The sequence below is a fragment of the Pararge aegeria genome, chromosome 3 (assembly GCF_905163445.1).
Source record: "Pararge aegeria chromosome 3, ilParAegt1.1, whole genome shotgun sequence".
Lineage (NCBI taxonomy): Eukaryota > Metazoa > Arthropoda > Insecta > Lepidoptera > Nymphalidae > Pararge > Pararge aegeria.
In genome coordinates, this window is record NC_053182.1 from 9,463,936 (window position 1) to 9,752,293 (window position 288,358).

A 288,358-nucleotide genomic window follows, 5' to 3' on the forward strand; every position below is an offset into this window, starting at 1 on the left:
TTTTTATCGCCAACAACTGTTAATAATCGTTAAAACTAAGTGTCACATCCACCATTATATTAATAAACGTTATTATAATAATAACGTTTATTAATATAATGGTGGATTATTATTTCGTAACTTGCTTATCAAATAAACATCACAGTAATAAATAGGTCCTGAATACCGGGAGATTGGTAGGTGGAACTTTAATATAACACTCTGTCAGACGATTACGGGCATAATGTTTGTTACTATATGTATATTTCTGATATGTATAGAGTTTTGTTACACTGTTATATACTCAAGCATTGTTCTAGCTACGGCTTATTTATATAGGCATATTGTATTCAATTTAATATGTTTTGACACAGATGTTAACGAGGCTAGTTGGAAATGGTACTACGCACATTACAGTTTTCAAATTACTATTTTATCACGCCACTTTTCCTTCTAGATCAATTATTTTTGAGAAATTACTGTAGGTACAAAGTTTTTATGCGGATATGGTATTACAAATTTATAGCGCAACGGTGAGAAGTTTATAGTCCTTGATAATTAAAACACGCACCTTAATACAATTATTAGTTAATGTCGGAAACTAAGGTTACTGTTATTTAAACACTTACCTACTTATTGGTGATACTTTTTGTTTATACCTGTGACATACGTTTTGAAAATTTTAGATATACTAAAGATGTCTATTGTGTACGGGACGTATAAACAAAGAAAACTTGTGTACAAATAATTTCCCCTTGTTAACGTAATTTATAGGAAAATTAGGAGCTTACGTGTTAAAAGGGTCAAGATTTATTGTTGCTCTCTTATGTAACGACTTTTTCCCCCAACAAGGATTAGCATTATTTTATTTCTATTTGATAAATATTTTAGTACTTTATTTAGTAGTGAACAATTATGCTCTGACAAAATTTGCTATCCTCTGTCAGTTTGTTATTACTCCTCTACAGATCTGCTTTTACGACTACGCGGCATTTTTTGTCGTCAGAGAATTATAATTGAGTCCTCCAAAAAGCGACAAAATGGGTGCTACTGGATATCTCCGCCCATAATATGTGATCCGGTCCTGTTTATTCTATTTTGATTTGATGAGTAGAAACTTAAAGTTGGTCATTAAAATAAGGTCACAATCTGATCTGATCTTCCTCTGTATACGTAGTAAATTGCTCACTTTTAGATTTCCATCTCTTTCGGTTCTATTGTTGCAAAAATGTTTACAACGCCTACTGTTTGCATAGCTTATTCTAGTTCAAAATTCATTTATAACAAGAACGCTTAGTAATACATAAATAAATAAATAAATATACAACGACAATACACACATCGCCATCTAGTCCCCAAAGTAAGCGTAGCTTATGTTATGGGTACTAAGATAACTGATGAATAATTTTTATGAATAATATACATAAATACTTATAATACACATATTAACACCCAGACACTGAAAAACATCCATGTTAATCACACAAACATTTTCCAGTTGTGGGAATCGAACCCACGGCCTTGGATTCAGAAAGCAGGGTCGCTGCCCACTGCGCCATTCGGCCGTCCAACTTACGTAATACTTATACATAGCGGAGCGGTGATAGCCCAGTGGGTAGGACTTCGACTTCACTGTCGGGGGGCCGAGTTCGAATTCCAGCATGCATCTCTAACTTTTCTAAGTTACGTGCGTTTTAAGGAATTAAAATATCACTTGCTTCAACGGTGAAGGAAAACATCGTGAGGAAACCTGCATGCCTGTGAGTTCTCTATAACGTTCTTAGGCTTGTGGAGTCCACCAATTCGCACTGGCCCAGCGTGGTGGACTACGACTTAAACCCTTCTCATATGTTGGAGACCAGTGGGTTGATATGATGATTGTTTTTTTCCATGTTTGATGCGTACGCCACTATAAAAACTGTACATTTTTCAAGAATATAAAGTAATCTGTGTCGACCTCATAACATACTATCTCAATGGACAAGGTCACGGCAATCCTTTGCCTTGTTGCCAGTTGGTCGACAGACAAACCAAAAAACACACTCGCATTTATAATGTTAGTATGGATTTTTAAAAAAAGCAAAAGTAATGTTGGCTCAGCAAAATATGTAAGTTGTAGAAGTAGTAGGCTTTTTATGGCAGAGCTCATCCGGGGAAGTACCTACATGATTATTTCTGCGACTAAAATAATTGATGTCTAAAGAGCGCGGTTGCTGCTGTTATTACAGGCACATAAGGCTAAAAACCTACGTCTCTAGCTGATGGACACAGTACTGTATTTTGTAGGACGCGTTCCTTGCATGCTCTGCGAAGTACTCTGTTATATGATGATGATTTTCCACATACTCGTACCACCACCTATGGTTGGCCATGTGCTTAGTAAAATTTTATTACTATTTAAAAAAAAAATTGTCTCTGGATCAATAGTTTATGTGTTTTCTTTAATAGTTAAGTTCTTGTCAACTATACAACACAGGCATGTGTTGTATAAGCAAGTAGTACGTTAAAAAGAAAAAAAACCTTATTATTCTTTACAAACGAACGAGAACCATAATATAAAGGAAAGAGTTTATATATGTTGGTTGGGTCTTATTAAGAAAAAATGTTGTTATGATTAAAGCTCTTTACGATTGCGTGCAAGCAAGAAACTTTCATATTGTTCATATAGTATTTTTATTAATTCGATTCTCTCATGCTAAAAAGTAGGTGTTTTCGGTTCACCACGATATTCTTGGAGTTGAATAAAAAATATTTAAAAATATCATTCTTTTCCATAAATAATTACTGCGATCCATCTTTTTTGTATCACGTTTCTATACATGAATTGTATGTCGCTAGAACTGGGTGAGGTGAAAATAATAAAACAGGTGAACTTTTTTCCATATTTTATTCGTTCTTTTATGTAATCGTCAGAGTTGTACAACTAAATAATCACAGTTGAAACAAAACATAACTATGTAGGTATAATAATTAATGTCTTAAATAAAATTACGTGTGCCGGCCAGCATTTCCGGTGCAGATTCGTACCTACCACGTGGATTTTGTACTGGGGTTCTGTGCTCTGCTGTCCTAATGCGTAATTATGCTCACTATCAACTATTTTGTTGCGAATATTTTCTACAGCCGCAGTATCTAAACAACCGTTTTTCGTATTCGAGTTATCTGAAATCGCATTTTTATGTCTAAACAACGTTGTTTTTATTAACAAGAAAACCGGATCTTGGGTGAGAATGGCAAAAATTATGCATGTATTATGCATGAGATGTTCGGTAAATAGTTCAAGAGGACAGGAACCCAGATGTCTACGGCTACTTAGCCAGTAATAAAAAAAAACATTATTGGTACGAAAGAGATGGTATTTAAAGAATCTGTTATAAGAAGCCTAGGAAAAGATTAACAGAAATGTTCAAGTTAAAGAAAACAGAATTTTTAAGTTCGATGTGCGATAGTTTAATTATAATAATTTTAAGATGTTTGAGGTTTTTATACAGAGGTATCGAGTTGGGCTGTAATTATAGATGTACAATTAAACCTTGTAAGATATAGTTCGGCCGTTGAAAAAAAGCTTTCCTGACAGATCGTGACTAAATGGATGATGGAATGCAACTTTGAAGTGGAAATGATCTTCTATTGTATACCTATATTTTATTCCAAATAAATGAGAAAACTATTTATGAAATTCGTACAGTAGGGTTGCAAGGCTATATCAACTGTTTGTTACTGTTTTAGTTAACCAACTGACACCAGGAATGCATTTTTTCAGCGACAGATTTATAACAATATAGTGATTTCACAATCAACAACGTTGCTAATTAACTTGCAGATAACAGATAATTTGAATATAAACCGGATGTTAAGCAGGTTCGCATCAATAGTTGATAGAAGGCCCAGAGGCTTTATAGTACACAGACAACCATTATAATATAATGCGGATAGCATATTTAAGCCACATCTCATGGACGCGGTTAAAGCTTGAACATTTTCTATAATCGTTGCAAGAATTTCTAATTACATTCTATCAACAAAATAGCGTAACGCACATCGTATGCTCTATCGAGTAGAATTGACTAACTTTACAATTGTCTATTAGAAATACAGAATCCCTACTGTAAGTTTTCCGTTTAAAAGTATGACAGCATTTACGTTTATTACTCAATTTAGTACTTTGTTGTTAATTCGTTAATTTTGAAGATAATACCATGTTTTACCAATTTCTCTTTTTCCTTATAGTGAGTAGCTTTCAGTTATGAATACACAGCACAATTTACTTTGCCAATGCCTCGTAGCTATAAATTAGCAATATGCGTCACGTTAGTTTACTCGAAAACTTACAATAGGGGCTTAGAAGTTTTTAAGTTGAAGTATAATGTACAATACAGCAATTTTACACTGTATGATATTTGACAGTTTTCGCTATACCTTTTTGGTATCTATTATTCTAGATGCTACTCAGCTGTGGTCATTCAATTTAAACACTGTTATATTGACCGCAGAGATTGTCTGTCAAAACAATGTAGTAAGAGACCTAGCAACTTGAACAGTAACATTCATAAAGTGTACAGAATTAGCTTGCAGTTTTGAATGAGATAATAGGACATACTTTAAACTGCAAATGGTGACGTAGATTTTGACAGTTACTGTATGCAAAGCTATCAAATTTGACGTCGTAAATCTAATTTCGCGAGAAGTTCAAGTTCAATATCATACATGATTAAAATCCTGCTGGCAATTTTATGACAGGTCGGGACTCAGTAGCAACTTCAAATTGTTAAATGTCATAATAATACAGTATAATGTAGCTGATTATGTGCCTTAATCTGGGTAAACAGTGACGACACAGTACCAAAACGACAACCTATAAATAAATATTTGGTAAGACGCTTACAAACAACGGCTGACATAAAAAAAAAAAGGTTTCAGACTACGCAGAGCTTTTAGAAAACAAAATAGAGCTAGTCTGGGCATTTAAATGCACAATTCTGTCGCGAGAGGAGGAATTATAGTTTCATAATAAATAGTTTAAAAAAACTTAATAAAACACCTTATTGTAAACACTCAAATGTAAAAAAAAATGGACCAAAACTCTCTATACCATATTTCGTCTATATGATTACTGGCAGTGTAATGATATTATAAAATTATAATAGAAACCTAGAATATCGATTTCGAACAACTATTAAACTTCTACTTACATGAATAGTAATTAACGAGAATTGCTTTATTATTGAAATTTGATTAGATTTTTTTCGAGTGCAAACTAGTAGTGTTCTTATAGTAGGTATTCGAAGTCTATAATTAAACAACCCAATCTACAAAATCTTAGGCTCAAACGCATAATAAAATCAGTCATTTTAACATAATTCAGTATATTCTAAAATTTACACTGATCCTAGTTCGATGTCGAAGTGAGACAGTTTTTTCGAACCTGCAATATAATTAATTATTTCACTATAAAATCTTAAAAATTAGCATTAAATTAATGACTTCTAACGGTTTTAACAACTATCTCACGTCAAAATCGACAGAATAAATCTAGCACAACACTCTTAGTAAGTTATTGATATTTCTCTAGGTGCGACTAAGATTATATGTAAATATTGAATAAATAAAGTGCAAACACTTAACTCTACGGTCATCAGATGCATTAATAACGCTAATAGATTGGCACATTCCCATTCATACTGGTGGCGCGTTAGCACGCACCGACGGCACGCACCAATGGCACGCCGCGCCGTGCCGTGCCGCTTCGCGCTCCCTCGCATGCTCACTCACTCCGCCACGCACACCGAATTAAACTCGTCACCATGGATCACTATATAAATTAGCTACTGTTACGAGTAGACCGTAGACCTTCACGGATAATCTATTTTTACCAACTAACACTACATGGAGAATTGGAGAGGAACACCAGTTACTGTACAGTTCACTTAACAATGAAATTTCGAGTAGAGCGTGAATTGTTTTACAATAATTAAGATTGTAGGGGTAGGTAATTTATTGTATGTACATCCCCAGTGAATATTACACATATCGAATGAGCATTATAAACTCGACGTCCAAAGGGACCGTTCTATCATTATAATTAAATATAAAATATAACATATTTTTAATAGTAGTTACACCGATTTAATGCGGAAGGGCCGTACATTAAGTGATATCACGTAAAGCTGTGGACTTACAAAATATTCGTATAAATTATTCACATTTATAGCACACTATCTACAAACACCCACGATTCAGACTCACGTCGGGCCCTCCGGCAGAAATCCACTTATCTCGATAACTTCCAATAAAATACTGACTCATAATATGGCTAACTCGAATAAAACTTATATCAAATATTTGGTGAAGATATCGGTTCAAACCTTATAAAAAAGTTACGCAATTAAACGTATATATACTTACGCCTTAAACAAGACACTTAAGCTAACATTTTCTATTGTATAAAATAAACTTGTAGAAAAATTTATAAGAAATGCGAGTCACGGCGTAGTTGCTTCCGAGTGCGATTCCGTATCGGTATCGGCTTAGTTGTGTCGACAAATTCATGGGGTGCGTTTCTCCTTTTAGAGTACTCTTACAAGGTTTGTACGAACGCAATTCAGAGTCTTTCTCGACTATAAAAGCGATATAACATCAACAGAAATTATGTTTTAGTTAACTTGTTCTTAAGCTCAAATTGTAAACACTTGGAAAGTCAGTACAGAAGTTGCAACTCTTACATCCAATAATTTCCATTTTATTTTGACGTTATACGGTTTTGATACTCAAAAAGGACTCCACTATTGCGAGTGTGCAAATTGTTTTGTTAGGGTACAGGTTTAGTGACAGGGTGGGTTATGTGGTAGACAATTGACTAATTAGCGCCGTGGGCTGCGGGCTGGTCTACAGCTGTTCGTCGAGATCGGGCCCGTACAGGTCGGCGAGCTTGTCGAACCGCGGGCCCCAGGCGCCCAAATAGTCATAGTCGTGCACTTCGTCGTCGGTTCCTATAGAAACAATATATTTTAATGTATATAAGACACTAAAAATTGTGTGTGCTATATTCTAAATTCCCACTATACAAAAAAAACATGTCGATTGCTTGCACTGTGCAAAACAAAAAAATCTATCCCACGGGGACCGTACATTTTTCCGGTATAAAAACTAGCCTATATTCCAGAATATAATCTATCTCTGTGCTAAATTTCATGTAGATCTCATCAGTCTTTGTCTTGGAATTGAGAAACAAATATCCATACGAATTTCGCATTTATATTTTTCTATATATAGAATATAGTAGTAGGTAGGTAGGTACTGTTATTTAATACTTAAGAGGGTCTGAATTTGTTTTTATTTTTTTTTATGTTCTGGGTATCGTTAGTATTTTCCGGCCTCAAAAGTATCCTATGTTAGCAAGACGCAATTCAAATTTCATAAAAATGGATCAGTTAAGCCGTATTTACAAGGTGACAATGTAATTACGGTAACAAATAAACAAATAGACAAAGTTTCGCACCTATAATATACTCGTAAGTATGCCATAGTATTGTTTTTGGACATGAAGATAGCGAGTAATTTAATAAAGTATTTTTATTTTTAACCGTGCTTCGGATATTACAATTTTTAGACTTTTCTGGCATGCAAATTCAATCAAAAGAAACCGCAGACAAAAGCAAATATTACTTTGAACGGCAGACCTAAAGAATTTCGCATTTATACGAAAATATGTGAAAGAAATGTACAAGTCTTTCAGTAAGAAAGTATGCTGCTGTATAAAAGACTACAAATGTGAGACATCTTTAAGAAAGGTCTACGTAGAAACTTCTAAGCTTCACAAAGCGCGAAAAGTTAAACACGTGCCGGATGTAAGAGAAGATAATTAAACTCCACGCTGCAGAGTTGCTTTATACAGAAGTAGTACAATATAATTACTTTTTGCTAGCCGTTTATAAATTTACGTAGCACTGTGAATTTCTAACCGCAATGTTTACTAGAATTTCAGCCTATAATATGTTATAAGACAACGTTATGTAAGGTGAATCGAGTTTACTTAAGGCCCTAAGGTTTGGTAAGGTTACAAATGAGATATTATCTTAAGTCATATATCTTATTTTGCACTTAAGTATCAGCACAGTTGGGTTACAAAAAAAAGGCCTTAAATTGCATCAGCTATTGAGAAGAATTTAGTTGTTCTAACTGTCAATTTCGCACTGGTAGTTTAAAATCAAATTCTATTTTTGATTCCACTTCCAGTTGATTACAATCTCACCTGTAAGAGATGTTATATTCTAAAATGGTAGCTGGTGGGATACGGGAAACCGATAAAGGATACGGCAGTTATATTAAACTCATAACCCTAATCGTATCGGCGTCGTGCCACATCGCAAATCTCTAGGCGATTCGCAGAGAAAATTTCAGCAGTCATTTCTTTAAATTTCATTACAAAATTTATCACAAATTGCTTATTCCCAACTTGTCAACAAACATATTAAATGAACCCTTAATGCTTAAGACTTCCTGCTTAATTACATAATGAACACTATGCACTCTAAAAGTTAACACTATGCGCTCTGAAAGTGTTTTTGTGTTCTGATTAATTGGTTCACCTACCTGAGGCAAGTGACGACAAAGAGCCCGCAGTGCTACCGCCACCCTCATATGCGTAATTCCGAAGGTCATCAAACGGAGGTGCATTAGGATCGCTGTCTGCTCTACGCTTGTGTTCTTCTATGAACATTCCCACGTTCGTCTCTCCTGGGAGGGGCACTCCAACGGAAGGAGCTACACCCACACCCATTGGGCCCACACCGAGCCCGACACCCATCAACGGATCTGTATCAAAATTATTCATTTCTTATTCAATAAACCAACGCACGGCTCCTCCTAACAACCAATATAATAATACTCGATTACAGTTCAGGAATAAAAATAAGCATGAAAACATGTAGATTAAATACGTCATGACATTAAAAAAATTATATTTAATTACGATATCAAAATATTTATATCGTAGAGATTTAGTCATCCGAGATTAAAAAACAATATTTTTAAACAATTCTAAATAACATCTTTAACGGCATTTAGACGAATTAACGTTGTTAAAGTGTTCGTCCCTTTAATTTCTGGACGGTTCTTGAAGTATTTTTGGAGAACCTACATTGTAGTAATATTGATTACTTACAATATTATAATGGATTAGAATCACAATAAATTTATTTCCTTGAAACATTACAGTTACACCAATTTTATACTGATTATATAATTAAAGCGAAAGTATAATAATTTTGTCAAGTAAGCAGGTATAGGTTAGGCTACATATTAGTGTGCACTCTAACGGGTTTGCAATTCGGTTGTTGTTTGTAATTATCAGCAATGTATAATAATAATTTCTAAAGGCATAACGTGCACAGTCAAAACTAAATTTAATTTAAATTAAACCGGAGCACATCATATATAAATACCGTCAAAGTGGCTTAACAAATTTCATAGATTAACAAACTAAACCACATCGTGCTGGGGTTAATCCTACAAATTATTTTCGAAAAAGTATGGCTTTAAAAAACAGGGCGCTCAACAATACGCCTACTAATCACTTCCAGAGAAGCAGATTAAGGCTGTCCTTATTTTTCCGCGATAATTCAAATGGCTGAATCTCCTTAACATAAGATTAAAGCACTAAAACGGATTTGATAACAGGCCTAATTTAGAACTGGGGATAAGAAAGTAAAATTAGTTGGTCTGCACATTTATAAAATACTCAATTCTGATACGGAATCACATACTTTTAGTGGCATAAAGACCTTCATTGAAAGGAGAGTGCATGACAGTTTTATTAATCATAGTGGTTGTATAAATCTTTGAAGTTTCACGATTGGTTCAAATTCCTGGGGGTTGCAACTGTCGGTCCGAACGACAGACTCGTGACATTTACAAGGGTTTCGCTTTTGCCCTTTTCCCTTTGAGTTGTAACGCCCTAAATAATACCCAACGGACAGACTCCGAAAAAGGTGGCGCTTTCAGCCATATTAAAAAAGGCGTAAATTAATATTTGAAAATAATCCTGTTTACCAAAAGGATCACAGTCAATTTCGGGAAGTGCCTTAACGACGAAAATTATACTGAGACCAAAATATAAAAGTAATATCTAATATTATCGAAGACATTTAATTATTCAAGGAACTTACATGGTAGTTTTGATGGAATATGATCAGGAAGAGGTCCACCAATCGGAATTTGAAGTGGTGTTATGTCAAAGGCCGTCATGTCGTCTTCACCGCCGCCTTCGTCGTCGTAGTTTATTATATTTTCACGGACATCGTCATCAGGACCAGGATATTTGATATGGGCTTCTCGACGTCGGTTATACACCACAAATACCAACACAAGAACTGTAAACATAAAAATTATTTAGTAACCAACTGTACTCGATAAATTCAAAACAGTACAATGTTTTCTATATTCTACCAGGGCTGTCAAAATTCCGAGGGTAACTTTAAATTGAACAATTCCGTTTATTCCCATTGCGAGATAACGATTCCAGCTGTATATTTCAGACTGTATTGTACGGCCGTGGCACATTAAACATGCTGTTAAAATAGGGACTAGTGCCAGTGTTCATTTTCCAATGTTGGAAGGTTTATCGGGCGGCGGCTATCGAAACTGAAAATTTGATCCCACGAGCACTCGAGTATGATTTACGTAGCGGTTTATAAGAGGATTTGTTACACAGAAATATATTAACAGTTGGCGTCCTTCCAATTTTGTATCTAATATAGAGGTCATTTTGCAGCTTTAGCGATCATAGCTTTAAGTGGTTACACTGCAGCAAAAACAGCAAGAACCGTTAACGCCGCAAGTCAATGTCATAGCATAAGTTCTCGCTGCGCGATTTTTATGCGACGTTTTTTATGATAGAAAGATCATCATCAGGATATTATAGATCACGGCAGTTAACTTTGAGTCGCCCTCTGAAATTTGCCGTCTGGCATTACAAATGTACGCCACAGCTGCAAGAGCCGAACGCAAAGAGGTGTATTTTTGCGGCTCGCAAAAAAAGGTCAACACTAACAAGGCGAACGAGTCTTAGTGAGCGACATTTCTTCGACACAACCGATGCATGCTAGAATACGCAATATTGAAGACTCTCAGTAGTTTGGGTTGCGTAAAGTTCTTGCGGTATTCTGCGGTAAATTTCGAAAGTAATAACGAGCTTCTGCCAGATCACATGAAATTTTTCAAATTTATTTTCCACACAATAGATTTCTGTATAAACGTGTAAATACTCCTAGACTTTCCCTGTTTTTAATATTAATGCTTCTTTAGAATTTGATAAATACTGGATAGCATTAAAGGATTAATGAGTAACTAAGTCTCATCTCCATTTTTGATTGGTCCTACTCTTAGAACAATTTAGTGTCAAGATATTGGAAAAAGATATCTGAGGCCATTTTTTTTAATATAATAAATATTGGTTCAATAACTTTAATAACCAAGTAGTTTTTTCAAGCGCCTTTATTAGTTTTACTGCAGTATTATTTAAGCGACGATGCATAGTTTCTGAGACTCATTGCATACATAACTCATTATCTTACTTTAATGGTTATGAATACTGATAAAATCAATAATAACTAATGTCATTTGAATTATAAAATCTAATTCCAATACTTTGCATTATTTTTAAACTTAATGTTGTTTGGTAACTAATCACTTATTAATTAGGAAAAGTATGTATTATTAAACTAAAGTGATTATGTGACACGTAAAATTACAAAGACATGATGAAAATACATGCAAAATAAATAAAAGTGCTCACCTAGAAGCAAAAACAAACAGACAATGATAGCTATAATGAAATCCCTGGACGGCATGATGATTCCTGATGCGAGCAATTCGAGTTCGCAATCGTGCCCAGTATAACCGAAGGGGCAGATGCAGTCGTAGCGCCTCGCAGGCTCCCGGTCCAAACATGTGCCTCCATTTAGGCACGGGTTGTGCAGGCATTCGTTCACGTTGACACATGTCCCAGCAGCACGTGTTGATCCTCCAGGACACCTATACATTGCGCGCTTTACCTCTTGTCCATGAGCGTGTTTGCGCGCACTGAGCCCCCATATCAAGCATGCACTACACATCTATTACGAATAAATATAATACATCTATAAGATAGGATGAGATAAATAATGAGTGCGATTGTGAAGGTGAAGGTGAAGGTGAGGTGTCTAGGAGACACGCAAGGAGCGTGACTAGGCTATGTGCTCACTCATGATAATAAGGAGGCAGACGAGGATGGCCGCGAGCGCGCCCATGCTGAGCTTGAGGGTGCGCCCTTCCTGAATGAGCTCGCAGTTCTCGCCCCAGAAATTTTCAGGGCAATGGCAGCGATAACCCGGCTCCCGGTTGACACACGAGCCGCCGTTGCGACAGGGGAAGTAGAGACACTCGTTCTTGTCTACGCAACCCTTGCCGTCCGGTGACAATACCAAACCCTCACCGCAACTAGACAGTATTTCAATATGTTAATATAATATACACAAATACCTTTCAAAATATTAAATAATTTTTAAAATTTATTTTTGTTTTATTATTAAAAATTACACATTATTACTTTTATAAAAATAATAATACTTGTATACAAGTCGTCATTTATGTATGCGAAAGCAAAGAAGTTATAAAAGCATTATATCGATATTGAAAGTTAATATTATAAAGATAGTAGACACAATATCGATACTTGTATATATATATATATAGTATATTTTGGAAAAAAAGAATCTCAGTGCGCGCTCAAAATAATAGTTTAAAAAGTTATATTCTTTATCTATAACAGTAAATTCAATTTTCAATTATTCTTACATTTCTTTTTAATTAAACAGCATAAATTACTAATGAGGACGGACATTGAATGTTCATTAGTACGATACTTACGTGCATTCATATTCATTCCAGAGGTCAACACATACGAAAGGCTCGGTACAGTGAACATTGATACACGGACTGTTGGATGGGCAGTTTCGATCTAAATTTCTCGCCATGGTTGCTTGACCCCATTGCGTACCATTCATAGCTGGTGGCAAAGGCAGATGTTTTCCTTCTAATCGAATGTCATCTAAACAACCTTTCTGAAAGTCAGCATATACTTCAAATGTTCTAACGCCCGTGTATTCAGCTTTTCCTCCAGCATATACGCCTTCTTGTTTATCAACTAATAACCATTGATGACCATCAAAGGTAAATGTTTCATTATATCTTCTTCCCTCACCACCATCAATTTCCAGTGTGGCTGCGCTACCATATCGACTCACACGCGCTATGTGCCACTGACCATCGTCAACTGCGACTGAATTGAGCCAAACATCACGTTCTTCTGTACGCAGGGAGTTCAAATTAAAGCGGAAGTGTAAGCGGGAATCTTTTACCTCCAATATTCCGTATTCACGATTGTGCTGATCGCTTACTCTAAATAATTCCCCATGAGGTTCTCGAGTTCTGAACCGCAGTTGGATTTGAGTACTAAATCTATCGGGCTCAAAACTTAATGCAAATTTCACGTAGCTTTGTGGTCGAAAACTAGTTGGAGTAGTGGGTAGATTACACGAAGGCCCAGTCCAACCTGGTTGACATTGACATCTTGCTTCAGAAAAACTGCCAACACAAGTTCCATGTTCCCAGCATCTAGATGTGGTATCTGCTTGATTACAAATTTCCTCGGTTGGGGTACAGCCAGCTACCGAATTTCGCGAGAGTCCTGGATGAGCTAAGTCGTATAATTTACTGTTATGAATAAGATTTCTAATACATCCATCAAAACCTTTCCCGATAGGCATGTACTGCCAATGATAATGTGTAGGATCAAAATGTTCTATGTATAATCCTCCAATTTGCAAAGGTGCATTGACATTCAAATATTCGTTAAATGGAGGTATTGTACCCGTAGCTTGACACGTTGAGTCATCAAACTCTGGTGGTGTCCCATCTTCCATTTCTTGAATATCCGCTGATTTACAGAAATCAACTATCATTCTAACATTTTCGGTGTCCCAAAATATATCTAATCTATGCCATTCGCCATCATCTAACGATTTTTTAGTTTTCACCCTGAGCTCTAGCGTTCCCGAGCCAAAATCTATTAGTAATCGTGGGTTGCCCCTCTCTAATTCAACCGAAATAAAATCGGAGACAACTATTTCTTCTGGTTCAGGCGGTACTATCGGTCCATTATAAAGTAAAACTCCTTCAGATTTCCTAGTGATAAACTCAAAACTTAAATGGGAGCTATCACACATCTCAAGTGAAGGATACCAAGCCCAACCAGTACCTTTGAAGCTTCTGGATGTTTGCTGACACCGTGGGCCTGTGTATCCCGGAGGGCATGAGCAAGTAAGACCATATTTACCTTCTATGCACCTTCCTCCATTATAACAAGGAGAGTTGCGACAAGTTTCGGCCTGAGTGAAGTTTCTAGCACCGCACGTACACTCTGCAATAACATCGACTCTAACTCCTACAAGAGCCGTTTTGTTGGAATTCACCATGTAAGGTAAGTTACTAATATCCAATACATTTGTGCAAGATCCTTCACACATTTGATTTTCATGAAGACATTCGTCAATGCCTACCATCGTTATATTTATTCCAACAGCCCGCTCAATTTCTTCACGATGCATAAGAACTATACCGTTTAACCGGATTGGTTTATAATAGTGGGCACCATGTGCTGAAAAACGTATATCGGCTATGGGTGGGTGTTTCTTCCTTAGTTGAACACTAAATATATCGATATTTTCTCTTTCGGTGTTTAGTAAATCGGCCAATTTATCTTTAAATATATCAAGCTTACTTCTGGATACACTAAGAGTTTTATAATTCCAAACTCGAATAAAGTCTTCATCCGATATTCCAGATATACGTATTGACCCAGAATTTATAATAGCTTCATGTGATATTTCTTTAACATATACCGTCACATTAGCCGGTACATCCGTTTGCGTATGCTTTCTATCGTAAACTTTAAACTTTAGATGGTATCGGCCTTCTCTTGTTTTGTGTTTCATTTGTATCATCCCTGTTTCCTCATTAAGAGTGAAATTTGGATGTTCTGTTGTTTCCCAGAAAAACTTCTTGTCAGGTAAATCCCAATCGTCTAGGTCGTAAACATAAACTCGACCAATTTCAGTATCCGGAGCTTGTCCTTGATAATTATATATAAGAATTTCCTTTGATCCTGGCTGCATCTTATTGTCATTGACATCACCGATTACAACAGTTAATGTGCTTGTGCCAGTCATAGCAGGATTACCATGATCTTTGATAATAATAGGAATAAGATACTCTTTTTGTTGTTCTCTGTCAAATGAACGAAGAGACGAGACGATTGCCATTCCATCACCATTAGCACCTTTTTGATCTTGCTCAACTTTAAATGAAGCTCTTATTATATCATCCGCACCTGGATCAAGCCTAAACTGGAATGGAGGACCATTACTTTTTGATCTATCGTCATCATCTGTCGCCAATATTTCAGCAACCTTTTTGGGTGTTATGTGTTCAGTTAAAACTGGCCTATAGTCTTTTAAGAATGTAGGGGCATTATCATTAATGTCCTGTACTATAACAGTTAACGTAGCTGTTGCTGTCCTAGGTGGAACGCCATCATCAATAGCCAGAATTTTCACTTGATGTCTTGGAGTATCTTCTCTATCTAATGATCTTTGAATGCTGACTGTCCCCTCTTGGTTTATAGAAAATTGTCGTTTTCTGTCTGATGATCTATCAATAGCATACGAAACTTTACTTTTACCACCTTGATCTGGGTCAGTAGCTTTAAAGGTTTCAAGACTTTTACCAACTTCAGCATTTTCATAGACTGATACTTCGATATTTGCTCTTTCAAACTGTGGTTTATTGTCATTTATATCCCTGAGTTTAACTACTACCCAGGAATAAGCTACGTGATATTTGTCATTATCGTTGTCTTCACCTTTATCGTTAACTTGTATTCTAAACCTAAACCCATTACTCTGCAGTTGGTCCTCGTAGTCTAAAGGTTGTACAATTTTTAAAGAGCCAGTGCCATCATTATTTCTAACCATAGTAAACTTGTCGGCACCATATCCACTATTCTCTATAACTTTGTACTGGAATTTATTAGTTTCATCTTCATCGTGAACTGTTACAGTGAGAATGGGCATTTCAGGTAAATTATTGCCATCTGTTTCATCAACTTCCGTAAACCATTCATCTTTTGTAAACTGGGGCGGCATATCATTGATATCTTTTACTCTTATGGAAGCCGTTCCTGTCCCTTTTAGTCCTCCGCCATCTGAGGCTACTATTTGTATTGAATAATCTGGTGTTCTCTCACGGTCCAAGCAACAAACAGCAGTTTTAATTACTCCAGTTTCCGGTTCTATTTCAAAAATTGGTGACCCTGTTTCCTCCTCTATAACATTTTTTTCAATAGAATACCACAGTTTGGCATTATTACTTTCAGCAGGATCATCATAGTCAATAGCTGTCATAGTCATAACAACCATGCCTGCAGTTCCATTTTCAGTTACATTGCCAAAATAAACTCCTTGTGGGAAAATTGGAGAGTTGTCGTTGATATCCTTAAGGTTCACTTGAACATCAGCGTAACCGACCAGCCCTTCCCCTCCCTCGTCTTGAGCAAACACTGTAAATCTCCATTGTGGCCTTCCATTGGGTTGATCACGGTCTAAGGGCTGCAAATAAAATGTATGCATAAAGTTTTGTTTATTGTTACAAAAGAAAATTCAATAGAATTTTATCTAATAAAAAAATTTCTTATAGATAATTAAAAGCAGCCATGTTACTTACTTTCAGAACAAATATTTCTCCCGTAGTTCGATTAATATCAAATTTGCTGTTTGAAGGATTATCAGGGTCAATACCTTGGCCGGTCAAGAAATACACAATGTTCTGCTGTCTATCTTTATCTCCATCGGTTGCAGTAACCTGTTTTAAGACACAAATACTTAAATATTTACTTTTAAATTTGAAGACTCGCCTTGGGCACTTTAAATAAAGGATAGAGAAATAAATGATTGAATTTAAATTTAAATGAAACACATTTTAGAGAAAGATTGAAAAAGATTATACCTTTTTGGTATCCAATAATGACATACACATAAACTTGGCCTTTATTTCGATGTTTTTTTTAAAATAAGTATCCTTTTTTTTAAAGACAGTTGCAACTATATAGTACTACGTAAAGTGAGCCGCATGAAAGCGCTAGTGAAAGTACTGAAAGATATTTTTAAAATTCTTTCTACTAGGTATTATTTGATATTAAAAGTTGCAATCTTAAAATATACGAGAACGTTACACGCGTACTCTCTTACTCGTATTCTCATTTAACTAGCGATTAATGAGCTGAAAGCTGCATGTGTCTTAAAATTACTGTTTTAGTGGAGATGGAGTTATGGAAGTTTTATTAAGTTATAACCGCCATCACAGATTGTTTGCACCGAAAACAATGCGGCGGACGCCAACAGCTGTTTTTAGCAGAATTAAATTTTGCTCTTATTAATATTTCTGAAAAGGATGCCCAGGACCACTTCAATTAATTAGGTTAATATTTGAAAAATGTAAATGGATGCGTCCATTAAGTAATAAAGTTGAACGATTTGAATTTTATTCTTATGAAAGGCAATTTTTGACTGCAGACCCAAAAAAGTAAAATATCTATATATATATCTATATTACTTATAAATGAAAGGTTTGCTAATAACTACCTACAAAACTAAGTTATTCTTTTAAATGTAGAATACAATGATCCAATGGAATACCAGGTTTTATTTTGCTATCGACTCAAAAGTAATCATTGTAACAAAATATACCTTCCTAATTTTATCTGACTATGCAGAGTCTAGAAAATAATATGATAAGGGTCGACGTTTATGTAATTATTCGGATCATTTACGACTTCAGCTCAATTATGGAAAAAATCCATATCACCCTGACAAGCGACAGTTTTCCCTTACTATTGAATAGACAGAATATATTAATACAAATGTCTGTAACATTACTACACTAACAACTCCATATAATCAATATTTAGTTTTAAACAAAATAAGTTATTCCAGGTAGGCTCGTATGTACATGTGTTGTGAACACTATTATAAAACAATGACCAGAAGGTTACTTATTTTATTGGGCTAGATTGCTTTGGTCACACCGAAATAAAAAATCAACTGGAAAAACAAAATACAAAAAGCGTTTAATTGTTGTTGGAGTATCTTTGCGTAAAAACTCACAAGATGTAGTGTTTCATCTTAAGCCCTAATGTAAGCTAAAGCCCCCTTACAACATGAGATGTGCAAGGATGTGCACTGAGATATTTCTATGAAAATTAGGCGGCTTCATTTTCAAAGCTTTGCTCTGGTGGATAGGGGTTCAATGAGCTGAGATATGAAAACAAAGCGATCTTATTTGTGGCTCGAATTATCAAATATTACACACATCCTTTGCTACATAACTCTGGTGTTAAATAGCCAAGATTTAAATATTGGCGATAAGGAATACTTGTATTTGTACTTCATATTCGAGTCGCCCTTTCTTCGAGATCTTTAACTCAATTGATGAGTAGCTAAAATATATAACATCGAGCTGCCATTTACCGTAATCTGTTACTTTGTCTCATTTCTGAGTAAGGTCTTGCAAAAGACGTTAACGGGCAAGTTTAATTAAATTAGTAAGCGGAACGAACAAAGGCCAGGTTTATAGGTCCTATAGGTAAAGGTAAGACTTTAAAGAGTAAATCAATTTGTTTGTAGCAAAGATTAAACACCATTTAACACAAATAGATTTTAGCATGCATTAAGTCTAATTGAATGGAAAACGTACAAACACCTGCGAAGTTTTAACTTGAGACAAGCGAAAATCCAAACCATTTATAAGCATTATCCACATACCTGATAGACGAACATAATAATAGAAGAACTTTGCCTCGTATATATATATAAATTGGTGTCTTTCATATAGGACGGTAAAAGAAAGAAATAAGAAATATAAATTCAAAAAACTAAAAAGTCTTTAACTTCATTCATTGAAATATATGTATTATAACAATGCCGTAGGGTGACATTAGGCAAGGTTACAATACTATAAGTTATTACTTAAGAACCCAAATTAATAAAATAAATCAAGGCCAAAATAAAAAGAAGGAATTTAGGTTAAATCATGGGAAATAAATAATAAAAACAAAAATAAACAAAATAAAACCTGTATAAGGAAATGAGGGTAGGGGCCGGTTTCCTCGAGCGCCTGCGTGATATACGCGCTTCGGGTGAACCGAGGCGGGAGATCGTTGATGTCGAGAACGTGAACCACGACGCGCGTAGAGTTCTCGTTGCGTCCGTCTGAGGCAACCAGCGTCAACTCGTACTACGCACACGCAGGCATTAGCTCATGCTCATGCAAAGAGGCTGCTACACGAACAATTAATCATTTTTTTTTTGAAGTCTTTTAAATTATTTTGAGTAATTGTTCGTGCAGTAAGATTCGGATAGCTTCTAAAATGAGTAACAAAAGTGGACAAAAATACAATTACATTAAAGGTAACAAAAAAAAAAGAGTGTGGGTGCTTAAATATAATGTGTTACAGTAAAGTAAATAAATTACATCCGTCAGAAAGTTATTTTTATAATAAGTATGTAACATGTTTTGTGTTTCCATGAAATTAATTTGGTTAAATTTCCTTAGAATAACATGAGAATGTCAAGCGGAACGCTGGTTTGCAAGAAATTATTAATTTTGCGAAAAGAATAAGGCCTTTTGAAGGGCACTTATATACTGAAATTATCAATTTCTCATTCCAATGACGGTCCCGTTGGAATAAAAACCTAATTTTTAAATTGGTTTTTACGATGACTAAATTTTTTTACAATATTTTTTTTGCAATTTTGTAGAGCCAACTATGAAATGCTTCATTTGTTGTGGTTCCGATAAGATGCCACCGTGCAGTCACAATTTTAAATTCGTCGATTTATTGATATTTTCTGTTACAACATTTCCATGATATTGAATCTATATTTCTGTTTTTAATAGGTTTTGTCTGGTTGGAGGTTCAAGCCGTGGATAATTGCCACCCTACCGACATAGACGTGCCATTAGGCGTATTAGTGGTTCGATGCGATTTCGCGCATATACCGATTAGGGATATGGCTACCATACTCCCTTAAAGGTTAGCCCGCTACCATCTTAGACTGCATCATCACTTAACACCAGGTAAGATTACAGTCATGGACTAACTTGTAGTTGAATGAAAATAAAATGTATTCATAAACGATATACATAATAAATACCGTATCGAATTTACTTTTACCATAAAAATGTTGATCGATTGAATTCATTATGTTTTAAAAACTTGTTTTTTTTTACTGAGAAGAATAAATGAATATAGAAAAGTAACTTATATCGCAACTATATGCAAGTTTGTCTATATATTTAGATTCCGAACTAAAAAAAAACTATTAGCGAAAATTATTGACGACCTAACCTACTAATCTAACCTATTTTTTATTATTCTATCATTGATTTAATTTCTTATATAGACATTTCTTCGACTTAGTTTATTAAAATAGTTTTTTTTATTATTTTTTTATCAAGCAAATTATAGTATTTTTATAGAATTAAATCATAAAAAACTTAAAGTATGTATTTGGTGAAATAATTGAATACTTTATGCAGGCACGGGAAACACGCAATCAGAAATTATTTGATCATCGAATAACGGTACATTTGTTGATTAATATATTACAAATAATATTTTCATATGCGAAATAAGTAACATAAAAGAGTTAAATCCAACAATAATTGTTATTACTGCAACGATTAAAAAAACTTAATAAATAGTAACGGAAACGGACATAAAAATCTTATTAAAACAAAGGCTACAAGAACGCTAGCAATAAAATTTCACTACAACAAAACGGCACAATGAAAAAACTCATGCCATGCAAAATGAAAAAATAAATAAAAAACACTGGAACATGAATCTAGAAAACGGCAAATATCACCCCATGCGAATTTGGAAGCTTTAACCTCAAAGCTGCGGCTAAGGGAAACAATAAAGAATGAAATGAGGCCTTTTCATCGCCTTGGATCGGACCTGTAGCACCCGCTTGGGAAGATTGCGGTCGTCTTCCTCGGTGATTTGGGTTCGATATGTGGGTCTCTCGAACACAGGGGGATTATCGTTCACGTCCTTCACGTGAATCACTACGGTCGTGTAGTTCTCTTTAAGGTTGTCCGATGCAGCCAACTTCAGTTCGTACTGTTTGCGTCCAATTAAATTTTTGAAAGAGAAAATAACGATTAATCACAAACTTTACACTATTTATGTATATTGTTTTTAATGTTAAAAATGTGTGTATAATGTCGATTCATTAAATCAGCTACATCACTATGAAATAGAATGTATAAAATATGCACTACGATTCTAATCTCTCTTGATCTAACTAATAATGATGCTAAATGTGATTCACTTAGAACACATTTAGGTGTCGTTTATAAAGTTCCGTTCCGTTTTTCAAGAGTAGGAGTAGTACCTAAAACCTAACGAAGTTATTTTTTTAAAGGGGGATACTGCTTAGAATCTACAGTACACCTTGCAGAAATATAGTCCAGGTTATAATATTGCGTAGAAATAGACTATGGTGTCGGAGGGTATATATAGAATAAATAAACTATCATCCTCTCAAGGTTAGCTCACTTCCACTTTAGACTGCATGTTCACATCAAGTGTGATCGCAGTAAGCGTTAATTTTTCATCCGAACAAATAGCAACGAGGTAATTTGTTCGAGTTGATTTTTAAGTTAAATATTTTTTTCTACTATATTAACAGCTTTAACAAATGCATAGACGTAACTAAAAAGGATGTAGGTAAGTAAACCAGAACGATAAAATCTTATAGCTGCGGCGTTAGCCTTTTAACAATAGAGGGGCGGTATTTGTGGTTGCGACCCGGGGAACTTATTGGCGTCATCTGTCCATGTCACTCGGTTATTTCCTCGCCGGAGGAAGATGTTTGTTTCAAAGTCGTTCCGCGTATAAAGGCTAAAGTATTGCAATTTCCATTTGAATATCATGTCATTTTAATTCAAAGGAACGCGAGTATAGACATAATCGAATAACTTTCTATTAATTGTTGTTACTTTTTTATTAATATTTCATTCATAAAGGTTAAGCCATCGCTGTGTGGGAACCTCTTTACTAGTGCTGCTGTCTCTAGTAGGTACTAATTGTCGCCTTAAACCGAGGAAAAGCTTCTTTAGATATTTCAAAGCTTTTTTCTTAAGATCGAAGACCGGAACTTAATAGTTACTGTTAAGAACTCGATATGAGGTATCTCGTTTTCAAGGACTTATAATACTTATATACTATACTATACTTATATAATACTTATATTCAATATATATTCTATCTGAATTTCATTAAAACAAAAACTTTGAAACAATGCAGTCAAATTCACGGAAAAACCATTTAGGTTCTATTGATGTTTATCATCCATCATCATCCTATCCATCCTCAGTCTATTAACGTCCCACATCTGGGCACAGGCCTTTTAGATAATTGACCCGCCACGCGTCTCCAGTGCGGGTTGGTGGGCTTTAAAGACATCCATCTAAAGTTTGTGATAATAACCGCCATCGACGAGTTAACGCCCTTACAGAGGCATGGCGGTAGACACCGTCATTTTCATAGCTCGGGACTGGTATATGTACCTAATATTCTATGGCTGAAAAACCCAATACGTAAAAATTTGGTGTTAATACCAAATAACAGAATGAATAATGGATCCTACTACAAAAATAATCTATATAATATCTATAGATAACGTTTTTCTTGGTGCTTCTCCCATTGAAATCCATTTTAGAACAGATAAAAGCAAAAAGGAGTGTATAAAATAAACGGTTTACATCCATCCATTTAAGCTTCTCGACGATCTGCAATTTAATAGCGTTCTGGCCTTCGGCAGTTCGTACGCCCGGTTTGCTTAAATGAGTATTGAAGATTAAATTATGTATTCCACAAAAAGCTGTAATGTATCGAGAATAACAACGCAGACTCATAGGGTATTAAAACAATACAAACGGTATGAAATAGTACCAGTTTCCTGTTGTTTAATTAAATAAATCAGACTCTACTGACTCTACAGATAGTTCATCGAGGTAGATCATTATTCATATCTTAGTGGTAGTTGCGGTACGATAATTAAGAAAACTGTAAGTCTCTGTTTGTGAAATAGGTACTATTGGGTACAAAATAGATACTCTGTTATAGAGAAACGTGTGGTAGTCGGTCTTAAAATAACGTATTATATGGATATAACGGTAGGTACTAAAAATCGCTACTATATATTTTGGTAAAAAGTACGGAATCAAAAAGCCCAGAGAATTAAAAACAAAAATCTGAACAAGTATGTATAAAAATGCGTTAAAGTTTAAACTGAGCGCAGTGTATCATTCTGAATTTATGTTTGTTAACCCAAAAAGTCCCTTTATACTAACGCTCACCAGTCTTCGCCGTGCACACACAAATAAAACAGAGATTTATTTATGTATTAAAAAATGTTATTGTATAGGTACATGACCTTGATATAGTTTTTCAAAGTGCACTCCACTGGTAGGGAGTACAGAATATCTGAATGAATTCTTATGTACAGGTACATGACCGTGATATAGTTAGGGAGTAATATTTCCATTATTCTTTGCGAATTTTGAAAGGTCTTTCTCGTGTGTGTCTCTTGAAATCTAAATGATTTTTACAGAAAAAACTATAATGTACACGGCATGTTACGCATGCTCCTGTATACAGTATGACATAAATATATCCTACTGGTATGCTAGTAACTTTATCATTATTGTTTGTATTCACAGATTGTGTACTCATTTTCATTACGGGTACCACCTATATTTGTTACAAAAACAATTTGCTTCTACGGTGCCCCTTGAAATCCTAACCAGTTTTTGTATGTAAACGGCATGACATAATATGTACATTATGTAACAAAAATGCTACAGGTCGAATAAATTTTCCATTATTTTAATATTTTTTTATGCAAGAATTATGCTCATAGTATTTACAGGTATATTTGTATCAAAAGTCTCATTTAGTGCATGAGCCCTTTGGTGTTCTAAATCTACACGGCATGATATCCATGACCCTGTCATAGTTCAACAAAAGTGCAAGCCACTAACTAGTAAAGAGTAATTTTTCTACTACTCTTTGTATTCACAGATTGTGTGCTCATTTTAATTACAGGTATATGTGTAACAAAAGACACTTTTGCGTTTGCGGAACAGAATTTTGCACCGTTGCCAACGCCAAGGCTATCACGAGAGTCATTTGTGAACGCTGACCTATGCCCTTGGTCCATTGCGCCGAAATAATGGTATCGGCCTCGGCCAAATTGTCACGACACAAGCCTTTGCTGTGTAAAGGCTTTGATTTAGTGAGCCAGTCGCGTGTCCCTATCTATCATTTAAACAGACTTTACACTGTAGCTACCGATTTTCGCGTAGGAACGCACACAATATGAACGGTTACTATATCTATTTTCTATTCTATACATATCTATCGCTTACTAAATGATATGAAAGTAGAGTATTATATTAATTGCATGTTTTTTATGACTCTTCAGATTTTTTTTTTAGAATTTGGGGATCTTTTATTTAAGAGCTTGGGCCCTCTGAATTGAGAGTCGGAAATTCTAACATATTCATACCCGTTGCTTGTTACATACCTATATAGGTAAATGAAAGTGTAGACCATAACAATTTCGTATAAGCCTTGTTGAACAAGGATTTTTCCATTTCCTATCTCGGTCATGCACCGTATGCTTGCCTAATGATGTTAAAATGCATATAATATCACATACAAAAGATACATCACATATTACATACGTTACGCATACAATAAAACTTTGTGAAGTTCATTACGATCCCGTGGTTTTATTAAAATAATGCTGTATTTATTTGTAAGTAATTTTCATTGATACTGGAAATAATGCACCACTGGTATGCGATCAAGGATTTAATTAAATGTATCCATACATTGCTTTGGTGAGAGCGAATCGATTACTATTTCATGTACTGCAATAATACCCATTTTGGTTACAAACAGATGAATACTACAGTAATAAACCTCAAACTAAATTAGCATAGTGTTAATATATTATAATCCGAATGCTTTAAATTTATTAATATAAAATTATCTATAAATTACATAATAATATAACAATGATTGAAAATTAATTTATTCCTTTAAGCAATATCAAAATACGCTGTTCGGTTTTGTTATCACCGACACATTATTAGCGAATGTGACTTAAACATATTTTTACATTAACTGTAGATATATACGGTTTCGTGTGCAATTTCAAAACTAATATTTTTGTACCTAGAAGTCTTATTACCAACATTGAATATTGTTTGTTGTAGTCGATCTCTACATGCAAAAGAAAAACTGAATAATACTGTGGGTACTGGGTGTTCTATACCTCGGTTGTAAATTCGTTGATATATTCAATATTGTTTGAAGTCAACATAATGTCGGTGCAGCACAATATATTAAGAAATCGAGTGGAAAGCGTTCTCGTGTTCCAATACACTTTAAGGTAAGTGCATACAATAGTCGAGATATAAATTGAAATCGATACCAATATTACACTAAGGAGTAATATAATTTCAAAAATTTTAAAATAAGGGAATGATAGTGAAGTTTTTATACATTTTACTGAGGTTTTTAATTATAGATAAATCAAGAATCTCATTAATACTCGTAATAAGAATATCCCTACAAAATAGCTATAACCACTATATAGACACAGGGGCGTGCATGAGATCGACCATGGTGGGAAGGTAGAATTAAGAATACAGACTATCAGAAAAGGAAAATCTCCTACAAACATGAGTTACAATTTTTTTTTCATCATCATTATCTTCAAAAACAACCCATCGCCGGCCAACTGCAGGACACGGGTCTCCTCTCAGAATGAGGAGGGTCTAGGACATAGTCCACACCACAGTAGCAAAGTGCGGATTGGTAGAATTCGCACACCTTTGAGAACGTTATGGAGACAGTGTTTTGCTTCACAATTAAAGCAAACAATATTAAATTTCTATTACTAACTATTTATTATTAACTAATAGAAATTTATTATTGTATGCTTTAATGCTCACAATTCTTGAAAAGTTAGAGGTGCGTGCCGGAAATCAAAGTCGGTCACCACGAAAGGGAGGAAGACCTATGGAGGATTGGAAAACCAACGTAATGAAGGAGAGTTTAAAACCCGCGACAAATGAAAAAAAAACCGTAGAGGACGCGTCGAATCACAAAGAGTTTTAAGACGCAGGATTCATTGATATTTCAAGCCTGACCAACTTCGTATGCACACCACTTTTGCTAAATATATTGCACCTTGTCTTTATCAGCATTATTATAAAAGAATATAGTAGAATATAATATAGTCGAACCAATTTTAAACCATGTTACCGAAGTCTACGTTCGCCCTATCGCCTTTTACGGATCAGCACGGACCGAGCGATAAACAGTTTACTCAGAAAATGGGGCAACTTACCCGTTTCCTGGTTTCATAGTCGAGTGCGCCCGCCACGTAGATGGCGCCAGTCATGTTCTTTACTGCGAACGCACCACCTATGTTCCCGCTCGTGATCTCGTATCGTATACGCGACGCTGCAAAGAGACAAACACCCTTTATTAACTTATATATGTGAGTTTTCACACAATGAAATAGATAGAACAAACGTCAAATATGAAATAATACTAGTGGTCGCCCACTGGTCGAATCGACCATAACTAATTTTAATTATAATTTTGAACATTTTAAGGTTCTATATTGAAACACTTCTTTAATAACAGATCGCCAAAGCCTAATTTGCCTATACACCTATAAATGATTAAAAAAGAGTAAATACGCGTGTGTGTCAGAGGTGGATTCAATGTAATTTTATGTATAGTAAAATAAAATATTAGCATTTTGCGCTTATTCTCTTTATAAATCGTAAGTGTGGGCAATTTCATACCCATCCGTTTGCGCAATTTTTGTAAAAAAGGGTGTAAAGTTTCTGCTACACGTATTAATATATAGAGGATTAAACATTGTTTACATGTTAAAAACATAATTGGTTACGTCGCTCCGTTGGTACAGAGAATTTCTTAACAGCAAAACCTAATACCTAAGCCGATTAGCGAAGCGTGCAGCGAACCTGCTTTCTGAGTCCAAGGCCGTCGGTTCGATTCCCGCAACTGGAAGATGTTTGTGTGATGAATATTATTATTTTTCAGTGTCTGGGTGTTTATCTGTATATTACAGGTAGATACTTATATATATTATTTTAAAAAAAACATTTAGGACCCATAACACAAGCTACGCTTAATTTAGGGCTAGGCGTGTATTGTCTTAGTACATTTATTCATTTATTTGTCCCGACCCGGAATGGAACCCAGGATAACGTTTCCTTAGTTGAAACGAAGAGGCACTTGTGTGCCATTGTACGTATTGAAATATACGGTAAGTAGTATGGATGTCAGATATGTAAACAATATAGCACACATTTCATGTAAACCGAATATTGATATGTGTTCAAACAATTTATATTATGTTTACTGTGTTAACTAATAATATAATGGTAGGTACGTTATCCCTTTATCCTCCCTTCCAAGTTTTACAACTCATACAGTAAGTAAGTAAGTAACAAATTCGAGTTACACGTTTACACCGAGAAAGTTTAGGAACAGTTCTTACTTAGCGTTGTAAATCTAAAATGAGGCTCGTATAATAAACCGCTCAATAACGCTAAAAGTTCACGCTTCAACTCACAAACGTGAGTGAGAAATATTGTAGCGATTTCTCTAACCCTAAGTACTTTCAAGATTGAGTGGCTGAAGGAAGTATTGGAAATTGTTGTTCACATTTTATTTTGTACATGTGTGTTCATTTGCCACTTACAGTTTTTGAGATGCTCTCTATGTGTTTTACTTTGAAAAAGACTTTCCTTAATCTGAATGTAAGGATGAAGACTTAAATTTTTTGCTTCTTTTTAAAACGCTCTCATCATAGAAACTACTTGCATGATTTAAAAAAAAACTGCAGCATATTGTTGAGTCCGTCTCGTGTTGCAATTTGTGTCGAAGGTTATAAGCATTTTTCATAACGCTAAAGTACTAAAGAGCCTAGCACACGAAGAAATAGTACCGATGTCAGGACTAAATCAAAACCGACTTTAAGTTTTAGCGTGTGTAAATGAAAAACAAATTAACTTTTCAGCACTATAATAGTACCTATAGACAGGATAACTTTACTGAATTTAGGATGTTTAAAAGACACGAGTTTAAAGTATATACTATCTAACTTTTACACTGATCGCTATACTGTTAACAGATTGATATACTGTTGACCGTTAGAAAAATCTCGACCTGCATCGCTAAAAGTACTTCAAATTTTAATGGGTGAAACCAGCGCATCCTTAAAAATTAAAAAGAATCGTTAAAATTGGTCGAGCCATTAAAAAGTTTTGCATAAATATTCTTCACCAAATTAAAATGGTTCCAACCTTGTAGTTCACTCATGTAGAGTGCACCATCATGTTATAAAAATAATCGTTCAAATTAATCGAACTCTAAATATTATTATACGTAAACAACGACGAAAAATATCTATTATACATATATCGTAATATACAAGTTGAATACAATATAGATACGCAGGATTTTTTCTTTATTGTAAACCTGTATTAAAGTTAGAAGAAAACAAGGTCATTTAATTATAATAAGCCTAAGTATCCGTGTCGATAACCAATGTTTTATGGCTATATACTCATCATCTTCAAAAGGAAGATAAATCATTTTGTCTTTAAGATCCTTTTGAAGATGATGAGTATATAGCCATCAAACATTGGTTTTATTGCTATATACTTAAGTATCCTAGTAGGGGGGCTGGTCGTATTTTTTTACTATCCTTAAGTTTTCATAACTAGTTCTATAGATTTCCTTCATTTTATATAACTGCATACTCTGTGCATACCCTCTATGCACGCCACTGACCTACAGTATCATACCATGTAAATTTTCCCTTTTGTAAATACATTTAAAACTCGCCATCGTGTCTTCTATGAGCTTTGTGCCATCGTAGACCGTTTCATGGTACAATTGCCCCTAATCTCTCACTGCCGTGATTGGGATTCCATTACCGGCAATAGTTAGGGTTTATCGATTAAGTCCACGCTAGCCAGAAAGGGACTGTTATCGGCTGTGATGATCGAATCCAACTATTACTGTGTTCCATATTTTGCTCTCAATGAATATTAAACCAAAGGCATTTGTTTTATATGTTGAAATGATTTCACTGGAACGTGTAGAATGGACATTCATCCAGGCTCGATTATGGTCGAGAATAGCACATAATTATTACGCTGTAAAAGTATCATAGATTTATCAATACTTTAAGTTCTTTCAACCTTATTTAGCAGCACTCAGCACCTTCAGTTAAATAATTCTTATAAATTATGGCTTATGCACAACACCTTTGAGGACCATCTATGGTGATTGATGAAAAATGGGAGGTCCTGGTCTGGATTATAAGGCGTGGGTCAATTTATTCGGTCAAACTGGTGGGAGGATTCGGCGTGAGTTGCAACCTTACCGGGTTAACTTATTGTTTCGGTAGGTAGTAATCGAAAAATGCTGCGGCATTCGAGAATATTACTCTTCCATATCGATTGCATCATCCCTTAAGCCTTAAATAAAAAATGAACTTTGCTTGTCCTATCTACGATAAAATTATTAAAAAATCGAGGTCAGGTGCCAATTTCGCCTGATTGTGCAGTGAAGATTTTTAAATTTTCTTCACTGCAGCGTAGGATAATAAAGGAAATGGGTGCGCTTCTAGTTATGTAATTGAAAAGTCTTTTCATATTTAACTTGCCTTGCTTGGGAACTCGCTGCGTACGAAGTTCATTATGCATATTTTATTTCATTCGATGTCAAGTTGACGCTCTTGACTCTGATCACACCTGCGATGCAGTTTAAGACGGACGTGATAGCTGGGAAGGAGTGCGGCAATTTATCGATATTTTGCCCTACGCGACATCTTAATGTAGGTACGATAATAAAGCTCGACGTATCTCTTTGTCTTCACCGTGTTTGTCATCAATAAAAGTATTGTATTGTATTATTTTACTACTAGATTTCCAGTGACTTCACTACAGTTTGTTTATTTTTATTTATTTTTAAATTACCATCCATTTTCCTGGTCTATTATCATATTTATTCCAAGAATGGAATGGCTGTTAAGCTAAACACAAGTTAATAATTTTTTTAATCCCGCCATAACCTTCTCTGAGTTACTTTCCAGGATACAAAGCAAGATCTGTCTCAGTAACAAATTTCTCAGTTACGATCGCTGCAGGGTTTAGCCGAAAATAGGCAAAAATCAAACAGGCATCCTTTTATAATATAGATTTAACAACAATGGTCCAAGTGTTAGTTTAGTGTAGTGATATAAAGATTATTATTAAGGAAATATTGTTTAAAGCGATTGCAAAGTTTATTAATTGTATTTTAACGTGTACGTATTTTAATTTTGATATTGTCACAATAAGGTTTTATAAGTTAAGCTAATTAGGTAATAACTTAAGACAGAAGGTCCCTTAAGGATGTCACCACTAAATAAAGTACCCAACTCTTATATTTGTAATAATAATAATAATAATAATAAATTCTTTATTGCACACACAAAAACAAAATACAAATAAACACATTTACAGAAATAATTAAAAAAAAAAAAAACTAGTTTAGGTGTGCAAAGGCGGTCTTATCGCTAAAGCGATCTCTCCCAGACAACCTTTGGCGATAGTAGTTATTGAAAGGAACGGGTTGGTGCGGCAATAAAAATTTCTACCTACATAAAAATATTGCAAACTAAACTACATACATGGTATAAATTCTAATACTAAACATATAATTATTATATAAAATATATAGTGTTCATACATATAAATATAATAAACTACATACTATAACGCTACATACATAAAAAATAGTTTTTCAAACGACTTTTAAAAAGAGGCAAGGATTTTGCCTGACGTATGTCATCAGGTAGGGAATTCCAGAGTCTGACACAATTAGCTGTAAAAGAATTACTATAATATTTCGTGCGACTGTACGGAACCTGTAGTTTGCTGTCGGTGCAGGAACGTAGCCTGTTATTATCAAAAAAGGTAAAACGTTCTTTTAAATATGGCGGAGTCTGAGGAAGAAACAGGATACGATACAACAGAGACAAGGCGTGCATCTCTCTCCGCTGGCCGACCGACAACCACTTTAGTTCAGCGCGGAACTGAGATATGCGGTCGAACTTTCGCAAGCCAAAGATAAAGCGGATGCAAAGGTTCTGCAGCCTATCGAGCTTATTAAGGAGATCCTGCGATAAGTCAAGATAACATGCATCACCATAGTCAATGACAGGTAACAAAATAGAATTGGCAAGAGCGATCTTAGTTTTAATTGGAAGAAGATTCTTCCACCGCCTAAGATAGCCAATAGTGGCACAAATTTTCCGCCCTACCTCAGATACATGAGGTCCCCAAGAAAAGGAACTGTCAATCGTCAGCCCAAGGTTTCTGACCGTATTGCAGTATGGCAAAGCAACCCCATCAAAGTAAACAGATGGAAGGTTATTAATTTTAGTCAGCAAATTGCGATTACCTATGACGATTACTTGTGACTTAACAGGATTTACGGCAAGACCGTAAGATTTGCACCAGTTACAAATATTCGCCAAGTCTGTATTCAGTTTACAAATAGCAGAGGAAATTCCATCAGTGGTTTCTGAGGAGTAGATCTGTAAATCGTCAGCATAGAAATGAAATGAAGAGGAGATAACAGAAGAGACAGAGTTAATAAAAATGGAAAAGAGAAGTGGTGAAAGCACCCCACCCTGTGGAACACCTGCAGTGAGGGGGGAAAACGAGGAACATTTACCATCAAATCTGACACATTGTTGACGACCAAACAGATACGACTGAAACCAGTCAATGGCTTCAGATGATACGTTCACCTTCGACCTAAGCAACGCAAGAAGCAAGTCGTAATTCACATTATTAAAAGCATTGCTAAAGTCAAGAAGAACCAGAATAGTAACCAATTTACTGTCCATCCCTTTCCGAATATCATCACAGACTTTAATTAGTGCTGTGACCGTACTGTGTCCTTGTCTAAAGCCAGATTGAAAAGGTGATAGAACGTTATTTTTAGTCAGAAAAAGAGTAAGTTGTTGATTGACAATACGTTCTAAGACTTTAGAAAGAAAAGGAAGAATTGAAATTGGTCGAAAATGTGATAGAGTTGTAGGATTAGCAATTTTAGAAAGAGGGATCACGAACGCCTTCCTCCAACTAGAAGGAAAAGTACAAGTTGATAGAGAATAGTTAAATAAGTGTAATAGAATAGGAGCTAGGCTATCAAGGACCAGGATAATCATCCTACGACCAACTCCATCACTTCCTACGGCATCAGATTTGATGGCCAAAACGTGCTTCTTGACTTCGTCCAAAGTCACTTCTCTGAATTTAAAGGTCGGAAAATCAGGCGCAGGCAGAGATCTTAGATGATTAAGAGTAACTTCCTTCATCTGACCATCCAACGTTGAAGCAGTTGCAAAGTGCTGGTTAAGGGTATTTAGGTCCGGGATACGATGAGCCATTTTTCGCTGGCGACCTATACCTAACGAGTTTAAAAACCTCCAGGCCTTTTCAGTGTTTAAATTTTGAAGGGCATTGTAAATAAAATTACGTTGGGCATCGCGGCAGAGTTTACTACATCGATTACGGAGATTTTTATATCTTATAAGATTATCCTCTGACGGGCGCAACTTGTATTTCCTTTTAGCTGCATTGCGCTTATTCATGTGAGCCTTAATCTCGGGAGTTAACCACGGCGCTGGAAGATGTTTTAATTTGATAGGTCTCAAAGGAGCGTGTACATCAAAAAGTTCTGTGAGTAGAGAATTAAAAATACTTAACTTATCATCCATAGTTTCTGCGCTAAATATGGTAGTCCAGTCTATTTTATTTAAATCATACATAAATAAAGAATTATCAAAATGTCTGAAACTGCGACGCATAACTACAGTCGGCTTGGCTTTCGGTGGTCGAATCTTGTATGATATAAAAACCAAGTCATGATAGGAGAACGCTTCAGCGGGAAATTGACCATGATTTTCGACATAATTAGGAGAGGAAACTATCATTAAATCTAAGAGTGAGGGTGTACAGTTAGGGAAAAAGTGAGTAGCATTAGTAGGTAAAATGTTTAAATTACAGCCATTGACTATGGTTTTAAGTTTCCTAGCGCGTTGGTCATCCTTAATAAGACAAGTGTTAAAATCACCCATAATAATGGTGTGATCAACAGACGTAGAAAATTGCTCAAGGGACCTTTCAAACGCATCAAAATAATCAATATGGAGAGAGGGACAGTAGACAACACCCAACAGCAATCTTAAATGGCCAAATAATACCTCAATAAACAGGTGTTCAGCACATTCTGAGTATACTGACGGAGATTTATCAAGAATAGTAAACGGAATATGGCTGCGGAGATATATAGCAACGCCTCCACCCCCCTTACCAATCCGATCATTCCGAATAAGATGGAAGCCGGGCAAGCTATAAGAGGTCGAAGGTAAACAAGGTTTGAAAAATGTCTCGGACACCAAGATTGCGTGGATATTTCTACTGTCGAATGTGGTCAAAAGATCTGGAAAATGAGCTGGGACACTCTGAGCATTTATATGCACAGCATTAAAGTTTTTTGGATATAACGCAAATGTTGAATTTAAAAGAGAGCTTAGCGGTTGTGAAATACTATAGTAACTACCAAGAGAAGACGAGGAATCTGATAAATTGGCATCATCCTCCAGAACACCTTCAAGAGACGTGTCGTTTGAAATCATAATAGGTGTATATAATAAAAAATATAAATAATATTATTAAATAATAAAAGATAAAAATAAATAAAAAAAAAAAAAAAATTATAAAAAAAATAAAAGAATGTGAACTAAATAGGAAGGTCCCTAAAAGATTCCTCACTCTCCCGCCAGCATCCTGATGAGTGATCGCTTTACAATTAATTTTATTAAAGACTACATTAAACTAAGTACTAAACAGATCATATATGGCATGCAGACTAAGCTTACAAAGGATAAGTATATGCTTAATAGCAGGATAAATACAAGGCAACAATAAAAATCTATTTGTAGACTATGCACTAGATACAATATTATAAAGCAAAGTAGAACCGCGACCAGACAACTAACAATTACACTACAATATTCAATTGCCTGTTTCAGTAATATGAAGGCCAAAAGGAAGATATACCAATAAAGCTTTGTAATGATAGCGATTAATATAAAATCAGAACTAAGACAAAAATAAAAATAATAAAAAAAAACAAAAAAAAAAAAGTACATGCAACATTTTTTATAAGCATAAATAAATCTGTGCGACAAATAGTACATTAACTTTCCTTAATTAATATTTTCACGGAGCAATCAGCCAATGAGAAAACAAACACTAAAACAGATGCATATTGATAGTGCCTATACACTCTCTGGCACCGCAGCCAACGAGTATACAAAGTTCTATTTGTAACAAGATGACGTATGTCAACTTGATATATTACTTATGAGTTGTCATAATTGATTAGTAAATAAATTGACTTTGACAACTAATACAAGATGTTTGTTAGTAAATTTTAAAAATAATGCAACGATTGAGGGTTTGTAATTAATAAAATAGTAACAAGCGGCTTGAAAGACTAAGTAAATTAATATAAGAAAGTGCAAATACCGTACAAGTGCAAGCAAAACATCAAAACTAAAGTTTTATCATACTCAAGGGGCAAAATGAGCCTTAAAGTTTATCGCCTAGCGAGCCTCTTCTGTCTTAATGGTGTTTTTACCGAGGGTTTGGTGACTTTTGGAAGCACGGAAGTAGTGTTTGCGCTGGGCACAACAGCCTCAACAGTTATTGGCACATGGTCATTAGTAAGAGCCTGGGTGATAGAATTGACCTCTGCCTTGGAGGTGACTCGATGGCGTTTACCATCTTGACCAACAATCACTATAATACCTTCCCTTGTCCAGCACTTGGAGACCCCAAACTTGTGCCTAGCTGCCATAGTGTTATACCTGTATTCCTGAGGGCTGTTTTAGCATACCAGACTTTATTCTTAGTGGAAATGTCCTGAAATTTGAGAAGAATAGCCCGTGGCTTGTCTCCTTTGGGCTGACCCAGGCGCTGACAGCGACTAAAGGAATGTTCTTGTAATTCAGTCAGCTTTAGGTGATTAGATAGTGACGAAGTCACAGTGGCAACCAAATTCTCATCCTTACTCTCAGAAATTCCATGCACCAACAACATCTTTCTTCTGCTACGCATCTCAAGCTGATCTGTCTGCTTGGCAAGGAGTTCCACTTGTTGTTGGAGCCCGGCGAGTGCAGAGAGCACAAAGGCTCGGAATGCATTGAATTGCCCAGCAATGTTGGAAGTGGGACTAGTTGCCGGAATTGCTCCCTGCAAGTTCCTTTGGAATTCAGCCATTTGAGTGTTAAAATGATCTGTCATTGTTTGAATAGAGTTTTGAATGGCCTCCATAGTAATGTTTGATATGAGAATGTACTTAGTGATGTTGTATAAACACAATACTTCAGAAACTGCTTATTATGGATTATTTGATTTGGAATAAGGCTGGCAGGTATAAAATCACTTAAAACATTATTATAAATACACTATTTTCACTTAATTTGAAATATAAAATACGAGAACCGAAAAACGCGTGTGGTTATTTTGCGCCTACCCGCCTGATTGTACCAAACAATTACAAGATTTTTTAAAGCCGAGCAAGATGTAGAAAACTCTGTCTTAATATTAATTTGTTAATGCCATTATAAGACTGGAATATAGCAAGAAATCATGATAAATCGTTGAGCCGAATTGATATCTTATACCTACTACTAAATATTAATAATGATACTGGGCGTTCCTTAATTAACGATATTGATGATCCGAGGACTTTATGTATAAGCTTGATGGCGTAGGTTTTGTATTGAGTGCACTCTTATACCCAGACAGCTTAATGACCGGGCTAATGGCTGACGATGAGGTCTCCTTTGTTATGGTCCCTTGTCGATAGCCGGCCGTTTCTAATAAACGCGACTATACGAGCTACAATTAGTATTATGTCAGTTAACTAAATCGTGAAACAAAAGGACGCATAGTTGAGTCCATTAATCATGCCAAGCAAAATATGTCTCCCATTTCCGTTACTTTCGTATTAAGCGAAGATAAAACATTTTTTAAAAGAAAATTCTGCCCCTAAGCGTTACATCCAATGTTAAGTTAAGCAACTTGATCCCTCTGAAAATGTTTATCTCGTAGAATATAAGGACTTAATCCATAATTTATAGCGTTATAAACAAAGAACGATGATCAATGGTGGCCTGTGGCTAAAAATATGTTTCGAAATATTTAACCCTATTAGTTTCCAGTAATTTAAACTTTTTCAGAAGTATGTTTTTTTATGTTTCGCTAAAAAGTTTTATAAAATAAATTATTATTAACATAAAACAAATATTATATTTTGGTTTTAAATAAGTGGTTACAATGAAAATTAAGCTTACTTCACGAAAACCCGGCAAATTATATATTCTCAATTTTTATTACAGACCACACCACGCAGATATCCAGTTATGGTAATTTGTTATCATGAACTTACACAACGCCAGATTGTATCCAATATTTTGGTCAGGTTATGAAAAAAACGCAGAGGTACCAACAATTTATGTCGACCTTCCTGGCGCAGAGTGAGCGGTGCGGTTTTAAGTGGGAGGTCCCGGGTTTATTTATAATTTCTGAATTTTCTCTGGTTTAGTCTGATGGGAGGTTTCGAGGAGGTGGCTAGTTACCACCCTACCGACAAAGACGTGCGGTTAAGCGATTTAACATTCCGGTAAGATGTGGCGTGGAAGCCGATTAGGGTTTAGTATAACTACTACTAGTATAACAAGGTTGCCTGGAAAGAAGCCGCTCCGCATCTCACACAAGGACAAAATTGTTAAATTGTAAAACGATGTTCGAAAAGAGCAACTGCTGAGTTTCGTGCCGGCTTCTTCTCGGTAGAATCTGCCTTCCGAACCGGTGGTAGAGACACTACAAACACACATACTTGACGTTTCAAAAGTGCTTATATTACCCACTTGAAATAAATGAATTTTGAATTTACTATAAACGTAGCAGGATCGCCCGTTACGATCTAGGAATACTTCTTCATTAACCAACAACAATATTACACATTTATCAATACATGGAAATTCTTTAAGGACCGCGTGAGTACCTACTTCGAATCTAGAATAAGACTGTTAAAGATAAAGAAGCTTTAAGAAAACGTAGCGTTTAGACGTTCTCGTGCAGTTCAGCGTCGGATTTTAATTGCCATTTATTAAAGCGAATGAATGAGAACCATAAATTTATTCGCAGACATGTCAAAATATACGAGTTTTCATTCAATGAGCGGACCATTCAATAAGGCTGAGAGTGTGGTCTGCGGTAACTCAGTGATTCGGTCGTATTTTTAATCCCGGGTCCTTCCGGATTTTATTTAAGAAAATATAAAAATTCACTAAGGCCGTTTCATGTTAGTAGGTTCCTTCTGAATATACTTTCGAAATACTTCAAAAGATTACTGGCAGAACCATTTGGTACTTATTCTCAAAGCTTCGTAATATTAAAGTTGAACAGTTCTAGTGTTACAAATTGGGGCTGATTTTAAGAGATTCTTGATGCGTAAGAGGAGTTTAAATCGTTTTCACTGATGACCGAACTAAAGAACCTTCGTTTTGTTGGTTCTTTTTGTTAGCGCTTGGAAGAATTAAATTTATTTCGTATTTTTCGTATAATTTTATGTTTATGTCGAAAATTAGTAATTAGGATTAGTAATGTAGTAGTTTATTATATATAGCCGATTTATCGAGAAAGGCTTCTAGGCTTATATATATAGTGATAATAATATAAATTATCACTAAGACCAAAATCAAAATCGAGGTTATTTTACCTATTGAGAGATTCCGATTGCGTGCGCTGCTTAAACGGTTAGTTTCGATAATATGATGTATGACAAAGTTGTTCCTCTTTAAAAGTTCTAAAAAAAGTCAGCGATAGCATTATATCTAACTTTTAAGGTGGTCCAAGTAAAACTTATATAAAAATGATGCGGGTGGATAAAAAAATAATTAAATGATTGTTTCGACAAAGCATTCTGTACCTATTCACAACAATATATATTTACTCAGTGAAATCTCGCTTTACACGCGTGCCTATATCTGTCTCAGACACATGCTATATAGGTATATGGACAGTTTGGCCAAGTTCAGTTTAGTGTCAAGCAGTGCACAGGTGACAAATGCAAATTTTGTACCTGCGTTCTTATCCGGTTTGGTTGTGTATGGAATGTTACATATCAATGGTCTGCCCATAATATTTGAACATGGAAGATAATAGTTGGTTGGTAAAGGATACTCGATGCTTTCACAACACTAAATTATTGCATTTTGGTGCTAAAATGGAGCTCGCAGCGGCTAACCTCAAATATAGTAATCCAGAACTATGAATATTTAAACTAAAACTCAATACAGTATCCGTTATAACGTTGCTAGCGGCGAGTGATAGAGTGGATGCAGAATGGATACTAACTTCCTGTTGCAAAATATACTTAGGCATTAGTTAGTAAGTGGTCCTGATTAGGTACATACAATAAGTGATAGCGACATCTGGTGCGAGAAATTAGATTTTTGCATACTGTTTTATTTTTATTTATTAGGTTTACTTACAAACACTTACACTGATACAACCGTTTTTTAAATTTTAACTATTTATATATATTTAAGTGTAATATTTTCTTAAAAGTAAACACAGCATATGAAAATATATAATAAGTTATATGATACACCCGGGTATTTCTATTGGCGCGAGCAGATACGTGACTCAGTGTAGTATTTTAAATCCTATAGCGAGTAAAATTGACTTTATCTATGATTCAACAACGAGGACACATACTAATATCCCATATTCAATAACCATTCAATAGTCATGCCAGGCGCTCCCCTACACCGTATGGTCTTCACGAGGCCTGTTTCCTTAGTACCCAATTTTATAAATGTGATACTTCCTGTATGACAGGAGAATAAAGTTAGTAAGTTTTAATCCTGTAATTTCGGTATAAAAAGAATCAATCAATCACAAGAACACAACAGAAATAAATAAAAGAGAACAAAGATACAAGTCATTCAAAATTTGTGTAGCAAAGGCAGGCCGCCTTTGCTACATATTAATCCTTATATCATCCTGTGTACATTATTGAAAAGAATACAAAACTCCATTTGTTTTCAAGCCCTAAGATATCGTAATCCGATCAGCCATTCTAGCATGAAAAAGTAATAACAGAATTTCGCTTTTCATGCGATAGCATAGAAACTGGGTTTTTTTTAAGATAAAAAGTCAACTCAATCAATCATTTTCCGTCCCTAAAAACAACGAGTATCTATATCTGTACAGTAAAAAAGTCAATCCGTTGCTCGGTTGCTGCGTGAAATAACGTTTTTAATATCGGTAGAAGAATGTGGTATCTTTTCTACAATAAGGTCACCAGACAGAATATGTACCTATAGTACAATTAACTTAAATAAAGACAAACCAACTGTTGGATATATTCTTACCATAAGACCCAGTCTCTCGGCTACTGTAACTTTCATTAGTTTAAATGGGTGTTTGCATTAAAGTGGCTGGCGACTCGCCTATATTTCAAGTAACCGATGACTAGTCAACCGTGTGCAATAGCTCTAAGTTTTTAGCGTTAGCTACTAGTAAAATCGATGATTTAAATTTTCATTATGTAACAAGTCATGGTATATAAACATGACTAGATAAATAAATACCTGATATTGTGAAGGACGTAAAATTTTGGCTTTTTTACGAGCATGTTATTTGATTCATTATGGAGATGTAAATGTGCAATTAAATAAAAGCTGCTTAAACAACCACTATTTCTAAAATGTAACTAGTTTGAAAGTAAATAGTATGTGCGCAATCTGATGCCGTCCTTTCCCTAGAGCTTTCCTTATTTGCTTAAAAAAGATTGGGTTTAGTGTCGAGCGGTTATATACCCATTTTAAAAGTCACAGTTAGAATAAAAATTCGTAAAAAGAAAATAAAACAGATAGGCATACACAAATAAAGTAGTCTGTATAGTAGCTTAGATCCAATGCTTAGTTTGAAAAGGTGCATTACATTAACTGGATTCAGGTCTTATTTCGATTATTAATAAACTGAAGCCACACACATTTATATACCCACACTCATCCACCCTCACCAAAACATAAAGCTGCATTGTTGTATTTAAGGCCTGTATCAATAAACGAATACTAAGCTAAGAACATGTTCTTAGATCAATTAAACTTGTTAACTTGTTCTTAGTCCGACAGTGATGTTTTTTATTAAATCACACCTATTGTTAAGCGATGATGTAGTCCAAAATGGTAGCCAGCTAACCTTTTAGGGATAGGGCAACTATATTAAATTTATACAACAAGTGGAAGTTTATATCTATAGGATATAAACTTCCACTAGGGGGATATCATTTTTGTCTTCTACCCGTGCTAGCCATGCAGAGGTGGACACTGGACGGAGAGGATTTCATAACTCCGGGCTGCTAGCGAGAATTGCTTAACTGAAAAACGTAATACCCAACAGTTTTTTGCTGAACCAGGAAAAATAATCTAAGACCCCTTGTCCCATAGTCGAGTATGCTAACCATAAAAGCGAAGAGGCAATTGTAATAGTTTATAACTTATGTTATTTACGTAGTGTACGCAGTAGTACTATGTAATATTATGTGAAGTGGAAAAGCAATTTGAATCGTTTACTTGCTATCCTAAACCACTGTTACAGCATTAGCGAATCTAAACACAAAATAATAAATTGAGAGTTATAAATTCAAATTGTGCCCTGTAATTAAAAAGTAACTAATGTGTTTAAGAGAACAATTTTGGGAGGGAAATATTTTAAACATATTTTATCATAACCGCGTGAAAAACTCTAATTATGTGCGGCTCTATTTTAATTATGAGCCTTTTTCATTTCAGAGATTCATTTTGTGTACCTTTCGTCTTTATACGCTTTTATATTTTGTATGAATAGATAATTATTAATGTCGGTTGATAGCAGTAAAAGGTTAATTTAATTCTCTGAAAAATAAAATGAGATAAACACGTATTCAATTTTGTAATTGTTTCGAACTTAATTGAATTAGGTAAATAATAAGGAATTAAAGAATCCATCAATCCATACAGCACGGCTAGCATGGGCAGGAGACAATTATATATCCAGAGAAAGAATAAAAATGTATCTTCTCCCACAGCTTTATCAACTCTCAAAGCACTGGGGCACCGGAGGAAATAATATCCAAATAATATATGTGTAATAAGGGTTTAACTTCTCCTATTCCATATTCCCGTTCACGTAAACAAGTCCCTTGTCAGGTGGGGATATAATTTTTGTCTCCTGCCCGTGCTAGCCCTGCTGGGCCAGCGTGGTGGATGGACTAAGGTCAAAGATCTAATTACGGTAGAAGACCCGTGTCTTGACGTGGGCCGGTATGCTGATGAATTAAAAGTGTTATATAACGATATTCATGCCAAGAAGTCATAAAGGATGGTAATGGTATGACACCTGATGGGATGTCGCTAAGTTACTTGGACGCAACATGCGTTGACTTAACCGTGCCTCTTATCAGGGAGACAGCGTCAGATAAATAAAGCTGAACTCCGTAAGCGGCTAAAAGATGACTTTTACAGCGAAACTTACTTATGTGACCCGTTTTTTAATGAGTATAATTTTAGTTATACCTGTAATAGAGACAAATATTTGTTCTGTTTGACGTAAACATTATGGAGTCTCGGCAACAAAAGTGACTATTTATCACATTTAATTCTCTCATCTGATATCAAAACACCTGGGACATTTTTTGCACAAAAGATTAGCCGAGGCTGCTGAACATGGAAATGCAGAATTACATTTTTGTACTATTCCACGCAGGCGTGACATGTATTGTAATTAGTTTAGGTTATATTTAAAACTTTATTGTAAAATTTTCAGTCTACAAAGCTGATATAAAATTATTTTGTCGAAACTTCTGATGCACATATATATTCCACTGGAGGAAGGTATCGACAAAAATGTATTCAGCATTTTATGCACAGGCTTTTCTAGAGAAAATATTGTCAACTGCGACGATATAACAAAAGGATCTAACATGCGCTACTCCAACATATGTATTTCACGAGGCGAGTACAAAACGCTTAAAACGACACATTTTACACAACAGTTGTGCCGTGTTTATTTAAAAACATTACTATTGGGGAAGGTTGGAAATTAATTCTTATTCACTGCTACAAATAAGATGATAAATAAAGAAGGTCTTGAAACTAAACCTTTAAGAAATGGTCATCTTTATCAAGATAAAATCTGCAGTAAATTCATTTTAATAAAGTTTCCGAATAGCTAATTTGAGCATGATGCCAATACTTTTGTTTGCGTAGGCATGCGTTCATAGCCGTAGATAAGGTCTAAACGTTTCTTATTGGTCTTAAGCTTGGTTTTCCAGACAAAAAGTAATTAAAATGAACTAAAATTAGAAATGCTTAGTTATTTACTTCATTCAAAAGATGGATTTAATTGAGACTATTAGCTTGTATATGTTCTGGACGGAGTTCGCTGCTTTCATATTATAAAGATGATAATCTTAACTTGAGCTTTTTAGAAGGGCAGCATTCTTGAAAATATTTTACATAATATTTCTGATACTAATTTTGATGCTAAGGTGTGTGTAACTATAATAAAACTTAGATGTAAAAAAAATAAATAATTACGAAGCTATACATACACAATTTCCGTGCACATCAAAAATTCAGATAGCAGGTTTATTTTCGTAAAAAATATTTTCGTCTTGAAACTTGGCTACTTAATTCGGAATTTATGGCGCTTAAGGCGTGGAAAGAAGACATCGTAAGGCATCTTTCACAATCTTTTTAAATTAGGCTCAGTACCTAATCTGTTGAGCTGTGCCCTTTCTATCAATAAAAGAATATTACTAAGCCCACTTAAATTATCATATCGTTTTCAAAATTGTAATCATCACCAAAGATAAACAAGCCGCTAATTAAAACAAAACACGGTTCGTATCTCTTATACTGACATTGAATTCCTATTTGACTGGTCTAATAATATGAATAATTGAATAACGAAGAAAGAGAACAGGTTTGGCAAAAATAATAATCACATAATTTAACTCAGAAAAAGCCGAAGAAAGAAATCTCAATACTAAAACAAACTCAAGGTATTATGAAAGAATTGTTCCAGTTCGATCGGCGCTCGCATTCTGCCTTATTTCCTTTTCATGTTAATATTAACGAGCAAAAGAAGTGCCCCCCTAAATCAAACTCTTGCTCGAATTTTCGTCTCAGATTTGAGGAATGGTAATTTTATTTCTTATTTATGCGTTAAGTAAATTATCTCTTTTAGATTTATACCACCAATAAACTACTCGCAAATGTTATATCTCGTAAATAAAAATAGACCGTTAACATCTCTCTCTTAATATTTTGAAAGTGCATGAAAGAGGAATTCTATGCTTATTTTTCTATAATCTGCGACAACCATTTTTTCTAAACGCCACATGATACATTTTCTCAATAATACACTCTCCGAACGCGTTTCTGTAAACATGTTAAAGTTATAATTTTTGTCTGCTATAAAATCATTTACGAAACCGGAAATACGTCTTTTACCGCGATGATGGACGCATTTGCCCAGCTAAAGCTATGTCTTAAACAGACTATTATAATATTAAATAACAATATCAAAGCTTGTATTGTACCTATAGGTACTTGTTCAGTAACTGGCAGGTGCAAGTGACGTTTTGCTTAGCAGAGAATTATTATTGTAATTACTTTTCTGAGATAATATCGTTCAGCGCTGTATAACATTCAAAAGCTGTTTCATGCTATTTATATGGCACAAATTGTTGTATAATTTTAATGAAACGATTTAGAAACAGCGTATTAAATTCAATTGTAATGTCAGAGCTTGAACTTCTGATATAATTAAATCATCACTCATGAAGCAACAAATCTAGTCGCAATGAAGACATCCGCTGGCGCACCATAGCCACTGAAATCGACAAAAGGATGTTGAAGTGGCAGTGTTTGGCCCAATCCTGACATAGGATCCATGGCTGTTGGAACGCATCATGTTCGATTGCCCTGTATTCGAGCCAACTGTAACTCTTTTACCTCAAATAACTTTTAAAAGGTATAATTATATTTCAAATGTACTACACGGCCATTTACTTTGATGTAAGAGTTTTATTTCATTTTAAAGTTTTATACTTACCTCCAAAAGAACACTTTATTAGAACATAAGTATCTTGAAGGATTTAAGGAAATTGCTTTGAGAAAGTAAGGCTTAAGTGATCGTGAATCTTGCCGTCGAATTTTAATTGCCATATAAAAAGTGAACGAATGAAGCCATAAATTCAATCGCAGACATATCAAAATGTACGACTTTTCTTTCAGTAAACGGAGCATTCAATAATGCTGTGAGCAGTGGTCGGCCGTAAATCAACCTTTACATCGTATATTTAGAAAAGCAAGCCTCAGTTCTGGTATTTCGGGTAGTTTGTAGTTTAAATTTGTTTTAGCAAAGCAAACTAGATGCAGGTTTTTTAAAATTTAACAATACAAAATTCGTTCAGAATTTAGGTTAGAACATGAACAAAAATCTCGTTAAGAGTTTCAACTTACTTAAATATTGATTAAAAATAAGGAAAACCAATTAAACATAGAATTATGAAGGTGTAATTTCATTACAGTTCAGAAATTTCAAAAGCTATTCAGAACATATTTTAATGAAAGGATCTGCTATAAAGCAATTAATACTGCTGTGCCGTGTCACACAAAGAATGTTTTTCGGTCTGTGGAAGATAACAAAATTATATAATTTTCTAGAATTATAATAGAATTAAAAATAATATATAAACAAATTCCAGTGTAAGTAATGCAATTCATTCGTATATCAAGTAAAGGTTAACTGATATAACGTGATGACGTATGCTAGTTTTGTCTAATTATGAAAAAGCAAAAATCGGTAGGTAGAGCCGGCGTATGGACACGGCGACGCTGGCTCACTGAATTGGTTGACCTTTTCCTCTGTGCCTTCTAAAATATGCTAAAACTTTGGTCATTATTAAAAAAACCGGACAATGATGGCTACTTGAATCCAAAACATAGCTATCTAACTTCAGTATGATGATAAACATTAACAAAACATTTTCTACTTTCATTAATGAAGCAGAGTAAGGTGATGTGGTGGGAGAAACTTGTTATCGTTATACAAATTATTAGCAAAGTATAATTTATTTCGTATTTTGAACGCGCAAGAGAGTAAACTTCGCGTTACATTATCATACGCTCCCAATAAAACTGTAGATAGGTATTATGATAAAATAAATGCGCGAGCGAGAGATCCGTTTATAAATATAAAAATGGTTCTAACTTAGTGTGGAGTACCTATAAAGAAAACGTGCAATACAATGAGACTTTAGCATGAATGTAAATGGCACGTCTTTAGGGGCCATCTCATTTCCTTATAGAAAATAGAAAAGTGCTGTCGCGTGAACACTACAATCTAACGTGTTCCCCCGACTATAATAGTTCATCTCGACACAGATAAACTGCTGTTGTCTGTAGCATAGCAAGATATGTGCAATGCGTATGTATTTGTTATGCTCATTATAACTCACCAACGCGGTCAAAAAGTCTAACATCTTTTAAATATTGTATAAAGTTCGAAAACCAAGATGTTAAACGTTCTTATTTATACTCACTCTTTATAATACACAATTGAAATAAACTTAAAATTATTTAATTTATTAACTAAACTATGTAAAACTATATAAAACCTAATCTTATCGAGTCTACCGGTGATCCTAGAGCGGGCAGTTACCTTGGCCATCCAAAGGGGTAATGCTGCCAGCATCTTAGAAACTGTGTGTGTGTTTACATAGTTTAAATAAATGTATAAATAGAATAATATATTTATTAACTGCATCATAGATACCAATTATTGATAACTTTATTTATGTGCACTAACGCCTGAAATGTGATAAATGTGATTTGCTTTCTAGGGAGGAAAGCAAATCTGTAACCGGATATGTCTTGAAAGTTTTCCCCTAAAATCTTTTAAGAAATCAAGACATATGAGGTTTCAGGCTCCATCTCAGTCCTAACGAATAATTTGCATACAAATTCAGAGTTACAAATACCAATATCATGCCCTGTGGATTTTGCGGCAATCTCCGACAGTAAAAGATATTTTGTGCAAAAGCTTTGACCAATATTCATCAAGAATAAAGAAGGAACTTAAAACTAATTCGTACTCAGGGGGTATAAATTGGAAGACGAATAGTGTTGGCCTCGAATCTGGAAAAGTCGAGACATAATCTATCACAATTTATCCTAGTCCTAGCAGACAGTAAAAGATGGTCTTGAGTAGTTCAATACGAAGTATTGATGGGGCGACTTCTGTATAATAAGTTGACCTCACACGTCTGAACATGATTACCTATCTAAACCTCTAGACTTTATAAGATAGTAGACATCTACATTAAATTCTTGCTACTTGTCATTTTCCAACATTTTTTGTTAGTTATTGAAATTCAACACATTATGTTTTGGTTCGAAGTAAGAACCACTTTAATATGCCACACGATTGAAGACTTGTTTATAAAAATATTTCTTAACTAAATTATAATTTTTACAATGAGATACTTCAATTTGTTATAGAGATGTTATAGATATTTAATAATTAAGTCAATATCAAGTTAAAAATAACGTAACTGAGCGTTACCAGATCTTAAGGGTTTCGTAGCGTCCAATTAGGATCTCTAAATCTTTTTTAATCATCTAATGATCGGGTATATAAATTGAGAGCTAATTTTGTTCGTTAATTCTCACTAAAGCATTATAATAATCGTTATCTTACAGACAAAGTCCTAACTACGACTTACGATCATTAACCTGCATTAGAAGTTTGAACACACACACATTTAGCCTGATAAACAGATCTGCACGTACGAATAGGTAATTAAAAAAATAAAAACATTCAAAATTACCAATGAACGAGAAAATTTTTACTCCTGTTAAAACTAAACTGCTCATGAGCACAGGAACTATGAAAAAAGTTTGCATCCGTTTTGTTAGGTTTTAAAAAAGAGAAACTAATATCTCAACAATGAAATTCACTATCTGTTAATCCCTGGTATTATTCGTTGGAGCACGGCCAAGAGTTTGTTGTTGAAAAATATACACCACATGTTTGCGCATATTGTATAACTGATGAATTCACGTATACTATAACTTAACTGACTGAGATAATGTTTTTAGAACGTTGTGTAATGCCTAGATTGCTTCAAAATTAAACAAGATTTATCGTAAACATAAATTTGCGTTTTAAAATAATACCTATTTATTACTTTCTAGTTTACTTATTCACAAAACAACGGAAATGGTATTTTATGCGTATTGGGAAATATGTGTAAATTTTATCTGATACCTTTCCTTCAAACACTGTTGAATCGGTTTTTTAACATTGCATACTTCTAGGTAGGATGTGATGGATTTTAAGATTATGGAACGCACTGTACTGTGGCTATTAATAATTTTAATGGAGCTTAATAGAATCCTATGCTAAGTCTCCACTATGTGTCCATCTGCTCAGCGGGAAATGATTAAATTTTATCAGTTTTCCGATATTTTTTTTGTCTCCTGCTTATAGTAGCCGTACAGGGGTCTATGGCTTTAGGCGTAATAGACAGTCAGTTAAAAAAATTTACACAGAATATATTATGTTACCATATCAACGAAAAAAAAACGATTTTTTTTAGCGCTATTTAAAAAAATATTGAATATTTAAAAAAACTAGTGTGGTATAAACTCCATTATAAAACAATAAATAATTAAGTAAGGATTACCATTATTTTGGAACCCTCTGATTAAGGGGTTCCAAAATAATGGTTGGTTTGATGGCCCTACCACATAAGATACGGGCCATTTCCCACCAAGTTCCAGATGCCTCAATGTGCGAGTTTGAAATGAGCTTTGTCATTGTAAAAAAAAATAGTATAAGTTCTTGTTCGTGGAAAACCGAGATATTGGAACCATTCAAAAATAACAATATATACTTATGTTATAATAATTAATTTTATAGTAATCTAAATAAATAATAAGGAGTAATTTTATTGACAAATACTATTCGGGCATTTCATGTCTTGATAAACTTACGTAGGTAGGTTCTTGTAAATAGTTTATTCTAATTTATTCTAATCAAAAGACGAATAAATAAGAAATATTTTCATTTAAAAATAAAATTCTTGTTCGCAAGTAGTGAAAATTGTTTGAATTGAGCAAAAGACTTTAATCTAAAATTTCAATCAGCGAAAAATGTTTGGTCACCTTTTTTCATCCTATCAATAAAGTCTAGAATTTGTAAGTAAGCTACTTTCATTTCCTATTCGGCCACACTTTAATCATAGTAAAATTCAAAATGTTCCACTTCTACGAACTCAATAAATAAAATAAAGTTACTATAAAGATCTATTCAATATACATAACCTCAACCTCACCTTTTTATGCAATAGAAAATGTAAACAATATTCTTCACAGTAGAAATTTAAGAGTGCATAAATGGTTGTTTGGCGATAGCCATTATAAAAAGATAAGTAGTTAAAAAATGGGTTTGGAACGATAATTTAGTTATACATTTTTGTAAATTTAAACAGACAGAGGCCGCTTACAATACACCGATTAATGCTTTGTAATACTTTGTACGGAATGGGTGATAGATAGTCTGGTGGTTAGAGCTTTGGACTTTTTTCCATTTGGACAGATTTAGACGTCCGGCAAGCATCTGTTACAGAATTATACGAATTTTTGATTTATGCAATCATTTTCTCGCCTGAGAGTTCCCCATTATGTTCTGAAAGGCATCTGAGGTCTACCAATCGTTAATTCAAAAACGTGGTTGCCTAAAAACGTACCGGAACATAAGTTGATAATGATGATGATTGATATGCAGTTTTTATAAATAAATAAAATAAAATAAATAAACATTATTTACTATATTGTAGTATTTACAAAGATATTTAGAAATCAGAAAATGTTCACCGGAGTTTGAACACTCAGTAAATTATTGCATGGAAAGCAGCTGTTCCGGCAAACTTATCTACGAGTAATTATATTCATTAGCGTGTACCGAATCCCCGGAAAATATTTAACGGGTAACTGCGCCCGGTGCTGTTCTACTAAAACAGCTCAAAATTGCATTCTTCATAACAATATCCGTTTGAAAATATTTAACATGTTATTAGTTAATTATTCGTGATAATAAATATATAAGATACCCTAAAAATCATTAGAGTATTTTGTCTTTGTATCGTGATCAAATGAGATTTGTAGGACCAAGTTGCCGGGAAGGTCCAGCGATTAGTGAAGCTGAAGGGACCGTGGACGGGGCACATAATCGGAGGAATCGGTTCTGCGAATTTAGGTTCTAAGGGGCTGGCGACCTCGCACCGGAAAATAAAGCATTGGTATACCTCGTTGGTATTGATGTATATTATTTTTATAATTTTTTTTCGTGTTTTTACCTACACTAAGAGGAATTATCCATTTTATAAATTAAAAATGCATTTAAAAATTTTCGGAACCGACAGGATATTAACCTGCGACTCTCTGGCAATCGCGGCCTGAGATTTCGCAGGTTCAAATCCTTAAAACATTTAACAGTTATCTTAGTACCCATAACACATATTTTGGGGCTAGATAGCGAATTGTGTATTATCTAAGAGACCGATGCCCAGTAGTGGGCGGCCATCGGTAAAGCTATACCTAACATAGCTAATAATAATACTGATGACTTCAAATATTTACTCGTAACAGAAGTACACATGCCTTACTTACACCTAATAGAAAGTGATCCATGTTTCTTGGGGCCCCAATAAAATAAAGCGATCAACAAATTTGGCAACTTCCTGTAAACTAATAAGACAGTATCGGAACAACACTTGAATCTCGTTAAAAACGTAAGACGGTATTAGCGGGTCCCGGGCAAACAAGGGTCACGTTCTCGGGTGATCAGATGCCGATGGCGGGCAACGATACATTATGCATGAGGCTTGCTCTTTTCTCACTTTATTACAAAGTAGCTAGTGCACTGTGGCTTCTGAGACCTTGTTTAATTGAAACTAAAACCAGTTTACATAGTAAACAATTGCTTAATTTATTGTTATCCGCGACATGAGTGCAATTTAGCTATTCATACTTATATTAAAAAAGCGTAGTGTGTCTGTTTGTTTATTATCAATATTTGGCGCAATCATTGCACTGCTCTTGACGAATTTATATACATATGAATTGCTGGAGACTAAGGTACTTTTATTCTGGAATATATTATTTCCCATTCCACGCGAACTAACTTGTTGTGTTAAGATTAGCTCGCGGGGGATTTTAAAACATCTTTATTTCTTATGCATGGATTTATAAGTTTAGATATCGGAACTATAAATATATAAAAAGGTAGGTAGACATTATTTACTGGTTTAAGATTTTACTAAGACGACATTGTGCTGTCCTGGATGTTATTAGTACAACGATAGTTAAGACGGCTAGTAATTTGATCAAGCCATCAGCGGCTTTTTTCTATGACATCCTTTAAGCACGATGCTGTAACGAAAGTAATAAAATTTCTATTTTCTTAAGACATTGAGGAACCATTCATACATTTCCTATACATAAGCACACTATTAGTAGATATATACTGAAGGAAACTCAAGATTATAATTCATTAAAAAGTAGACAGTAGATTTTTTAGACATGATTAATATTCCTCTATTCCTATCCAATTAAGCTTCGCGCTATTGCCCTCGTACTGAAAGTGGGAACGATAATAAATCATGGGGTTTATTCGAACCTTTTGAGTCGTGATTCGTGCCTCTCACCGTGCCTATTATATAAGACCAAAGTTTTATTTATTATTATAGCTTTTTTCCGTGATCCAATAGAATTGACAAAGATACCGCTCGACCAACCAACTATAAACATACACGGAAGTTATTGAATTACGTCGCTACAACTAACACAAACATTGCTAAGCAAGTATTATGAAATATTAACCAGATATAATTTTAATACCATCTATAATATATAAAATCATTGCTGAAGGTATGTTTCACCACCTTCTGTTAAGTGCCCGATAGCTTTTAACATATGTTGTCTTTGTTGACACAAAGTAAAACTAACGTTTAGGCTATCCGACACCCGTTACATTATTATAAGATAACAAAGCAAGAAACTATTAGAAATTTATTATAATAAACAAATTATGACTCTGTAGCTAAAAGTTGCTTTCGTTAGAAAAGGGATTTAAACTTTTAGACCCTACATGCTGTTCCAATAAGGTTAGCTCAATTTAAATGTTAAAGTAAGTAAGCATTTTTAACTGTTTTGAGGGGTACCCTTGGTAATATTTTAGTACAAAGGTTCACGACAGTTTTTTGGAAAGGCCTGAATAGTAGCCCGAGTAATGTAGATACCCTGCATCAATTCTACAAGTTGTTAAACGTAATCACTTTTATTAACGCTGGATTTAATTTCATTTACAGTGTTGTTTGCAAGTATCTTAATTTAAGACGTAAACGTCGCAATGGAGGACTTTATCGCGGGTGTAATCCAAGGATTTTCATGTTAATCTCCACAGGTTCAGCGGTAGGTTTTAATGGCACTCTAAATACTTCGGCCGAGGTGGAAGGCCCGGCCTTAACGTAATTTACCTCTTGCGGCAAGTGAGGTAAGCTGATTTAAAATTTTCAAAGTGCGTAAAGTAGGGAGATTATTTATCCTTTTGTTGTTGCCTGAAGCACACATTACTGTTATGGTGCTCGCTAACTGATCTTTATTTAATCCATCGTTAATATGTTGCAGTAACTTTCTACACACACCAAGGACTTCATAATGTAACAAATATCGGTAGTGTTGTTCAATGCTCGTATACAAAAATTTTAATACCTACACGAAATTAATCCATAAAAATGTTAATGTTGTCAATAAAGTTTTGTCAATATTTAGCTTAGGTATATTATTGAAAAAAGTTGTGATATACTTGTATAAGAAATCGTATCCATACAACTGCGTTAACCTAAGCGTAATAAAAGGATGAGAACTATTGATGGGATTAACAGAAATAAATCTATCCAAATCTCAAATCTCGCAACACAACGAGAAGAAAAACGAAGAACTTAATGAACAGTTCAAAGGTACCAAACACGGGCTTTAATATCAATACAAAAGTATAGGAACGAAAAATTCTAAAAAATAAAACTTCAAGTCGTAAATCAGAGCAGATAGTGCATGAAGGCCTATTTAACTCAAGTACATAAGAAGTGTGAAAGAAGGCCGAAGTGATTTATGTCAGTTTTAGGCTTCGGCTGTTATTCCAAAAGTTTAAATATGAGTCGAATGGCTGGCGGGTCGTGGCGTCTGGACTAGACCGAGTCAGGGGACAGGCGGCGGCGTAGGCGGGACCGACCGGCCTAATGAGGCATGCTGTCGTAGAGGTTTCGCAACTTTAACCTCTATCGAATATCCCGCGTATTATATAGTCACAATATTATGACGCTGTAAAGTATGTATATCGGATTGTATGGAAATTAGTTATTCATAAGCTACGAAGTTAATTAGTACGTACATACAACGTTATTACATAGTTTTTGTCATTTATAATATAATATAATAGTATAGCGCATGTTTTATTGCAAAAGTGCCTCATTCTTTCATCCGTTTGGTCTTTGTATTACCTACCTTAAATAAATTTTAATATATTCCTATATAATAACTATTATATGTCTGCCCCTCTGTCGGCCCGGGACAGTTTACCTTTTCTGATAAAATGCGTCAGTACTCCCAGTTTAATATCGTATATTTGTTACAAAGGGAGTTCTTTTGAGTGGAAACTAAAAGGGCTACTTAGTTTATTACGTCTGGTTAAATCAAACATCAAAATGATCAAGTTTACTATTCGGGGCTTCGCTTTTAACTGCCGCCAGTTTCATGTCTTTGTTGCAAATTATTTTGTATTATGATTTTTATTTATATGAATTATAATTCATAATAATTTGTAACAAAGACAAACATATAATATAACCTAGAGGCTATGAAAAAATTACTAGTGGTAAATATTTTTACATATTTTAATTCTATTCCATTACGAAGGCATCGGAAGAGTTCTTGTTTTTATTTAGCTTATCTGTAAGGGTATACTACTGATAAATTTTATTTTCCCCTCTAGAAACTGAGTTTTAAATTTAAGAGCAGCGTTAAAGGGATATCCCTACTTTTAGACATAGGTCTCCCGTTCTAAAACAGAATTAGCACCTTAAGCTTAATTTTTTTTTTTGTGAGCAATAAAAAAAAATTAAGCCTCTCCATAAGTAGCAAATATACCTAAGTAGGATAAACATTTTCGAAACTAAGCAGTACGAATGTAGGGTGCGGTGCGCTGAACACTGGTGTTTGTTCTTGAATTATTCACCATTTTCAAAGTGTTAAGGCGTGTGCACAAACAACTTAATATTCGTTTAATATTTATATTATGAGTAAGTCCGCAAAAGCAATCCCGGTAAATACGGGCATTCCCTTGCAAATGAAGTTGAAGAAAACTTTCTTACTACATAGCCACTACCTTGATTGCATTGCTTAGTAGCGTGAAATGTATTCAAAATAAAAAAAATAAAATTCTAGAGCATTTTGATACGCATCGTTCACTTTTATAAACATTACTTTTATACTATTAAGAGGAGTACGTTACTTTAAGAGAAATTTGAAATTTTTACAAAGAAAAATTTGCGCATCAACCAAGTCAATAAACAAACAAGTGTTATAGTAAACGTTTTTTTTTATTTTTGTTGCCAAATAGCTCTTTCATCTTTAGTTCTTTTACTGAAGCTTCCATATATTTTCTTTATTCATAACATATTTTTTATGACATACATTATTTTTTTAAAAACTACAATTTTTATGCTGAACTTTTTCAAAACGAAAAATAATAATATAATTTATAATAAGCCAAACAAACACGTTTACCAGATTTTGTAATGTAAAAACCTCGACATCGAAACCTCTAATTATTTCTACCTGTAATTGTAAAATACGGAAGGGTATTTTAACAGACAACTCTTGTCTTTTGAATATATAATATTTTAAAATAATTAACCTTTCCTTCGTGGTAGTTTTTTGAACTTTACCTTGATTTAAGTTAATTACGATATTTTAAAATTGTAACAAAATGTGCACAATGTGCAAAGTACTTTGTGTGTTAATAACGTGCAAAATTGTTAAACAAGGTTCAGAGGATTTGTAAAACTAGTTTAACTTAATTACAACGCTTAGCCAGCCAGAATTTATACAATCCTAAAGAAAATTAACGTGTGAAAATTTACGAGCACTATCATAACACACATAATTATACCTTGTGGTGGGTTCATTTTCTCAATTTTGCAAAGATCTAATATCGAAAACCCGACATTGACATATTATTCTCATTTAATTGCCTCTCCGGGTAACAGAAGGCTGGTTTGCTATCCCACAAGTTGTGGGATAGCATGTTAAATTCAATATAAATAATAGTCCCTAAATAGTTTTTTTATTACGCACATAGACATAAAATTCCGGAAAAATCGGGCTAATTCTTTGCACATTAGCAAACCAGCCTTCTGTTACCCGGAGAGGCAATTAAATGAGAATAATATGTCATATCGGGTTTTCGATGTAAGATCTCTGCAAAATTGAGAAAATGAACCCACATATACATACCTCCAGAATTACGGAGCAAAGTACGATTTAATGCAATACCCTATTAGTCGCGATTTACACCTATCGAGCAGACTCTGGTCGTGGAAATAATCATCGGCTTTCGATCTCGAATTACCTACTGGCCGATCCAAAATTGCTTTGTAAATCGTATGATACGCGTACCTATAAGTTGCGTGCCATGCTCATTCAGATTTCATGAAAATTATGAATTTATATTTGAGTTGATTCAGCTGTTTTTTTTAAATTAAATATCCCATCGGTCTTTGTAGGTACTATAGTGTATTATTTTTTTCTTATGTTTTTTATTTCACTACAAGTTAGCCCTTGAATTCAATCTCACCTGGTAGTAAATGATGATGTAGTCTGAGATGGTAGCGGGCTAACCTGTGTAGTCTAACCGTAATCTGTTTCTACGCGACATTGCACCGGAACACAAAATCGCTTAGCGGCACGCCTTTGTCGGTGGCGTCAGACAAAAAGAGAGAGAAATCATTTAGTTTAGTATTTTTTTATGTATTTACAGGAAGACAGTTTGAGATTTATTTAATTGAAATGGCGTGTCTTCGCACTCAGCGTCAGTGACCACATAGCGTAGTGCAACGCGCTTTGCAACGTGGTCTGTAGTATCCTTCGTCCTCAGTTAATAGGGGGAGGTCCCCTAGTGGCGAACGCCTCAGGTTTCCAGCGTGCCGTCCGTCGATTTCGACGGGACTTCCCCCTACTATGTGCCATTTGATTATATTACTTTTTTTTAGGAATATTGTGCTTATTTAGTACCAGCGACTTGTAGGGTTATGATAAGGGTATTGTAGGTCCATTAAATAAATAAATATACTACGGCAATACACACATCGCCATCTAGCCCCAAAGTAAGCGTGGCTTGTGTTATGGGTACTAAGATGACTGATTAATATTTTCATTAATAATATACATAAATACTTAGAATATTCATATAAACACCCAGACACTGAAAAACAATCATGCTCATCACACAAACATTTTCCAGTAGTGGGAATCGAACCCACGGCCTAAGACTCAGTAAGCAGGGTCGCTGCCCACTGCGCCAGTCGGCCGTCAAAAGTACTGGCTATCCGAATTTTTTGTTGTAGCCTCTTGTAAAATAGCTCAAAAATGCGAGATTAGGTGACGTTGGACTCGTAGTTACTGGTTGGATTTGTTCCGGTGTGGTTACGGAAATTACATATAAGTTACCGTTTTTTTTAGGACAGTAAAAGATCCTCAGCAATTCCTATTAAAGAATGGCTTTCAAACAAGTTTTTAATTAATCAATGTACTTTTAAACTATTCCTCTTTTGTGTTTTCATTTTGCTTTCCCCTTCAATTCAGCATACGTAACTTGTTATTTGTCGAACAAATAACAATTATTTCTTTTATTTTAACAGCTATTAGTTTTATTTCCTGCTTCCTTTTAACGCTATTACAATTTCATGCTGACAGCGTGCTGCTAACTCGTAAATTGAATGACGACGCAATATTTTTTTTCGGAACAAATTCGTTCTAGCTTTAACGTTTACGTGACCAAACATAAAGGTATTGTACGCTTTCTATATAAAGTGCATTGCGAATGCATTTTACAAATTCTGCAAAATATACGTAGGTACATGTGAAAAATTGCTTAAGAAGGTTTCCGTTATGAAACTTTTCCAATGCAAGGGAAATGTAGAGTAAATGTTACATAAGTATATTGTTGTATTAGAAAAAATCCTAAAATGAAAAAAATATTGTATTTTTAAAGTTTTCTCAGATTTCCTTAAAGTAAAAACAGTATTTTGATATAATATGTGAAATAAAAATAATGTATACACTTCTGCTTAATATTCTGCGGCAACGGTTAGTTTTTCTAGGATAAAATAAATATATCCTTTGTCTATCTCCAGTATACCTACAAGAATTTTTAATGTGAAATTTCGCCTAAATTGGGTTTCGATGTGTAGTTGGGCATGGATTGTAACAAATTTTCAAAATTTACAAAATTGTTACTTTCATCTGGTGCTTTTCTGGGATAAACCTATCCATGAAATTTGGCGCGTTTGAATTGTGATGGTCAGATCTTATTTGCCAAATTTCATCAATATTGGTGCAGTGGCTGAACCGAAGATAGTTTATAAATAAACAGACACACTTTCTCATTTATAATATTAGTATGAATATTAAATTTGAATTACCTTATTAGAGGTATTATTAGAGGTCTACCTCTTGCTACGTTTAAAAACTCCAAGATTATTACTTACAGTTTGACCTGCATCTGGAGCGGTCTGAGCGAAATGCAAAAGCCTACTACTAAAAAAAAAGACTTTTAAAAACATAAAAGGTAAACCCGTCGAAAGAACTCCAATATTCAGATCCATCACCAGTTTTTTTATCAATAAACCCGAAATTTATTCATTGCCTTTACTTTTGGAAGTAATAAAAATAAATAAGTAAGAAATACGTTTAACCTGGAATTCGGAATAAGGATTACGTCGCGTTAAGATCGGTAGGTCTTAGGGGTGATTTTGTATTTGTACTTTAATTCAAAAAAAGAGAAAAGTTACAAAATAAATTGCTGCTTTCCCTTTCTCACTAAATGGTTCTATTTTGAAGGTTTACTATTAATACTTAGTTAGTTCCTTTGCGAAATATTTTTTGTTTTTGCATGGCCCATCGATAATCCAAGCTGTTATATCGAGGTACAATAAATGTTTTTTTAATCAATGTAGCAACTTAAGTGAGGGAGCACCATTATGGCAAAGAAATGTTTAAGAAAATCTAATCAAAATCGTTTCCTCAAGTTAACGACGACGTTTGAAACATTTTATAATAAAAAAAATCTAATTTTCATCCAATTGTTACAAATTTTTCGAACTTTATTAAATCAGATTTTATTTGGGAATAAAGTTGAGTAACTTTTAATTAACCTTACAACCTTTATACAAACCTGCCTACATTCAACGAGAAACGGCGAGATAATTTCTATTCTGACAAAACTTTGGAATCCCTCAGTAATTATCTGCTGGAATGGGGATATTTTTTACATCGTGCATACTTGTTGTTATGTCAAAAGAGCAGTAATCTTCGCAGTGAACACTTTATACAAATCCATGCAAAGAGTTTGAGTGATGAAGCATTCAAATGAAAGCTTTGAAATATGAGCTTTATGTCATCCGCCAATAACTATGAAATGCTGAAATGTAAAATCTTACTGCCCTAACAACTAAAATGTTAGAATATTGAAATTTTAAGGAAATTGTCTTTGAGCACCCTAGAGGTATAATAACTAAGAAAGTTTATTTAATTCTTCCCATTGGGTTATATAGGGTTGTAATCTTGGATAGTAAGTCAGTACCCACATTTGTAACATCCGATTGAAAAAGTTAGTTGCTTTCAACTCCGGTTTAGTGGTACGAACAATTTTAACCTGGTTGGACTATAACGAGCGTGACACTCAGGTTTAATCGACTGTGATGTACGGACATTCCGCTCTGAATCTGCTCTGAATAAATTCGCTTATATGATTATCATTGTCAATCGTTCCGAACAATGTGATGTAATTACGAAAAATTTAATATCGAACAGCGTGTTTCAAAGTACGGAAATTATGTATTATAGATACACGCATGTTTTCGTTTCGAGCGGCATTTTAGTTGATTGAAATTACAATGTTTGATTCAAAAAGCTAGCGACCGGGGTACGGATAAATGGGCTTAACCCCATCTACCTGTAGTAGAAACCATGTCAATATTGGAGCCCCGTGGCGGTTTTCTGTATGAAATTTTCCATAATCGTACAGCTACAAATATATAGATATCCCAAAACTTCCGCTATACAACGGCCTGCCATTATAAGATGTATCCTGATGTTCCTTTAAAATAGTGCTGAAGACGGCGATGGCAATGTTACTTTATGTTAATAACGAAGTCTAATTTATCAAAATATTTATAATTTATTTATGTACCTAAATATAGCGTAAAATCAAAAAGCTAAAGAATATCCTGTTTTTTGTTACCTATGTTCACCTCAAACACTTCACCGATATTAAGGAAATTTGATAATTTTTTATCACCAAAATTACACTTGATTCAAAAAGAAAACGTTAGTACCTATGTACATTGTACAGCCAGAGCAACGAAATCGATCTTGACAAATTTTGCATAGATACATTTTTAAACATAGAAATAAACGTGGACAAACTTTTCAGCTTTAGTATATTAGTTCATGTAGAAGTTGAGATATATGCGCTTGAACTCATATTGAATAGTAGAAGCAATGAGCCGGATGCACAGCATTGATTAATAAATCAATTAATTAGTTTGCGTAGTTGTTACTAAATTGGATAAGATGTCGTAGAACTAATATGGCTATTCAATAATTGAAGTTTTTAATCACGTATGAGTTATAAACAAGTTATTTGAAATACTTTCTTTTTTTATTCCTATTTAAGTTAGTCCTTAATTGCAATTTTGGTGGTTGTTTTGCTTGCAGTCATAGGTAGCAGTGGAATTGCTTGCAGTCATAGGCAGCAGTGGTGCAACCCTTTAAGTATATGGTTACTGCGTTCTGGCAAATGCTGGTTTTTCTACGTGGCATTTGGCAGAGCGTTTAATCGTATTGAAGGAAGTTCTTATTGGGAGGGCAGTACAAGGTACAGATGAAACCTCTGAAATTTCCAAACCTCCTCAACCGGAGAACCACAGAGATCACCACTGCTCTAGGGAAGTCGACAGAATTGTTTGGAGGGAGCTTGCTTTTCCAATGCGGGTTCAAGAGTTTTCTGACTAGAATAGGCTCTTCGTGACGCAGTACGTGGGGGAGAAAATAGTTAAAGGTCCAATTAAAAATTTCGTAGTCCATTCCATCTATTTCTCCAGTTGAGTCAAAGTTGCTTACCTAGCGCTATCAACTCCTTTGCGCTGCATAGTAACTAAGCCACGATATCCTCGTTAAATAAACCTTGTTTTTGCAGTTATCAAACTCCTTTACCACAACCGCTAGCTTTGCTTCTATTCCGTTTTGCTATCATTTACTTTGCCTTTGTTTTTAACATTATAAAAACAATCCCACAATAGGACAAAGTAGGGAACTAAAAGCAGACTTTACGTACTTTTATGGTATTTTGTAGTTAATATTTAAATGAATTTTGGCGTTATACTAAATCGTATATACCTAGTTATACCTATTGCCTTCAGTACCACTAGCAAAGCTGGCGAGTAGAACATTATTTCTGAAATCAATTCATAGCCAGCTACTCATAAGTTTCTGTTAGAAAGCTACTGGAAATACATTAGTATTTTTTTTACGTTATACCACAAACTACATTAATGGAGCCGGGATAATAAAATGCTGTGCAACATCGGGCTCCGATAACCTCGGCCATATTTTGCAGAATATATTTACTCTTTATTAATAGGAACTCTTACTTCTATTAAGTTCCCAGAAATAGGAATAGGAAAAGACTTACATTATTAACAGGTTCATTGAATTGAAATAGAATACTAAATGGAATAGATTGCAGTTGTTTTTTTGTGAGATAATTTTCGAGATAATTCTGAGAAGTTTTGCTAACGCATTAGAAGTAAAGGTTTTTATTTTTTATTTCTGGCGAACTGCGTACCGCGGATCTTTTTATTTTATGATTGTTATATTTTAATACTTATTATCCTCTTCCGGACTAAGAGATATCCAAAAAATCAAATAACATAAAAATTGGTCCACCCGTTCTTGAGTTATAAATGTTGTAACTAACACAACTTCCTTTTATATATATAATGAAATGAAATGAAAATACACTTTATTGTACACCTAACAGACATTAAATTATAAACAAAAACAATACAATAAAACACAGGTACAATGGGCGGCCTTATCGCTAAAAAGCGATCTCTGCCAGGCAACCCAATCAAGGAAAGGAAAAAAACACAGACTTAAGGTTGTACACAAGAGCAGAGCAGTTAACAAATTAAAAATAAATTTATATATCAATTACTATATCATACAAAGTACAAGCCAACAACGCAAAGAAAAGTGACTCAGAAGCAAAAAAAAAAAAATGACTAATTAGGGTGGCATAAAATGTTTTTTAAGGAGTCTTTTAAAAATCGGTAGTGACTGCGCGCGCCTAATTTGAAAGGGGAGAGAGTTCCATAGCCGAACAGCTTCAACTGAAAAGGATTAGAATAGAAAGAAGTACTATGGGACGGAATTTTTAGTATCAGATTATCTTCAGAACGGAGAGAGCGACAGTGAGAATCACTGAGAAATTCAAACCGTACTTTAAGATATGGTATATCTTTATACATATCTATCCCTAATTTCTGGATAAAAACTAAGAGCGCCTTTTTCAAAGGCAACATTACCGGGACAGGGTGGATTCTGCACAAATGTTTCCTTTGCTAGAATTCTAAAATATTTATTTTTTTGTCAGACACTGTTTTTACTGTTGAATCACGACATCCAGGACACCATTAATTTTAACCAAATAACGACACTTAAAGTAACTAATGAGCTGTTTATTACTCCACCCGAAGAATTTCAACTTTACATGCTCTGTTACACTTAGATAGTTTCGAACGTAATTTATTATGTTACGTATTACATATTAGTATATTATTCTAAAGATAGCATGTTATATATGTACAATTTACATCTCAGCGTAATAAGGTACTTATCACAGGCAATTTACCAAAATGAACGATGAAATCCGGAGCATAATTACGTAGAAGTCAACCTAAAACTTCCGAACATCGCAAATTATTTATAATTAACAGCTGAAAACTTAAACAACGTTCGTATGTATAAATTTTACTAAGTGTTTAAAGTATTTCATGAGATATAATTGTGGTTGAGCCTCGTCTTAAAATCGTTAATCGAAAACTATGTCAAGTAACACAGAAATGTGAGATAGGTATGTGCTGTTAATTATATATTACAATTAAATTGTATATATAAAGTTAATCGTGTTAACATTGGCTAGATGCGATGCCATGAAATATAGGAAAAAATTATGTCCTAAAATAATACTGGGATATTTTTATTCATGAAACTTTTAATGATATTCAAGCAATAACAATATTATTATTAACTAATATATATTTGCAGACTCAAATTTTGTATGAAAACGGTCAAGTGTGAGTCGGACTCTTGTGGTTGTCTACTTTCTATAAATATATTATATATTATGTTTTTCGTAACGACAGAAACTTCAGATTTGCGTCATATTTTTCTAAATATTACGAGTCAAACACTCTAGAATACATAATGATTTTATAATGTGGCTTAAGAGGCTAAGGGAGAATAGCTAGTCTTCATATATTTTCTTTAAATTGTTGGTCTTTACATGTTGCTACATTAAAAAAAAACACCAAAAATAGGCTGTGGCAACCGCGCAGACAAGCAGGCAGACACGTGTAAGCGTTATTCTTAAAAGAACCGTTCAAAATAAATGTTCAATTGAAAAAAATACTCCAGTTTTAGAATGTTCTCTGTAGATATATCATCATAAAAAATACTACAAACTACAGCAACTGACAGCAAACATCTTATCAATTGGCAAAGGTTTCTGTACCTACCTCCTTAAATGATTGTAAAATATAGTTTATATTTGTAGGACGACGTAAAAGTAAAGAGAAAACTGAAACTGTTTCGAAACATTTCATTAAGGTATCTTAATAGTATGCTAAGCAACACCGTCATATAATAAAGTTTCCAGTATAATATTGTGCCATGGTTATTTAGCACAGAAATAGTAACATTTTGTAGGTAAGTGTGCCATGGCCTACTTGCGATAGCGGAATCTTCGATAGATTAAGTTGATAAAGCTGAGTTGTTAAATCCTGTGTTAAGTTTATTTCGATTAAGAAGATGAAGCTCATAAGATGAAGAAACAATTTATCGCGCAAGATATAAAACTAAAGAAAAATAAAGAAATCATAATCCAAAAATCTCATTATCCCCATAGCTGAGCACAGGCCAGCTCGTTCATAGGATAGAGGGTTTTAGAGCGTAGATCCATCACACACACATCGGGTTGGTGGGCTTTAAACCATTTTTATTGCCACATATCAGCGATCATAACTTGGTGGAACCGATGGTTTTACGTGCTCTCAGAGGTACGGCGGTTATTCCAAACTCCGGCACTGACAATTACAGAAAAATCTAATACCTACCTAACTATTTTTGGCTTGAGTCAGGACTCGAACATGCTAATTGATAGAACTGTACACAAAACAAATAAAACCAGTGACTTTCGCGTTCGTTTTACTTGTACTTCTAATGCCTTTATTGCACAAATTGCATGACAACCATTTCAAGTTAGGACCAAATTAGGGTACAAAATAAAGCTATATTAGCATTTACTATAAAAACAATGAAGTTAGTATTTAAATTGGCCAAAACTTTATAAATAAAAAAAAACACATGAAGTTATTGTTTGGGATATTTTCATACGCTGTAATCTGTATCATGATATTATTTACGTTTCAAAGTAAAGTACATTAAGTTACGTTACAAAGTTAAGTAAGAGTCAGAATTACATTAATCTGTTAGCCTGTAGTTATTGATCAGCAGGCGATCGCCAAAAGAAAATCTAGAGTACTAATAATCACAATTAAAAAGTCCCCAAAAATAATGAAGAAATCCCCGAGCAGTGGTAACCTAGTGGTTAGGACTTGGGCAACACTTCCAGGGGGCGAGGTAGAATCCCAGCAGGCACCTCCAACTTGTTGACTTGAGTAGTCTAAGTTCTCTAAGTTATGTGCGTTTTAAGCAATCAAAATATCACTAGCTTCAACAGTAAAGGAATACACCGTGAGGAAACCAGTATGCCTCAGAGTTCTCCATACCAAAGTTCTCAAAGGTGTGTAATAAAGACATAAATGTATGAAAAGCAATGCGCCAATACTCTTGTTTAGTTGTCTTTTTGAGACATATGGAACTTTGTACGATAGAACTAAACTATTTTGTTTTCTACTAGATGACGTAATATTCGTTGTAAGACCGATAAAAAGGGAAATAATAACTTCGGCATCAGAGATTAACGAATCGTGGCTTAGTTGGCAAAGCTCTCCAGCATATAAATATATAACCTTAAATATGTACTTAAATGTATATGTACTTAAAATAGCAAGATAATTATTCACCAAATCTTTTCACGACTAGCAGCACATCTAGTATATTTTTTATCGACGTCGGAGGTACTTAATGCTCCTACAAATAAAATGGTGGGCGGTCTGAAGCTTTGCAAATAAAAAATTCCATATTTCATTATTAAAACCAAACATCAAAGTTCCTGCGGCCAAAGGAAGTCGAAGAGTCTAATTTCAGCATAAAGCTCTTATAACAATAAAGAAACGAATTCATTGTAAGGGACAAAGCTAAGGAATTTTTGTAACTGGAAATTTTAGAATTAATTTTATTTGTTGATCATTGGCTGTGTTTTAGGAAATATAAAAATACCTTCTATTTTAATTTTTGTGAGGGTTACTTGAGTACCTAGAGGCCAAAAGTAAATAGGCATGTTCTACACAAGCGCGCTTTAACCTAGACAACATCATTGCTTTCCATAACACACGCAATATTTCGTCTATATAATGTGCGCCTATTGGGCATTAAAAAAACACTTTAAAAGAAAAAACCGGTCAAGTGCGAGCTGAGACTCGTTTACAGTTTCTGATGTATTTTAAAAATGTGAGAGTTTCGCTATAATTACTTTCCTGTATGCTATCATTTTGGCTCTTTATAAGTATAACTCACTTTTTGCAAAATTTAAGCCTTAAAATATACTAATCTTTTGGCTGTTAAGAATGCAATGGGCAGGGCATGTGCAACGCATGGAAGGCACGAGAGCCCCAAAGAGGTTGATGGAGGGCACTTTGGAGGGGCGTAGAGGCCGAGGACGACGTAGGGGTCGGTGGAGTGATGGAGTTGAGAGGGATATGAGGGTTCTGGGAGTTCGGAGCTGGAAAGAAGCAGCTTCTGACCGCCTCAAATGGAGAAATATGTTTGACCAAGCCAAGGCCCACCCAGGGCTGTAGAGCTTTGATGATGATGATGAATCTTTTGGAAAGAAGTTTTTCGAATACTGCCCGCTACAGGTGTCAGGATTTTATTTATATCTCTTTAATATCTTATTAAAAATAATAACTATACAGTAGGTACATTTATAAGTGTGTGCCTGAGACCATGTGTATATTTTTTTATAATGCAACACCAAAAAAAACATTTGGTGATGTATTATTAATTAGACTTGCAAATTTGATGTAGCAAATTTAATGTAGCAAAAGTTTCAAGATGATAGGGAGAATTCGGGAAACGTATGTCTCAGTTATACAGTTTTGATTACAACATCAGGTTCAATACATATTATATTGAGTTTGAAACACACTCCAACCAGCATCGGATCTGAGAGTATCGAATTGAGTGCACGACACTGGGAATTAAACAGATAATTAGTTTATGCCTACGTGTCAGGGAGATGCGAATGCGGTTTCGCTAAGAAACTATACTCAGTCACTATAGCTCAGTCTGATATAAATCCGTTTCACATAGGTACTCGGGATCAAAATAAGTATACAAATACATTTGTATAGACATGCGATCTAGTATAGAAAAGTTAATTTATCAATGACATTTTGAGTTTATATCTAAAAGTATGATACACTAGCAGTACTGGTTATCTGAATTAGAACGTTAGCTATAATTGTCAAAGACTGGGATATCACATTCCTTAAAAAGTATTTTCAAAACTATCACTAAAGGGATAAAGCACTTGATGAAAGTTTGATGCAGTGCCTGATATCTGTGCACTTAAATACATGTTATATCATACTCTAGACCGACAATAACCGATTTCTAGTCCGGAAAATTGTTTTAAAATCATTATCGTTAAATATAGAATTACGCGTTAGTATTTTTTTTGTGTCGCTTATTGGTATATTGTATACACTTATAAACGTCTTTCCTATTTGAATAAACTGAGACTGCATTTTAAACGGTGCAAGATAGATGCGGGGAATTGCTTTAAAGGATTTCTTTGGCATAATATTTCAGCAGTAAATCCCGCATTTGTTATGTGATTCTCTCGCAAAATGTGCCCGAACTGCACAGATACACACGACTATCACGCAGAGTATATTTGAAAGTATAGTCAGTTAAAATAAGAGGGGAAGGTACTTAAAGAGAATGCTCTTTCTCGTTGTAAATGTCAGTGCATTATATTCTGAACACATGTACATTAATGCAGTGTCCTTTGCTCGTTTCACTTCAACTCTTTTGTAGTCTGCAAACCTAAATGTAGCGTCGCAACTAACGAGCATTAGATATTTTTTGCATAAACCTACATAGTTTTATACATAGGGTGTTACGGTCCGTGTTCATATGCAGCATTGGACCGAATTTTATTAAAGACTAGCTGTTCTCCGAGACTTCCTCTGCGATTGTTTCTGTTTTTAAGAAGTCCCGCGTTCGTATGTTTTACAAGTCTTAAAATATATAGGCTTAGGGGAAGTCTCCTAGTGACGGACGTCACTAGGTTCTAAGATAATAAAATAAAACCTAAGTAAAAAGTTTAACTTTCTTGATTAATTAATAAAGTCAAAAAATACATCAATACTCAAATGATTCAAAAAAGTACTTCAATTTTATTAAATCAAATTTGAAGCACCTTTAAAAGAAGTGAACCGTGCCTTATTAGGTCCGTTAACAAGAGTGTTTTTAAAATTTATTCAGTGCATCCATAAGCAAAACTTCAGCATAAGTAGAAATAAGAAGTAAGTAGGTGTAAGAAACACTATTAACCTGGATACATTATTCGGAATTCAAATAAAGCTCAAGTTAAGATTCGACGGTACTCTGTGAAGATAAAATTACGTTAAAGGGAATTACCCTAAGTAGATAAAGGGTAACGAGTGAAGAACTTGGTAAAGAAAAAAGGAGCATAAATATTATATAAGTTTGGGAGAACGACGTTGATTTTACCATATTATTTGTGAAACAAAGTAGGTAGAAATATCCTGGAACTTTACGGTCACACAGAATACACATAGTACGTAGAAATGCTTCGATTACTTTTAAATATTCACGACCATTGTATTGTATGGGAAGGAATCTCAATACATTTCCGTTAACTTCAGGAAATTCGATATACATGTCTGAATTAACTATTTGTATTGTTTAAAACAAAAAGACTTCGCAAATCAACTTTTTGAATTTGCATTAATTTACTAGTATAATATACATTTGTACACTTACCGGAACTTTTATCATGTGTCGATATATATTTTTTGTCTACTGCAAGTTCCATGAATCCAAATGTGATTTAATTTGGTAAAGTACTTATTCAATTATCACACACTTTGCTATGGATTAAATGCTGATGAACCCTGAATGCAAGATTGCTTTTAACTAGAATCATTCCTGAAGTATATTTTACGTTAATTAAGATTGCCCAGTGCCATCTTCGTTATAAAGTTTTACAGCTAGTTTTTCTCGACTTTTTCCTAAGAATCGAGAGGTAGGGAAGTACCTACTAGATATCTCATTGAGCTGTCAATGTGTCAAATGAAAAGATTAATTACCGTAAGATTTTTGCAACGCTAAGCAGTTCCGCGTGCTATTGGGGCCAGATGGAGTAAATTGCCTGACTGAATTCAGTTTTATCGCGGTCGCAGGGCGCGTTATCTTGCACAGAAAAAAAATCATCGTGTCTTTTAAAGTTTAATACTAATTACACTTTAGAACCTTAGTAGATTTATACACGATGGTAGTAATATTTTAAAAGAGGGAAAAGGTTTTTTTTTCATAAGTTAAGTTATAGATGTGATAGGTTATTTTACCGTTATTTTATAGATTGCTGGTATAGACAATTTGCTCATATACTGACAGAAGCACATATCGTAAGCGTATATCGTATAACTAATATTAATACTGCAAAACGACCAGAATCATTAAACTTTTATGACCAAATTGCTCATTACATTATTAGCTTCTTGTCTTCGTAGTCGTACAAATGTAGCGAATAGGTACGTATATTCTGAAACTACTTGTCTGAGGTCATAGTATCTGGTACTACCAGTCAGATTTGAAAAATCTTTTGTTCTTATTAGCCATATTCTTTGGGGAAGGGTATTCAGCATCACGCTACGTCTCTTAGGGTGCAAGGAAAAACAATCATTTTCTTTTAACTAAGCTAGGCTAAGGCTTAGCAACAACGGATCAACAACGCGAGTGGACGCTGCGGAAAGTTCGGGTTATAGTGTTGAAAAGCAGACAATTGTGGTGTGAGAAAACTTAACTTATAGAAGTTACTAGATTTGCCCTGCGGCTTCGCCCGCGTAAATTACGGGACGCAGCGTACTGCTACAAAGTATACACTAACCTCGGTAAATCAGATACCAAACGTAAGCTTTCTGGACTTAAGGTTTAAGACTGCAAATAATGAGTACCATAACAGCAGCACTATATATTAGTCAATAGCGCTGGGTAAGCAACGTTGGCCAAAGTCAGTAAAAGGATGGGTATTTGTAAATTTGAAAGATAATTTGATATCCCAGTCTTAGCTCCTATCACTAACAAAGAATAGTAATCGTTAATCGAAGTTGCGAAATGGTATTGTTAGTTGATTCTGCTTCTAATTTCTATGATTCTAAATTCTATGCATTGAAGATATTTTTAATAATGCTAAGTTTTTATTTGTGATATAAACTAATTAATTGATTAACTATTAATAATAAATTGATGAATTGTTGTTTATGGTAAAGTTATTTTATTCCATAAAAACAATTCGAACTACACATTAATATTGTAGACCAATACACTGTAAACTTCTAAAGAAACCTACAATGTACACGCGCATACCTACAATACATTTGCTACGCTTCCAGCTGCTACGATAAATTCAAACACTATCGAAGTAGTAACGATACGTACATATCGTTACTACTTCGATAATAATGTTATTACAAGTAGTTTAAGTACCTACACTGTGAAGATGGGCGCAAAAAGAGCGTTTATGGTATTTTTTTTATTATTAAACGAATGCGAGTGTCACTTATTGTAATATTTTTCTGTACGTGAATATGTCACTGAAGTCTTTATAAACGACTAGACATATTTTTGATGAAAATTTGTATTAAAGATACTCATTGGGTCGCTTACATTAATAATTTGGCCCGATATTTCGATCAGAAATTTATTAATTTTAAAGTCTGCCTAATATGAGTTTATTTATAACTTTTACATACTTAAACCGATCAAACTGAAATTATAATGTAATTTTTATAACAATTTTCAAAGGACAAGAAGACGTACATCTTTATTTATCGAGAATTAAAAAAAAAAATTTCAATAAGTACCTTTCGAATTGATTGAAAAGTCTACATCAACGCTATGTTAAGCCGCGGGCATAAGATATAGGTTTTTAGTTGAGGCCCACGAATATTTTTAATATTCGTGAGCCTCAACTAGATATATAATATAATAAATATTTTCACTGTATAGAAGAAGTAAACATTCAGTACGCTACTCATAATATATCATTAAGGGAAGCTACAACTAACAGAACCTTCATATAAATTTTTATCCCTCCTTTATCCCCCAAGAGTGAATCTTCGAATCTGTGTTTGTTAACGAGTCTTTACACTATTTATTTATTTATTTTATTTATTTAAACTTAAGTGTAAGTTATATAAAACATGATTGTTGTATGATTGCACAGGTCGAATGTTTTGAGCTAAGACTTCAGCACTCTTTTTACATGACACATCCAATACTCAAGCTTTGAAGTTATAACAACCACGACGCACAGCGAATATTAAAAGCACCGCACGAACCCAATGTTTGTTTTGACATAGCATATCGAAACTTGGAAGGGCTGTTTAATATTGACCTTTATGTCGTAGTCAATATGCCTCTAAGACATTAAGATTCTAATTTGAGAAATAGTCACGTATTTTTGCATTCGGCTGCGGTAGGAATATTACATTAGAGAAACTCCCCGGGGCAGCGACACACCAAGAGGCATTTCTAGTTCGTTATTAATCGTAATTTGCGTTTTTTAGTTTAACAACGTGATGTGCATACTCAATCATGTAATAGTGGAAACATACTTATAACAGGCGATGAAAACCTCATGTCATACTCCAGGCCTCCTGTCTTCCTATAAGAGCTAGGATTATCCTAGCTCTAATAGGAAGACAGGAGGGCGCTGTTCCAATGCGGGTTCGCGGGCTTTAACGATAATTATTATCCGTGTTTTTGATACGTAAGAACCAGCAATGAAAACTTAACGTACCCACCGTAGCAAGAGGCGGACAGCGCAAAACTCCCACTCCGGACTCGTTCTGAAAATGTCTATCTTATTTGAAGCATGTTCGACCACTAGTGGTGGTAACTATTTTGCGTCGTTTGAAATGGGCTAAAACGTTGGTTCTGTGACCAACGAGGCAAATCAGTAAAAGCAACTAGTCAAACGCCAACTATTTACACCGATAGGTCCCAGTATATAAAGCGGCTTAATTATTGGTATGCGTAGACAAAGCTACGGCGTAGCAAACCACACCAAACAATGTTACCCAAAGTGACAAGCAGAATTTCAATGAATTGAAATAAAACACAAAAGTTAGGTATAAGCAATACTAAAGAACAACAATACATTAGGTCGATTCGTAAGTAACATAAATGCCGCAATGAGCCTTCATTGTTCTTTTTCAATTTGATTTCAACAATGGCGAACGCTGTTTTTTAAATATAGATAGCCAGCAAACGAACAAGCGGGTCACTGGATGTGATCACTGCCACTTATAAACATCTGCAGCATGAGAGGAATAACAAATGCGTGCTGGCTTTTGAGGAATTTGTTTCTCAACCTCATAAGTTTGAGAGATCAGCGTAGATAGAAGATTGTTCCATAACTTGCAAGTTGCGTGAGAAATGATCTGGTATTGGTAGAATTATCACCATCATCAACATCAGTTAAAGAATGTAATATTTAATTGCTTATATTAAGAACGCACATAAATTCGAAAAGTTAGATGTACGTGCCGGAGTTCGAACTTGGTCACTCTGCTGGCTATAACCGCTAGCATCAAAATGGTGTGGATGAAATTACCTGCGACGTGAGGTTTGGTCAAATACAAGAGTTAGTGGTATCAAGTCAAACAACTCTTCGGAGCGCTGCCTATTATTTATTAAGTCTATAGAACACACTCAATTCAACCAAAGTCAAGTCAATTTGGGATTGACAACAAGTCTAACTGTATCCGGTCCGCTTCTTTTATTATTCAAAATATTATTTTAGCCCTTTTTATCAAATTACCAATAAACTATAACCATGTTACAATTCAGGAAAATATAAACCTAAGTAATTGAATTTCGAGAAAAATGTTCGACTTTCTTATTATATAGATATTACTACCCCGGGATAGTAATAACTATCTAATAAAATAATATAGTGGTAGGGACATATTCTAGGATATATCCAGGTATATCATAGAATATATCTCGTTAGAAAGACATTTATAATATGACATTGAGATGAGACGTATGATGTAAATAATATATTACTATCGTGGCATACCTAGCTACTACTTAGTTATAATAAGTGACACTCGCTAACAGTGAAAGAGCAAAAAAGCTACCATAAATATTCATATTATGTACATAAATAATTCACGTGTAAATTTTCATTCTTCTGCCAAAGACGCCTGGGGTCGTATATAAAATAGTAGTTGGTTGATAAAAATATATTAGTGGATGTATCGGGTGTATTATCTAAAGCCATTCAGGCAATGTTGGCGAAAAAATTTCACGATCAAGTGTGGGTCTTGGAATACCAACATCAATGGAATTTATAGTGCGGTACTTTGGTGGCAAAATATTTGATGTTATGAGAAAGGTATATACTATTTATAATAACGGTATATATTTGTACGGTAAGGGAATAACGCGATTTTTACTAGCACGTGCTTCATATTACTTTTCTGGGTTCTTACATATTTCTCCTGACAACAATAACTTTTATACGCAATCTTTGTTATGCGTAGAGCAGGTGTAACGTAAAATATAGACGTATCTTTGTTTTTGTGTTCTAACACTAAAATGACAGAAGCAGCTAATATTAATTCTGTACTGCAAAAAAAGTAAAACATTTAAGATAATACATAGGTAACGTTCCACAAATGTAATGACGCATTCCAAAGAATTTACTACACTCGTTTCTTTCATGCACAAAATTTTTTCATTACTTTTGGGTTGAAAGTACCTATGATTAAATAAATAAAAATGTTTCAGTACCCATTTATTGATTTTATTAAAATCATTTTTCAACGGATGTCTACACTCGACTGGGAATCTGACTGCTGTATTGAAATGTAGGCATGTAACGGTATAGGCTTTTAATCTAAAATTTGAAAAAAGCATAATAACGCAATAAAAATAAGTAGCCTATCTATATCACTACCAATATACTTGCCTGTGAAAGGTCAAATTCGTTTCGATAAGATGACTTATTTATTCAGCCAAATAAGTAAACAAATTGGTATATTTAAAACCTGTGTTTTTGTTTTCTCTTTCGTTCAAATTTAAAGTTTTATATCTCATAGTTTAACCTAAACCTTTTTAACATTTTCGAAGTCAAGTTTATTTTATTTAAATATATATGTACCTATGTATTTCATTTAAATGTACATAAATTGTTGCGGTGATTACAATCAAAAATCTTAAAATAAATTCTATGGGATGAAAGGCAACAATAATACTTTTGATAAAATCACTGAAGGCGACTGACATAGGGCTTCGACGGGTGTGCTGTTCGCGCGTGACGTTGAAAAAAAAATTGATTTTTATTTTAACAAATGGACACGGTTCGCGCACTTGCTGACAACCGTGGCGCCGCACATCGGACGCGCGATTTTGATATTATTCCGGCCCGGGAACTGTCCATGCATATTCATGTGCTCGGTCCAGAGACGCGTATTAATTTGCATCCTGATCCGACAACGGTTCACAACAGTGACCATTTTTGTTTCTTCTATGTTAACTAGTGGTATCACATGTTGTATGAACAAACTTTGACATGAGAGCTTCTCCGTCCGCGTAGCATATCAACGAAAATTCAAAGCTGCAAAGTCTTGGTATCCTTAGAAGGGTCTTTTTTAATATTTAGGTAGATGAAAAGCATTTTTGGATTATGCGATCCGTTTGCAAAATATTAAGATTTAAGTTGAAGGAAAACGGTCTTTGTTTACTCTAAAGTGTTTCAGACACTAATGGAGGATGGAGCCGCGAACAATCGCTAGTAATAATAAAGTCGGAAACATGGAAACGTACAGTTTTGACAATTTTAAATACGGCTAATCGTTTCGTATGTGGCTTGGTACCCAAATCAGTTGTGGTCAAAATGGCAATAAGAAAACTCCTTAATCGCTTGAATGGGTTCATAAATAAGACTTATTTTAAAATACGAAAACAAATGGGACCCACATTTATATTTCAAAATAACTTGAAATAACTTTAGATTTGTAGAAATACATTCCTAAGTTGTACGGGACAGGACAATGGAATGTAGCGTGTTTGTACAAATCTACGGTCATAAGAATGGATTATTATCGCAAATATTTAACCAAGCTTTTATTTACTTTACTCAGAATACAACAGGCTATACCAAGAATAGCGTTATAGAATTGCATATCTGAAAATTAGATTGATAAATAGATATTTACACTTTATTGCACACAAATACATTAAAAACAACACATATAAAGCGAAATAATATTTACATAAACATTGGCATGCAAAGGCGGTCTTATTTAAAAAGCAGTCTCTTTCATCCATTGGGGAAAGTAATACAAATGATAAACGTAGGAAATTATTATCTTATAATATTAAACAAGAGAATAAACAGCTGCAAAGTTTTCGCATACTCAAAACTCTGTATATGTATACAGAGTCAAAAAGATTTAACTGCGTCTACGTTTTAGAACCTAGCTATTATCAAGTTTTAAGTGGAAAGCTCTTCCACGGTAGGTAATGTGTGTATTACAAATTTTATTGTAATTTCCTTGTTGTTTAAGTAAAGGCTTACTAACGTTACTAAATAATACAAAAAGTTTTTCACAATGAAATTGGTTAAGTGCAAGTGGATTTATAAAGATAGATTATTCATAAGGGAAATAGAAAAGCAATGGCATTGGTAGGTGATATATCATCATCATCTTATCAACCTATTGCCGGCCCACTACAGGGTCTCCTCCCACAACGAGAAGGGGCTAAGGCCGTCCACCACGCTGGCCCAATGCGGATTGGTGGACTCCAAATACCTTTTGAAGTGGCATGAAGGTTTCCTCGCAATGTTTTCGTTCACCGATGAAGCAAGTGATTTTTTGATTACTCGAAAAACACACGTAACCTAGAAAAGTTAGAGGTGCTTGATGGGATTCGAACTCAGCACTCCGAAAATTAAGTTGAAATCCAACCCACTGGGCTATCACCGCTTCCAACTATACTATATGTAATAGATAACTGGTCCTTATTTTCCAAATTATTGTACACATTTGTAACAATGAAAAACTAATATACAATGCATGGGAGTTCCTTAACGTTGGTGAGCATTACGAAATGATATTCTAAAACCTTCACAAAGGGAGTGAAATGGGGGGCGAAAGCTTGCAAAGGATATATCTCTTTCACCAATTATGTTATACCTAAACATGGGTTCCATAAACAGGCTTTCTTGACAAACATATCTATTTTTACTTTGCTGAACGATTTTTCTCCTTAGTGTTAAGAATATCTTCAAGCTTTATTTAGCCCGTCTAGTCCAATTAAAAAGTTCTGCGATAAGTTCTCTAATTTCGTTTAAAAGAATAAAGAAAATCTAATGTAATGGTTTTCAATAGCATCATTATTTTATTTTAAAATAAACTACAAACTTTTATTGTTCATTGAAAATTTATAGGTGCAATCTTAAAGTTTCAAGATTGTGTTCGGAGCTGATTAAAATACTATCTCAGTAGGAATTTTCATACCAGTGTTTGTAACGTATACAGATATTTTAAAATTAAGTTTATATTTTTTACATTAACCGCCCTGGAAGTATATTTATCCAAGCTGAAAATTCCATAGCGTCCGTCAGTTGCAGATATTATTTTTTTAAGACTAATAATTGTCCAAAAAATACTTTATCTGTTATGGAAAACGTGAAAGGCGTGAAGTCAATTCTAGTTAAAATAAAATTATTTTCATTTAACATTGTAAAAAAAATACTTTAAATCAAGGCGAGAGATTATATTTATATAACACGCCACATAGATAAACGCGGAAAGATTCCGACGATAGTTCAAGTGTAGTAAAGCGGTGAGGTTTAAATTAAAATCTCGTTTGCAGATCACATCGCTTTAATTAAAGCTGTTTTTTATCAGCCGCCGTCGGTGGTCTCCCCTTCCCTACTATTCATTACACCTCCAGGCTACAAATGCCGATGTTGGGTTTAATTAGTTTCTGTTAGAAGTCCTTGGATGGCCTATTTGCTTACACTTGCTTTAATATAGGATGAGCTCTGTGTTTTTCTAAGAATAATATTATCTGTAGTTTAACGAATTCAGCTGATGAAGTTTATATTATAACATTCAGCAGAATGTTTTATAATAATCATCGTGTCAACCCATTACCGGCCCACTACAGGGCACGGGTCTCCTCCCACAATGAGAAGGGGTTCAGGCCGTAGTCCACCACGTTGGCCCAGTGCGGATTGGTGGACTCCACACGCCTTTGTGATCATTAAAGAACTCTCAGGCATGCAGGTTTCCTCACGATGTTTTCTTTCACCGTTTAAAGCAAGTGCGCCGTTTAAGCCTGCGAAGTAAGCCTGAGAGTTCTTTATTATGTTCTCAAGGCGTGTGAAATCTTATATTCCGCACTTGGACAGCGTGGTTGACTACGGCCTGAACCCCTTCTCATTCTAAGACCTGTACCCAGTAGTGGACTGTCAATGGTTTGATGATGACGAAGCAATAGCGAAGCAAGGCCGGGTACTGGTAGTATTATAATAATATACCGAGTCCTAAAGCTTAAAATAAGTATTGATAACAAAATAGAGCTCACGAAAATTTATAACAAAGTTAGGTATTATAATAAATGGAAATAAAAAAAATCTGCGCATTCATTGTAATAATTATCAAGATAAAGCCATCTGGCGCTGTTAAAAAGAACAATATCAGCTAATCTACGCCAGCTTTTGGCGGTGAGCATTAGTGATTTGTCACAGCAGACGATGTTTATTCAGACAACAAGATATTATTACCGTCACATAAATCTCCGAGTAAAGAATTTTTTACTGTAGTGAAATCGGTATTTAAAACATTATTAATAGTTATGTTTCTATAGAGAGTTGAAAATTAATCTGCATATTATGTTGTGTATCATTCCTACAAATTCATCACTATGCGACAAAATAGAACCTCCAACATGGCAAACTTCCATTGTAATTTTTGTTTCATTTGTAATAATACATAACAAGGTATTGTCTGTAAGGTTAGATGTTAAACTTTGATGAGGTCTACAAATAAATAATTTTGCGAGCAGACTTAGTTCTGCAACATTCGCGGTTAAAAAGATTCGTCATATGGCAGTAAAGAAACTGCTAGGCTTGTGTATTTTAGTTATTTTTACAGTGCAGAGTCAGTGCAGTTAAGACATATTTGAAAATTGAATGTCCATAAAAATTTATCAAAATGTAAAAATAAAAGGGACTGTAAGAATATAAATACTAGAACCAAAATCAACTCGTTGTGCAGTTTACTAGGCTAGATAAAATTGCTAATTCTTTCAAGGGCAAATGTATTTTATTTTATAACTAAATACCGAAAGAAATCTTTGAGATGGCTCTCAATAAGTACAAAGTTTACATAAAACGTACGCTTACAGAAAAATCCTATTATAGTTTAAGGGATTAAACGACAAAACAGCTTGGGTGTGAATTGCGCTAACTTCATAGCTTAATATTAATTTACCGTGATACCAAAAAAAATTACTTGGCTAAGTTTGTTGTGAGCTCATCTTAGACCAGGGAACCCTCGTAGCTTCAGGTTTAAGTTGCCTAACAATGTTATCACCGTCCTCTTAAGATTGTGTAAACATACTCGTATATGTATGAACGTTTCATAAGTCCCTGTGATAGGCTAACGTTAATAAAGATTTTTTGAATTTGAATTTGGAGTGACGAACAGTTGCACAAAAAACACTTTGCACAAAGTAAAAACTGATTTAGTTTGCTAAGTTTAACAGTTAATGGCACAGAGCAGCAAACAGATTATTCGCTTTTGAATAGTGAAAATAATGTTATGATCCACATTTAAATTCAAAACTGTCCCACGACTATTAAACTAAACCTATATAATATATAATTAAAGTATAACAATTTAAATACGAACCAAAATCTAAATTAAGTTAAGGCATGGCAATACGATTATTGACATCCTTAAAACTAACTATTATTCAGTTGACCGTTATTAAACCATTAAGATAAGAGACTACGAACCATACTTATCACTTCAGACGTTATATAAATTGTCCATCAGAAAAGAATGCGAAAATTTGTGTTGTATCGGTTTTTTTTCCTTGCAACGAATTGGAGGTGAGTGACATTTGCTGTTTTTAATCCAAGAAAAAAATCGACGTTCCTTTTTATTATATCTTAAGTATAATTTTGTGACTCTAGATGCTAAAATGGATTTTGATGCCGATATTAAGGAATCTTTGGTGTTGGAATAATAATACATGGTACTCGTACTTTCTATCCCGAAATTTTGAGAAACCTATACATTTTTTTCAGCATCCTTCACATTTATTACATTACTTTCGACCAACATCAAATAGGTGGTACACGTCAGCAGATTTAGAAATGAATAGGTTTTTGGGAAAATATTAAAATGTTGGATTCCAAGTAAGCGAAATATTGTCGCCACTAATTTTAGAGAGCCATCGCCTCGAGCCGCACTGCCAAGGAAATATTGCCTTGTGCCACAACTCGACACCATTTCACTATTGTTTGATACCTACTCTTAACTGCTCGCAAGAAACTCTTCTGCCATTCAGTGACAAAAACAAACAGGTTATAGGTTGTTCTTACTCGCTCTACTTTCCTTATACAAGACCTGTTATCAAATGTAAATCATGTGCATTACATAAATATGACTTAGCGGAGTTGTAATTTTGTACCGAATTCTATAACTCCTATAAGTTTTAATGTGATTTGGATTATGGAACATCACTCATCACATTGCTTTCTAGTAGCTCTCTTAGCTCAAACTATAAATTAAATTACCTAAAAAACGTATCTCCTAAAATTGTATACTGTGATGTGAAATATATTAATTGTGAAATTAGCTGTGAAATATATTAAAAGTAAAGTATTGAATCTTTCATTTCAAGCGTCTCCTCTCTTTACTTCGGCTTGAGATTTATCCCGGCGCCCGTAACGCAAAACATTTCAAACCTCCATGTTGAATAGTTAACTATTGTTCTGTAATGTTTTTAATTGTTGTTAAGAAACCAACAATATTTAAAGGTCACTGCACCAGGCAATTGTTAAAACTCACGTGGGTATTAGGACAAAAATTTCTTTGTCCATGATTCTGCCGTGATCTTCGGATTAGTAAGGGGTCAGAGATAGTTCGTTAAGCGTAACGATTTAAGAACCAGCGGGTTTTTCTATGGATCTCCTACATATTCCTCGTTCCTGCGTATCTGAACACGTAGGTATACCTCAAGTAAAACTCTTTCCATCGTCCGCCGATTGACAGGGATTTTAATTCAACCCTTAAGCGAGTGTTATGTGTTTTTTTTTTATTAATTATATAATCTTGACCAACAACTATTGTTACGAGTGGTAGGTAGCGTTCTTATAAGTAGATAGATAGAAGTATATTGCATACCTTTTACATGCTATTACAGATCAAAGGCATTGCTAGCCGACGACCAATACTAAACAGGGCGTTCCCTGTCCCTAATAACCTTGTTGTTTCATTAGGGATAATCCAGATTATACAATGATGAGATGCCTGTTTCTCGGTAGCATAATATAGCTGTAACACGAAACATTTTGAGCGAGTCCCATCAGAAAGGTAAATAATATTATCTACGTATTATTCCAGTCTTGTTATTGAATATTATTTCTGAATGCTGCCACAATGTAATGCACCCTGCCAACGTCAATATGAGCTATATAATATAAATACAAATTCCTTTCGGATCAAAATCGTTATTCATCCATGCAAATTTACAATTTTATTTATTCTGATGATAAGAGTAGATCCAACTTACGGGTGATATTAATGCGCCCGAATTACCATTATTATATTATTATTATTATAGCATTAATTTAATAAATCGCTCGATTTTATAAACTGCTGTTTGATTAAAACGTTTATCAAAATGATACTATTAATTTAATGTTGTACCTACATACCTAATGGTATAATTAAGCCTTAATTGTTTTTCGAGAATCATTTAAAATATCCTTTGTAAATTAATTGCAGATCTCTACGATTAAAAGTGTATTACCACAGTAATACACTTTTAAACGTTGAGATCGTTCAACGTAAAGTATTATTTGGATGGCATGGATAACCAATGCGAAATAAGGTTTAAAAACCAACAAGCAATCTAGCTGATATAAAAAATAATTATTCCAATTTTCCTGTGGATGGAAGTTTCATATAAAACAAATATCTTTTAAACGGTTTTTAATATATTATGAAATGTAAATGTAAGTGTTTAAGTTTCAATAATCTGTTCGTAGGTATGAAGTTGACTAACAATATTTTTAGTTCGTCAGCTGACTTATTCAGTATGATTACAGATGGTTAGGATATACATACTTTATCATAAATTGAACACGAGTCGCTTTAACAAGCGAAAAAGAGCGAAAGCGAAAACGAATATGTATAAAAAAAGAAAAATGAAACCGTACATAATACAATAAAATCTCAGCATAAGTTTTTATCAAATGTCATAGAAAACCCAATAAACCGATTTCGTTGGAGTTTGCAAGATTCGATACGCATGCGCATTTTTTTTGGTATTTTATGCATGTTTTACGGGTAGGTCTATCTTTTATAATTTCAACATTCGTGTCTTTATTATATTTGTCAGATAGAGTCAAAGATTGCCCGTTCTATATACATACCAGTATGACACTAAATACTTTTTTAACCATAAGATTTCTTGTTAAATTAGCAAACTTTTTAAAACAAAGCGATAAGAGTAAGGGAGATAACAGCAAAGAAACGGAAATGGACAACGTTAGTGAAGCCGTTGTTGGATCAAGATGCAAATTAATACGCGCCTCCGGATCGAGACCATGAATATGCATGGACGGTTCCCGACCCGGCATAATATTAGAGGAACATACGAACATCAGCAGCAAACGAAATGTGACCAACTGTCCACTTTTACCAATAAAAATTGATGAAACACATAATTGGCACCAACAAATTTATCATTGCCCTAGTTAGTAGTAGTAGTAGCATGAAAACGTACAACTAAAACAACGCAAAATCAAATTGTTATAGTGTTGTCAAATAATACACTTTTGCCGTCAATATAAATATTTAAGTCATTTCACAAAAACATACATATCGGCGTAATGGATTTATACATAAAATGCTGGCGGGTTAATGTTACAACGTTATGATTGAAAACATCTTTGATATCGCTAACACGGCTTATTGGTTAGGTTATGTTGATTAATTTAATATGAAGGTAAATTAGCTTGAAAAACTGCGGGACCTGTGCGAACTCGGCCTATTTACACAAAACTAATCTGCTTTCAAAATTGTTAACAAAGAAAAGGGATAGGCATGTAGGAGTATGTTTGCTATTCCAGTTTTTTGATCAAATAGGTTGTTTATAATAAAATCAAAACTACCTACCTGAAATAAGCAATAAAGTGTAATCATAAATATATTAAATCTTAGGTATTAATTGCTACAATATTATTTCAAGCGTTATATGCCATATTTTTTTGCCTATCAACAAAATTGTTGGCACATTAAACAACTGTCGATAAAAGCTTTTTTGAAATTTTTGGTCTTAGAAAATATGAAAATTAGCGGTATAGAGACGTTTATTGAATATGTTTATACATAACGGACTTGTCTATTCAATTCGTAAAAAATAATTCTTATTCATCTTTTATTCTTAGTCGTGCGGGTAAACTATTCATCATTATCAGCATTATCGACCCATTAGTGGCGGATCTCCAAATGAAAAGGGTTAAGGCTTAGTCCATCACGCTGGCCAAGTGCAGATTACACAACATTAAAGATAAACTCCCAAGTATGTATGCAGCTTTCCTCACGATGCTTTACAGGTAAACTATTACAGAATGTATTTTTGCAAGCAAACTAGAAACTGTTTTCAATTATTATGGGATTGAAAGTTAATTTTCCTCACATGTAAATGACAGACATATAATACACTTTATATAGATATAATCCTAAATGAGCAGTTTAAATGAAACTGTGTTAACGAGTAGCAATTAGCGAATAGCTTCATTAGTTAATTTGAAAGTAAACACTACACCGCAAATCGTAGAGTATTAGAATTTAAATTTATAACGTTATTATGTTCAAAATAAACGAGATTTTTCATTAATTAAGGTGAAGTTAGCAAAGTATTTAAAGATTGTATTAGTATACCTTCTCATTATTTTTGACGTAATCTTATTGTTATAAAATAAAGGTAATTAGTTTATTTTAGGTCAATAAAATATTAGCTGTTTAATTGCGTATATATACAAACGAGTTTTGCATAATATGAGTATCGGATTTAGTTTTAATTAGGTACTTATTATTTTTTAATTACGTAGATCATGTTTGTTTTTATCTATTATCACAAAATTATGAATAAGTCACAGATAATTTTATTTTTCCTTCATATTTTCCTATATTATAAAAGGTTAATTTATGAACAGAAAGTTGTTTTTCTCATATTTAGATACTTTCTTTACCTTATGTCATAGATTGACTACCAACAAACAAATGAAAATCGGTTAAATGTGTCCCTGAACAAGTACTTACCCAATAATGTTACCTTAGACAAATTACCGAAAAAATTACTATATTCTAAGTAGAAGCTGTCTGTCAGTTTGAAGGCATAAATCTTCCCAGAACGTTCTTAATTTAGAAGACCACAGATCGACGCCTTAGCTTTCTAGAGTAGGATGATCAGCTTTGCTTTTAACTGCGCAAAAAATTTAAATCCCTGGCTTAAAAATTTAAACTATGTTTTCCGACATGAATAGATATAAAACCGAACTCACACAGAGGCTGTGAATTTTTAACTGCGCCTCAGCGGTGCAGTATCTCAGTTAAATGAGGCAACAGTTTAAACAAATTAACATAGCCCCTAAACAAAAGCAGCTTGGTATAGAGCCATTTATGTAGATCGTGTACCTATTTTGAAAGTCAGCAAATTACACAGTAGCCAAGTATACAAGTTGTATGTCAGCAAATAATAGTTTCGTGGTAACGTCGTTGCACAGACTTAATATACTGAATATTGGCCTTAATATACTGAATATTGCCAACGTATTTAAACGCTAAGTAGGTTGACGGTACATGGCTTTGTGGTAACCAGTAGTTAACAATCTGATATCTCGGTTAGGTTTGTATGTTAGGTTTTACAAAAACATACATTCTAATAAAATATGTTTATTTTGGATTTTAATGCCAGTAGTCATGATTCTGCAATAAATAAAACACTCTTATAGAGAAAATGCAGAATTTTTACTAACATTTCATTATTACAGACAGAAGATTAATAATGACGCAAAATAGCCTCAGTTTTTTTTAAAATTTAAAATACATGCTTTTTTTCCTTTCGTCAGAAGAAACCTTACATAATAATTTAGAGATTTAGATAAGCATATCTGTGAAAGCAGAGGAATATCTTTTATGTCATGATCTTGTAAGTCTTGCTTCTCATACGCGAACTGGTTTGTATTCGTTTGTAACTAACGAACTATCGATCTTAGATTATATCACAGAATATAGCAATTGTTGTTATTGTAAGTCCAAGAAAATACAAAATGCTATAATTAGTGTAAGTTAAACCCATTTGACGCGGTTGAAAAGAATTATATCAGCTAATGTTCGCTGGCTTTTGGCGGCGAGCGCCAGTAATTTGTCACAGCCGGCGATGTTTATTCAAACGAGGAGATTTTATTGCAACGACATAAATCTCCGAGAAAAGACGCGATGGAAGTGACACGGATGGTAATTGTACAACAATGTTGCTTTCCGCGCCATTCTTTTCCATATAAAAACATGATTAATTATCATCTTTAGCTGCTAACAAGAAGCAACTAAATTCCTATTATAGTGATATTGATCTTTAACTACGCATTGCACGTTTCTTTCATATTTTTGTACCACTCTTGGATAAAGACTTCCTCTCTTGTATAAAATCGAATATGCAAAATGGATGTGTTGGGTGGGTTTAGGTAGCCAATAACGATATTATGAGATGTTAGTGATACCCGTGATTAAAGCTCGTTCAATCCGATGCAAAGTAAGACATTAGAGAGTAAATTTTAACAACCATCTTCTATTGGCCATCCAGATAGCGATTTCGTTTAAAGTTGATTAACCAGCGCAATCACAACTAGGTGAAACCACTACAAATATTTCCTATATTACGAATTGGAATAGTGAAGTTTTAACAACGTGAATTTTTGGACATTGTTCGTTTCATCATTAAAAATTTAAACACCCAGCGTTATGAAACTTTGTCGAACTTGAACTCGAACAGAGGTTTACAACGGCGTATTTAAAACGTGTGCAGAATAATTAAAATAGGAATTGAAATCTGTGTTAAGTCTGGGATAGCAATAAGCGAGTTACTAATTCAGCTGACCGTCAGTAATCATGTTGGGTTGGGCCGACCGCGTAATATGAAGTTACGAGTAGGTATCATTCCGAAAATTATTATTTAAACGACGGACGGCCAACTGACATAATAGACAAAGCAAATAAATGTGTGTGAAAATATTCATGTATAGTATAATATTATAAATGTGAAAGCTTTTATGGACGTTTATTACTCAATTACGCGAGAACGGCTGCACGGATCTCGATGAAATTTAGAACGGAGACAGATTTAGTCTGGTACAGCACTAGGCTTACCCCATTATTAAACCCATTTCCGTGTAATACATTTGTTTTTTGTTTTTACAGAGCAAGAGATTGAAATGTTTTGCTGCATCGCGGTAGTTCAGATCTTAGAGAATCACATAGACATACATACACGTCAAATTTTCCACGCAAACGAAGCTACGGAATAGAATTATATAAAGCACACAACGGCATCTTCTTATTAGTGGATATACTCCCCTTTACCAATACTGCGTAGATAGCACAATTTTCTTACAAATCAACATTCCTTCGTAGGAGGGAGAGTCCATTGACACAAAGAACGCTTATTTTCCTCTTGAAAGATTTTTATGGTGGCAAGGCGTCCAAGCTATTTCTCTCTCCGACGTCTAATTGGTGCACGTAACTTATCAGCATTCACATTATAGCTTGACTGACGTCAGCTTACTCAAGTACCTACGTATTCTTGTACAAAGTCACATGACACTTTTCTATGCGAAACGAATACGTGTTGGAATAGAAATATCGTAATTTACATGACATCTCATCCCCGGAAGCCGTATTAGGAATATAACGGAAAGCACTTTCTTAGGCAAATGTGTTTTGATTTTACGTTGGATTGTTGAAGTTTTAAGGTAGGCGCACTTCATAGCAGGAGCGGACAACTCATTACAAAAAGTTCCTGTTATATTTTGCGCTGCAGTCCGGTGAAGCTCGTAATGTAACCCGAATAATCAGTAATATAGTACTAAAAATATGCTATTTCTGTAAGTAGTAATTATTTGCGTAAATTTTTTGTGTCGAGAAAATTTTAGTTTATCGTGTACAGTGGATTACGATTCAGTCAGAAATATTGAATAACATGTATGTGTATTTTTCACTGTAAAGAGATATCTCTTTACAGTGAAAAATACACATACATGTTATTCAATATTTCTGACTGATAGATATATAGATAGATTTAATAATTGTTCTTAAGAGTGTTTTAATTTGATTTTAGAATACTCATCATCTGGGCTAAACAAGCAAAATGTATGTATTATCTATGTACTATTTACAAAATAAAAAGTAATGACTCCAAGTCTTTAAAAATGTGCAAACTTGTGTACACTATGTCATACATAGAATTCGGTGTTAGATATTCAATCTTTTAAAACTCGATTTGAAAACACGACCACCGAATAATCGATAGCCAAACCGTCAAAACTTCTGCCCGAAACTTCGAAGTTTTGAGAGCTGAAGTCACATAACTGCGAGATTTTCTAGAAATTATATTGTATGCAATCTTTATCTTTAGGTATATGTTTTTGCTGTATCAGTGAAAAATCGAGATAATGTCCACATGAGGAAGCACTTTGTATTGAACTAATATACTAGATATTTACAATGAATATTAAGCTTAGGGTTTGTTGACTTCACAATGTATTGCTTCACAATTGCTTAGTTCTTAGTTCAAGTAAATCAGTGTAGCAAATTAAGATTAATTGACATAGTAAACCATTAAATACCACAAAGAAGCATCAGATAAACAAACAGACAATTTTTAACACATACTTGCATAATTATGGAACCAAATTCCGTTTGAATTTGGCATTATTTAAGAAGCAGGTAAACATCGGCAGTTCCTCCGGTGTTGTAAATTAAATATCAGAAGACCCGTCTTCAATAAAAAATCTTATTGAAAGGAAAATGAGATGAGCAAATGAAGAGAGATCTTTTAATTATCGCTTATACAGGAAAATAGTTTTTAAAGATAGTAAGCATGAAGAGATGTGATGACTAAGACGCATCTATCACACACACATCTGAGTCTCTCAAAAAGACTGAAGTGTATCGCTACTGCACCATTACCATTCGCTATGAGTCATATATAATTTTAAATATTTCTTGAAAACTATTCATTATATAAAATAAGAATTATTAGCAACTTTTATAAAAATGCTTATAAACAAAAAAAAAGATCTGACACGTGTCAATTATAGTTTCAAACTTTAATTATTTACCCACTTTACAAAATAGTAGCATATGTTTTCTGACATAATCATAAGTAAGCCATATTGTTACATTACATATCAAATACATCAAGCATCTATTCAAGATCCGTACAAGCGTGTAGCGTGCTCTTAATAACCTTGTATCCTGATCTATGATTGAGTAAGAGATAATCCGGATTACCAGTTAATAGCATGCCTGTTTCTGTTATAAAATCTAAAAAGCTAAATTAGTACTTACTGTACTATGTAAGATTGTATTGAAGCAAGCAACCAAGAAGGTGTTATTTTTAGGCTAATGATAATAATCGTACCTAGAAAATGATGAATGATAACGATGATACCGTATCATCGTTATTAACTAAATTTTCATTTCGAAGACGAAAGATGTGTTTATATTAAAATGCATCGAAACTGATCGCACATTACGCACTAAATGCTTTATTTTGTCCAGGCATTAAGCGCGGGTAGATGACGTATCTAATTTAATTCATTAGGGTAAAGTCAAAGTCAAATATTTATTTATTCAAATATATGGCACTATATATATATATATGGCACTTTTGATGCGTACATTACATGTAAAATATAACATAGAAGTGAGTTGTAAGTGTAATATACGAAGTTATAATATGCCTACGGTGCGAAAACATCAGCTTCAAGCTTATCCCATATTACGCACTATGCGCTGCATTTCTTCAGAGCATTCAGTGCGTTTAGGTGATATATTTTAATTTATTAGAATTAACTTTGAAATAAAGTTAAAACACGGTGCGAGCACAAAGGCGGTTAGATGTTCGCGTATTTTCAGTCGATAATAATAAACTGAGATATTATACATCAAATGTATTTAAAAAAATGATATTTTTATAGAATAGCAACAATTTTTAAAGCATATTTTTAGGTCCTCGGTCCTCCAAGGCGTAATCTTGTACAAAAAAATGAATGTTATTTTTAAAAATAACTTTTCCAATGAAGTTTTGTTTAGATGTAGTCCTTAAATATTTTAACCTCGCAATAACTTCTACATTGAATGTCCGATTGGAATAAATGCTGCTGCACTATAAATATCGTTGATGGTAACCTTCGTTTGTTTCAACCGTCCATCTGTAATTTGGGTGTGTAAGTGTCTAATTTGGGTTACATAACTGCAATTTTCTTAAAGATCTCCAATTTTTTTGAAAATAAGTTATAACCCACAAATAAATTATGTTTTATTGAAAATATATTTATATATATATATACGTTACTCCATAGTTTAGCTTTCTTTTTGCGAAGAAATTGTTAAAATCGGTCCAATACTTTCGAAGCCTATTGGGTATAAGCAGACAAACAAATCTTTCCTCTTTATAATATTAGTATGGATAGGAAGCTCGTAGCATAAAGAAGATACTGAATGTATCCCGTATGCACGAAAGCAAACTATCAGTGCAAATACTTATTCATATTTTTCTAGCCGGTATTTGCAGGGTGAACGAAAACTCTGTGCAAACGAGCAATCGTGCAACCACTAGTTAAGTTTCAATACGACCGACTTGACTGCCGCAGCCCTGTCGATAAATGGAACATTTGGCAAGTGAGCAAAACTGTGAAAGTGTAATGCGAATAATTTAGAACTTTCACGTAATTGACGTTAATCAACGCCAGTAACCGCCACACCTCGGTGTTTGAAGCCCAGCGGTAAAAAGGTAACATATATTTTGTTACAGATACAAGCAATTACTTAGTCATTGACGCAAAAGGCCACCGTAATAAATATATATATATATATATATATATATATATACATATATAAAAATATATATATTACGACAATACACATATCGCTACCCAAAATAAGCGTAGTTTGTGTTAACGGTTAGTACCGTTAGGTTAGTACATACTGATAAATATATTATATCCAACATCCACTTAAAAACATTCATTACAGAAACATTTTCTAGAATGGGAATCAAACTCACAGCCTTTGTCTCAGAAAGTAGAGTCACTGTCCATTACACTAATTGGCAAATATAGAATGAGGGCCAAATGTGAAATCCAAAAAGAACTGACATAAATACTGCTGTAAAAAAAAAAATTATGCGCTATTTGGAGATTTGGGTTGGCCACGACTAAAAAACTACGGTGTCATATACAAACACACACACAGACGGACAGACTGACAGACACATACAGCGGTTAAACTTATAATACACTTCTTTATGCATCGCAGGTTTGAAGGAAGATCTATTAAACATACTCGTAGCTGTGAATATTATTATATTATATACAGAAAAATATTACAAGAACAATTAATAGTAGGTAATATATAAAATTAGTGCTGTGATACCAATTGTTCTCATTTATTTTAAGACGGAAAGATGATTCCTTTTAAATAACCAATTTTGGTTTGAGACGGCATAAATTAAGGATTAAGAAAAATATACTCATTATCTTAAGTACAATAGCTCTAGAAATCATTTTTGGATCTTGTCCCCAACAATAATGAATGAGAGAAAGAACTGGATAAGATTGGGTAAAACAATATTCATTTCCTTTTATTTCCCTTACAAAAGCTGTAGCAGTTTCCGGGCTATTTTTGAACAATTCTTATTCTATGAATTACTCTTTTATTACAGTACAAGTGCGAATCAGAAAGGAATATTTCTTTTGCGATAGTCACGCCGAGGCAAAATTAAATAGCATGTTATGTAGCGACAATTGCATTAAGAGAAACTAAATAAAGAAAGCAGCAGTAAAAAGGATTTAAAATTGCAGGTGAAATTCTACTAATATTGTTAATGCGAAAATGTGTTTGCTAGTTTTTCAAACCAAGTTGTAATAAAGTAATCGGAGCAAATATAGACTAACGTATTTTTTGCATAACGGTGGTTTATCGGCCGGCGAGTGTTACGTTTTTACTTTACATCCCGCAATAAGACATCGATCTAGGACTGACTTTTTTTTTATGCCATTACAAGTTATCCCTTGACTGCAATCTCACCTGGTGATAACTTATGAAGCAGTCTAAGCAGATTGCGGGCTAACCTTTGTTAGGGAATATGTCAGATTTATTAAATCCATGCCCCATCTTTATCTACGCGACATCGTATCGGAACGCTGAATCGCTTAGCGGCACGCCTTCATCGGTAGGTGAAAACCAGAAAAACGACCTTGAGCGTATTTCTACTTTTATAAAGGCGTGCGAAGCCACTGGCGGATATAGACTAAGTGCGAGTTACTGGCAATGTCGTACAGTACGAATCGCTTTTGTATTATGTTGCAAAAAACAGAACAAAACGCGTTATTGTAGGTTACCCTTTAAGTAAGATTGATTTACTACACTACCTGTCAGAATTTCAACTCTCTATTTGTTACGGTACATGAGATATAACCCGTGGACAGACAGCGGAGCCTTAGAAACAGAGTTCGACAGCAACCTTCGGGTACAAAACCCTTGTAACCGTTAAAGTCTTATTTAAGTAAACAAACTTCTAAAGTCACAATAACGCATGGCAGAATTACATTCTGTAATTAAGTTTCTCATACAAAAGCTTATTACAGTGCGTTCTCGAAATGCAGGTTCTTGTTAAAATAGTTTTTTCATACGTTAAAAACGTATATTTAAGTTACACACACAGATGTGAGTGAATTTGCCAATAAATAAATCTTTTTCAAATTGTATTTAATAAAATAACAAAAATTCAATGTTTTATACTAATATCATAGATGTAAAGGTATGTCTGTTTGTTCGTTACCTATGTAACCTATGTCGAGAATCGCTCTTGAATAAATATGATGCATAGATAGCTTGCATCGTGGAGATGGACATAGGGTTCTTAATATCCCTTGAAATACTCGTGCTGCGTCCCCGCAGGGTTCAATAAAGCACACTTTGTGTCCTATGTACGGCGACACAGCACTTGACATGTTGACAAAACTTTGCATAGAGATATCTCGCATGCTCACAGACATAGGGTACTATTCAGTTTGGATAAATAAACGGTTCCCGCAGTATTTAATAAACCACGCAGACGTAGTCGCGGGCATAAGCCGATAAATAAAACCATTTTAAATTTGGTCCCTTTTAAAACTTCACTAACAAAATTGCGACGCCATTTATCAAATTTTAAAAGGCCTTGGTTGCTTACTAGGCGGAAATTATGTGATCTGTCTGCTTCATTAGAGACATTGGAAATCAAAATTGTTGTAACTTCGATTTTCTCTGATTTTAAGACAAAAAATACCGAACTCTAGGTGTTTAAACGAACGAAATGTTGAATGAATGAATTATCACTTATTCTAGAATTTTGATTTTTGAACCACAGGTTTTTAACAGTCAAATTTGAATCAAATAATAAAATTAGTTTTCCAAAAAACCAATCGCTATTAAAACTCCATTAGACACTCACGCATGAACTTTTTCTACCATGATAACGATTTCTGAATGTTCCGTAAAAGCAGAACGTTTTTCAATGTCGAGGATTCGGCCTTTATACTCCATAAGATCATAAATTTATGTCATAACTTTAAGTAGTTTAACTAAATGTTCCAGGCTAAAGTAAGTTATTAGAACGCTATATCAATACACCTGATACATACTTATTTTGGCTTTCAAATCTTATAAGGACCTACCTACCTACCTACTGGTGTTCTTTGTTGTCGTATTACTTACAAATATATATATATATATAAATATATATATATATACACACTTACTTACAGATATTCATATATATATATATATATATATTATATTTATATGTGTAAGTAAGTGTATATTTTGTTAAATATACATCCCTGAAATTGAATTTTAGATTTATCATCATCATATCAACCCATTACCGGCCTCCTATAATGAGAAGGGTTTAGGCCGCTGGCCCAGTGCGGATTGGTAATCACACGTCTTTGAGAACATTATGGAGAACTCTCAGGCGTGCAGGTCTTCGCACGATGTCTTCCTTTACCGATGAAGCAAGTAGTATTGTAATTGCTTAAAACCGACAGCTGCTGGTATTCGAACTCGGCAACCCGAAAGTGCAACCCAAGCCCTTACCACTAGCCTATCACCGCTTTTTAGATTATAAAATATTTTTTTTTGGAAACAACTTTAAACCTTATTATGCAAGTCTTCGTGGAACGAAGATATTTTTTGCTGTCTTTACCAAGGATATTCTGGCAATTTATTTGAGGGTGTTCGATCAGTTTAGTGTGATTAAATCTAGTGCAAATTTTATCACTTGAAAGAGTTTATAAAATGGCAGTGAAAAATCTAATATTTTTAAATATGCTCTTTAGATGTTAAAGAATGTTATTGTCAGGCAGTTTTGCCTGTACTTTATTGCCATATTTTGCTTCGTATGCATTCCCGTCAAAGAACAGTCGGTCAAATATGGCTTCGTATGCTAACACGCTTGTTTTTTTTGTTTGCAGAATTGCATTGTTTTTTTTGTGAATCCTATTCATGATGATGGTTCTTTTATCTCCTTCATAATTCATGCAACTTCGAAAATTACTCTCAGCAACCATAAAGGCTATCGTTAGAAAAGGTTTCAATGTTAAAAGGATTCATTGTAAATTGAAGAAACTATCCGCCGTTTGTCGAAGTACGAGTACTACGGTCTACGTGAACATAATACGATTTCACCTTGGCAAATAAACTTTATTTTATACTAACAACGTATAAAGAAACAACAATATCCGCTCGGTGTAACTTTTTCCACAAGAACATTTACTAAGTTTCTTCTCTAAGTAATTTCTAATTCCTTGTAACTTCGGACCTTTCTCGCTGACTTCGCATATAGGTACACATATATATCTAAAAGGACATTGGAGTTTGAACCCGCAGTCGTGAAGCGACCAAATAAAGGCCTATAATTTGGAAGGAATGTTCTACCAACATGATCGATAAATCAGAACCTACGCGTGGAAAAAAACAAGGGACTGGGACACGAAGCGAAATGATTGGACTGAAACCAAAATACTTACTATGTGATTTATATACGAAAAAAGTAAATCGAATGAAACCATACAGTCAAAGAATTGTGGTCGTTTCTTTCGATCGGTTTCTTAAGGTAGTTGTTGTATTGTGAGATGGTAGCAGTCTGCCGTTATTTATATTTATAAAAATATTAATAAATTTATAAAAATTTAGTAATTAATAATGCATAATAATATTAGGTTGGTAACAATTTATGACGGAGAGTAGTTTATATCTTCAGTTTCTACCGCGTGACAATCACCTAAGATTTTAGTTGAGTACAGAAATTTTAGCTTTTAATAGGCAACTAAAACTGTGATTTTATATAAGAATTATATTGTTTTATTCGTAGACTCACACTTTTTTGCATAGCACACACACTATTTTGATAATCACTGCCAGTAATTTCTTAGAGAACCTAATTAACGATTGTGAATTGTAGCATCTACGTTCCTATCTATATAGAAAATATACACACAACCACCGTGTACTATTTTGTATATTATATCACTGCATCAATAGCGTGCAATAGCACAGGGTCTTCGACCAGGGTATTTTTAAAGCAGGTATATAGCATAAATTTCACACATCCTCCAATACCAGTTATAAACAAATTGGGTAGGTAGCGCTTTTGTGCATGTATGAAGTGCACGCCACTGCACTGCATCAAGCAACATCAGTTGGAAAAGAGTGGAAGAGGGCTTCACCGGTCACGCCTCACTCAAAACAGTGTTCTTTAGACAGTAAATATCGTCCAGCTTTATACACAGGAAATTTATGAGTTTATTACAATCCTCTGTAAGCCCGAGCAGCATATTAATTAAGAGACCCTTTCTTGCCATTTAACGCTATTTGAATTATTGAGTGGTGCTTTCGCGGCACTGATCATGTTGGTAAAGAATTAATAAGACAACCGACGATGCCAAGGGGTGTGGAGTAATCCTTTCTAAAGCAAATATTAGAGGACTTTAAATATTGAGACACATTATGGTCACGTTAAGTTGTGGTCCTTTCTACGGTTACTAATGCGAAAATATGTTTATAGTTTTATCCTTCTTTTACGTACGCAGCATAATAATAAATTGACGTGATTTTTTGCAAAGCTTACATACTCTACTCTTAATATCGACTAAATGCACCGTTAATATGGGGTTATTATACTTCGCATCTCTCCCGAAGATGATTACTATTTACATGCAGCAGTACGCAAGTTTATGCTGTCCTAATCACACATTTAAAGTTATTTAACATTTTTAAATCGATAAATTAGTTGAAATTTGACTTATTCTAACTTATTACCTATCTCCCACCACTATGCACCCCGCCATATTGAATCGGGTGGACAGTCATTAAGTAATTTTGTGTTGTCCGAGTCACACGTATCCATATTTGCGCAAAGTTCGAAGAAATGGGGAAAAGAAAACGAGCTGAAAGTGATATGGTAAATAGAATATTTAAAAAGTTAGTGAAAAGAAGAAAAAGAATTATTTCATCATCGTCATCGTCCGAAGACTCGTCGAATCAAGATAGTTTGTTATCACCCACGACAGAAGCTTCAGCTGGTGACCGAGAAATTCAAGGTTAGCAAAAATAATAGTTTTTTACCCGCTTACCCGCTACTGTTTTGTTTTTGTTAATAACTCTAAATAAACCTTCATGTACTGTCCCGACGTAAAACGTGTGTGGAAATTGTATCCCGGCATTATATTGTGTGTGGATAAAAATATAAATAATGAAATAATATTAGTTTATTGTAACTGCTCCGACGCAAAGCGTGTGTGAGTTTTTCAAATGGTACAAATTGATTGGTTTGTCGTCTTTACAGACGAAGTCCCATTTGAGCTACCAATGGAAGGCCAGCTAATAGAGGAAAATGACGAGTTGGATCCAGAGATATTGCAACTATTGGGCTCAGACCCGACACAAGACAAATCTTTTGGAGAAAACATACACAAAGATTTAGCTTCACGATGGAAACATATTTTGACTAACGGGTTGCTTAAGGAAGAGAAAATTGATCTCCTAAAACGATACCTACCACCTGAAAACTGTTTATATATGAAAGCACCTATTCTAAACTCTGAAATAAAATCTGCATTATCCGAGATTAACGTTAAGAGGGATGTTTATAGTGAACAAAAGCAAAATCAAATGTCAAGCTGTATCTCTGCCATCGGCAAAGCACTGAACTTGATCTTAGCTCAAAAAGAAAGTTCTCAAGAAGTTATAAAAACTTTGAGTGACGCCGGGCGATTGCTATGCGACACTCACTACAGAGAATCCCTCTCTAGACGCTTTGCAATTGTCAACTGTATTAGTAAACAAAAAAGAGACGTAATTAAAAATACAAAAATAGATAACTATTTGTTTGGTTCAAATTTGTCTGAACACTTAAAGTCATCAAAAGCTATATCAACTTCCGCATCAGAGTTGAGATTTAACAGCGCTAAAACGAATCAGCTTCGCTCACAACCGATCTACTCGGCTCGCAACCCGGTTACTTTAAACGCACGGGGGGCACCGCGAGCACCAGCTGCCGAGACGCGAGTGTACCCGGGCCAGCATCGGCAGCCGCCGGCGCGAGCGCCAGCGCCCGCGCCGCGCGACTACCGACGTGCGCCGCCTCCGCCGACGACTCACCGCTCGAGATACTACGCGTCAAGTCGCCGACGCTAATTCCTTCGCAACAGGTACACAACGCAGTGACGTATAAACCTACAGCCGGCAGACTTCAGTATTTTCTGTCTGAATGGTTGCAGATTACGAATGATAATACTATTTTGTCCTGGATTAAAGGTTATAAAATTCCCTTCCATAGTGCTCCTTATCAAATAGATAAAGTCAAAAGTAGGTCATATTCTTCCGAAGAAATAAACATAATCAATGAGTGCGTTGCGGAATTATTAGCCTTAGGTTTTGTTTCGACTTGTTTTCAGTCTGAAAAACAATTCATCTCACCAATTTTTACAGTTCCTAAGCCAAACGGAAAGCACCGGTTTATATTAAATTTAAAAAAATTAAATAAATTCATTTATATTAATCACTTTAAAATGGAAGACTATCGCACTGCAATAAAATTGATTAATAAAGATAGTTTCATGGCCACGATAGATATAAAGGATGCATATTTTTTACTACCAGTTGCTCTAAGTGACAGAATATACCTCCGGTTCATGTGGAACAATCAACTATTTGAGTTCAACGTTTTACCGTTTGGCCTCTGCACTGCTCCTTATGTCTATACAAAGTTACTAAAACCTGTTCTCCACCATTTACGCTTGTTAGGCCATTTATCAGTTAATTTTCTTGACGATTTTTTATGCATTGGGAATACGTTTCAGAGTTGTAAAGATAACGTACAAGCAACAAAAAACTTACTTATAAAATTAGGATTTTTAATCAATGATGTTAAAAGTCAAATTTACCCACATAAAAGATGTTTATTTTTGGGTTTTATTTTTGATTCATCTAAAATGTATTTGACTTTACCTGTTAGTAAGAAAAAACGTATAAAATCATTTACAAATAAATTATTAAATACAAAACAATGCACTATCAGAAAACTTGCTAGTTATGTTGGTTTGTTAACGTCTGCGTGTCCCGCAGTCGACTATGGATGGGTTTATACAAAAATGTTTGAAAGAGAAAAATTTTTAGCCCTCAACTATTCTAATAATTATAACAAGTATGTAACCTTATCTGAACATTTAAAAGATGATTTCATATGGTGGAGAGATCACATAGACTCTGCCAGTAGTTCATTTCAAATCGAAGACTATTCGATTACAGTGTATAGCGATGCATCTCGTTCAGGATGGGGTGCAGCCTGTAATGATGAGACAGCTCATGGAGACTGGGATAATTCACAATTATCACTGCACATTAATACTCTTGAACTACTTGCAGCCTATTATAGCCTCAAAATCTTTGCGTCACAACTTAGTAATTGCAATGTTTTGATGAGGATCGATAATACCACAGCTATTGCGTATATTAATAAAATGGGTGGAATACAGTTTACACATCTGAACAAAATAGCACGTGACATATGGCAATGGTGCGAGAAACGCAATTTACATATTTTCGCATCTTATATTCAATCTAATAGGAACATAGTCGCAGATTTTGAATCTCGTCGAACATTTAATTTAGATACTGAATGGGAACTAGCTGATTACGCGTTTAGTCAGATAAAAAAATATTTTGGTACCCCTAAATTTGATTTATTTGCCAGTAACCAAAATCACAAATGTCAGAGGTACGCCTCATGGAAATTAGATCCTAATTCTGAAATTATTGACGCATTTACTTTCAAATGGGAAAACATAAAGTTTTATGCCTTTCCACCGTTTAGCTTAATTTCTAAAGTTTTACACAAAATTAAATGCGACAAGACAGAGGTCATTGTTGTAGTACCATACTGGCCCGCTCAACCGTGGTATCCGATATGGACTAGTCTGCTGGTTTCGGAAGTTCTATATTTTCAACCTAATGAAAATTTGCTCATTTGCCCTTTCAGGGAGCATCACCCTCTACATGTGGATCTGACCGTGATGGCCGGGAAATTATCAGGCAGTCGCTACTGAAACGTGGAGTTCCCATCATATCACTAGAAATTGTAATGGCCTCTTTCTCTAGTAAAACACTAAATCAATATAATTCATATTTAAAATCATGGTGGCTATATTGCAACAACAAGGGGTTAAGTTATTGTGATTCCAATGTCACACAGTTGATTGAATTTTTGACTGAAAAATTTAATTCAGGGGCCGGGTACAGTACATTAAATAGCTATCGTTCCGCGTTGTCCATTCTATTAGGTCAGGAAATCACCTGTCAAGATAACGTTAAAAGATTCTTTAAAGGCGTTTATCGTAAAAAACCTCCAGCGCCGAAATACGATACCACTTGGGATCCTAATCTAGTATTAAATTATCTACAGAACTATTACCCCAATGATCTGATCTCACTAAAAGATTTATCTCTTAAAACAATAACTCTTATTGCATTAGCGTCTGCCCAAAGAATGCAGACACTCAGTCTAATGAAAATTCAAAATATTTCATTTGAAGAAGATAAAATTAAAATTAAAATAGATGATCTGATAAAAACATCAAAGCCAAATGCTTTCCAACCATTAATTGTATTACCATATGTAAGAGAAAACCCGAAAATTTGTCCAGCACTGTGTCTTAAAATGTATCTAGATAGAACTTATACTCTACGTTTACAAGAAGATTTTCTTTTTATCAGTTATCAAAAACCACATAAAAAGATAGGCACCCAAACTTTATCACATTGGGTTAAATCAATTCTGCAAAAAAGTGGCATTGATATAACCCTATACGGTGCCCATAGTACGCGACACGCGTCCACATCGGCTGCTCACAGGGCAGGCGTTAATCTAGAAATCATTCGGAAAGCCGCAGGCTGGACTAAAGACTCAAATGTTTTCTTAAAGTACTATAATAAAGATCTAGTAACAACAGATCAAACTGACTTTGTAGATGCATTATTTTAATTATTGTTGTTTGTATTGAGGTAACGCGTCTACCATTTCTTAATTGAGAGCAAAAAATAAATAAATAAATGATTCGTTCCTTTTCTCTTGTATTTTTTCGATGCTCTAAACATCTGCATGTAAATAGTAATCATCTTCGGGAGAGATGCGAAGTATAATTAAGAATCAAACGAACTTACCTTGTGATGTTTGATATCTAATTATACGAGCGTCTTGACCGAAGATGATTACAGACCCACCCACCTCTTATATATCCCTAGATCAATCGAAAAAATAGGGCTCTGAAAAATGACTGTCCACCCGATTCAATATGGCGGGGTGCATAGTGGTGGGAGATAGGTAATAAGTTAGAATAAGTCAAATTTCAACTAATTTATCGATTTAAAAATGTTAAATAACTTTAAATGTGTGATTAGGACAGCATAAACTTGCGTACTGCTGCATGTAAATAGTAATCATCTTCGGTCAAGACGCTCGTATAATTAGATATCAAACATCACAAGGTAAGTTCGTTTGATTCTTAAATTTTAAGCGCAATAGTCATGGCTGACCGGATTGTAAGAAAATTAGAAAATTTCGTATTTCGGTATCGTGTCATAGGATAACTTTATATATACAGTAAAATTATGGCAAAAAAATGATGATATTTTAATAACAATACCTATTAGGTCGTATTAAAATTTACACAATTGGTAGCATGGCAAATATTTTACATTATTACTACAAAAAACATTTAAACTTTACCATTGTAATATGGTATTGAGTGGTTTATGAGATATTACGTCTGTCGGCTATCTCAATTTATGATGGTCACAATAATCCGAGGTAAATTTTAAGCCTGCGAAGAATATTAATGTTGTAATCTCGTGCGACTTTTAATTTTCGTTAATTTATTCATGGAATGGCACTTTAGTGGCTGGACGTGTGGCAGCTATCATGATCATAAAAATGATTTACCATCATTACAATTAGTTGCGGTGTGGCTTGAATCAAATCTTCGAGTTTTCTATTTGTAGATTTATACCATTTTTTTTATAGTCATTTCAAAGGGGATCCCACCCCTTAAAATTTTATTGATACTCTTTTATTATTAAAATTTCATCGTTATTGATTATAATAGAATATTAAGTCTTTAATTTCATAATCAAATACCTGCTTTCCTAATATCTGCTGTTATTTCTATTTACTTAGCCCTGAGAATACACGTAACCTCTTCACCATTAAAATAACCAGCTGACCCGTAAGACGATGTCCTGAGGGATCATGAGTTTAGTAAAATCACATAGAAAATCTACTTCCAGTTTGACCGGTATTCATTGCTTTCTAATGTCTTTTTCCTTAAAATCCTTAGTCGAACAGTAGTCAAAGCCTTATCTATTGTTTCAAGTTTTTTTGCCGATGTCTCTGTAAATTTACAAATAATAATGTAGTGTATTTAGTTATTGTAGTGCATCAGAAATGTTCGCGATGGCTCATACTGATGACTTTTTTGCCATCAGAAGAAATCGAATGGCATCCTTGATGAAAAGAACGCGGGTAAGCAGTAACGGCATTCTGAAAGCACTAATAGATCGATACGACTCTCCAATATACAAGTTGTATATAAACTCCACGTAGGGCTGCCTGGACGCAGAAATTTTAATTTGTAACTTTTTTATTTTTTATATTGCATATTAATGTTTAATGTAAGTTTTTTATATTTTTATTTAGTTTAGTTTTTAATTATTCTATTTATGTTATAGTGTAGTGCGTAGTGATGGGTCATAGATATCAAATAAATAAATAAAAAATTGAAACTTATTAATGACATCTACATATTACGCAGGGGTTTGTCGGTAGTCTTTATGCAATACGACAATGCCTATTCATAGATATGCCGCTGATTGATTACGTTGGTAATGTATTGTGACGCCTTCTTTAACGGCCGGAGTGTAGTAAAATTGCAAGTCATTCTTTAGTTATATATGCTTTATTGTATATATGTAATAATTAACTTTTTCGATAAAAAATCAACTGACTTTAATGACTTATAGACTCAACCTGGATAGTTTGTAGAGTTCATTTCATTTGAGAGTGAACGAACACACAGTGCATGGCTATAAAACTTAAGGATTCCATTCGATTTTTATGGTATTCCCTCAAATGATCCTGGCTCGGTGATATTGGGACCACCTCCAGAGCCGGCATACCTTTTCCAACAGTAAAGTAACTTCCATAATCGGTAAAATATTGACAAAGATAGCGGTGAAAAAACGCCTCATAGAAAAGACGATTTTAGATTATACTCACCACGATGCTCAAATAGTATTTGGGAGTCTTAAATAAAACTAACTATTTATCATTTAACAACATTCATGTCTAACAGCATAATTTATGGTAATATTTTATTTCTATTTATGTCAACCTTATGGTAGTGATTTATTTTTGTTTATTTTTATTTTATTAATCATCAATTTATTATTATTATAATTTTTTCATATCCTGGTCAATTATATTTCGGGGAAAAGGATATATAGGATATATAGTATTTGCACTACTATTACAGTTAAAGACGCAACGGACAGCGCGGTTGTTAGTTCAACAGAATGCCAGAGCAACTTGAATATCAGCCGCGCAGTGCATTGTGTCCCATGCACTGTTCGTACAAAGCTGAGGTTGCGGCCATTTGCCTGGATATTGTTATGTAACTTAATTATATTATTTGTTCATTAAATTTTGATTTCAATCAAAGAAACACAAATATTTATGTATCTTTATAAAAATAGGCGAACACAAAATAGTTTTTTACTTATAATATACTACGACAATACAAACCAATCGACAGTCCCAATTCCCAAAGTAAGCGTATTGAATAATTTTATGAATAATATACTTACGTAAATACTTATAATATATAGATAAACACCCAAACACTGAAATACACAAACATTGTCCAGTTGTGGGAGTCGAACCCACAGCCTTGGACTCAGAAAGGTCGCTTCCCACTGCGCCAAACGGCCGTCAGTTACCTATTTCCATTGGAATTGCATGCATTTTTGGAAAAGGCATAGGCTACTTTTTGTCTTTAGAGAGCAGACATTTCCCGCTTTATTAAAAAAGAAAGAAACAAAAGTGAACGAAGTCGTGGGAAATAGCCACTTTTTATTAGAAAATACTGTGATTTTATCTCCTACTTTGTGCTCTATAACTAATACAGTTTAGTTCAGTAAAGATAATTATCTTTTATTAGAATGTTATCCTCACTCAAGGTTTTTGCAATCCGATAAAATCCACAGATGTTATTAGTGTGAGCTTTATATTTTCCAATTATGTCTAAGCGACATTTTTGTGACGCGCCTCGTGCGTAGAATATAGGCGTCGTACCGTGTCGCATCGAATTAGTGAGACAATTACTCAGCGTAGCGCCGGACAGATCTCATCTCTCATGCAATTAGCCATAAACTCTTCACTTGAGTGCTTTCGATTTGGAGTTTACGTAGGTATACTATATATGAAATATGATATCATGGCGATTGAATTTGCCGCGATTACTATTGTCACCACTGACTAAAATCACAACCTAAATTTCAAAGTATCTAATCGTTATTACGAGTCTCGTTAGTCAGAAGAAAGATCGCTGTACCAATAATTAAAAAAAAAAATCTCATTAACAAATCGCATTGGTATCTTTAATGTATTCTCATAAACGTCATACATTCCTCTACATACAACAATCCCTCCTACCTCTAGCGGGGTGCGTAGTAGATTTAGTATGTACTGCATTGACTAATCCCGAGAGCTTGAATGTCCGTCCCGGAACAGGAACGGCGGACGGACATGTGCAGTAAAGTAGTATGCTTTCGCTGCAGAAGTGTGGAGGAAGGGGTGACCTAGCTGGTCGTCTAAACACATTGAAAGGTTAAGGCTCCATCCAGGTATGGGACTGATGGGCCGGGGTCGACGACAAACGTTTGTCGCGTTCGCCGTCAGCCACGAAAGGCCGGTGAAAGTATGTCCCTTCCACCCTTTTTGCTCTTATTGCCTTCGGAGGAATTCTGGTTGATGGAAACGGTATTGTCCATCACCCTCAGTAAGGTCCAGCTTGGCGTGCTTTGCCTCAGATTGGCGAAACAGGGCACCTCGTGCTTCGGGGTGGGTCTGCTTCGGCTGAAATCCGTTGGCAAAGTCGCGATTTTGTACGGAAAGAAAAGAAATAAAAAAACTAAAAGGGGATTTATTTATCGAACTAGATTAACTTCACCTTCAGTGTCTAAACTAAATAATTAAATAATTAAATATACTACGACAATACACACATCGCCACCTAGCCCCAAAGTAAGCGTAGCTTGTGTTATGGGTACTAAGATAGCTGTTGAATATTTTTATGAATATAATACATAAATACTTATAATATACATATAAACACCCAGACACTGAAAAACATTCATGCTCCTCACACAAACATTACAACTACTCTAAAAATAGCCAAGTTCATTTTCCTTTCGTTTTCGTTTTCTTTTTATTTCAGTCTAGTAAACAATTATTGTCTGGTAGACCGAAAAAATAAGGATCCATAAATAATAAAGTTATATATTAATTCGCAATCAAATAATGTCATTTCTCATATTAAACAAACGCAGCTGGCGTTTGTTTAATATTTATAATGAAGAATTATAATGGTCATTCCACCAGTCAATTCCACCTACGTAATGTTGAACTTGATTTCAACACGCCTCTTGAGATATAAAGCTTTGAAGTTCCTCTATATACCGATAATATGCTTATAGACTATCGTAACTTCATGTTACTTAGTCGCAATATTATTTGCATAGTATTAGCAACTTGAAAAGCGGTACAAAGGTTGATTTTACAAAAGATAATACAAACATAAGTACTTTCAAACAAAGCCTGTTATCTAAGGTTCATTCACTTACTACCTGATGCTCGAGACTTGCGGCATATTTGTTTTCCCGCGAAACTTATATAGATTTCCGGACTAAAAATAAACTACGTAGGTACATGCATTTTCAATATGCTCTATACGCAATTTTATCGAAATTAACGGTTTTGAGATGGTTTATTATTCGCAATTACCGTTTTATTCTAATCTTATTTTAATCTTTAATGCTTACTTACTTGAAAAAGAAAAATATACAAAAATTTCTAAAATATCGATAAGGAGCTTCTATTTAATATTTGTGTCAATATATAGAGGAATAATAAGTAACGCGTCTATAGAAATTTTCTTTGAAATTTCAAGTTTATTTAGAACGAATCACAAGATTACATGATTAAATTTTTCCTATTATCCTTTTTGTATGGTAGAGAATTCTTATAACCGTTAAAGACAGATATTACCGTTCGTTGCAGAAGCGTAACTTTATGATCAGGCCTTCATTTTACTTCAACCGTAAGGACTCGGTTTCATTGTCTCGCTTTCTTAACTGCATTTTGCCTATTGTATCACAATAAGTTTTTTTGCGGTTGGCCCGTTTGCTTCCTTTACATAAGATAAGATAATTAACAAGGAAAAGAAGGGAAATTAAAGGGAAAGCACAATGCAATGAATGACATGAAACCACAATTCTAATCACTCACTCACAAATCACGAAATATCAGGAACGATTATTAAGACTACAAACTTAAACTTTGCACCGTAGGTTCTTTGTAAAGTGTACATGGCTACAAAACGGTTTTACAAAAATTCACTTACAATTGTGTGAAATTGTTGAATGAATATTGTATGACATCATTTTGCCCTCATTTAGGGACATCGACATAATAATATACTTAAATAAGTTTTAAATACTAAAATATTAGGATGATATAACCAATGATTGCTTTTTTCAAATCACGCTAATATTATAAATGTATTGATTACTAAGACTCCAACACACGCTTGTCTTTTAATATAAAATATTTTAAATTACGTAAGATACCATTTCATTCTTTAGTGTTGTTGCTAAGTACTACTTACCGTTATTAATAAAATCAGTATGTAGTAAGGTTTCCCTAAAAATTGAGCCAATTTAGAATGTGGGGTTTTAGAAATAACCGACTCAAAAGTGAATGTTTTTGGACATGTTTGGATGTTTTTTACTCGATTACTCAGAAAGAGTTGCACCTAGTGCTCATATTATTTAGCTCTTAATCTGGATCCCTATCCAACATGAAATAAGAAATATTCAGCAGCCTTCAACGTGGGTGGACATTACAATAATACCAAAACTTTTATTCAATATTAAAGTATTTTCTGTCCCTCCATAAGTAGGTACTAGAAATACGAGTAGATCTCCCAGTATTACTTTATGCATAAAATGTTTCCTTTATATCTAAGTTTATGTAGATAACAAACTATCTCAACTCTAAAACACGGATGATTTAAAACCAAAAAACCTGTTTAAAATACTTGAGCAATTTTTCAAGCACCTAACGTAACTGTTCCTTTTTAATAAAAGTAAGTATTAGTTTGAAACTGTTTAATAATACATTGAAAATGCTTTATTCGCTGCACCTAAAAGAAAGTTGCAAACAATTCCTTATGGTTTTCGTACCGCATCCGTTTGTACCTATTTAGCCTTGACGTAGAGTAAGTAAGTAGTTTCCAGTCTTCTTTTAATCATATAATTTATGTTACAACGCGATCCACAATATTTTATACAAATATATGCGCTTAAAAAGGCTTTGAAAATCCATTTTTAACGTGCTTCTGGATCTTTGTTTTAGTATAATATCTTTACTATCAGTTTTATAGTGTGTTGATTTTTTTAATTTGAGTTTGTTTTGTTGCATCATTAAAACGAAATCGCTATGACCTTTGATTAGTACCAACAATTTTTTTATGTTCATGAAAATGTATTGTATGTACTTTACTATTGTTGTAAATGTTGTTTACTACAAAAAATATTATCAATATTAGTACTTTTCCTAATGCTAATTAAACAGCTTAGTCAAAGTACTGAAAATTGAGTTTTATTTAATTGATTCGAATGCGACAATTTAAGGATTTAAGTTTCATTCGGATTCGGTACATTCGGTCGATTTAAGGATAGGTAACTAATTGCAACATTTCAAACGGTGAGTTATCTTAATTTGTTAGTCTAATGGGCCTAGTGTAATGATCGTGAGGCAAATTTTGCAAATATGTTGCATTGTAAGCCTTATTGTGAAGACTATAAGGACAGCAGGTGTAGAGTTACGTGTTAGAGAGTGGTCCTGAGGCTCTGTACATGTTTTGAGGGAGACACAGGCACTTACCACCAGGCCTCTTGTTAAATGGAGCTCTTCGTACACTTAGAGACAATACTAATTACTCAACGGGCATAATCGTTATTTAAAGACTTTTACAACAAATTAAATATCCAAATAGCTTATTTAAACCCCTGTTTTCCTTGGATAAAAATAAGCGTGTGTAAGTCCGTGACATACAATGAAACTTATTTTAGCCCGGATCCCACGTTATGTCTTTTCCAAGCTTGAGAATAACTTGTTGTTTTGGTTTTGACATATTTCTAACGACCTTCCACCTGCTTGACGTCAACCTTACGTTAAGGCTGTAATTTCTTTGTAAATGCAGTCAGTCAGTTCCTCTGAGCATACGCATGGTATTATTCCGGACCCTTTCGGAGAAGTTTCTCCTCGTTTTAGTTAATTGCTTTATTTGCGACATCCAACCAAATCTGTACAACTGCAATTTATCTATTTATTTTTATTGGCAACATCACGTTGCTAACATTAAAAATAATACAAGGACGATGAAGGATATTAAGTTTCAGTCTTACGGTTATGTAACGTGAGTAAAAGAGATAAATTTATCCATTACGAGCAAACACAACTAAACATACTTTTTAAATTGCAATATATCGGAGTGTGCCTATAGCATGTTTTCTATAATGTCCGAAATTAATCCTGAAAATAGTTTATGAAATTAATTAACAATAATTTTATTTAATTGAATCGTAAATTCATTCAGTTAATAATAATTTTTCTTCATAATTATTTTTAATGTAGCAAGCCATAATGTACCCACATAACCGATCTATGATTATGTGTCGGTAGGTACTATAAAGATCTCTAACATTTATATTGTATCTTTGATTCTTTAAGTGTTCTTCTTTACCATAATGACGAATATTATTGGTTAAAGCAATAAACATTATCGCTTACAATAAATCTAGCGGTTCATGACATGACATGGTAACATTAGTTTACAGTCCCAAAAAGTAATTATAAATTAATTTAGTGTTGAATAAAGTTCTAAGTGTCTTCAAAATTACTGCCCTTCGATAGTAACCGAACAAAAGGTCAATATACAGTGTACGCTATACATAATATAGTATTGTTACGATAGTTAAACGTCGACGACGAGTGGACCACAAATGGTTTAAACACCACTTTATATAACATGACATAAAGCTTACACTTTAATGCTTTAATTTCAGTCCATATGGTATGCAAAGGGTGGCGATCTGTCATCTTCATAAAAATTTACAGTGCGGCTGAACATTAACCACACATGGTTTGCAATTGCTATGTTAGTCAATTGGTTATCAAATGAAAAAAAAAAAATAAAGCTGTATGGATGGTATGGACTGGAACACTTTCACTTTTTTACTTTTTTTGTGAACTTTATATTTCTCTTCTGTGAATACTCTACCTACTGGTACTAGAGTAGTAAAAAATATTTTTTAGTTATTTCTTTTATTGTAACTAACTTCGTCACCTAGTTAGTAAAAGTAGGTTACCAAAGTCATAACGGCAGCTGACAAAATTTCCCTTACATCTAATATATAGTTGTCAAGTCTTTCCAAGAAAATAGAACAAACTGAAGCACCAAACGTGTGGTTAAGAACCAAGTTTAACTTATGTAGTAGAGTGTGGTTAACGGCGTGGGCGACCTAAGCGTCTTCCACAGTAGAGTTTACGGGAAGAGTTTAATAGTTCAAGAAGTTTACGATGAGCATTGTTGAAATAGTTCCCTGTGTAATTTACTGCATCGAATCAACAATACGTCTCAAGTTACATTGAATATGTTACAAAATAAATTGATTCAGGATGAGGGTTTTATTTTCATTATAATAAAGTAATTTCAGCTTTTTTTTCGTACTAGAAATTTTGCCCAAAACACTCATGAAGTTACTTGAGAGATTGAAAGTTGAGCTTGTTTGAAAGACAAAAAAACAGTAATGACAAGATCCGTAGAAGAGCCAGAGTTACCGACGCTGCTCAACGAATCACAAAAAGACAGTGGACGTGCATATAAGAGAAAGAAGTTATATTGTTTAGCCAAAGCATCTCCATAAATAATATGTTAGCATATTATTTATGGAGATGCTACTTACGACTTATTATAAAAATTTGTAAATATCTTTTCTTTTAGGTGATTCGCAATTTAAATATAATCTATATGACGATCTTCTTTGAGTAATTGTAATTAGGATTCTTGACCAATTGCCGGCCACTGGGCAAGTGATGATTGCAAAACTTCAAACGCCTTTTGGTACCATTGCGGAGAACACCCAGGCACTTTGGTTTTTACTGGATGTTGTTCTTCACCGTTAAAACAAGTGAAATTGAATTGGTTAAATTAAAAACGTACATAAATGTGGTAAGTTAGAGGTCCGTGTCAGGGATGGAACTCGGTCCCCACGAAAAGGAAACCTCTAGGCCCAAACCACTTTCCAGTAAAGAAAATGTAATCTCCAATAATCAATTTATATTCTACTCGTTCATTTTGTTAGATAAATCTATGTCGCTCGTTAAGTTAGTCGGAGTTAAGGACGGTGATTTATTGTGTGGATAATCACTTATAGCTTAGTCAACATAGCTCGACAACTGAGACAAGTTCATTGAACGACTTGACTTAGTTGAAAGTACAATTTTTTTAAATGTCAAATTGAAAACCTTTTTTTTATTTTTACAGATCGTCTCGTCAAACCTCGTACCAGGTTTAAACTTAAAATCCTGCCTGCTGTAGGTACTTCTGCTGTACCTACATGTATCACGATTAGTTGAACATTTGATTGGAAGGGAAATATGAATAATATTATTTAAAACACAGAGTGTTTTGACATCGAATCTAATTCTAATACGATTAAATGCTCATTGGCTCTCTTTATTCAGCATAAAAAAGTTTTATTTGCGTATATAATTATTTTATACTAACTCTACCTAGAGTACACTGTTAGGGAATACATATAGGTATCATATTACATGTTTTCAATATTTAGAGCGCTATAAAACAGTTACCTCTTATTTATTAATTTATTTATTTATACGTTCTAATTAAAACAGCAATTTACTTTTGCCATGTTAAGAGAAGTAGGTGGGTATCTGAAAATCTCGCCTAGCCAAGATTGAGAAACAAGATATTAAAAAGTTTTTGGAGAGCTCTAAAAGTGGTACGCAAAATATAGTCTCAAAGACTAAAAATAGGCGAAAATAATAAGAGAGAAAGTTTATATCGACAGTAGGGAGAAACTCTTGAATTTCGCAGAAAAATCTTTGCGAGATTTCAGCGCATAAATAATAAGAACCGAAAAATGCTAAGTTATAATTAATTTAAATAAATATAAATTACAAAACGTATAAAGGGCTTTGAGGAGCTTAATTTGATCAAGGTTTCCACAAACAGGGTTTCCATGTCACCTCTGCTTTTCAAAATTAAATGTGTTACAGAATTTGATTACCACTTGCTTTCGTCATTGTAATTTGTGAGCAAATTTGCATTATAATACTTAAGGCCGTATTAAGGATAAAGGGATTTATTTCATTCCAACTATAGCATTTTCAATTGTTTTTATGACCTTTAATTATTTCTTTGATGTACTAATTCATAACAAATTTATTACATATCTATAAGGATTTACCCGAGCGTTAATTTTTAAGTTTAGTTTAATAATATTTACATCTTAAAATGATGCCACTTAAATGGCAATTACATACATAGCCCACCAAACCACATTGGTGCAGCGTGTTGGGTCTATGCTATATATCGTATGTGAGAAGGGGCTGTTTTCAAGGTAGTAGGTGTACATTGTTCTTGTGCCATAAACTATTCAGTAGGGTTTAAAATACCTTCACACCCATAAAAAGAGTTCATCTCTTTTAATAATCTAGCAATGGTAAAGTAAATTAATTTAATTGATTCCGCACAAACGTTTTAAAATAATGAACCATTATTTTTGTTAACTTAGGCCTGTATTGTTTTAAATTAAAGTAATTAAAAGCAAATACACCAAGACAAACGCGATGGGTCTAAAGGATAATATACTGTTTTCCTCTGGTATTCTCCGTCACGATCCTTTTCTGACAAGCAATGTACATAACATATGTATGCAAATGTACAAATTACATTCCACGAACGAGTACGCAGTAGAATTAGGTACTTTCGATTGTCTATAAGATTACCAGTGAACATGGATTCTTGTTGAAACACATATTTGATGTTTATTTTACCAAGATACGACATTAAATTAAGTTTCTTTTAAATTAAATAGACCCAATCACGATAGACATCAGCAATGTCTATGGACATCTAAATACATCCATATATATACTTATTACTTAAGTATTTCATGGGTATTTCATGATCTTATGTCGCCTGTGTTGAGTACTGGGCCTCTTCCTAATGAGGAAACGAAGTTCAGCAGCAATAAATCGATTATATTAAGCTGATGGTATTATATTTCTGTTTTGGGGTGCCTTACTGGAAAGTTGTCAATATGACTTTATTTTTAAGCCTTCGCTGTCCGTCTGTCATTCCAACCCTTCGCCTTTCTTTCACCGTGCTATATCTCATGAAGCGTAATAAGAAAAGAGTTTTAATTTTTACAGAATGTGAAAATGTGTCACTAGTGCCGCTACTAAATAATAATAATTAAAAAAAATATGGGAATATTACTTTTGGGTGTTTTGCTCTATCTAACGAAACTGTATGTTGTTAAAATTCAGTGTTTCACACTGCACCTTGGTACGAACCCCCTAGTATGTAAGTCAACTCGAACATTAAAAAAAATCGGTTTTGTTCCAAAAAACTAAAATAAAACTAAGCCCATAAAATTACATAACTACGTTTAGTTGAAAACAAACGGCCGGATGATAACAAATTGGACAAAAGATTTAAGACGTTGTTCGAGAAAATTTTACTACACCTACTTCCAATTTCGTCGATGCCTTCCGAAATAGATCTCAAGGGAGATAGCAGTAGCTCAATAAAGTTTTTACTCGTCATCGAAATTGTTCCTTACAAAGAAAATACGATAGTAAATTTACTTCTGATACTATTTTACTACTACACATTGTTTTAAAGTATTGTTGATACTTAAAATCACTAACTGTACGGATTTTATATAACGAAAACGCAGCAAATATATCATCATGATGATTTTGTGTTGTAACAAACAAAGTCGACCGTAGACATCAATTTATCGGGCACGACATTGTGGAAGGCCAAATTTCGGCACATAGTTTGTTATTTACACGAAATATTCTGCGCTTTTTACCCTTATAACTTTATTTCACGTATATCATCATATAAACGTGAAAACTTGAAAAATTTTTGTTTCTTTTAAAAAATGTGATTTAAAAAAGATACCGCCAAGCTTAAAACAAGCATTACTAAATGAATTCCATATCACAACATGAGTATAACAACATAAATTACTCTAACCTTTGGTAGGATGCTTAGGAACGACCTTAAAGGTAGTGTAAGAAGTCATCCTTTCTCAATCCGTCTTGTTCCATTAATATTGCTTTACAATAATACTATTTCGATCGGAATACATTTTTTTATTTTGGTAAATGGGCTATTTTTGTCATTATACTAAACTACAACCAAATTAAGGTTATCTTTACTAATTATATAATTTATATAGTTTTACAGGTCCCACAGACATAAACGATGTAACAACTTTGATTAAAATATTTCTACTACATCCTCAGCTTTAGCTTCATCCAAATGCTATCCCAGCTTAACCGAGCAAAGGCTCGTTATTGTAGTAGGTATATAAAGGCGATATGAAAGCTGAACTCCCACGTTCCTCTAAGTAAATATATATGCAACAAACCGTAGCAACTGCGTGACTCATCGATCAAACGTGAAGTACTTTAGTTATTATGGACAAAAAAGATGTCTCTTCATACTGACTCACAACCCTTCTTTTGATCCCGTAAATACCATTTACATTAATAAAATCTTTGCCTAAACACAACTTCCGATCATTTTTTTTAGTCTAAGTCACAATCTCTTATAAATATCACTCAATATTAATGGTTGAGCCTATTCAAATATTGAATGTCTCTTTAAAACAAAACGGTTTATTTCATAAGCGAAAAATATATTTGCTAAAATTTTCCTAATCTGGAGTCAGGAAACTCATGCTTCTGAAGAGAGTATTTACCACGTTGTGATAAGTGTCATCTAATAAAATATATGCATGCACGTTTGCAGCTTCCCTAGTAAAAATTTAATTGCGGCGAACTTGCCAAACTGGCTCTTACGCTACGAGCGATGACACTTTGCCAGCGACATTCATATTACGAACTGACTCCCAATGTACCAATAACGACCATGATATATGTATACGGTTACTGTTATAATGATTCCTCTACTCTACTCTATACATTATGTTCAAAGTAATATCAGTAAGCTCTAACTCGTATAAATTATATCATAACTCATAACAGTTAAACCAGTACCTGTAAAATATCCACTGTATTGGTAACAATGGTCTCTATGAATATATACTGTATGGACAGACACTGTATGTGTAACAATTTATTCTCTTTGTAATACTAGATATTGAGTAACTAACGTGTTCAAAACATTAAATTGTTGATTAACTAACGACTACCGTGATATTAAAATTGTTCATAATTAATTGTGTAGTATGACATTTATAGTCTAAATACAAGATAAAGGAGACACTACGCCTTGCCATTTCTATATATTGCAGTATTCAAATAGGATGAATAATATTAAATATTGTAAGCGCAAGTATTTTAATAGTTCAGCACGAATATCTTTTCTCCGAGTATTTACAGCGTAGCTCAGTTGAAGTTACGTGACCTTAATACTCTTAGTCAGTAGTTATACGAGTTTCACATACAAGCCAGGCAAGCATGTACTTAAAAGCGGATGCCTGGCATGTAAGCGGCAGTATGTGATCAATACATAATTTTGGATCTATTATCCATCTATCATTACTAGAGCTTAACGCACACATTCCATCTATATATTCATGTTGCCAAAGAGATTCTACGCTGATATCCCAGCAGCATAATACATTTTTGAACATCGGTTTTAACGAAAGTTTAATCCCTCAAACTTGCGTGAAAAAAATTCACTTTCCGTCCTAGCTCCACAAAATTATGTATTAGGATCTTTTGGAAATGTACATTCTCTTAAACAAGACTACTTTGTTCCCGATTTAAACATCCCAAATTTTATAGATTGTCATCAAATCGTCAAATTAATAAAATAAATAAAAGTAAGTAGGTATATTCCTAAAACTGCAAGCTAAACTTTCTACAACATCCATATGAGAGCAGGCAATCGCTCCTGCTGGTTTTCAACAATTTATTGTAGGTGTATAAAACAGCCACCTATTGATATTGAATTAGGTATTTTGTATACCAATGAAAATTTTATCCATTCCAAGACAGATTGGAATTGAAACGAACAAAGGCTTTGATGAAACACAAAAGGTATATCACAAAGGCCCGTGATAAAAACGTATTAAGACTAATATACAAAATAATTTTGTATTATTTTTCTTTATCGTTATTTACAGTGCAAATGAGTACACTGTAAAATAAAATAAAAATGTAAAATATATTTAATCTGTAAAAGCTTCATACCAATGTTGAAAATAATATAATTAAATTTTGAACCAGAGGTTCATATGTGGTGAGCAAAATAAAATGCAATTTGATAAATTTTAAATGAGTTTTAAAGTTATTCATTACGTTTCTGGACACAGCGCAAGCTGATACTCCCATGTTACGTTTTGTAAAAAGATTAATTATAATTAAATAAAAATGTTATCCTCGAATCCCGCTAAATTCCAAAAAAGTTGTGATGAAATGCAAAGGCAATGCATTGAAGGAACAACTAATTTCAAGGCACTTTTTTCCGGTTTTAGTTTTCTAAAACAACTTGCCTCTAATAGTCAATCCAAACTCTACATTACTTTTAGACATTGGCTAAATATTATCTAATATATGTGTGTGACGAACATAGTGTGTTAAAAACAACAGTTTAAACCGCTGTTACTCACAACTTTTCCATTTTCAGTAGAAAAATATTCTAAAAATAGTTACTTATTCAGCCATAGGAATTCTGAGGAATTTAAATTAAGGACAAAATTCAAAAACTTCGAATGCTAGACACACCAACTGGATTTATTCGTAAATCAAAATTGGATGAGATAAAGATTTAATAACTGTAATTGAATAGCACTCTCTCTAGTCTCTACATTTAAGTATCAATCAAATAACTGGGAATTGTGAACGATGTCATAAAAGTTACGTCAGCGAGCAAATTGCGCAGAAGACCTCGCTTAAAATTATTTTTAGTGCAGGAATAAGTCCTTATTTTATAGAAAACTGCATAAATAATAATCCTTTTATAAAAGTTAATAATGGATTAACCCACAAAACTGTTATAAAACTGAGTCAGCGAGAGGACGGCTGTATTAAATTCTACATTTACTACTGGTTTTAGATTAGGTTTATAATTCGAGACAAAGTTATGCAAAATGGAGAATCAATCATACGGTCAAGCTCTGTTTTCTTATTTTTTTTATAAAAAACAACAATTCACTTTAAAACGAGACATCATTAAGAATTATAAAGTTTAAAAGGGCGAATAATTTGGCTGTAATTTACAAACATTACAATAAGTCTCTGAGAAATTGTTTTTATTTCAAAACTCGAAACAAGTCGTTGAAGAATGTAAATAAAAATATTATTTTGCCTAAGATTTATGATTATTAATTACGGGCGTAAATAGATTTTTGAAGTTTATATTGTTAAATTGTGCAATGTTCATGAAGTAAAAGAGTATCTAACTGTTAAGTTTCTTATAGGCTTCTTTTTTGCCTGTGGAAATCTGCCTGTAGAACCGATGGTAGAGGAACTACAAATAGTCAGGCTGGAAAAGTTTATAAAATATTTTTATTATTAAGCTAGGTATAAAAGCTAGGTACTCACATTCGTCGTGATCTTTGGCGGTGACAGTGAGGACAGTGTGCTGAATGTCTTCATTTTCGTCCACTTCCGCCTCATATAGCTCCTTGTCGAAGTAGGGTGGGTTGTCATTCTTGTCTGCGATGCCGATACGGATGAACTTGGTCACTGAAAATAAAACAAAAAGATATAAATATGTTATGACTTCATCAGGCGTATTTCTTTTGCTCCTTAAGGTGTTTCCTAATATATTTTTTTCTTAACCCTCATTTTTGAGATTTTGCGCGATGCATAAGGCAGTTAATATTTATTTAGTCATATAAATAGATAACTATTTTTGATTGCAACTATATAATGGTAACTTGCTGAAAAGTTATGATTGAAAAACATTATGACTATCAAACTTACGCAATGATACGGAGCAATGAGATTGTTGAGTCAAAATAATAAGAATAATACCTTGGGGAGTTTTAATTTTTGTTACGTATATAACTATACTGACATAACAACTTTCGGTTTTAAACTGGCGTGCAGTATTGAACAAAATATATATACATATATGTATATAAATAATTGTATTAAAATACGCCATACGCCATGAAAGGTATTCGACAACCTTTCAAAAAAGAGAACAATTAATTATTTGTTTGGCTTACAATGCGCAGTGATAAATAACTTCAATTGAAATATAATTGACAAAAATAACAAAATAATATAATTAGAGTAAATTATATTAATCTTACAAGTATGTTTAATATTTTTTATCTTAAAAACAGTACTAGTGACTTTTTTTGACTATTATAAAAGTTTTCAATCTAGGTCAGAACTAGGGTATGACCTACTCTTTACAATCCAAATTGCTATTCTTTTCAATCTTTACCCTGATTCTTGTAATGAACATTTCTTTCCCGCTCTGAGTTTATTCAGAATGGAATAGAGACCGGAACTCACGTCTCTTACACTACCTACTACAGTTAATAGCTTTTCAAGAACAACTAAATTTCGGAACTTAAATCAACACAAATCGCAAGAAGCTCTAAGCTAACTTTGTTAGTACAAGCACCAGATTCAACATTGCAAGGCAGATAATATACAAATTAAATTAGGACAAGGAAAATATTGAGTATCTGTTACTGATATTATTATTCAAGTCAGTAGGCACAATAAGTCAAATGAGAGTCACATATAAAGGTAGAGTTTTGCTATCATGCTGATAAATAAAACTTTTTACCGTCAAACAAAACCAATAACTAAGAAACAAAGCAATTTTTGTAGTTAATTATTTCATCTCAATATAGAGTTTGTTTCCTTGGGAACATTAGATATTATCTTGGTCGGTGAAAGCTCGTGAGTTAGGTGATCGAAGACACCACACCGAAGGTACCATGAGTTAAAACTCAAGAAACTTCCATGTTTATCAGTAGCGTAGTTTTTATAGCAAAAAAGTTATTAGTTGTAATCAAAAGTAAAAAACAATAATATGTGGTTAAAACACCTAAAATATTTTTTATAGACTGAAATTTAATTAATTCTGATTGGGTGAAAAATATATTCGCTTCGTGCTTGAGCTTTAACATTATAGTGTAAGTTATAATATCCTAACATATAAAGGTTGGAAATCTTTTTTTTATATCGGCCATATAATTTTAAATATCCTTAATAATACGTAGCTGCCTATAATTTAAATTGCAATATTCTTCACGTAACATATTAAGAGTTTATAATCTCTAAATAAGCGATGAACAGATGAAAGTAATGAACTCAACCTACATTTGTCTACATTTATGTGAGGCAGTCTAATGAATACTCTAAATGAACCTTAATCTGCATTAAAGGGTCGAGTGTAAAGGAAACTTAGAGGAGAAATTGCTACCGCTAGAGGTCCGCGTTAGCAATGATAAATTAGGGGCGTTTGTTGTAATGTCCGGTTGCTTTATTTGCAGACGCACAGTTACTGCCAGGCACTATTGCCGTTATCTGAAACATATGGGCAGGATATAAAACCAAATTTTCGTAAGTTGGTACCTTTGAGAATTAGTTAAATTTTTATGAGTTTTAGTAACGAAAGTTTATTTTTTTCTTTTTCTTTTAAGTGAATAATTCATTTTAACACCAACATCTTAGAGTTTTTTATTTAAGAGTAAATTATAGATTCCTCAAATATTTAATTCAATGGCCATGATTTATCATGGTGACGTGCTTGAATATAATATATATATATATATATATATATACATGTTACAACAATACACCCTTAGCTATCTAGTTCCAAATATTTTTGTGAATAATAAACTTAAATACATAAAATAATATTTGTAGTAGCTTGATCTTATTATTTCATAGTTGCCACCTATTTTTTAAATTTATATTTTGGAAACGTTTTGTCTATGTTCCTTTAAAATGTATATACATTGGTGGAATGCTGAGTTCAGTTAATGAAATATTTAAAAACATTATGCACATAACCCACCCATTTTAGTTATTGAAGCATTTTAATCCATGTAGAATGAAATATACTTTATAAAAGACGATAGAAGACAGTAGTTATAAACCTACCAAAGATTTAATTATAATTTATGAACAAAACTTATTATAATAGAAATAAAAATTACATTTACTACTACCGCGACAGACGAGTAACTGCAAAACCTTTATTTGATTTATTAAATAAAACCTAGGTATTTTTATTGAGATAAGCAACTGTTTGACAGAATGCCCAAATATTTCCACGAAAATAACGATGAATAAAACAACCCTTTAGTAGTTGTACTCGATATCTCACTTTCATATAATATGCATTATTTACTTCACACATGATAAATGGGAGTGAGCACGAACTTCACATAGCTATTCAGGTATACATTTTTTACAAGTTTTATTTAAATAAATACGTTTGCTTTGTTCTCAATATTATTATTATTGAATATTACATTCTGCCCGCAACTTTCTGCGTGGGCGTCAGAATTGTTTATAAAGCTTCGTTCGTGTCCTTTTTCATAGCATACCAAAGCTGTCTGCCCGCGGCTTAGCACATTAACAATTTTCAATTTTCCCTCGGAAACTACTTAAGGAATTGGGATGAAAGGTAGCCTATGTTCTTTTCCATGTCAAAAGCTACATGCATGCGTGATTGAGTAACAAACATCCACATTTTCACTTTTATAATATTAGTCATACAAGTATAACGTTTCAAGGTATGAATATTGTGTCAAAATAATAAAATATATCAAAACCGTGGCAAAGTTCTTACACGTCTGAATCACAAACTGGCACAGGATCTGGTATTATTTCCCTAGAGTTCAGTGGTAAGTATGAGTCAAGTCATTTGAACAGGCCTCACGAGCACTTATGATAAAATCCCCAAAGGCATACACTGACATAACACAGACCTTTACTACCCATTCTCGAGCTAGATATTTTATGACGGTGGTTTCTCGATTTCCAAGCCAAGTGTTGGCATTAAACTTTGTAGAAGCTACTATTAACAGTAAGTTCTCGAATACAATTAATTGGAATAACTAAAGCTAGGTAGCCTACCTTTGTTGTATAAAATTACTTATATGTATAACTTTATTGTCCCAGCTTACAGTCAGCTTCCTCACTGAATGCCTCTTCAATTCGAACACGTCAAGCGCGCTTACTGGTTGTTCCCAAATAGAATACAAATTATGCCCAGAATTCCATTAGGTATAAAACTACAATTCTCGATATATTCCATTTATGTTGGTTTATTTACAATTAAATAATGAAATAGCTAAACTGCATTGCGAGAGATACTAAATGATATGATATCAATTAGTTAAGAACGCACTTTTACATAAATCAAGACTCACACTCGCACCCAAAGCACATAAATTTACACACTCACACACACGCGCACGCACTCTCACTCATAATCATTCATGCTGTTGTGAATATCGTAACTAATTGTATATGTATATTTTGTACTTGCACCTATTACTTAACTGTCACGATTAAGATTTGTAATTATAACCAAAAAAAATTGGAACGCTGTGAATTGTAATAAATAAATAACTAATTTTTGTAAAGGATACACAATAAATAAGAAGGAAAAACGTTTTGAAGATTTCGTACTGCAAAGCACAGTGGTGTTTAATCTGTGTTAAAGGAATCCTGCACTTTAGCTGTTTAACCGTTTAAATTACAGATAGTACAGAAATAGAGTACACCTACTTTTGAAACTTCTGCAGAATTTTGAAAGATTTAGTTGAATTCGTTATTTTCTCACCAGCGCAGCAATGACGTCATTTTGAAGAATTTACATAGGCACAAATTTCTTAGAACTTGAAATAAAGTTACAAGCTATTTTACATCAAAATTAGAACTTTTATGTGTTATAATACGAACAATTAAAAGTGCAAGTCAAACGTTACAAATACATGCTACATACCATATTTTATCGAAGTGAAGTACAGCTTATTTGACGATCAGTCGTACAAATATGTTAGCGAGACAAATCTGCGCAGTGTTTTTTTTTAAACACCAGCTGTATTTTTCCAAAACTGGAGTGGAATTATGTTTGTGAGTTTTTTTTGTTCTACCATAACTTCTTAATGTTTGAACAGATTTGAATGTATGGTGCATCGTAAGAATGGCACTTAAAAATTACATAAATAAAAAAGTAATTGTGTTCAGAAGTCGTATTTTTAATTTGTTTATTTACGTACCTACTTGTTTCTATATTAACGACACGATGAACTATGCTCTATAAGCGCGTTTTGCATCATTAAGAATATTTACTAAAGATTGTAGGACAATGAAATATTATACTCTGTTTTTCGCAGATTATTATTAGATGTGTGCCTATATAAATAACTGTTTATATTATAAAATACAAATAGGCATCGATATAACTAACATGCCATCAATAAACAAATAGTCATAACATGAAATACGGAATATGATTGTCAGTAGGTATTCGTAGTAAACAAAGTAAATTTTATTGATCTAAAAATATAGCGGTAATGTAGATAACTTTCCTATGTCCGTAAGGATCAAAGCAATAAGTTCTTGATCGAAAACAATTTCGTACAGGGATATGGTATACGAGAAATTTATTGTATCGCAATAAATAAAGATCGAGAAAATTAACATAACAACATTTATTTTTTCTTTCAAACTACTTTGGCTTGTATAATAATCTTAGACTGTCGTTATATTTTATCAGTTAGAATAATTCCATAATGTAGCTATTACATTTGGTTGGGTATTTCAATTATTATAAAAATGGTCTTGCACTTCCATAAAAAGAAAACTATTGATATTTTGCAATAATTCGTAAACGAGAAAATTGAAAAAATACCTTAAAATTTAAAACTGTTACTCGTTTAAACAACATCTAATTAGTAACTCACTGTTCCTCCAGGGCATATACTCTCAATAAAATTCCATGTTATTTTCTGACAACAAAAAAAAAAAAAAAATTTAAATCTGTTTATTATAAATAAAAAATACATGGTTGTTTAGATCTCAATTACATTACGCTAATCTTCATTATGGAAGATTTTTGCGCTTGAGAGGGTTGCACAAATATATATTGATTATTATATATTAATTAATGTATAATGTAAAGAAAAAAAAAACAAAAGAAACATTTCTATAGTGATAATTAATGGAATTTGTAGGAATGGTCTGGATGAACTTCCGCCTAGTAGTTTTTGCACGTACCCTGAATGTAATAACGTTTCAATTTGTTTTTGATTTGCTTCAGGTTTTTATTTTCAATTCCTTCTAGCAAAGGTCTAGGTAATTTTTCTAAAACACTAGGCAGGAGGTACTCCCATACCCTCTTTCCATAAACATTTCCAACAATAATATCACAAACTTTCTTAATCGCAATGTTATTTAAAAGTGAAAGATCCAACCTTAGCTGCAGTAGGTAAAGGAGAAGCAAGCATCTGCTAACCAAAAGATTTGAAAGCTTAACTATTATCCTGAAACTACTGCGGATTGGCAAAATCCCGGTGCTATTGCTGCGAATGTGGAGATTTTCTTTAAATTTATCGTAATTTCGGTAACGTAGTCATACTCTACTAACGTGTAAGCTTATGCAAAAACCTTTTTACCAGACTAGAAGAGGGTAATTTTTAATATTTGTAATAATAAGCAGAAAAAAATTATGTACACAAAATCGCAAATTTGCTGATGAGCCTGTTCCTCTCTACTCTCCTCTCGCACATATATATATTCAAACAGTTTTTACAAGACTATTATACATGTTGCATTTTGTTTAATGTTGCATTTTTCCAGAAAAATAGCTTAAGCATTTTTGAGCAGGAATCCTGCCATCCTCAACCTGTGTTCAAGTATAAATTATTTTTTGTAAAACAGCGATGTTTAACTTATGTGCGAATGTACCATTTTACCAAGTACCACAAAATTGTCAACCATACCATTGTACTGTGATAATTATTTACACATTGAGAACAATGCTTCAGCGATTCCTCTGATTGTGTTTCATGGGCTGCGATTATAACTTAAAATGAGAGGACTAGTCGGCTCTGGTCTAGGTATGTCTTTAGGAATAGCGGCACTTCTTGTCTGTGCTTACTTAGCAGCTCTACCCGAAAAGCTGTATGAGTAATAAACAAAGACATTTAAAAGTACGGGCCTGGTATGCCTTTGCAGCTCATAACTAACGAAAGGAAGAAACGAAGAACTAGAGGAAGATCATCAAACAAGATTCTAGGTAAATATATTATATAACCATAAGCGAATTCGTTAAGCGTTCGCCCGCCGGGAAATAGATGATTCCCAAGCGTAGCATCTTATATAATCTCCACAATGGTATGTCATAGTAAAGTTATAACCTGCGGAGCTAGTTATTATTAGTAACAGGTTTCAATTTCCCTAAGAAAATTGGCCAGTGCCTACCCCTGTCTTCGTATCTGATATGTAGCAGTTCCCCGCGACTTTGTCCACGATTTTCTTTATAGTGACGAACTCCCGCACAAACTTCCATCCCGTATTTATACAACAAAAGTTAACTTATGCCCCTTCTGAATCCCTTCCTTCAAATTCTGTACCGAAGTTCATCGCATTCGGTGGTTCAGGCATGAAAGAGTTAAAGACAAAAGTCAAACAGTTACTTTCGCTTTTTTATGATAAAAGTAGGGATGAAATTAAAGCTTACCAATCGGAAACCCAGCAAGCATTTTATGCCCAGCAGTAGGAAGCTAATACCAGAACTAAAGTTGACTACGGACATCTGTAGTTGGCTTTTGTAGTTACACTATTTTCAAATTACGAGTTCATCTGACCAATGAATTATTATAAAAAAAACTGCTACCAGATCTCCTCATGAACGTAATAATTCGGGTTGCACTCATTGTTTTCACCAAATGCCTGCATTTATTTATCGAAAACATATCTCCAATTCCAGCAATTACACGTTTATCCATTGAAGCATTAATTTATGAGTTTTATTCATAGATTCGGCTTCCAGACCAGTCATTTTGTTTGTGAATCACACATAAAACATAATGATTTCATTATTATTGCAAAACGTGTCTAAAGATTTGGGATATTTTGAATCTGTGGGTGTTTATAAGGTGTTCATTCGCGCATGTAGCGCAATAAGATGATTTGAATTAAATAAGACGAATATTCAAGGATTAACATTATCATGCTTAGCAGACTTACACCCTCAGACCTCACTCACAGCAGAGTGGAAATCAGAGCTTCAAACTCTGCGTTTATGCGTTTTTGCTTGTAATGATTATAGAACCTCTACCACAAAAATGGCATAGAATAAATTCATTCAAGAAAAATATTTTGTATCCGCGGGGAAATACCATGCGTAAATAAATATTGTCCTGAAATATGTCCTGTACGTAAAATATCAATTTTACAGTTGGAGTTGTGCTGTACGTAGCACAACTCCATTGTCTTTGCATTTAATTTAATATAATTAACCCATTCCATGGTTTAATGGCTTTTTATTAAGTTCTGTGTATTGGGTTTATGTATGTAGGCTCTATATCTACTCTAGTAATTTGTTGTATTAAAAGCACAAGCCCTTAATTAAATTTTTACGACTGGACAAGCCTTCGCTCTTCTGCACCACTTGTAATATATAATTAAGACGTTTACTTTTGAATAGCATTTTAATACTAATGCTTTTTCCATTATAAAGAAAATAATAAAGAATTTTTGTACCAATCTAGAAAATACTCGAGATTTTTTCGTCCGTAGTCTAAGGTCTAGGTCATTAGCGAAGTAATAAGTAGGCTGTGACCTACTCTTTTATCTAGGTTTGTTGTAAAATGAACTGTACCAACTTACCTTCAAAATAATATTAATACGGAGTGTGTAATATTTATTTAATTATCTTAGTAAATCCAGGAATTAATACCTCCACTAATCGGGATCTTTATTTCTTATGCCCGCATTCGATATTGTTATTCTTATAAACTCTCTCAACTTATTTCATAAATGAAAAAGTTACTATTGGAAATCAAAAAAACTCACTTTCAGTTTTTTGCTTTACGCCCTAACTCAGGAACCAATCTACTTGATTTCTGATATAACGTTAGTTAAAAGGACAGAGGTTAACATAGGCTATCCCAGGAAAAAAACTGTTTCCACGGGATTTGTAAAAAGCATTAATTAACGCGGACGAAGAATGCGAGAAACAACTAGTTTTAGTATCAATGCGAAAGTATGGTGGTTTGCTTATTTTTTCTTTGTAATCTATGCTCGACTAAACCATTGCTCGACGATCTTGAAATGTATATCCATTAGCAATAGATACCCTTTTTGAATTTATTAATAATTAAATAACTAACTATATTGCAGTTAGTAATGTTTATACTTTCTCTAAAAAAAAACAATAAACCAGCATATTAAATGTATATAATATCACGACACGATAAGAAGCACATCTTTATTCCATTTACTAAGGTAGCCAGTAGCCATCGCAGGTCTGAATCGTCATTTTATTTTCTTAAATAATTCACTGCCTTTTAAAACGAGATCAATATCAATTATCGATTCGACGGCTGATTGGCGCACTGAGCAGCGACCCTGCTTTCTGAGTCCAAGACCGTGAGTTCGATTCCCACAACTGGAAAATGTTTGCATTAACAATGTAATTCTGTCGTCCAAAATAAAAAATTAAATCCCGAAAATTAGATCCCGAATTTTCCCTCAGTAATTTTATTCTGGCTCAATGTTGTTTATACAGTCAAATATTAAAGCCCCAAAGAAAAGAATGAAAAAATGTAAAGTTCCCGTTTATAGTTTTAAGAGTGTAAAAATAAACATGAATCCGTCCCCTTTGTTTATCTCGCCGTTATTACGTAAGCTAACTTTTCCCTAATAAAAACAAATCAGCCACCTAACGACACCACTGATAGCAGTTCGACAAACCATGGAGTTGTTTGCGTGAGACACTATAATTGTTTATCACAGACTGCTGCTAAAGTCGCAAGCAGCGCAAGAGCATATATATTGGTACACGCAACGTTTTCATAGTTACTGAAATTACTACGCTCTTAGTTAGTGATCAGCATCTGGCACCTATGAAATTTCCGAACGCATCGAAGGTGGTTGAATCGTGCTGCTGACGTTATTTGAATTTACAATGCATGAATAGCTACCCCGTCAATTGAATTCTACCACGATTACAGTTAAGGTGCTGTCTGTAGTATCTCACACTCAAAAATTATTAAGTATTGGATTCTTCTGAGGAGAAATTTTCCGTAGATAATTAGAGCTATCCAAATCCCTAAGAGTGAGTTTGTTAATTAATCAGTTTTGCTGATGATCACTAAAACGTGATAACGTCATCTTTAAAAGCCATCAAGGAATTCGAGCAGCGCAAAGGGTCTTAACTTTTAATCCCATTCTTCTATGAGAGAAAAAGCGTCAGTAAGACATTATTCGGATGCGGCCTCTATGCTAGTCTACGATAAACTTAAAGAAAAAATTTGCCAGGAAAATGAGAAGGCCATCGTAAAAATTGACGCGTACTGAGTAGTCCTCTTCGTTGAATATTCAACCACGTTTTAGCATATACGAATGGAATGGTCCCAATGTGCTATTAATTATTCCAGAAACCTGTGCGTAGCGTTTAAGCTATTATTTAACAAAGAGGCACTTCTGAAATTAAAACCTTGAAATATTATAGCGCTTAAATATTTAACGTTAGCTTTAATTGTTATATTTAGGTAACAAATTTTGTTTCAGGGATTTATTTTGCAGTCCTACACGTAACTGGTACAAAACTAACTTGTAGTGGAATAAAATATAAAAATCTTTTTAAATAACAGACTTTGTAAGCCATAATAAGAAAGAAAAGAAATGCGTATTGTTCAATTTTTAAATTACCATTGTTCAATTCGTCATTTCTTATGCCCGAATTATTACTTTAGATTTTAACGCGTACCTTGCAATTGTTAGTTTACTCTTTATTTTTGCACGATTATATTAATTGCTTACTTATTATGACGGTTATTAAGAATTGTAGAAACCGACAAAAGGTCATGGAATTTTGGTAAGAAATTTTTAAGAACAACTACTTGATAAAAGAGACAACTAAATTTTCCCAACAATATTTTTTTTTAATTGATTCCTATTTATTGTCATGCGGATATATTTTTATAAATAAAATATACAAAACTTACCAAATTTTACTCAAACCAAAAGAACATTAAACTGAATCGAAATAACGAATTAAATACAATATTTAAAAGCAAATTTTATAAACTACTGTTTCAAATACGAGTTACTCACTAAATAAACATCAACGCTGGAGATGCAAACTCTCGTCTTTTGGGTATAATAAACTTGAAAGTTTAGCCATAGAACAAAATTAACTATGGTATTTAAAACATCTTTTTTTATGTAAACAATTACCATAACGAACTGAACCCATAAAGTTCGGTACAGCTATGAGAAAATAAAAAATACTGCGGACATTCCGCTTTATACGTAAAATTAAAATAAATATGGACAGAGATATTACATAAAACTTTACATTGCATTCGTTATTTGCTTGTGTTTAAATCCTGCTGCCTCAATAGCACGGGTACGTACACGTGATGTAATAAATAAGAAATAATAAAAACTAAAAAAAAAAAAGAAATTCAAAAATTAATTTAATCGTTTATTCGTTTAATATGTAACTGGTAACTTTTTAAACAATTCTTATTAGCAATGTGTTTAAATTTAATACACTGATAAAGTCATTGATTTATTCGCTCGTTATAGAAAAGCCTTTACGGCTCTTAGTCTATTTCTATGCACAAAAGAATCACTTGCAACGGCAGCTGCACGAAAGAAGGACAAACCGACAAAAACTCTTTCGCATTTACTAACTCACATTAGCACGAAGGGTACGTTATAACATAAGAAGTATCCAGGCGTTCGGCCGATTGGCGCAGTGGGCAGCGACCCTGCTTTCTGAGTCCAAGGCCGTGGGTTCGATTCCCACAACTGGAAAATGTTTGTGTGAAGAACATAAATGTTTTTCAGTGTCTGGGTGTTTATATGTAAATTATTAGTATTTATGTAGATTATTCATAAAAATATGCATCAGTTATCTCCCATGACACAAGCTACGCTTACTTTGGGACTAGATGGCGACGTGTGTATTGTCGTAGTATATTTATATTCAGAAAATGTAGATGACATATATATTGGATGATAATACAAAGAGTTTATCGACAATTGTATTAAATCTAACTTCCACACAGTGTATGAGATGAAATCCCAATGGGAACGTGACACTGCCCTTTATAGGCTATCCTTGAGGCTTGGACAATACATGTTTATGAGGGTTGTTTCTCAACTCGAAAAGCCCAACTCCGCTATTAACCTTTTCTATGTGGATAATTTTGGGACAATATTGATTAAATTACAACAGTTTACAAAGGTGTTAATTTACAGCCAAATAAACGCTTGTTACATAAATTCCTTTCTAGTAACTTATAATTAAATCGCTATAATTTTTTCTTTCGCCAGAACGTATACAGGTATAACATTCTTCAGATTACAGTATTATTTAAAGGCTGGAAAGTTTTTTTTTAACGTTTTGCAGAGTTCTAGCTATAAAAACAAACTACTTTATAAACATGATGTATCGAACATACCGAAATCTGCTGAGATGAGCGCGAATATAATATTTATTAGACTTAGTACTACAATGACCTTAACATTGATAATAATGGCCTTTCGCAAACCTATTTTCATTTGACATTACATTCTTCGTTCGCTATAAAAATAACTGTAAATAACTCAGATTTTATGTGTCTCTCCAGATCCTCACGGCTATGTCAAAACAAAGCTACTACATCTCCATGAAAAAAAATTTGTTAAAATTAGTTTAGGTTAGGATTGGCGGAGTTATAATGTAAAATCAGTAGTAGAGTAATAGATACGTCTATGCAAGTAGTTTCACTCTTGTTGTCATTGCAAGTGAACATACACAAACATCTTTACTCGTAAAAACGAGATTCCATCCTCGCTTTTCATATAAATAATAAATAAGCCTTAAAATATGATGATAACAAATTATACCACAAAAATGAACTCTAAGAAGCCCACATTACTTTTTTACGCTCATTCAAGGATGGATTGAACTGTAAATAGCGCTCATTTGGCAGCCTTCCAAGAAATTCGCGAAAAGAATATTGAGCCCAAATTCGAGACATCATACACTTTTATAAAAAAAAGGAATGGTAAATTATTGACAACGGCACAATGAAGCGAACAAAGTATAGGAGAGCAAATAATATGTCCGGGAGCTAAACTACTAACTGGTTATCTGCCTAGCTCTTAAGTTAGGTAGAACACGAGCAAAACTTACTTATCCTATAAAAAACTGCAATCATTTGACGATATTTAACTTAATGCCATTTTGTAATAGAGGTCGTGCAAATAAACAGTTTCCTTTTCATAGCGCCTAAGACCAAAATGCGCTAATTTAGTTAGGTATTTTTACTACTCAATTTTTTTCACCCTCGTACTGAACGTTAAATCGCATAACGATAAACATACGTAACTATAAAAATAAAAACTAATACAACGGACTGAATGTAAAATGTGATAATTAACAATTAACGAGAGTTATCAACAAAGCTAAAGATATAACAGAATGGTATCCTAGAGACGGTAAGAGAAGAAGGGGAAGACCATTCCGAAGGTGGGAAGATGACTTGAGAGCGACAGCAGGACCTCTGTGGACAAGAAAAACCCATGATCGCGAAGCATGGAAAAACCTGGGGGAGGCCTATGCAAAGCAAAACAATCAAGCGTAACCGGTGTCTCAATAAGTAAATAATCAGTAAGATAAGATTGTTAAAAAGGCTATAAATAAATAAATAAATAAAAATCAACAAAGCTATTACACAATAATTAACATTGCAAATAAAGCAACAAATAAAACTAAATAAAAATGGACCCTGACTTTTAGGCCCAACAAATCTCGAGCATAACAAAAAAGGTAAAAAAGTACGATCGACAACCGACAAGTAGCATATGAAAACAAAGTACCAGAATTCATAAAAATCTAAATAAAGCACTCTCCTCTATCTAAAACTTTAAAACAGAGCCTATCATAACAGGGCATAAAAACGAGATGCTAACTCACTAGTGATTCCAGTTTACTGTCATTTTATTTAACACAATCGTAAAAAACCTTTGTATTGAAAAAAGGCGACTGATAAGAATATCGAAATAGCATCTTGACCTCTTATAGAATTCCTTCTATTAATTTTGCAGTAATATCGCAGCCCAAAATTTTGACCAAAAAATATAGATCTGGTGAAGACTCCAACACAGTACTGCTAGGATTACTGTATAGCAACTGGATAAGCTTAAGAAATCGAAGGAGGGACGAAACAGGGCAGCCATCTGCTCTCTAGGTTAAGCTTTCTATAAGCTATACTCGACAAAATCTTCAGTAAAATAGGGACATGTCGCAAATATACTGGCAAACTACCTATCTGTAAGATTGGTTATTTATATAGGTACTACTCGTTTAAGAACTAGATTAATTCAGTGTATAAATAGATCAACTAAGCGTAGAAAGTAGATATATAAGACTTAGTACAAGTTATAAGTAAATGGTAACAAACTGGCAAGGGGTACAATCACGGTACGGTTTTGTACGGTTTGGTAAATAATACGATGATTTGTAATACCTTTCACCATGATAAACAAGCTACGAATTACCTCACTTGAAAAATCACATGCAATCGGTACTACAGTTTCAACGACATTTTAAGTACAAGGCTCAAAATCTTAACACTGCAAATTGGCACGCTCCCAGGGCACTTCGTAAGTAAATAATATTATACAGATTTCTTTAAGATTTACTGTTAGGCGCATAGTGAAAATGGTTATTAAGCAAATTCAATTCTCTTACTAAAATGATACGAGAACTATACGAAGGAGATTCAGCGATAGAGATGCATATTGTCGCGCAGAGGATAAGGGAGCCAATAAAGTAAGCGGAAACAAATATCGGAAGTAGGCGTTTCTTTGTGAAAGTGCTATATTAAGGATAGTTGCACTATGCAACCTACATTATAAATGCAAAAGTATATCTGTTTGTTTGTCCGTTCTCTGTCACCGATCTTGATGAAGTTTAGCACATATAACTTGTATCCTGGAGAATGGCAGAAAGTAGTTTTTATGACGAAAAAGTAGCCGTGCGTTTTTTAGACAACATCTCCTGAAGATGCTCAGAAATTTGCGTAGCGAGCGTATTTCTTAAGATCTGTGTGGTATTGCTTAATAAAAAACTAAAATATAATAATGATTTGTAATACCTTTCACCATGATAAACAAGCTACGAATTACCTCACTTGAAAAATCACATGCAATCGGTACTACAGTTTCAACGACATTTTAAGTACAAGGCTCAAAATCTTAACACTGCAAATTGGCACGCTCCCAGGGCACTTCGTAAGTAAATAATATTATACAGATTTCTTTAAGATTTACTGTTAGGCGCATAGTGAAAATGGTTATTAAGCAAATTCAATTCTCTTACTAAAATGATACGAGAACTATACGAAGGAGATTCAGCGATAGAGATGCATATTGTCGCGCAGAGGATAAGGGAGCCAATAAAGTAAGCGGAAACAAATATCGGAAGTAGGCGTTTCTTTGTGAAAGTGCTATATTAAGGATAGTTGCACTATGCAACCTACATTATAAATGCAAAAGTATATCTGTTTGTTTGTCCGTTCTCTGTCACCGATCTTGTTGAAGTTTAGCACATATAACTTGTATCCTGGAGAATGGCAGAAAGTAGTTTTTATGACGAAAAAGTAGCCGTGCGTTTTTTAGACAACATCTCCTGAAGATGCTCAGAAATTTGCGTAGCGAGCGTATTTCTTAAGATCTGTGTGGTATTGCTTAATAAAAAACTAAAATACGTATTACACAGACTCGTTTTCGCAGATTATAGCCAACTAAATTTAATGATCATTATAAAAACCGAAATAGTAGCACATACTAATAAAAATATAGTACCAATTTTCTTGAATAAATTTGCACTGCATTTTAGAGCTGTGAACTACTTTGGTTTAATATCAGTAAACGCAAAAGGTATTGTTAGACTTAAAAAATGCAGTGTAGCGTAACCTAATCTTTATATCTCGTAGACTTCCGAGAGTTGTGCTTTTATCCAACAGAATATCTAGACTACATAGAAGCATATTCTGGAGCGTAAATACAGTAATGTCAAAAGGGTATTCAATTATGTTCACAGTCTCCTAGTGGTGGCTTGGTAAATAGTTTAGTTAGCGCGGGCAAATTAGATAAACAAAGCTGAAAGCAGTTCCAGAGAGTATACCTACACACTGTGCAGGTGGACTATGTATCATTCATGGAAAGTATTTCTCAAAGCATTGACTTCTTAAACCAATATACATTATATAAAAAAAGAACTTTATAAGATTGAAAGCGAAAACAATAAGCGTGATTTGCAAAATTTATAACAATTTTCCTCAGAATTTTAGTCAGATCTTTTGAAGACCAAGTAACCTAATTTATAATTAATAATAAAGGCAAGGAAGAAAAAATCGGTGTAAACAAAACCCACCAAACGTCTTTTAAGCTTTAGTTACTTTTTCATAGTTTTCAACTATTAACCCACCCAGACTTTATTCCTATAAAAGCTAACGAAGATTTAGTAAAAACGGGCAATTAACTCTTAATTGCCCGTTTTCACTAAAGATGAACGAAGCAATGCATAAATAAGTTACGCCTAATCTAAGGATATTACTATCATACATCTACATTTGACCAATAGTTATCACCTAAGAGTTAATTGGTGAAACGCTTTTTTTATACATATCACATAAATCATTAGGCACTCGATTTAGGCGATTTATATGTTTAGTGGAAACGGGCAAATAACTTTATTTTAGTCCCCTAAAACAAAGATTATCAGCATTTTGTACCATCTGAATTTACGTTATTTTTGTGATTTTAAAACTAAGCCTATTTCTCAATTTAGTTCTTTAACGGACTACTAAATGGAAGGAAGGGGACGCAGCTTCAATTCATCGGAAAACCGAGCGAATATGCAGTTATTTTAAATAGGATTTCACTGCACTATGCACAAAAGTAGAACAAGTTGCATTTCGTTGGTAGGTACCTACAGCAAGAGCGGTCCATAATAGTAAACTGTAATACAGCCTTTGTAATAATTACTTGTCGGCCAAATGTCAACATAAAAGGCCTATTCTACAATAAATGATACACTGGTTCCGGTTTTTTCAGTCACAATAAACACTTTGTTTTGTTTACTATAGCAATTTTCATTTTTGAATTTTTCACATACTTATTTTTAAATTTATAGTTTGCCAATTTCTTAATATTTCAAGCTCAATTTTAGGCACGGGGTCGGAAAACGCCAATTTCTCTCCTCATTGACAATTTGAAAATTTCTTGACTGAAAAATTTTGGTTGACAGACTCGTGAAACTGAACTGACTCGTGAACTTTAAACCAACACGAGATTTTTTTTACATTAGTTATAGGTACAGTTTCTTTATCTATATTTCAAATATTTTATTTATTTTAAACCTTCTATCGAGACTCAAGATAGCTATGTCAATAAAACATTATCACGGGTGTGGAAAAAAATATATTTAATATGGAAATCTTTGAATACCTACTGAACAAACCACAAGCACGTTCTTGAAATGCTCGACATGCTACACATAATAATAATAATAATAATAATAATAAAATCATTTATTCACACGATTATTAAATTGTGACAGAAATCATAGCTTAGTACTATGTATGGTTGAATCACTGGTACCTAAACTGAGTAAAAACTCGTACTATAGATATCAGTGCACTCCCCTATATAATTTTTGATACAACAACATAAGACTACGACAAGTATATTTTATTTTGGATATAGATTTAACATGCAACATGCAAAAATATTAAAGAAAAATAAATAAAATGTTTATTTTTGGAGATTGGGTAATGAAATGGTGATTTAAATGTGTATGATAATGACGTCTATCAAGACGTATTCCCACACCATCACTAAAAGAAAACTAATAGAACATTTTTCTTTGTAGTAACGTAATAATACGGTACGAGTACATTCGACATGAGGGATTTTCCCGCTCGACTTCACGTTCTTCACGACTTCACAATTATGTTAGGTCATGGCCTCGACTCTGTTCCAAATATCAGGGTATTACAGTTCAACATAGTATAAAGTTGAAAATCAAGTAGGACCGGCATCGATTAGTCTTGCATATACTGAGTTTTAAAAGGCACATTATGACTTCATCGGTCCCAACAAACAAATCCGTTCACCATCGGAGCCGTCCCTAAGCAATCACTGCATCTAATAAAACGCTATATAGGGTCAGAACTAATTAGTAAAACAATTGCGGTATGTAAAACTTCCGGAAAATAACATGAAATGCGGTAAGTCTACCGAATTAGTCTTTAAATGTAATTTTAGATTTTGAATTTGTTATGACTGGCACTGTTAGCACAAGAGGTTAAATTTTAGTAATCGCGTAAATTTTGTTATGTACTCTACGCTGGAGTAAAATCATCTGCGAAACGCTACGCTGCGAATAAATTTTGGGACGTGAATTTATTAACCTCTTAAACCCTCGAAGGAATATGAGTATTATATTGTTATACGATGAAATGGGAAGTTCTGTATGTAATGAAATTTTATAATACAGTAAATTATATGCCCAATTTGATTTTCAACATGTAAAAAAATTACAGAATTTCTTACGTAGATGATAATTTGAATTTACAAAATTAATTAAACGAAAAGCAAAATTAGTGTACAAAGATAACAAACACCTAATGTATAAAAGGAGTTACGATTGCTATTAAGGAAAAGATGAAATGAGAAAAAGCGTTTCGGCAAAGTGCGTATAATATAATAGGTAAGTATATTCTAAATGAAATTTCGATCCGAAAGCTATCGGGAGCAGGGCTTTTAATCAATTCTTATTTAAACTTAGGACTGCAATTTTTAATGGAAATCTTTCATTAGACTTCGTACCCACCGAATTCGGAATCAATTACTTAAATATTACATTCTTTAAAACACTAAAAACACAAATAACGTTATGGATGCTAACTGCTTGATGGGAATAAAGACTCTGATCTTGTAATAAGTAGGTCACTGAATATCCGAGCTGGCATAGTCCGAGCCATGTCGAAAATTACCGGCCGCGGCCTTTTCCCGCTCGGATTATGTGTTACATGCTTTAGAAAATGTATTGAAGAAAGTTGTTAATATGAACTAAATTAATATAAAAAAAAATATTGTTCTATAAAAATGATAAGGGTAAGTAGGTTTGACTACTGATGTCTAAACTTAGCATTAATATACACTTATAATAGTATTCAGCGCTCTCCGCTTCACATGAAATAGCTTATTGTAAAATAACAGAACATGAAATGGTTACATTATAGGCAGTAATAGTATGAAAGTAATGAAAAATTACCGGTGTACGGATAAACCTGATTAGGTTTTTGTTACGCCGTAATAGAAGTAGTATTATTATGTTTATTTAAAAATGTCTATTTTTCAGTAAATAAAAATATAAGAGTTACATCAAAGAAAATTAGGCACAGCTTTTTTGGTCACGGTCATTGACACTGCAAAAATTGCTGGTACTGCTCAATTTTTTGCCGTCTCTATATTTGGGCATTTTTTTTATGCTAAAACGTAACATATACCTACTGAGAATTGTACAAAGCACGATGATATAAGTTTAAACAAATTGTATGAAAGCAAAATTTCACGAACTACTGTTGAGTTCAGTACCCTAGATATTTTTTATTATTTGTCGAATAAAACTATTTATTATTCGCACGGAGAAAAATGAATCAGAAAGTAGAATCATTAAGTTACCCGCAAAACATTATTTATAGAAACAGTGAAATGTAAAATCGGTATTTAAATCATTAGAATTTCCTTGTAAATTCTCAGAAATCATAGAAAATGTAATTTGATTTCTGTATGGCATAACCTAACCCTCACTTCTAGAGACCGATGGATCTGTTAATTACTAGTATCGTGTTTGGTGTGGAATAAATTAATTAATCGACATCTGAAATTTCAATAGTTCGTTTGAACACTATTCATGGCATCTCTTACACACTTGAATTTAAGAAGTTAGAATGTAATTTATGAATGGTAGTTTCCCATCACGACCTCTAAGAAATAAGAAGGTTCTAAATATACGAACAACTAAAGTGGCAAATCAAACTCTTTTAAATAAGGTCGTCAATATTCAGAAATCGTATTCAAGATAGCCTATACGTGATCCTTATGTCGATTACTTGGACACATACATCGGTGGCCCGAGATTGAGTTATTGTCTCATCTGGAGACTGCGGCGGATGCTGTGTCGCCAATCTGTCTGGGTCCCAGGTGCTCTTTTACGATGACACACTTTACAAGATATTGCTAGTGATTGAATATTTATTATAATGTCGATTCCAGCAAATCGTTTGCAAGGATGATGTGGTTTCAAGAATGATGTGAGCTTCATGATTTATAACCAATACTCATAATTTTTACCCACGAGATTTTTAATATTGTCACATGTTTTGGTACGATACAATCGAGGGTACATCGAGTACGAGTTATTAAAAGTCTACATTTCAGTATTTATAACTCGTACTGAAGCTTTTCTTCATTTTATATCATCTGTATACCCTGTACATACCCTCTATGCACGCCACAGAGGGTATAATATCGCTTAGGTTCTCCGTTTATGCAATGATTTTATGACTTTTACGGTACTTTAAACATATTTTTTTATTCGTGCAAAAACCATGTATCTGTCAATTTGCTTTAAGTTCGCGAAGCATGAATCTGCTGTTTGGAATCAGTAAGATTGATTAAAAACCAATTAGGAGGGTTTAATAATTAATCAATGTATTTATAGCATATACTGTTTGCATGTTAGTACGTTTCCACAAAATCGTAACTAAGTGCTAATCATAGCAATTATTACATATATCTATGTAGCAAACTCAGGAGATAGTTGAAAGCGTTACAGAGGAAAATATGTTTCGGTTACGTTTAATGTAAAATTACAATAGCTCTTTCGACTAGTATAATACAATATAGTTGCCAAGAACCAAACCTTGAAATGAAATACGCAACAACTGATAATAAAAAAGAAATGTTTGGATACTTTTATAAACTATACAAGAGTTCTCTCGTTAATCTCGTCTGGATTATGTGAAAGACGCTGTATCTCTAATCTGCTTTCATCTTACGCGATGATGCCATTTAAGCTTGAGATCGAATCTTAATTGTATGCCGTGATAGACAGTTAATCTGTTGTCTACTGATTTAAAATCACTTACCTACTGTTTTTAATTTTCTACGTTTCTTAACTTTTTCTTCTTAATTTTATTAACGAAATACACACAATAGTATTTTATTTCTGCAGCCAAAACACTAATTATAGCGAGGGACGTTAACCGTATTTCATATCGTCAAAAGGTACAAGCATTTTGATTAAATCTAGGATTATTATCCGAGGCGACGTCCAATAGTGAGAAATTATCAAATATGGTTTTGATTATATTTTTAGACATCCTATTTATTTTTAAATTGCAAAACAAATAGTTTTTATAATTTAATTATATTTAAAAGTGTACAATGACCTGGCCATAAATACGAGTAGAATCACTCCAAAAAATAAATCTGGATAAATTGAATGATCTTGTTGTTGAAATGCAGCTTGAGGGCAAGGAGTTACCAAGCTATCTACGCACAGATGAACATCTTATTCAATGACACAATTTCCACTAGATTGCTTGTGACTGAATATTCATTGAATTGTTAGCCAACCAATTTAATAAAAGTATCTATGCTAAAAACTACACTGTCTATGCGGTTCTGCACGAGATTAATTGAGCATATGAATCGATAGGCTGAGATTGAGTTATTGTCTCATCCGTAGGCCGCTATTCTGGCAATTTGTCACACGACGATCGTCTGTTACCATAAATGTTTACACATTGTTCGTTTTTTCTTCGGAAAGTTTTAGCGATGTTACAATGACTTTTGCAACTTTATTGCACTGCGATATGAATTCATCGCAGAAGTGAAGAACATAAACGTTGCTCAATAAAACTTGACAGATAAATTTTCATACATACCTTGAAAACATCCACCAAACTATCGCTGGAGAATTATTTAAATGCGATTTTTTTTAAACGACTGATGCATGCATAGATAGATTTCAAAAGCACTTGTCTAAAGGCTTATAAAACGAGGAATTGCAAACAGCGCTCTAAGATGTTGCTTCTGCAACTGCCTCGTTAGACCAGTGGTTAGTATGCTTTACTTCGGATCACATAACCAAGGTACTCGATTACGTTTCCTGATTAGGCTAAGAATTGTAAGGTATTGGAAGACCCGAGCCTCAAAGAGAACGTTAAGCTGTCGATCCCGGTTATATTTATAACTGTTGTGTAACAAATCGCTTAAGCCCACCCAATCGCATGCGAGCAGTGTGATAGGTGTGTGTTCTACAAACACTTTGCGAGTGCCTGCTTCCATCAGTTAGACGTTAATAGGCTGATGATGATGATGACCTCTACAAAAAAATTCCAACGACAAATTGATTTCTTATATATGTTTAGTCTTAAGGTATGTCTTAATATCACTTATAGTCTTAAGGTGATATTATCAAAATTATGCTAAATTGACGCGACGCACAATCAATTTAGCATAATTCTGATAGTGCTTATTTGCTTGTAGATCTTGATCTTGATATTGATTAATAAGAGTATATAGTAGATATAGTTTATAGAATAATAGTAGAACAAGCTAAATTTAAAGTATAATAATTCAAACAATTCATTGTTCGCCCTTACGTCCGATTTATCGATATAACAGGTTAACTACAATTTAAAGACATCTAAACATTTTTAGATTTTCCTCTGGAGCTAGCAAATAAAATCAAGTTGGTAAGTGTCGAACAGCTAAACCCAAATAATACAAAGGTGCTCGTTAGGAATTGCTACACGTGCTCAGGATTTTCTAGATACAATTATCTACAAGTAGATATACTCTTGGTAGCACTGTACATATTTACAGTAATTCGAAAACTTAGGTATGCAGTACGTTTATAATACGTCTGAAATACATATAAGATGTCGTCTCGTCTAATTAATATCGTAACTTAAATACCATAGCAATGTATTGTATATATTATTTTGCAAACTTGTTATTTGTAAACTAGAAATGATAGAAACGGGTTTCTATCATTTGTTCGATATTTTATAAATCGAGTTTGTAATAGTGCCGTAGATCGATTTTCAAGTTAACAACAGAGGTTAAGGTAAACTTTTCGACCATGCTATTAAGTTTCCTGATTCTGATAGTAGATTTTTGTGCCGACTTCCATATAAGACCTTCATTCGTAAAGTTGTAACGCTAGCGAAAACCCTCGTCACCGACATGTCTGAAATTTGTTTTTGTATTTCCTCCTGAACAAGTTCTGTTAAATGAAATTCCAGACAAATGATTCGAACCACTGTCACAAGTAAATCTTCTTTAATGTATAAAACAGCTGATGTTCAACGCGTAAGTATATCGTACTCTACTAGTGTAGGTCTACTCTCGGTTGAAGTCCTTTGGTGGGCTAAGTTAAACTTTCGCGATTAACACATATAGCGCGCCGTTTCGTCGTCCGGGTCGTAGCGTCGTTTCTTTTGAGATTAGAAACAAACTTAGACATTTGTTTAACACGAAATCGCCTGTAAGCGCTATTTTCTAACCAGCCACTATTATCAAACCAGTGATAGAGATATTAAAAACTTAGAACATATTGTCCACGAAGTACTGCGATATACTTATAGTACTTTGTTAATGAATTAAACATTCAATCTTATACGCACTTTGAGTCTTTCGCGCTCCTGTAAAATTGTGTTTTTTTGGTTGTTGCTTTGTTTGATTGGATATGAATGCTGTATATTCCAACTAAAATCTCTATACTAGCCAAAATTAGTAGAAATACCTGGCGTAATTTTAGGAACCATATTATCTTATTTTAATATACCTACTACTGAAGATATCTATATTTGTAAATGAAATGGTAATTTGTGGACTCATTATCTTATCTTTTAATGTTTTTAATCTACTTTTCAAAGGTCCAAATATAATATATTTGAAACATGATACGTTGCTTTATTAAAAAAAATTATTACAGTTTTTACGGCGGGGCATATATCTGGGGTAGCTGATAGATGTTGGGGTTCCAAGGTTCTGGGATGGCGACTTCGCACCGCACTTTTTAATTTTAAAATTATAGTCATATAAACAGAACAAATGTCTTGCAACATCATCAAAACCAAAAGCTCAAAATCTTTAAACTGAAATTGTGTATACACAAAGATTTGATTTGATCGAAAATAGCAAGTCATATCAGTAAAAGCTTGTAAAGTAACGGACGCATTCATTCGTTATGTCATATTACCAGAGTATTAGATGTCTAAAAACTTCACAATACTATGCACGAGGCGATAAATGCCTACAATAAAAGCCACGAAATCTTGACAATACAAAGTACTGAAATATCGAAACAAAATATTACGGAGTTCGACGTAATTCTTGGTAGCAAGAATGAATCGGCTACTTTTGCATTCTTTTCATGTCGAGCGAGGAATATAGGTTACGTGTAGACTCGTAAAGAATAACTTCCATGCGAATATTTAAGATTCTTACCTGTTTAGGTTTTAACGTTTTGTATTATTTTGATGTATATTATATACCCTGTATAGTGTATAGTGTAGTATTAATTAAAACATATTTTTTTAAAATATAATCAGCATTGTAATATCCCATTGGTGGGTGGGTAGGTCACTTTTCAAAAAAGAGGGCTATAGAGCTTAATAATAAGAAAGACCAAGGTTAAGAAACCACTCTTATAATTTTGACGAAAATAAACTTGAACTTGGATGTCACACGGAACGTTACGATAGCAACATATTTAATCAATGTACAGAACCAACCACTTTTTATTTGAATTTAGTAAATAACAGCAAAATGATTAAAATTAAACATACTACGAGGTAAACATTTAACTAACTTGAAATAATAAAGTTTCTGTACAAAGAAACAGGTATGAAAAACAAAATCTTAAGTATTTTTAAAAAGAAATCACCAAACTTTTAAGTTCAATAAAATTTAGGAATAATTATGTTGGTACTCGATGATAGTTGTATAGACTTGTAAAGATATTAATTTTTTATATATTAAATATAAATCTAAATACGAGACGTACTTTGTATTCTTTAACATAAATTTAGTTACAGAGTACTAAGTTGCTTGGCGATACCTACGTAGCTTCCGTAAGAGTACAGCCAAACCTAATGAAGGACATATTTAATACTACAAGCTATTTAACATTAAATATTATGATGACGGTATATTTGAACTCTACAATTAACATAAATTTAGAACAGAGAAGTAGGTCAACAGTCAATATATTCCAAAATAAAATCATGTTTTTCAATGGTTGTCGTCATGATAAACGAAAATATTTAGAACCGCTCGGGGTATTTTCAAATGGTAAATTTCAAATACATTTTTGATAAAATCAATAAAATATTAATTGAACTCATACAGTCAATACACAATTCCTTTGAGACAAAACTATGAAATTTAAAATGTATACTACGCTGTTACAGCAAATAATATTGAATTGGTAAGATCGGTTAGTTAAGAGGTGCGTGCTGGAGATTAAACTCGGTCTCTTCGGAAGAGAGGCCAATGCCCGAACCACTAGGATATCATCAATATTTCTACTACTAAGTATTCCGTAGTCTGATGGTCTTTGGATACGAAACAATTTATTTGTCTCGTATCCCAAAAATAATTCTACGTTTCTCAATTGTTATCCAGGCAAACAAAGAAGCCAGAGCGCAGGCGTTTTGGGATACCATGGCCCATGTGAACAGCCGGCAGTAACACATATACATTTTTATATGCATTTTACCTAGTCGGTACCTAAAGTAATCCTGGTCGTCAATATTTTTATTCTTGTAAACAAATACATATTTGAATAGATAATTACATATTATGTTTTAAATTATCAAAACAGTGAAATAGAAACAATTTTTATATGATTATTTGGTGAAAACGAATTACCCCCTAATTTGTATTGTTGTTTTTTTTTTTGCTTCCATGCCATTTTCCTCATTTATATAGTGATTGGTATTTTTAATTTAGTTATATTTGTTATTTGTGTATTTCAAATAACTTCATCTTGTGTACAAATTAAATCTATAGTCAGTTTTAATTTTTTCCCTTTCCTTTGTTGGGTTGCCTGGCAGAGATCGCTTTTCAGCCGCCCATTGTAGCTTTGTGTTATATTTAGTGTTTTTGTCTATAATTGTGTTACTTAATTCTGTAAGGTGTACAATAAGGTGTACAAAAAAATTTAAAATTAAATGGCACTTTATTAATTTTAAATTTCATTATTATTCTTGACTAATGTAAATATTTGTATATTCTCATTTTATACGAAACTAATATTATGGCAAACGTAATGAGGTTCTGAGAATGTTTGTTATCAAATATTGTAAGATGTACAATTCAACAGGGTTGTCGGTATGATTTGTCGGTAATAACAATATTTTGAGTCTGTGAGTCTAGATTTTCAATATACGAGGCTTGCTTGCTACAAACGAAACTAAAAGGATACACAACATTGTTATTAAACAATACTCTTTTAAACTTGTGTGTTCTAACGGTAAAACTCTAACTTAATGCTTGATGCTACTAATGATTAAGGCTTATATAATCTCTCTAATGACCTGGAGCGATGGCTTAATAGTAGCGGGACAACTTACAGTTCAAAACAGATTTATTTATTTTTAAAATAATGGATGCCAGCAGCTTCGTCTGAGTAGGATTCCTGATATCCTGTGAGATCAAGAAATTTTCTCTAACTATGGTATGGTGGTACTAAGGTACTAGAAACTTTAGGGCAGAGAGTTTTAAGAGTACTAAAAGAATACAATCTCACAATTTTAAGCTTATATAATTCTACGTTTTGTCGGGCTGTAGTTTGTCTCATAGTCAGTCAGTCAGAGGACAAAACTCTTTATAGTTATAGATATATATTTAAAGAATTCTACAAAAAGAAAACGAATAAACTTTGATTATTTTGGAATTAAAAAAATAGCATTGTTGCAACTGACCAGGTTAAGGTGGTTTAATGTGTATTATATATTTAAAACACTTCTCTATCTTGCAAATTCATGTATTTTTTTGTTAGTGTATATAATATCTTATAACATTATAAACTTTATTATAGGATATAGGCTAAACTAAGATACAGTTGTGTTAAAATAACAATTGTTCAAAGAAAAGACAACAAAAATAATAAGCAGGAAGCACTGTTTTACGAACAACGTCTGAACATGTTTCTATATTATTTATTACTGGTATAAATTACGCACTTCAAGTAAAATGATAAAGGACAGAGAAGATAACGTAGACATTTAAGAAAATTGTGTAACTTTCGTACGCAAAAGACAGTAATAATTTTTCATGACAAATTAGAATCAGAATTTTTAATACTGTCCTTAAGCGAAAAAAATATTGTTTATTTCTGTCTTTAATTTTGCATATTTATCAACGCCCAAAAATTTTGTTATAAGTTTTATTGTCGATACACAATTATAAGTTTATACCAACTACAAAACTGTTTTATTCGACACGAGCACTTCATAGGCATCGTAATTAAACTAAACTAAAGGCAAATATGCTTGTTTATTGACTTTCACACCCCATCATCTTGACATTGTGCACAACTATATTTTATATCTTAGAAATAGGACTAGGACTTTTATCCCGGAAAAACCAACTAACACACTAATAAAAAAAAAGAACCACTAAGTAAACGCGAACGAAGTTGCGGGCAACCGTTAGTGTTAGTTTAAGCACGGAGTGAACATTTACTTGAGTTTCGTCTTTATTTGAATACTTCCTGCAACGATGTCGTCAAGGTAAACAGTAATGGGTGAACTTTCTTTTTCATGTTATTTCGTTTGTGCCAAGTGAACGCATAATGAACATTAACCTCAGGAGTGAATCCTCAGACCCTGCATTTACTTTCTTCCAAGCCACAAACGCTTTGCGACGGTACAAATTTTAAATTTCTCTTTAAGGCGGGCATGTTAGTGATAATAACCGGGATAAAAGGCTTTACCCACTCGTCAAGGCACAGAGATTTATGATCTCCCGCAAGGCAATTTCAACATTACTTAACTCACGATATTGAGAGCTCCTCGCTGTATAAATTGTTATAGAATATAAAAATCACTTAATCATACAAAATATTAGTAGAAGTTACTGCAGTTATTTTTTACGTCCTATTTGATCTAAAAACTTCTTTTATGAGAGAGGAGACTCGTGCATTGGGTTTACTATGATATCTCAAAAAAATAAAAGATAAGTTATTTAGTAGAAGTAGTACCAGTCTGTTTATGAGGATTGGCGGCAAGTGTACTCAAAATGGACATTTGAAAAAGCTATCTTCAGCTAGTTGCGTCTGTCCGAATATTCTAACATATCTCATTACCAAGCTGCTACCAAAGGAAGTGAGCTAACATATTTTTTTTATTTTACCTCATGTTGCGGGAGTAATTTAAATATGAAAGCGTCTTAATTAGGAACCCACGGCAAATTAGTTGAACTTTTACTTTCTATTCAATAAATATTACTTCCCTTTAACACAGGTTATTACCCAGTTAAGAACGCTTCTATAATTTTCTTTACTTATTTAAAAATACTTGAAAGACATGAAATTAATAAAAAAGATCATATGCTGAATACATTTACTTTCACTAGAAATCACGATTAAAATTAGCGCAGAAAAAAACTTGTTCCATTTTCGCACCTACATTGGTTATTAAAGTTGTGAAGCTACACAAGTATAGATCTTAAACGAATTGACTTATCAAGTATTTTAGATGAACAACTTTCAAAATTTAAACAACATGTATCAAGTTTTAGTTTCACAAACCACCTATGAAATATTTATGATCCATATAATATAAAATCACAAACGCAAACAAAAACAAAAAAAACGATGGCTGTACATAAAAAACGTAGCTTGCGAGATTGGCGCTTCCGCTTCCGACGTCTTACTATTTGGTAGTAGAGTGGTGATGGTATACCAGGTTGCGAAGTACCTGAGCATTGTGTCTCTAAAACAAACGATAGTTCCTTTCTCTATAGAGGGAGAGCTTGTTGTAGAGGCGAATTACAATGGCTAATCGCAGGCATATTTCGGTTAAACTCTTGAATTCATTCAGAACTTAAGCGGTCTCCTACATTTAAGTAGAACAAAGAATTATAATATTGCAAGAGCAATGCTTGAAACGCATTAACTCAGAACAAGTTATTTTTACCTTAAAAGCCCAGTCATACCCTTTATTGATACGGGTATTGGTATGCGTAAGAAATAACAAAGTTGGAAATGAAAAATGAAAATCACCGCAGATTTTTTTTCATAAAGAGAGTTTTTTCCCATGTAGCTGTGTGAATAAAGAACGATTCATTCCTTTTCACTATTTTCGTTTCAATAAAAACTGCGGGCGAAGTTCGGAGATGTGTGAAACTCTTAGTGCACTCAACATTGTGGAATGGAGCGTAAAAACAGATAAATAACGTGAAGTCGTGAATAAATAGGGTTTTTATGCTCTCCATTGAAGTACTCATACATTTTTATTACTTGGGCGTACCTCCATACTACATACTGTTTAATATTTAGTGTAACTACATTTTTAAACGTGTTTTTTACCTTTCAAAGCAATTATTTAATATTAAGTATAGCTATGTTTGAAGGCGTTATATCATAGAAGGTCGTCTAAATAAAATGCCAGTTCAGGTTTAACAATAAAAAAAGCTATTATGTTTTCAGTAAAGCCAGTATGAACTAGCCGCTTATTATTTCAGACTTAACTTTCTGTGGGTTTCTTCGCCGTTCCGATGCTAAGAAATAATATAATATTAATTATATTTATTTTATAATAATAAATAATAAAATATAATTTTCAATTCGTGTTATAAAGATTTTATCTGAAACATACGAGTACAAAGACGTGAATTCAAAACTGTCCTTTCATTTCTTACGAAAAAACTTTTTAATACCTGAGTATAGAAAAGTTCGTAGTTTTTTTATGTTAGCGCGATTTCAGTTAATTCATTCCTGAAACATAATCGAAAAGACAACTATTAAACCCACACATCTTTCGAGTCTTTTATAAAGCCTAATACAGTCAGATACGCTTTTGCTTTAAAAATACGGCCGCAATATTTTTGACATTTTAAGGACATTATTGTGATGTACCTAGGTATGTGCTGTTCGTTAACACCCAGAATATTTTCAGGGGGTCAACCATATCCGCGCGTGCAGGGAGTACCCGGCGGCGCTTCACCGCATGGTGCACTCAGTGTCAGCAAAATTATCACACAAAACCATTCGCATTACACTAAAACAACATTCCTCTGTATCACAACACTTCACTGTTTAATCATGCTACATTTCTATACGCGTTAAAATTGTCGGTATAATAAGGGTAGTCGGTGGCGCATAAAGCGAGCGACCGTCGTACGAACGGGAGCCAACTGCCGTTGCCGCGTCGCTTAGCCCGCCCCTACTTCCCCGCCTTGCCGCCGTTGTGGAAAACGAGCTACATTTTCAAACACAAAAACACGTCCTAATAACCAATTAATGTTTCTGAATAATTGGGCTTTAACGATAAGTAATAATACATTTTTCTGAGAGGGATTGAAATTGATATTTGCTTTCTGGTTAAGATATATAATACGCACATACAACATCTAACATATAAACTAACATATTTAATTATCATTTCTCCACCATAACATATATAACTTGAACAAAAAATTAGAACCCAGCTTAGCAGAGAAATTACTCGTAATACGTTTCTTTTGAGCAGGATTGAAAATGATCTTTTCTTTTGCGTTAAGTACTCACTACGTGTCAACTGCTTTTAATTAAATATTTATTTTGTACCATTGATCACCCTAATTTCAAAACCAAATAGAAAGAACACTTTCCGTAAGAATAATTATCCCAACATAACGTATACCCAACGAATAAAATATATCTACTAAAAATACCTCGTTCTCAACAAGATTGAAATTGACCTATATAAGAACCTACTAATTTTCGTTCATGAATCGATAAAAACATAACTTTCATTATAGAAATATATGAAGTGAAATAAATCTACAAACTCGAACAATTAATGATTCTGAATAATTTTAAGCCGAGCTTTAAAGATAAATATTGCGGTTTTCTAAGCATGATTGAAATTGATATTTCCTTTACCGTAAGACGAGTCTACTGCCTTTAATTTTATAAATAGCTTTTACCATTTATTACCCTCATTACGAAACAATTTGAATAATACCAATTACTTATTGTACCACCATAACAAATATTACTTAAAATATATCTACTTATAGCTTGAAGTTTGGACCGCGATTTTGTAGCGTAGCTGTAAATATTTATAAAGTATCACCATTAATTAGGACATTGGATATGGATACGGATATAAAATATTGGATGTAATTCCGTGCCTCGAGTAAATAAGTTCTGACATATGTGGCGCAAGTCACTTACCTCGTGTTTTAATCAACCGATAAAAAAAATGTGTCGTTTACAGATTTTTTTTATGTTTCATATTAAAACAGTTAAATAAATATACCTATGTGTATGGCATGGGAATAAAATTCCTCTAAAGCTTCGCCCGTAACTCAAGCAACGCACTCACATAGTATTCTCGAGATTTACTATTCAATATATGATTAGTTTGTCGTTGCAAGTCATAGGTAATAGTTTCAAGTCGAATCGAGTTTGCACCTTGTGAAAAGAATAAACGGGGTGGCCAGGGAAGAGATTGCTGATTTTATAAAAACGAATTAGAAAAATAAACATTGTAGAAGTGACGGTCTATTGGTTTGGACTTTACTTTGCTTGACTGAATGGAAATGCAAACTCCTTCAGCTTTTTTAATGTTATATGCGTTCTAAGGTATTAAACATCACCATTTAATAATACATTAAAATAATACATTATTTTACTGTACAGTTAAGTTACAGTAAAATAATACATTTCAAGGAAACCTGCATGCCTCAGAGCGCTCCATACTGTTCCAAAAGTCGTGTTAAATCCACCAATCCGTACTTGGCCACCATGGCGCACTACGGCCTAAGGCCCTCCCATCCTGGGAGGAGCGATAAAACAATGTAATCGACGCATCAAAACTACGTAAAACTCACGTTGTTCAAATGATTTCTAGAAAAAATGTTTGATGACAATGATTCAGAGGAGAATATTAATTACTCTTTTGTAACAGTCAAAACGACCTAGACTAACCTAAGTTGTAAATACAAAATCGAGTAAAGTTTTAAAAGAAAAATGTTATTAAAATTTAGTGGATTGACTATCACAGTATTTATCTGAGTAAAAATAGAGTACGAAACTCTAATATCTGTACTCATTCAATAGAAAACAATACTGCATATAATTTTGCTCCTAATTTAATATAAATGTGTTTTAATACTTTATATGAATTGTTAGTTTCAGAAACTAATATTTTGCACCGTAATGTAGAAAACGTACTGAAACTTGGGCGTATAACCCCTGGTCACGAGAATCATTAAATGTGGTCTGAGACAAATGATCTTATTTATTACTAGAAAAACGGCTAAAGTTATCATTGATTAATCGTAGGTTCTCGTAGCTAAAATACTAAATATGTAAATAAAGTTTACTACATTTCTTACAACGTTGAAAATCTGTTGTTATTCTTTTCATACAAAAATTACTGTAAGTATACACGAGTGTAAGAATAAAAAGAAAAGCTCCCGCTTATATATTACACAGTGCCAAGTAAATTATGAGTGTACACAATATATAATTTATGTGAGATTTCTCCTACTTCCTACGCCCTCCTACTTTTTGGACTGAAGCATACAATCAGATATGCAAATAAAATGATACAGGCCTCGTAAAGGGAGTTCCAAAATACACTGTCTTGTTTCAAACGGCACCATGCAACTTGCTTGTTATTGTCTTATTCACCTTGTGTGAAGCTTCCTGCGTCATCTATTGCAGGATCGCGTACTATTTGTCCCTCCAGAATCGCAACTCACTATCGCTATATCGGTAGCTAAACAACCTTAAGGATGTCCTAATGATTATATTTCATTTAATTATCTTGAAATGCTCCGACCATTGCTATTTTCATTGTTAAGAACCTTATGTTTTCGGTTTACACATTGTAGCAAGTTTATATTATATTAATACATTAAAACGCTCATAACTTAAAAAATTCTAACTTTAAAAGTTATGAACGTGCTGGGGTACGAACACGGCCCCCCAAGTTATGCCGAAGTCCTTGAACAGTAGGTATTGTCAATAGGGAAATAATATAATATATAATATCGAGCTCTGGCTTCACAGCCAAAGAATTGCTGATCTTTGGCTGTGAAATCGATGCAAACTTTTTGTATTAGAAAACGGTGATTGGCTACATGATCTGCTTGATATAATATGGGATAAAATCCAAACCTTGCGCAATAGTAATAAGTCATATTATAGTGTAGAGATGTAACACAAAAGGATTTTTTTTTAGATTATTTACCTGTGATTATCATCTACTTGAAAGCACACACTGATTAAACAAAAAATCGACTTTTGCTATGGATGCTAGGTATATAGGAGTAAGTGACAAAAAGATTTCAATAAACGTGAATGCGAGCATATGAATGATTATTGCCTTTCAGAAATAAATCTATCTCCACACATAAAGAGAAATGTTCTGACTCGCTGGAAACGTACAATAAAGGACGGTGAATTCTTTTTATGACATAGGGAGTCCGTAAGAGGGGACTTTTTTACACCAGTGAGACACTTTCATAAGAATTGTGCAATAAAACTGGATCAATTAACTATTGTAACCTGACGATATGAATTATTTTAAAATGATTACCCACGCGTCTTAATATAATCTTTTAATAAAATAATAAAATTATTTGAGTTATTTGATCCAACATTCCAACCTGTTTGCAGCATTACTACTCGTAGCATGAAACACGCACGATGTCAAGTAGCTGGACCCTCATGTTTATTAAAATGACCGTTCATACAATAAAATCCCGCTTTAACTTACTATTGATAACTACTAAGACACCGGGAGCCTTCTTTGCATCGTTCGATTCGATGCAGTCTTCAGTCCTATGACTGAAGTTTATCGAAAATGCACCCGTATTTATAACAAAATATCCACCAGCATAATGTCATGAAACAAATGATTTTAATTATTTCTTGTAAACTATTTATTAGTTAAATTATTTAAATAAAAAAGAATTATCAGTACATTTGTTTAAATGCTAATCAATTTAATAAAATATCTGGCATTAATATAATCATAGTTATCCATTTCCATTACTTATTAATGTTTAATTATATACCAACTATATAAAATTACTGTAACACTATATTTATGAATCGTTTTGGTAAAAGCTTTCGCTGTCGTTTTCTACGCCCGTTAGAGCTACTTGGTAAATTTGGTTCTTCTACGTATCTCTATATTCTAAAGATAAAGACAACTATAGCATAGCTCTATCTCTATCGCCCGCGGAAAGACTCTGACATTTCTTATGAGGCCCGCCGGCTCGGATGACCGATGGACTTTGGAGTATTATAGTGCTACTTACAGGACTAACCTGTATTAGAAAAGCTCAAGTAGGCAGATAGACAAGATAAACTGAATAGCGGGAAGTCGCTCGGCATAGGGGGTACAAAACCCAATAGTGTGGAAAACCCTATAAAAGATTTACGTCAGCAGTGGACGTCAATCCGTTGAACTTAGATACCTTTCAGCTTTATACTTGCGCGTAACCAAAATAACAATGTATTACATTTTCCTTTACAATAACTAAAAAATGAGAAGATCCTCAACCTCAACGGTTTTCGGTATGAAACTAAGCCTGTTTTATACGCACGTACAGTGTACACATCGAAGTTTGAACATAAATAAAAGTGAAACGCGCCCCATTCTTTGCCCGCCAGCCACAATTATACCCGCCTTTGGTCTCTGCAAGTGATAAACCCTTTTATATAATAGTAGATTCAGGTGACTTTAGGAAAACAAACTCATGTTTAAGTAAGTAGTATGTATCTTGTGAACGTGTGGAAATCATGGTGTGGGTTGTGTCGTGTTATTTATATATCCTTTGTAGCATGTCTGCCGCTTTACCAGGAACTGTAGTAGGTCAATTGAATTATACGCAGGAACCACTTTAAGCTGCGAAAGACGTCCTTAAATTAAAAGTGGAAAATAACCTTTGTTGGTTTGTCTTTCTTTTGCGTGGGCACACAGCAACGGATGGAGGTGTTTATTTGCAAAGAGTGATGTGATTGGGATTGATATTGATATATCTGAAGATTTATGCCGTGTGGTGACAGCAGATCAGAACACAGTTTTCTCTGATCTCCATAACCAGTTAAGAAAGTATAACAATGTTTCAAGCACGACAATGTTTCTGATAATTACTGAAATAGACCGCTTAACGTACTCCCCAGAGCACGAAGTATATGAACGTAAATTGAACGACCAGATTTCGGTCACCTAGCCGATTTGGACCGACGCGACGTACATTGAGTGAAAATTAACGATTATTCCGCCGATTCGATGGAACATGGGTGCATAAATCATCGAAATATTTAATCGAAAACTAACAACATTTCCAGAATAAACTGTTAAATTATAACCCTTTCATACTTAAGTGTAGGGTCTCAGCTTTAAACCGCCTGTCCTATTATAGAGATGATGATTATAAAAATATTTTGAACAAGTAATTAACATTACACTAAGTGCCTATGAAAATTATAGTACATTTAAAGAACATTCACCTAATTACTATTAAAATAAATGCCAAGTTTCATCTAGAAAATAAAATATAATAATAATAAACAGGCTTCTTTGCCTTTCAAAGATTATTTTAATTATTCTATCATTAATTTTTTGAACGCCATATTAAATTATAATAAAGCTAAGTAGAAACGAATACATTTCTAAGGACTTTTATCAAAAAGAAAATTAATTTTTAGCTTTATTGTGTTGTAGTACTGGACAGGTAACTGACATGGTAACATTGTAAAGATGAGCAATACATCTGTGGATTTAAATTTGAGAAACACCTCGACGACCTATAAATCCATACTAATATTATAAATGCAAAAGTTTGTTTGTTTGTCCTTTCTTAACACCCTCCGTAACAAGTGGGTTCATAAATCCTGCACTTGGATGCGGGGTATCATAGTCGGCGATTAACGTTTAATCTTCATCCTAGTTAGCCTTGCGAGAATCTACATGTATTTAAAATTTGCGATTTGTCTTTGCGCGCGATTGTAGACGAAGAGAAACAGTGGAAGACAGTTATTTTAACTACATGTTAGTAGGTATATGCCAGGTATAAATTCCTCTCATTTAAGGGAAAGTGTTGTTTCAACATCTGAGGCGTGTAAGTTTAAATGACTTTGATCATTTACCAAAGTTAATTTAAAGAGAGAAATGGGTTGTAAATAAGTAATATGAGAGAATTTTCGAATTGCGATCACAAATAAGTAAACATGAAGATAACAATCTGAACAAACTTTTGAAACTTTCTTGCAGCAAATCTCTTTCTCCCTCTCCGAATACCCTTTCTATTTCAAAATGATCATTTTGCAGCTTCAAAGACGAAGTTTAGTAAAACTTGTAAGAAGTTCAAAATTGAAGAACTCCGCCAGTTGATGAAACATGTGCTGGTTTAGCGACAAGCTTTCTTATGCCTTTTAATTGTATACCAATGTTGTCGGCATGTATACTTTTTATTGTTCATTACAAGTTTTATTTTGTACAATTTTGTATTTTTTTTGACTGATACTGTTGCAAAAGTGTCCGTGAAAGATCACAGCTCATCCACATCTCGGGTAGGTACTTATTTATGAAAGTTTGCTAATAATGTGAGTGCGATTTGCTAGTAAACTAAACTACTTAGGTTCTTTAAACGCCCTAAAATACTGATGGTTTAAAAAAATAAATTAGCAGGCAACACATAATATTGTATTACAAAGCCAATAACAAAATATGGTGCAGCAATTGTGGTAAGTATATTTGCGGGGGAAATATAATATGTTTGCATGGAACCATTACTTTTTTCCTATTGAAAATAACGCCTATTGGTATTGACTCGCTCTACTGCGCGACATTGTGGTTTCTACAAAATTGTATTAGGGCTCCTCAACGTCTCATTTATTTTTATTTCATTTCAAGTAAATACTTGACTGTAATCTCATCTCATGGTAATATATTATACCTATTTTGAGTTACTTAAAAAAAAAAACTAGATGTACCTACTGATTCAATTAGGAATTTCAGTTTATTAGCGAGTAAATAATATTTGTAAACTGAATTTATAACCCAAGTTTTAGAACGCTTGCCCGTTATTATATGTGACTGTGAAACAGTTTTACTATGGGCTTCTTAAAAACGATGAGTCCTAAATCGGGTTTTGGAGACCGATGCTTCGGGCGAGCGGTACTGAGAAGAAAATTCTGATAAAAGTTAATTACTGAATATGGCTACTTAAATACAAAGAGACCGAATATATTGTGGCGACTAAAAATCTTGGACGGCCACTATTTTTACCCAATAAAATCTAAGTATCATACAAATACACTTAATAGAGCAGCATTCATATTCAACGCTGCTTGGTTAAGTACTACAGTATCTCATTAGAGGTTATATCTCACCGTATGATTTTTTATTCGCTCCATTTATGGCGAATATAATCAACACTACAAGTACGGCACCGGAATTAGGACTGGTGAATCGACCAACGACAATCTACCGCAAAATACTAAGGTAAGGAAGACTAAATAATAATACCGAAACTCAGAAACCACATCAATCTGTTTAGTCGAACGAAATAATTGTAAATGCATGGAACGTATAAAATTACAATTGGAAGCTGCATTGAAATCCTCCTTCTAATGGAAATGTGAGAAAGATGAAGATTTTTGCGTGAAACCAATTCTGCATTCCGTTAATAATAATAACTGTGTGCATACCTTTTCAAGTTGCTATCGAGTATACTTTTTTAATGGTACGGAACAGAACATTGGTTCATCTATACTCGCGTAACACTTGTAGAAATTGTACAATTTACCTATTTTCTCGTCGTTAGAAACACTGAAATTCAATTTGTAGCAATTGACACAAAAAAACATTTAACTGAAAGCAAAAATGATTGAACCGAAATATTTAAATTGGTAATAGTGGCTTGTTAACAGGTTTGTATTGTGTTACGATGTTAGCACTTTTTATTGTTTTTTGACAATACGAATTATTTTGTTCGATCCATTTATTCCTAGTTTGACAGAGCATTTTCGATTTTTTTTATTAATTGTTTGATCTAAACTAACAACATAACGCTATTTAACTAAAAGTTAATTTAAAATTAGATTAAAATCTGGCACCGTTAGAAACGCCTTATTTTAATTAGCTTTATAATAACAATCCATAGTAAATATTGGATAGAAGCAGGCGTTACTTTGCGGAAATCCATGATATATTATTAAAATTAAGCTTAATTTGCTATACTCCGCGAAAAGCAGGAGAATCTGCATGGTGTAATTTATAATTTCTTCAATCCTTATACTCCACACCAAACATTGCTTCGGCAATATACCCTGTACGCACGTTTCGCTCCGAAACCGGAGCATCCACAGGAGATGTTTTACAATGAATAATTGTTAAGTGAACATCTAATTGTGAATTATTCTTAACAATTATGTAGTTTTTCTGTACTGAAAAATGCGAATAACGTCAGCAATACGAGTCTACCGCATCGATCGCGCCTAGGTCATCTGTCATTGTTAAGCAAAGGTCAAACTTAAACGTCTACGATGCTACCTGCGTTCGCGGTGGCTTGGAAACTTGCGTCCTACTTTCGACCAATCACAGGACTTATAACCAGCTTGCTATAACCAGCGCGTCTTATTATATTGGTCGTGAATTTACACACTACCGCAGAAGCCTTGGCTTTGCCTTAGCTTTTACGTTGCGTGCGACTCTTAAATCAATGTGCGATGAACTTAGAGTCATCCAATTAATACCATTCAGATAACAATTAACGATCCAAGAGTGGTGCTATTACAGTAATTAATTTGCACCTGCCGATCCTACCGTTTAAGTTGAAAGCTAAGGGGCTTATATAGAATCTCATAATATTACTATTAATCACGAAATGAGTTCTATTAAACGTATCCATTAGCCGATAATATAATTGTGTATTAGCTGTAGATGTAATCAAATATCAGAAATATAGTATTTATATTTTTTGTTTTTTTACTTGCCTCGTTGACCTTGTACTAGTTGGTGTAGTTAGCTTGTTCGACTATGAAATCTCGCGGGCCTGGGTTCGATTACAAAGTCAGACTACAATAATATGGATAAGAGTCACGTGATACCAGCCCTGAGTTTTACCACGTGCCTAGCCCCCTATGAGAGCGGAATGCCTGTGCCAGAAATTGTCTGTTGAAAATGTACATTGCACGATGTTCATAGTGTTTTGAGACACAAACCCGTGGGAATGACTAAAGTTCGTAGAACTGTATGAAACCATCAAAGCCGGTCTGCGATATAGTTACTCTACATAAATATCGACGCAATTTACGTACATCTAATGAGGATTTTTTTTTAAATTAAAGTTAGTATAAATACAACTATAAGTTCAACCAACATTGGTGCCAATGTTGTTGTTGATAAATTTCTAAATTAAACAAAATTGATAAGTCTTAAAACTGATAGAACTTTCCCACATAAAGCATTGCAAAAAAGACTCTACTACTAAAAGATCTGCTTGAGAATTTTTTTTTCTGGTTTACTAAAATTTTAGTAAAGCAGAATTAGTATCAATGTGTCGACTAACGATTAATTAGTATCATTGATACTAATTAATCGTTAGTTAAAAGTTGACGTTTAAAAGATGCTCCAGAAAATTTAAGACGGTCTATGTCTGGAGTAAATAACAAATCTGAACTGACCATTATTTTAATAACAAGTAAGCAAAAATCTTGATTGTAAAGCCAAGTACGGCCGCGCATATAAAACGATTAATTACCAGGATCAACAACACTTCATAAACGCGAAAAATAAACAACAAGAGAATCAAAATTTTCCTCCTTCAAAGATCTAAAAAATATTTTTCTTTTAAAATGAAACCAGTTTTTAATTACTCTCTTTTGTTACTTGTTGATTACTTTAACACCAGCACGCATATGCTTTGTTATATGTTTTTCGCGTATATGTATTCGAAAAGTTATACAAATACGTACGATTTGTATAATTTTGATTCTTTAGGTTATTCGGTTATTTAATATTACCAATTCTTTTCACCTTATTATATTATTGTGTGGACTTTTGTGATTGAAAGAAATTTTAATTGCTTTAAGCCAATACACTATTCATAATAATTAGCAATAAAACTATTGCGGGTCTACAAAGCAAGGACAAATAAAAATGTAGCGCTAAGCTTTTAACACCTGTCTTATAACTTCAGGAGTTTGTTTAAAGTTTCCGCAGTTCATATGCATGTCTGTGCTCAAAGATATACGCCCGCTGTAGTTTATAAGAACATAATTCTCCACTCAATTTAACGCTATGAAGCTTATAGTGTCAAACCATCATCTTTTAGTTTCGGAGTTGTTCCTTTGCATCTCTCGAGAAACCGGGATTTCTCCTTATGAATAAGGAAGTTTATTTGTTCTAGGTTCGGCTCATACGCGTCACCAAACTTGATGAAATTTGACAGAGAGATAGATCGCATCTTAGAGCTTTGTCCCGGAAAAGCACCTGGGCATCACATACGCAGGGTTAAAAAAAACCTAATTACCAAGCACGGCAAAGCATTCAAACAGGCAAACATAAGATACTTTTTATCACGGGAAAATTAACGGTCCCCACGGCATTTTGTGCCAAATTTCAGCAATATCATCACATTTATGTATTCTAATTGTCATTTATATGTATGTACTGGAGATTTTCTTCAATTTATATCATCTGCATACCTGTGCATACCCTCTATGCACGCCAATGTATATATGTTAAAGTTTGTATTTATAGTTTGAAAAGTGAGGCAGTGTAATACGATAGCGTTTTCAGAGTAATCAATATATAGCGTTCATGAGCTTAAGATAGTTGACAAACTAATTGATTTATACTAAACTAATGATCGAACACATAATGATAATGTATGGTCTTGGACGTCATGTCGACGATCACTTTATACATCTAATTAATATTAGTTTAGAAGTAGTTATACACTCAGGTGCCAATTTAACCGTTTAAACTTAATGAGTATAAAAAAAAAAACATTATAGGGATATAAGAGATAGGCCGTAGTCCACCCTGGTCCCCGCTTGCTGGGCCCCAGATATATCTGGGGCAAATGACTAATGCGACGTAAATTTAAATTTTGTCTTTCCTTTATATTTCTTTATTAAAATCTTTTTTAATAATTCTGTTAGTCAAGTTGATCTTCCCCAAAAAATACTATTTAAAAAAAGATCACCTAGGTTTTGGAGAAAATTGGTTTCATGTTGTGTGTAGGAAAACAGGTTTGGAGATTTGCTGCCTAACTTTTGAGTTCAGCTCTCTGGCGTCTATTATACAACTCCAAAGTTAGCGATAACTACCTACATCCTCCACATAAGTTTAAGTAAATTAATATTGTGGTTAGACACGGATGATGCGAATGATGGTTTAGTCTGTAAAAAATATAATTCAATCATCCTAGTACCCATAACACAAGCTACGCTTACTTAGGGCTAGATGGCGATGTGTGTATTGTCGTAATATATTTATTTATATTGTTATATTTTTACGCAAAATCCAGTCAAATTGTTATAACAGTTCCTCTAACGACATTAAAGTGTATTGTCCGAAGTGCTCATTTTTATGATGACGATATAACTTACCAATCCGCACTGGGCCAGCGAGGTGTCCTACGGCCTTAACCCCTTCTCATTGTGGGAGGAGACCCATCACCTGTAGCGGGCTGGTCATGATTTGATATGACGACGATGATGATAAACGTATTGCGATATCTACAAATGTTACACTTGTCATCGTCATCTTCTTATTTCTCATCCACCTAGCTTATAAATGTTCCAACTGGGCATGTATCTCGGCTAAAACGGCGCGAAACGGTAGCGTGCCAGCTCTGTGGTTGACACGATGATGAAGATGAAAAAGGAAAAAAAATACTTTAAACCGACTGTTCCTGTGTTCGTATGTATTTAACTAATGCTTAAAATTATACTGTTAAAAATTTGAGGAATTTATAGACTTGATAGTTAAAACCCCTAATTGGCTTCTACGCGGCATCGCTTCCCAACGCAAAGTCGCTTGGCAATGCGGCTTTCCTAACAAGCTGGTGCCGAAGCTTCCAACTAGTAAGCAATAAAGTTATATTGACTACTCTTTACTACAGACGAACCGTTGTATTTTTTTTCCATTATAATTTATTTAAGGAACATTTACAATGAGAGTTTTCAAAGTATTCTCGATAAATCTAATTAATTGCCATATACGATTGTAGATGACGACTTATATCAGAAGTAATATATTAAAACAATGACATAACTCATTTATGAAGTTTGGCCCAATAGAGGAATATCAAAGCTTTTAAACTATCCATAAAAACATTATAAATTAGAAAATAGGTACGTTTGTCTCGAAGCTACTAAAATAATAAACTAAAAGGCACAAAACAGATTTCTTAAATTTTTTTTCAAAACCTAGGTTATTTGAAACAGTAGGTTTCCGCGGGAAAATAACCGAATTAAACACAAAATAAGTAGCATCAAGTTTAGTCAAGTATATACATACCCACATAAAAAAAAAATGGTTTTCATATTCGGACTTTATAACAAACGCATAAGTCCCAGGCTGCAAAATACGGGCTTTATCCACGATGGTAATACACAGTATACACACAAAGTCGCTAGAAACTACTAGGCTATCATATTAACCAACAGCTTGCAGAGCAGTTCCTTGAAATATTATATGAGAAACGGTAACGTTATTACTTGCAACGTGCACTCGATAATACAGTGTGTACTTTCATACATAGATACCCTTAATGATAACCAACGCTGATGTAACGCTGTGACAAGCACAAGATAATTGTTACGGTATCTCTATTACTAGTAATATTGTTATCAATATACAATAATAAGCTAGCTTGTAGCAAATTACTGGTTGCGTGTCGCTATAATATTAAATTACCTGTAACACTATCGGTCTGACAGACTATGAAACTGCAACCAAAGTATAGATCATATTTAATTTTAATTCTTTAAATTAATAGGTTGAAAAACAATAACTTTGTATCTCTAAACACAATGAAGGACTTGGCAGCGTTTAAGTTTTTCAAACCTAATCACAAATATTTTATTTCATAGGCATACAGCTATATAACTATATTTCACTAAGATATAAAAAAGGAGATTTCTCTTGTGCACCATCCATTATAAATAACTTTAAGATTAAGCTTCAATGAATGTTAACAAATTTGCGTTTGTTTTATCTATTTCGGATATTAGTCTCGAGTGTATAAACTTCGATAGCACATAAAATGATTTAATCGTAAAAACTCATCTCTATTTCCAAGTATTATCTTGTGCTTGTCACAAAAGGTCGTACACAGCTTGATATCAATATTTCATAGGCGACATATTAACCTGCCATAACATTATCACAGCGTTGGCATTCTATTACCGAGTGTACGTTGCACGTAATAACGTTTTCATTTGTACAACATCTCTATTAATAGTCTTCTGACATGCTTTTAATATAAATTTAAATTAACTGTTGGTTTTCAATTAATAGACCATTAACACTCCGCAAACTTCAATGTTTTCCTGAATTGAAAATGTCCAGCATTGATCCAGTAAGTGGTAGTCGAACATGAAGGTTATAGTTTTGTCATGTCTTTCCGTCTGCAGTGGCGTGCATAGAGGGTATGCAAATGATTACTTGAGGGTAGGCTTTTTATAACTCTTACAAAGCATATCCTTAAGTTTTTTATAACTCGTACTGAAGATTTTCTTCATTTTATATCATCTGCAAACCCTGTGCATACCCTCTATGCACGCCACAGTCCGTCTGTATATCACATCCGTTTAAATCCTTTCTTCTTAAAGCAGTAAATTTTGCACCGTATTAGAAACTATCTAACGCATCTCTTACGATGAAAAAGTGTAACACGTTACTTTCTGAACCGCCTCCTACGAATAGATTAATATTATTCTCAAGATAATTATCAAGACTGTTTGAATTTTTAAGAAAAACAAAAATAATATGTAGTACCTAGTGCGTATTAATATCAGAACGAAGGCTAAAGTTTATAACAGGGGTATTACGGCCGTTTTATGAAGATTTTTTTTTTTTGATTGTTTTTATTTTTACCAATTTTTTTTCTTTTCTTTTCTTGTGTGTTTCTTGTATTGTTTCTAAGTTTGTGCAATAAAGTATTCTAAATAAAAAAATATATACATTTTAGGTTACTTGTCCTGATGCATTGTCGTAAGGCTCAAGTAGTATATATAAATATATAACACCTGCCAAATCTGCAGTATTCTACTAGACTATACCATTATGCCACGATAAATACAAATACTCAAACGAAACATAAAAAGCCAGTTCAGCACGCTACGCATATAAAACGATTAATTAAAAAGATAAACAACACATTGAGAACAAGGATTGTAATTATCGGCGAACCCCAAACTAGATCCAGTCAAAATTTGTTTGATGTGATAGGTTTCATCCTAAAATAGCTATACTTTTTATTTCCGGCTGTAAGAAAATCCTGGTACTAACGTGGTCCATATCTTTATGAATGTTTTATTAGTACACCAAACTATCAGTCCAAACCATATTGCTGCAACACAAAACTGTACCCCCCATCATAATAAGTTTACTGAAAAGGAAGCAAATTTCAGAACGCAGACGCATTCATGAAAAAATATAATATAATACCAACAGAATAAAATAAGAGTTCACATGAATGAATATAAAAAAATACACTAGGAACTTTTTATAAATATTGCACTTATACGGGGTCGCCGCCTGCCAGTGCCAGGCGGGTGATCAGACCTATTTTGAGATCCATTTCACTCAGGTTAGTGGGTTGTACGTGAGCCAGTAACACAACAGTGTGTACAAATATAGTATGTTTGCAGGGGTATGTTTGAACAGAACCTTTTTCTGTCTGCCTTGTTCAAATAAATCCATCGCTTTATTGGCACTAGCTTTTAGTGTGTGACATTGCGGTTACAGCCATTCTTGTAAAAAGACTCCAGGTCACTAGATTCTTTGACTAAGCTTAAACTATTAAAGAGATGTAACTGTTTGTCGAGATGTTTTTGTGTTGGAAGGGAACTTTTACAGTTTCAAAACATCTAGGTTGACTGACGTTTATATTTAACATACTTATTTAATGTGCCTGAAAGCCGGATGTAAAATCTTAGACGTCTTTTTTTTAAATCATCGTCTTACATCATCATCATTAGGCCTAAACTATTCTCCCAGCTCAAGCTGGCTAAGTGCAGAACTCTCAGGCATGCAGGTTACACGATGTTATGTTTGACTGTAAGTGATGCGTGCCGGAAATCGAGTTCGGTTCTTCCACAAGGGAGGCTAACCCCTGAGTCTGACCCCTTTGGCTTTGGCTTTCACTACTTCTCCAAAATGTATAAATACATATTAATTTAAATTATCGAACTATTTTGCATGTACCCTGTCTGTATACAAAAGCAATTGCGGCTATTTAAATAAACATCGCTATTAAACTAGTGTTAAATAAGCGAATTATCGACTACCACGATCCGACCGTCAGGAGGTCAGGGATTTTTTCATGTGTCACTGACAACACCTTTGCTATTATTAACTAAAAGCAGCCTCGAAACTAATGATGACTTATAGGACATTAACGATTGAATCTGTTGATAATGCGTTTAATCATGTTTAGGTAATGACCTGCTTGTAACTACTTATGTACATGGCAGCTATCAGAATGATGATATCTTGGGTAATAATACCTATCTATACATGTAGTACAAACTAATAGAGTAACTACCGTATTTAGTAATTCAGTAATACCTCTGAAAAGGTGCCAGAGAAGCGTCTTCATAAAAAGAGCGTAATTTGACAGTTAAGTTGATGTTAAGTTCATCGATGGCATTAACAGATCGCAATTGCAGCAACTGTCAAAACGTTGATGAGTACGGGGCTGACTAAGGTATAGATGTAGAGCTTTACGAATAGTAAAATAAAATAAATAATTAAAATTTTAAGTCCCCAGGGATATCGAAAAAATTTATGAAAGTATACGAGATGAAATTATATCTCCCAAAGCGCATGAGTGAATTCTCGTCTATCAACGAGGATTAGTCTTTTGTTTCATTAAATTGTTCACCAATAGCTTGACATTAAAAGCAATCAAGTTAATATTATATTATTTAACAAGATAAAATTCCAAAAAGTTCAGGCACTTATGGGTGAAAAAGGCAAACATACCTTAGTAGATGAATAAAATGCTAGTAATAATTTGGAACAGACCAAGTATTTATATCTGCATTCAATCCTGGGATGTTTACATGCTACTACTATACTAAATATGGTCATTTGACATTGCGACATCTGCTATGAAACGGTCTCACTACGGGCCTCACAAGAAGGCTCAGAGTCACTCAGCGGACGACGGAGAGAGCTATGCTGGAAGTACATCTATGTAATCAAATCAGAAATAAGGAGATCCATGGGAGAGCTAGAGTCACGGACATAGCTCAACGAGCTTCGAAGCTCTGAGGACCGATGGACATTGGGGTCCCAAGGTGCTGAAATGGCGACCCCGACCGAAAAAAAACAAGGTGCCTGCCCTGCCCACAAGGTGGACAGACGACATCAAGCGAGTCGCTAGGAGCAGCTGGAAACAAGCGGTCCAGGATCCTGGATTTTGGAAATCTCTACAAAATACCAGCAATGGACGTCCACCGGTTTAAGTGATGGTGATGGTGATGATGATGATACTATATGATACGTATGAAACATGGTGACTTACACAAGGACCCTTGGATATTACTGTTAAATCTCACGTATCTCCAGATTTAATCTTAAAGTGGAAGTACAAAGAAAACGTTTATGTAAATAAGGCATAACTAACGTACAATATCAATATATATTAGCTATTTGCGTAAGGAGTATGGGCAGTGTGTAATTTAAAGACTTTCCAAACAATGTAGACAGATGCCATATGAACCTAACTCACTCGAGTCTTCACAGCAGTCGCTTGTAATTCATATTAATTAAAGTTGTGTGACGGTAGCTACTTATCTCAAACTTCAGCGTTCTGTAATAGATGCCTGAAAGTGAAACTCAAGAGTTGGCCAGCCCGTAAACCTGATTCCCTGCTTCAGAACTTGGCACTCACATCAACGTAACTTTTTAAAAGAAGGTTTCATGAACTATGATCACACAATTTCGTCAAAATGCTAACATTCTGTAAAATTACGTTACAAAAGGTATTTCAGTGTTATAAAATAATGTGTTTTAACAATTAACAATTTTAAACCATCTTACATGAGGTCCTTCTTTCACTTCTTACGTTATTGGAATAGATTTTTCCACATATATTTTTGGACTGTTTCCTTCCTGTTTTTCTGTTTTGAATAGTTTAAAAAGTTGTATCAAATAACAACATTGCTTTCGTATGGATATGGATAAATTCGGCACATTAAATGCATAACTAAAACAGTTAACGTTAAATACGAAAGTTTTAATTGAATTGCTAACCGTGGTATGTCATATGTTTATTTGTACTAATTTCAGATAACCGCTTAATTACTTTTGAAATTTAAACCATTGTTTTGCCTATTAGGTTTTGTTTAATAAACATTACAAAATATTTAAAAAGATACAATTTTGGGGTAAGTCATTATGAGAATACGAATATATTTTTTTATTTCTCTTCAAGTTAGCGCTTGACTGCAATCCCACAAGTGATGATGGAATTCGTCGGAAGGGTGAACCACGGAAACCATGGCCGAATCCTCTTACCAGAACAAAACAGAAAAAATGGAAACCAAAACTACCAAATTACTCCTACCGGTGATTGAATAAAGCCACAGGATCACCACGGGACCATGAAACGATTGATGAATATAATAATATATCATACAATCTAAGATATCTAACAGAATAAGAACTACATTCAAAATGAACTAGTACAGTAGGTAATTAGACCGTCTATAGTTGTATTACTTGCTACTAGATTAGGTCTGATAGCCAGCGATAAATATCTATCCAGATCGACATTCATAAGCTCTGAAATTTGTGTTGCTAATGATGATTAATGATATTCCGAATCCATTGATAATACATTTAGCGATGGTTAGTTTACTAATCTAATGGCAGTAAACAGTACAGACAGCTTCAAGTATGAAATAAGCGATATCAAGCATACGATAATATAGATAGATAACTAGGAGGTGCAAAGGTATAACAGATATTTTATTTTTTTTGTGTTTTTACCCATACTTGGAGAAATTATCGATTTTTATACATTTAAAATACATATATAATAATTTTCAGAACGGACAGGATTTGAACCTGCGTCTCTTTGGCAATCGCGGTCTGAGCGCTTTAACCAACTAAGCTACGGCCCTCCTACCCCAGATGTCGAAATTAGTATAATGCCTTTTTATAGCAACTCTAGCGCCATCTTGTAGGAAATATTGCAGTTTCGATCTACTTTTTCAAAGGTCCATATTACAATAAGACACGTTTGAAGCACATTCATTCCTTTTTCATAATTTTATTACAATACATTTTAAATTTATAAAAATTGATTATTCCTCCAAGTAAAAAAACTAACGTAGCTAATACGTGAAAAACAAAAAAATACAACCATTTGCATCAATTTTATTTGTATGTATAAGTAATACGACAACAGTATAGAAAATGTTTCCTCCTGAAGTGGATTATGTATTGCTATCTTAATTCCTGAAATCTATCCCTAATTCAGGCTGCGGTGCCGTTTGGTTTACTTGAATGAGCCATATTTCCTTACAAAGACGCTACGTCGTGGTGAGTGCCAAGTAATAAAGCAAGGAAGAATGTTTAGGAGCTCAACTGACCACACCTTGAGTTAAGTTTCATGTAAAAAGTAAACGGACGCTTAATAGAATTTATAGTCGTTTCTGTAAGAACCTAAATACTATCCAATATTTCAAATCATATTTCTAAGAACAAAATCGAAATACATCAAATTTGAAATTAGTTCTTCAACTATCTACAACAACTCTATTTACACTTAATATTTTAAAATATTGTTTATTACTGTACGTGCTAAATGACACCAAAGCATAATCATAATAGCTTTTATGGGCGAATTTGATCGGGTGGTAATTTGAAAAACTTTGCAAGGAGGAATAAGACACCGACCATTAATACAGAATAGTGCACTTTGTTAGAAAGCATGTGTAAGCAATGTTAACAGTGTGTCTTTCCATTAAGAGAAAAGGAAACCATAATTTATTTCATTAAAATATATTTCCCTGTTTCCTACCTGTTTAATATCCCTAGAGCAATCATTTTTTTCGTAAAATCTAAGTCTAGCGTAGATATGACACAATCATTTGTTTATCTTGAAAAGTTTTCTGAAGTATTTAACTTCAGAAAACGTGATCTCTAAAATTACCAATAACACACCTTTTTTAACGCCATGATAGGACTCCAAGGGAAAAAATGAAAAAAAAAAAAAAAAGATAAACCTGGATGTAATCTTTCTTAAAAATGGAACCGGCTTAGTTTTGGATGGGGTAACATGGGAATACGAAACGTCGATCTCGACAAATTTTAAAGGTAAAATGGGTCTGAGCTGTAGCTGTCCCTATCGCACTTTAAGGGGGAAAACAGTCTTAATGCGACGACAGTAGTTTATTCAAATAGCTATTCATCAAATTTGTCCTAGCTATACCATCGTCTTAACCTGTTTTAGCCTATGTTACTTTCCATTCTTTAACTAAGTCTATGCAACTAATAAAGGCAATTGTTTGCTTAGTTTTGGCAAGAATGAAGGACAAACAAACAAACTTTTGCATTTATGATACTAGTGAGGATATAACCTTACTGAACTACAAATAAATACTCTATAGAAGACGTCTACTTTTAGCATAAAATCAAACTATACCTTGATACAATATTATTTTCAGTGTTAACGCAGAGAACTTTATAATTGGCTTACAGATGAAAAATAAATACAACTTTCCAGAAAAGTTAAATTGTTATTTATATAGCATTGAATTAATTGCGAAATAATTAAAAAGATATCCCGGTAGGCTGTCTGAGTAAGTACATATTGACGTAAGTTTTTACTTCTTTGTAACGTTATATTACGAGGTAACCTTATATCATTTAACAAACGATGCGAACTATTAATATTATGATATTTAAGTATTAATATTTAGTTTATGTATTAGTATGTAGTTATTCGTATGTATGTATTTTAAAATTTGTACCACCTGCAGTCTGTTCTCCTCTTCTTTTTTTTTCCTTATTCAAAGGTTGCCTGGAAGAGATCGCTATTAAGCGATAAGGCCGCCTTTTCTGTTCTACTTCTTTCAATATGTTTCTGTTTTTATTATATTTTGTATATGTTAATGTTGTGGTATACAAATAAAGAGTTTAATAATAATATTCCACATGACGATAATCTGGTGAAAGCTGAAAAGGAAAAAGTATCTAAATACTTGGACCTTGCTCACGAAATTACCGCCATGTGGAATGTTGAGTCGACCGTTATTGTCCCGATCGTCGTTTCAGTAAATGGTCTTCTCGTGAAAAGCTTCGACCAACATCTTAAGAAGCTTTCGCTTGGTTGTTGGATCAAGGGTCGGATACAGAATGCATAGTCCTTACTCTGGAGCCCTGACCACCGGTTGCTTGGGCATTCAAAAGCCCCGCAAGCGGAGGGTGGATGTTTTTTTATAAATTTTTAATAGTGTTTTTTACTTTTTTAAGCATTGTTAAGAATTTAAAATAAAAAAAAAAAGAATAAATGATAGACATATAATAATAATATCAGTCATATAATATCATCACTAAATGTCAGGCATAAATAGCTTACTTTAGGGATTTAGGGATATCTCTCATACAGAGGAAATAATGCCCTGCACTTTCGAACATATAACATATACACAATATGATATATTAACAAACTAGCGGTTACCCATGACTCCATCAACCACCTTTACTTGTCACGTACAACTATTGATATTTTTTGATGCATACAAACTTCCATTGTTTACCCGACCGCGACTCTATATTAATATAATATTCTAATAAGAAAAAAATATACTCTTATTTATGAGCAACATATAATACACATATATATAACACAACTCCTTTTCTTTACCTTTATTATTCGTAGGATTCATCATCATCATCATCATCATCATTTCCAACCCATTACTGGTCTACTACAGACGCACGGGTCTCCTTTTAAAATGAAAAAGGTTTGGGACCGTAGTCCACCACGCTGGCCAAGCGCGGATTGGTAGACAGTAGATAGGTATAGATTAAAAAGTAAATATGCTAGTTATGAGCAGTTAGTATATTAAGTCAGAAAAAATGTCCCTTTGTAACAATAACACTTATCCTTCATCAGCGGCAGCTTATTTATGCCCCATTTGTGGGCACATGCCTCCTATGTTATAATAGTGAAAAATATTGAGCATCGACCCAACGCAATGCTACAATGCAGGTTAACGGCCGCTTGCTCTTTCCAATTTAAAAATTAAAGGTATGTATTTATAAGGTTTCGTTCATACGTTTAAAATAAAATAACGAGGAATAGAAACCAGTCATTTTAGGAAAAAAGGTAATAAAATTTTATTGAATGTTCCAATACCTTTTAGATGTTGACCCGTATACGAATCAGGCAATTGTTCGGTCCAACAGAACAAATTGTCGAAAAACTATTTCTACAATCCCGAAAAAACACGAACAGAAATCTATTTTTCATACTTCTCAAACGTAATATTAGTTTTCCTTCTTTTTATTTTTCCCGTCAAATAATTCACTGTGTTTCAATTTTAATTGAGTTTTCTCTTGCTTATGTTAGGATTGTAGGTTAAACAAAGGTTCGCACTTAATAATTACCATAATGATAGGAACAATAATAATTATTATATTTTTTAATTTGTTATAGTAATTTTTATGTGTCATAGACACATAAAAATTCATATAGTGATGAAAATGTTCGAGAAAAAAAAGTCGTTTGTGTAATTAATAAAATACATCAAAGAGTCTATAAATATAAAGAGTTGCATTGCCATTTTCAAAAGTTTTTATGATTGCATCTTAAAACTTCAGCACTAAGTAAAAATACAAAAATATTTCAAACAATCAAATATTGTTGTGGATGAAATCCAATTAATAAGTTGAGCAAACTAAATTGATGTTATTTTAAGCTGTACAGTCCTCAAGAACCTTTTACATAGGTACTCAACAATGTTACTTTTTATATTTATTAGAATTGAGCCCGGAACTATGTTTATTTTGATTGATGAAAAAGTAACAGACGTAAAGCAAACCAAGTATAGCAAGAGTATGATAGCTTCTAGTATTATTGTTATTTAACTTATACTCGATTATATCTTGAAATAATATTCGAAAATGTGTATATAATTTATTTATCGACGAGGTCGAAGACACGGACAGCGTTGTAGAATCTACTTACTTCCACAATACTTAACGAGACTTTCTAGATTTCACCGAAAATTACAAGTTAGGTACTTGGAAATGCCAAAATGAAGGTTGGCTTGATCTTTGTTATTCCTGAAGATGTTTGGAAGCCAGATCACTTTAAATTCCAAAAGATTAATATGTTATTCCTGACTCACAGTACAATGGAAAGGCGACGGCGCAACGAGTGCACAGTTAGCCAAGCGTTGCTGCGTGCAAGAAGGACAATCAGACATACGTAAAGTATTTACAATATAAGTAGGGACTTTATAATATCGAAAATATCCTATCAGTACAAATTTCAAGTTACTTGAAAGAAATTCGGATTCATCAAAACGCTATTGAAAATGCCACAATGAATGTTAGCTTCATCTTTGTTATTTCTTACGATGTTCGGGGGCCAGAGTACTTGAATAAAAGATTCGTATATTATCCCGGGCTCGGCTCGAGTACAATAGAACAGCGACAACGCACCCAGTGTAATCCAGTGAGCCTAGCAGCCGCATTGTATAATGGGAGGTCACACTCTTAGCGAAGCGTTCCGAGACAGTTCAAGAATATTATGGTGTCATATCCACCTTATATTTTATTTTATTGTCTCCTGGTCCTAAATCCCTCAAATGTGTTTGATTATCTGAATGTTACTCGAATTTCTATTGTTGTTATACACTAGAGTCGTTTTATTATAAATAGCAAACTATGATTCTTTGTCTTTAAAAGTACACAATGGCAGTGCTAGTTATATAGTATTATACTACTTACATGCAAATTACCTTAATCATCCATCCAGCTGGGCACATAAACCCATACGCTGGGCGTAAAACAAACGTAAGCCTATAAAAAGTATATTTATACAAAACCGTGCTTGTAGTCATTAACAAATCTTTCATCCCGGACATCCGGACGTGTTGGAGTCAAATTGTCATCCTCACGTAAACGGCTGAGGGCACGCGTCAGTGACCTGACATTATTTGTCAGAGTGGATCGAAAGCAATCTCTCCTAACGCGACTCTATTTGTCACACATATAACGTGATATATGGCAAACTTCCGTCCATTTATATCCACTAGCCGCAACGCTCACCGATACTGCGAGTAGTAGGTGGGTGTAGACAGCGCTAAAGTATAATCAACCAAACAATAAGTTAAAAAATCGTGATACGGAATTTGGTTCAAGAATAGTGAAGGAGGAGAGTATATTATTTATTTAATTTTTTTTATTATTAATGTTATATAAACATACATATTTTGTACGTGTATTGTGTTGTGTATGATGTTTTCGTATGTTATGTTTTTTTTGTTAGCCTTATTTATTTATTTATTTATACTCTTTATTTGCACACAAATAAAAATACAAAAAAAGAATTAAAAAAAAACACAGACAGAAGAAGTATACAAAAGGCGGCCTTATCGCTTTGTAGCGATCTCTTCCAGGCAACCTTAGGATAAGGAAAACAAAAGGATAACATACTGCAGGTTGTGCATATTAAAAAAAAATGCATACTAATAACTACATACTGATACTTAAACTAAATTACACAAATAAAATAATACATAATAAATTAAATATTAAAAAATAAAAAATAATAATAAACTAATATATACTATAACATATCATAAATACATTAACAACAGTAAATACTATTACAAGTCGTCTTCAATGCAAACTATACTGGTTTTTGACAGCTTTCTTAAAAATACAAAGTGTCTTAGACTGCCTTATGTCTATTGGGAGCGCATTCCATAGCGCTATGGCTTGCACTGTAAACGAGTGCTCATAGAACTTAGTTCTATGAAAAGGCATACTCAGAGTCAGCGCGCGACACGATCTTAAGTCAGATTGCACTCCCAGAAAAGTAAACTTCTCCTTAAGATAAGAAGGAGTTTTTAAATGAAATAAAACACAGTACAGAAGCGAAAGTACATGCAAATCCCGGCGACGGCGAATAGGGAGCCACTTGAGTTTTTGTCGAAATTCGGAAACGTGGTCATATTTGCGTAGGCCAAATATGAACCGAATAGCAAGATTTTAGAGACGCTCAAGTTTGTTAATCTGGTCTTCAATCAAATTAAGAAAGCTTGCATCCGCATAATCGAGAATTGAGAGAAGGAGAGAATGGGCTATCATAACTTTGGTTGGGATTGGCAGAACAGCACGTAGGCGTCGCAATGAATGCATTGTCGCAAAAGTTTTCTTACTCAGCTCCTTAATATGCGTATAGCCTTGTATTCTTTTAATAGTATACTTAATATATCACATAAAGACTAAACTTTATCCTTAAGTAAATACGAAGCTACGAGTAGATATTAAAATAAACTGAAAATACTACAACCTGTTTCTTTTTTCCAATCGTGCACTGTTCTAGGCTACTCTAATCCGGATAGACTTAAAAGCTCTGTTTGAAAACGAATAACGTAAAACCAGCGAAGATATCGTAGCGATGGCTTAAACAATAAAAAAACATGAAATAATAGGTCGATCCTTAGATCCAGCGGGAAATTTAAGCTTTTGGCTGAATAACTCTAGCTAGGAGATACGCTACTGTGGTGTAAACGATTTAGAGTTTGCCCCATAAATTGTGTACACAGCAGATGCAATGTCAGCTGATGTCATACTAGATTGGTTCAGTAACAATGTTCTTTGGGAATATTCAGTGAACCGACCCATAGTTTGACTTAAAGGATCTTTGTCAGCCCAACTTGTTGGTAAGCAAATTTCAATCTTAATGCAAAGGTTAAAATTGTATTTTACTAACACGTTGTGCAACTTTAAAGCTGTGATGTTTGGTGGCCGACGGAAAATGGGATTGTTCCTTGTTTGTTACGATGCAACGTGCAGGAGAGAGATTGAAACTTGTTTTCAACGGCGTGGGGTGCGGTCAGGTTTGCGACTGACCGCTAATGCTAAGTTGTTAATTGTATTAACAAATTTAGCTGGGAAATGTTGAAACTTTAATGGGTTAAATGTGTTTTGCCGCTCCATTCCCCATTGGAGCAGCGTAAAGAGTTCCATCTATAATCCTACTTTTCTTAGACGGCTTTTCCCAATAGTGGGGCTTTAAGAGGAAAGAATAGGAGGCATTCTCCATACAAATGTATTCCCTTACTTTCTCCCTAAATGCCTCTAGAGCAAACATTTTTTGTCGTAATATCATAGTCCATTTTAGACATGTCACTATACTAAGAGCTAAATACTTTAGTTAATGTGACCCTCTAAAATGACTTTTTTTCAAACAAATATTTATTGATCTAAATTATATAAGCGTCGATCTCCTCAAAATGTTATAGGTAAAATAGGTCTGATCTACATCTGACCCTATCGCACTCTACCCTGGCAGCAATGCTTCCGGCGACGGCAACAGTTTTTTCGTCTATTCATCAAATTTGTCCTAGCTAAACCATGGTCCTAATAGGTGATCAATAATGATGATGTTCTTATACCTATAATTGTGACTATATGATATACCTGACAGCTATGTTCATAAGATTTCAAGATGAACGTGGTATACCCATATCGTATCTAAGGTTCCAATACCATATTTTTTCTATGCTTTACTTTATTTATATTTATTAACAGTATATTTCGGTGTAAAGAAAATATGCGGTCTATTTTTATTATTTAATATCATTGCCACGGTTGTTGGCGAAAATTTTATTCTTCAACTCTCTTTAATAAAATATACATATTTACTCCAGAGTATATACCTAAGGTCAGTGGCGTTCGTAGGGTCTTGAATTGTAGAAAGGCCAATTAACTTCAGGACTGAATTGACGGGTCATGACCTCTTAAAGTTATCTATCTTGTTGAGCAAATAGCAAAAAGTATCAACATCTTTGAAAAACAATACGACTAAAGTCAACACGCAAATTATGATTGGAAATTTCGATTGATTGGTAGGATAAAGATGTTTCTATGCACTATTTGCCATAATAAATAAATAAATAGTAGCACCCTAAGTGTTTCTGTGAATTCTCTTTATTTTTTATAGCACCTTTAGTTTTTGTAGTATCGCCACGGTATAAGGTATTCAAATATCGGTACAATGTAAAAAGTACAAAACTTATTTCGCTAAAACGGTGTGTATTTATTGAAGCGGAGAATTAGAACAGGTCAGTGCATTTTAAAGATGATGGTATTGATGACATTTATTAGATGTGATCCAGCAAAGTTTTTGAATTCATTTAAAAATAACAATTCAATTTACGAATAAAAATTCATTAACTGCATTGCTGGTCACAAAGTAAAGAAAACTTATGTGAGATGAAGATTAAGCACGCTCTAAAAGTACTCTGAAAATGAAGATTTTCAGCTGAAACCTTCCTACAGCAACTCACAAGGGACAAGTCACCAAGAAGAAAACTTTTACGAGACGTCGTCTGCCAAGCTGCAAAATAAAACGGTTTCTGAATCCAGCATAGATACATAATAGGAAAAACGATATTGGTTTTAAATCATGTCGAATGGATCGCGGAAGCCAACAAAGTTTCATCATTCTTCATTTCCGTTTCTGATAGATCAACACCAAGCAACCTACGACGGTAGCTCTAAAATATAGTATAACGGGAACAAATAAGGGATGAAACATGCTGTGCAAGTAATAATTTAATAATATATGGGTAGACGGCAGCATCAGGTGACGGAAGCGGATATTGCGATCTGCGCATCATCGCTCTTGCATAACGACACATGGGATAAAAGGCCAATTTACTATTTAACATTGTACAATTGAAACTTTTAATTTTAAAACACTAGGTTTGACGTGTTTTCTCATCGCGACTACGTTAAAACCCTCTCTACTAAGTAAGAGGAAGCATGTGTCCAGCAGTGGGATGTTAAAAGGCTAATGATGAAGATGACGACTCGCGCTGCAGTCTAACTCGATTTCATAAATGAGAAAGTTACTGCATGAAAGCAGGTGATGCAAACTCACTTTAACATATTTTGTAACATTAGTACATTTTTTGAGTCATACTTTTGTGAAAAATCATCAAGCCTTTTTAGCTTGTCGGAATAACAAATAATCGGAGTGCGCTTGGGTGTATCTTTAAGAAGATATCCATTAGCAGTATGAAAAGTAGCCTATGACACTTAAGAGCCTATACACTATTAACTTGCAATGAGACAAGCCTTATTTACTAAAATATGAAAAGATTGTCGGTCTGAAGGTTTTCCAGGGATTGTTTGAAAACTGATGTAAACGCGGATAAAGTTGCAGGCCCGGTTTGTATTTCTGAAATATTCTGATACGATTTAATGGAATTCCAAAATCCGAATCCAACATAAATCTTATGTTCCGGCATATCATATTTATAAAACGAAGCTAGGCGACGACGTTGCATGTTAGTAATAAAACAGCATGAACACAAAGCTCAGTCTATTTTTTCTCATAACGTAAAGAATAATAAAAATACACTATACAGTTGTTTATAGCTTCATTCTTATGAATTGCAAGAATTATTAGGTATTCATACAAAAAAAAACAGTTTCCCTATAAGTGGTCAGTGCCTGAAGACCAAAGTTTTCAAACAGCGCATTTTGCCTGGAATGACTTACGGATCTGAAACGTGTACGATTACAATGATCCCCATAAGAAGGCTCAGAGTCACTCACCGGCGATGGAAAGAGCTAGGTTGGGAGTATCTCTACAATCATATCCAGATACGGATCCCCTCATTTATCATCAAATCATAAATGAGGGGATCCGTAGAAGAATCAGGGTAACCGGCATAGCTCAGCAAGTCGCAAAACTGAAGTGGATATTGGCGGGGCACATCTAAGAACCGCTGGAAGTTGAGTTTCGAAGGTGCTGGAATGGCGACCCCGCACAGGTAAACGCATCTTTGGTAGACCCCCAACAAGTTGGACAGACGACATCAAACGAGTCTCTCTTAGCGGCCTAGGTCAGTGGATTTTGGAACTCACTACAAACACACACAGGTACGCGTCGTCTAGGAAAAACACGGCGGCAAATTGCCGCACGTAAGTTTCTCTTGAGATGAGCTACCTGGCACTATAAAATAATAATAAATAAATATACTACGACAATACACACATCGCCATTTAGTCCCAAAGTAAGCGTAGCTTGTGTTATGGGTACTAAGATAACTGATGAATATATATATATTTTTTTTTTATGAATAATATACATAAATACTTATAATATATAGATAAACACCCAGACACTGAAAAACATTCATGTTCATCACACAAATATTGTCCAGTTGTGGGAATCGAACCCACGGCCTTTGACTCAGGAAGCAGGGTCGCTGCCCACTGCGCCAATCGGCCGTCAAGCCTCTACATTATCTGCGGTGGGTTCAAGCTATCCTGATCCTCTCCTCGCTGGCGTGGGAGCCCCAGCAATCGGTCGGGGTAGTTAGTAGACGTCCGGAAAGTATACAACGGGTTCCCGGGCGACTAGCAAAGCCAACAAGAGACATATCATGGTGATTAGTTTGGGTATTAGAGGGGTGGAGTTCCACATTACCTCCATCAAGGGTCGAAGGTAGCTATAAGGATTTCAACCGAGCCTAGAAAAAAAATGGGCTTATCTGATTTATTTCAGTCAAAACTATGGCAGTAGTTTACTCAAAAACTATTAGCTTTTCGGATTTACAGATAAGTCTCAGAGACAGGTTTTCAGTTTTCATTTACACATTCTATATCCATTATAGTTATTCAGAAATACTGACCTAAGTGTTCAGACAGGTGGAACCGACTTTTCAACGTTCACGTAACAGTGTAGTATGAATTATTGAGTAACAATGAAATTAACTAGTAATGTATTACTTTGTTGGCTGACAATCGACCTTCAGCAGACGGGACTCCAAACTTCCTACGTTATATTAATAAAGTTTCCCAACTAACTCCAGAGAAGAGTCGTTTTAGTGAGGATATGAAACAATATCTTTAGAATTGAGTACATCGCGTTTAAAACATAAGTTCTGCAATAAAACCGAGCTCTTTTTAAAATTTATGATTTGTGTAATACAAAAATTGTATTTTTTTAACTATAGTGCAATTTTTGATCATAATAACTTCGTACATTTACAGGTACATTATTTTTCAAGGTTTATAATGAATAGTCAAAGCCAAAGACAAAACTGCATTTATACATAAAGGCCCATAAAGGGCACTTTTGACAGGTACGTACAAACACATTTATACATTACCAGCTGTTGCCTGCGACTTCGTCCGGGTTTGTTTTTGTTTTTAAAGAATTATAAGAAATTTGTGTGTTCTTGTAAACAAAAATCGGGTGTAGTTTTTAAAAATAATTTTTTCAATTAAGTTTTGTTTAGATGTAGTCCTAAAAATTATAAACTCGCGATAACTAAAATGTAGAAGCATTTAATGTTAAATTCGAATAAATTTAAAGTAATTTACTGCCATTAGTAGTAAAGTAATTTACTGTTTTTAATACCCTAGATGTAAAACTATTTACTAGAATAAGAATTAATACTGCAATACAAATGTAACCCACTTTTGATTCTATCGGCGATCTAATAAAATTTTAGAACACAAATGCTGATATTGTGACTTTACTATGTTTACTATTATTATTTTAGGCATCTTCTAGGTAAGCGCGCTCCACCTTAGGCTGCATCATCACTTACCATCAGGTTTGACGGCAGTCAGCGCTCGTCTATCTTAAAAAAAATTATTATAGTTGATTGAATATATTGTAGGTAATGATGATTACTTTAATTATGTAGTATTTAATTTTGATGTATCATCAATAGTCTTCTCAGAGGAGCACGCCAAGTAATGAAATTTATAGCAAAAAAATTTGCTACTTTGGGTTACATTATTGCAATTTTCTTAAGGATATCCAATTTTTATGAAAATAAATTATAGCCTCTGTTACTTTGGGATAGTTCAACTTTCTTTTGGCGAAATAAACTAATAAAAGAAGCGGTTAAGAAATGGGAATAACATAAGAAATGGTTGAAATCGGTTACTACTTTCGGAGCCTATTGGGTACAAATAAAATATCTTTACTCTTTATAATATTAGTTACGGATTATTAGATGAGGGTTATAACTTAATTCGAAATAAATACCAAAGCTATGATGGTTACAATACACGTAAAATTTATTTATGATAAGTAACTGACAAAACAATATTAACTGAAGACGAGTCGAGTATTCCTTTCTTTCAATCTCCGTCCTTCCTTTATATAAACCATATTCAGCTTGTTGGCCATTATCGTCTGTGATAATGGATCGGTCCCAATTAAATCTTGCCATGGGTCTCATTCAAGTACCAACAACACTGTCAGCAGATAATACAGCCTCTTCAAAAAGCCTTACTTCAGCAGTCCTTAAATTATATTATTAACTAGCGGACCCTCGCGACTTCGTCCGCCTATGAGTCAATCGAGATGCTAGAATAGATCTGATGAACATTATAATCATCGTGGCTAGAACCTACTATTATTTTACGTGGTATACTGAGTTAGTAAGCTGTCATTATTTTACTTGTTACATACATCTATCCATACTTCTTCTTCTTCTTCTTCTTCTGTTCCTGGGCCTTTTCCGCACTTGGTTGGTCTGGGACCGTCCGTTGTACGTATGGCCACTGATGCGGCTCCCCGCTGGATCACTCCAGCCAGCCGAGCTCGCTCCAAAAGCTTAGCAGGCCGCCCAGGTCGCCGAGTGCTTCATGGAGTGTTGCTGAGGAGCCAAGGTGTGCTGCGCGTTGTTCTGCTACTCCGTTGCATTGGAGCATTACGTGTATCGGTGTTTTCTCCGCCTCCATGCATGCTCTGCAGAGATCTATCCATACATCCATCCTCATAAACTTTCGCATTTATAATATTAGTAGAATAGCACGCATGCATTCGATCGTTATTCCATATGCCTTGCGACTTGCTGTTATATGTCCTTTATCTCCGACAATATTTATCAGATCCTTATTAAAATATGACAATACATGCTTGATAGTATACATTTTCAAATAAAAAAAGAATTGTTAAAATCGGTTCAAATTTAATAGAGCTATGAAGTAAAATAGATAAAATAATAGAAAAAATATTCATCTCTTTTCCCGGAGGTAACTTATTGTTTATCGGGATAAAAAGTATCCTATATGTTGACCCGGAATATTAGCTACCACTATACCGAATTTTATTTAAATCCGTTCCGTCGTTTTCGCGTGATGCCCGGACAGACAAACAGACAGACAGACAGACAGACAGACAGACAGACAATAATTAAATAAAAATCTGTTTTGAACTCAATATCGATTATAAAGCGTCCCCCGGTGAAAATTTTCAAAATATATAAAATGTACAGAAATCTTCCAGTTACAGTTTTATTATAACTATAGATTTACCGAAAATATAACTAGTTAGGTATATATTTCACTTGTCTAACTATACGTTTTGATAGTATGTATCGCAAGCTAACACAAAACATTTTGGAACATCAGTCAACGCATTATTAATCGATACTTTACATTCTTCAAAAGTAGCTAATGCTGCATAAAGGAAAAATGACCGACGTAGCTTTACTCTATCGAAATAAGAGAATAATGTTTTTAACAACTTATTTTTCAATAGAAAAGTTCGTTCTACAATGACAGTGATAAAAATAAATTAAAGTTTTAATTAGTTATTGGTTAAAGGTAACTTGTTAAATGACTATACAAAATCCTCTTTTTAGTAAGCGTGTTTCAATATAAAGATTACTTGGAAAGAAATTCAATATAAAATAACAATGAGCCGATAGGAAATGTTATGGAAAATACGCTTCAAGAAAGATTGATTAAAATAAAAATGGTTCAGACACAAGACAAGCTCGAAACAATGGCGACGACTGCATTCGCATCACCGCGTATACTGATATATTTTTATTTGACAGATATAGTACATCTAAGGGCTCGCGTCCTTATGGCTGGGTAAGTCAAGTCAAGTTGAATGATTGAAACTGACCTGTTATATGTAAGGTACTCGTATGAAGATGCGTCCATAAGCAACGAGCCGCCGTGTGTCCAATCGAGTCAGTCGACAGGCGAATTTCTTGGTGGGCGGGCTTAATCACATGTAAGTCTATAGAATGACACAGTAATAACATGGACGAAAGGTTTATCAGGCGTTTAAAGGTACGCGGGAAGACTGGTACGCAACGAAACGCTGAACGCGAATGATATTTTTAATAGAATTTTTTAATAGAAAACCTCAATAGCAAAAACTTTTACAATATAATTTTTATAATAATTATTGCAATACGTTGAGTACTTTTTCAGTTTCTCTGGTTCTTCAACAAATCTCTTCCTCAGGCCGCGACTGCCACAGAGTTGCAGTTTCAAATCATGTCAGTTCCGAAATTTTTATATGAATTTGAAAGTTATAAAATAGATATTTTCAAGTGTAACACACGCTTATAAAAATTATACAATGTATTCCGAGTATAGCTGCTCAGTTACTTATAATTCGTATACCTATTTTTTGAATCTCTAAGTTAGTACTGGCAAAGCGCACTATTCGAAAACTTTGGTCGTAAAACATCGAAGGACTTTCGATGAAACGATGTCTTGAAGTTACCAAATGTTGTACATCAGAGTTACATTTAACTATATTAATCTCTATCCACAAAATTGGACCTTTTACTAGTTCTTGGTTACTTTTGCGCCCTTAAATTTTAATAGCAAAAGACAAACTCCAATTAACAGTCCAATTTAAAGTAAAGTTTTCGAAGTACTTTGACCCAGATTTACAGTGCCTACCTAAAACGACTCACGCTACTTCAATAGGATTAATTATATTAGAGAACGAAGATGTGTGCTATGTTACAAATGTTTGTAAAATGATACTTTTCTGGAAAATGCGTGTGGACAAATCATTTTGAAATATAAATCTTATAGGTTATTTCCATATAAAGTTTACGGAATTTCATCACTTACTCCTTGCCCTTATTCGACACATACTCCGTGGTTACACACAACTTGTCTTTTTCGAACTTAAAGAGACACAAGTTATTTTGTTTTGGCCTATTTTTCAGGATTATCTGACTTCAACAAACGTCGATTAATTCATTATTAACTTGTAATGGTTTTTTTTTTACATTATTGGAAATTATAGATTTTTTTATATAATTTCAGCATAAAACATGGAAAAATTACAAATTCATGAAGCCGACGGTTGTTACTCAAGTTGAGAGGTAGACACGGACGTGCTCGAGTGAGCGGCTCGTTTCTTCGCAGTATCATCGCCACACAAATCGCTGTTTGGAACTGAGAGCTAGACATAAGCATCTGCGACGGAAAACACTTTGTGTTATCGTTTGGAGCGTTTGCGTCGTTGAAACTAAGTTGGGCGGACAGCCAAAGTTGGAAGAAAAATGAATTATTGAAATTCAATGCAAAACCATTCAAATATATCGTCAGATCTTGTGCTTACTACCACGGCATAGTAGTGTTATTAAAAAACACAGCATTGGAAATGCGAAGGTGTGTAGGTTTGTTTATTTTATTGTTTGGTTTTTTCTTATTTATACGGTTGGTGCAAATTCAAATTCAAATTCAAAATTTCTTTATTCATGTAGGCCTATCACAGGCACTTATGAAGCGTTCATACATAATTGTTTACATAATTGTAACGGGATGGTGATAACTTCGTTCGCCAACTTAAATCTAAAGCTACGAGGGTTCCAAACGCGCCCTGGTCTAAGAAGAGCCCACAACAAACTTAGCCGGGTAAATTTATTTTTTTGTTATCACCATCTTCCAGTAAATTTAAATTAAGCTATGAAGCTAGAGCAATTCACACCCAAGCTTTTTTATCGTTTAAATAATCCTTAATGTTATAATAGGATTTTTCTTGCAACCTATGCGATAGAAATTTAGCTAGCTTTTTAACTGCGTTGGTATTGTGTGCCGATTCATGCCGCACCAACGCATCGATAATGAGACAGCTTAAATTTACTAAAAGGCTATTAACCACATGTATTGAGATGAATCGATGTTAGACCCCTCACGCTCTCTCATCGAAAAACAGAAAACATCAAGCGTGTCGCAAGGATCCCTGGCACACAATTTGTATTGAATCTTCCAGGATAATTTTAGAAATCCCTACAAAGGCCTACGTCCAGCGGTGTGGGTCCGATGGTTAAAACGACGAGGGGAGAGCTCTTTAATATTTCGAAACAATAATTAAACCGGCTCAAAAACTTTGGCTTAAGTAATTTCAGAAGATAAATAAAACAATCACTCGTAAATTAATAATTTATACTGCGGGGTAAAAGTTTGCACAAAGGCCGACCTTAAATGTCTAATAAGTTTCATGTATTTACTAAACTTTCTACTTAAACGTAGTAATTTATTTTTTTACCAAAAATTATAACTGCCTTCACCTAGGCTTGCACTTTTTTAGGGTTCCGTATCCAGAGAGAGAAAGAGATAGAGAGAGAGTAGACCGAGAGGTAAAATTTTCACAGAAAGATCTTAACAATGTTAACTACATAAGTATTATGTAGGTAACATTGTTAAGATCTTTATTGTAATTATCAATATGCACGTTTATTCTTAGTACTTTGCGAACCGCTAATTATTCAATTGAGAAGTGAGTCCATTTCACAAAATGGTTGCCTGGAAGGAATCAGGTCGGTAAGCCTTTGTTACACAAATTTAAATTACTTGTACATTTGTTATTTTTTAATTCTATTTTGTTTTTGTGTGCAATAAAGTATATTTTACTGATTGATTGTTTGTTTTTGTTCATATTGTCGACACAACCAACCCGTGCTTTACATTCTTATGTGATGGTACCGATTATTTTTTAACATACGATTTAATACACGTGTACGTCAAGAACGGCCTTATTGGTGGGCTATTTGGATCAAGGCCAAAAACACTCACAGGTTAACGGGACAAAACATGCAATCTGTTCAATATATTTTCAGTCGACAGTTGACATTATCCGTAATTTAATACTCTTAGTAGTTTTAGCTACTAGAATTATGTAGGGCATTGAATAGTTTTATATAGGTATTTGTAATTTTACATAATTTATTTTGAATTGAAACATAATTGAGAACTAATCTGGCTAATCTGGCAAGACTATGGCAGTTTATTAAACACATACTCCTTATTGGTTTCCTCTCTGTTACATTATAGCGGAACGCTAAATCAGGTTATTCGATGTTACTAACTGAGCAACTAATTTAGTCACTATTCTAATATACCTAGTAGCCAGCGATGCCACTAGACCAAACCAGAGTAAATTTAGGAATTATAAATCCCAAATCGATCCGAAACGGTAAGTCGAACCTGAAACCTCCCATCGAAGATAATACACCCGCATATCATCGGAAGGTCGTCAAGTTTAGTTGGGTAAACAAATCTGAATCCACCCAACCCACTCAACTAATTTCGGATTCAAGTAATCCGAGTAGAGAAATTAGTTAAGTGGCCGATGGCAAACTTAATCATTACTATTTGGATAAAACGTTCAGATATGGTTGATAGAGTTGTAATCAACATAGAGCAGGTAGTACTTTGAATGAATAATCTTAACAATTATTCTTTGTAAAGTCAGCATCACCCGAGGATGCTCCGGTTTCGGAACGAAACGTGCCTAGATCGTACATTGCCGAGGATCTTTTTGGTGTGGAGTATAAGGATTGAAGAAATTACAAATTACACCATACAGATTCTCCATTATTTTCATAATATATCATCCAATCCAATCCAATGCTTGCGCAAGACGCTTGCGGCATCATTTAACTACAGCACCAAAACCGAAGAGACCATTAATTAAAGTAAAATAGTAAAATAAACATTTTTCAATATTGCGGTGGAAAGACAAAAAATATGTGAGATTTCTAGACACGCAAGTCACTAAGCAAAACCGAACATCCCCTTTATCATAAACCTAATTGGCGTACCTGCTCCTGTAGGGAATAATCCTTCTCTAAATAGATCAGAGAAATATAGAGCTTGGACCGTAACTGATCGCTTAACAAAACACGGAATGAATACCTTAAAACTCGAACCTTCAAAGTGCACCCGTATACTTTGTGATTTCGATTAACGTTGCTTAACCAACTCAATTGACTGATTCGCGCTGTTGCAAACAGGCGTCACCACCTTGACAAGACAAATGATGAATTGAACACTCAACCTACGTTGTTAATTAAAAACATTCATCATTATTATCTTCTTATAGCGGATGTACAAAGAATCACTATGAAAACAGTAATACAAAAGTAGTGATAGAAATAATAAAGCAGAATACAGCGGATCAATTATAAAACATTGCGATATCATGATTATTTTTGTTCTGGCTAAATTTATGGCGCTTTAACTAGAATCGCTTGTTTAAGCCTGGTAGAATAATTCCAAACAAAAAAATGTTAATGATAGATTTCTAACCAAATTAATTCTTCTAGAACATTTTGCAAGATTTTATTAGTGGGCAGATTTTAGATTTGTGGATTTTGAATTTCAGTTTCGCAGTTTTTATTGTTCTTGAGTCATGTGGTATCGGAATATTTACAAACGTTTATTTTGTTGTCGTGGAGACATAGACGACGAATAGTATAAATTTGAAGCTTCGTGAGTTTTTGGAAACTAATGGGTTCTTTCTGTAGTTTTTGTTTGAGAGATTTGTTATTGTATTGCTTGCCTTCACTGCAAGATAGAGACAAAGTGAAATATAAATAAACTAAGAGAACAATAATAGTGAGAAATAAACGCTTAGTTTGAAAAATTGAAGAAATAAATTTTTACAAAACATCTAGAGCCTTTTTCGTAACTCTACATATTATCAGTGTTAATTCTGTATTTTATCAGTCTTTTATGTGGATCTCTATGGGTCATTATTTTAACAAATAATGACCCATAGAGATTATTTTGACAAAATTTCTATACAAACATAACTTGTGATAAAGTCATGAAAAGTTAGAATACATATTCGTAAATATTAGCTATTTGGAAAGTATCTTACAAGCTTGTGTCAAAACTCAAAGCATGTATAAAGAAAATCGGCACGGATAACATCGTCAGCAACGGCTATGAAAGCTAGTTAGTCAACACATAAACAATTGCTAGAAAATAATATTTCTGCACAATCTATATCGTTAGAAAGAGCACACGCGCGCGGACAATTAAAACGGACGTGTTCAGCGGATATCGCGCTTCGTATTGTGTTCTAAATTTCGTTTCGTAAAGCACGCGTTGGGCAGTATCGGATAAGCATGATCCGCATTTTAACCAAGTCATACCATCTAAAACAACTAGTTTCCGGCCGTCCGTCTGAAATTTCTGTTTTAGCGCGGGACCAAGATATTTTTCGTTGGATGAAACACATCTTATGTTGGTGGATGTTAAAGAAAGTATTATAAAAAAATTAAAACCGAACTGGCACGGTTTTTTGCGAATGATACCGAAATGGGACAATCGAAAGTTTAATAAATCATGTCGGGTATTATATGCAAGAATTTTTCAATCTCACCCTCTTGTCTACGAATATTATACGGCGAATTATCGGAAATACAGTTTATATGTGAACGTAAAACATTTCTGGAAACTAAACGATTTCATCAGAGCTATTTGCGATATTTTAATTTCCACGGCAGTAGATTCAGAAACAACAAAAACCCACCTACAACGAAAGGGAGAATTTGCCGATCATAATATGGCGTTTAATCAAGTATTTAGACACGAGTGGTAACGACTATGAAGTGATTGTATAGATGATCGTACCTTGGAAGTTGCGAAACATTTGCAATGGTTCGTCCATTGCAAAATTCTCAAAATTATGATGTAAAACGTTTAGCGAAAAGCAATGGCTTTATAGCAGATCAAACCGCATGCCCAAGGCAAATAAATAATGGAAGCAGACAGTGCCTCATTAACGCTAACAGAGCGGCATCAATCAATGTTGATATTATACTTGTACTGCCTCGTGTTTCTAACTCGATCCAACTCCGCGCTATCGGATCGCCTAGCGCCCGCCTTAAATTAGCTTTGTGAAACTGACTTCCAAGTAGGTAATGGTAATTTAGAGTTTTGAGATTTGATCTGTTCTTCCAAGTAAAATTTAAAGCAAAATAAGGCCAATTCCATTCGTTAAAATAGAAGCAGGTGGTACTTAGGAAAAACCGCTTGTTTTTGGTTTACTCGTCGACATAATATAATGCAAAAAAAAATCGGGCGAGGAAGTAACGGATACTACAATAATGTTCGATTCTTTCTGTATGTAATTTATCAGAGCCTCGTAAGCAAACCCTTGACTGCAATCTCACCTGGTGGTAAGTGATGATGCCGACTAAGATAGCGGTAGGTAGGTAGCGGGCTAACCGGATAGGTTGTGCGGCAGTTAGGAAAAAACTCACCGAACACTTGTCCAAATATAAGTTTACATGACGCTTTGTCAATGCTATGTGCACGTTTTTGTGTGTTGGCACACGTGTAACGTGTACGTATTTCAAAACGTGTTATATGCATGTTGCTAGTTCTCTTAAAAAATAAGTTATTAAATATTTAACCAATACTCCTGATCCGTTTCAAGGCGAAATCATACCGAAACGCTAAATCGCTAAACGGCAAATCTTTTTCAGTCGGCTTGTGACTAGTCACGGCCGAAACCTCCCAACAGACAGAACAGAAATATTCATAAAGAAGAAATTCCCAAATCTCCCCTGCCGCGAATGGAACCCGGGACCTCCAATTTAAAACCACAGCGCTCACCGCTGCGCCAGGGAGGTCATATCACGTTGATATTATAAACGTGACAGTCGAGAATATGTTGGATATCTGTATTAAACCAAAAAGGCCTTTAGATGTAGAATACAATTTTATCTCAAGAATACTGAAATTGAGATAATGTAAATCTTTCATGTCGCGAGGGGAACCTTTTATTAAATAGTAAGCTTTGGGGTAAAAAGTTGTGTACGCATAATTTATAACATTAAAATACCCTACAGTAGGTACAAATGTAAAAAAAAACATGTCGACAAGGGAGGAATGTCGCGTCTATTCTTGTCTAATTATTGTGTAACCATTGTTTATGTGCGCATTTACCTATTATTTGCCATGTATTTGTAATTGACATTTACAGTCAATTTGGCGAGATGATTTGAATACATTTTAGTCATGCTTTACGACTACGGTTAACCGCATACAAGAATACATTTTAATTTTACGTAACAATACCTACTATATAATCTGTTAACGGGATAAAAGTTAAAACCTATCTGCGAATGGAGACAACGACTGTTTTAAATATAATTTACTAAAAATTTCTTTCAGACTAAGGTACGTCATTACGATGAAAGTTCGTTTCGCGATCTTTCGTTTCTTATACAATTGATTGTAGACTTCAATTTCCGTTAAACACCTTCATGAAGATAATTTATTAGGAAAGCTAATGCCGATTACAGAACCATGATAGGTGGTCTGGTTTTTTTTACCATTTCTCTGAAAAGTGACGTGAATGCAAAAAAAACAAAAGAAAGTAGGTAATAAATAAGTATCGTTGTTACAACTGACATTCTGACAGATAATGGGTTAAATATGACTGTGTTAATAATAGTCGTTTTGTGGGTTTTAAAAGAGGATATGAATGGGTCTTAACACATTTTCTATAAAAAAAATTATCATAAAAATTTCTATGTGATCTTACCAAAACTAAGTTAAGAATTTAAATTCTAACAGGTTGATTTTAATACTTGATGTTGCTACTAAAGTTTAGGCAGTAGGAGAAGATATACATGGCCAGTGAGTAGCTTCCGTCACACCGCTGCATAAACCGTTCCTCCATACTAAGTTTCAACTTTAAAATCTGAAAGCATCTGCAAGCACTTCCTCATGTATCCAAGCATTTGTGTCGTTATAACTAAGTGACAAAGTTTAAAGAAAATGTATAATTCAACGCCTAAGTCATTTTCTACACAATTTCAGTTCAGCTTACTAATCATAAAATAAATAAAATTTAAGGACGCTTGGATGTGCCTAAGTGAGCGTCTTGTTTTCTTCATGCAATCAGAATTAGTTGTTTTGCTTTGAGGCTTATCTTATATTTAAACCCAGTTCTTTAATGCAAACTACATTAATTATCATCATATCAACCCATGACCGGTCCACTACAGGGCACGGTTCTCCTCGGAAAATGGGAAGGGGTTAAGGCAGTCCACCACGCTGGCACAGTGTGAATTGGCGGACTCCACACACCTTTCAGAACATAACGTAGAATTCTTAGGCATGCAGGTTTCCTCACGATGTTTTCCTTCACTTTTCAAGTGATATTTTTAATTACTTTAAACGTATTCTCGGCCCCCGAAAGTGAAGTCGAGCTCCTACCCAATGCTATCGCTTCGACCCGCTCGATAAAAAAATAGTATTAAAATCAAATCGGAAAATTTCTGACTAGTATATGGTTGTTAGTACCATCATTTATATTTATAATAGTAATATCATAGTCTTGACTGAGTATCACTATACCTAAATACTTTTACATTTTGATTTGGGAATGTCGGCACAAAGCTAAATCTGGAAAACAATTTACATTCCAAAGACTAACGATAAACGGAAAGCTTGTATAATATATTTATTTAAAAAGTTTGTTCGAGATTGCCAAGAACTTCTTTCACGGAATTAATAAAACAAGGAAGCCTTAAATGATAAAAAGTTTGACTAAGATAAGTTATGGTGCAATCCTAGAAAAAGTTCATATAAGTTTAACTATTATTTTCAACAAATTAAGCAGATTTGGCTGATGCCCTCTTTATAAATTAGTACTTTTAATTCTTTAGACATTTTTTGGGTCTGATGTTGCCCGATTTACTCACGCTTTAAACAACATTTTACAAAAATTTTAGTCTATTTGTCAAACCTTGATGTCCTAAAAATAAGGATTACAATTGTAAACCAAAACTTCTACAATATTATAATAACACGTGAGACCCCTAATAATTCCTTGCACATATTAGTGGAATATTTTAAAAGATTACTTACTATATTTCTCATATACAGTGGGGATTCCGGACCGAGGTTATCTAACTTGCGAAGTAAGAATTCGAAACCGTCCTAAATATGAATGTAATAAATGTAAGTTAAGTAGGTGAAGCAATTTTAAATGTGAATTTATAAGAGCAGTTCCGCACGAATACTGGGACCGGGGACGGAGTCTGGCCAGAGAGACATGCGGGTAAGGCGACAAACGCAAGGAAATTGCTCGCCCCGAGAGGAAATTGAGACGCTTCTCGTAAAGTCAATCCCCCCACTAAAAGTAGTCTATATGCAATCAAGTACGGATCGAGATATAATTTATGGATAAGCTTCTGAATTTCCACCTCCACGTATGATCGTAAATCGGTTGAACGAAGAATTAAGTACCTTAAGTTGCTGACGCAGAGATTTTTTTACATTTTTTCGTCGTTCGTATTTTGATTCTCAGTTAATTGAAGTTATAAAACACCGGTCTCTGTCCGCGAATTGGATCCCGTGGAAATTTCGATGTGATTGCCAATATTGGATAGAAGCAGGAGTTACTTTGCGGGTAATCATAATATATTATGAAAATAAGCTTAATTTGCTATACTCCGCGAACTGATGAACTTCACAATTATTATGAATGACTTAACTTAATTATTAATTGTAAAGTCAACATCTCCTGAGGATGCTCCGGTTTACGGACGAAACATGCGTAGAGGGTACATTGCCGAGGATCTGTTTGGTGTGGAGTATACGGATAAAAGAAAGTATAAATTACACCATACAGATTCGCCTGCTGTTCGCGGAGTATAGCAAATTAAGCCTAATTTTCATAATATGTGATTGCCAATGTTATTGTTTGATTCCTGGAGTACAAAAATGTCAATCACTTGCTTTGAAAAATCAAAACAGTTCTGTCCCTCGAAAATAGTGTTTTACGGCTTAAAAGTGATCTATGCGCTATTGAAGACAATAATCTTTCTCTATGCTAAATATAATCCAGATTCGTTAAGCCGGTGGGATTGAATAACAAACATACATTCACGCAAACTTTCGCATTTATAATATTCGTAGGGATACTAAAAAAATGTACGAGTCATAATCGTATAATGTTCATCAATTTTTTTTTAATTTTTGCTTATTCCACTTTAATATTAAACCATAGTGCATCGTAATTCGTACACAAGAGAATATCCATCATCAACAATGCTACATAAAACGTTTGCAGCGGAAATTCCAAGCAATAAATTACCAGTATATTTCAAAAGTTATTTTGTATAGTCAAACAAAATTTAACTCATGAGCGGTTGTCAAATATCTCATCTTCATATTTATTTAATCCCTTCTGAAATATTTTGTTATAACATAGACAAAGAATTGTTCGAAGGGGTTAATTTCTGGGGATAAATGTATTAACGCAATCTTTTCGAATTATTAGAATGACAAAGTAAAGTCCTTACAGCAGGACTGCTATTTTTAGGCATAACATTATTATTATTAATATACTATAGCTAAAAATATACGAGCATTAGCTTGTACGAATCCAGTTAGATTTTTAGCTATTTTATAAAATTAATTTAGAATGTATACCCTCAATATTATGAGATATAAATTCTGGTTGATAACAATAAAAAAAGTTTGGAATCTCTCAGTGTCAGTCAGTTTAGAAATTTGGACGGACGTAGAAGAACCAGAATTACCGACATAGCTCAACAGGTTGCTAAGCTAAAGTGATGGGTGGGCCACATAGCTCAAAGCTAGGTGATGGACGTTGAAGTTAAAAGGTGCACGAAAGTTGACCCCGCTCCGGTAAAGGCAGCGTTGGTGACGAAGTGGGCAGGCGACAACAAAAGAGCCTCTGAAAGCCGCTGCACACAAGAGCTGCATTGGACGTTCATTGGTCCATTTGATAATTTACAAATGTTAAAAATGCACGTTCAGTATTAACGATTTTAGTAATTAGTTAAACAAAATTTACCCCTTAACTACTTGCGCTCAAATAATTTGCAAGGAAACCATACCGCGTAGTTAAAATGGGGATTGCAGCGTGATTTGCGTCATCAGATACCGCGAGAGTTGACTGTAACGGAATTTAAAACTGTCACTGATAAGCACACTAACTCATCATAATGGGTCCAAGCCCGGCGTCCTGCGCCGCAATGGCCACTGCCACGCCGCGCGGCCGCTTTCAGTAATATATCTTTAGAGATGGCCAGTTATATTGCCCACTAGTTAAAATAAACCAATTAAAAGATTAAAACCGCTTCGATCTCAAACCGCTTAACACACCTGGTACCTGTATGACATTAAAGTCGTAACGCTGGGGGAAAACTGTTTAAGACATCTCATTGCTTCATTAAAAATAATTTATTTAGCAATGTAGCGAGGTAGATATCACAAATAGCTGTAAACAAAAATAAACATTTTACAAATAATGGTGCGCATAGAAAAGAAAAAGATTCCGCCTATATCTAAGCTAAGGTTTCACAATTCTCATGATAAGAAGACAGGGTTAGAACTAACACTGATGGCCGATTGCATCGTAATAGATAAACTTAGTTTGCGCGTCAAAGTTGGCTGCAGTATAAACATTTTTTTATTCTTTTTTATTACTCTACAAGTTAGCACTTGACTGCAATCTCACCTGGTGGTAATTGATGATGCAGTCTAAGATGGTAGCGGGCTAACCTGTTAGCGAGTATGGTAGTCATACCCCTAATCGGTTTCTACGCGACATCGCAACGGAACAATATAAATAAATAAATAAATATAAATATAAATAAATACTACGACAATACACACATTGCCATCTAGCCCCAAAGTAAGCGTAACATGTGTTATGGGTACTAAGATGACTGATGAATATTTTTTGTATAATATACATAAATACTTATAATATACATATAAACACCCAGACACTGAAAAACATTCATGCTCATCACGGAACATTTTCCAGTAGTGGGAATCGAACCCACGGCCTTGGACTCAGAAAGCAGGGTCGCTGCCCGCTGCGCCAATCGGCCGTCAAAACAAACAAAAAATCGATTAGCGGCAAATCTTTGTCGGTAGGGAGGTAACTAGCCACAGCCAAAGCCTCTCATCAGACCAGACTAGAGAAAATTCAGAAATTATAAATTCCCAAATTGACCTGCCGGGAACTTCCAACTTAAATTCACAGCGTTATTCTACGAACATTTGAAAGTATAACAAAACGTGGTTTAACTGGGTTTCCAAAATAAACGGTGAAATCAACCTGAGAATCACTATAAATTCTTTACCTTACAAGTCACATATTACGCCGATATCTTTAGAGACGTTCTTAAGGCTAAGTACTTTTTCGTATAGCATCTAATTAGGCTTGTGTTCTCTAATTAAAGTTTGTTAAATTCTTTACCACAATTTAACCTAATGGAAAGCGATAATGTAGTCTGACGGCTCTTGCCTAGAAGATGCCGACACGTTAACGATTAAAGTGACTTTGCAAGAGTCTTCAGTCTTGTGAAGTTGCTTTCGTAAAAATAAATAACACCTATTATAGAACCTAAAGTGATAATGGAATGCCAAAGTTTTAAAGCAATTTATTCAAGTTTAGGTAAAATGACCTGTCTAAATTACGAAAACAAACAGGAAAACGTTTGTTTGCGCTTCTATTACTGCTGCACTGATACTCAAGAATATGACCCTCCCTTTGTGTTATTTCCCAGATCACTCTCAAATACAGGTTTCGTCGCAAGAGTAAACCAAACTTAGTTACGTAATTTTGACATTTACGACCAAATTGGTTTAAAGTCATTCTGTAGCTTTACTCAATACTCTTAACCTAACGTAACGTATTTTAATTTACCCTACCTTTGGTACTTCCTGGTACTTTCATAAGTAATGAGAACAAATAGAAGAATAATTTAAAAAAAAAAATCTTAAAAGTTGTATTTTATTCTGACATTACAAACCGACTATCTAATTTATTTATTTATTTAAATAGATAAAAATCTTCTTAGTAAAATGGCTTGATTCGAAGATCAGGTTTTAAAGATAACAACCAAACAATTTGGCGCCCTTCGTACCAATCACAAGATTCCTGCTCAAACACGCACTCATTGTGATGGGTTGGACGCTGGACACAACTTGAAAACTTGGCTTTGCCATCAGACGTTGTTTTTACTCGTAATGACTAGGTTCATTATAACCAACGCCTAATCAAAACCTAAGACCCAGGGTTCGTTACCTAATCTTGTCTAAACTCCATTATTCAATAACTATGGAACATTTTCCCAGAAGTGGGATGGAAGCTTTAACCGTTTAAGTTAGAAATCAATTACGTTCTGTTCGTTAACAGGAGACATTACGCTGCAAGCCTACAAAGCTATTTGTCGTTGAAAATCTAACCTACGATTTCTTGGGAAATCGACGACAGGTACGAGTTTCTAATAGTTTTATTTATGTAAAACCTCGAATGACAGTATTTTGCTTGATTATACGTCAGTGACTGGCACGCCATTTGGGAAAAATTCGCGGTAAAACTGCACCATTAGGAGACTGCATATCACAATATAACATAACGACATTAGATTACAGTGGTAGAGTTAATGATCCTTAAAGTTACAAATTTCGAATACATAATTCAAAAATTATGTAAAACACTTTTAGACTGATTTGTTTTATATCCAGTTCAAAAGGGTCAATGGTCTCTTTTTTTAAATGGACGCTTTTGAACGTATAACTGAATTTACTGCAAATAAATTCGGATTATGTAAAATTTTATATCCACACAGGAAGAGACTTTATTAAGGGTGATGTGACCTATTTGCACCAGCATTTATTGAACGATTGGGAGATTAAGTAACGTCAACCGCTTTTACAAACATTTCAGTAATCAGATCGGTGACCCTACTAACGCTGTAGAATCAGGAATCATTAGAAATCAATCTAATTATCTATTTATCCAGCTATACTGAAATGCTGAAGGGTTTGTTTTTTGTTTTTGAACGCACTTATCACTGGAACTTAAAAACTAAAAAAAGCTTTAATAAAATAATTCATCCCCAAAGGGATTAAAAAGAGGATGAAAGTTTGTATAAAATTCCTCAATTTCCAGGTCATTGGTATTAAGGTTGACGATTAAACACAAAATACATATTTCAGGATTTAAAAAAACGAAAATAACAAGGGTTTAAATAGAGGATGAGAGTTTATAAAATTCCAGTCCGATGTAAAACATATTTTTTCCTTTGAAAGCTGAATTCTAGTGAAAAGTTTTTTAACAGGACGGCTATTAGGAGCCGAGCAAACGAAGTAATTGTGCAGGCGGTAGACACGACTCGACATATCAGGAGCTGAACGCGAACGAATTCGCGGGTGATCGCTTGTTAAAAATATGCCATTTATTTTTCAATGAAGGCAACGTTAAGCCTATAATAAGTCGACCGCAACATAATAAAGCGATAGCCTGTCAGATGACCCCTATTGGATTATTTAGCAGCGTTCTGTTACACTTTAGTGAGGTAACACTAAAAATGCGATTATCAATTTTATTGAGTAACGGTGTATCATTACGCTGAGAATACGAGGTGTATTTATGATTCTAGGTATACATGTCGCCAGTTTCGAATAAAAGCTTTATTTCCACCGCTTTTACGTGGCCTTACTTTAGCGCAAATTACAGCGGTAAGCGGTGAACATGCCACGGTCGTCCCACACAATGCATTCCTGTAATTATGCGAAAAAGGCCGCGAATGCCGAAATACACTAAGTGCCGACTACAATCAGCAAGTATAGTAGCAGCATTAAGACCAGAAGTGCGGGTGATTAAATTTTACACCTAGATAAAGAATACCCCATATTGTATAGGAATACTTAAATAAGCTAAATATAGATATTCGATTTTCAAACTTTCCGAAGGTTTTGTAGATGCTTTGCCTTTATTTATTCAGAAAAAAAATGGTTTACATATACCTAAATTAACTAAGATTAGAGTTAACATAATGCTATGTAAAATACACGTTGTCCCTTTAGTCTGTCAATAAAGTCAATATTCATTAACAAGCCCTATAAGATTGGATGAAAACATAAATAAACTTGGATCACGCGAATCCCTTCGTACCAAATTTGAAGAAATAGGTATACTTACAGTAGTCTCGTGATATATTTACAATAATATAATCTTGACTAAACAAAATATAAGTAATTATAAACAAAAAGTCGATATAAACAGTCGACTAACTAAAAACGGACATAAATTAGTGATATCTCATAACGTCTGAGAAAAGTACAGCAATCCTTCGTGGGAATGGGTATATGCTTTTATAACATGATACCGAAGGTAATATTAGATCTACCTTTACCTAAGTTTAAACAATATATTAAAACACATTTAACAAATCGAGGTTACTGCACGATTGATGAAATCCTTAACGACAAGGCTGCTTGGAAGCAGGCCACTCCGCTCTTATCTCTCACAAAACAGAAAAATTCTAAAGATTGTTAAACTTTAAAATGATGTTGGAAAAGAGCAATCTGCTGAGTTTCTTGCCGGCTCTTCTCAGTGGAATCTTCCTTCCGAACCGGTGGAAGAGTCACTACAAACAGACTGACTTGACGTTTCAAAAGTGCTTATTAATTAGGCCTACTTGAAATAAATGAATTTTCAATTTGAATTTGAAATAAACCTGAAAAATTATACGTCAAAGATTAAAGTAATCGCTTTATCCATTCGCTGAACTTCCAAGGCAACGTTTACTAAATTGAGCAACATTAATACATTAGTTCTAGCTCGTACACATATAACCTTGTACCCGCATAATACTGACCGCTTCAGAGGCAGAGAGCAAATTAAACTTGTGTTGGTACCGGGCACACGTTGCTACGGATTTGCAATGAGACTCCTTTCAAAAGCCACTAAATGGTCGTAACGTATTAAAAGCTGAATGCAGACGGTTGCCAAAACGGACTTCTAAATGTAGAGCACTAGCCGGATAATGGGGAAACATCGCTATCGAGAAGGATATTGATTCATTGTTGGGCTACATATCACATGTCGCAAGACATTGAGATTTATATTACATTTATTTGATACTACTAGTCAGTGGCGTGCACAGGGTTTTTTTTACCAGGGTATGCATTAAGCAGGAAGATTCCTCAAAATGGAAAAATCCTTCGCATTAATGAGTTGTACAAAAGTTGTAGGGTAGGCATTGCTTTTGTGCATGTATGAAGTGCACGCCACTGCTGCTAGTTGCAGAGCAGAACATTTTGTTAGTAGTAGACCTTTTTGCGATAGTGCTTGTCCGAAGACGTTAAACCGCCATTTCTGCCGCCAAGCAGCAATGTTGCATTGATGTGTTCCGGTCACAAAGGTGGGGTTGCCAGTATAATTGCAGGCACATGGCGATTAATAAGTACCTATTGGGCCCAGTGTTTATCTATTTATAGGCAATGCTTTGACACTTGGCAGGTAATAAAAACTGCGTTCGAGCTGCTGGCTCTAATGATTATTATCATAAAAATATGTGTTAAAAATGATTGGTAGTAGAACTGAAACTTTATTCGCAAATATCCTTAGAATATTCGCTTTAACCTTGAGTCTTGAATTATATTATTAAAGAAATGAAAAAAAGGTTTTATATGTGCATGGTGTTTCTGTTTAAATACAAAAGTTTGAGAAAAAATAATAATATGTAGCCCCAATCTCAATGAAAAATATCAAGCTAAATTACGTATTCAGTAGGTAGGTACTGGGAATTTTAAGTCAAGGATCTTAACTAAATAAACTTCAAATAGTTTCTAACTTTCACCAAATTGGTGAAGGTGACTCGGGACCTTTCTCCCTAGTCATCAATCGCCGCATACATCCACACCGTGATCCGGAACGCTCGGCACGTTTTGACTTTGAAACCTTTAATAAAATCTTCAGCATAGCCTACCCATTATATTGGCACTATTGAAAGATTTCAGTAAAGTTCCTGATTAATTCTAATGTATAAAATCAAAAAGCGTTCGGGGTCACACTCCTCCAAAACGGCTTGACCGATTCTAATGAATTTCTTTTTTTGCATATTCGGTAGGTTTAAGAATTGGTCTTAATCTATTTTTTCAATCCCTAAGTGACGAAGTGGTGGGAAGCACACTCCCCCGAGACTATAATGTGCTGTATATATATATATTGCGCATTCTATGAAAGAAATTAACATCATTATGAATCCCTTAGTAACCCACGGCATGGGCACGAGTCTCCTGAATCAGAATGAGATTGGTAAGCTTTACGGGTCTTTGATAACATTATTTAGAACCCTCTGGGGTGCAAGTTTCTTCACAATGTTTCTTTTGCCGTGTAAGCAAGTGATGAGCTGAAAGTGTGAGGTACGTTCGAAGTTCGAACGCAGTCCCACCGAATATATTTTTTTTTACTATTTGTAGTTTACAAATAAAGTGTATAAATAAAATAAATAAAATAAATAAAAATATTGGCCGATATCCTAACTACTAAGTATTACCGTACATATCAAAAAGTATATTTTATATAAATTTCATGTCGTCTTTCCCAGAAAACATCGATATTCGATGCCTTTCAGATCAAACCGCAAAGGTAGCTCGTACCAAATAATTCAACAGCATCACATTCACGAAGGCATTTCGTAAAAGGATTTCTTGGATGAAAAGGGTATTCTTGGCTTCATTATGCAGCCATAGTATCAATAAATTTAAGGTAAAAAGTATTTAAAAATTTAAAATACTCCCATAACATGATACCTGCGTGCCTTAATTCTATTTATATAATTCGCTAATCTTTATTTGCATTATCAAATCTGTATCTACGAGTAGCACGTTAGCATGGAAATATTGTTTGATGAAATAATTTGTTTTGAAGTATTTAGTTTTAAAATCTGATTACATTGTGACTGTAGAATTAAAATGGACCGTGCAAGAATTCATGGAACCAACTTATGAATAAGTGTTCAAGTACGATTCAATGTTAGACTAAGGAGCTCAATATTTACTTATTATATAACTAGAAACGTCCTTCGGTTAGTTAGTTGGATAGCTTCCATCCTGGTGACCCATATAAGATAATTTTTAGACCGGGAGAACAAATGATGATCACGCGAATTTTAGAATTAAGTTGCGAACAACAGCTAGTAACAATAAATATCTGAAGAGATATATTAAAGCATTTTCCTAACTAGCCGCGCTATTCTTCGTTACGTACCAAGAATCGTCCCGATAATTACTAGTTTAAATGTCCGATAACGGGTCACGTTGTACGCTCGGCGAATGAATAGTGGGCATTGGACACGGAAATGGTAGCTGCGTCCGGCCGCAACAATCGATGCCCCTCACCCATACTCGCCGATTTACGACCACGGTTACTGATATATTAAAGACCAGATTTTACCTGTGAATTACCTGGGGCGGTTTTATCTATCCTGTAATACCTACTATGTATGCTATAATATACCTATTATGAGGTTAAATTGCATAAAATAATATTGAGGTTAATATATTTTTTATAATAGAGAATAATATATTATTTTATGCAATCGCGGGTTTCTTCCAGCAAATTTTCCGCACAAATATGACCCAGACAGACAGACAGACAGACACACTTTCGTATTTGTAATATTAGTAAGTACCCACACATGATCCGCCACATATCCTAGGCATCTTGGTTGAATGGCAATGATCACTTTCATGAATTATCGGGAGGTCTTATCACTGTTAAATTAATGTAAAAGCTATAAATGACGTGCGCTTATTAATGTTTTCAGTGTTCTACTTGGTACACAACAAAGAAATTATACTTTCTCCTTTTCTAATACATAAGAACCTTTCACGTATTAATTCTGAGAATCACAAAATGATGCCTAATAATATTGGTAATACAAATATCAGCGGTCGAAACTTTTCTTCGAATCTCGTATTTTTTATTCGTGCCAGGGCATACCTATAACTCAAAAAGATAACGTAGAAATAAAACTTGATTATTTTCACTACGTCTATTCATGACACCCAACTAGCGCTAATTTTGGGAACTGGAGTTGTTTACGAGTGCTAGACGAGTAATAGATAGTAGGGGAAAACCGGCGACGGTTAAGTCGATCATTAAAGCATTGCGGCGACGAAATCGGTAAGAGACGCAGACTATCCAAATCCACTTACAATAATATGAAACACACTCAAGATACTCATGATTTAATGAAACGGGTCCGTTATTTCATACGGCAGTATTTCAATATGAACTATTAATGAAACAGAACTTCGTATGGAAAAATAAAATAACTTTCTTTTAAATAATTGACGCTTACTACTAGTAGTCTGATTTGGAAATATTTTAAGTAGGTATTTATTTTAATTCACATGGGAGCAGCAGAATTTAAAGGTAAAACACGTAGGTATTATGTATTCACTGTGCAATAATTTCTAACCCGACAAATATGTATTTATTGCTTGCAGTATTGTATTTAACATAGTAGAACAATATTTTACAACACTCTACACTGTTTTACAGTTTGTTATCAGGTCAACATTAAAGTTAACTTTCTGAATTTATCCGTCAAGTGGCATAAAAACGTTATACTTTTAAAATAAACTGGAGACGTACCTATATTTTTTTAATGAACCACAGGGCGATTTCGGAGAATTATTATCCTTAATTGAAATGATCAATATATCATTGATCATTTTATGAAGTTATTATAATTATACTCATCCTATAAAGTAAGTACCAGCTTACTTAATAAGATTAGTATAATAATAATAGCTGAGCACCACACTGAGCAAAGACCCTGGAAGGTCTGGGTACTTCAATGTAAGTTCGCAAGATTTAACGTTTATTAAAATATACTATTGCTACTATATCCAGAACCAATGACTTAATGCGCTCTCTGAAGTACAAGCGTAGACAAAGTAAATTTTCGAACACTGAGCTGGTAGGTACTGAGAAATTACGTTTCGATAGTCGAACGAAGTACAACCTTTAATCCTTAGTCGACACCCTAACTACTACTTGAACCATGCAGATTACTTTAATTACAAAAGCATAATAAATAACGGTCATAATTAACGAAACTTGCTAAACTCAAGTGAAAACTAAATTGCCGTAACTTATTTTCATGCAAAATTTGTAATTTTAATATATTATTTGCGGAGATATCTTTGGTAGTGGTTTTAGACTCAAGCAGTTGTTTGCGTTTTAAGCAATTAAATATCACTTGATTTACGGAAAAAGAAAACATGAAGGAAACCTGTATGCCTTGGAGTTCTCTATAAAGTTCTCAAAGGCGTGTGAATTCTACCCATTTCGCTCTTGGTGCGCGGATATGATGCTAAATTATTTTTTTTTTTTTTGGCAAAGGCGATATTATAAAACAAATGTGGTTCGGTGTTTTTTTTTACTAATATGTTCTATCACTTGCATTAGCGTGCATTGGATTTCTTACCAGGGTATGCATACAATAGGAAAATTGCATAAAACGGCACGAATTCTCCTCCTATTCCAGTTATACATCAATATTAGGGTATGCAGTGCTTTTGAGCATGTATGGAGTGCACGCCACTGACCACTTGTTGTTAAATTTTTATTACACTGTCATAAGCTTACATATTTTGTGAACGAAACTTAAGCGCGCGCGGACCACGGCTTGAACCAATCTCATTCTGAGTGGAATCCCCTGCCGGTATGGGGTGGTTAACGATGATGGTGATGCAAATTTAAATAATTTTAGTGAGGTTATATAAACCTATTTTCTAATACTTGATTTATTTAACATTGTTAACTAAGATACAACCTTTTTATAGGTTTTCATGAGCTAATTATAATTATCAACAATTAAAATAATACATATATAAATATATGCATATTATTTTAATAAATAAACACATTCTCGGTCTCGTACATTAGTTTAAAGCACATTGTACTACAGGGTTCACTGTCCGAAGCAGACTCGTGGTAAGGTATAATTTAACTTTGTAAATTGTCTCTTAACTAAATAATGTTTTTACAGCACAACATTATTATTTCAATGCCCGTTTTAGCATGCAAGTAGTAATATCAAGTCTTCGCTAAAGATAATAACAGTGTATAATGTAATATTATAAACGCTACGCGCTATTGCGCTGTCCAAATAGTACCCCGTCATTTTGCAAAACACGAACGGAATTTAAATTATTCTACTTATTAAGCGTTTCTGTAAAATTTAGAGGAAATAATGATTTCCTTAGACACAGGTTTAATGTATTCTTATTTGTTTATTTTACATATGCTTTCATCTAAGTTATACGTCAACGTAAATGCAATCGGTTTTTTGGTACTCTACCGGGCAGGGCTTATTAACCAGTAAATAAAATCAAACCGGTTCGGTTATTAATCCTAGCATCTGCATTATAGTTAAGTTTCCTTTATTTAACCGGTTAAATAGTGAACCGTTTTAATTCGATTCGAATCAACAGGTATAATTAAACGATAAACCGGTAAATTACAAAATACCTGTAACGAATCCAGTTATAAGACACGCGCGCGGACTGTCCCTTCCTTTATAAACTCCTCATAACTATATGGACTTCGCAATCTGTTCCTCTCCCGCAATTTCAGTTTTTACGTACATTTGTCTTAGATAGTTCGGGAACCAAATCGGGGTCAATCATTTAGTAAACATTATATATACTTTTAATCTTTTAATTCGATTAAATTTTCTCATACTAAGATTAAAATAGAATGCAAATTAAATGTAGAAAAATAGGAAGTTTTAATAAAAGCCAGTGCAATATACGGGGGAGACAAGTAAAAAAGCAATATTTACCTAACTAATTTAAAACAATCCAGGTACCCCAGAAGTAGATATTTCTCGCGCTGTGAGACTATATAACGATGAATTTTTTAACGTGGACCTTTTTTTAGCTCCTTAAAGAAAATTAAAACCGCATCTTTTAAAAATACTTTTGCTGTACTCTGATACTTTTTATGTATCTCTAACTATAGGTTTTTCTTTCTTGCTGTATTAATAATTATGTACTTATTCTTTTTTCCCACCACTTATTGCCCAAGCAGAAGTGCTTTTTAAATTGACACTATTGTAAATTAACCTTACTTTTACGGTAATTTATTTTTGTCTATGTTATAAGATTGTTATTATATGTATTAAGTTACTTTTATGTACTGGCTGTTATCGCAAAAAAAAAAGAGTTCAAAACCAGCTTTAGTTTATTCGAAAATTTTAGCTAATAACCGGTTAATACTTTTCTCGAAATTTTTGAATTTACTTAACAAATTTTTTATTCATAGATAAAAAAAGCTGGAGAATCATTTTCGTTTCATCATTCATTATGATCGTCTTCGATTAAAGTTTTAAGATAAGAATATGTATAAACCTATACCAATTATTCAGCGTTTTAGGTAACCTGATATCGACAACATATTGAAATATACTTGTATTGTGACATGACGTGTACCTATTCTAAAAATTCTTAAATTATAATATAACAATAGTGAAACAACATTTTCGAATCACATTAAAGGCCGTTTAATTAATCTGGTTTATTTTGACTTACCTTTGTTGATAGGACACGTCTAGCAAATGTCGTTCCAATACAACCCAAGGGATGAAGGGAAAAGATTCGCTTACCTGAAACAAATAACCATATAAATTGATTGACTTCGCAGACAAACTTGGGAAAGGCTTTGTACCTTTGAAAAGGTAATCTGTTGAATATCGACAGGCAAATGCTTATCTTAGGAGTTATCTTTTAATTAAAATAGTTGCCGGAGTAGAATTACAGATTTAAGAAAATTTACATCCCTGTGTGATGCGAACAGCAAAAAATATATCATCTTATAAAAAATAGTGAATAGAAAACGCTAAGTAGGTACCTACCTTATTTAATCTTATTGTGGTAGACAAATTTGTGGGTACATCATTATTCATAAGGCAATAAAACTCAACTTCGTAGTAGCAATCCACAGAATCAATCATACATATTCATAATAGCATCCTAACGAATATTATCATAAACTTATCAAAGATTATAGATAACGTAGGGTTTGCGAGAACCAATCTGAGTCTGTATCGAGCAGAAAGTCTGTCTATTTCTAAGAAATCATTTTAAATTTTAAAGTTGTCAATACCTGATTAAATAGATTATTGAATAGTACAGTTTAATATTTATAACCAAAAGGGGCTCTTCTATGATCGCGCAATTTGATGCTGAATTTGCGCTAAGAACGTATTAAATAACTAGAGACATCTAGAGAAAACTTGGCAAACTATTTTGCATTTCAGACCACCTGACGGGCAACCGGAGCTTTCAGTTTAAATATATGAAAACCAAAAAGTACTCTTCCATGATCGCGCAGTGTGAACCTCGGTTTACGCTGAGACCGTATTAAATTACTAGTGACATCTAGGGAAAACTTGACCTACTTTTTTACGTTTCAGCGCCACCTGACGGACAAACAGAGCTTCACTTCATACAACGCCACCTAGCGGAGGGTTGCAAAAGTAATACTTTGATCAGACAGTTTTAAAAGGGCAGCACTAATACCGAAATGTAGACAAAAAAGTGTAGATGGCGCTATTCAAAAATTAATTTATAGCATGCAGACAAAAGACAGATAATACTTAGCTTACAAATTGAAGCAGCTAGATTTATCTATGCCAAATGAGTTTTGTTTGAAATAACTAGATAAATAGTATGTCATTCAATCAGTTATATATATTTGTTGTTTTGTTTATTTTTGAATTTTTTCTACAATTATAAATGTTTTTTTATATTTATTTTTTTACTTAATACACCTTTATTTACTTTATACTGTTAAATATGTACTGTTTGTTTTATTTGTTCTTTTTTATAATTTATTTTAATTTATAGTAATAACGCAACCGGCGACGCGGTTGTTTGCTCAGTTTGATACTGGAGCAGACTGAAAATCAGCGCTGAGCATTGTTGCTAATGCACAGCATAAGGCTGAGTTTGCGGCCATTTTCCATATATCTTGTATTAACAATGGTGTATGGCAATTAAGTATTAATATTATTATTTTTTAAAATGAGATCTAAAGTTATAAATGAATAATGAAATCTTATATCTATAGTCATTGATTTAGTTACTAAATGCCTCTAGTAGACTAGTAAGACTCAAAATTTAATAAGTACCTCATCAACTGAACCTCTGTCCAGATATTCTATAATTTATTACAAACTTGTATAAGCAATATGTTGATAACAACAAGTTACAAAAATAGTAGGTACACACGTTTAAATGAGATATTATATTTTGTTTGTTTCACTTATATGTACAAAAATAATAAAAAAAAAGAGCGGAATATTTTCGAGCATTTTTGAAACTCAGAAGCCCCAACTATCACTGTCATCAATAACCAAAGTATGACCCATCGACAGAAATTATTATCGACATCGATACGTTTTGTTATTTGAAACAAAAGTAGCCGGAATTTACTTAAAACGGTAGTAGTAGGTATCGGTAAAAAAAATGGTGTAATGTCATAGTTGAACGGGCTATTGACGCAGTGGGCAGCGACCCTACTTTCTGAGTCCAAGCCAATTGATTTTTTTTCAGTGTCTGGGTTTTTATGTATATTATTCATAATAATATTCACCATCTTAGTACCCATAACACAAGCTACGCTTACTTTGGGGCTAGATGGCGATGTGTGTTTTGTCGTAGTATATTTATTTATTTATTTATTACAGTTGCAGTTAATTTTTAAGTAGGTAACTCGAATATTCGTTTTACTGGCGCTTTATGGTGCAAATTTTATTAATGTTATGTTAATTACCACGTGTTTAGTGTGTTAGAATTATCTATATATGATGGTTCGAATTGTTATATTATTTATGCATTTTATTTCTTCATGTGTGTACAAGTGATTCCAAGGGCCTAAAATAGCTCCAAGCTGTATTATAATAATAATGTTAACGTTTAGTCACAGAATTATACGTACTTAACTAATCTATTTTTGTGAGACGTTTTGCCGCAAAGTAATTTAGAATATTCGATATCTAACGCGTAGAAACCGAGAGGTATGATTGTTCGGATTTAATATAAATGCTCTACCCCAAACAGATACCAGCTACCAATTTAGAATGCACCTTCTCTTAAAAAAAAACGCCAAGATATGTCAAATAAACTGAAACATCATAATTTTGTATGGATCGTAAGAAAACCTACTGAACTGAAAATTCTCCATAACGTTCTCAAAGGCGTATGAAATCCATCGATCCGCTCTTTCTGCGTGGTGGACTAAGACCGAAACCCTTCTCATTCTGACTTGAGATCCGAGCCCTCTAGAGGGCCGGTATGGTTTGCCAAAGAGGATGATGATAGGTAAGGAAGCCTGTACATTATTCACGTGGCTTCGTAAAATATCATTATCGCATAAATATATTCAAAAAGTTGACATATACAGGCTGTTAGGCCACGTTGAACGTGGCCTGATACGTTACGCCCTCGTTTGCGGTTGGGACCAATACGTTCTACTGCTGCTCTAATGTGGTAATTAATATGAAATATGCTGACCCCATACACGCAGAGTTATCGTCTACAAGTTAGCCTGAATAGATAGTGTGAGTATTACTGCAGCCTCAGTACAAGATTTGCACGCTCGCAATCGAGTCGTTTTCGCATATCTCACTCTGTATCGTCAAAGTAAAATAGACTTAAAATCACTCGTTTTAGCGTCGCAAATTATGTTCTTATGATTTTGGTTTTACAAATGTTCTGTAAAAAGCCCGAGCTATTGATTTATTGAGCTTTAATGCAATGATAATTCATCCATTATACTCTGATGTTAAAGTATTTCTATACTCGAAAACGACACCTCGATGCCAGTGAGCAAATTTTGTACCAAGGACCGTTCATTGCATTTCTAAACTAGTTTTGTATACAGGTAACTCGGACTGTGTGCTTTATAAATCAGATTTTTAATAGGTCAGTTAATTTCGCCAGCTATTGATAATAGTTGTACTATAAAATTTTAAAAGTTGTCTAATCATCATCAATAGCCTATAACATCCTAATAAACTAAATATCTCTCCGGACGAAAGGTTTTGACCATAATCACCAGTCTGAGCAGACGGCTGCTGCCCGTTTTCCGAAAAATTATAAATTGATGTACTAGATTAATCCCGGCTGACTTTCCAACTTACAAGGCCGCTACGCGAGTCAGGTCATTTAATTACAACTCAGAATCTTTAACCCGAAATTGGAGGTATACCTATCAGTGGATTCTACGACAAGTGCATAAAACAAGCCGTTTTATGGACTTAATCGAACCCAGCTGGAAGCAGCGATAATAAATTTAGGTCGAGAATAAAATGGGTTTTATAATCAAGTTAAACAGTCGATTGCGATGTAATGAAACAGTGAAATAATTACAAGTATGACTGCCGATTTTCAATTGGCCAATAATCTTTAAATAAACATAAAATTAACATTTTATGTGTTGTTTTGCAATTTTTTTTTTCTCAAGATTAAAGTGACATTTTACTAATTTGTATATACTAGAAGGTATATTGTAAGTTTATTTTTATCACACTTGTTGTTAAAGTTCTTAACGATCTTGTTATATCGATATAAGGCTTATAATCCCAGATATTAAAACGCGTGTTTATTTAAGATTAAAGCACTTGTGTTTTTTTTATGATATCCAGATTACGTGTGTAGCTCACTGCAATTTATATTTCTATGAACTTGGACCATTCTTGTTATATACGGGTATTACAGATTATTATTTTAATACCAACAAAGAGTTTTACGCAGCTTTTTTTATTTTACGCTTTTTCATAAATGAAAATATATTACAGACTTTCTTAATTATGATAAATCAACGTTTATTTTGATCTAATTGTAATGTTTTAAATATGAAAATGTTTCCCGTATTATATTTTTAATATAGGTTGGATGAAGCCAACAATGCTGGCTGGCTAGAAGTAATATTGTGTTAATATTTTCAATTTCGGTTGATAATTAATTTTTTTTTTTTTAGTTTAAGTTGAAAAGCAGAGCTATAGTAGATTTGATTCCGCCAGAAATAATCGCTTGTTTTATGCCTGTTACCACCAAAACCTTGAGAGCGGCCTACAAAACTTTCTTAAAGTGGAATCAGCAAAAATGGTCAGCTAATTTATGAGAAAGTTTTTTAAAGTCTATTGTTCTTATTTTGAGTCTTATGTTTCTCTCCTCGCAACTGTGACTCAATTTAGCACACTTGATAATCTACTACTTCTGACTTATTAACAATACCATTATTTTCGGTTATGAGATGGATATCCAATTATAGTCCTCTTACTTTTTTCATCTCAAACTGTTTAAATAACTCAAAATTCATAAAAACTAACGCACAAGAGCATAAAAAGTATTTATGGCTCCCTCAGAATATTAAAAGCATCAGAAATCAAAATATTATATGAGAAATATGTCATCAGGAACAGCTACGTTCTATCAAACGCAGTGGTGCGGTAATCGGCCAGGAATACGGGAAGCTGGCGCAGACAGGTGGACAGGCCGTGACCACCGCAGGCCGCACGCCCGTTGCGGTCGGGCACGCTGCCTCGAATTGGTAATTAATATGAAATATGTTACAAACAACTATTGGGATGTACAAGTTGAAATGCGATATCTCTCGAGCTATCGAAAACGATTGCAATAACTTCAACAAAAAATAAGAAAAATACTTTTATTGAGGGAATTGGCCGTTTGGCGACATCAGAATGCAGTTGTCACAAACCCTCCTCTGCTCTGGTACGAGGCGATTAAGGAAATATAACGGAGAACGGGCAGAAGCGTCCTGTGTCCAACTACTACCAGCTACTGCGATCATCAAATCCGTCTGCCTAGCGGCGTGATGATTATAGTCTGTAATAGGCTACTACTGATGATTGAGGTAAATTTGCAAAAAATGTAATTTGTATTCTATGATGGCGGCCACATATGAAATTCATCACAGTGTATATTATTCTACTAGTCGAGCCATTTCATTTGATACCCATACTGAAATATTTATATTGGACCAAGCATACTAAGAACACTTCCGACTAATTCCTCTTTCAAACAAAAAAACCTGTATAAAAATCGGTCCATCCGTTCGGGAGCTAGGCTGCCACACACACATTCAGACACACACATACACGTCATATAATAATAGCCTTCTTGACGCAGTCGTGAGCCTTCCGATGCTATAATTGAAATGTGTCGAAATATGGTAATCAATAATTTCTGAATTTTCTCTGGTCTACTCTGGTGGGAGGCCTCGGCTGTCGGTACAAACCACCAAACAACCTAATGTTCAGGCGTAGAAACCGTTTAGGGGTATATTACCATACCCCTAGCCTGTTACCATCTTAGACTACATCATCCTTTACCAAGATAAGAGCTTGCAGTCACGGGTTAATAGCCCTTGCAGTGTATAAAAAAATATATACTTAGAAATATAAAGGATCATGATATGATCATATCAAACAATTACCGGCCCACTATAGCGAGAAGGGTCTAGTCCACCACGCTGGCCCAGTGCGGATTGGTGGACTCCACACGCTTTTGAGAACATTATGGATAACTCTCAGGTATGCAGGTTTCACGATGTTTTCCTTCACCGCAGAAGAAAGTGGTAGTTTAATTGAGTGAAACGCACATAACTTAGAAAAGTTGGAGGTGCGTGCTTGGATCTGAACTCGGGACTCCATAGGTGAGGCCGAAGCCCTAACCATTAAGCTATCACCACATATGAAGGATAGGGAGGTAAAAATAAGGAATACCGCAAGTAATCAAAAATCGCTTAACTATTCAATCGTTTGAGTTACCCCGCGTTTTTTTGCCTCGTGCATCGAGCAAAAATAAAAAGGCCCATAGTCCGGATGCTTCATATAAGTTTAAGCCTCTACAAGTCCTCGGTGTAATGGAACTTTGCCTACCGAAACTTCTTAATCGTTCGTGCAGAGAAGCACAACGACTTAATGAAATAAACTGGAGTGCCAGCTAGTGATTTATAAAGCTAATTATTTTAGTCAAGTCAAAAATATCTTTATTATTTCTTTGTAGATATATTACATGAAAAATGTGGGTACACCGTAGTGACGATGGCGATTACCATATTCGTAAAATTAAAACTAAAGCTACGAGGGTTCAAAACGTGATCTGAGAAGAAGCCAACAATAAACTTAGCCGGTTGTTATTTCGTGCTATCACCATGCCACATTGTCATTTTAAATTATCGGAAGAGCCAAAAATACGTAGACCTCTTCAAGATACAACGGGTACTTAGATTATTGTAAAATTTTATGAAATTTCCTTTACACATAAACCTTTCTATAACAAACATTGTTGACTTTTGAGTATTAAGAACAACCTTCTGAACTTCGTCTGCTATGATTTCATAATTGCGCCCAAAGACCCCGATCAGCAAGCTATACTTAAGATTATCCGCGTTTTGTGTTTTTTTCCACTACAAGTTAGCACTTCACAGCAGTCTCATCTGGTGGTAAGTGATGATGCAGTCTTAGGGAGTATGGCAGTTATAATCATCAGTCATCATCATCATCATATCAACCCGTTACCGGCCCACTACAGGGCACGGGTCTCCTCCCACAATGAGAAGGGGTAAAGGTAAGGTTAGAAACCAATCAGGGTTACCGCGAATTTTGAAACTTCACCAATTAAACTATTATTAATTGAAAAGCTGCATTTAAAGTTGATCAGCTACAGTTTCCCACAGCAAACTTCCTCGATTTTTTTGCCGTAAGTTTGTACGAGTACTTGCAATAAAAAAGGGGAACTATTCACCGCGGGTATCACCGCGTGATGCAGCTAGTTCCTTAGAGAGCAGAGAGATCAACCACCGTGGCCAAAATCATTCAGGTAAACAGTTTTTATATCTAGAATTGGGATTTCTACCACATAGAAACATTTTCGGTGTTTCTGCACTCAAAGCTTTACTCGAATGTGAATAAGCTTTCCGCTGTATAAACATATCCTCAGTGGTGTTTGCATGGATGTTACAAATCAAATATTTAAATTACATGTGAGTTACTAGGGAAGTTTCGATTTAATTTGATATTGTTTTAACCTTTAAAAACTCTTTGCATATTATGTAATGTCTATCTCCAAACAAGTGAATCAATTTCACACCTCCTCTTTGAAAAGATTTCTAAGATTATAAGAGGTAAGCCACCACACAGCTTCAATGTTGGTTGGTGGACTTCAAAACAATTAATCATGATAGTAGTAAAATCAGTGCCCATGGTTTATTCTCCACATCACAGGGGTGGACAACACCAAGTTACTACCCTCATCAATTTATTCCCCGGATCAATTGATATTTTGTTTCAACTTTTCAAGTGTCCACAGCTACGACTTTGTTTTAGACGATTGCAAAGATGATAGTAGATCTACGAACTTAAATCCGTTCAAAACTATTTTGGAATGGTAATGTAATGTTGAATATAAAATAGTTTTTTCATTTTCTTTCTCTCCTTGTAATGTAAAATGCATTTCTATTTCCAACAGACGACAAAATAAAAACAAAACAAACAGCACTCTCAACCGATAAATTTCAAAATCATGTAGACGCTTGACTTCCGCGAGAATAAATCTCCGAGAGGGATAAGTTATGCGGACAATATTTTATAGTAGTTGCTCGGAGGGGAGTGAAGTTTAAGGGTAATACAAAAGATCGCATCAAAATTCCGCGACTGGTCTACGCAGCTGGGCGTTTCTTATTAAATATCATACTATGTTGGGGTAGACAGGACATTTGGTGTCTGGGAGTCGATGCCAGATGCGGCTAACAGAACCCTCGGTTGCCGGCCACAAAGGGGACAAATTACCTACACGACACTTCGTACGGACTCTCCCAAGTCCTTTGTGCTGTAAAGTTGTATACAACGAGCCAGTTATTTGGCACATAGTTGATTTCGAATTTACAACTGCGTTTATCAAATCACTTTATTGTACACCAAAGACAAAGCAGTAAAAAAAAACAATTAAAATAAAGAAAGAAAAGGTACTATAGGTATCACTTAAAAGCGATCTCGAAAGTTTAGTTTGTCTATAGAAAGTCCCTGGACTATAAAGTTATTTCAGTGTGTGTGTCCTATATAGGGACTCGAACCACACCAAGATTAAAAATATAACATGAAAGAGGAAAAATTCGTTTATTTCGGTTTAGTAGTTTGAATGTTTATTAAGAAATTAATAAACTTTCAAACTACTAAACCGATTTAACAATTATTTCAGCATTAAAGAGCATTATCATACTGAAATAACATATTGAATTACAGTATTAATAAGATTTTAGCCTGAAATAATGGTATTTGTAAACAAAAAAAAAAGGTTCGCCAACTGTTTTATCCGCGTTCCCTATCTAAATGGCCAGCCACAACGAAACACCTACTTAATATGTTCATAAAACAAACTACTAAAAAAATTATATACTTAAAAAAAATCTGCAAAACCTTTTACCCATCTCTTATAAATAATCCATAATAATGAATTTTATGTCGAAAAAAGCCAAATGAAAATGTGATTTACAATCGTAATTTTTACTGCAGCTAGTTGCAATAAAAAATAGTAGCTTCTTGAATATAAAGAATTGCTAATTTTTATTTAATATTACTCTAACAGTTGGTGTTATTATCCTGTTATTCATGCTATCCTAATGCTCACCTCAGTAAATAAATATCCTATAGGTATTAAAAATAAAAAATAAAAATTCTTCGTACATTGCTATGGTAGTCAATGATTTAAATTAAGAAAACATCCGCAAATCTACAAAACTCTGTTACTTTTATAAATGGTTACGGTACAAAGTATTTTAAAACACACTACAATGTGTCTAGTATATTTGTTTAAATTTTTGCGTACATTCGGTAAATTTCTCGTACATTGCTTTCATGCCTAAAGCATTACATTATGTTCACATACACTCATCCTGATGCGTGAGAAGTGCATGATTTCAGGACACTCCCACTTCTGTACTTTTACAACGGTTTCTGTGGATTTCAGACACTAATACTAGAAAGACAGCACATTGGCTAACGGAAAATACGAGTAGTTAGCTTTATTTATTTTCTTCGAGTTGACTTGCGTTGTCTCAGGGTTTATTAACTTCATTCTTTTTATTCGTTTCGTCCCTCAGACTAAAGTGTCATTTGCCTTTTTACTATCCATCTGTCTTTTCATCATTCGATTCTATACCGTGGTCCTATTTATTTAAAAAAATTCCAACTATTAAGAACTCTCTTTTTAAGTATTAAGAACTAGACGGTAAAAGTAAAAAAAATATATATATAATCAAGTACATTGATGCTCTATTTTTCAAATAAAAATGAATGTATGTGTTCATCTTTCTATGCTTAGAAGGATATATTAAATCTACGTAAATAGCACGTAAAACAATAACACGTTTATAGTTCGAAAATTACCAGTGAAAACTTGCACAGCAATGAAGGTAATCAATTATTGCGTCCATTATTTTTCTGTCGGGTACACTTCTCACAAATGACGTCTGAACTCTTGGCGTGGCTTAATGAAAGCCACTGTAGAGTTTCAAAAAGTTTAAAGTCGGTCTCAGGTAGGTGGCGTGGGTCGAGGGCGCGTCATAGCCTCTTGACCTGCCGCGAGACGTTGCTACTAGGATTGCGACTTTGCATAGGTAAAAGCCTAAAATCAAATCTCAAAGTTTCTTTATCAAATAGGCTTATTTACAGGCACTCACGAAACGTTTTACCCTTTTCTCTTTTTGAATAGAAACTTTTAAAGCGACGATATCTTCTTTTGGACGAGGAACAAGAACGCGACAAGGCAACATTTCGTGACATAATCATAACACAACATGAGAATATAAATAATTAAGAAATGCAAACTCAATCATCACTTTAATAAACTTTATATATATATTTCTTGTGTGCGTGTGTATGTCACTGAACTCCTCCTAAACGGCTGGACCGATTTGAATGAATTTTTCGTTATGCGTTTGGGTGGCACCCTGGATGGTTTAGATTCACAAATCAGCCCGACAGATGGCGCAGGGGTCAGCTTGTAATATATAATAGCCTGCAATTTACTTATCATTTTAACGAAACGAAACTAAATATATAAATTCATTATTTGTCGTAAGCTGAGAAAATTATTGATCAACATAAAAGCTATGTACAACCTGATTAAGGTGCTTACTATAGTCTATAACCTACAAAAAATTACACTCTATAACCCAAGAAAAATTACGGTTCCCGCGGAATTTGTATAATATTGGAATTGACAAATTTAATTTGCGGGTTAAAGCTAGTTACATATAAAAAAGTCTACTTGCATATAAAAAAGATTAAGATTTTATTGTGGTACCCATAAGTGGGTAAAGGCCTCCTTCATCCTGGGCCACTGTCAATACGGTCTACAATCTAATCTACCTGCTATAAATAAAGAACCATTTATTTGAAATCAAAGACCGATTTTTACATTATATTTGTATATACTTATTTTAGTTGTACATAATTGTTTGTGTAAATAAACTCGTAAGAAACAGCCTTGATTTTCTCGGATTTTTTTCGCTATGATGTAATTTTAAAGTAAGCGTTTTACGAGCCCCTTAGGCTCTCCGAGCGCGGAATCCCACTCATTAAATCTGAGCGGAGGTTTCGCTTCAGTTCTAAAGCATTCAATAATTGCGCTAAGAAAATATATTTATATATTAGAGTCCCTACCATAAAAAAAACCATTGTGGTTGCTCGTTTATTATCTATATTCGGCTTCGACTGATCGTGACGAGTTTTGAACGAGATGTTTAACATTCTGAAGGTATTCATAATTTCTATACCTAGGATATAACAGGAGCATAAAGTTTTCATTAAAATAAAAACTGTTTCAAACAATTACTTATGCACGGCTAAGCCGCTGTCAGTTTCCGCTGACAGATCTTGCTTGCATAGCTGCACGAGACGTAAAAAGGAAGCTGTTGAGGCAGTAAAATAAACGGCAATAAAAAGTATAAAAGTCCTGCCTACCTTCAAATAGGTTTTTTTATGAATCGTATTAATGAAGCTTTCTTACATTTTAACTTCGATATACTTGTATTTTTTTGTAATATTAAAAATATATGTGCCGTGTCAGTAGCTTATCAATAAATCTGTAGCAGGAGTAAGTATCTCTTGTTGATTGTGAGTATTTCGAACCTAAAGTAGAAAGGCGGGGCACAGAGTCTTGCTGGACGTTGTGGTTCCAAGGTGCTGTAGTGGTGACTCCGCACTAGGAAGGGGTCGTTTTTCCACCAACGCGGGTGGACAGGCGACATAAGTCGCTAGGAGTCGCTGGATACAACGGCACAAAACCGTAGCATGGTTCAAGTCCACACACATGCACACAAGTCACATGTCGAGCCGTGGACGCTACTCGGTTGAGTTGATGATGTTGGCTTTCGTAACTAATAGGCTCCATTATACAAAAATTGTATGAAACTGTAAAGCTACCCCAGCTTTACTTTGCCGTACTAGGGCTTTACTAACTTTACTTAAATCAGTATGACCCACTGTAGTATTAGAGACACTCCTGTTTCCGAATTATAATGTCATATAACTCTGTAATTTTTAAATAATACTGATTTAAGCGTTGGTAGTAAAGCCTTTACCATAGCTTACAAATAATTTAGTTTCCAATATTATTTATGGCAACAAATAAAAACAAACCCTAATAACCAATACAGTACCGCCTTCAAGCGTGCATTTTCTCATTTTCTTCAGGCGCGAATTTTTCGTTTTAAGTCACTGACGTAAAGTATATAGTATTTTCATATGTCACGTGTGTAGCAAACTTCCACCCGTGATTTTCTAATGGTATTTATCCCTAACTTAAAAAACGAAGGAAATGAAATAATCATACAATAATTGAGAATAATATGTTTTCATTATAAAGCATTGATACAATCCAAAGGCAGTGAAAATCACTATGAGCGCGGAAATGAGACCAGTCGGTCTCAAACCGAATAAATCCACACATATCGATTAAAAAATTTATATCTACTCTGCCGTCATTATATTATATAGGTAAATGGTCGTTATTTTCCTTCTAACTAGGCATAGATATCTTTTTAAACTAAACGCTCTGAAGCACCGCCAAAGCTAGAGGATTGTCTGCCAAACGAGAATATCTGAAGTAGCACAGATTATTCACATCGCTACCGATGCGTTGCGAGCGACAGATCACGTCGCAAAAACGCGCAACCATTATAAATATTCAATAAGCACCACAGATTGTACGAATATGCTATGAATTCATATTCTACGTTCACCCAGACTATATATTATATAAAAAATGCTTTATTCTCTATTTTCAAGCTACATATGTACCTACTTGTAATTGCTAAGTCCAGGAACAATCTTTACTATTAAATATTTAACCAAGCATTACAACTTATAAAACCTTTTTCTTTATTAAAAAATCATAAAGAGATTTCACTTTAATTTGATTTTGATAAAAACTTAAAATAGCGAAACATAAGTAAGTTTTAAGTCCTATCTTAAAACGTTTTTCGATGATAACCGTATCTACCTACAATCATGGCGTAACTGCGGATGAAGTATATGTCTCCTATGTGTGCATAACTACTACGATTATACCCCATATTAATTATAAAACGTTTTTCTTTATTTAAAAATCATACAGAGATTTCACTCTAATTTGATTTTGAGACCACGATCATATCATAAAAACTGAAAATAGCGAAACGTAAGGAAGTTTTAAGTCCTATCTTGAAACGTTCTACGATAAAAACCGTATCTACATACAATTATTGAGTAAATGTCTCCTATGAGTTTATAACGCTACTTATCATGTTTTTAGGAAAACATAACAGAAATTGTTTACAAAATATCCTAATTACCAAATTAATTTCATACATCAATTACCGCAGATTTTTTAAAGCTGAATTTGAATGGAAATTAATATGGGGTATAATCATAGTTCGTTATTTGTATGCCGTGTTCACAATTATTGGCATATAATAATAATAGTAATTGATTTGATTATTTGTTGGTAATCAAGTAAAATGATAAATGCGTAAATGTTAATCTTTGTCCGCATAATCACCCTCTGCTTCTCTTAGGAAAGGAGGACCACAGATTGTACGAATATGGATATAAGGAGGAGCTTTGGCCCTTCACGCTGCTCCAACGCAGGTTGGTGGACTTTGATAATTTATTATTAACGGTTGAGAGATAACTCGTGAGCGTAAAATTTACAATAACACTGGATATAAGAAATTTTCCTTCGGTGCCTATTCTGGTTACCAGCAAGCAAACTTTAGGCAAAGTTAAAAAGAAATAAAATTCAGAATACCAAATTGAGTAGAAGTCGAGTAGGGTAGTAAATAAGAATTGGTAGAATTTAAAAGTATCGTTTCGTAATAAACTTTTAGGTCTAGTTATTCAGGTCAACCAATTATAGGCCCTCTACAGAGCACAGGTATATCTCATAATTTAAAATTTTTACGTTAACTGTTTTCGTTATAGATTGTCTGTCAGTCTGTCAGGATAAAACCTTATACAGTTATAGAAGATGTTAGTGAAAATAGTCAAGTCCACCGCACAAAGGATTTATATACGCCAAATAGATCAAAAACTTGAACAGCTAACAATTTTTTGTCCTACAGGGCACAGAAGTTAGTTCATCAGTACAAGCTTCTGAAAAATTTTCACACAGTAATAATTAGCTACATGTGCCCAACTTTTTTACGTTCAAAGACTTTAACTTGAAAGCCCTATGACGACCTCGCTATAACATCGCACTTTCATGAAACTCACTTTTTTATTATTTTTCTTACAAAACAGCGGCTCAGTGCTGTCACGAGCAACGGCACAGATATTAATTATCTATCGAAGTTGGTAATTAACTTTAAAGTTACTACAGTATGTTGGGTTTGGCACTTGACGTTACCTTATGAACTAAATTTACAGCACCAATTATCTAGTGCACACGGTGGTTTGCAGGTTTCCGGGCGATAAACTGCGTTCACAGGTTCTACAGCTCGTAAACAACAGTAATATTAGCTCGAGCAAACCACCCTTTCAGTAGTTAGGAACATATATGTTTCTCTCTAAAAGAAAAATATATTTTTTGCAGTTCATAACAAATGTAAATATAGGTAAGAATATCTATTCACTGTCTTTTTGGTCTTGTGGCTAGCATGTCACACAATGAATCGCAGGGCCCTGAGTTTGATTATCCGGACGGGCCTAAATTTGTTCATTATTAAGTTTTTCCGTCTAGAAATTGTCAGTGCCAGAACGAATATCGGAAATTCAGATTTACGTTTAATATAATATTAAATGCTTTAGACCAGCGCGGTGCTTCAGAGTTCTAACCCCTTATCTTCTTTGAAGTATGTAGTTAGTGTTATGGACACCGTATTCCCGCACCTCGAAGTGTACGTTAAGGTATTGGTCCTATAGTTCTTATAAGGTAATAATTATTAAAGCCTATCAACACGCATCGAATCAGGGGCCTAGCCATAGAGCCCAGCTGTGAGACTGAGGAAGATGTACTAAATTCCATAAAAAAAAATAAAAAAATACATTTTTTTACAGATTATTTAAATAACAACATTGTCGGATAGAAGCAGGCGTTACTTTGCGGAAATCCATGATATATTATCAAAATTAAGCTTAATTTGCTATACTCCGCGAAAAGCAGGAGAATCTGTGTGGTGTATATTATAATTTCTTCAATCCTTATACCCCACACCAAACAGATCTTCGGCAATATACCCTCTACGCACGTTTCGCTCCGAAACCGGAGCATCATCAGGAGATGTTGACTTTACAATGAATAATTGTTAAGTTAACAATTTCGTCGTCATCAATGTCGATTTTATGCAACTTAATGTCAGACAAAGATTTCTTTCGCCAGAAAAACACAATAAAGCTCTATTTACTGAAGCCGAAAGCGGAAAAGATAACCATTACATTACATCGTTTATACTCATGAGGCCATTTGTACTAATAATGAATAAAGGTAATAGAAATTGTTGCAATCTAAGTAATAATTGATGAAGTTGTTCGATGTGAAGCGGTACGCTATTGTTGTGGCTATTTCCTATTTTAATCGTACGTGCAAGAATAGAACACCTAATTTATATCGGAATAGGTAATGTTACGAATGCCCCATTAGAGGGCATTTCCTTTTTATCCGACTATAATTAGTACATCGCCATCTAGCCCCAAAGTAAGAGTAGCTTGTGTTATGGGTACTAAGATGCCTGATGAATATTTTTATGAATTATATACATAAATACTTAGAAAATATACATATAAACGCCCAGACATTGAAAAACATTAATTGAGCATGAATCACACAAACACTTTCCAGTATGGGAATCGAACTCACGGCCTTGGGCTCAGAAAGCAGGGTCGCTGCAAACTGCGCCAATCGGCCGTCATATATAACAGTGTTATGTTTTTAGCAGTCCTTTATATGTATTTATAGAGGTTGCACTCTTGTGAAATCCGTATTGGATCGATTTTAATAATTTAAGTATCGTTGGCTTGCTCTCAGCGACTCAAGTATTCGTGGCTAAACATAAAATCTTTGTTACAGCAGTAAAGCATTTACTTTCGCTTCTGTACTGTGTGTTATTTCATTTAAAAACTCCTTCATACTTAAAAGAGAAGTTTACTTTAGTTGAAGAGCAATCCGGTCTAAGATCGTGTCGTGCCCTGAGTATGTACACAAAACAAAATATTATAAACATTCATTTACCGTGCAAGCCATCGAAATGTGGAATTCGCTTCCTATGAACATACGGGAGTCAAAGGCACTGGCGATATTTAAAAAAGCCGTTAAGTGTCATTATTTATCTAAGTGAATGATTTATGAATGATTTATTTACTTTTATCTAATTATTTATTATATGGTATATAGTTTATTAATAGTTTTTTTTTTTTTGTTTATCATATGTTAGATGCATTTGTGTATATTAGTTTATGTATTAGTATTTAGTTATTCGTATGTATTTATTATATATTTTGTACCACCTGCAGTTAGATGTCCTCTTTTTTGCCTAATTCTAAGGTTGCCTGGCAGAGATCGCTACTAAGCGATATTACTGTACAGTATCACTTCTACTCAATTTCATGCCAGCAAACCAATGCGACCTAGGAAAAGACGGTTGGATGGTCAAATGCCCTTACTTTTTAAAACTCTATTCCTTAATTACAAACGTTAGATCACTAAAATAAGGAATTCCATCGTATGTAAGTGTATACGATGGATACACAAACCCCCTGACTTTAGCTACTTTGAAACTCTCCTAGCTTGAATTTTAAGTTAACGAAAGCAGTTATCACAAGCACCTCACACTAATATAAATAAACATAAAATGGCTTAAAAGTTGTCTGCGAAAGACCTATTTGTATTCTACGACTATTTTTTATGTTTCTTTTTTTCTTGTATAATTTTTCATGTGGTGTACAAATAAAGAATAATAATAATAATAATAAAGCTTCCTGTGGCAGCTCATCCGGGGAAGTACTAACGCCATGCCTATTTCTGCCGCAAAGCAGAGTTGTTGCAATGCTGTGCGGTCTAAAGGTTGCCGGAAAAATTTTAGCCTCAATAACAGGCACTTGAGGCTAAACTTTTTTTTTTTTATTAACGATAGGCCAGCGCTTGACGACAATCATGCCCGTTAGAAAGCAATGATGAGATCTAGGTTGGAGCACGCTTGTCTAGAAAAAGCCTATTCACTCTAGCCTAGAAGGTACTCAAATTATACGTGGCAGGAAACAAAGTTGCCGGGAGGGCGTTCCACATCTTAGCGGCACGTATCAGAAACGTGGATAAAAAACTTGTTATTACACACACTTTGCAGGTCGTGTTCCTTGCATGCCCTGGTTACAGGCGATGGTTTTCCACTTAAAATCAGGTGGGCTGTCTGCTTGATCTAACAAAATAATTTTAATTTTTTTAATTAATTGTTTTGGGCTTTTATGAGACCCAGTTTTACTTAAATTTATTTTTTCTATAGTCGGGCCACAGTTTTTGAACTATTATTTTACTGTGTTATATAACAATATTTCTTTTCCACAGAAAAGTAGATAAGGAATATTGATATATTTCATAGTATTGCGTTATGAAAAATTACTCATTATACAAAGTCTTTCCTTTATTTCTAGGCAAAACCTAATCATTAGGTTCAATCTTTACTGTACGACAATAGTCGAATGTAAAATGAAAATGATCCGGCAACCCATGAATACTTGAACCAAACAATAATTCTACTTGTCGTAACTAATCGAAAGGAAAAGTATATAATATATACTATTATAGACTGTTAATGTCTGTAAAGTCTGCCACAAAATAATGCATGTGCCGTTTGTATCCAATTTCGCCACCTTGATTTCTATGACCACCAGACCATCGCCATATATGCCATATATCAGAAGAGTACGTTAAGCTGTAATTACCGGTTATATCACCAAAATGTAATAATACCTAATCATTGAAGCCCACCAATCTGCTTTGGAGCTGCGTGGTGGGTCGATGCTTTAATGCCCAGCAGTGGGACATTTCCCCGCATCTCGCACAGCCCGCACTCCTCCGCATCGCACCCATTTGTTGCCTTTTCAAGCCCAATCGATTCAAATGGCAAATTGTCTCACTATGTTGCCTTTACAAATAAGGCTGTCCTGATCTTGCCGTCATATTGCAAAGAAATATCATGCTTCGTGGATATAAACGAAGGGTACTTTTCATCCCGGGAAAATAAACGGTTTCCGAGCGGATTTAACAAAAAACGAAACAAGAGCGGACAAAATCGCGTGCAACAGTTAAGTTACTCACTCGAGACGAGGTTATTACTAAGTTATTCTTATTTGTTTTCCTCTAGATTGCGCAATAAAAAACAAAATTAACAATAATATTTGACTTGACTATTTGTTGTACCAATAGATAGTAATCGCAATATCATCATCATCACATCGACCCATTACCAGCCCACTATAGGAGACGGATCTCCTCCCACGATGAAAGGGTTGAAGCCATAGTGCACCACGCTGGCCCAGTGCGTATTAGTTGACTTCATACGACCTTTGAGAACATTATGGAGAAATCTCCGTTGAAGTAAATCCCTACTAATATTATAAATATCAATGTAAGTTTGTTTGCTACGCTTTCACGCAAAAACTACTAAACCGATTTTCATGAAATTTTGTACACATATTCTTGGAAGTGTTAGAAGTAATATAGGATACTTTTCATCCCGACATTAAGCTCGTTTCCTTTGGGAGAGGGGATGAGTGTTTGACGATTTTACACTATAACTCTGACAAATTATAACCGATTTAAATAATTATTTTTGTACTATAGAGGTTATAATATGTGTTTAATTTTGCCCAAACTGTAGTTGGAGATAGAGGACAGAACTTCTTAGCGTACAGCAGAAAACCCCTCATTTAAGGCTTAGCGATACTGAATACTTTAATTTTTTTTAGATCTACAACTAAATTTAATGCCACATCAAAAAACTAAATCAAACGCAGACGAAGTCACGGTCACCAGCTAGTGATATTATAATTATTTAAAACACACATAACTTAATTAATAAACTTAATCGCACTTTTATCGCATTATGGCAGACGAAAATACACAGTACATTTTGTATGTTATTATTAAGTTGCAAAGGTAACTAAAACCACATCCAATGATAACATTGTATAGTTGTACCTGGACTCAAAATCCATACCATGTTATATACAAAAATCGGTCATTGCGGTAACGAATATTCTGCCGTGTAATTATTTAACGGATTAAAAGTGTTTCCCAATTATTTGGCAATGCGAAATTATTACGCAATTTTAACAAGTAGACGCTTGTTACTGATTTCAACGTCATCATGTCTGAAGTGTACTTTATAGTGCCAAGTCCACTAATCCGCACTGGGCCAGCGTGGTGGACTACGGCCTAAACCTGTGGGAACTCGTTTCCTTTAGTGGGTAATAAAATAAATAAATATACAACGACAATACACACATCGCCATCTAGCCCAAAAGTAAGTTTAGCTTGTGTTATGGGACTAAGATTGCTGATGAATATTTTTATGTATAATATACATAACTACTTATAATATAGATATAAAAACTGAAAAACATTCATGTTCATTACACAAAAATTTTTCAGTTGTGGGAATCGAAACCACGGCTTTAGGCCGTCTTAACGGGTTCATATGATGAATAGTGCCTGCGTGGGTTGTAATAGAAATCGTAGACAGAAGACGTCTTTACAACAGTAATGTACAAATTCATAAAAACTGTGAGAACGGTGCTATTTAGATCGCAAAATCAATTCAGCGGTAGAACTGTGAATTGGAGGGTAATAAACCAAACACGAACCTTATAAGGCACATATGCATCTTAGTACGGATAATTTATTTACTTGGTAATCATCCGGCTTTGCACGGGTATAAAGTGGAAATTAAAATTGAAGCTACTGCCATGTTAATTTATTTTTCGGCCTTATTTTTACTATTACAGACTTATTATACTACGACAATACACACATCGCTATCTAGCCCTAAATTAAGCTTAGCTTTTGTTATGGGTACTAGGATGACTGATGTATATTTTTATGAATAATATACATAAATACTTATACAGGCAAACACCCAGACTCTCAAAAACATTCATGTTCATCACACAAACATTTTCCAGTTGTGGGAATCGAACACACGCCCTTGGACTCAGAAAGCAGGGTCGCTGCCCACTGCGCCAGTCGGCCGTCAAATCTATTATCTATTAGATATGTAAATCTATTACATATATACTATCTGGGAAAAAATATCTAAATAATGGTGAAAACCATTTCAAAATCCTTTGCGTGGTTTGTGAGAAGTGAGCGGTTAAACAGATATACACGGAAAGCGACTAGTTACCTACTGAGTTTTTATTTTATACCATGTAGATTATTACTAGTGAAAAACTAGACTTTAATCAATATATCATTATATACAAAAATTGGTTATTGCGGTAACGGATATCCCACCGTGTAATTATTCATCGGATCAAAAGTGTTTCCCAATTATTTGGCGATGCGAAATTATTACGCAATTTTAACAAGTGAGTAGACGCTTGCTACATATAACATCGACATCACTAAAGACAACTATCATAATATTAATGTAAGCCTAGCCGTGCCTGCCACTTACCTTCGTGTAACGTAAAAGTAAATAATTTGAATCTAGATAAAAAAGTACACTAACTAGTTATACTGAATAGTACCTACCTACTATAATAAAATAGAACTAACTTGTGCCTAATACGTTGACCATCATATATGCTCAAATTCAGGTAAAGCTATGTCCTGGAATTCAGAGGATTTATTCTGATCAAAGCACATTTAAATGTGACCATAATATCACGCATCCACGCTAGGGAAGTATCGTCTCAATTGGCCAGTCGATTTTATGTGATCAATTAAACAGCCAAACTACTGAAATAAAATGAAATCAGAGAAGAATTTCCGCCTATACCGACATTAAACTGTTCTGTGGCTTTTACTTCGTTAATATGGAGTAAATAAATATAAAATAAATACACGTTCCACTTTATTGAAGAATTTCGATGAATCAATTTTCAGTACGTTGAAATTGATTCAGAATGCAATTAAGAGATTCATTTCAGGCACCGGAAGCATATTAATTCACTGAACACAGATGAAAGGAGCACAACATATAAGCTTATTATGGTAAAAGTATATTGTGTTATTACTTCTAACAAAAGATACGTACCTTTCTACGCGTAGAATGTATTTGTTTTTCATAAACGGAGTTTCAGTCGGAAAATCAACTTTCATGTTTAAGTTCTCGCTTTTATTACCCAGAACATGTTAGAGTTATTTTCTAATATTTGTTGACTAATATCACAATTTTTTCAATACATTACGTACAGTAGGCAACTTTAATTCCCATTTTGTTACAAAAGAGGTTGCTTATTTATTGTACAAAGAAAGGATTATCCCAACTGTTCAGCACATAAATAAAGCCAGTTTTCAGGGCACCACGTTGTTTCGTAGTAATTAGGGTTAGAAGTTGGATATTTTATTGTTACATTTTCAATTAAAAAAAAAGCAAAAAAAAAATATTTTTTTTTATTCACGCTATAGTATAATAGTCGTATGAAATGTGCCGGCTGTCCGACTGTAATGGATTCATCACTAGGTCAGTTGTTTTAAGATTTATGACTTGTATTTGATTTATATTGTAACCCACAAAATAGTCTCGCTACCGCAAAAAAGCTATACAATAAACATAATTAGCTTTAAAAGTTTTTTCAGCCCGTCGCAAAGTTATTTTTGCGACAATATATGGAAAAATATTAGCGTGACAGCTTGTACTAACAGCCGGGTATTAGTAGAGCGTTATGTTCATATAGGCAAATTAAACATAAATATACCGCTCGCAAGCGAGTGCGGGCATTTGTAAAGTGTGCACATCAGACGACGCATTAGGAAGATTAAAAGTAGTAAAAGCAAAGGAACTTCTGCTGTCGCCACCTATCTACACACCTGCAAACAAGAAACGTGAGCGTCCCAAAGCGAAGGCTTTAGAGAGCTATCCGTACACGACGAAAAAATTGCTACGTGTAACCAATTTTCTTCCGAGGCAATTTTCCGAGAATTGATTATTTCCAATTCTGTCTTTGATTGTATCGAAAAACAGTTATAGCAAAAGTTTTCATATTGACGGTACTACGATCCGGTACCTTCAATATCTCTAGATATATAAAGCGCTTCCTAACAATATAATATGCCCTTGTGATGTTTCAAGTTTCATCTTAATTTTCTCCTATCATTGCTGAAGGTTATTTCTTAATAACACGTAAAATAAAAGACGCTGTGCCTGACGGCTGTACTCGCGCATACGACTAAAAATAAAATGGCTCGATAATTCTCAACAAGTTTTCTGATGCAATTTTTTTTATAATGGACGGTAAGTAATCTATGAAATTAGCGTCTTTAATACAAATACATTTTGCTAATATTTTCTCTTAAACTCGAAAATTTTTATAGTAAAATACATATGAATAGTAATTTACCTGTTTAAAAGTAGTCTATAGTTAGTAGTGTATATATATATATATATATATATATATATATATATACACTACTAACTATAGACTACTTTTAAACACTTTTAAAACTTTTTTAACTATATATATATATATATAGGTTTTACGAATGTTTGTATGAAGAACTTTTATTTATTCTTTCTTTCTTCTACTTGGGAACATCAACGCATATTTCTTGTAGGTAACTTACTTAAACTACTCGGGGTGAGCATCGGCTGATTCGGGAAGATTTTTAAGCTCTTAGATAAATGTAAGTAGAAATCGCGAGTAATCACTGGTTTAATTCTGAACAATTGTAATATTTATGAAAATGCTTGGAGGAAAACATATGATGATTAAAAATAAAAAGATAATCACGGAACAATGTCTAACAAAAATAATACTTTTCAGCTTTAAGAGTAAAACTCACCGATGATGAGCCGGAGGAGGCTAGCAGCAAGTAGACCCACGTCCGGCGAGTTAGCCATGGGTAGCTCTACCGCGCGTCGCACGAACTCCGGCCATTACACCAACCGCACAAGACGACACTAGTTCCGATTGTTCCACCAGATACTCCACTTTATTCAGTCTCATGCCATTGGTGTCGTAAGCACACACAATTTGTTTTTAGGTTATATACCATTCGTATTACAATTAACTTGGAGTTAATTGGAAAAAAATGCTTGCGTTTTCAGCAGTCGTGTCGGAAACGGCTTGAAGCGTCCGGCTTAGGCCACATGCTATGCAATGACGTAAATCCAGCTTTACTATGTAGTCTCCTAGTAATTTTAGAGCGCTGATATCATTAATTATTATTATTTAAAACATAATAGTACACGCGTGGGGATCTCTATTTATTTATGTAGTTTATCTGCTTAGAACTCAAAATTATATCTCAATTGCTAGCAACTTTTGACTTATTGACATGAAGAGTTCAATCTATGTACTCTATGGATTGTTACGGCTTTTGGAACAACTTAGAGCTATTCTCTCCTACACGGCGATCTAGCGACCGAAGTGACCAGGGGGGCATTGAATTCGTAGATTGAATGATAATTGGTTAATTATTTATTTAAGTATGTCGAAAGTTTTTTAATAGTAATAACGACGGAAAAATTCGCTAAAAAAATATTAAACCTTTGAAATGATTATTAAACCCTTCAGAAGCTATTGAAACCCTTAGCGTTTACATTCTTATAATTTGTTTTATGTCGGCTTATTCGATTAATAAAAGTTTTTATATTAGACTTTGAAACATGGAATCTACTGTAATTCCTTCCTTTATTAATGTCGTGCTTTGAGCTTTACGCTTTACACACTACAGAGAGATTTAACGCGACACTCGCATGAGATTATTGAAAAAAACTGGCAGCCATAATGCTTCAAACAAAGGCCTACTATACGGCTGCTGTATACCAACAAGATCAAAGATAATATAAATATTACATAAGAATTTCTCAGTAGAGTCAGTAGTGAGCTGGGCTTTTTTTATTAAAATTAATATAATATAGGATAGTATAGTTCTAAGGGAATGCTCAAGAGGAAAAATAAAACCACGACTAGATTACGAACCACCATATTGTAGTAACCGACAACTATGTATCGTAATTTTCCGCTTCTATGAGATAATGTTAATAATGTATATAAAAGTTAATCGATAAGCAATCATGCGGTTATAATCAAACAAGCAATTTATAACTGCGTCGTTGGTCTTGTGCTCAGCATATTTAACTACGGATCACGTGGCCCCTAGAAATTGGGTTTTTCTGCCAAGAAATTCTCAATACCAGTTCGGGGTTAGTAAAATCGCTAGCGGGGCAATATGAAATTTTTCTTGGTAACGAATAGATCTTTATTTGCAGAAAACACAATTACCTACACAAAGTTTCAACAACCAACGCCTTGGAAACTTCTTCGCACTGATGATGTGGTCCTCGTTTCCGATAACTTTTATGAGTATCAGGAAAACTTATAGTCAATAGAAGAAAATGATATCAATACTGAAAAGTTTTATGTTCTTTAACTTTAACTCTATGCCCCAGTGCAGGTATACAGCTTAACAATATAACTCTGCCAAGCGTAAAATAGTTGGGCTTAGTGCTTTCAAAAGATGGATTAATCGAACCGGATATAGGAGTCCTTATAGAATAACGAAGACGAAGACGAAAAATAAGGTACGAGAAGCGTAAGCTGACCGGAATCTCGTGTGATGAAAAAATCCCCATTACACGAAAGGCATAGACCACAAAACAGCTGTAAGATAGGCGCTATATGGGCGGCAAAAAACCTTCGAAATCACACTCAAGTCAGAGACAAGGCGTGCAACGAACATATAAGAGTAAGCTACCTCGTTGCCGAAATAGCAGCCAGAGTCAGAGAAAGAGCCTTGACTCAGACAAAACGTTTTTGGCATGACATGGCTTTTGTGGGTGTCGTAGACGGAGAGAGGGAGACCTCAAACCACATGATTAAGAAGATTCAAAAAGGACGTGAGGGAGATATAACTTACAGGAGATTACGCACAAGACCGAAAATACATTTTGACATAGATTATTGGAGGTTATATACTAATTTGTCACTGTGTTTTATGCCATCGGCAGGCGTGCAAAGATAAAAAATGATAAATCGTATAATTAAATGTTAATTTGATAATTATAAAGAAGAAGTTTGCAAAAAAATTGACCAGATAAAATACAAAAAACCAAAATTATGTTCTGCCCTAAGGAAAAGATCACCTGAGGTGTAAACATAAGTATTTCCCTTGCAACAATTTCTTTAATGTTGCGGAAATATTTTTAGACCGGATGGTAGATTATTTTAAATTTTTATTGCCATTGCAAAAGCTTTTTAAACGCATTTGATCATAGCATTTTTTTGATTTTTTTTTTTTCATAGAAGAAAAAACTGAGTTCTTTTTAAAGAACTGAAACCTATATAAAAATATGCAAATTAAGTATTTTTAAATGATATCCCACTTGACGAAAAAACCATTTGTTGAGTATGAGACTCAACAAATGGTTTTTTTCGTAAATGTTAAACGGGTTAAATTTTAAGTCTCAACAATTCCAATTTCAATCGTATGGCATTAGTAATTTTTGAAATATGAAGTTGTGACTGACCGACAAAGCAACACCTAAAGGATTTGTTTTACCATTTGCTAACCAAACCCAAAAAGGGACCGTAAATAAGTTAATCAATATCAGTCCATTATATGCAGAGCAGTAACCAGCAGTTAAAATTGATAAACAAATTTCGGGTATAGCAACGTCGATGGTATTCCCTAGAAAGTACCAGACAACTGTGCACAATAACTCACTGAAAATTGGTACAACTTTTTTAATTTACGCTTCGTAATAAATGCAAGCTTTAAGCTCGTGATTTATTCGAGATAATGCTCATAATGTTTAAGTAGAAAATAGCAAAAATAAAAGGGATTATGTCGTTGCAATTTACAAAATTGCGTTTATGAATTGCGATCGTATCGTTACTTCGTAAGCGAATGAAATGTTCGGCAAATGAAACTTTTTGACTTCGCTTAGGATATTCTATCAGAATACCTCCCTCTGTCCTAGAACTGTGACTTTAGAAAGAAAGAACATAAATTCCTTATAAATATGTTAATTTACATTTAAATAAAAACTAAGCCGTCGCCCTACGTGTAAATGAAAACCGAATGATCTCTCAATTTTCAAGTTTTATAATTTCAATCTCACTTGCCGCCAATATTTCAGTGTACTTTAGCATCTGAGATATAGTTAGATCTCAATAATCGTAATGAAACTAGTGGATCCGGTAAACGTCGCCTTGTCCAGTAAAGCAGCGACGCGTTTTCAATCCAGCCAGAAACCTACTGAAGCACACGATACATAGAAAATTTCATCCAAATCAGTCCAGGCAGAAGGAATTCGTGTCAAATATTTTATTTAAGGAAATAAAGGAACATACGCGGTCTAAGCCAACGATAAATCTAGTATCAGATAAAATCGCAATTTTTCTTATCTATAATATTAGATCTATTGATAAAAATTGCCAATTGACCTAATTATCAAATAGACACGACACACGACGGATATCAATTTCTAAAAACTTTCTTTTAGAAATATCTATTCTTTCAAAAAAGTCAAAACATAATAAGAAAATTAAAATACAGATAGAAACTTTAAACTTAATCTAAATCATTGTTGATAAGACTCGCTTAATAACGATACGTGCTTAGTTAAGTAGCGAACTTATCGCAAAAAGAGGAAAGTTAAAAGCTTTCTTGTCACAAAAAGAATTATAAGAATCTTGATCTCCGTCCGTGCTTTATAAGTATACTTTAGAACTTAAAAAGAAATTAAAATAACCTCTTGGTCAGGTAGGCTCAGTATCGTTTGTTTAAAATGCAAATAGACTTCTTTTGTTTGCGCAGGTCGATCGCCAGCACAAAGCGAGGTGCCGCACAGCAAAAATGCTAAACGCACATTTGCAAACCAAGCTGGCACACGTATATATCTCGTTTTAGTCGTTTTAGCATATTCAAAAGTCGCAGCAGCCGTTTCTGTATAATTACTATCTCTCATATTATTATCCTTTTACGGAACCACACGGCTGTATAACATTTGGCTTAAGCATAACTACTTAGCTACTTTTGAGAATTCATTACTTTAGACTCACGATTTCTTTTTTTTGTATCCCGAAGAAGTTAGAATTATGATTTCATTAATAAGTACTTATTTTAATCTCGTCGCATCTTCAATCAGTATAATAGACGTTACAAAGAGTAGCTAGAGCATCTTGGGGGTAAAAGTCAAAGAAATATATTTATATATATATATATATATTTTTAAATTCTATTGTAAGCTAGCTATTTAATGCAATCTCACATAGTGACAGTCTAAGTTTGTGGCAGGCTATACTGTTAGGAGAATGCAGTTGCATTAAACCCATGCCCCTAGTATGTTCCTTCGCGCCATCGTACTGAAACGCTAAATCCTTAAGCGGCACATCTTTGTCGGTAGATCGGTAACGATAGCCACGACAGAAGCCTTCCACCGGTTTGTTGGTAACGCTATTTATCTTATCTTAGCTCACTTACGTGTCTTATACTATATGTTTGTATATGTCTACCTACTTTCTTACTTTGTAAAGTTTGACCATGTTGTTAAATAATGATGGTCATGATGAACTCACATTGTTCGATAAAATAAGCAAAAAAAACACTAACATAATTAAATGTATTATTTACAACTTGCTTCTGCATTTTAAGTAACGTGGTTTTATACGTACAAGCTCTAGCTACGCTACACTTCTCACGACCAATGCTTATACGACCTGTGTGTTATAACTTTTAGTAGACCCCGTACGTTTTAGCAGTCATATTTTCCAGAATAAAATTGGTTTTTAGTTTGCAAAGTAGGCTGAAATAAACTGAGCAAAGCCACTACTAACTATTACTTCGAACCGCAGCGACAAGTTGGATTTTTCAATTACTTTCCTCCCGATTATATTTTTTGACTCCGCTAACTTACCACCCTCAGCCTATTAATGTCCCACAGCTGGGCACTCTCTCATAGGAGAGAGTTTTAGCTGCTCCAATGATTATTGGTGGGTTTTGCCGAATATTATCAGAAGTTAGTGATAGTATCCGGGAACTACAGCTTAACGTGTTCTCCGAGGCATGGCGATTGACATCGACAATTTCCTAACTCCAATATCGTGCTGAGAATCAAGTTTAGGCCCCACTTGATTGCAAGCCAGGACCTAGTGATCCGTTGTTGAACACTTGAACAACAAGGTAGTTGCTGACTTTTTTAATTTTATTTGTGTACGTATGTTAGCTGTCAGCGTTTCAACTGATGTATGGCCATATTTGCTGGACATAGGTCCGCGTATTCACTTATATCTAGAGAAGTAAAATACTTGGTGCTGCACGCTTTATTTTAAGACACTATTTTGGCTAACAGTCTATATTACGTAATCCCATATTCACAATAGCGAGTAAGCCATCCGGCACATCTGTACGTATTCCGGTAAAATAATATATTCGAAAAGTTCGTGAACAAAATACAAATACTGTATCTGTAGGTGGACGGTGGTCTGTAGTGGCTGAACGTGAAAGTCCCTCCGACAAAATGGAGGCTCGTGACGTTACGGTACAACGTCCTACTTTTGATTTAATTCCGCCCATTACACTGACCCTCTTGTCCCTTCTGTTTTGGGAAATAGATCTAAAAACGAATATTGAAATTAATCCCCATGATAAACCTAGACATCTCTTGTTTACCATTCAGAGTACGAATAGTTTAATGACTTTAATATAAAATAGTGAATGGAAATTGCGAAGATCCAGCGTAACAGACGACTGCGAAATCTTATTAGGTTAATCCAGTTACAAAACAAGACGTCTAAAGTCTTCTCTTAAGTGGCGGTTACGGCAAACTTCGAAAATAAATGTCGAGGCATTCAGCAAAAGTGTGAATAATAAATGGTAAGGTATCATTTTAGAAATGTCTTAAAAGAAATTTATGTTGAATCATGAGTACTATAGGAAGGGCCACTTGCCTACAAATTTTTACACAAATCACACCCTTTATTAAGGCTTTGGGCGAATGAGTTATCATTCGCCCAATCCATCCCAAAAGACGATTTAATTGGCGTTTGAGAAATAATGACAATCAAAGGGAAATTTTTGATTCCAGTTGTAATCTGCCTTTAACTCTAATTATTATTTGGAATTTTGAAAGCTAGGCAGATTGCCATGGTGTAGGGAACTCGTATGAAAACCTAACTTAATACATTTGAAGAACTACGAAGCATATTAAAATACAATATTAATCAAAATTAGTCACAGTAACTACAGTCGATCCAGTACTTTGGAGGGAATAACTGTCCATCTAGTGTTACATAGGCAGAGTCAAAATAGGTCAAATGCAGATAATTATTTCGCTGTTTCATGCCCTAGTCATCGTAGGCTTATTAAATTAAATCCGAGTTAAATTTTCGATACTAATGAAATATGGTTTGCCGATAATATTTAATAACCTTAATAAACATTACGGCGTTTTAAATGTCAAATCAAATCCATTTATGAAACTAAACTAAAAGGAAAATTGACAATAATAGTAGATGCGAAACAAAGCGGGCTCCAACATAAAAACAATATTAACTGTGAAAATGATAAAGACATTAATATAACAAATACCAAAATTACATTAAATTAAAATGCCTACTGTGCTCATACAATTTTATTATGATGTCACGATAGCAATATAAAATAATGAGAACAATCACAATGCGACACATTAATACTTTTTAACTTATTTATCGGTCTAACAGAAATAAATTAGGCGTTCTAAAGATGTAAACAGGCAGGACATACTTTATTTTTCTAATAAAAAAATGATCAGAAGCAGCTATTTGGTATTCACATGATAGTAGTCTATTTGTTATGATAATAACATTAGACAAAACATTAAACTGAACTCAGCTGAGCTTTTTAAAGATATTTATTTGCCATACTAGAAGTTTTAATCTATATTGGACCTAGAATTTACCTACTACAAAAATATTTTCCTTAGCCACTATGTATATTGGCTAAAACACTAGGCGTATATTTTCTGACAGCATATAGTCCTTTGTGTCATGCAAACCAAGGAAAAAAGAGCAACATGCACTACTAACTTCAGGACTTTATGTGTCGAAAAAACATATAACTCGAACTGATGGACGTCGGGACAATTTTTGGGAAATATTTTTAGGCCTAACAAAAAATATAGTGCAAAAAACCGTCTTTCAAATAGCCCTGAGAAAATATACAGACACTTTTCACAGTACCACATCCCCTAAATTGTTTCTTTACCTTATCTTGCATCCATCATCCATCCACACAAAAACGTGTTGCCAGAGATTGCCAGTGACGTATTGCCTTTTATTTTATTTACTGTAAGGAAGCTTAAAGTGTCTCAGAGTGCAATGAAGAGAGCTACGCTTGGCGCATTTCATCGTGTTCAAATCAGAAATAACTTTTTCGAGGAACTAGTGTTACCGGCGTAGCTCAAAGAGTAGCGAACCTGAAGTGCAAAGTTGTGGGCAGGGCACATAGCCCGAAGAACCGACGGAGGCAGCATAGGGAAATGCACCTCGCAGCTGGGGGGACACTTTGGCCATGGCTAGTTACCACCCTACCGACGAAGTCGTGCCGCTAAGCGATTTAGTGTTCCGCTGCGATGTCGCTTAGAAACCGATTAGGGGTATGACTACCATACTCCCTAACTGGTTAGCCCGCTACTGTCTTAGACTGCATCATCAGTTACCACCAGGTGAGATTGCAGTAAGGGCTTACTTGTAGTGGAATAAAAGAAAATCATTACAATAAACCTGTGTCCAACAGTGGACGCCGTATAATTGGAATTATGATCTTAAAAAGCTTTATAAACATACAGCTATATTTTGATAATAACTTTGTATTTCCCTGAATATAAATTAAAGTGTTATGTTTTTTACGACAACTTGGTACAAAAACTTCAAAACTGAAAGAGTAATTAACCAACAGTATATTTGAACAATACCTGCGAGTATTCTTAGACCACCAAAGCACATTGCATTCCTTGAATCGGAATCTAGTATTTGTCGTTCTCATGAGGTTGAGGCTATGGACAAAATATTTTCATAAACAATAATTTGTTGCTTTATCTAGAAAGATAAAGATAAGGATTTAAATCGATTCATATGCTACATTTAATACTTTTAAAGAAACAAAATATGAAACTATTTTAATCTGCGTAAAATATAACAACAGCTCCACGAAATAATTGGAAATAGAATTGAGCTTTTGATCTTACACTCTGATAATAGACTTGTTTTTCGGGTCACAGTATTAAACTACCTCGAATTTCCAAACTCAATATACAGGAGGTCGTATTTGAAGTTAAACGCTATGAAACTGTTCAAATTCAAGAGATGTTTGTGATAAATCGTATTATATAATTTTTACGTTGTTTTGCAGGAATTGTTGGTTAAATAATAGAGTGATATTGGAGAACGAACTAAGAATAGTAATTTATAGTTTGTTGGTATTGGTAGTTAGTAGTAACCCCTTCACATTTTGGTAGGAGATCCGTGACCTGTAGTGGGCCGGTAATGGGTTGATATGGTGATGATGATGATGATAGTTAGAAGTGGACGTCATCAAGCAAGTTGCAGCTGCTGGACGCAAGCGGAAAAAAACCGTAGTTTAAGGAAATCTATACATGAGAAATTTAAATATCACTTGCTTCAACGGTAAAGGAAAATATCGTGAGGAAACCTATACAGTGCAAAACATCGTCATGCATAATATGCTATTCTACATTATGTTCTCAAAGGCGTGTGAAGTCCACCAATCTGCACTGGGCCAGCGTGGTGTACTACGGCCTAAGCCCTTCTTATTGAGGGAGACCCGTGCCCTGTGGGGAATCGTTAATGGGTTGATATGATGATTACAAGAGACATATATAAATTATATTGGTGACACTTGAGCCAAGTCTTTTTCGGTAGGGTGGTAACTAGCCACGGCCGAAGCCACCCACCAAACCGGATGAAAGAAATTTTTTAAATTTTCTTTCATCTGTATAAACACCTAACTAGCGTCTAACTAAAAAAAATGTGGAGGATATCACAGTTTTGGCTAAAAACCGACATTTCAAATTAATTTTTCCGTAGCCTACTCTAAAGTCACTTCGGAAGAGCAAATGATTATGTATGTTTGTACCTAAAATAAAATGTAGCGCACAAACGCATTTTCAGACAAGTTCTCGACGAAACATTTTTGAGCTGCAACATTTTAACGTGTAATCCTATTTTTCATGCAGGAGCTCGAGGTTTATTCTGAGAGGATTTGTAAGATTATCACCCCAACATACGAGAATGTAGGTAGGTTGAATAATTACAAAGAAAGTTAAGTCGTGTGTGTATATTGTGTGAAAAAATAAGAATCTATGTATTGTGTTTTTTCACTCGTACAGTTTCTATAACATTGATCTCGGAAAGGCAAACGTAATAATGTAACGTCACAGACACCTCTTCGTACAAACCTGTCAAGTTGTATGACATAGATTACGACTGTGATACAATTGTGAGGGGAGCATAATCCAACCATTTTTTTAAAAATTTTCGTCGGCGGCCTGCGAGTTTGTAGGGCTAAACTTGTACAGGGCGGAACTTTATCAGATAGATACAGAGAGATTAGTTTGATTGGGTAAAAAAATTCCCAAGGAAGGTTCTAGGCTACTTTATACCACTAAAAATGAAAGATGTTATGCGGGCAACTAAATATACGTTCCTAGTATTATTTACTTACATTTAATATGGATATATATTTGTTTATAAACTGACAAGATGTTAATTATAATCGAATAAGATGTTAGTTAATTAATCCGCTTCTATTTTAAAGATTAAGAAGTAACCGGGGATAAGAACCGTCCATAACGGCACAAGGAAAGTTGTATTTGAAATAGAACTGAATGCGGCACAACCTTGCAAACCATTCAAAATATTAATGATGTAGATGCATTCATTATTTCCATCGATCTCTAACACAAATTATTATTACATGTTCTCAGGCAAGCTTCAAAGCGTACGTGCATTGCCCGAGATGACACCTACATGATACTTTTACTACTTCGAATAGTGTAATCGTTTTTGAGTCTTGAAAAACTGTATCTAGTTTACCGAGACCAACTACAAATATCTGCAATAAACATTACACGCCAAATTGTCTTTTTGCAGAGAAGGCAATATAGCTTGTCAGCGTTATCATGCCCCTTTGCATATTAAAGACACCAATCACGACAAGACCGCACCTCATTACTCTGGTTGCTAAATACTTAAGCCGCCGAAAACAGGCTAAAAGCCAGATTAATTACGGCTAAGATCACTCGCGATGCCGAATGGCCACAAAAAATATCATTTTCACATTATCTCCAAACAAAAATTGTCAGAAGGCTTTAAATAATCCCAAACGAGAAAAAATATTTATCTTAACTTTTTATTCTTACTGGAATTTTCATTAGTTGTAAAGTGCTAGGATTTCCGTCTACCCACATTTTCTAATTATTGGATTTCTTTCAAATGACAGAAATGCTGATAATACGTTTTTTTGGAATCGTGTTTAAAGATCTGCGTATACGTTTAAACTTGATCTAATAAAGTTATTAGAGTCACTGAAAAAATATCGTCAAAATAATTGTTAAAAGTATGTGTGATTCCTAAGTAGCTCTCAATAAAAACATATCTCCCTCGCTCTCAATAATAATGATCGTGGCACTTGAGATAATAAATACTTTTTCAATTTTATTACTGGGATTACACTTATCGATAATAGCAGCTCTAGCATTGTTGCTGTTTCTGATCGAACAAACATTTTGCGCTGAGAATTCATAACAAGCTTATTTTAATGTCCGAATAATTCCTCAAATTACAGATAAATGACTATAGGTGGTGTGAAACTGGCACATGTGTCAAGTGTCTCTCCGTTTGCGCCTGATGGAAGCCAATGCTGCGCGGTACGCGACGGTCATGTCGAGATCTGTCTTGTGTACTGCACTCCGTGAGAATCATACAAAGAGGGTTCAGCAGATGAGGCACTCGTTACACGCTCGATTTGAGTGCCAAGAGTGCTCGATTTGAGTGTAAAGAGGACTTTATAGGCGGCACTTCAAGTACTTTCTTCACCACCCATATGATCTAAACAATACTAACAATATATCTTCTTAAGACAGGAGGATAAACACACTAAGCACCTAACATACATAGTTTACGGTTGACTTTTTAAAATTTCATAACGCAACGAATTTATAATTGTGACAACTTAATTATCCAAAGCTTATACAAATTCTATTCTAAGTATGAATATGAAATGAGATTTTCAAAGGAAGATATACAATAGGTATAATTAAAATACCGCATCTTGTACACTTAAAGCAAGGAAGTGTTGGTAAAGTTCGGAAACACCCGCATCGAATCGAATTGAAACTTGGCTACCATAGCTCTCTAGTTAATTTTCTTTAAAACGAAAATGTCTTAAAACAAAACATCAGCTACCTAATGGAAAATATTACAGCTACCAAACTCATTTATTAGCCTGACCTCAGATTTAAGATTAGTCATCATTACTGCTTTCTTAAAATCATTAAACCAAGCTTAAATCAAAATTTTAGGTATGACTATTTACGAGAACTTTATTTACTGCTGTTGGTTCAGTTGTAAAGCTTGTCTTTTGAGGATGCTCAAAGGCAAAATGGAATAGGAGGAAAGCGTCCAACCAGGACATAAAGACTATATTAAGTAAAATATCGTGGTACTAGGTATTTATTGCAATTTAACGTCTTTATAAATATACAGCGATCAACAGTTTCTGTCTGAAAGCTGTAGCTTCGGATATCAGATATAAGCATTTAATTTGAGAAGTTGAGAAGAGAATGCGTTCTTTCAATGATAATTGGAACTTTTAAAGATAATCGGACGAGATGAAAGCCTTTCGATCACTGGATTTCTACTATTCCGAAGTTACTTTACTACCATTTTGCTTGAATACTCTGTATTCTGTATTATTCTGAATGTATTTTATCCAAAAACATTGTTGTATAATAATTATAATAATTATAATGTAGAAATGTTGGTCATCAAGCTTCAACCTACATAACACGGCATACACTGAATACAGCTTGAAATATTTAATTGCAGTAATGCCAAAAGAAATCATTTACGCGTTCAACGTAGATGGATCGGTGACAGAAATGATAAATGAGGGACCCCTACTCACAAAGTGAAGAGCATGGCAAGGTTCAAAAGATATATAGCGTCAATAGGCACAATGTGTAACGTATAAAAAGTTGAATTCGAGCGAAAATATTGTGTAATCAATAACACCGATTCGTATTCAATTGAACATTGACCCATTCAAGAATATCAATAAAAAAGATTAGATTATTTTTGATTAGACCAAATTCTTAAATACGTATTTAAATGTAAATATACCTACAATTTTTTTTTTCTTATCTTAGATTTGCGCAAGAAAAAGATCACAAAATGAGACAATCTTAATAGAAATTAAATAAAATCTATACTACGACAATACACACGTCGCCATCTAGCCCCAAAGTAAGCGTAGCTTGTGTTATGGGTACTTAGATAGCTGTTGAATATTTTTATGAATATAATACACATAAATACTTATAATATACAGAATAGATAGAAGAAATATTCTCTCACAATATGTTCTAGAGTACAATTGGTATCATCATATCAACCCGTTGCTGGTTCACTACAGGGCACGGTTCTCCTCCGACAATGAGAAGGGTTTAGGCCGTAGTCCACCACGCTGGCCCGTGCGGACTGGAGGTGTTAATAAAAAATATATAAAACGCACAATACAGGAGAATAGAATGCAATCTAGACAACATTTAGGGATCCATTAAAGCTTTTTCATGTAATTTTACCAAACACGCGTTTTCATCAACTCAATTTACCTTAAAAGCGCTTGAGTAGCGTATTTTAAAAATATCGCGATACGTTCGCAGGAAAAACGTCATATTTTAGATGTTAAATGACGCAAGAAAATGTATCCTATTAAGATAAAAAATAACGGTGAAAATTACCATCAACACCTGGACGCATTTTGAGTTCGTTGATAAAACTGATCTTATATTTAATGAGCTCTTAGGTTATCGGAATTCGGAGTTGGATGGTAATTAATTTCCCATTGACAACGAGACGATGAATTGAACAAAACCGGCTCTTGTCGAATTTGAAGCTCCACAATAGGTAATTTATCGGGTTCGGCTCACTTACTGGATATTACTATTTTCATTCAAGACCCAAAAAAAGGAAAGAATTTGCAATTCGGTGCGTTTTCTTTATAAGCATGGTGGTTTAAAAAGCGGTGTAGCCTATTGGGTAAGGCTTTGGATTTCCTTTCGTGGAGACCGAGTTCGAACCACTGACGTTTCGGAGTTATGTGCGTTTAAAATTTAAGCAATTCAAATATCACTTGCTTTAACGGTGAAGGAAAACATCGTGAGGAAACCTGCATGCCTGAGAGTTCTCCATAATGTTCTCAACGGCGTGTGAAGTCTACAAATCCGCACTTGGCCAGCGACTAGACTAGACTAGACTACGGCCTAAGCACTTCTTATTCTGAGTGGAGACCCATGCCCTGTAGTGGGACGGTAATGGCCCAATGATGATCATGATGATGATGCTAATGGTGATTTCTACTCCATTCCTGGGCCGTATTTAGTAGCCTTATTACTGTAATGAAAATGATTTTAAAAAGTATAACTACGATCGATGCGTTGGTATAATTGTGTTGAAATTTGATTCTGTTTGTCATATTCACCGTTCTTAGGTAAAAAAAAAACGGAAAATAACAGGTGCCAGGGAAGAGCTCCATTCCTTTAAATTTAAATATTAACAATATTTGAATTTAAAGGCCTTAATTGTTACACTTACAACTATTTCAAATTTCTTGTCGATTTCTGTACCAGCTAGTGAAATAATCGGCTGTGACGGGAGGACGGACTGAAACAACAACAGACTGGAACAATTGAAAAAAAAAACTATGTTCTAAGTTACATCACCCCATTTAAACTTGGCTTTTTTGGAAAAAAAATCTTTGTTAATTAGAAACACTATTTAATTAAAATAATGGAAATTTATGAATGCAACTGCAGGAATCAATAATTATTGTTATTATTAAAGTAATCGGAGTATCTAAGTGTATTGACTGGTTTGCATATAATTTCTTTTTGGCATGTTTTGAGTAACTCAGCATTCTGAAGAAGACTATAGGCCGAAGTTCACTATGCTGAGCAAGGACGTATTAGTAGACTTTAACGATTTTGACTTTCCTCGCCATGATTTTTTTTAAGATGATTTTCTTCACATTTAAAGCAAGTTATATTTATTTGCTTTAAAAGGGACATAACTCGGAATGAGCGGCCCAAGGTTTATCCTTCAGTTCTAACCACTAGGCTATTACCAATATTATATGAGTACACATATGTATTTTATTAAGTCCTATCCACGTTTACATTGAGTTCAATACTTGTTAGAAGGAAACTTACAACTCAAACAATAAACAACTAGCGAATGTTACTTTACCAATAATATGAGTTATTGATCAAATATTGAGACGTCGAAGTTGACGAGTTTAGGACCAAATGTAAATAGTCTATTGAATATTATGTAGATATTCAGTATTTAAGAAGGTTTTTCTATTTACTCTACATTGTTATAAAATTTTCTTTGAAATGGACCGAATCATTACAAGCAACATACAACTTTTTGTTTTATTTAGCTTGTTTACTACAAGCTAAATAAAACTTGCAATTTAAATAAAGTGCTTAAGGATTAATTTTTTCAACGATTTATTAAATGGAAGATTGTATCTCAAATATAATATGCAGTGTTTTATGTTCCATACAACCTGTATGGAATTCGTTGTAGGAAGAGGTTTGCATTGAGGTACATCCCATTTTAGTCAAAATTGTTCCAAATCGTTGTGGCGAGTTTTTAGGCTAAACAGGAAATCTGTTAGTCATATTTTTGGGCTAATAATAATGCAAACTGTTTCCTACAATAACTTCTATACATTTTGTATGGAACATAACATACCACAGTCGAGTCGCACCAGGCTGTAGCGTAAAACTTATCTTTAACCTATCTTTTTTTGACTTTTGTAACTAACCATCAGGGTCAAGACGCAGATTTTCTCTAACCTATTATCATCCATATACCTATATCATATATTATCTGTGGGACGCAGATGGGCACAAACCTCTATCCTAGAAGAAATGGTTTTAGAATTTAAACCCACAACGCTACTCTAATCAACACTGTTGGGAAGCTTCCTATTTGCTATTTAATGTAGACAATTAATGTGGCTTAACCTTTCAAAAATATTTTATTTATAACTCAAATCAAACCTATTATGCCAATTATTAGATTAAAGCTGGGTTTTTTCATAAAATAATCCTAGATTGTTTTAAACATAGTACCGAAGAACATCCAAAAAGCTGTCAGTTCAATGTGGTGCAAACCCATTAAAGATCATGTCGTTTCGACATGTTTGTGAAAGACCTACTTTCGTTCTACTTAATAGAACAAAGGAACCCACGTTCGTACATATGTATACCTGCACTAATTAGCGCAACGCTCACGAATATGAGGAAAAAGAAAACGACGCTATGATACCTCAAGGCAGTGTATGCGTTTTTCTTTGGTGTTTTTCTTATACAAACCAACCATGCGTATATCTTAGTAGACAGACAGTTTAAATGTTTGTGTAATAAATACTATAATATTATTAATATAATTTTTATGGGAAAGTACCTACTACACTGCTGTTCGGAAGAACGGAGGATAATGTAAATATGCACTTGTGTTCCTAAGTGTTCCTTGCACGAAAAGTGTTACTCCGTTTAAGGGCGACGGTTTTCCATATACCTACCAGGTGGACTATATACTTGGTCAATGAATTAATAACCCATTTAAAAAAAAGTTATAAACGCGAAATTTGTCGTAGATTTATCTATTTGTATTTGACTTCGTTAGTTACAAGACACTAGCGTGATTTAAAACAAAAAACCAAAACATATGCGGTCGAAGACGCGACTTACATTATTATAATAAGGACAGCGTAATCTGCCGGGCTGATTTGTGAATCTAAACCATCCTCGGTGCCACCCAAACACATAACGAAAAATTCATTCAAATCGGTCCAGCCATTTAGGAGTTCAGTGACATACACACGCACACAAGAAATATATATATATAAAGATAAGCTTTTATGTTACGGGTCTGTCGACGACTAGCTTATACCTTAGATTATAATAATTAATATAAGCAATAAGAGTAATTAGTTTGGCCATCCAGAGGGGCAATGCTGCCAGCATCTTAGGAACTGTGCCTCGCTGCGGTGGTTTCGAGGACGTTTTAGATTTTATTTAGTTTTTAAATAGTTTATTTTAGGTTATAGTTATGTATTAATAAAAATTATATCTAATATAAAAAAAAAAAAAAAAAAAAAAATAAGAGTAGTGGAAATAATTATTATAAGCTGTTAGCGTTTAAGAATCTTAGGTAAAATTAAATATTATTTAAATGTTAAGCAGACACTGTAAATTAGAATCATTATTTAATAACACGTTAGATTGTATAAGAAAACGCAGACGCGCCGCAACAGGGACATAGAAATAAAGCTTGAAAGATGATCATTTTGTACGTAAATGTATAACCACTAGCGAACACGTTTTCGAAATTCCGTTAATCTGGTACTTGAGCTCAACAAGCCTTTGAAAATTTACCCCTTACACGATCTGTACCTACCTCTAACACAAAAACAACCGCTCTTAAGTTCATTTTAATAAAGGATTAGGATAGAAGGATAAAGGATTTTATATAAATATGGTAAACCTTTTTACGTAATAACAGCTAAACCGATCTAGATGTGCATAAAGATTAATGCATCCTGATATTTTTTGCCCTTAAAACTAAACTGATTTCGGAAACAAAAAAAATCGATGTCACGGCAATATGCAATGGATCTTTGAAATCAATCTTGCTAAGATCAAATAAGATGACCAAACATAAACTATAAGATTCTTAGCAGACTTTTTAAGTTTTCGTACCCAAGGGAAAAACGGGTCAAGAGGTCTGTCACGAGGCTCTTTCTGAACTGTGATAGTTATACAATTGAAATTATCACAGATGATTACGTCATCTGTGATAATTTCTGTCACGGTTGTTAAAACAAATATTAAAACACAAGATAAAATAAATATTTAATGGGGCTCCCATGCAACAAACGTGATTTCTTTTATTCACTTAAATAATGAAATTAAAAAAAAACAATTATTTAAGATGGAACACTTTTAACATACGACAACTTGACCATATTTTTTTGTACGTACGGAATCTTCGTGCGAGAGTCCAACTCGCTGTTGGACGATTTTTGTGTTTTTTTTTTATTTTAGAAAATATTATATTCTGAATACACCCAATCGGTAATCGAAACCTAAACATCTAACTCTTGATCAGCAGTCGCTTCAGAGAAACCGTCAAAGTTTTCTTTTCATAATAAATGAAATATAATATTAGCGTGTTAAATTCGAGCGCTTTCATGAAGCATCGACTCACTCGTAATATTAAAATACTAATTGACGGGCTTGCTTTAATGATTGGCTTATTTTTATTAAGGTGTCGTGTTCACAAATAAGTAAGCATAAGAAAACAAAATAATAGAATACTTTCTTAAAGCAATTTAGTCCATCCCAAACTATTGACATACCTACACGTTATAATCTTTCTTAGATGATATTAGATTGGTTGTGGTTTAAAAACATAAATAAAGAAAATGGATAAAAACCATGGAAAACCTTCGCATAATTAGAAAGCGGATAGAAAGAGTCTCCCGTCGACAACTTAAATTGACGTCCTAGACCACCATAGACCCGACTGACCGCGATCCGTATATCTGGGTCAGAATATCGACAAGTTTCAAATAATTATCTTAGTTTGTAGACGTATTGATATCGTCTGTTCACTTTTTTTTGGGGTTTCCAACACTGTGATTTCTGGTGACAGGTTCCAAAACGGTTCTACAGAAATTTGCCCTGCCTTTTCCCACTACAGCTTCGCAACTCGCAACGTTGGCAAATCTAGTTTATCTAATAATATATATCTATTTTTAATTATAATAAAACTGTAACGGGTCGACTCTATACATAGAGATGCAATCTATAATCGATACTGAAGACAAAACTTTTCACTTTTAACTGTCTGTTTGTTTATCTATAACTTGGCCGCGCTTCCGATAAATATGATTGGAGGTAGAGGGCAGAACTCCTCAGCGGATGGTAGCAAGCACCCCGGTTAAAGCTGAACGATACTGAACACATAAAGTATTGCTACATTTATGGGGATTTAAATGCCAGGACTGAATAAAAAATGTAAGAAACCTTCAGCATATTGCGAATTCGATTCTTTCTTTAATGATTACTATTCTTTATAGTGATAGGAGCTGAGACTGACGTATGTCAATTTCTTTTTCAAACTTCCAACGTATTTATTAACCTTCCAGCCATTATGCAACTTGGGTCAGCGTTGCTTACCCAGCGCTATTGCCAAAAGTAAAGCTAATCGTGAGTAGGTCCCCGGGACTGTCATTTGCGATTGGCAATAGATACGTGGTTTAAGGTTACAAATGGTGGGTGATTATAGCTCCAAGAGCAAGAATAGATATAACCGCCCCAACCGTAGCTATTTTTCAAATGTTTTGAAAGAAGTTTGCTTTCTTTTATACATAAAATTTATTTTTTATTTTTTATTGATCGACTTACAGTAAAACAACTAGGTAAGTCACCTCGTCAAAGGCATAATATTATTAATTTCTTACACAATGATATTACTTTATAGCTTAGGTTTGTATATTTGGCGCTCCAGTACGATTACGTTAGATTGGTATCTGATTTATTCATTAATTTAGGATGGTGGTAGACTATGTAGCAGTACGCTGCGTCTCGTTATCTGCGCGGGCAAAGCCGCAGAGCCCAGCTTACGAAGCGGTGATGAAGAAAGACATCGTAAGGAAACCTACATACCTCGGAGATTTCCAAATTTTGGAAACGACGTGTGAAGTCTACCAATTTGCACTCGGGCAGCGTGGTGGACTACAGCTCAAATTCTTTTCGCTCTGATACTGATAACGATGAAATACCTACCTACAATATTTCACAATAAGTAATTACTTACTGTACGAATATAGTGCCATAAAAAATTAATCATCTCCATGAACATGCGACGGATCAGGGGCAGCTATGATAAATGGAGTAGCATCACGAGCGTGGAACGCTGAAGGGGAATTGAAGATATAATATTTTGGTCGAACGATTAACATACGCGTAGGCGGTACTTATATTGAAATCAAATGCAAATATATTGCGTTTTTTCGCATTTAACCCTACAGCTATGATGGATTTTCATATTCCATCTACATATTTTAATAACATTGCAATCACAATAGCGATCATTTCAAGAGGACTTTATTGTTTAACTTTTACCATTAACAGGTTAGCAATAAAAAATTAAAAAAGGTAAGAGGTATCTTTTATTCCACGTGTCAGTGCAAGCCACACCGTGTCCATAACTGCATAAAAGGAATTGGACTGTCACAATATGTATGGGTAATACAGTCATATTATGATCATCATCATATCAATCATCATTCACACAACTTTGAGAATATTATGGAAAACTCTCAGGTATGCAGGTTTTCTCATGATGTTGACCGCTGAGGCGCGTGTTGAGATTCGAAACCTTATAATAATCGACATTTAATAATGTAAAAGTATAAGTACAAACTTTTTTCAAACATACAAATTGAAATATAAGGTACAAGTGCTTGCTATAATTTTCATAAATGAAAAACAAAGCAATTTCATAGTCTAGACAACATCTACGAAAATTTAAAGCCCATTTACGTTTTTCACCATTTACGTAAATTTACTACGCTTATTTGTTTGGGCTTTTACCGAAAAATCGCTTAAACAGTTACGTTTACTTTATAAACATTATAATGTTCGGAGCGCTCGTTCAATGAAGCAAAGAAACACTCATAAAGCACGAAAAAATATTTACGTTGAATAAAAATAAAAACTACCAACACCTTGCGTATCGAATTCTGGAATACAGATAAAAGTGAATATATTTGAGTTCGTCAGTAGAAGCTACTATTCGCAATAAAAATTCCATTGTTAAAATAGTTCTTATCTAACTTGCATCCCACCAGTAGATAAACTTATCGCGGACTATTCAGGTTTTGAGGAAATGGCTGAGGGTCGCTGTTTACGAGATTGTTAAAATACTGTTATTTATTCACGGTATATTTCCTTACCCAAAAGAAAAATTCTCAGTTCTTTATTTTTTAAAGTAATCGTAATATAATTACAATTAATTCTGAAATTACTGAAAATTACCATCTTAAACGAATTAATAGATTAGGTCAATTTAATCAATATGAAGATATTAAGGATGATAAATTCTATCTTTTCTGGTACCTTATGCTTAACCCAAGAATTCAGTCATCAGTCAATCAGTTGGTGAAAAGGCCCATAATATTATTATCAATAATTCAATATAGTTATTTGGTCTCAAACAGAGGTAATGACTATATGAAGTATAAAAATTAGAACGTAGTTTTACACGGAATGATATGATCGATCAAGCCTTCGTATTTACAAAGAATTAAGCAGGATCTTCTTTATCTCTGCAGATAAGCATTTGGCATCAACCTAGCTGAACTACGTTTAACGACCTAACTCATTTATCAAAGAGGAATATATTTATATTCCGCTAAATAAATGATTCATTTTATAAGCTTACCTAGTATTATATCTAAATCGCGTATTTCCGCACTAAAGCAGAAAGTTTTATCGGATAATAATATTTTATTTTAACAAAATCACCTATTTGGAGAGAAATTTTGGAGATAAACTTTTTTATACATAATATTATAATATGACCTAATGTTGTTATACGACCTTACTGGCGCAGTGGTGAGCGATGTGGTTTCAAAAGTTAGGTTTGATGCCCGGCAGAGCCAATTTGGGAATTTATAATTTCGGAATTTTCTCTGGTCTGGTCTGGTGGGAGGCTTGGACCGTGGCTAGTTACCATCCTACCAACCAAGATGCTCCGCCAAGCGATTTAGCCTTAACGATGCCACGTAGGAACTGCCCGCTACCATCAGAGATAGTCAAGGGCTAACTTGTACACTGAACTCTATTACCATGGACTTGCTGTCCTTATACTAATGACATCTCCATTTGAAGCGCTACCTTCATCATATGATTATCTCTGGAACTAATATCATAGTGATTTAGTAATTCCAAAAATTAGTTCTTTAGATACTCTTATTAAAGTCTCACAACTTACAGCAACAAAGTGACAACAATATGGCCTGTTATATATAACACAATAATGGTTTCAGTGACTAGTCCCATGCTACATAATAAATATATAGTACTTCTCAAACTACATACGAAGTAGTTATTATATATTAATTGTGTGCCCAAGCTCTACAGACTTGCTTAGTTCATATACAAATCAACATGTTTACTTCATTGTACTTTGTTACTTGAAACTTAGAGCAACTTAAACAGTACAAGCATAACCATCTAACTTCATCAAGAATATTAGTTATTGATTAAATATCAAACTCAAATGATTAATTTAAAATTAAAGGTTATTGTAGCTTTATTACTACCTAATGAAATAGAATGTTTTTTGGTTCTCTACTTCAAGCTAAACAATGGAAAACAAAGAAAATTTATGACTCTTATTTTCATGGGATCCCGTTATCAAAATGAGTCTGCTATTGACGTAGAAATCTGTGATAAAACTAAAAATCCAGTGTCAAAACGAAACTTGTCTGTTTGTGTGAAGTGATCTGTTAGTATAAAGACTGACAAAACTGTAAATGGCACAGTAGGTACAGATTTTTCAGGTTTTGCGGATTATAGCAAAAAAACCTAAATGTTTATGGAATTCCAAAAGGACCAGCTTCTTTACTCTTTTGAAAAAATGCAAGTCAATCTTTTAACCTCCTCCCTCTTTAAACACAAAACGTGTGTGTAGCACTCCGAAAAATAATGATTAATAGATTTTATTTGTCGCCTTTTGTTCAAAATTAAAGAGGCTCAGCTTTAGAAATGATTAATAGAAGTATTTTATTTAGTAGTACATTTGGGGTTGGTGCTCTCAAACATTCAAAGTCATCTTTTATAATCCCTTCTGCTAATTTAATACACACTTTTATGAAAAGCCTGCGCCTTTATCTCGAAGTCACTATTAATGCTATTTCGTTTTTTGCCCTCATTTGTATGGTACCAAATGGACTCTTTTTAAAACCACAAATCCATCTTATATTAAATTTCTGTAAAAGATCTTTCAGTCTTATCTAAATTAATATGAGTTTGTTTTTTTAACGCGCTCATCCCAGGAAGAACCAGTAAAATGTTTCATATCAAAAGTAATACTGGTCTAGGTCCAGAATGTCGCGCCTCAGACGAATTTTCCACACTGAAAAAATACTCTCCTTCAAATACGCATTAGTGTGGGGTAGTTATCAATTTATTGGTTCAAAATTAATGCAATTGTGTACGTAATAGAACCGATCAATGCGGCTTCGATTACATACAATTGTTATGTGAAAAGGTCTATTCAACATCGCAAGTGACTGGAATCGCCGATAACCTTCCCTCTGAATTGTATTTAGTTTCTATCCCTAGGGTGAAGTTACGTTCGAATCACGTTTACGGCAACAAAAAGTGAAATAGATAAATCTTTAAATCCCATACCAACACAAAGACCGGGTAAGAAAAACCCTTCGCCTCCGTGTTTTTATAATGAGGGCAGATTTGTACCTAATGAGTGCGGTATACTGGTACTTTTTTTCTTTATGGTGTATGTTATATTTGTTTTATATATATTTTATACACTCATCATTATTATTATTATCATCACATCAACCTATTACCGGCCCACTACAGAGCACGGGTCTCCTCCAACAAGGAGAAAGGGTTAAGGCCGTAGCCAACTACGCTGGCCCAATGCGGATTGATGGCCTCCATAGCCCTTTGAGAACATTATGTAGCACTCTCAGGTGTGCAGGTTGGTTTCACGATGTTTTCCTTCACCGTTGAAGCAAGTGAGGTGAGTTGGAAAAGTAAGAGGTGCGTGCTGCGATTCGAACTCGGTCCCCCGAATTTAAAGTCCCAAGGCGCTATCACTGGTTTTTATATAAACATTTAAATACACTCACCAGGAAAAGAAAAAACATAATATGTAACAATTCTGTTTTTTGAAAACCACAAATTTTCAAGATTCATATGTAAATTTACACTCTATAAGAGACACTCAATTATTATGTCATTCTCAGTATGTTATGTGACTAAATATTCCCACGGAAATGAGGAGGCAGTTAAAACCTATAATTTTTTTTATTGGAATAAAACGAGAACTACGAATAATCCGATGCTTGAAATTAAGCAAAAGCCATTAAAGAGCTTTCAATCGATACCTCAAATGCGGTTAATAGGTTGAAGAGTCGGAAAGTAGGCAGAATGCATCGAGGCACATGAAAAATTGTTCAGAACGAGGGCACACGCCTGAGAAACAATTGGTGCGCGTCGCAATATGTTGCTCTAGGAAACTAATGTGCAGACAACATTAGATATATCTCTACTCCCTATTAGAAAATCGTTTAGAGTTAGTGCCAAACTGACCCGCAGTTACGGATATCAAATAGCAGGCGATACTTTGCGGGTTTTTTTTATCCATTATTATGGACCCGCGGAAGGCTTGGGCGGTGGCTAGTTACCGCGTAGAAACCAATAAGGTGTATAGTTTTAATTTAACTGGTTACTCCGCCACCATCTTAGGGTTCATCAACACAAACCACATGGTGAGATTGAAGTTAAGGGTTAACTTTTGCTGGAATAACAAACCGGCGGTGCTTACTTAATTAAAAGCATACAGAACCCTCATTCAGTCACTATTGCATGCAGTGCATTGTTGTCCAAAAACAGTGAAATCGCCCCGCACACGTCTCACTTCACACCCCGTAATGTTGCTAGCTCTCAAACTTTTCCCATTTTCCTTATTTTATGGTAAACGTTTAGAACATTAGAGGTAAAATAATTACTGTCAACTGCTAAATGGAGTGAACTAACTAACTGCCTGTTCGAGAAACACTACTAAAGTGGATTGGTTTTGGATGCTTCAATATTAGTCGTGTACACGGTTTCTGAATGTTCTTAATTCTGTGGTGGTAAATAACCGCAGCCGCAGCCTCCCACCGTCCACAAACATCTTCAGGCACTGGTTTTGCACGCCTCATAAGCGAAGCGTTGAGGTGGGTATTACTGTCAGTTTACGCACACCGAGTGATTCTCCAACTTAAAATATCACTTTTTTTATTCTTTATTGGTTTTATAAGTGAATATAAATACACAAATGTTGAGAAAAAAACTATTTTTACCACTTATGATATTTTAAAATCTCTTTTTATTATTTAAACTAATTAAAAAATTGTTTAAAAAGTTCTGTCTTGGATGTCCGTGTGTCTGTATGTGCGGATCCCGTATCTTGTGGTCACGATAACGAGTGAAATACTGCACTTATCGAATTGGTTTTTTTTATAGGCTTCAGTATTTTGAGGAATAGAAGCCTATCACTTTTCACGGTATAATTAGATGTAGTTTAATTATTATTTACAAATAATCTCAATTTTATTGTAATGAATGAGATTATGAGGCGTGCACTTTTGGATTTTCCAACTTTTACATAATAATCTCGTGACATGCATCTTAGCGTCACAGTAGCCAAATTATTTTAATAGTCATTAGCATTACACAGAGTACCAATATATAGAAGTTTTTATACCAATACTCATTCGCTTTCAAATGAATTCTGAGCAAACAGTAAATGTGCCTAGATAAATCTGGGCTCCGTCCTAATCAAATGTACCTAAGAATCCAGTAATCAATTACGTATGAGTATATAATCGAGTAAATATATTTTAATCTGGAAAATAGGTCTTAGTTTTAGTACGTGATCTAGTTAGCTGGGTGAAGATTAACATAAATTAAAATAGACGATAGCCATGCGAATGTAGTCTAGTTTGTCTAACATATTCTATCAAAGGATTGATTAACATACTGGCCACGATCGTCTTGCATAAGATAATTATCTCCATAGTATACATAATGTTTTTAAAGAGCCTTAGGAAAAATTTGATAAAACTCAAAGAACCTACCCACAACAGTGACACGAACAAGGGTACGCAAACTAGGTAATCTCATAGTATTACCAAAGTAGTGTTTGTACACAGGTACTCATACATGATGCAGTTGTAATATGGTTTTTAATTCAGTCAAAAGAAATACAAATATTTACTTTTATATAATAATAATAATAATATAAATAATAATAATAAATAATAATAATAATAATAAATATACTACGACAATACACACATCGCCATCTAGCCCCAAAGTAAGCGTAGCTTGTGTTATGGGTACTGAGATAGCTGATGAATATTTTTTTATGAATACAATACACATAAATACTTATAATATATTTTAGATACCTATGTTAAAGAGAGAGAAACTGTAAAAAAAACTTTGTTTGCCTGCTACCAATCCATATTTCAATAATAGATATCATATCAGACTTGTAGATATACTTATTTTTTAGTAATGGTATATTTTTTACGACCGCCCGTCACTTGACCTTAAGCCTCCTTAGTATTGTTTTTATTTAAGAAATAACTGCCACCATTTGGTTCTAAAGGGTAAAGTTGTAATCCCCATTTATGGCGACGCGACGCGACACGATGAATTGAGGTATATTGTGTTGAATGAGAATCATAAAGATTTGAATACCATTTTAAATTTTTGTGACAGTACTCCCAAATGTATTGTAGGTACTAATTAAAATTTAAAATTGATCAGCAATCATTAATTTTCACAATACTATAGGAAAACAGTAACTAACTGGCACTTCATCATTTTAATTAACATTAATGAAGCAATTACTAGCGGCTGAACAATACATTACGAGTGAAAAGTATTTTTTGTTGAAAAACAATATTCTGCTGCGCCTAAAATAAATACATTACGTTGGTACTGTCAGTCGTGGCCAAGAGCTGTGAGAGAAATTTTCCGGCGCGCATTTTCGCCCATGAGTCGGTTTTTCAATTTATTTCCCCGTTTTAGCCGAGTGACGCCATCATTACGACAGCACGCGGTGTGCCGCAGAATCCACATATTATATACCCTTATTTTTGGTTAGTTTTTTAATATTATTAATGCAAACACGCTAATTCTTTCATAGGACATTAATAATTAGTATGTATAAGTTGATACCTACGTCATCTTTTGTTTCTCATAACCACATAATATGTAAATAATCTGAAGTCTGAGTAGGTTAGTAACCACCTTTTCCATGATTAATGGACAATTCTGGACCAAAATATCAAACTAAGAATTTCTTGATCTTTAGGAAATCAATCAGCAAGATATAAATATCAATCATAACCAGTAAAAATTAATTTCTCAAGTGCAGATTAAAAATAAAATGAATAGTTATTTGTAGACTTGCTTTCTGATAAAAAACTGAGCAATATTTTAAACTAAGATTTGGGTGGTTAATCAACACTTCTAAAAGATCGTGGTTGTAACATACCACGATAATATTACAACCACGATCCATGCAACTGGGTCGAAATATCGACATATCCCATAATCCCATCCTGGTATGTCGAACTATTTTTAAGAAAAGTGAACAACATTTTTGATAAAAATCTTATTTATAAATAACGTTGCTCTTACTTAATCTCTTAACGATAGTAGCGTAGAGTTAGTCAAGCTCCATCTTCCATCTTCTTTAAAGACAAATGAACTAGGATATCGTACGAAGAATGACAACAATATAGGAACGCGGAGGAAGTTTAACATAATTTTACGGTAGAGTTAGCGCGCGCGGAGATCCTCTGGGATACGAGCCGGCGTTCAATTCTCTCCGCTATAAAAGAGATTGAACTTACTTCGCCCGTAATAAGTATACCCTACTCCTCAACGCATTTCAGACAGGCGCCATTTCAATCAAAAAATACACTCAGGTCCCCGAATAAAAGAGCTAAGGCCATGAATCACTCTATTAAATTACTTGTTGAATAACCTACAAAATAATAACACTACTTGTTATTTTCACCGTCAGGATTTAAGTATAAAAAGTCAGGCGCCAGAAAAGGCGTGGCATTTGGTGATTGTCAGAGTGCTTTCGCTACAGCAAACTGAGATATTCTAGGATATTGGATTCTTCGTATAAAGAGGTTGTATGTTATGAAAGTTATCACATTCCGCCATAAGGGAGTTTATATTTTTAGAGACAAAAAATAACTTACAAATACTAAATATACCTACAGATTGCTAAAAACAAATAAAATGCTTATTCTGAATTACATAATAAAATTTAACTAATTAAATTTCATGTTAGGTCAGTGTAACTGAAGCAATTTTTAATCAAAATACTTCCATATAGAAATTTCATAAATTGTTTAATTAATAAAAATTTTGTGATTTGAAGGATTCTTTCATAGTCATTAATAAATGAATACCTACCTAATAATTGCGATTGCATTGTATCTAAAATTTTTGACATAAAATGGAATACTTTCATAAGATAGGCATATTTTTCGTCAGACTTTTATTTAAGATATTTTATTGGCCAGTATTTTTGTAACACGTGTAGTATTTATGAACGATGTACCATTGAGTCAACGGACGAGAAATAACCTGCTTCTGCGTACAGAAATAAAATTAACTGAAATAACTAATGCTGAAATAATTTTAATAAAATCAACTTCCGCGAAAATAAGTTAAATTAGTTTTTTAATCACTCCTCTTTATAATACAAGTACTGTCATAGATTTATCGAGAAAACGGGTTTTTGTAAGTTAAGACGTTGTCTTTAAAACGTAAGTTATTTAAAGACACCTAATTTTTTATGGCACCTAATGAAGATACTTCTCAATAAGAGCCTAATCCTTTTGTATAACGAAAAATAGTAAATGAAAAACATTAGCTGCTCAGAAAATTCCCTTGTAGTCAAGTCAACGCATCTTTATCCGTCCTTTATCGTTCATTTAGGACAAAAACAATGGCCGCAGCTAATAGTCCATTACCGAAAATGGCAAGACAGAAGTAGTGATCAATAAAGACCCCATTTGGTGGGTTGAGAGGTTAACCGTAATGTTAGGGATGATGCGAACTTACGCAGAGATAATATTAATAGTTGACTCGTGGACGGGTCCATATGGTTACATCAAATTATGTAAACGCCATATTGAGTGGCTATACCTGCCTGAGTTGTGTATCGAGGTCTTATCAAGGCAATTATTATCGGTAAAGTCAGGTGATACAAGTTTACAGCCACTGTTATATCGTCATTGAAAGTTCCATATCGCGTAACTGTTGAATACTGGGCAAGTACTGTTTTGTTAGGCGTGGTGATATCGTGGTGGCCACTTAGTGGGCACTACGCTATCACATGATTTTACGGTAAAAAATAATGGTAAAACCTGCATGCCTGAGACTTTTCATAATGTTCTCGAAGGCATATGAACTAATTTTATTATGGCACTTAACATGGCATTTTATAGGCACCCATTTTTAAATATGAAAATTCTTACAGTGTTGGCAATCTCATCTTTAATTTTATTGTTAATTATTGTTATTATTACTAATTCAATAGTGATAGTTAAGACTGTTTGGTATTATCTACGACGATGTCGTGTGTGTGAAATCTATTGAATAGGCTCTGTCTTGGGCAATGCGGTCTAACTGGGACAAAGTAATTATTTATAATTGCAATTAAGAAGCGGTAACTCAGTCGGTAACTGGATACATCACATTTGATCATTCGCCTTTCCTCTATGCATAATAGAACATGTACACCGACGGCAATAGTCAATTTTAAACGGGTGCTACAACTGAAGCGATAAGATTTGAAGGTATGTTTCAAAAGTTAAAATTTACCTGATAAAAACTCTCAAATATGCACTTCATTTACTAAAATTTCTGTCAGTGAGTTGTACCAGTATTGAGACACCGGTATTTAAAAAGTTGTTTGAGATTATTAATTTTATGTGGACTCAAAACTCGTGTTAATAAAAAAAAACTTCGAACATCAGCTATACCTAAAACAATGAAGGAACGAGTCGTGTATGACGCAAAAGCGCTCTCGAATTTTTACCAAAAAATTATGCTCAAACAACAAGAATGTTTCCCAAATGGGTGACGCAGCGATGTTTTCCTAGCGGTAGGTACATATGTCATGAAAACGCTCTCCCACACTTTGAGTATCTGGCACATATTACATGGTTCTGTTATACAGAAAATCTCATAATGCACATTTTAAATGGGAAAACTAACAAAGTATTATATTTCGCGAAGGAACGCCTTTGCAAAGTTAGCTTCAACGTTCCGTGTAGTGTTTGAACAAATGGGTACGAAAGATGTGTGGAAAAACAAGATCGCATTTCGATTTAAATCTATTTTAGAAACCAATTTAACAATATAAAACTCTAGTTCCATAGTTCCAGTGCCGGCGCAATAAAAGGAACTATAAATTCAATCGAATTCTTCGCCACTTTGACGGCTATTCCCACATTGAAACATGGCGAAAGTGTGCCGCTATACTAAATCTCATTTGGAAAGCGTGGTGCTTTAGCGTAATAAATTCGGATTTAAGATTCAAAATGAACTCCTATCAGTAACAAAATCGCAATGGTAGGCATACTATGCCAGAACGCAATTACCATAGGACAGGGTTCGCGAATTGAAATTATGTAAACGTTTCAGCTTACAGATTTTTTCCAATAATAATAATATTTTATTCGGGTGAATAAAAATTCATGAAATTAAAATAAATATAGGTACTTTAATAACTTTAAGTAGGCATATTTCTTCGTATTTCATTTCTTTCTTCTATTAACATACTAAAACACAGTTTTCTGACTGATAAGCTTTCGTGGAAAAAAAATTAATTATTTCACTATCTCTAACAAAATGACCACCCGAATATTATTATTGTTCCTATAGCTATATATAATATATATATATATACATATATATATATCTCTCAGGGTGTCTTTTAGATGCAAAAAGGGGCAAATATCCTAATCTAATGTCATTGAAAAGCCACTCATTGGCGGCGAAGTTATATGTAATTTTAAATTTATACTTTGATTAAATTAACGTTTTAGTGGGCTATCAAAGTATCTATTTAAAAAAGCCTACTACTACTACTAGTTAATTCAAACATAAAAAGACATTCAAACATAGAGATTAGAACGTGATAACTAGATAAAATATATTGAACGATAAAAACTAAGCATCATTTCTTCAGTACCAGTCGTTAATTTTGCAAATCATTTTAATAAAAAATATAGAAAATGTGCAAAGTTATAAGTGAGAAAATAACTTTTTATGCTTTACTAATAGAAAGATGTTTTATGATGTTTTGAATATGAAATATTTGTGAGCATACCGCTACGCGGCTGCGACATATGAACTTTGGGAAGCTTTAATGATACGACAACGAAGATTACGAATATTGGAAAGAAGAAGAGAAGCATCGAGAAACTATACCAGAAAAGGAAGAGGAAAACTTATGAGCCATTTGTGAACTCATTAAAATATGATTCACTTGTTTGATGAACTCATAAAATTAAGAGGGCATCATAGAAAAAATACTACTTTTTCTTTGCAGGCAGATGAAGAAAATGGTTACAGTAAAATCATTTAAGGAAATAAATGCAGGTTAGGGAATAATATAGATAAAATAAGCTGCCCCGAAAAAAAATCTTGCTCTAAATTAAAACAAAAAGAGATGATTTACTACTTGTATTGAAGTTATAAAAATATGCTTTTATTTTATAAGTGCTTGGCTACTAAACACTATAGAAAGGGACTGAAAATTTGAATTAAAATCGTCTGTCACTTTAGTACGTTTAAATACATGAAAATCAGCAATAATTACAAATTGCTGCATGTTCGAATTTAGCCCTTGATGTTCTTTTAAAATGAAACACGTAAAGCGCACCACGTACATGTTTACCAAGATTTCAAGTGCATTTCGTGTACCAAAGTGCTCAAGCACCCGTCTTAATATTATACGTAGACGTAGAGTAACCCGAAGTTTTCATCGCCAAGTTAACAATATACAGGAAAGGTACAGTGCATTCGTAACTACCTTTAAAGTTTTCAACTCACGGTTCAATAACTCGGATCGCTGATGCAATCACGGCGATATTGGATAAACCAATTTCGCACAATCCAAATCTATAAAATTGACGATGGAAAAGGAAATCAATTGGGAATTGATTTCATATAAAATACTATACAGAATAAGATAAATATTTAATAAGAGCCATACTTATACCAACGTACAAGTGTCTGGAAAAGTTGACTAGGATACTTTCAGGTTGGAATTCACGTCCTCTTTTATGTAATACCTCTTGAACTCCGTCTTTAAGTATGTTGTAGAGAACTTTTCATAAGACGACATAAGATGAAAGTATGAAAAAGGTGAAGTACCTACCTATTCGGTGGAATTTAAGCTATACTATACTTAACACGAGTAGTTCGCCTCGAACTAAACTTCGCCTTGTGAGGAAACGACTTTAACATTTTAAGCGTGACGCGTCTCGTTGTAAGTTACGAAAGAAAAAAAAAATTAACGATCGATAAAATCCTTTTTGTAATTATAAATATATAATACTAGTTCCTATCTATAATTTATACCCCACTTTATTACTAAGCTTTCGTATACAACCCGGGACAGAACAGCCCTTAAAACAGCTTCTTACTGCGATAACCCTCTCAAATCAAATCACAGCTTACCTATCTTATCTTAGCTTAAGACCTTACTAAAAACTATACAAACTAAATAACATAGTGCGGTATTCCTAAATCATTTTAATTTAGATAGCGAATTTTCTGAAACATCTGACTTCTAGAGCCTAAAATTTAATTACAACAAAGTTACCAATAATACCGCGATATTCTGTCAGATATTTTATACTAAATGAAATTGTATTATTTGATGTTTAACTTAAATACATTGTAGGTACATACATACATTTTACACGTTTCATACTTACAAAAACCATTTATCGCGGTGTTTTTTGTAGGATTCTATATCGATTTCAACTAAACCAACAACTTTGAGTTTTTCTGAGTAATAACGTAAAAAATATTAACATTTTAAATATTTCATAATTTAGTAAATTGTATTATTTTGGGTTAACGAAAATAAAGTCCAACTACCATTTTCTAAGATGCTGTTTCTAGGAGTACATATTCACTTCAACGTATGTAATAGTTTCGAAGTGAATGTCAAGTAGTTAGTAAGTCGATCGTGGATGTGGTTAGACAGAGTTCCGTGTACTATCATATGAGTTGAAGCAGAAAACAAGTCTAGTCTGAATGTTTCATGCTAGTCATTAAATACGGATAACTTTTAATAAGTCTAATTACGCTAATAGTATGATTTTCCTTCAGAAATAATTTATATTAAAAGATAAGAAAATCAAATATCAACGACAATAAATGCAGCTGATATAATCAGAATATTTATATTCAGATATACAAACTCATGAACTTTTTAATCGTTCATAAACATTTTTTGTAATAAAAGGTGCATCGGAACTCCTATAAATTAATTTGGCTGAAATTTTGCCTTTTCACGTATATTTTCTAATGTATAGAATAGGCAATGTTAAATAAAGAAATACTACTTTTTGTTTAAATGCGACAGAATAAAAGCACAGAGTAAGAAACAAAACGATGATTAACATCAACATAGAAACTACTTAAAATGTGCGCTGAAACTCTTCAAAGAAAAACTCTAAGCCATGAAATACTATAGAATCGAGAAAACTGGACGTAGCATGTTGATTCTAAATAATTTAAAAGGTACATTGATAGTCATTGCAACCACGTACATAATTTTATGTTAGAAAATTACCTCATAAGGCCTCGAGTCAGTCCAAGTAGCATGTATAGACTGAGGTATTTATTACTTATTCTAATACCTACATAAGTTTGACCATTAGCGGAGCTAAGGGCCAAACTCTCAGCGTTAAAACTCAATAAGCTGGCGGTATCTACGTGTATAACTTTAGGTACAATCTAAATTAACTTGCAAGTAAACGATTTGGGTAATTTCAGTTCTTCATCTCACTAAGAAAGAAAACGCAGTGAATTTTGCCATAAAAATAGTCTTAACTCTTAACAAATGTTTGCGTATCTCGATAACGTTGACAGTTTTCGTAAAACCCACTATAAAAGCGTCATAGTAAAATGTACCTTAAGCTTCTTGTTTTAAAGCTCTACTTACCTACTGACCATAAAGATTTTACTTCTACGTTATCGTAATTACCCACAAAAATATGCATCGCTATCGTAATGAAAACTAGTAGGGCTATACTTGTAATAATAATCCTTTGCACGTTCCTACTTAGGGTACCAGCAGTCTAATCAAGGCCTTGTGAACAAAATTGCATGCATTAGGCACCAAAGTAAATAGATATTTAACCTTCTTCTTCTTGCGGTGCCTCTCCGACTAGCGAAGGTTGGCAGTCAGTTTCGTAAATTCATGTCTATCTTTCGCGAGGCGAAATAATTCTGGTGCACTCGCGATTCCAGTCCACTCTCTGATATTACGAAGCCAGGACTTTTTTCTGCGACCAACGCCTCTTCTTCCTGCAACCTTTCCCATCATAATAAGTTGAAGGAGCTCATATCTCTCGTGCCTTAGCACGTGCCCCAGATATGCAACTTTTCTGATCTTGATGGTGTGCAAAAGTTCACGCCGTTGGTTGACGAGTCGCAGAGTTGGACTCTTAAAGTATCCAATGAGGAAGCTCATTGGATACTTTAAGAGTCCAACTAATGGCTAACATACGTCTGAATGTCCACATCTCAAATGCTTCTATGCGTTTCCTGAGGTCTTCTTTATTAGTCCAAGCCTCGCATCCATATAGCAGTATGGGCCAGATGTAACAATGCAGGAGTCGAATGCGCAAAGGGATCTTAAGTCTGCGGTTGTAGGTTTAACCTAGGATATATATATATATGATAAAATACTGAGCACCAAGTTTATGGTAGATACTTGCATGCTGTCTTATGCTTAGCCGTAATATCACTTCCAACGTACTGTAACCAAGCACATTCAGCACAGACTGTTAACACAGGTTACAAATAGCCAAAGTTTCTTACACGTGTGTGCACGTTAAATAACTTTCCCAATTTCGATTTAACAGGAAATTTTGTACTTAAATAACGGTCAGACTCTCTCGCTTTTACTTTCGTTTTTTACGAGCTTTTACAATAGCTGCACAAAAGATATAACTGAATCTTTAGGGAAGTCTATTATATGCAAACTTTTTTGCTATTGTATTGTTCAAGATAGAAAAGGTTCGCGATTATCTTAGTAATATTGATAATACAGATTAATATAAACTAACTAACTCACATTTCCCGTTTGGATTTGAAAAGCAATTAGACAAGGTTAGGAACTGTGTTCAAATAAAAAGTATCCAACTATACCTACCTATACTCCATATTTTCATAGTTGTCATGTCTTTCATTCTTTTAACTACTTTTTAGTGTAAAGTATGTTTCAAAATATAGAAAAACAATTCAACAAATCAAATAAAAAGAGATTTCTTTTATTTATTTTCAACTGTATTACATTAAAAGACAATTTAGCGAAACAAATGACTATAAAATAGCTACGTTAGATATATAAGCTGAGTTATTTTTTTATTCATTGAAGCATTAAGTAATTACTGAATTCGTCATAGAAATATTTAAAAAAATCAGACTTGACGAAAGCTGAAATCTTTTACAAAGAAATTGTACAAATAACTTTGAAGGAGTATTATATAGAACGTTGCTACGGAACTCAGTTTGAGAGTCCGATTTTCAATAATTTTAAAGTACTTTTCCGCTGGCTAGGTCAGACATAAGAAATAAGATATCAAAGATATAAGTTCCGAGACCGCTAAATAAATTGCTTTTGATAATAAATGAAATATTCCCTCTTTCTATGAAAAGATGAAAGAAACGTCGAGTCCAACGCCTCGTCAATTAATTTTTTATTTATTCAATTAAATCAATATTTCTAGGAAGTCAAAAGCAAAGGATTAATTATTTTCTATTTACAAAATATCTTTTCAGAAAAGGAAATTATAAAAAGGTTTTCATCATAGTTTTTTTGCAAGCCGAAATACTCAGTTTATTTATTCAAGTTTCTTCAATGCGTTTTTAATGAACACCTATATTCCAAAGCGTTATGGCCTAATTGATGCATCGCTGGCTCGTAGGCAAGCACCTCAGTATTTTCTGTCAAATAAGAGTAAGGAGACCACTGATTTAATATGTTACTATCACTGATGACAATTTATCGTGCGATTCACGATATGAGAAACCTACTTGAAATATTTTTAGTGTAGCTTCTCAACACGCACTAGAGTAGCGTAGCAAAATAATGATTGTTACCTCTTACTTTAAAAGCCTTTCCCCAATTAGTATTAAATAATGTACTTTATACCCAATTATTAAGTAGATAATAGTTTTACTGTGTTCAGGAGCTGAGATGTAAAATCATTTTTTAATTCTTACGAATCTAGTTTTCCAATCTGCACTTGAACAGCCAATATCCTTGCCCTTAAGTGAGACTATTATCGGTTGTTTTTTTTTATTTTTTTTTATTCCACTACAAGTGAGCCCTTGACTGCAATCCCGCCTGGTGGTAAGTTATGATGCAGTCTAAGATTGTAGCGGGCCGACCTGTTAGGGAATACGGTAGTCATACCCCTAATCGGTTTCTACGCGAAATCGCACTAAATCGCTAAGTAGCACGTCTTTTTCGACTAGCCTAGTGGTAACTAGACACGGCCAAAGCCACCCACCAGACCAGACCAGAGAAAATTCAGAAATTATAAATTCCCAAATTGCCGCTGCCGAGAATCGAACCCGGACCTCCTACTTAAATTCACAGCGCTCAATGTTGCGCCAGGGGAGGCCGAACAAATTTTATAATGATGATGATATTTATTCTTCGTACAATCGCACCTATTTTTATTACACTTAGTAAGTAGCTTTTATTAACATTTGAATAACCATTCCTTCTCATGAAAAGACAACTTCAAATGTTTTCTGCAATGAAATGTTTATTGGAAAGTTTAATGGCTTGTTAAATACTATCTATTATTATTTTCTTTCATTTTCACTCGCCAATAATTTATCTATTTAAATGGTTATTTATGTGTCTTTTCAGGAAGTATTTTGCTTTTCTCTTGGAATTAATTAAATTTTCATATGACAATGAATGGTTTAATTTTTGCCAATTTTTTGTCAATTAATAATAAATACTTAAAACTTTAGTTTTGTGGTCTAGACGTTTTGAAAAAATGTTTTATTTAATCTTTTGTTTGTTTTAGTGGTATCTTGTTTGAAACCAATACATTAATACTTATTTTATATTTTACTCGTACTTTGGCATTATGTTATAATATACTAACGAACCCAATATATAACATAGGTAGTAGTTCGATACAATACACAAGCGACCGTAAACTTTGCCCGGACGTCGTGACGTAAACTACGAACAGAAACCTAGTAGCCTTTAGCAGAGCAGAACAAATTCGTATCATTTGTTTTAGAGTTATCCCAACTACTTTACTATTAAAACGTCTCTAACTACATTATAGAATTATAAAACTATGAAACAAAATATTTTTTTTATCATAATTTTACCAATGGCCGAATAAACCGTAGTAAGTACTGGTTTTTGGTAATTGCCATACTAACTCTAAGATACTCGTGAAAACAATTTAATGAAAAAAGAAGGATATTAAGGAGGTTAGAATACATAAATAAGAAATAGCAAAAAGATATTTTATTAGAAGTAATTTCATTAAATCACGTTTTGCTTACAAAAAGTATGTATTTCTTAAAATATTTTGTATACTGAGCTTGGAGTTGTGTCGAGAAACGAAAACATTGTCAGAACCTAAAACACGTCTCGCACAATATGTGCGTCAAAACTGGTAATGTGATTTGGCTATTGATTTGTACGTGCCAAACAAATAAAAAGATACAAATTTTGCCCTACAATATGTACATAAAAGATCTATCAATAAATTTAAGTTTCGATATTTTCATTATTAAACATATTTACTCTTTCGTTTTGCAATTATTCTTAGGATATCTACAGTAGTATTATTAACAAGAAAGTTTGAATGGATAGACGTTTGTTACTCAATCACGCCTGATCGTCTGAACGGATCTGGATGGGCACAGAGATAGATTATAGTCTGAAATAGCACATAGGCTACTTTTTATGCCGGAAAAATGTACGGTTCCCGTGGGATAGATTTGTTTTTGTTTTTCACAGAGCAAGAGATCGCCATGTTTTTTTGCACGGTGGTAGTTCAGAGATTACAGAATACCCTAGGTATACTCGTCTAAATTTCTATTCGAACGAAATCACGGACTAATACTAGTAATAAATAAATATGCTATTCTTTCATTGCATGTTTTAATATGTTTGAAGCATATGATTAGCACGGAATCTTTTACTGTGAAACAAATTCACTAGAGTCATAAGATAAAGTATAACGTTTTTCAAAGTTTTAGCTCTAATCGTAGAAATGTGAGATAATAATAACACAGGTTATTTTAATTAGCAGGCTACATTTAATTTTTAAAAAACAAAACGCTCGGTAGTTAAAAATTACAAATAGTTTCATAACAAGATCAAAAACTAAGCTTTAGTAATGAGAATTTAACCATGTTGTAACATCAGACACAAATTTCACCCAAAACTAATTTCACTAACACAAATAACTACAAATAAATAGTGTCTGCGTGTATTGTATTTATTATCGATCGGGCAGAACACCTGATTGCCATGGTCCGTAAACCGTATTAGGCTCAATGATAAAAGTTAACGTAAAATTAAAATATTAACATTAAAATAACATAAGGTACATTGAAAATCCAATTAATTATTGCTTTTAGATGAAAATATTAAGTATCCGTCAGTTTCTTTTGAGCTTCTTGCAAGACGAGAAGGGCAAACATGCTCACCTCGAGATAAATACGAGTATGCCTATGTTCTCGTCCTATTTCTATAAGATAGGAACCGATTGGGACATAATTGGAACACTTTGTAAGTAAACAAATATACTAATGGCGCGTTTGCACTGTCCATTCGGTAAACACACTCAAAACACGACACACTGAATGCAACGTGGCAGTCATTCCTTTTCCCACAAGAGACGATTATATAAGTTTCCCTCGACTTCGACTGCATTTCTTTTGGTATATCAAGAATCCGCGGGATATTTTCAAGATCGGTATTGCTTTAAATTCCTACACAACGTCAGCTCCTCGGATGCTTTCCCGTGATAAAAAAACTACTGTAGCCGCCTCCAGAACAAAAGCTATCTCTGTACCATAAATTTCGTTAAGATCGGTACAGTTGTTGAGCAAACAAGCAGATATTCACACTGTCCAGTTTAAAATATTGATATGAACATAATTTTATAAACTTCCAGTTTATAAATAAGCATTATTGCATAAGGTTTTATTTGATTTGATAGTGTCTCCTGAACGTTAGTCATAATTCTGAAATACTTGTTATTTCGAGGTAAGTACCTATCTAAATTTTAGCACATCCCATCTCGATTTTCTTTCTGCAAATCCGCAATCAAAAGCTAGTTCAATCATAAATTATCCCCCTTTTATTCGCTGCCCATGTGCCAGATGGACAATAAACATTTTTATATCAAAACGAGAGACGTCCTAACGATAAAAAGTGACTACGTTTTTGCGGCAATTTAATTTATAAGCCGGCTCGAGACTTATAAAATCGTTTTCGGAAGAGAATCTCAACGTTATTTTAAATTAAGTCTTTTGAATACACGATAAAAGAATTCTGTATGTTCGGTATACATTTTCTTCTTTTAATAATATGATTTGCAAAAAACGTGTTCACACTTCCTTCGTGAGAGTTGTTCAACTGAGTAGGAATATGCGTTACTGCGAAACTTTCTTAATCTTATAAGCGCTATTTATGTAGGTTACCTGATGTAGAGTTTCGTCGAACCCATTAACATAGTCGCCTAAGTTCCTTAGATTGAATTCCAGTAACGTCATATATATGATTACAAAGTCATATATCTTCTATCTACAACTATAAAAATCTTTGCCCTGACAGATACAACTTGCAGGCCAAACAATTCAACGTAAATGTTACAAACTTTGAGAGTATATACTTTTAATACAGGAAGGGAAACTTTGTATGAAAGTCAGTTTTTTTTCAAGTTGTATATGTGTTGTCATAATAATTGGTATATTGTCTTTAGGTTATAAATGAAGAAGTACCTACCTTTTAATACAATTAATTTCCGAGGGTTTATATAGGGAATAAAAGTTTTTTAGAAACGGTTTGTTTTTTAATTTGATATCCATAAATAGGGTTATTTTTACATTTATTTGATTTAATCTTGGCCTTTGATTTAAACTTTCTATCCGTAGAAGGGCATAGGCACCGCGGGAAAATTTCTTAATTGCATGGGATATTAAAAATTCTCCAAGCAGACGAAGTTTCTGGCATCCGCTACCTCTAATAAACGCTAGACGATTTTATTGATAACTATTTAGATAATGTAGATTCTGAGTTTTGAGAGGCCTCGAATTTAAGGTGCAAAATAATAGCCATTGTTTTTTTACTGATACCTATTTGACTTTATATAACTGATAAATGAAATCATATTATCAAAACAAGCCGTCTGAATAACGTAGTTTCAAAGCAAAACTGGTAGTTTTCATCACAGTGTAGCGTTGAAGGCGACATTAATGTCCTTCGGGCATGAAATATTAATAATGCGCGATGCAGTTTTTCTCTCGATAAAATGTTTGTACATTTTCTCTCATACGATGCTAATATTTAACTAATGGCTTTGTCGCATTTTTATTTTACATTAGAAATCTGAAATAGTAGGTTAGTACCTACGAGTCTTTTCATTTATAAGACTCCTAGGTAGTCCTAAGTCTCCTTTAGAAGGTCTGTATGGTGCGGTGTATAAAGACTGAAGATATTATAAATTTCCGTTGTTTATTTTCATTGAATATCATTTAAATTTGCAATGTTAGCTGCTGTGTGTTCTAATGTACAATACAAAAAAAAAAATATTTTTTACATTCTTATCAATAAGTAATACAAGTTTTACTGGATTCTCAGTTTATTCTCATCTTCATTTATTATCTGTGTCGGGTCAACAATATTTGTGACCAATACAACATAAATAAAACTTGAAAATATGATTTTGCATATAGAAAAAGCAAAGAAATTAATTTATTAATATACCTTAAAGTAAGTAAGCAATACAACCTCTGGTTTCTTTACCCTACTATTCTATATAGTATAGAGAAGCTGTATTTTATTAGTAATTCTATTGAATGAATAGCATTTCACTCAGTAAATAGGTTTGTTGAAACACTGTTTTGTAGCTATAACGTTATCATTGATACTAGCTATTTTCACGTTTAACTATATTGTTATTGCTATGTCTATTTACTAGTTTATGTAGCTATTTCGTTTACATTATCATAAAATTAGAATGTGAATGTAGAGTCCGAAATTGAAAACATAATTTATTAAATCTTGGATGTGGGCTGGTTTTATAAACAGTAATATATAAACGGTCAGCGATTACAAACAATTTATAATTATCTTTAGAAATAAGAAAATAAAAACCAAGTTTTTACATCTCAAGACATAAAAAATCCCTCCCTCATTGTAGGAAGACCCAGAAAAGTTTCATCAGCCCTACCCTGTGGACCAATAAAGGCATTGTTTTTACACGAAGAATAGAATTTTATTTTTATACGAAGCTTATTCAGGACAACTTTTATGCTAACTTAAAGCTTCATGCGCGTGTACGTTTACAATGTTAAATAATCCCGAAGAGGCATACTAGTGTTTTTAAAGCCTTAGGCACGTTTCCGTCATCAATTCTTTCTCTGACATGCTACGATCTCTGATATGAACTGCTAACAATCACGTCATCATAATTATAAGAAGCGCATTGTATTGTATTGTGAGTAAGTTATTGCAAGCCTTGTTGGTCTGGTCGTTAGCATGATTGACTACGGCTAACGAGGTCCAGGGTTCGATGCCCAGGTCGGGTCAAAACAGTTAGGTAGGTTGTATTGCGTTTTTATCAAGAAGTTCCCAGTAACCAATCCCATCGTTTGAAGAGAGGCGAGGTGAGATGGTGAGCACGTTAAGCCGTTGTTCTCAGATATTTAAAAAGCCCGCCAAAACAAAATGAGCAAAGCATCTCAAAAAGTGGTAGGTCAAAACTCTCAATTCACTTCATGAGATAAAACGCTGCTGTTAATTTTACTCGTATGGTTTATAACAGTAAAATTAATAGCTTTAATCAAATTTCTTCCCTTTTGCAACTTACAATAGTGGGCTATATACTTATTTAAGAGGTACATTGGAAAAGTAAAGATCAAGTTATGGCATCAACATTAAATATTTATCCAGTTACCGATATGGGTACCCGATGTTTGACCAAAAATCGACCTATTTGCGAATGCCTCAACTAGGGCATACCACCCTCATAACCTATAATTAAAAGTAATTTAAAATACAAAAGCGTACCAATAATTGAAACTTCGAGATAGGAAAGCTTTGTAGAACAATGTGTAACAAAAAACACATTTTGTCCAGTAATTGTTGAAACGACCCTTCTCAACATCATGCCATATCAACGCAACCGGCGGTCATGGCGGCCATGATTCCGCCAATTGAACTTTGCGTTCCCCTTTCTGCTACATTTTTTTATTTAATGTTGAATATTTTGGATTGAATTATAAGTCCAAATAAAAGAGCTCGCAACGAGTGGGTAAGAGAATGGTCATATTTTCTTTTGTTATTGAAATCGGTATCGGTAATCTAAAACTTTGACTAGCGATTGGTAATTTTGGAAATGTTATATCTAATTACCAATTAAAATCTTGCAGATGTTCTCAGTAAGTTCAAAGTTTATAAAAATTTTAAACGAAAATAGCTACTGTGACTTCAATATTATTCAATTACTTCACTCTGCTAGATAGTGATTCAAAACACTCGTCGCTTTAGTTAACGAATTTGGTTAACACCATCACCTCACAATAATGTATATGAACGCTTGATAAGTGCCAGTGATAAGCCTACTTAACTAAAGAACATATAATTCCAAATTTAATTTTAAATCATAATTTTCGTTTCCATAACGAAAAGTAGAACATTACATTAAGCCACAGTTCCCGCCAATGGCATGACATGAATCTTCTTATCCGCCCATACATCCAATCTATGAACAGATGGATATACTCAAAGGGAATAGAATCGTGGACCACCCCATAAAAAGGGTCCAATCCTCAGAGGTCGTCAAAGGTTTTTCGGCCCTTTGCCTTTCTCGTGGCCATCTTCAATATCCCGTTGCGTCTCAAATCAAGGGGCTACCATTAACTTCCACTGCAGCTGTTACACTTTATGACCAAACTTAAATAAGGGGTCGGAATCATTATAAACTTTACCCTTATTATGTTTTGAATGATCACTTTTATATTTCACTTATATTTAATAGATCACTTGTTTAAAAATACAACCAGCTTTTTTAATACACATACACTTTTTCTATTTCATATAAAAAATTGTGATTGTTTGAACGCACTAATCTAAGAAATTACCAGTGGCATTTGAAATGGTTATTTAAAGTCTAAGATCACGTGGGAAATCCTGTGCCAAACAATGGGATTTTAAAAGGCGAATTTTATTCTATCACGCCCAAAACGCAAAACATGTGTCAAGCATTCACTAAGCTAGTGTTGAACGACATCAGGCCACAGAATTAAGTAAATAATATTGAAGCATTTAAAACCACTCCAATTTATAAACAAAAAAAAAAAATTTGAACGTTTTCTCGAACAAACTCGTTCGTCACTTCATACCATTTTATTTTTTAGTTGAAAATAATCACTAAACGTTCACCATAAAATGGGAAAATGGAAAAAACTGTGCGCGTGTATTTTACTGTTTTTGGACCCATTACACTGCATATAATAATGGCTGAATGAGAATTCTGTATGTTCTTAATTCAACTCATCAGGTATATTTTATCCGTCTTACTTTCAGAATATAAGATGAAACAAAAATAGTCCTAAATATTCTACCCGAGAAGACCATTTGTACGAAGTCAAAGAGAAGTACTAGTTGTACCTACTTCTTTAATCTGGCTCGCGAGTAGGTAACAGTCTACCCCTTATTACAGAACCAATTTCGTCGTAGAAAACCTTATAAGAATTCAACTGGTGCTACGGAAAACCGCAAAACGTGACATTTTACAAATATAGAAAAAAGGCACAGTCAATCTTTTTCTATTTACTTTTTCTTTTTTTATTTACACACAAGTAAACTACTTTCTTTTATTCTCCTGTTACAAATTGCACGCCGATATGGCGTAATTTTTTAGTAACTCGCGAATTTCACAACAAATATTTGTTAAACGTGAGACGATTTATTACACAAAACTTTGCGGTTTTAGTAGCAAATATTATAACAAAGCCTTTTTGAACCGGAATGGTAGTTTAAACTCTAAATTAGTTAGATTAGCGTAGTCAAACATTTTTAGCATTAATATACTCAACGTTTTTTATTCACGTTTCTGATACGTACCGCTAAGATATGGAACGCCCTCCCGGCAACTGTGTTTCCTGCCACGTATAATTTGAGTACCTTCAAAGCTAGATTGAATAGGCTTTTTCTAGGCAAGCGTGCTCCAACCTAGACCTCATCATTGCTTTCTAACGGGCATGATTGTCGTCAAGCGCTGGCCTATCGTTAATATAAAAAAAAAACTATGTAGAGTACCCGGCTTTGTCTGGACGCCCTTAAGTTATAACTGATAATGAATGATAATAACTTTCTTTGAGCGACTTTACATTATGAGTGTAAACTTAAAAAAGAACATTTGTGCTCACAAAGAGACAGACGCGGATTGCATTAGATACTAACACATCACAGACTATAGCCGCTATGAGCCTAATTAATATCATAGCAGTGAAAGGGTTTTAAAGTTATTAAGCAAAACGCTGCTCCATACGAATCGCCATAGTAAACGATATCTGAAATTAGATCCGACCAATAGTAAGATATTTTTCAGGCAGCTGCTTACTGATCTCGCCATCTCCATACAAGATTGGCGATGAATACCTCATCATCATCATCATCATCTCAACCAATTGACGTCTACTGCTGGACATTGGTCTTTTGTAAGGAGTTCCACAATGCACGGTCCTGGGCCGCTTGCCTCTAACGGCTCCCAGCTACTCGCCTGATGTCATCTGTCCACCTCGTTTGGGGCCGACCTACGCTGCGTTTACCGGTGCGGGGTCGCCATTCCAGCACCTTAAGACCCCAACGTCCATCGGTTCTCCGAGCTATGTGCCCCGCCCATTGCCACTTCAGCTTCGCAACTCGCTGAGCTATGTCGGTAACTCTAGTTCTTCTACGGATCTCCTAATTTCTGATTTGATCACGTAGAGATACTCCTAACATAGCTCTCTCCATCGCCCGCTGAGTGACTCTGAGCCTTCTTATGAGGCCCATAGTTAGCAACAATGTCTCTGATCCGTAAGTCATCACTGGCAACACGCACTGTTCGAAGACTTTAGTCTTCAGGCACTGGGGGATTTTGGGCGAGAAGATGTCACGAAGTTTCCCGAACGCTGCCCATCCGAGTTGGATTCGGCGGTTTACCTCTTTCTCGAAATTGGACCTACCTAACTGGATCGTGTGTCCTAGGTATATGTCCTGCAATTTCGAGTGCAGAGCTCCCATTAATTATTGGGTGGAGCGGAACATGAGCGTTAGACATAATTTTCGTCTTGCTCATGTTCATACGAAGGCCCACCTGTTGAGAAACTCTGCTGAGGTCATTAAGCATCGCATTAAGGTCTTCCAGAGTCTCTGCCATTATGACTACATCGTCGGCAAACCGAAGTTGAGTGATGTACTCGCCGTTAATGTTGATGCCAAGCCCGTTTCAATCCAGAAGCTTAAAAACGTCCTCCAACGCAGCGATAAACAGCTTCGGGGAGATAACATCTCCCTGTCGCACTCCTCGCTGCAGTTGGATCGGTTTCGTAGTCTGGTCCTGTCTACGGACTGACATAGTGGCGTTTTTGTACAAACACTTCAAAACTTCGATGTACCGGTAGTCAATTCGGCATCTCTCCAGTGACCTTAACACAGCCCAGGTTTCCACCGAATCAAAGGCTTTCTCATAGTCCACAAACGTTAAGCAAAGTGGCCGGTTATACTCTTGAGTCTTCTGTATAACCTGCCGCAGCGTATGTATGTGGTCTATGGTACTAAAGCCCTTTCGGAAACCGGCTTATTTGGGAGGCTGGAAGTCGTCGAACCTATTCGCGAGACGATTCGTAATGACTCTCGAGAACAACTTGTAGACATTCAGATGAATACATAACTAAATTAAATTATGGATATATTTCAAAGACAGATTGCTAATCGGCCGTCTGTTTGAAAAGCTGCTAAAAAGTACAGCGGATACGATTCAAAAGCTCGCCAACGCACAAAAAAAAGGTTCAGCTGAATTCAGAGCACAAGTGTTGGTTACCCTTACAGTTACCGGCTGTGGTCACCGATGGTTAACCAGCGCAATCGACGAACTTCCGCAATCACACTACTCTCGGGCAAACAAATGGGAACGATAAGTCAATTTATTTAATTCATTTTTTGTTTGCTGGTTCGTATAAAAACCGATAAGAAGACCCTTTTATGTCAAAATCCTCTATCCTGAAACGAGATTTCACATTTATGTGGATAACAATGCCTTTTGTTTCCTTTGACTCTGTAATTCAGTCACGCTACACAAAAATATAATTTTTATAACAACCGTTTATCAACATTATACTCTTGTATTAATATTTTGTACTTGACGTTTTTTCGGAACAGAATTTGTGTCTGTTATTTTATCAACGATGATTTTTTTTAGAAAAAGGCCAAATTTTGTGTGCAATTAATCGAAAATTAAGTACCTTCTTATATTATATGTACAATTCACATTATGAAAGGTAATGTATACCTCTATTGACTTAATATACCGTACCGTAGTCCTACTTATCAAAATATTTTAGGGATAAGTTACGGCGCGGCGCCCCAAATTCCACGATAACGGTCCGTCTAGAGGAATACCGTCCACGTATCAAAACGGTTTAATAGGGTTTCCACTTAACGTGAATGTTTGAATAAACGTATAGGTATATAGGAAGTAAAGTCTTCGTTGAGGTCATCAAAAGGTATTTTATACAATCAAGGAAAATGTTTTGACTTCGGATTCACTTAAACGTGGTTAGCAAAGTCAACATAGTAAGTACAACGTTGGAAATAAAGTCGATTAATCATTAAAATGGCTTTAATGTGTTGTGTGTGTGTGTGTTTATTTCAGGGTCATAGATTTTACACATTTTATTTAAATTTACTTGACTTAAATGACTTCAATCTAGTATATAACAGCAATAACAGTAAAAAAATAGTTTTAAAATTGATGTGTAGGTAATACAACACTTGATATTGCACGCGTAATGAAAATATCAAATATGCGAGAATTACCTTGAATCGTCCGGAAATCAAAAATAAATCCCATTATGGCCGAAGCGGAAACTGGGACATCAAAAAGGATAAGGATGTGTAAACACGTTTACGATTCTCAGTGTAAATTTTGTAATTCTGATATAATATAATTAATAAAATATAATTTTCGTTTTGGTTATTATTTTTCCTGTTTTCTTTCCTTTTCTAAAAAATATTTACGTATATCGAATATCGTTACTTTTATTAACCGATTTTCTTCAAAAAAGGTTATCAATTTGGGAGGAGGTTATCAATTTGGATTTTTTCTTTTGTATGTGCGTTTTTCGGGAATAACTCCGTCATTTATAGACAGATATGCAAAATTATTTTTTTTTGTTCGAAAGGAGTTTATTCCAAAATAGTTCTATTTAAATATCATACAGATCTGATGAAGAGTTTCGGAGGCAAACAACGGATTTCTTCAGAAATTACAGCAAATCAATCGCGAAATATGCATTGTTTACGCAATCACAGAACATAACATCACGCCTGTACCCTCGCTAAAGTTTACGCAGATGTATTCAATATATCGGAATACCCTCATTTTGCTTCAAATTTAGTAGTGGTTGAATATTTTTTCGCGACTGGAAGCTAGTTGTAGTAGATTTATACAAAAATTTATTTACTTTTGGTTGGTATAACTTTTACTACAAAAGTCAGTTTTTTTTTAAACAAAATTCTATCTTTAAATAATAATAATAAATAAATATTCTACGACAATACACACATCGTCGTCTAGTTCCAAAGTAAGTGTAGCTTGTGTTATGGGTACCAAGATAGCTGATGAATATTTTTATCCATATAATACAAAATATAAAGATAAACACCCAGACACTGAAAAACATTCATGTTCATCACACAAACATTTTTTCCGTTTTCGAAATAGAACCCACTGCCTTCGACGCAGAAAGCACGTTTCTCCCGACTGCGCTAACCGGCTGTCTAAAACTGGCTATCCTTTTATAAACTTTGATTTGGCGAAAGTTTTAACACTCGGAAACTTCGATTTAAAAAAACAGTAAGTACAATGGCCATTCCCTGTCACTACGATTAGGTAAGACATAAATGCAAATTTAAAGTACATTGGATGGACATCGATTATACTAAGCACTGAATATATAGTAGTAGAAAGATTTTTAGCTCAGAGATGGGACGGGATGTACCTATATATTAAAGCACCCTTTAAAGTTACATCCAATGTCAATTCACCTTCAGAGCTTTTAGCTCTATTAGCACAAACAACTACACACTACCTCTAAAACAAATGTTAAACACGTCAAACACGAAATCAACAAATTGTTTAAATCAATATACATATACGGTTCAAAGTGGATTACCAATCAATTCTTTCTGTACCTATATAAAGATAAATGGATTAATTTTAGCCTCTGTCAGGCAATTGTCGCTTATTTGTCGTGATTTTATTGTTAGTTTTTTTTTTTATTATTTTTTATGAGTGTATTGCCACGTTGGTTTTACGCCAAGGTTTTACGTTATATAAGATATTCGAAAAATTTACAGTAACCAGCCCGGTGTTAGGAAATTGGCGTGTTTCACGATTCCTTCCTGTGAATCAGAGAGCACGTCAAGCTGTCAACAGATGTGGAATAATTATAAAAGCATTAGAGCGGTATGAAGGGTTTAACTCCTCTCTGCATATGAAAGGAGGTGGTGCCCAGAAGTACCTATTGCGCTGAGAAAACCAATAAATTGGAGAATTTGATACCAGCAAGTACTGGAAATGTGCGCTAAGTACAACGCACATTTTGAACCGGGTACCGAACGAAGCAAAATAGATAATAGCTTGTAATAATAAAAATGCATCACTTCATTACACAATATTGCGTACATTATTATTCATACAGGACTTAAACGCTTCTATGGACGTGACATATCTCATTTTGGATAGTAGGTAGTTAGCCATGTTACAAACGGCGCGTCTAAAATTGTATACCTGTAACCTTTAGTGCATTGAACGCAAGAGCTATAATGCGTAAAGCGTTCAAATGTGCGAGTTTTACTTATTAAAAATGCATGGGCGGATTGACATATTCATTACGTTATTATAATGAGTATATGTACCTTTCTTTATATTTATAGCAATCTCCATTTTATTACATACAAAAGACCCATCAAACGCTATGAAGTCCACTTTGGTCAATCGTCTGGCCTGGAGAAACAAGCACTTCTCTAGTTTTCTAGGTAACTTTTCTAATTTTTTAACAATGTACATATTCTATCTTAGCGATCTAATACAACAACATTCTAAGGCAATATATTATTTGCAAAATCTTTTTTGAGAGTTGTGTTGGGCCTTTTATTCGTACAACGGCACTTATGAAGCCTTCATACAATTAAAATGTTACACTAATGTTAGTGATGGTGATAACTGCATTCGTTAGCTTAAAACTAAAGCTAGGAGGGTTCAAAACACGCCATGGTCTAAGAAGAGCCCACAACAAACTTAGCTAGGTTTTTTTTTGTTATCACCATCTCACAGTCTAGTTAATGTTCAGCTATGAAGTTAGAGAAATTCATACCCAAGCTTTTTTATCATACATTAAATCCTTAATATTATAATAGGTTATTTTCTATAAGCTTACGTTTTATTACGTTTTATGTAAACTTTGAACTTATTGAGAGGCATCTCAAGGATTTCATATATTAGACGGTGTTTGTTATAACCGTCTGGTCGCTGTGAACGAATACGGTTAGGATTGATTGATTGACAATTCACAAATGAATGAATGACTAAATATTTTGAATTACGTAACAAAGAAAAGATGCCTAAACCCTCGGTGTTGTTCCAAAAACTATTAACAAATATTTTCTCATTATAATATGATCACCATCACATTACAATGGGAAATGAAATGTATTTACCCTCAAGAGCTTGTGTTAAGACAATTATATTGAGAAGTTTTTGCTTTCGATTTGATTTTTAAAAAGCAATAATCCAGTGAAGTGTGATTACACAACTCACCAAATTGCTTTCTCGTGTCGTAGGATAAGTATGAAATACATACATAGCCAATGAGCAGTGTTGTTAAAGTGATTACGTCATAACATATCAATCATGAGCTGACGGTTGACAAATAGCTATTAATGTCCGGGGGCGGATCAACGAGGCATACGAGTAGGGCGTCGCATGAATATGCCAATTGGTTGTTTATTAGCGGACCAATTAGTTTCTGTCAAACTTGCGATATGTCAATTCAAATCAACAAGGACGCCTTTTATTGGCAAGTGAATAATTGTAGCCAAAATATTTTATTGTTGCGGATGATCGAGATTTCATTGTATTCTTATAAGAAAAAGTTTTCCACACCAACTTTTATCCTACCATACTTTAAGAGATGGTTTTCAAATATCCGCCTTTAGGGTTATTTTTTTTTTAATTTTTGGTTAACTTTTACGAACATAAACATTTATTTCTTAACTCATTTAACTCCCGCAGCAGGATAAGTTAAACTTTTGAATCGTATAGGTGCCTGCAAGCAAGCTACCTTCAATTTTGTCTCTAACTTTAAAAAAAACAAAGGACTTTCACAGCCTGTATTACCTGCTCGATGTATAATCTTTTACCTACCTGTGTTTATTCAAGGGACGTCAAAACAAGTTCACGAATTTCTAAGATTAGCCTTGACATGAACAACAAAATCTTAAAAATAGTTTATTTTAACGAAATTACTTCAACGAACATATTATGTTGCTTCACATATTGGAACAAAACGGCGGTTACATAACCTTTAAAATGAATATTAAATTCGACTGAGAACTTAACTAGAGCCCAATTTAAGAAAATAAAAGTACCTACTCCTAAGAATATATTCACATAATAAAAAGCAGAAAACTGACTGAACCCTAGAAAACCTATATCTAATAAACAGGCAACGTCTTAGTCATCCCAGCAACATTCATGAGCCTGACAAGTGACAACCAATCAACCCAACAAACCTGAGCAATAAACCCTGTTAGTTCAATACTTTATAAGAAACTGCAATGACAGTCAATATTAATTGATCCACAGAGAATATCCTTTATCTGACACCACGTTATATCGATAGAATTTAATAATTATACTTAAAAATGTTTCACGTTGTTGTATAAAAGATTGCCATAACATGTCAACTACACCAATCGTGCTTAAAATACTTCTCGAGTGTGACTAAATCTTTGATATGAGTTTGTCATATTTATTAAAACAATATTATTTATTAATTATTGATATTTGTTTTAAATTAAAATCTATATTTTAAGGGCATAACTTAATTATGCCAAATAAACTCTTATTTAAAAATAACACTGCTTTAAGCGATGCAAGTAAGTAATAAGTAGAGCTAAGACGCGCGTCGCGAAATAATTATATTTAGCATTTCTTCGTCCTATTTCTAATAGATAAGACGAAATAATAGGTAACATAATCATCTCTCTTCTCAAATCTTAATAACCTTGGTATACGCTGTAACAACGACTTCATCCGCGTGTTTGTTTTTAAAAGAATCCCGTGGTAACTGATACTAACAAGGATTTTTTTTTTTTTTTTTTGTTATGTAGAAACGGATATGTGTTCGATTTAACGAAACCAATTGCAAGTTTTTTCTCACAAAAACAACGCATCTCAGAGCATTTATTCCGTGGTATTTTTACTAGTTACTTCCTTAGGATGAAATAAATCAGTTGCTGGCTCCGTGGAAATTATAAATGAGTAAAAAATTAAAACAGTTTCATAGAGTATAGAATGAGGTGTTTTACTTTAACTAATTAGAAAAAAGAAAAGTGAACTAAAAACATTTCTATACATTAAAACTGGAAACTAAGTCATCTCAGTACAGTTTAAAAAACCTTTATGAGAAACTTACTTTTCTATATACAGTAAGGCTCTTGAAACTTATCAGTGAAGTAAGTCGCAGTATATATTTTATTTTGTTTTGTTACCAACTTTAGTATTCTGCTAGTACGCCTGTCGATGGCATCGCCCGCATTTCCCTTATCTGTATTCCATCATTCTGTCTTACTAAATTAGTAACTGATAGCGTATTTTGCTGCGTGATAAAATACTAAAACAACATATGCACACGGAACATATAGTATACAATATGCATGTATACTATGAAAGGCCCCCGTAAAATCTACTAGATTATTGTATTTAACTTTGACTCCAAAGTCCATGGAAATTCTTAAAAGCAAGCTAGCATGAGGAACAAATATGATAATTGGGCTAGATTTATCTGATAGGAAACGTACTTTTTTCCCGATGCAAGTATCCCAGGTCACCTCCACTCAATAATCTACCAAATAAAACGAAGGTTGAACCAACAAACAAACTTTTAAATTTAAGTTTTTTATAATATATACCCTAAAATAATCGCATACCAAGGGCAGACATATAATTCCAAAGAAAATAGTTTCATTCATATCGTTTAACACTGACGCCGCCACAGCCGTGTATTGTGTACGACATACACTTTGCTGACTTTTATTTTTCAAATAAAATTTCATTTCGTTCCAAACTAACTACTGTCTCCTTTTTGTTTCGCCTCGCAGAAAAATCTGCGCTAACATTTTATGACAAAAGCGCAAATAATAAAAAACATTGTATATTTTTTACCCTTTGAACGTGCAACACACGTGTGTTCTCTTTGTAGGTGAAACAAAACTAATGCTTTTAAAAGTTTAATAAACTTTCAAAAGCATTAGGTTATGCGTTATTCAATTTATAAACGTAAAAAAGATATTGAAATATTTATTGTACAATATTTTTCGAGTAAGCATTCGTGAAGTATTAACATTTTAAAAATAATAAAAAGCAATATTCCAAGTTTATAGAGCTACGGTATTTAGTGCCTAGTTATTGATTAGTCTAGAGTTTTCAACAGTCTTCAACAACTTTTAAATATATTGCCTTAAAAGTTGTTTTCAGTTGAACCCTTTCCACATTGGTATGCGTGCAAAATCAAAAATCTATTATAACTTGTGTCGAAACAAAAGTTTTTTTTCTTTTCCATATCACTTAGACATTAGGCAATTTTTTAGTATGTCTTGAATGTAAACCTCACAAAAAACAAAACTTCGCAAAAACAAAATAATATAACTCAAAGAAACTCTATATTTACAAAAGAAAAATCTCACGATGAGAACGTGAAATCTCAAACTTGTATAAAAATATCGCTACGATATGATCTTCAAAGTGAAAAGTATATATTATAAAAGTAAGAAAAGGAATAAACAGTCTTTATGGCTTTGAAATCATTGACTGGCGCATCTCATAAAAGATAAGTGGTGGATATTCTATTTTAATGTATCTACATCTTTTAGGCAACATAAAGACGATTGTATACGTAATCTTAAATACTCAGTTTCTCCGTATAATCTTGCCATTATGTCGGAGGCTTAAGATGGGATTGAAGCACATGCATCTGTAACAAGTCAGATGTAGAGACTATATACAATCCTCTCACAACATAATGTAGAAAGCACATACACATCTATCTTCGAGTGAGAGGATTCATAACGAGAACATATAGTTTAATTTTAGTATGTAAACAAAATAAATAGTCAAAAAGTTCAATTTTAAAATATTCTTGAATTCAAAGCAATTTTAAATCTGCGGAGAATCCTGTTCGATATGTAAAAATTGCATATTTATTTAAATATGCTAAGAGCAAACATTTGCAGTAGAATTGCGATTATGCTTCGAGTTTCTACAAACTTTCAGTGGCATTAGCATTTTCAGGTGATATATCTTTATATTATATTCTCTATTCACATACTCAGGCGTCATCTGTGCTCAACTGTGAAATATGAACCTCGTGAAAATAAGTTGGCGATGCATCTTAAAAGTATGCGCTTTGTTAACATAAAAGTTTCAATCGTTTTGGACGCCAAGTCGCCAACACGTATTTCATTGTAACTTTGGCAGTGAGTTTGAATTGTAAAATTTCTTAAACGATAAAATGTCACGTGATAATGAGACTGACTTTCTCATCGTGGCGTTTAATAATCACACAAATGGTTAAGTTTGTGAAGATTTGCGGATTCGTGTGAATATCGATGCAGGAACCATTTAACAGATTTAAATTCTTTTACAATTTTATCCCGGGAAATTATTTCGAGTACTTCGGGTAAACAAGACGCGCGGATGAAACTAAGTCGCGGGCGAATGTAATTTACAAACAAGTTTTCGATAACAAAACTTGGATATGAATAATTGTGCTAACTAAGTATGTTGTTCTAATAGTCTAAAGTGACACCGTGAGATTGTGATAAGAGTTGGTTCCGTGCTTCTTAGATCAGTAAGTAAGGCTAAAGCGTACAATGTGATAATCCCGCTACCATTTCATACCGTATATTATTCCTGACGGCGCACAACTTTTCCCTACAGAGCGCTTCTGTATCCAATGTAACTCAAGTTAAATTAACGAATGCAGTTATCATACCATCAATTCACTACCGGGCACTGGTCTCTGCTCTTAATGCGACTGTGTTCTACCAGCCAGAGTGGTAGACTACGGCCTAAAGAACGGTTTGTCCACCTCTGTCATTTACTCTACCTCTGATATTACGGCGAAATCTCAGGCATGCCGGTTTCCTCACGATGTTTTTGGTCATTAAAGCAAGTGATATTAAATAGCTAAAAACGAAAATAATTCCAAAAAGTTAGAGGTGCGTTCCAGATGTTGAAAGTTACTCAAGAAAATGAGACTAAAGTCCTAGACCAATATCACCGCTTCAACCGCTCTTCAATGGAAAAAATTGTATGTACTCGTAGGTACGCATAAAAAAGTGTAATTTGGTTTATAAGAAAATTTTGATTGTATAATTATGACAGAAAAAACAGAAAGATGTTTCTGGGTCTTCAAAGATTTGTGACGCAAACAAGTAAATATAAATTCCTTAGTAATATCTTTTTTAGATTATCTTTAGTAAGTAAATGGTCGATCTCATATTTTGATATATTTTAATCTAACAATGGTTTACGCTGATTGGGCGGGCGGAAAACGTCGGCATTTTTGTCTTTTATTAACATTCCAATTTTAGAGATAAAATATAATGAAAACACGCTCGATAGCACAGATTATATTTTGGGTAGTTTAATGACTCCATTCATTTTAACAAAGCTTTGTTTATTTCATATTTAAAGATAAAATAGTAATTACTTTGCTTCAGTATATCGTGGTACGTAATAATTAAAAATTAAAGCAAACTTCAACGGTGCGTTAATTATTTACTGCTAGTGAAGGCATAAAATTTATAAGTTGGTTTATTTAATCGTACATCTCTGATATTTTGCTTATTACATTTACGTGGTGAAAACAATTTCTAGTAATGCCAGAGTATGTTTGTTTGGTTGTCTTCAATCACGCTGCAATAAACAAAGCATCGGATTGATCTGATTTTTGGCCTACGGATTATGGCCTGGAAAGTGGCATGGGCTACTGTTTATTCCGATAATATTTTCAATGTGGTACAGCTAAAGCGTAATACTATTATAACTTATTCAAACTTAAAAGATTTCGCAAAAACTAACATTGGTGAGAAATAGGGGTACACTAGTACACTAAGGAGCGGCTTCTAAAGCTTAAATAAAAAAGTCACGCTTTATGTCAGTTACTTACAGGGGGACACGTATGGACGTATGGTATCTTACGTATGGACAGTGCGGGCTTTAAGACTAGGGTTTATTCCGAACGCTTCCGTGAAACATAGCTGAGATTCACGTCCTGATGACGTTAGAAATCAGGGAGCTCGTCCTTGCCGTTGTATTTGTGTATCCAAATTGGGATTGGATTGTCGGTCGTTAACGCCAAATGTATTGAATAGTTCACAATTCTAGAATGCAATACATTCTCTAAACTAATTAATACTGACACAACCAGTCATTACGTTAGATAGAGCCAGTCTTGATGTGAAAAGTCCACTACCTTTACGTCCGTTCATGTATCTGCATAATTCCTAAGTACAATATAATTATTCAAATTGCACTTAATAAAAACACAGCTGCTTAAAATTAAGCAAGCATAAAATGAAACTACCCCTTTAAGGCTATATTAGTGGCGTAGCTGCACAGCAACTATCCTTTTTTTCTTTAATTATGCTAAATAGATTGCTCAGCCATTTTGTTTTATTGAATTACCCTCTAGCGGTCATAATAGCGTTTTAAATATACAAATAAGAAAATCCACACACACATATAACAAAGATTCGATTAGGTTGTTGTTTATTGATATTAAAGACCTTAAGAAACGTAGCGGCGTGTATTGCCTATTTTAATAAACAGTATTTGCACGCTATGCTAGTATTTGGCTTTGTATTTTAGGTTTATCAAATTAAATCGCTTTATTAAGGTAAACTTAAGTGAATCACTTGAAGTTGGTTGTGTGTGGTAGAAGTAGATTTGCATTTAACCATACGGTATTCAGACAACATACTCTACTACTCACTCGTAATTACTATTTGCTAGTTTTATGTATATACTAGGTACTTAATGGATTGACTGAATCCCGCTTTAAATATAAATGCAGTCATTCAGAGTGAATGCAAAATGCTACCTAAAAATAGTTTGGAGTTTTTATATATCTTAATTGAAAATAAATTAAGCGGGCTGACCTGAACTAAAAATTAATTAATCCCTTACATACTTTTTATAAGTATTCCACAGAACAATCACATTAACAGACACAGCTGATATTCACAAACAACAGTGCGCTTATATCCTTTCGAATCTCAGTTGGTCCAATGAACTCGCGGGTGGTACGAAGTTACGGTGCGGTTCGGCACGCGTATTCGCGCTGCAGGCCGGCGTGCCACTGGCCGCCCTCCCCGCCCAAGCGACAGCCGCCCGCCTTCACGCGCAATGACGCCTGACGCACCACATCTAAGCCTACAATATCATTTCCTAACTTAATGGAATGTAGCCAAAAAATAATAACCAAATAACTTAACCTACCGTAGCGATCAAGATGTACATCCTTATAGTTCCGTAACCATACAACTTTTATTAATTTTTATATAAATTTCTTACACCGTTTAGAACTAAAAACTAGATATACTTGTTTCGGTTGAAACAATAAAAAATAATACAAACAAAATTGGGACCATCCCAGTAAGTTACTAGTATTACTACTAGCACTTGCGGGACCGCTTCTAGATAACATCATATATCCCTACTAATATAATAAATGTCAAAGTAAGTTTGTTTGTTACGCTTTCATGTAAAAACTACTTAACCGATTCTCGTGAAACTTTGTACACATATAAGTGTTAGAAGTTTTATAGGGTACTTTTTATCCCGACATTAAGCTCGGTTCCTTTGGGAGAGGGGATGAGTGTTTGACGATTTTACACCATAACTCCGACAAATTATAACCGATTTAAACAATTATTTTTGTAACTATAGAGGTTATAATTTGTGTTTAATTTTGCCCAAACTGTGGTTGGAGATAGAGGACAGAACTCCTCAGCGGACAGCAGCAATTATCCTTATTTAAGGCTTAGCGATACTGAATACTTTAATTTTTTTTAGAGCAACAACTAAATTGCCACATCAAAAAACAAAATCAAACGTAGACGAAGTCGCGGGCAACAGCTAGTGTAGAATAATAAGAAAACGAATTACAATAGTATGTGAGTAATTTTGTGGTCTCTGTGTATCAGTTGTTGGTGTGTGTGTGCGTATCTCTGTGTGTGTGTGTGTGTGTGTGTGTGTGTGTGTGTGTGTGTGTATGTGTGTGTGTGTTTTTATGACGTATTCTTAATCACGGATTGGTTACGCTTTTTTTATTTGAAAAAACACAGCTTTTGAAATTTTTCAAACTTAAACTAATAACGTTAACTTCATAAAGTGAATGAAATAGATACACACAAACTTACTGGGATCGTGCCAGCTTAGTCCCAGCGGACGCAAAATTAAGCAGGTTTAAAAATATACCAAATACACACCGGGTTTGCATTCGTGATAAACCTGTATTTTTACTTCGCTACCATATTGGAAAAAGCAACGGGTAAGAAATATGAGTTCACATTTCATTAAACACGGGTTGGCTAAAGCTTAAAGTACGTACAGATTTTGGCGCTTCCGTCATAAGCAAACGAGATCCGATACGATAAAAACCTGTGACTAACCTTTTAAAGTATCCTTCATTATGCTTTATCCATTTTGCTAGTTTGATGATGTGGCTATTACTATTTGATGAAGTACAAATTCTTTAAATCAATATCAAATCAACCCGTTACAGGGCACAGGTCTCCTCCCACAATGACAGGATTCGAACCTGTGACTCTTCGCAAATCGCGGCCTGAGCGCTTTTGCGATAAGCTACTTCTCTTATACCGCCGACGGTGAAAATAATATATGCCTTTTTATCAGTCTTATAGCGACTGTACCTGACTGCCTTTGATAAAGATCTCTGAATACGAATATTGAAATTACTGGTGATGCGAATATTAAATTTTATGCGCCTTTTGTGACGGATTATACCTACTATTAAATGTAACTAAAATCTGATGATAATCGTTAAAGGTGTCATAGTTCGTTAACTTAGGCCGCGAAACTATAATGGGACACCATGGGATGACGATGATAAATAAATGAATGCCTTATAACTAGCATACAAATGGGAGTCTCGGAATGTGATCTCGTTTTTTAATTAGGGAACGCTTGTCACGGGTCATTGTTTAAATATAAATGAGTGCACGTTGCAATAAAAGAGCATTTTCAGATTTCCCAGCTATTATCCGGCAAAAGTGGGTAAATATATTTTATGAAAATGCTTGCTGCAGCTAAGTATTAAATAGCGTTATTAGTTTTAGCATTCTCATGGGATTCGTTACCACTATCTGACGCAGACTGCTTAGTTTTGCTAATAGACAAAACTTAAAACCACGGATTATATCCCGACTAATATTACTAATATAAATGCGAAGGTTCGTTTGTTACTTTTTTTTTTCAATCGTGCAGCAAAAGAGCAACATTTTTTGTTTAGATATTTTAAAAGTCTGAGAGTAATATAGGGTCATTTTTATCCCTTTTATAGTTCCCAAGAGAAAAGTAGATCTAAATCTATTTTTCTGCCATATTACAATGATTGACTGGTTTTTAATAAATCTTAAGTAACAAAAGCATACTGATACTTTCAACCTATACTAATACTATACCGAAAAACAAGGTTTGTACTGGTAGACAAACCTTGTTTTATCCATCTTACACTAAGTTAATTGGTTACAGGCCACGCGGGCGGTGTCGCAGACATATCTAGTTAATAATAAAATTAGCATAGTGTAAATTACTTTTTATTGCTTAGAACATAAACGATTAAAATGTTTTAAATTTTAACTACAACCTAGATTACAGGGACTATTTTGTGTTTCCGTTATTGGGACTTACTTATTTTTCATATTTAATCTTCTAGTATCTATTTAATTGTAATAACATTGACATAGCTTGAATTGCTTTAGGTATGTTTTGAACATGAACGATAAAATCAAATCGGTTTCTTACTTGCTGCCGTTTTTATTGATACCACGCATAAGTACGAAATTCTATAACGACACTTGTTGTAGGAAATTTTGAAGGAATCATCACTTAAAGAAAACTTGTTATATCTTCTCGATGCGAGTGGTTCGGATATTAAAGTAGTCCTGGGTGCGAGATTTTTTATCTTTTCGATCGCGTAAAAGTTAACTATGAAATGTATGGCTTTGAAAGAGCGACATCTAGGGACCAGAGATGGCGCTCTTTCAACACCATACAAATCATAGTAAGCTTTGACTCGGAACAACAAATTAGAAATAAGAACGATCTGACATTGCATGTTATTAATAATCAGGTATCAGCTTTATTACTGTTCATATGATGTAAAATAGCCTTTATATGTGTGATGACAACAATAATACACATTATTACAATTTTATCCGATATAATGATAGTAAAAAAAAAAAAAAAAAAACGAAAAAATAAAATAGGATGCTGTAGCAGAATTTAAGCAATAAATACCGGCCCTTGAAATTTTTATGCAGTGGTGCATAAAATGTGAAGATTTTCCTTATTTAATGGGACACAGATATAACATTCAAGAACTTCAAGTACTCATCAAGCGTTCTTATATCCGACGCCCCAAGTAAGATGTATTCAAACGATAGCTTATCCTGTTATCGCTCATGCGTACATCTTTGGTTGTGAAAATACATTGTTGGATTCTACGTTCCGGTTCCGGCGATCCTTTGTCAATATCAATACATATCTTATTTACTTTCTTAATGAGCAAACTAACAAACATAGAACGCAAAAGTACAAAAGCGTGACAAGAAAAATATTTATCTAAAAGGCTTACAATCTTTTTTAGACCGTACGGCGCAGACTGACCGTAATTTAGTCATTACTAATATTTTAAATCTTAAACGTTTGCTTTTGCACCTAGTTTTATAGTATGCAATAAAGAATTATGACAAACAAAACATCCTTTTGTAAAGACTACATCCTTTTTTATAGACTAGGTGATATCACCTAACGAACTATAGATTATGCGGATAAAACCATGAAGCACACCTAGTTCACAATAAGAATTTAGTAATGTCTATATCTCCATTATTATCTTGGTAATTGCAAATACCATTAGGAGCCTATGCAAAAGTAATATTTTATCCTCGTAGGTAATGATGTTATTACGAAATTGGTCCAGGCATATGTATGCTGTACATGAGATAACATAAACATATAAGATAATTTGCAGTCGCTTGTTGTGGCAACGCTATTATAACTAGGAGTTCATGTTTTCCGTGTTTCGAGAATACATAATATACGTCGTACAGTTACCACGTATATGTATCTACTCGAAACACCGATTCGCTTCCAGCTATCCATCTACTGGTAAAGGAAAGAGAAACGGTACAAAAAAAATTTATGTTTTCAAGACAGTGATTTGGTAAAGTTAATATTTGCTTGGTATAACATATCGCAAACAGAATATACAGTGATAAGCCTGACTTCACGAGGGTTTTATCACGTCAATCCCACCCTCTTATCGTCACGTAATGACTTTCAGAAATTTGCTGGTGTGGGAAAACTTGTATTGGACAATACCCAGTTCGAGGCAAGTCTCTACTGCGCGTCGCATTACTTTAATGGTCACATGGCTACGAGGCCACATTTTACTGGATAAACGAGACTCAATTTTAGAAACCATGATGTGACCTGTAGTCAGTGGCGTGCATAGAGGGTATGCACAGGGTATGCAGATGATACAAAATAAAGAAAATCTCCAGTAAGAGTAATAAATAATTAAGGATAGGCTTTTTATAACTCTTACAACGTCTATCCTAAGTTATTTATAACTGTTACTGGAAATTTTCTTCATTTTATATCATCTGAATAACCTTTGCATACCCTCTATTCACGCCACTGCCTGTAGTCACAAAATTAGCAATCGCCGATGCTAGAAGCGTGGGATTTTTTCGTCAAAGCAAGTTGGCGTGTTGCAGTTTATAACGTTGACTACTCGTGCATTTGATCGTAAGGAAAGGCTATCGACGCGGCACATTCGCTCGTGGATATAGTGCCGCCGCGCTGCCACGACCTAGGAGGATACATGGATTAAAGGATTTGGACAATAAGGTACACTGTACCCTCTGACGACAAAGGTCACAAATGTACGTAACTATCCTTTGAGTACGGAGGTAAAGTAAATGCCAATTTCGAACTTAAACCATCCAGTACACCCATCCAGTTACCAACTTGGGACATGATTGCTAATGAAAATGAGTTAATTTAGGATGCCACTATTAAGCCAAACAATGCGCAATATATAAATTTAATTAAGATTATCGAGTATTCGTAATTACTACAGAATTTATTATAGTTAACCGATAAATTCTTTTTAAACATATAAACTGGAATACAGTTTTCCTTTAGAAAATATTTATACGAATACCGTTGACAGTGCGAAAATTATTGGCATTGCATGCACTAAATTTTTATTGTGCCGTTCATATTTCGCATACAGTAAATATTATTCGCGACCACCAATGATGATAATAAAATAAGATTTATATGACGACACATTTATGATTGATGGAATATTCATTATTAATAAGTATGAGAATATAATGATCAATTTTAAATTACATAAATAACGTTATTTAATTTATTTACTTCAGTATTAATATATCATAACGTTAACGTATATAAAAATAACGTTTTATCAGAATTTAATTCATTTGGATAGGTTATGTATCACGTTCTCGACAAAACAATTTAATCGGAAATAAGTTATCGCTAAAAAGATTCTCACAGTCCTTTCTACAAAATAGAAGACCTAAATTCTCGAGGTGAGATTATTATTCATTCAGTTGCCCAATACCAGCTTTGAAATATCTCAGCACAATATTTTTCCCCAAAGTTAATGTTGTTTAAACATTTATTTCTCAACAGATCCAGGGAACATTTTAAAAATGACATAGAAGGTAAAATTTACGTTATTAGAGATATTTTGGTCAAAAGTAAGACTATATATACTGTACCTACATATAGTTTTTTCATAGTCTTACTTTTTATCCCTATCTACCTGAGCTGAAGTATCTTTAGGCGATATTTAAAATGTGCCACTAGTAGTAATGATAAATACAATTTTTTTAAATGTGGCAGTTGTTTACATAGAGTTAATCCAATTGGGTAGTTACTAGAGTAAACGGAATAGCATTTGATGCACCGCGTGTATCTGGTCAACAATGAAAAAAACTGCTTTAGGTCTTCAAATTGTCAATAATCAATAGTCATTATAGATAGGACTCTTAAATAGGTACGGCCCCTTACGACGATAGAGGGGGAACGGGGACACAGGGTTGGCCTCATCCACAAATTCAAAGTTTCTAATACGCTATGAAGCAAGATTTGACAGGTGTTATGGCTTAGATAATAAAATCTGAAACGTGAAAATTTGGATGAGCACCAAAGTTCGTTGAAATGGCCGATGTATCGAGCAACTGAAGCAGACATGTTCTGAAGTGGACACTTAAGCAGGTGGCTTTATGTCGTAGGTTGAAAAATAAGAATTTGTAGTTGCGCTTTTCTTATGGACGAAAGTATGACCAGTGGTAGAAATTTTAAGAACAAAGATCTATTTTTTAATAACACCACGCTATGACCCAATCCACACTAGACACCATCCACACGATATAACGCAGGTAAAACTGATGGCCACAGCTAGTCGGTGATTGTTATAAATATAGAACTATTTAAAAATTTTATAAAAAAATTGCGATGTTTTTAAGGCTACACGTCTGAGGATTCAAGAGTTATCAAATCTATTTCCATTACAAATCCCTGGGCGACTAGTACACATAAAAACTCACTTGGCCAACTAAGTTTAATTTTATGCTCCTAAAATAAACCGACTTGTAAAATATTCAAATATAGTTAAGATTACCTATGCTTTAAAAAAAATCATTTAAAAATATTGAGAAGGAAACAAAATGTTTGAACACGAAAAAAAATCCATTTATCTAAATATTCCTGATAAGTGGAGTTAATTAACTCGAGCGGCATGGGCGTTCCTTTATAAACACTCCTTATATTTGCCACGTATCTACTTGGTAGCAAAGTAAAAGCCCGGTCCAGAATAAATAGCGCTCCATTAGTCTCAACCATCGGCTGTCACAGCTGAACGTGAAAACAATGCGCTTTACGCTTTTTGTGGCGCCGCGGCTGGACAATCCTTGCCTTCAAAGGTAGAATGATACGCAATGAGATATCAGCCGAGGTACTGTTTGTACTTCTTTAACAATGGGTTTTTAATAGACATCTGAGTACTTGCAGTATATGCAAGAGATAATGTAAATTATATAATATATTAGCTATTATCAAATTCAATCAAATATTTTGTCGTCTCAAAGAAAGCCAGAGATGCAATTGTCTGCTTTAAGCTTTTCAAAATACAAGTTATAATTGAAAGAGCCTATCATATAATTAGAATAATATTATTTTCTAGCTTCCATCAATAAATAATTATCCCCATGTTTCACGGTATCGCCAATTTAATAACTATGGCCTTTTTTTTATGAATGTAATGTAGCCTACATATACTCTTCTTATAAACGACCTTCCTAATTCGGCATTTTTTTATATTGCACATTTGTAGCGTTGTGTTAAAGCATTGAAAAATAAAAACAAAAAAGTTTTCAACATCATAATATTAGAAAAGATTAAAAAGAAAACACAAAAATAAACATTTAAGATATGGAAAAATTACATTCTGTCTGAATTATTTTTAATTAAATCCTGTTAATATTTCGAAATTTTATACTGTCGGTGTACCGCAAACCTTTTATTTAACGTCGAAAGTAAGTAATTTTGTCATTACACACATTGCACAGTGGTCAGGGAACGCGCTTCGTAATGCGCTGAAAAACAGGAAACTGAAAATATTGTCATTATAACTTAACTAAATTATTTTTATGTAATTTGATAATGTAAACTTTAAACTTCCTGGTTTGACCCATAGTCATTTTAATTCTTTCTATATTGTATGTGTGTTTTTATTACCGGCTCAGAGTATATCTTATATTAAAATATTAGATATACCCTGAGCCGGTAATAAAAACACATATCAGTAATTTTAATATTTAAATGTTACTAGGTGATTGGCTGTAACCACATTTTTCTTTTATAAATGCAAAAGTAACTACGATGAAGGAGTACAAATTAATAAATTCACTTTCGCACTTTATGATGTTCATTATTAATTGTTAATAATGCTTATACCCTATCTACTAAGGTTTCGGGATAAAATGTATCCTGCATATTTTATACATGCAGCCATCAATATTAATATTATAAATGCAAAATTTTGTTTATTTGTGTTTCGGTTTAACTACTGCTCCGATTTTGATGTAATTTAGCATAGCAATTTAGCATATATACAACTTGCATTACTGACGGCCGATTGGCATAGTGGGCAGTGACCCTGTTTTCGGCATCCGAGGCAGTGGGTTCGATTCCCACAACCGTAAAATGCTTGTGTGATAAACAGGAATGGTATTTAAGTGTCTGGGTGTTTATTTGTATATTATAAGTATTTACGTATATTTATTACTATTCATAAAAAAAATCATGAGTCATCTTAGTACCCATAACACCAAGGTACGCTTATTTTGGGGCTAGATGGCGATGTGTGTATTGTAGTTTATTTATTTATTTATCATGATGATGGACACGGGATGGAATAATCAATCACCGGTCCGTTAACTATTTATATGTATAAATCACGCAAGTCTGACGCTCCTTTGCTGCGTAATAAAAGACCAAGCCCCCTTACGCACTAACGCATTTATAATTTTAGTTTAGGAATAGTAATATAAACCAAAAAAGAAATAAAATACCGTTGTCCTATAAACAAGAAGCTAAAAGAAAATGTAGGCAGTAAGAAGATTTTGGCTATAACGTACGAAGTCTCTAGAGTTAGGACAGATCGATTCTTGAAGAAAAGAAAACCCAGTACGTATGTAAGTACTCGTAGGTATAACTAGTCTGGGGATATCGTATTTACATGCCTACAAAATTGTATTTCATGTGGATACATTTTTAAGACTAATCAACTTAGTAATTAAGAAATATGTCAAATACAGTTTACTTTCAGGACTTCGTAAATGAACAAGTAATCTTTATGGGTTCGACCTGCAGTCTGTCCTTTAAGGGATGTCAGAAAAGCTGTACCTAATGCTGTGTGTGCACAGTTCTAACAACTTATTATTCTTGAAGTAAAGAAAACACGGTACGTATGTAAGTAGATACCTGTTTACTAAATTGTATTTCATGTGGATACATTTTTAAGACTACTAAACTTAGGAATTGAGAAATATGTCAAATACTGTTTACTTTCAGGACTTCGTAGTTGAACAAGTAATCTTTATGGGTTCGACCTGCAGTCTGTCCTTTTAGGGATGTCAGTAAAGCTGTACCTAATGCTGTGTGTGCACAGTTCTAACAACTTATTATTGCAACATAGACACTACTGCGATGAAGATAGGGAACTTTTATTAGGTGCGTTTATAATTTTAGTTGATTAGTAAGGGCGTGGAGGGAGAACAAACTTCTTCGTGAGATAAAAAGTAGCCTCTCTGTCCTTTCATCCAACTCGACGCCAAAAATCAAGTTGATGGTTGTTTATGAGGGACGTGAAGGAAGGACAAACAAACAAATAAACAATTTCGCATTTTTTTAAATTATAAAGGTAAAATATTATATGAATTTGGTATTTAGAAATATTGTTGATAAGTTAATAATTCACTCATCAGTTCAATTAAAAGATTATGTCCGTTTTCACTAACGACGAACTAGGCAATATCTTAATAAAGTAACGCCTAATCTCAGGAGATTCCTATTAAATCAACTTTTCACCAATAGTTAGCATCTAAGAGTTGGCGCAACGTTTTGTTTTTCTATAAACATCGCCTAAATTATTAGGAATTCGATTGATACTTCGACTCCTAGGTTTAGTGAAAATGGTCATAGGAACGCTTTATTAATACCTAATCTTTACCAACATGTAACAGTTTAAATAAAAAATACCCTTTTAAATGTATAGCCGCCGTTTTCCTTCTGTGTAATCAGGATTAACAATGTTGATGCCTTATCTACGCTGAACAATGGAAACGCTGTCTCCACATTTTATTTCTATGAAACATTTTTCTAAAAAACTTACCTTATAAATCTTGTGGTTGGCGCGGCGCTTTAAGC

General features: G+C 34.1%; 3 protein-coding genes across 3 annotated transcripts in view; 1 reads left to right on the plus strand and 2 right to left on the minus strand.

The window, feature by feature from the left end:
* Window positions 1–2,860: 2,860 nt before the first annotated feature.
* LOC120636978 (neural-cadherin-like) lies at window positions 2,861–221,747 on the minus strand. The gene is made up of 11 exons (XM_039908557.1): window positions 221,690–221,747; window positions 113,841–113,984; window positions 26,565–26,680; window positions 21,092–21,256; window positions 19,204–19,365; window positions 16,798–16,935; window positions 12,886–16,682; window positions 12,221–12,456; window positions 10,146–10,349; window positions 8,572–8,793; window positions 2,861–6,968 (listed from the first exon to the last, which is right to left on the minus strand). Exons 1-11 carry the CDS (start codon window positions 221,745–221,747, stop codon window positions 6,865–6,867), a joined length of 5,346 nt encoding a protein of 1,781 aa, XP_039764491.1. The 3' UTR covers window positions 2,861–6,864.
* LOC120635843 lies at window positions 93,288–96,662 on the plus strand. The gene is made up of 2 exons (XM_039907033.1): window positions 93,288–93,708; window positions 93,954–96,662. The coding sequence occupies exons 1-2, from the start codon at window positions 93,537–93,539 to the stop codon at window positions 94,802–94,804; spliced, it is 1,023 nt and encodes a 340-aa protein (XP_039762967.1). The 5' UTR covers window positions 93,288–93,536; the 3' UTR covers window positions 94,805–96,662.
* A 55,614-nt stretch (window positions 221,748–277,361) lies between the features above and the next one.
* Window positions 277,362–288,358, minus strand: part of LOC120636979 (neural-cadherin-like) — a 209,328-nt gene continuing 198,331 nt past the window's right edge. Inside the window, exons 14-15 of the mRNA XM_039908558.1 lie at window positions 278,395–278,512; window positions 277,362–277,461 (exon numbers count right to left, since the gene is read on the minus strand). Coding sequence (XP_039764492.1) covers window positions 277,362–277,461; window positions 278,395–278,512 — 218 coding nt within the window. The remainder of the gene's footprint in view (window positions 277,462–278,394; window positions 278,513–288,358) is intronic.

What these genes read in the sequence shown, in the direction of transcription:
- LOC120636978 (XM_039908557.1), bottom strand. Translation starts at nt 221,747, where the DNA reads ATGGCTAACTCGCCGGACGTGGGTCTACTTGCTGCTAGCCTCCTCCGG. An exon ending in CCTCCTCCGGCTCATCATCG is followed by an intron (nt 113,985 to 221,689) that starts GTGAGTTTTACT and finishes TTTTATTTTCAG; the next exon opens with TGACCAAGTTCATCCGTATC. An exon ending in ACTATGAAACCAGGAAACGG is followed by an intron (nt 21,257 to 26,564) that starts GTAAGTTGCCCC and finishes GGACGCAAACAG; the next exon opens with TACGAACTGAAGTTGGCTGC.
- LOC120635843 (XM_039907033.1), top strand. Translation starts at nt 93,537, where the DNA reads ATGGGGAAAAGAAAACGAGCTGAAAGTGATATGGTAAATAGAATATTT. An exon ending in TGGTGACCGAGAAATTCAAG is followed by an intron (nt 93,709 to 93,953) that starts GTTAGCAAAAAT and finishes TCGTCTTTACAG; the next exon opens with ACGAAGTCCCATTTGAGCTA.